Source organism: Mobula hypostoma, chromosome 9 (assembly GCF_963921235.1).
Source record: "Mobula hypostoma chromosome 9, sMobHyp1.1, whole genome shotgun sequence".
Classification (NCBI taxonomy): Eukaryota; Metazoa; Chordata; class Chondrichthyes; order Myliobatiformes; family Myliobatidae; genus Mobula; species Mobula hypostoma.
Genome location: NC_086105.1, coordinates 109,213,068 through 109,501,425, shown reverse-complemented (window position 1 = coordinate 109,501,425; position 288,358 = coordinate 109,213,068). Strand labels below are relative to the sequence as shown.

Below are 288,358 nucleotides of genomic sequence, written 5' to 3'. Positions count from 1 at the left end.
ACTATGTAACGAATCAGTGCTTGACGGGGTCTGAGTGTAGTTTCAATGACACTGTTTATTTCAATACTTTTTGACAAATGGTTCCTTTGAGATATATAGTGGAAACACAGTGTAATTGATAAGACACCTCTGAAGGTCCAAACGCTTTTGAGAGAAACGACTAACACAAGTTAAAACCTTCTGACGACAGAGATCCAGACAATCAAAATTAATGTTGTCAGGGCGGTCCCTTAATACACAAATATTGAGAGTACACAATAACTCATTGTCTAAACCTATGACAATGTTTGATAAGCTAAGTGACAAAAACTGATTGGTCTGACAGCTCACGTTCAAGTGACAATTGTGCCAGTAACTTAGCCATGTTGCCTGGTTTAAATCAAGCCAATTAACAGAATCCCATTGTCTGAACATCTGACTCTTGCATATGTAATCTCTTACAGTGTGGAGGAGCCTGTGTGCTTTTAACTTCAATATACTGCTTGCAATTTACAAAAATAAAACTGAAGGCTAGTTGCAAGCTTCCTGAACTTATTTACATTTACAATAAGAAATGAAGCCCGATTCTTTCTTTTCAAGTCCTTTTATTATTATTATCCAAAATTAACAAGAGTACATCGAAGTAGGCAACACTTACAATGTCTCAAGAAAAAAAACATTGTTTTAAAGATTGAAAAAATTTTGGTGACAAAAAAAGAGAAAAAAGAAACCCTACTAAGCAAGGAAAAGTGAGAAAAAAAAACCCATTAGGTGTTCAACCCTGGAGCCATGCGTCATACAAGAAGCTTCTAAAGATAAGCATCAAACCGCCAGCAAGAAAAAAAAAGTACCAAAAATTTACAATTAGATCATGGAAGAAATCTATCAATTAACTCAAATGATAGTAACGAGCAAATAAGTCTGATTCTTGCTTGAATTAATATCTGCTATATTCACATAATTCCAGAACACTCCCTAACACATGCCAAAATACTTCATGGTTTTTGGACGTCCATAGATTACAACATCAACCAAATTCCCCTCATCACTTTACCCGCAGCAGTAGTTCACTAGAATTTTGTCCGATATGATTGCTAATAATAACTGGATTGGGTAGAATTATGTGGATTTGTGAGAGGGAGAACGTGTTTGACACAGCTGTCACAGGTATATAACTAAAGGAATAAATAGGGGAAAAACAGTTTGCTTGCTTTATTTGGACATCCAAGAAGTCGGCGATAATCTATCACACATACTCTAGATAATTGAGCAGACAGTCTGCTGGGGCAGCAGGGTGAGAGCAGTTGATGCCAAGAAGATCAGTAAGCTCTTTGGGAAGGCTGGTTCTGTTCTGAGGGTGGAACTGGATTCCCTGGTGGTTGTGACTGAGAGAAGGATGCTGCAGAAGCTATGGAGCATTAAGGACAATCCCCCTCACCCACTCCATGATGTACTCGTCAAACAGAGGACCACCTTTAGTAACAGACCGATTCCACTGAGGCGCACCACTGAACACCACAGGAGATCCTTTCCCCCCGTGGCTATAAGACTCTACAACTCCTCCTTAATTATATGGTTTCATTGCACATCTGTATTTTGTACTATTACTTTTTAATGCACACTTTGTTTTTTTCATACCTCAATGCTTACATTTTGTTTTTTAAAAGTATATATTTCTGACTGAGCAACTTTGCAACAATAACTTCCTTCAGGATAAATAGTTTTATCTTATCTTATCTTAATTTAGGACTCACAGTTTTGGGGTAATATGCTGTTATAGATTCAGGATTAGCCTAAGGATAGAAAACAGAAAAGTTAGTTTCTGGTAAGTATGCTGTGATCAGTGGAATGTTGCAGGGAGCAGAGGTGAAGCCCGCCGATTCACAACTTGTATAATAATTTAGGTGGGGTGATCAAGTGTAATATATCCAAGTCTTCTGATGATACATAACTAGGTGGCAACACAGCTTATGAGAAAGATACAGAAAGACTTCCAGATGATAAATGAACGGGCAAGAAGATAACAGATGGACTATAATACGGTAAAATGTGAGATCAACTTTTGTCAGAAAACAGAATTGTGAAGTATCTTTTTAAATGTTGAGAGATTAAAAGTTGTTGATGTTCAGAGTGACTTGGATATTCTTGTAAATCAATGGTCCACAATAGAAGTTAAATCAACACCTGTGTCTTTATAATGACATATATTTGAGAATATATATTAGAGTCAAATGAAGTTTTGCTACACATTACTGACATTGTAAAGTAAAGCAGCTCTTATTTTTCTATGAAATTCTGCTTTCTTCAAGGACATGTTTGTGTGAATCCTTAGGACTGTTTATTTACCCTCGTCACTACCCCTTTTGTTAAAATTGTACAATTTAATTTATATATATTGCCTCTCTTTTTTCAAACTGATCACTTTGCATTTATTTGCAATAAATTTCACTGACCATGTGTCTGCCCATTTCATCAGTCTAGGACTTCTGACGTCCATTATTGTTCTCAGAATCAGATTTATTATCACCGGCATGTGACGTGAAATTTGTTAACCCTGCAGCAGCAGTTCAATACAATACATAATCTAGCAGAGACAGCTGTTTGCTGCATTTCCAAGGGTTTGTCATGATAAGTATTTAAGTTGTACTTACTACACCAAATTCAACTCATAAAGAGAAACAGTCCCAATGTTGGAGCTTTAGATTAAATTCCATTTATGGGACATCACTGTCCGTTGCATTTATTTCTATCCAAATTATTCTAGAAAAGGTGATGATGAGCTGCCTTCTCAAATCACTGCAGCGTCCATGGTGAAAATAGGCATTGAAGTGTTTTTATAATTTCCAGTGTTTTATCCATTGACAGTGACAAAATAGAAATTTAATTATAGATCAGGCTGACGTTTGACTTGGAAGAACTCAAATGGTCTCAAGAATTGTTAGTAAGTATATCTGGGGCTGAGTACAGTTATCTTAGGGCAAATCAACCTCAGGCTTCCCAAGCCCTCAGTGGTCAGAATAGTTTAGTTTCCCCTCTTGTTCTGTGATACTAGGGTGGCTGGGTGGCCAATGTTGGAGAAAGTTTGGAAAAAGGTTTGGGGCAATGATGCAACCTTTCTTCACCCTAATCTGCACTACAATTTTGACTTTGGTTACAATTTTGAGCTTGATGGGCTCACTGTTTAGACTCATGGTTTGCATTCCATCATGTAGAATAAAGATGAGTTTTAGGTGCAGCCAAATTTAAGAACAACCCTCTCAGCTGGCAGAGTAAAAGGCTTTTTTGTGGTCAGAGAAGTCTACATACATATAATGGTTGGTGCTGTTCCCAGCACAAAGAAGGTTGTGTTTGCTATGCCTCTTGATGGACTGTACCCTGACTGCAATTTGAGGAATAACTCTTCAGCCACTGAGAAGGATCTTTGCAATGGCTTTCCATGTGACAGACAGCAAGGTGACCCATCTGCAAATGCCACATCTAGATTTGTCTGTCAGGTCCAGGAGAAAGTTCTGTTAGCTTCATTTTTCTCTCCATGGGTGCTCTCCAATTTATTGAGTATTTCAGGCATTTCCTGTTTTTGTTTCAGATTTATAGTATGTACAGTTTTTTTTTATGTTCGTTGAGGCTTGTCTTCTTTCTTAAAGACGGTCATGATTTGTGGCTTCTCTGAGGGCATCAGCAGACACTCCCTAAATGGGAGAGAAGTGGCGATGAAAGGTGCAGAGCAAAGATGGACTGTAAACTTTGCACAATGCATCCACTGAGCTGGAGGGAGATGTTGATCAGCTAACACAAAGCAGTAACAATTTGACAGCTGAAACTTTTCCCAAAGTTAACCAATTGTAGTTTTATAGTGGCAGTCTTCAGCTGATATGTACAGTATATAACCAAAGAAGTTTATGTCCTTTTTAGGCATAAATGGAGAATGCCTATTAGCTTCCTTCATTAATATGGGGAACAACACACGTTCAAACACATCCAAACCTGCAGTCATGGGCTTGGTAGATTAGAAAACTCAAGAGCAACTCCAAAAACCTGTAAGTTTTATTTTGATCTTTTAATAGTTCCCACTGTGGCCTTCCAGTAGTCTTCTTATAGTTTGAATGGGTGTAATTATAAAAAAAAGTACTTTTGAAAATATGAAACCAACACATCAAATTTTGAATGCTAGTTAAGTGATTAATTGAAACCTTTGCATGAAATAAGGATCACATACAATGGCTACATACCTTATGAATTCTGTATCTTCAAATAAAAATATTTTGCTGCCTTGAGATTTTATTTGGTCTTACAAGCACCTGCAGGTACAGGTGCAACAGAACTAAAAAGGCAAACACGAGCATAGGAAGAAGCGCAGTCGACGTTTCGGACTGAGACCCTTCGTCAGGACTAACTGAAAGAAGAGATTGGAAAATGTGAGGGGGAGAGGGAGATCCGAAATGATAGGAGAAGACAGGAGGGGGCGGGATGAAGCTAAGAGCTGGACAGTTGATTGGCAAAAGGGATACAAGGCTGGAGAAGGGAGAGGGTCATAGGACGGGAGGGCTAGGGAGAAAGAAAGGGGGAGGGGAGCACCAGATGAAGATGGAGAGCAGGCAAGGAGTTATTGTGAGAGGGACAGAGAGAGAAAAAAAAATGGGGGAAAATAATAAATAAACAAACAAACAAACAAACAAACAAATAAATAAGGGATGGGGTAAGAAGGGGAGGAGGGGCATTAACAGAAGTTTGAGAAGTCGATGTTCATGCCTTCAGGTTGGAGGCTACCCAGACAGAATATAAGGTGTTGTTCCTCCAACCTGAGTGTGGCCCCATCTTGAGAGTAGAGGAATGGGAATGGGAATGGGATGTGGAATTAAAATGTGTGGCCACTGGGAGATCCTGCTTTCTCTGGCGGACAGAACGTAGGTGTTCAGCAAAACGATCTCCCAGTCTGTGTCGGGTCTCGCCAATATATAAAAGGCCACATCAGGAGCACCGGACGCAGTATATCACCCCAGCCGACTCACAGGTGAAGTGTCGCCTCACCTGGAAGGACTGTTTGGGGCCCTGAATGGTGGTAAGGGAAGAAGTGTAAGGGCATGTGTAGCACTTGTTCCGCTTACAAGGATAAGTGCCAGGAGGGAGATCGGTGGGAAGGGATGGCGGGGACGAATGGACAAGGGAGTCGCGTAGGAAGTGATCCCTGCGGAAAGCAGAAATGGGGGGGGAGGGAAAGATGTGCTTAGTGGTGGGATCCCGTTGGAGGTGGCTGAAGTTACGGAGAATTATATGTTGGACCCGGAGGCTGGTGGGGTGGTAGGTGAGTACAAGGGGAACCCTATCCCTGGTGGGGTGGTGGGAGGATGGGGTGAGAGCAGATGTGCGTGAAATGGGAGAGATGCGTTTGAGAGCAGAGTTGATGGTGGAGGAAGGGAAGCCCCTTTCTTTAAAAAAAAGAAGTCATCTCCCTCGTCCTGGAACGAAAGGCCTCATCCTGAGAGCAGATGCGGCGGAGATGGAGGAATTGCAAGAAGGGGATGGCATTTTTGCAAGTGACAGGGTGGGAAGAGGAATAGTCCAGGTAACTGTGAGAACTAAAAAGGATTATGATTCAGGAAATCATCTGGGGTTAAGAGAAGAGCCATATCAGATAATCAGAAAACCATGTAAAAGTTAATGTTCTTTAACATGATGCCATTGCATTTACTTCTAAGTCTTTCATTTCATGAAAACTGATAGCTCTGGTCAGTGGATGTGAGACACAGTCCATTGTCTAACTTACTCTATCTGCACTGCCTGGGGCAGTGGATAAATTGGTGACATTAAGCAGCTCCCTGGGTTTCTGCTATCTGACATGAAAGAGAATTTAACGTTGCTATGACCATCTGTAATTAAATATGCCTTTAAAAAAAATCTAAACTTTCATCTTGTGTTGGGACATTGAAAGTTATTTAGAGCTCATTAAGATGAGGTAACAGATGAAATAAGTGTGGAGTCTCGACATATTTACTGCGTTTTCACTTCACTTAAAATCATGGTGTACAAACTAGAAATTAAGCCACCTACTTTTGGTGCTCTACACTTGTAATGCATCACCTGCTGATGCGCAGTTGGATTACCAACAAAAGACCAAGAAGGTGGACAAAATGGTTAGCAAATGCATTTGACACAGAGTTCAGTGATGAGTCGTGCAGAGGAAGAGACACAGACCCAGAATGAACAGTTCACTGAGTTTTACTAAGAGCTGTACTGAACAAAAGGAACTAATAAATTCCTGGTCGACAGGGCCACTAAGCAATACTGTCAAACTAACTAAAAACTAACAATGTCACTGCGGTTCAAAAGCAGTAACATAAAACTAAATTAATACCGTGGCTATCTAAATCACTAGGCTTCTTTCCAGGGACGCGGACTAAGGTAAGCAAGAAGCGTTGTTGTTGTGTGTCTATCAAGAATTGACAAGACTAAAGCAAAAAGTAGAGAATTTAATAAAATTACAAAGAAAATCTAATTGGCCTGTGCCCACTGGAAATTCCGGATGAGAGACTTGCCCAGGATGTGTTGATCTGGAACCCAAGAATGTTCCTCAGGGCCACACCCAACAGTGAGACACTGGACACTGCCCTGAAGGTGGAGGGATGCTAGGGTGTGCTGCACAGAATACACCAGGGACCCATCCACCAAGTGGGAGGAGGGGGAGGGCCGGAAACTGGAGCAAGTAAGGAGGAAGTCATCGGCTTAAACTGGGAAACATGGCACACTGGGTGAATCTTCATGATGATGGTAGGTGCAGCCTATGGGAAGCTCTGTTGGTAGCACTGTCCACCATGAATGGTCCCATGTAACATAGGGTCAGTTTGTAGCTCTCTACTCTCAATGGAAAACCTCTGTTTCACCAGCCAGACCTTTTCCCCTGGCTAGTCAGCCTGCTGGCCATATTGTTTCTGGGTGTACACCAGAGAGGTCCTGGCTGTCTCCCCGTGTGCTTGCAGCACCGGATGAACTGTTCCGCAGGGTGGCTGGAATCCCTTTTGGCATTCACAGGGGCACGTGCCAGTGGTTGACGACTGGCGGTTATTGTGGGCAGTCTCTGCCCAAGCCAGATGAGAGCTCCAGGTTGTGGATTTGGAGGAGACAAGGCAGTGCAGGGCTGTTTCTAACTTCTGATTCACTCTCTCAGTCTGGCTTTTAGATTGGGGGTGGGAACCTGATGAGAGGCTGGTTGTGGCTTGCAAAAGAGAACAAAAAGTCTTCCAGAAACGGTACGTGAATTGTGCTTCTCGATCACACACTATGTCCCGTGTCATCAGATCTGGCCTGAACTGCATCAGGAGAAAAAATTAAACGACTACTTAGACGTTGACTACATTGGAAATCTCAGTTAACCCAATCAGATCTGCAAGCCCTTCAATTCATATGTAAAGTAATTAGAATTATATTTTAAATCAAATATACTGGAAATAGATAGTGATGGTGACAGTGAAAGTACAGAGAACAATGTGATATGGAAGGGGAAACAATTATTCGTCTAACTGAAACAGATTTTTAAAGAAGAGAAAATAATTTAATGCTACTGAAAGCAAAACGTGTTTTATTAATGTGTCTGGAGAAGCAGCTAGGAAAGTTGGCAGCTTCTTCCAGTAGGCCCAGGTGACTTCTTCCAGTTCATCCACGAAACAGCTTATTTTCCTTCTCTTACATCTTTCTTTTCTTTACAAGGTGGCTGGGGTTCTGTTGCAGTCCGTGATCTATATCTCAAAATACAGTTCTTTACAAGCGGTGGGTCTTCTGAGCGGCTGTGCAACCCAGTGCTTCGCTATCAGCGGGATTGGCTGGGAAGATGTGCACTTTTGGGGAAGACCCAGTTCCTCGCCTGTTTCATCAACTGAAGCGTCGTGAGAGACTGAAACATTGGGACAGCAGGAGGCGCGCGCTACTGTCGGAATAAGGCCCCTGTACTTGAGTGATCCCTCTCTCTTTCTCTCTCTTCTGATGGTGAATGAGGGTCTATTGGTCCTCGAGCTGGGAGGCATGGAGAAGTGACGTGGTAGATTGCAACTTCGGATCAGCGAGTTGCAAGTCTCCACCCTGCTTGTGGCAGGAGCGATTTCTCTCTCCCCCGCTGGTGAGAAAGAGCCTGCCTGTGAACTGAATGAAGGGTCTCGGCCCAAAACGTTGACTTTACTCTTTTCCATTGATGCTGCCTGACCTGCTGAGGTCCTCCAGCTTTGTGTGTGTGTTGCTGAGATACCAAGGTTCTGGTTTATGGGCTGTAATTGTGATGGAATCTAGATCAAGGTCTCTTTGGGGGGCTTTTGCTATTGCTTGCATGGTGGGGGTGGGGGGGTCAGAGCTTCTGCTGGCGCAAGTGGGGGAGGGTCGATACTTCAGTTGCTGTTTGTGCATGAGAGGGGGCATTGGGGTTCTGATGTTTCTATCGTTCATTCTTTGTGGTTTCTTGTTTCATGGATGTCTGTTAAGAGTAAGAATTTCAGGTTGTATACTGTATACATTCTCTGATATTAAATTGAACCATTCAAACCATTTGTTTAGGTAAAGTAGTGATACAAAGTTACAGGACCATTCCATGCCAAAGCATCAGGCACTGCATAGACCTACAAATTTGGAACTAAGAATAAAAAGTCTGAAGTCATTGGCTCACAATGAAAGAACTGACCCAGCACCACAATTTTAGTCTGTTTTTGTTTGCACTGTGCATGAATTGGCAAGTTTGTTTGTGGTTTTATCAGTGAGTAAATTCAAAATTATTCAACATGCAGAAACTCACCAGGGATATGCTGTTCAAAAACAACATTTATAGAAGCAGGATTGAGGAATGTGAAAGATTAGATTAGATTAGATTATGAGGACACACAGTCCTCTTTTACTGTCATTTGGTAATGCATACATTAAGAAATGATACAATGTTTGTCCAGAATGATATCATAGAAGCACATGACAAACCGACTTAAAAACTGACAAAAACCACATAATTATAACATACAGTTACAACAGTGCAAAGCAATACTGTAATTTGATGAAGAACAGACCATGGGCACGGTAAAAGTCTCAAAATCTCTCGAAAGTCCCATCACCTCACGCAGACAGTGAGCCTCCAGCGCCACAAACTTGCCGATGCAGTATCCTGGAAGCACCCGACCACAATCCAACTCCGAGTCCGTCCGAAAACTCCGAGCTTCCGACCAGCTCTCCGACACCGAGCTCCGAGCACCATCCCTGCCGAGCGCTTCGACCCCAGCCCCGGCAACAGGCAATAGGCAAAGCCGAGGATTTGGGGCCTTCCCTGCCGGAGAGTCTCGATCGCACAGTAGCAGCGGCAGCGAAGTGGGCATTTCAGAAGTTTCTCTAGGTGTTCCTCCGTGCTTCTCACGGCTGCCTCCATCAAATCAGGATTGTGCACGGCATCCTACTTCACAAATGCGATATCATTCGGAACAGCCGCGCACTGTGTCACGCCGCCATCTTCTCCTCCCTCCATTTCATCCAAAGATAAATACCAAAGTCCTGAAGAAGGGTCTCCACCCAAATGGTCGACTTTATTCATTTGCATGGTTGCTCCCTGGCCTGGTGAGTTCCTCCAGCATTTTGAGTGTGTTACAAAATCACAGCAGCTTTCAGTTGCTGAAGCTAAAGTTCCAGTGCAGAAGCTGACACATGTGATTATGGGTGAAATGGAAACCATCAATCACATCCATGTCAATTCAAAAAGACAAAATGTTTTAATGACCAGAAAAAAAGGCACATATTGTCAGCGTGCAAAGCTAAAGCTAAAGTAATCAATCAAAGCAATTCCAATAATAGATGTCTCCACAGGAAGAAAATTATCACATTTAGAAACCGCAGAGAGGAAGCTCACGCAGTACTGAGTCAGTGATATCAATAGAAATGGGGTTAATGTGGTGTTTATATCACCAGCTTCGGTGGCAGAGGGCGGACTTAGATAAAGATATGGTTAAAGAGTCGGTGCGTTGCCAACAGCATTGACACGGCAACAGAATGGTCATGAGCAAGAATGCATATGTAAGTGATTGCTGCCCAGTACCACTTACAGTGAACTTTGAAAACATACTTGGTCAAAGTAATGAAGAACATAGGCCAGGTGAAATGCTAACAGAGTCACAATGATTGGCAGGTAGAACTGATCAATTATAGCTGGTTGAACTAACTTGTCCAGCAACCTGTTTTCTCTGTGCTCGAGATTTCAGAATCTGCAGTCTCCTATGTCTCTACTTAAGGGAAAACGTGGGTTTGGAAAATGTAGTTCGATGAGAAAGAGATCCTCAATAGGAATTCTTCAAAATCATACAGACAAGTTATTGGGAGAGAGCAGAAAGATGTCCCCGGATCATCTGCACAGTATGACAGGCCACAAAGCACATATCTCCACCAAGACAGCCACAAGGACAATTGACTCTAAAACTCAAACTATCTTCTAAGCACTGCTAAAGTGGCTGCAGGAAGTTTGTTAAATTAGAGCAAAATGAAGTTCGGACTACTAGAACTAAATATAGCTCAGAGAATTAGAACAATTAACCAATTAATTGCATTGGATCAAGTAGCACTTGGCGTGGGTCAGTTACTGTCCCTGTCTCAGTGTGGGTCACTCACTGTCCCGAGCTCAGTGTGGGTCACTCACTGTCCCTGTCTCAGTGTAGGTCACTGACTGTCCCTGTCTCAGTTTGGTCACTGACTGTCCCAGGCTCAGAAAAAGAAAAAAATAATAATACATAAATAAGTAAATCAATTACAGTATACGTATATTGAACAGGTTAAAAATCGTGCAAAAAACAGACATAATATATATTTAAAAAGTGAGGTAGTGTTTACGGGTTCAATGTCCATTTAGGAATCAGATGGCAGAGGGGAAGAAGCTGTTCCTGTATCACTGAGTGTCTGCCTTCAAATTTCTGTACCTCCTACCTGATGGTAACAGTGAGAAAAGGGCATGCCCTGGGTGCTGGGGGTCCTTAATAATGGATGCTGCCTTTCTGAGACACCGCTCCTTGAGGATATCCTGGGTACTTTGTAGGCTAGTACCCAAGATGGAGCCAACTAAGTTTATGACCCTCTGCAGCTTCATTCGGTCCTGTGCAGTAGCCCTCCCCATACCAGACAGTGATGCAGCCTTTCAGAATGCTCTCCACAGTACATTTATAGAAATGTTTGAGTGTATTTGTTGACATACCAAATCTCTTCAAACTCCTCATAAAGTATATTCACTGTCTTGCCTTCTTTATAGCTGCATTGATATATTGGGACCAGGTTAGGTCCTCAGAGATCTTGACACCAGGAACTTAAAACTGCTTACTCTCTCCACTTCTGATCCCTCTGTGAGGATTGGTTTGTGTTCCTTCGTCTTGCCCTTCCTGACGTCCACAATCAGCTCTTTCATCTTACTGACGTTGAGTGCCAGGTTGTTGCTGCGTCACCACTCAACTAGCTGATATATCTCACTCCTGTATGTCCTCTTGTCTCCATCTGAGTTCCTACCAAAAATGCTTGTATCATCAGCAAATTTATAGACAGTATATGAACTATGTGTAGCCACACAATCATGGGTACAGAGAAAGAAGAGTAGTGGGCTAAGCACACAACCCTGAGGTACATTTCACCTGAAATGTATTGAGGTAGAATGTGTTATAGTCTGCATTTTCACAGAGCATCCCAGTGATGAACAAAAATCTATCTTTTCATGTAATGGCTTACTAGAGGATTTCGTCTCAAAGGATAGTTCTCAGTTTTGAGTGCTGTATGAAACAAAATGATATTAAATAAACTGTTATTTCACCATATCATTCAGTTGTGATTGGGAGATCAGGGAGAATTTGTGAAGGCTGCACTAGAGAAACAAAGTGAATACATGTTCAACACTGATACACCGGCTACAATTCTCTTGCTAAGCTACAGAATAACTTTACATTCCACAACAGGTTATAATTCTTCTCATTAGCTAATCCATCAGACAGTTAGTGCAGCAGGGTCTTGAAGGAAAGGGTGGAAGAGAGGGAATTTAGACAGAAATGAAATTATGCATCAAACGTTGGAGAGGCACATTCCAAACACCATGATAGATTTCACCTGTTAAGAAGTGTGACGCTCAGTCACGGGATGCTGAGGAAGTACTCCAAAATGATACTTTGTGAAAATAGGAAATACATTTGGAAATGAATAACTTAATTCCATTAAGGTGCATACAAGAGAAAGTCAAAGTGTAATATGATTATTAGAGCATTCCAGCTGTGATCCACTAAATACTGAGGAAGACTCTCCTGAAGTGAGTCAAAAAATTACACCTTCCTCAAGCCAAGACATAGAAACATCAATGACACAATATCTTTTCGAAAGGTGCATGACTCAGAAAGTCTGTGAACAAAATAATTTTTAAAGATGATATGAATATGTGAATTATTCTTCTTGCAAAAGAGAAGGCAATATTCTTTGTGCACAAGTATAACATACATGTGTGACATATGTGCACACATGGAGATGATTTCAAGTTTAGAATAGGCATGATGTATATGTTCTTGCATCTCCCTTTATCGCTTTGTAATTCCCAGTATTCTCTGGACAAATCGCTGTTAGCAACGGTGCAATCATACAAATTACAATTATAAATGTTTAATTTACTTTATAGAATTGATGTTTCTCAGAAGGAATAAACTCTGTGGCTCATGTTTACCATTGCTTCAGATAATAAGCAAGTCTGCACTAACTATGTTTATTTGGCTCGCTTATCAAAATTGCTCCCCAAAATAAATTTCTTTTCGTGGGCTAATCAACACAATTAAACACCAAAAAAATTGCAGAGAGACAGTCTGTCAGATGATCTCATTGTTCAGCCGATATGGCTTTTTTCAATTAGTTCTATCAGTCCATTCTTATTGAGGACCATAGAGACTATTGCTTTAGTCACAATAGCACACTAGCGAACCATGGCTATATTGACAGCTTATTAAGGAGTTTTGTGTGATTTTAATCAGCAAGACAACGTATTATAATTAGAACACTTTATAATTGAGACGGACATGTTTATTTGCTTAGGGAAATATGGTGTTGTAGTTACACCAGCTTTCAATTATAAGCTGCTCCTCTTAATGGAAATTTAATTGTATTCTTCCATTATGGATGTAGCTGCAAACAGATAGGCTTGGGGAAAATGAATCACAACATATGTTGCAAATTTATCAAAAATACTTTAATATTTGATCACAAGGAGTTTATAATTTTTTTTAAGTTGAAGAAAGTAAGCTCTGGTTCTACCACAGAAAACATCCAAGAGGGTTCATTATTAAAGTATAATTGGTTAATTAAATTAAAGAGTGGGCTATGATTAAATTCATAGCTGTTAGAAGAACTGGTTAGTTATTAGATTTCTAATTCTCATCTAGTGTATCAAAAGTATTGCCTACAATATACTGTTTTAATCCAAATTGAAATGTCAAAATCACAGAAAGAATTATCAAGAACAAGCAGTATGTAGGATATATGAACCAAGTTACATAGATTCCTCAGATCAGTAATATACATGCTTTGTTTATGTTCAAAACTAAAATAAACAATGCTGATTTTAAGGATCCCTCTACTATCTAAAAAGCCTTTGTTCCTTCTTTTGTGAACTTCAGGTTGCTGTAATGATAATTAATGCTGACATGCTTTTGTTTTGCCTTCTCTCCAGCACCAGCTACTCTCTGTTTTCATTCTGACTAGCAAGAAAAATGGTAGAAACCAATGCACAACTATTGGGCCATTGCTCGTGTACGGTGTCCATTATTGTGGAAACGAATGGAACTGTCAAGCACCTGCTGTTATCCTTACAGCTGCCAGTAGTTAATTTTTGAAGGCATTCATCTTATCAATCGGATTCAAATTTTGTCTTTCCGCAACAGCTTGGGAAAATAATGACCATAATGTGAAAATATTTAAATATTGTGACTGCTCACAGGACGAGAAATCCAGAAATAACTGTGAAGCTGATTTTCTGTTGGCATCTTTGTCACAAACTCATGTAGACAAATTCTACTGTTTACCCTGCAATGTAAACTATGGCTTTTTATATCTAATTAATCTCTACTATCCATTAACTCCTTGAGAACTGTCACCAGATTTATCAAGCATGATCACTGAAACTGTTATCAGTCTTCAAGATTTGTAAATATTTTAATATTAAAAATTCGAACCTTAATTATAGGTATTTAATCATGATTACATTCCACTGTTGAGGTCAAAATTGTTGACTCCTGAACTTCAAGGTTCTGTTTTTTACACATTCTTTAAAAAAGCACCAGATTTTCACAAGCTATTTTGGTAATTCCTCTGTTTATGAAATGTAATGGAACTGTGTGTTAAATCCCAGTTGTTTTTATCACTGCTGGATACCTCCAATGTCTGTTATAAGGTCTTTGATGTACAGGCAATATCTAGTTTCATTGGCAGCAACATTGTTCCTTTGTGGAAATTTCATCCTATCATGCAATTTGATCACAGGATTCCAAGTCTTTTTTACTATCCTCCCAAGTTTCTGACCCTATGTTGATAATGAACTACAATTAGTGCCAGTTACTCTTCAGTCATATTATGCAACTGCCTTTTTTTTTTACCTGTTTTACAGTACTTTCCTTGCCTTCTTTTGCATTTAATTGCCCCACCTATTTCTTATTTCTTCTCCAGGTATAAAGTTTTAGGCAATTTCACTTTGCCTAAAAGTTCAATTACTCAGAAATTAATTTCTGTCTTCATACTAAAATGCATTTTAACTAGAAATCTTTAATACTCTCACAGAAATGTACTCTTCCCTTTATATCAGGACTTGAAGTTGCTCTGGTTATGCCTGACTGATAGTGGTTTGAGCGCTCTACCTTATGAAAGATATCAAGGTCACAGAGAGGGTGCAGAATAAATATTCCAAGATTCTGCTCAAGAATGAAAGTCAAAATAAACCAGGGAACACCCAAAATGAGAAAGTTAAGAGGAAATCAGATCGAGGTGTTTAAAATGTTAAGAGCTTTGATTATGTAATTGAGGAAAAATAATGTTCCATTCCTGGTGAATCATTAATTCAAAGAGTAAAATTTAAGATCATCGCCATAAGAAAGATGAAAGTTTTTTTTATTATGTGCTGAGTCTTGTTAAAACATGAAATACTTTTGCAGAAAGAGTGGAAGTTTTTAAAAGGGAAATGGATAAATATTTGAAAAAGAATTTCAAAAGCTTTGAAGTACAGAAGAGATCATATAAGACGTTTTGCTTTATATTTTTTTAATTCCAATCTAATCACATCACAGATCATCAGCAATTCTGATACTCCCGTATCACACTGGCAGTATAATGATTCCTTAGACTGGGGCTTACAGTCAAATGAACATTTTTGTCAAAATAAATTTCCAGTTATCTTGCCCATGTGTAAAACAATTTAAAATATAATACTCATTTAAAAATGCAAATGTTTTTAATTTTAAAAAATTAACCAATTATCTTAATTTGAAAATCTGAATTATCATTATTGTGGGCAGATCTCAATCCATCAGTATGTCATTACAAGTTGCCATCTGTTCTCAGTTTATTAAAATCTTCTCTTTTAGGTGGAGGTGCTGCAGAGCCAGTTCTGTGTTGTGAGCTCTTGGTCCAGTCCAAAGGGCAGATTAGAAAAGTGAGATAGATGTCCTGATGGCTATTTTAAGCTGTCAATCACAGCTACATCTCTGACAGATACATTCCTTCTGAAAAATCTCGATAATTTCAGTTGATTGAAGAGCCTATAATTCTAACTACCTACAGATCGTAGAAAAAATGCAAGTAATTAAACAATATAATCTGGCTCATTGTGTGTGCTGGGCTTTTCACCTTTATTTGCTTTCAGGGAGAGAGATGGTCTGAATACAGGAGAAGTAAATACAGAACGCATCTGTTCCATGTTACGACAGACAGATATTAGATTGTTTGGAAAGCTTCAAATACCATTGATTCATTAGTGATTCTGCCTTTCCAAAGTATGTATTGCCCTATGTGAATGCATGGTTTGTTTGTATCTGAGTCCAGTTCTTCCAAACCTTTTCCTGACCCTATCGAACGCAAGGAAAACTGACACACACATTCTTGTTTACAGGTACTAGTGACCTCATCTGACACTACACCACCCCACACTTTAATTAACTGACCTTAGCCAGCCCAACAATAACTGTCCCAAAAGAGTCCCAATGACCTGAGATAGAGAGAAGAAAAGGTCGAAAAGATCTTCTTTAACTGTGCCTGTGAATGTTAGAAATGCAAAGTATCCTCTCCATCAATTGCACTATTCTTTGAGCCTTTTCATTGATCTGACAATGTGCTGTACTCTTTTAGAGGGTGAAAAAGATGTGTCCAATACTTTAAATTTAAGTTTCTCTGTCGCTAGTGTACTGAACTGCCCAATGCTATTTGCAACCAAGGAATCACATTTAAACCGTGGTTATCCTTGTTTTGCTGGAAGACTCATCCTGTATCCTTGTCTTATCAGGGAGCCATGCAAACACATGCTCAAAGGGCAAAGAAACTTGTGGCACTGCAGATTAAAGCCAAGAGTCAAGCTCCAAGTACTGATACACTGAAGTGGACAATACACTTATTAGGTACACTTGTAGGCCTGCTCATTAACGCAAATATATAATCAGCCAATCTTGTGGCAGCAACTCAATGTAGAAAAGCATGCAGACATAGGAAGTTAGGAAGGAAGCTGAGAAGCAGGACATCAAAGGTAGTAATCTTGGGACAGTGAGGATAGGAACAGAATAAGGTGGCAGATAAATGTGTGGCTGAAGAATTGGAGCAGGGGACAGGGATTCAGATTTCTAGATAATTGGGACCGCTTCTAGGGCAGGTGGGACCTTTACAAATGGGATGGGTTGCACTTGAATCTGAGAGGGACCAATATTCTTGCAGACACATTTACTGGAGCTGTTGGGAGTGGTTTAAACTAATATGCAGCGGGATGGGAACAGTATGATTGAGCTGAGGATGAGCCAGCAGGTTTCCAAGAAGACAATGGATGTAATATGAATGTAAGGAAGAACAAGCCAATGATTGGGTACAAATGCAGCCAAAGCAAAGAGTTAAATTGTACCATAGAGGCAAAATTCAAAAGGGCAAAGAATGCAGGACTGAAAGTGCTATATTTAAATGTGTGTAGCGTTTTGAATAAGGTGGATGAACTCGTGGAGCCATTAGATATTGACCGGTATGATGTTGTGGGCATCACTGAGTCATGGCTGAAAGAAGGCTATAGCTGGGAGCTTAACATCAGCGGATGTATTTTGTATCAAAAGGACAGGCAGAAAGGCATAGGTGGTGGGGTGGCTCTGTTGGTAAGAGATGGAATTACATATTTAGAAAGAAGTGACGTAGGATCAGAGAATGTTGAATCTTTGTGGGTGGAGTTAAGAAATTGCAAGAGTAAAAAAAAATTATGGAAATCGTATATAGGTCTCCAAGTAGTAGCCAAGATGCGTGGTTGAGATTGCAAAGGGAGCTGGAAAAGGCATGTAATAGGGGTAATGACACAATTGTAATGGGGGACTTCAATGTGTGAGGGGACTGAGAAAATCAGGTTGGTATCGGATCACAAGAGAGGGAATTTGTTGAATGTCTATGAGTTGGCTTTTTAGAGCAGTTTGTGCTTGAGCCTACTCGGGGAAAGGCAATCTTTGATTGGGTATTGTAGATCTTATTAAAGAGCTTAATCTAAATGACCCCTTAGGAGGCAGTGATCATAAAATGATTGAATTCATACTACAATTTGAGAGGGAGAAACATAACTCGCATGTATCAGTATTGCAATGGAATAAAGGGAATTACAGAGGCATGAGAGAGGAGCTTGCCCAGGGGGATTGGAGGAGGATACTGGCGGGGATGACGGCAAAGCAGAGATGGCCGAAGTTTCTGGGAATAGTTCACAAGGCGCAGGATAGATTGTCCCACAGAGGAGGAAATTCTCAAATGGCAGAGTTAGGAAACCATGGCTGACAAAGGAGGTTAGGATTGCATAAAAGCCAAAGAAAGAGCATATAAGGTAACAAAAGTGAGTGGGAAGTTGGATGATTGGGAAGCTTTTAAAATCCAAGAAAAGGCAACTAAAAAACCTACAAGAAGGGAAAAGATGAAATATGAGGGCAAACTAGCCAGTAGCATAAAGCAGGATACTAAAAGCTTTTTCAGTTATATGAAGAGTAAAAGGGAGGTGAGAGTTGATATTGGACCACTGGAAAATGATGCTGGTGAGGTAGTAATGGGGGACAAAGGAACGGCAGATGTACTTAATGGGTACTTCGCATCAGTCTTCACCGTTGAAGACACTAGCAGTGTGCCAGAGGTCCGACAGTGTCAGGGAGCATGAGTGAGTGTCATTGCTATTACAAAGGAAAAAGTGCTGGGCAGACTCAAAGCTATTAAGGTAGATAAGTCACTGGACCACATGGACTATATCCCAGAATCCTGTGAGAGGTTGCTGAAGAGATAACGGATGTATTGGTCATGATCTTTCGAGAATCACTTGATTCTGGCATGGTTCCAGAGGACTGGAAAATTGCAAATATCGCTCCACTCTTTAAGAAGGGATGAAGGCAAAAGAAAGGAAACTATAGGCCAGTTAGTCTAACCTCAGTAGTTGAGGAAGTGTCGGTCTATTATTAAGGATGAAGTTTAGAGGTACTTGGCGACTAATGATAAAATTACTCAAAGTCAGTATGGTTTCTGTAAAGAGAAATCTTGCCTGACAAGTCTGTTATAGTTCTTTGAGGAACTAACAAGTAGGGTGGACAAAGGAGCAGTAGATGTCACTTACTTTGAATTTCAGAAGGTGTTTGACAAGATGCCACACATGAGGCTGCTTAACATGATAAAATCTTATGGCATTACAAGAAAGATACTGGCATGAACAGAGGAATAGCTGACAGGCAGGAGGCAGCTTGTGAGAATAAAAGGGGCCTTTTCTGGTTGGCTGGCAGTGACTAGTGGTGTTCCTCAGGGGTCAGTATTGGAACTGCTACTTTTCACATTGTTTGTTAGTGATTTAGATTATGGAATTGATGGCTTTGTTGCAAAATTTGTGGATGATATGAAGATAGGTAGAGGGGTAGGTAGAACTAAGGAAGAAATGTGATTGCAGCAGGACGGACAAATTGGAAGAATGGACAAAAAAGTGGAAGATGGAATATGATAATGTGCTTTGGTAAAAGGAACAATAGTGCAGACTAATAGCTAAATGGGGAGAAGGTTCAAACCTCAGAGGTGCAGAGAGACTTAGGAGTCCTCATGCAAGACTCTCAAAAGGTTAATTTACAGGTTGAGTCCGTGGTAAAGAAGGCAGCTTCAATGTTGGCATTTAGTTCAAGGGGAACAGAATATAAAAGCAAAGAGATAATGCTGAGCCTTGGTAAGACACTAGTCAGGCTGCAATTGGAGTATTGTCAACAGTTTTGGGCCCCATATCTCAGAAAGGATGTGCTGCCTTTGGAGACAGTCCAAAGGAGGTTCATGAGGATGATTCCAGGAATGAAAGGGTTAACATATGAGGAGCGTTTGGCAACTTTGGGCCTGTACATGCTGGAATATAGAAGAATGTTGGGGGATCTCATTGAAACCTACTGAATGTTGAAAGGACTAGACAGGGTGGATAGACAATGTTTCCTATGGTACAGGTATTCAGAACTAGAGGGCACAGTTCAAAATTGAGGGGCAACCCATAGAAAAGAGGTAAGGAGTAATTATTTTTTTTATCCAGAGAAGTAAATCTGTGGAATGCTTTGCCACAGACTGTGGTGGAGGCCAAGCCCGTGGGTATATTTAAGGTGGAAGTTGATCATTTCCTGATCCGTCAGGGCATCAAAGGACATGGCGAGAAGGCAGGTGCATGGAGTTGAGTGGGATCTGGGATCAGCCATGATGGAATGGCAGAGCAGACTCGATGGGCTGAATGGCCTAATTCTGCTCCTATGTCTTATGGCCTTGTAGTCAAGAGGTTCAGTCGTTCAGACCAGACATAAGGATGGTGAAGAAATGTGCTCTAAGTGACTTTAACTGTGGAATAATTGTTGGTGCCAGACCGGGTGGTTTGAATATCTTAGAAACTGCTGATCTCTTGGGATTTTCATGCACAACAGTCTCTGGAGTTTACAGAGAATGGTGTAAAATTAAACATCCAGTGAGCAGCAGTTCTGTGGGTAAAAATACCTTGTTTATGAAAGGGATCAGATGAGAATAGCCAGACTAGTCCAAGCTGACAGAGGCGACAGTAACTCAACTGACCACGTACTACAACACCTGTGGGTAGAAGAGCATCTCTGAACGCGGTACAGGTTGAACCTTGAAGTGGATGGGGTACAGCAACAGAAAAGCACAAACATACACTCAATGGTCACTTTATTATTAGGTATAAGAGGTACAATGCCCCTCCTATGGATTTACATGCGTCCAAAATTGAGAAATTGCACTCAAATACCATTTCCTACTGACTATGCTACCTTGTGCAGACACAGAACAAGTCCCAAATACATGTCACTAGCAACAGTCTCTCAGTCAATACGCCTTCGCAGCCCAGCATTGCTGCAGGGCTCACAACCACAGCTGCTGGCTTCAGTGCCAACTCTTCATCCTGAAAGCCATTTCAATCCCAACACACTCACTGACACACTTTCACTTCACATTAGGGATTGGAACGATCATAATGAAAAACAGCAGGGCTTCCCTGGAAAGGACAGGCACACAGACGTCTAAGGAAGAAAGTATACGGTACTGGCTTGTATTATGGTATTTTTTCCAGCACTGGTCATCAGCCTGATTGAAATCATTGGAGTTGATGGCATCCTCACACTTCAAGTAATCAAATCAAATCTTTTCTTCACCTATGCGTTCCACTGATTCAGGATGTGAATATGAAAGGGGATGTTATCAGTGGTATAAAATGGTGTGACATTGTTCAGTTCCAATTTGGTTACACTTTGAAAGCAGACTTTATCATTACACATCCTTGTCTTTCCAATCTTTCTGTTCCTCTATTAATCCAAGGTCCCTTTTCGAACATTTAGAAACAGAGAAAGGAAACAAAGTTTGCCAGCTCCAGAATCCTTTGTGATTTTTCCCTAAATCAACCTATTGGGCTGGCAGCCAAAGTAAATGAAAATATTTAGTTCAAAACTCGCTAAATGACCCTTCCAGGTGTGATGTTGCACATTAATGGAAGTAATTAAGTTTGATTCTGTGAATAGATGGTTTGAAGGACAGTCTGTGAACTTTGATCATTAGTTGTGCAGATTGGTTTGATGACTTTTAGCGAATCGTATTTCAGATTTCTGGGGAATGCAGGAAATAAATTTTACAACCATTGTCTATTATGAAGCACATCAGTAATTATGTTATTTACACCCAGATTTTAAAATAATAATCTAAATTCTCAGAGGAAGAAACACCTTGTGTACCTATAAGGTGAGTGAAGTAATTTGTCTTCAAACTCAAACATGATAAAATCCAATAGCTGCCACAAAGAATGAGCTGAAAAATCACCAATTTCTTCATTTTATTTTTTTCCATATATTGCCTTCTAATTCAGATCACCCACCATTCATCCCTTCAGTGTTCTGTAAGATCTTTCTGTACTTAAATTATCTGTTATTATTTCTTAATTAACAAGATATGCTATACATTGTCACATCAAAAATAATTGATTTACTATGTAGCACTTTTTGAAGTTCCAGGAAACATTATCTAAGTGCAAGTTCACTTTTTGTGGCCAGGTGCAATTTAATTTTTCTGCTGTGGTGACCTTTACTGAATAGCTTACATGGTTACCTGTAGGGAAAATGGATTTAGCTTTCTATTGCTGGTCCTCCTTTAAGGTATTTAATTTACAGTAATGTATTTTGGGATGTTCTGAAAGGGACATTGTTTTTGCATAAGAAACAAACGTTTCTTTATTTTTGATTTCTTCATGTATCATATTCACTGTGTATTCACACAATATTCATTGCCTCCACAACTCAGATACGTCAATAGGCAAAAAAATCACATTTTATTGTGCTTTATTATCATGTGCTTTATGATAGTTATTTATTACCATCTCACAAGGTGGTATGAGTAAGACTGTGCACTTTCAGAAATTTGTTTAAAGAAGAATTTGTCTCTGTGTTAAAGTTCACAGTAGTGTTTACTGATTCTTTAAATAAAATAAACTTATTTAGGGAGTCATGTGCATTACTTAGAAAACTGTCTTGAGTGGTCCTAAGAGTAGCAGATTAAGAAATAGTGAAAAGAATTCACAGGGGATCTTTAACCCCTCATATTTAGTAAAGTCAGCAATTACATTAGTTATACAAAGATTTACTGCCATTTCCAGCAACATTCAAGTCCACTGTATTCTTAAATGAAGAGTCTCTGTGACATGTGATTCTGGTCACGTCAAAATCTCCTTTTCCCTTGCTGGTTCAGACAGAGCATAGTCACAAGATGCAAATGAATCCCTGGAGTCAATATAGCTCAGGGCTCAAACTACCAACTTCAGGTGTATTTGATGCTGAATTCCTCAGCTTCCCTCACCACCTAAAACTCACTTCCAGTTAAATTCCCCACTCTACCATGGTGGACATGACTGCACAGAAAAACTGAAACGTCAACAAGATTTTTAAAAATGTGGTTATAGGAGTCAACTTTCCATCACAATTTAATTCTCAGAAGGTGCCTCAAAATGTAATGGCTTTAAATCATCACCTTTTATTGAGCTCTAACAAGTGATTTCAGAAACCTGCATGTTTGGTGCTAAGTTCCAAATGGATTTCTCTCTCTCAAGTCTTCTTCCAGTCACGTGAGTAACATGAATTTTCCTTTGTCTTGCAGCCACGATTCTAAGTATCAAAAGGAAACATTGGAAGATTGTAACAAATCTGAACCTGATTAAATAGACCGTGATTAAACTGCTCCTCTTGAAGGGCAGTCCTTGCAAACATTCAACCCAGGATACTTCTCCTGTGAAGTAAGTTAAATACTGTATCATAATATTGTTGGGGTCAAGTAAAGTCTTCCACTCATAAGGTTGAAAGCACCAAATTCCACACAAACCTATGGTTAAAGGGTATCTTTTACCCTGCAACCACAAAGTTCAAATGTTAGAGAAAGCTCTTTTGGAAGTATAAATATCAATGGCTGGATCTCATTGTTAATGGATTCAGGAACAGAGTTCTGATGGACCACTTAAGCTTGTGAAGGCTCCATTAGTTGCTCTTAAAGCAGACCTGAAGAATACAAAAATTTGAATACCAAAAATATATTGTCTTTTAACCCCATGAATACCGAATGCATCTACATTAAAATAACACAATTATAGCATTTTAATTTGTTGTGAACTATAAAATCTTTGTTTTTACTCTACAATAAGAAATATTCTATTTGATGGATATTACGTATTTCCAGGTTCACAATTAAGTGAAGTGGAAATTGCATTATTACCAGTCTAAACTGGTATGGGACCAGAAGTTATTTTAAATACTGGTCTTCAGCTTGCCACAGTCTTCCCCAATATCAATGAGAAAGGAGAGGATCATAGACTTTACAAAAATTATTTATGAAAAACATTAATAACGTAATTATTCCTTTGCTGGGTAAAAATCTTGATATACATTACTATCCTGAAAATAGGTTCAAGAACACTCTGGTAGTATTTTATCTGCTGTTTCATTTCAATGATAAAGTTGTTTATTGTACAGATAGGTAGCAGACGGGCTTGTCAACTGTTTTGATTTCTCTTCATCTTTCGTCGCATGTTAAAAAATACAGAACACTCCAACCCTTTTGCAGAGGATCTGAAATTTAGGTTGACAATTGTGCGCAGTTCAAGGATTGCAGTTAACTTATGGCTTAATCACTGAATGAATCAGCGCCTGGGCTGTGTCACCCCTCAATATTAATGACAATTGGTATAAAACACTTCCTCCGAATCTTTCTCTTGTCCCAAACTAATATCTGAAAACAAGCATAAGTCAGAGTTTACACTCATATATTCTAACAGCCTCTGTAATTTCATAAGGGCTCCCAAGGTTACAAAAGACCTGATTTATGGGAATCTGACCTAATGCAAAGTCTCCATCCATTTTCAAAGTTACAATACAACAGCAATAACAAAACAATAAATACCAGTGGTACTGCCTTGGAGAGAGGCTGCTGGGCAGGTTTGAGGAGTGTGCAGCTGTTTTAAATCTCGCAGTGAGTCCCTCCAGGCTTCCCACTTGCGGAGCTTCTCCTCTGGGAGAGGTGTGTCCCGGACACACATGTCTGCGGTAAGTCCCCGAAGGAGATCTTTGCCCTGCATAGTGACAGGAGCCACCAAACCCAGGTGATCAAATATGCTGTTCTCTGTGGACAATACGCAGCACCAAGTGAATGGCTTACCGCTGCTTGATACTGCAAAAGTGTAGGTGTTGGTCACTATCTCCCACAGGAGTCCCAACCTGTGTTGCTTAGGTGTGGCTTCTCCACTGAGATCCAGGTCCTTAACGACTTCTGAATGAGTTTCAGGTGGGGATGTTTTCATAACACTTTCAATTTTGGAAGCAAACTTATGCAGCCTCAGGTTTGACTCACTGAGAGATGCTTCGGTCCTCTGCAAGAGGTCAGTAGTTTCAGCATTGGTAGGTACAGACACAAGCCCGTCATCAACATAGAAGTGATGTTGCACAAACTGAATGGTGCTGGCTCCATGTTCACCAGCGCCTCCTCAGATGGCTCTTCTGAGCCCATAGATGGCGACAGCTTGGGAGGGCCTGTTGCCAAATATGTGGACCTCCATTCTTAAAGTCGATGACATCCTTGGTCACGTCATTGTCCCTGTACCACAGAAACCTGAGGTAATTCCTGTGGTCACCTCGGACAAGAAAACAATGGAACATTTGTTGTATGCCTGCAAGAATAGCAACCGAATCCTTCTGCATGAGGATCAAAACCCTGCTGGAAGGAAGTTATAGAGTTCAAGAACTGTGAGAAGCATGTCGCTGAGATATATGGGCACTGGAGTCAAATACCACTCAGATCTGACCAGGCTTTTGAGCAGGACAGACTCTGAAAATTGGTAGATACCAGCATTCCTCATTTTCTCACAGTGGCGGTGCTGTCTCAGGATGGTCATTCCCAAAACTCTTACCCATAAAGGCAACAAACTGCTCTCTCATCTCTGGCTTTCTTTTCAGAGTTCAGTGTAGGAAGGTGAGATGGGTGAGGCCATCCGATTGTTGGGTAAGCGCTGGGGAACTGTAAAGGGGAGAGGAGCAACACAACTATTTGTCTCATCCCTGTAGAATTCCTTGTCCCTTGTTTTCAGGAAGGTTGTGTTTTCGATGGATGAGGCAAGTTTGATGTCAGGTTTTGTCTGGTTGTACATGGTTTGTCCAAGTGTTTCCTCTGTTACCCCGCTGAGCTTGGATGGGCTATCACATTGCTCCTGCTGTGACTGACTTGCGGCTTCAACTGCATGAAGCTGTTGTGGGAGAGAGGATAGAAGGACATTCTCCAGCACACTAGTCTTGAATGTGTCCACACTCAGCTTAAGTGTATTTCCCAAGCACACGTCACCCACCAATGCCCAGCCCAGATCCAGTCTCTGTGTGGAAGGAGCTTCATGTGCTCTGTTGACCTCCCGCTTGACTTTATACACCCCTTACAATGTCCCTCCCAGGCAAAATGAGGATCTCTGCATTGGGGTCGAGTGCTGGAATATGTGCTCGTACTTCAGAGCGATTACTGAGTATCTCATTGCACTCAGTTAGTGACAGGAGAGAAAGACTGATCTTACCATTGAGTGATTCATCCTAGAAGCCTTCTGCCTTCCCCCCAAATGTCTCGATTGTACCAGTGAGGGTTCTGAACGAGTACGAAAATGTGTGGCTTTTAACATCGATCAACTCAAAGTCATCTGAGTGGCCAATGAGTGGTTATTTTGGTCATTAAGTCAGACATACATGCTGACAGCTCTTTCACGCTGGCCTTCAGGATACACTCTTACTAGACAGATCTAGCTACCTGCTCTGGACCACAAACCTTGGAGCACTGGGAGTTAACAGCAGCCTTGATAGGAGGTTTTCCTTCTTCCTCCCCGGCATTGTCTGATGAGGACTTGGAAGTCTTGAGTGTTTAAGGTGCTAGACTGGGGTGCACGGCTGTGTTATGGTGAGTGCTATACTCCATAGCTGAAGAAAAACCAATCTCAATTATATCCATTTCAGCATTTTGAAGGAATGCACATTTCAAATATGATGCCATGACGAAATTGCTCTTTTGACTTAATCTGATACCATTTGCTTTTGTCAATGTCACTGTCAATATCAGTAGCTATCAAAGTGAAAGGAAATCTCTTCCCCACTCCAACCTTTACTTTTGTTGTCAGACTCTTCTCTTTCTAGCAAATCATAAAGACAAAAATGATGCAAAACTGCTTACCCAGCTCCATATAAGACAAGAGCTATATCCAAGAAAAAAAATGCCTATTTTCTCAGAAAAATAACAACTAACAACTTATCCTGGGCTGGTTGTCAGTACTTCAATCTTTAAGCATAGACCTTCTATATACATATATGTGTGTATATGTATGTATGTGTGTATATATATTTATTTGTGATTCTGATTGGACTGGAGAGTCTTGTGGTGTGTCTGTATCAAAGTAATATTGTCACAGAAATTCAATCTGCACTAACTTGCAGATGGTTTAGTGGTGCTCTCTTACAGGTAAAGGATCTGTTACTTTTACAGGGTTCCACAATGCATTTGTGAAGACTTTACAGGCTACACGTTCATTCCTTGTCTGATTGTTTTACAGAGAATGATGACCTACAGTACATTGTTCCACAATAACTGTCTCTCCTAACAGCTCGGTGATGGTGCTGAAGATGATCAAGAAGAAATCTACAATTGTCAACTGCTTACCTTGCTGGAAGGAAGTTAAGAGATGGATTTAAAGGAAACTGTAAATAAGGGGATTTAGTATATCATCATAATTCATAAGAGTGGAAAAAGATTATAACAGTTGACTTGCATCTCCCTCTATGGTCGTTGTGGCTGAAATCTTTAAGCAATATTTATAACAGCAGATTACATAAGGATAAACATCTATGTGACTTCTATAGCTGAGATTCATACAAAACCATGAAAAAGAGAGCACTACTAAATTTTGAGTCTTTCAACATTAGTTATTTCAAAAGATTTGACTAATATTTCAGTTTGAGGGAAGAGGAAATTAAATTAGAACTTAAAGTGCAAGAAATTGACTTTCAGGAAACCTAATTCCTGCCATAAGCTTCTGTATATTTTATAATGCTATTTGTAATTCCATGTTTACCATTTTGTTTGCTAGTGGATCTCTTAAGACATAAAATGAGTGCTGAGTTAAGTAAAGGCTTAAGCAGAAAGGTATTTTCAGAAACATGTAAAAACCTTAAGTCAAACATTGCAATCCCACTAGTCCCTTCCCTCTCTCCAGAATTGTATCTAAATTCTTCCAGGATCCATTTATTGTTATCTGCTTTGGAGGCCATCCCTGTTAACTTATTCCTTGACTTTATTACCTTGTTTGCAAGCAAAGTTTCACTTTGTTTCCCTTCTTGCTTCCAGCGTCTAATGTTCCACTTATTGACCTTAGTATTTGAATTTTTAGAAGCAGTGCTCAATTTTCCTGTGTCTTTCTTGAAACAATATAAAATTCAAATAGTGCATCCTCTTTGCTAAAGATTCAGTTGATAACTGATCTGTCTTTTATAAAATAAATTCCTGGAATATTTTTTGCTGCTTGTCTCTGTGTTTCCTCAGAGGCAATCAACGATCCTTCATGTGGTCAGGTGTCAAGGGCTAGCACAGTTCAAAAGACAGAATCTGGTCAATAAATTGTCTGGCATCTCATAGCTTCTTTCACTTGTTGCAAGCGGAAAGCTTTTTAAAAAATTTGTTATCCACAAAACATTCCTTGGACCTTTCGCATAACATTATTTATTGTATTTGTTAACATATTTTTAACTTTCCAAAGTAAAGCTAGTTAAATTTGCATTTCTATGTGGACAATGCATCTCATCAATAGATAGAGAGGCAAAACTAGTTTTTATTCTTATTTCTATGGCAAAGAAATGGGTACAACAGTTATCTATTTGAGTGACTACTTTGAATCCCAAAGATGCCTACACTGGGGTCAGGAAAACATCCATACGGGTGCCCCCTTAGTTTGGAGGAAGTGGGAGGAGCCAAAGGAGAAATTATTAAGAGTAAGAAACTCTTACTCTTAATAATTTCTCCTTTGGCTCCTCCCACTTCCTCCAAACTAAAGGTGTAGCTATGGGCACCCATATGGGTCCTAGCTACGACTGCCTTTTTGTTGGCTTTGTGGAACAATCTATGTTCCGTGCCTATTCTGGTATCTGTCCCCCACTTTTCCTTCGCTACATCGACGACTGCATTAGCACTGCTTCCTGCACGCATGCAGAACTCGTTGACTTTATTAACTTTGCCTCCAACTTTCACCCTGCCCTCAAGTTTACCTAGTCCATTTCCGACACCTCCCTCCCCTTTCTAGATCTTTCTGTCTCTGTCTCTGGAGACAGCTTATCTACTGATGTCTACTATAAGCCTACTGACTCTCACAGCTATCTGGACTATTCCTCTTCTCACTCTGTCTCTTGCAAAAATGCCATCCCCTTCTCGCAATTCCTCCGTCTCCGCCGCATCTGCTCTCAGGATGAGGCTTTTCATTCCAGGACAAGGGAGGTGTCCTTTTTTAAAGAAGGGGGCTTCCCTTCCTCCACCATCAACTCTACTCTCAAACGCATCTCCCCCGTTTCACGCACATCTGCTCTCACTCCATCCTCCTGCCACCCCACTAGGAATAGGGTTCCTCTTGTCCTCACCTACCACCCCACCAGCCTCCGGGTCCAACATATAATTCTCCGTAACTTCTGCCACCTCCAACGGGATCCCACCACTAAGCACATCTTTCCCTCCCCCCCCCGCTTTCCACAGGGATCGCTCCCTACGCGACTCCCTTGTCCAATCGTCCCCCCATCCCTCCCCACCGATCTCCCTCCTGGCACTTATCCTCGTAGGCGGAACAAGTGCTACACATGCCCTTACACTTCCTCCCTCACCACCATTCAGGGCCCCAGACAGTCCGTCCAGGTGAGGCGACACTTCACCTGTGAGTCGGCTGGTGCAATATACTGTGTCTGGTGCTCCCGATGTGGCCTTCTATATATTGGCGAGACTCGACGCAGACTGGGAGATCATTTCACTGAACACCTATGCTCTGTCTGCCAGAGAAAGCAGGATCTCCCAGTGGCCACACATTTTAATTCCACGACCCATTCCCATTCTGATATGTCTATCCACGGCCTCCTCTACTGTAAAGATGAAACCACACTCAGGTTGGAGGAATAACACCTTATATTCCATCTGGTAGCCTCCAACCTGATGGCATGAACATTGACTTCTCAAACTTCTGCTAATGCCCCCCCTCCCCCTCGTACCCCATCTGTTATTTATTTATTTATATACACACATTCTTTTCTCTCTCTCCTTTTTCTCCCTCTGTCCCTCTGACCATACCCCTTGCCCATCCTCTGGGTTTTCCCCCTTCCCCCTTTTCTTTCTTCCTAGGCCTCCTGTCCCATGATCCTCTCATATCCCTTTTGCCAATCACCTGTCCAGCTCTTGGCTCCATCCCTCCCCCTCCTGTCTTCTCCTATCATTTTGGATCTCCCCCTCCCACTTTCAAATCTCTTTCCAGTTCTTCTTTCAGTTAGTCCTGACGAAGGGTCTCGGCCTGAAACGTCGACTGTACCTCTTCCTAGAGATGCTGCCTGACCTGCTGCGTTCACCAGCGACTTTTATGTGTGTTACTTGAAATTCCAGCATCTGCAGATTTCCTCGTGTTCCTGTGCTCACTGCTGACATACATATCACCCATGGACTTAACTACAGTGATTCCCTCAATGACAATATTCTCGTAAATGTTATTCTGGTAGAACATCCTGTCATACGAGGGATGGGACATTTTCCCCTTGGGACAGTCAAGAAACACTTGAATAATTTGAAACAAGTGCCCCCGGCTGTGTTCGGTGACTTTGTTCCTGAATATCCGTGACATTCAAATAATATTAAAAGTCTATTTAACAATTATCTACTAACCGTACAACGTTTATAAAAGTTTAAAGAAGTGGTTAAATCACTTTCAAGCACTTTAGAAGCTATTTAAAACAATTAATCTTATTACATTAGAACCAATAAGTTCAAAGAAAACAGGTTCCCTCACAAACAAGAGAAAATTTACAGACGCTGGAAATCCAAGCAAGACACACAAAATGCTGGAGGAATTCAGCAGGCCAGGCAGCATCTATGTAAACAGTTGACGTTTCAGGCTGAGATCTTTCATCAGGACTGCATCAGGAGTTCATCAGAAGCTACCTCTTATGTAACCTCCAGCTTGTGGCCGTTTCTCTCCTTTCCAGCAAAAGGACTGCTGACGCACTGCACTGACTTAATGCACTGGCTCTGGAAGTGAGTGGAATCGAACAAATTAGCATAACCAGAAAATTGCTGTAGTCTGGACAACAAACTCAGAACCTACATATCAACGTGTCATAAACATCCCGTTAAACATTCAAAGTAAGTTTATTACCAAGGTATGTATATGTCACCATCTTGAGATTCATTTTCTTGCAGGCATCCATAGTAGAACGAAGAACTACAATAGGCTCAATGAAAGACTACACAGAAGCAAATACTAACAAACAACTCTAATGTGCAAAAGACCAAACTGTACTAATACAAACAAATTAATTAATAAATAAGGGTGGAAATAAATAAATAATGGTAAGAACATGAGTTGTAGAGCCCTTGAAAGTTGAGCCCATAGGTTGTGGAATCAGTTCAGTGTTGGGGCGAGTAAAGCTGCCCACGCTGGTTCAGGAGCCTGATGTTTGAAGGGTAATAACTGTCCTGAACCTGATGGTGTGAGACACAATACTCCAGTACCTCCTTCCCGATGACAGCAGCAAGAAGAGAGCACAGCCTGTATGGTGTGGGTTCTTGATGATGACGCTGCTTTCTTGTGTCAGCACTGCTGTAGATGTGCTCAATGGTGAGAAGGGCTTTGCTTGTAATGGATTGGGCTGTACCCACCACCTGTTGAAAGCTTTTCCGTTCTTGGGCATTGCTGTTTCCATACCTGCTCATGATACAACCAGTCAGGATGCTCTCCACTGTGCATCTATCAAAGTTTGCCAAAATTTTAGATGACATCCAGAACTTCTAAGAAAGTAAAGGCACCATCTCCTTTGTGATGGCAGATATGTGCTGGTCCCAGGACAGATCTTCTGGAATGAAAACGCCAAAGAATTTAAAGTTACACACCCTGTCCACTTTGACCCTCAGCTCTTTGGTTTTGCTGACGTGAGAGGTTGTGTGACACCATTCAGCCAGATTTTCAGTCTCCCTCCTTTATGCCAATTCGTCACCACCTTTGACTCAGCAAAATGACGACAGTTCGGTACAGAAATGCAAACATATTCCAGGGAATTCTGGCCCAAAATTTTAGCAGCCATCTCCCTCCTCCATAGATTGTTAAACCAGTGCTCTGAAGATTAATACCTGACTTAATTAGAACAATAATTAGATTATTTTACTCCTACTGCTAAGGGTTCATCTCATTATTCACCAACTTTCTTATTGTCACTAAGTACGTTATTGATGAGGGCTGATGACAGCTCACATCATTTAGCAGATGATTGATGAGTAGGTAGGTGAATGATGATCGGTCATTATATTCTGGGTTCAATTATCATTATGGATGGGTCGTCATGAATCCTGTTCTTCGCATTAGTTGTCTGACCGTCCACCACCAAAGTTTGACTAGACTCCATAACTTTGCTGACCCATGGGTAGTGGAGCCATGCTGTTTTGGTTGCTTTGCCATCCTTGTGCGTAGTCCAATGCGGAAGCGTTGTCAGATTCTTTCAGTATTAGTGTTCATCCTGTTCATTAGCAGCTTCTGGATTGCCTCACCATTTCACAATGAGCAGAGATGGCAGGCGATAATACTGCAGCAATGCTTTGGGTGCGACATCTCTCCTCTTATGTTATTCCAAGGGGCTACTTGAATAAAAGACTTTTGGTTGAAATGTACCTGAGGTTCAGATTCAGTTGAGTTTCAGGCAAATTAGCTCAGAGATATCAAATGACCATCTCAGAGCTGCCCAGCAGACTGAAGCTTCAGTATTTTGCCAGAGTATATACCAGCACAATAGCTATGAAGGTTTTAAACAGTGGCCGGTTGTTCAGTTGCAATTATTCAACACTTGCTTTTAGCTTTCCACTTCACTTTAATTGCTTAATGATCTGTTGCATGACTAATCAAATCAAATCAAGTTTAATTTCTTTCAAACCATACATGGTTACAGTTGAACGAGACAGCATTCTTCTGGTGCTAAAGTGCACAACATACATTCAAAGTATGAGAGGGAAAAAAAACATATCATTATGCAAGAAAACGCATGTATAGTCCAAGAATCTGTTCGACATGCAAATTGACAGTACAGCTTCTAGCAATCTAGCCTGTCATTCCACTGGTCAAACACGGGAGGGCAGCACTGACAGGAGACGCCAGCTCAGACGCCATGCTACACCACCTCCAGCATCTCCTCACCTAAGCTGCAGCAGCAGGCAAGCCCACAGGTTGAGGCCTAGTCCTCGCTACAACTGAGGCCATGCTGTTGCTGCATCGCCTAGCTAACCATCAAACAAGGGAATCAGGCCCACGGCATCTTACATTATCAATGTCCAACAGGGTCTAGTGATCACAAGAGAAACGTTCCAAGACAGTCACTCATTGTTACACTGCACACTGCTTCTGTGCAACAACTATCATGCCCTTGAGTAGCCGTCTGCACCCAGGTCAGATTCTCTGAACTCTCTCCAGCCCAGCTGCTGGCTTCGCCTTGTCCAGCTCGACCACTGGCTTCCCTTCATCCGGCCCGACCACCGGCTTCTCCTCCTCCGGTCCGACCGCCGGCTTCTCCTCGTCTGGCCCGACTGCCGGGTGCTCTGAATACTGAGCAGTCACGGTAGTCCTGCTGTACTCATAGATCTTGGAGTCCAGTATAGTCTTATGATAGTAAAAAATACATTTTATAAAGAAAAGTGCACCTTTTGTTGGTCCCTGAGAGGTGGCTGCATTCAAATGCACCGCCATCTTACTGGAAGTTGTCTACAGGCGGTATCATAGCAGCTAGAAAGATTTGTCACTTGAAATTGGTTTTGATAGATGCAAATAATGCCATGGACCACCATTTTTCAACAGTGAACAGACCTTGGGATTACTGGGTTGCTTTCAGACAGCTTTGGTAGATCTGAGGTTATAAAAAATATTAAACAAATACAAAGATTTTCCTATACTTTGTTGACAATCATTAATAGAGGTTTGGGCAAAGATCTCAGGGAAGCTTCTCTGGCCCTTCCTAATGCGAAAAGGATTAGGGGAGAGACAATAAAGTGACGTTTAGATGGCCTTGCTCCCAATGGAAGAATCTCAGCAAATCTGAAAAAAAGTTCTAGAAACACTCAGCAGGGCAGGCAGCATCTGTGGAGGGAGAAGCCAGGTTAAACTTCCAGTTAACCAATCATTCTGATGTTTAAGAACTGATGTTTTAGAACTTTATCTCACATAGATTTCCTTCTGCAATAAGAGAATTTCATACAATAACCTCAAGAAAGTTGCTAAAAGCTGAAACATTCATTGTTATCCAACCATTAATTTGAAAAAGAGTTCACGTCTAACAGCTGTTGTAATTTCAATTTAATTTTAATTTTAATATGCAGTATGTTTATAATGCTCCCACGCCACTCCATGCTAAATTGTTATTATACATTATGAGTAAGCAACAAAAATAATGTTTTCCATTATGAATAAGAATTCTTTTGGGACTAATGTGAAAAAAAATGAAGATGGATGAAGTTATTATCTCTCTAACACATGTTAATTTCATCCAGATGCAAGTAGATTTTGTAATATTAATTGGTGCAAACTGGAGTACTATAATAAAATATTGATAGTCAAGTGCACTTAAAGTACACTTTTCCATTTATAAAACAAAAACAACCTACAATTCTAGGATACATGAATTTCAGATCAGATCATGGTTAATACAATGAATACCTGAGAAAGCAATAGCAGCATTAACACAAAAACAACTCGGAGCACTGTACCTAATAGGATGCATCACATGTCAGGATAAAAGTAGATAAAAGAGTAAAATCCACTCTTTAAGAAAGGAGGAAGGCACCAGAAAGAAAATTATAGACCAGTTAGCCTGACCTTAGTGGTTGGGAAGATGTCACAGTCAATTGTTAAGGAAGAGGTTATGGAGTACTTGGTGACACAGGACAAGATAGGACAAAGTCAGCATGGTTTCCTTAAGGAAAAGTCTTGTCTGATGAACCTTTTGGAATTCTTTGAGGAGATTACACATAGGATAGATAACGGGAGATGCAGTGGATGTTGTATATTTGGACTTCCAGAAGGCCTTTGACAAGGTGCCACACATGAGGCTGCTTACCAAGTTAAGAGCCCATGGCATAACAGGAAAGTTACTGGCACAGTTAGAGCATTGGCTGATTAGTAGGAAGCAGCAAGTGGGAATAAATGGATCCTTTTCTGGTTGGCTGCCAGTGAGTAGTGGTGTTCCGCAAGGGTTAGTGTTGGGACTGCTTCTTTTTATGCTGTTTATCAATGATTTAGGAGATGGAATAGATGTTCAGGTTTGCAGATGATATGAAAATTGGTGGAGGGGCAGGGTTATCATATGAGGAAAGCTTCATAGCCCTGGGTTTATACTCGCTGGAATTCAGAAGGAAAGGGGGATCTCATTGAAACCTTTTGAATATTGAAAGGCCTAGACAGAGTAGATGTGGAAAGGATGTTTCCCATGGTGGGGAGTTAGGACAAGAGAACACAGCCTCAGGATAGAGGGGTGTCCATTTAAAACAAAAATGTGGATACATTTCTTCAGCCAGCGGGTGGTGAATTTGTGGAATTTATTACCACAGGCAGCTGTGGTGGCCAGGTTGTTGGGTGTATTTAAGGCAGAGCTTGATAGGTTCTTGATTGGACATGGCGTCAAAGGTTATGGGGAGAAGGTTGGGGAATGGGGCTGAGGAGGGGAGAAAAAGATCAGACATGATTGAATGGTGGAGCAGACTTGATGGGCCAAATGGCCTGATTCTGCTCCTATGTCTTATGGTCTAAAAGAATCAAGAACAGTTTTTCTTGATCGTCACCCTTGGTGATGTGGTCCATCCTAAATTTCCGTATCCCCGCTCATCTCAGGACATTCCTGGGAGATAACAAAATGTTTGGTGAGGGGGAGGGAGAGAATTGTTCTTGGCTTGCCTCAAGAACTTTCTTGTCACTGATGATTTCCACAGCAGTGGAAAGGGAGAGCAGTTTCAAGTGCCTGGGTGTCAACATCTCTGAAAATCTATCCTGGGCCCAATATATTGATGAAATTACAAAGAAGGCATTTCAGCAACTATATTTCATTAAAAGTTTGAGGGGACTTGTTTAGGTCACAAAAAGACCCTCGGAAATGTCTATAGGTGAACGATGGAGAGCACTCTAACTGGTTGTATCACTGTCTGGGTATGGAGGGGACACAGCACAGGATCGGAAAAAGCTGCAGCAAGTTGTAAACTCAGCCAGCTCCATCATGGGAACTAGCCTCCCCAGCACAGTGGACACCTTCAAAAGCCGATGCCTCAAAAAAGGCGGCATCCATCAATAAGGACCCCATCACCCAGGACGTGCCCTCTTCTCATTGCTACCACCAAAGAGCTGGTAATAGAGCCTGAAGACACACACTCAATGTTTCAGAAACAGCTTCTTCCCCTCCTCCATCAGATTTCTGAATTGACAATACACCCATGAACACTACCTCACTATTTTTCCTCCCTTTTTGTACTTATTGGATTTATTTTTCACAGTATATACACTTATATTGTAATTTATAATGTTATTTATTACGTAATGCATTCTATTGCTGCTGCAAAACAACAAATTTCACAACATACGCCGTTGATCTTAAACCTGATTCTGAAACATTAGTTAGGTACACCAATGCACAATGGGGATGTGGATGCTAGTCCTGTCCCTCAACAGTCACAGTAACATACTTCACCTCCATCCCACAAAGCAGCTTCAGGGCAGGGGGCTTATGCAATCATTGTCAACAGGTTCATACCATCCCTCAAAACTGTTACATTGGGAAGAACCTTTCCAACGGGCAGGGCAGTCCCCTGTTACGGTTCTAGTTTTGTGCTCAAAGTAAAACACAGAATCAAATTCACTACGATCCGGGGGTATAAATGCATTGGCAAGACACCTTCTGAATGTACAGACTCTAAAGCACACCCAAAAACCTGACTGGTTAGTACACGATGAATATTCATAACTAAAGCAAAGAATGGTGTTAGGAGAATTAGTGTTGGGAGATGGTTCTGCATTTAGGTAGAAAATAGATGTCCAAATTTCCCAAAACTTACAATGCATAGTGATTACTTAAGATGGCAATTAGCAAAGATAAAGAGTTCAGTCCATCGGCCCTTATCATCAATATTCCTCATGTCACGGATGGCACCACGCGAAGTGTGTATCCATGTCAGCTTTCCTTGGACCTGCAAAGGGGTATACGTGATCAGCAACACTTGGAATGGACCTTCCAGCAGGGCTCTGGGCAGATCTTTCATCAGTAGGCTCTTACTAGTACCCAATCTCATGGCTGGTAGACATGGCACTCTGCAACTAGCACGTCTTTTCAGCTTTAAGTATTTGTAGATGAGGACCTTTAAGAGCTTGCCTTAATGCTATACAGCAGTGCAACATGCTTCCACTCATAATATGGATGTCCATCTGTATTGATTAAAAAGAGAGGAGTGACTGGCAAGCCAAAACTATCTCACGTGGAGATAGGCCTGTTATGCAGTTTAGAGTGCAGCACATTGTCACGAGGGCCAGTAGAAGCGTCCCTGGCCACTTTAGCTCAGTCTCGTTGTGCAATTTAGCTAAACCTGCATTTCAGGGCCCCACTCTGTCTTTTGGCTGCCTGGGAAGATTGAGGATACTAAGGGCAGGTGAAATGATATTTACACTACAAGCCTTTTGTCAACTATATAACTTTACCGCTAAAGTGAGGACTGCCATCACTTGGGATTGACTCAGGAATCCCAAACCTAGGAATAAATTCTCATAATAAAAATTAGCAACAGTTCCAGTATCAATCCTCTGAGCTGGACCAGCTTTTACCCATGGAGATAACAAATAAAGTAACAAGTGCATAATCACAACCCATATGTTTAGGTAACTGCATAAAGTCCATTTGGAGATGCGCAAATGAATTCCAGGGAAGGGCCCATTAGTGTCTTTCAGGATTATGCCTCTGGTAAATCTAATAGTTGCTGCTACTTTTCTCGCTGTGGTTGAGAATCTCATTTTCGATCATAACCATCATGCTTTATAGCCTTGCACATGGTGTGCTTTAGTCCATAAAGTCTTTTCAGCCAGTGATGCATCATCCTTTAATTGTATGAGTTCATCAAAGAATTTGGAAAGTATTGGCAGCCTGATCACACTGGAGCGCTATGTGGTTATAAAGATCTGCCTTAGCTCATTTGTTCCCTCTAGTTACTTCATCCTTCCCATCAGTATGAGCCACATAGTTGATAACAATAACTGCAGTAAATAATTGAAAACCAGGAAAAGGTTCATAGTTAGTTCACTGTGTTTTGTCAGAGTTTTGAAGAGGTGAGAAACCCAGATAGTTTCCATGATTGTCCATTGTCATGTTCTAAACGTAAGGCATAACAAAACTTAGTGTATATTTTACAGCAAAAGGATGCAGACTTTTGTAAAGGTTAGAAAGTTCAGCTGCTTGAGTAGAACAGGAGGGAAGATAGAAGTTCTGCCTCAGCTGTTATATGAGGTAGAAGAAAAGCCAAAGAAAATGACATAGCCTTACATCAGGTGACATTTAACAAAGGGCTGAATTAGAATTGTACAAGTACAATTCAGGAACAGATTAGTTAAAGTAAACTGTGTAATCTATGGTGCTGGTGACAGTGTTATCAAAGCTGGCCTGTCACCTACACTGTTCCAAAGTCTGAACAGAAAATTGTTCTTTTATACAGAATTGTCTTATCTGTTACAGATATTGACCATTTGGTAAATTTTATATGTTGGAATTCCTTACTTGCAAGATCTATCACCATTCACAATAGAGATGTTCAAAGTCTAAAGTAACAACAAGCAGACAATCAATAATATTCTGAAGTGAGTGAAGCAATTGTCCCTTCTTTGTTGGGTGTATTTCACATCCTTCCATTATTCCTATCTCATCTGTCTCTGGCACCCCCTACTGTGTAAAGGGAAGCTAAGTTCTTTGAGGTTGATTACAGACTGTCACAGTCATTCTGTCCTATCTGCCTGCATTAAGCAGGATTGGCCCTGGTTGTCTCACTTCACCGTCAAACTTACCTGGATGTTGTCTTTAACCCTTGTCATCACAGCTTCCATACTGAAACCACTCCATCTGGCATCAACAATCGTTCTACAGTCGAAGTCACTTAGATCAAATTTATAGGACCAGAAGTCATGGGAGCAGAATTGCACCATTTGGCCCATCTAGTTTGCTCCACTATTCTATCCTGGCAGATCTATTATCCTTCTCAACCCAACTCTCCTGCCTTCTCCTCATATCCTGTAACACCCTAACCAATCAACCTCTGTTTAAATATACCCAATGACTTGGCCTCCACAGCTGTCTGTAGTAATGAATTCCACAGATTCACTACCCTCCTCATCTCTGTTCTGAAGAGAAGTCTGCATGATTTTATGTATTGAGTTGTTGCCACATGATTGGCTGAGTCAATATTTGCATTAGAAATGAGCAGGTGCACAGGTATATCTAATAAAGTGGCCACGGAGTGTTTATGTGCTTTACATTCAGGTTTAAATTTCATTCTAACCTTACTTCAAATGCATCAAAAGCCACCTGTGACCTGAATGAAGCACGAAAGCTTCACAGAGAATGCCGCCAATGACAGCTGTATTATTTGATTCCATCAGCAAAACTGAAACAGTCTTCAGTAAGACAGATGTTTTCTTCACACTTCATTACCGCATCAAAGGCCTAATGTTTTCTGTTCTCAGACTAATTGAACTAACATTAGATCTTCAGGTGGGATTAAATGATTTGATATTCCACTGTCCTTTCAACTCCCTCAACTCCCTGACTCTTTTAACTGAGAACTACATTAGACTGTTTAAGGAACAATCGTTGCAGTGTACACATTATCCTCTGCACAAAGGCAACTTTAACTTCTGTGTTTACATTCTTACGTGTAAAATTTTCTTTGCATTGGAAGTTGCATTTAGCACTCCTCCATGTTGTTCATTAGCTTCAGGCATCAGTGTGGTTTCCTACTGCCAGACTGCATTCTTATAGGGAGGGCCTGGGAGTAGTGGAAGGAAATGTGAATATCTTTTCAAAATTACACCGAGCAAGATTGTTCTATGGCTCATTATGGAAGAAAGTGGCTTTGAAGTTTCAAGGAAAGATGCAGAGATGGGAAATTTGCCATTTACTCCCAGGGATCTCCAGATACGTGCCCCAGCGACAGTCATGAAAGAGCGTGACAGAACATCACGAGGCATCTTCCTGAACTGTATCCAGGAAGCTGGTTACAGTACAGAAAGATGCTTAGTGATCTTACAGGAATTGTCAAGGTCAATGGATTTTTACTACCAACCAGTCCAGAGAATTTATACATCACCACCTTCATCCACTCTTCCTGCTCTTCACTTCCTCCTTCCTGTTCTTGGTATTGACTAACTTCAGATATTCAGACATCTTCAAGTACAAGAGGAAACTCTGTTAGGCTGTTCATATCTGAAGGAAATTGCTTTCTGAAAATGGCATTCTTAACAACAAAAAATTCATTCAGTAGCAGTCAGATCACTCATTATTACAACTTTTGATAGATATGGAAAAACACCCAAAATGTGAACAATATATCAATAGTTGGGTGAAATGATCCAGCAATAATGTGTAAGTGGTTCAAGATCTTTTAAAGTAACAGCAAAGAAGCTTCCCCGTGCATTCAATGTGCGATCAGCTGTGTAATGTTGAGAGTGGGTATAGAGTGAGATGTGGTGCTGGAAAAGGTCATCACTAGCTTCATATCAGGATTACATGGTGATTGATATCATGATGTCCTGTTCTGTAGGATCACGGTGGTTATTAGATCCACAACAGAGCCCAAAAACCATCAACTGTTGATAGGACTCAGCTAAAATAGAATGAGCACAGAATATTATGCAACTTCAAATACTGTAGCATAGAAGTAGGCTCAATATGTGTGCAATTACAGTTGAATGACCATATTTACCTTTTTATGAGAATTGATTTTGGATAATAATCACTTACAAGAATTCCTCATCATACACTAACTTAATTGGTTTCAAAGGAAAGGTATCAGGCAGAATGCAGATAATTCATTACCTCCAGCAGTTTCCACTACTGTAAATGAGGCCCGATTGCTTCTTCAGGCCCCATTTGCAGCATTATTAGGTAAATAATGAAAATAAGCTAGCACATAATATAAAAACAGATGGTAAAAGTTCTTATAATTATATAAAGCGGAAAAGGGTAGCCAAAGTGAATGTAGGTCCTCTGGTGAACTAGAAGGGGGATTTGAAATTGGGTAATGAGAAAATGGCCGAGGCTTTGAGTGACTACTTTGTGTCAGTCTTCAGGGTGGAGGACATGTCTAACACGCTGAAGAGAGATGATATGGATGTGATGGGAGGTGAGGATGTTGATACAATAGCTGTTACTAAAAAGGTAGTGCTAAGCAAATCTGTGGGCCGAAAGATAGTCGAGACCCCTGGTCCTGATGGAATTCATCCCAGGGTACTGAAAGAAATGGCAGAGGTTATAGTAGGGGCTTTGGTGATCTGTAGTTGGGAAAATGCTTGAAGCTATCATTAAAGAAGAAATAGTGAGGCATCTGGAAAGAAATGGATCCATCAGGCAGACGCAGCATGGATTCAGCAAAGACAGGTCCTGTTTGACAAACTTACTGCAATTCTTTGAGGGGATAAAAAGTGCAGAGGATAGAGGGGAACAGATGGACATTATTTACTTAGATTTCCAGAAGGTATTCAATAAGATGCCACATAAAAATTTTATCCGTAAGATAAGGATGCATAGAGTTGGAGGTGATGTATTACCATGGATAGAGGATTGGTTAACTAATAGAAAGCAGGGAGTTGGGATACATGGGTGTTTTTCTGGTTGGCAATCGGTGGTGAGTGGTGTGCCCCAAGGGTCAGTGCTGTGCCCGCTACTGTTCACAAAATACATAAACAATCTAGAAGAGGGAACAGTGTATCTAAGTTGCTGATGATACTAAATTGAGTGGAAAAACAAATTGTGCAGAGGATACAGAGAGGCTGCAGAGAGATATGGATAGGTTCAGAAAGTGAGCAAGAGTCTGGCAGCTAGAGTACAATGTTGGTAAATACAAGATCATCCACTTTCAAAGGAATAATAGAAGATCAGATTATTATCTAAATGGTAAAAGATTGCAGCATGCTGCTGTGTAGAGGGACTTGGGAGTGCTTGTGCATGAATTGCAAAAGGCTGGTTTGCAGGTGCAGCGGGCTATAAGGAAGACAAATGTTGGCCTTCATTGTTAGAGGGATTGAATTTAAGAGCAGGGTGGTTATGCTGTGACTGTTCAGGGTACTAGTGAGGTCCCGTCTGGAGTACTGCCTGCAGTTCTGATCTCCTTACTTGAGGAAGGATATACTGGCTTTGGAGGCAGTACAGAGGACGTTCACCAGGTTGATTCCAGAGGTGAGGAGGTTAGACTATGAGGAGAGATTGAGTCACCTGGGTCTGTACTCACTAGAATTCAGAAGGATGAGAGGAGATCTTATAGAAACATATAAAATTATGAAAAGGATAGATAAGTTGGAGGCAGGAAAATTGTTTCCACTGGTAGGTGAGACGAGAACTAAGGGACATAGTCTCAAGGTTCGGGGGAGTAGACTTAGGACAGAGATGAGGAGGAACTGCTTTTCCCAGAGAGTGGTGAATCTGTGGAATTCTGTGCCCAATGGAGCAGTGGAGGCTACCTCAGTACATATACTTAAGACAAAGTTGGATAGATTTTTGCATAGTAGGGGAATTAAGGGTTATGGGGAAAAGGCAGGCAGGTGGAGATGAGTCCATGGCCAGATCAGCCATGATTTTATTGAATGATGGAGCAGGATCGATGGGCCAGATGGTCTACTCCTGCTCCTTTCTTTTGTTCTTATGTAATGGTACATCCAGTCTCTAAGTATAACACATCTTGCCTTGCTTCACCTGCGTGCCTCATCACCGAATCCCGACTCCACCAGTGCTAAACTTCCTTTGGGAACACCGACCATATTTTGCATTCACTCAGTGATATTCCCAATCATTTCAGTTTAGCAATTAGAATTTTTTCATCTTGTTAAGCTTTGAATGCCTCAAACTAGCAAAGTATTAGATAAAGCATTTGGTGGGAGTGCAAGGAGCTGTACAATGAATGGCAGAATGTTAAGTGTCATAGAGGAATAAGGGCTCTTGGGACTTAAAAGGAGTAGGACATGAAAATAAGGTCATTACAAAGGCATATGGGATGCTTTCATTTATTGGCTGAGACAGAATATGAGAAAGGAGGTTATGCTGAAAATAAAAACAGAATTAATGTTTCAAGTTCTGCAATTTTTTTTTTGTTTTTCGATGAGATTATGCTGGAACTGTTCCATTACTAGTTTAACCAAAGCTTGGGATCGTTGCACAGTTCTGGCCTCCACATTATACTGCAGGGATGAAGTGAAAAGTTGCAAGCATGTTACATAAACGGAAAATTGAGACAAAATTGCGTGAACAAGGATCAATTTTTAGAACAATAATGGCCAAGGAAGGATTTGATTATGACATATGAAATTCTGAGGTGCCGATGTTCAGTAAATAGGAAAGACACTCCCATTAGCAGAAGTGGAAAAGAATAGACTTAAAATAGTAGTAAGATCAGAAGGGAGATGATGATTAATTTTTTTATTACGAGGAGGCGCTATGGTTCAGGAACTCGCAGTCTGAAAGGGTAGTAAAGGCAAAGCCTTGCAGCACATTCAAACAGTGTGTGGCTGTGTACTTGGAGTTTGATTAATTTGTCCTATTGCTCTGTGATTTGATATGTATGTATTAAAAATGTATATGGTTTTTGCATAAATTGCTTCTAGAATGTTTTTACTAGTAAAATTATTAACCATTCCTGACCATCTGAATAGAGGAGATGTTGAATCTTTGTGTATCTCTCTCACTTTGTGTGAAGCAGATCTTGTTGTCGTCCTGCTGTATGCAAAACTGTGAGACATGGGGTTTAATGGAGATTGCATGGGAAAAGTTGGGGCTCATTTTGGGTAGATCTTATACATAACATTTTCCTGCGAACAGTGACATTTGCTTTTCTTTTGTTTGTCTATTGACTGAAGTGCAGGCAGAATTTCATATCTTCGTGGTCCCACGTGGGACATATTAGGCAGTGCACCAGACTGCAAAAGTATTTTGCAACCCAGTACACTAGTTAATATATCCCACCTGTGTCCATTGTCACTGAAAATGTACACGTTAATTAAGTCAGTTGAATGAAGTAAAAACGTCACCAGCCATGCATTGAAAAGTGGATGATACTGGCTGGACTTCTCCATCATCCAGCTCCAGACAGAGCATTACTAATGAAGTAAGCTGCTTTCAGAACAGGGCTGAGATTCTATTTAAATTTATTAAATTCTATTGATTGATTTTGGTTTAAATGTTTACTAGAACTTACGGTGGCTTTGCGGTAGAAACTGTATTAATGAGCACACCAAAAAGAAAGGAAATAATATTTTTCTTAGAGGATCAGATTGTTTGTATTTTTCTTTGCAAATTTACATTTACTGTCCCACAATATCGATATACAGAGATGTCCTGGAGTAATTTGTCAGGTTAAAGATCAGGACTGGAGAGTGATTTTCAGAACCAGCAGCAATCTCATTATTAGATTGCAGAAGAGAGTGGTCACCAGGGTGTGCCTGGATTGAAGCATATTAGCTGTTTGAGAGGTTTGACAAACTTGGATTTTGTTCTCTGGGGCATTGGAGGCTGAGGGGTAGAGGTATATAAAATTATAGCCAAAGAAGGGGTAGTTTGAGCCATTTTCCTGGGGTGGAAATGTCGAATGTTTGAGGGCACAGGTTTACAGGTTTGATGTGGAGGAAGTGGGGGGTGGTGTTAGGGAATTAAAGGAATTTTGTGAGGCAATTTTTTTTTAACATAGAATGTGATAGGTGCCTGGAACACTCTGAAAATGGAGGTGTTAGTGTAGGTTTTGCAATAAACCCATAAACAACTCATTTATTGTACTCCAAACACTGAACACCAAAAGTGCGGTAAGAGAACTTCAAGTAATATGTCACCACGTCAAACTAGACTCTTAAAGTGAACCCCAAGGTCAATGTTGGTGGTTGTGGATTATGTACAGTGCCTATAAAAAGTATTTAACCCCTCCCCACCGGAAGATTTCATGTTCTACTGTCTTACAACATAGTATCACAGTGGATTTAATTTGGCTTTTTTGACCAGTCTTTTGTGTCAAAGTGAAAACAGATCTCTACAAGGTATTCTAAATTAATTACAAATATAAAACACAAAATAATTTATTGTATAAGTATTCACCCCCTTCGAGTCAGTATTTGGTAGATGTACATTTGGCAGCAATTACAGCCTTGAGTCTGTGTGGATAGGTCTCTATCAGCTTTGCAATTTTTGCCCATTCTTCTTCACAAAACTGCTCAAGTTCTGTCAGATTGCATGGGGATCATGAGTGAACAGCCCCTATCAAGTCCAGCCACAAATTCTCAATTGTACTGCGGTCCAGACTCTGACTTGGTCACTCCAGGACATTAACTTCGTTGTTTTTAAGCCATTCCTCTGTAGCTTTTGGTTTATGCTTGGGGTCATTGTCTTGCTGGAAAACAAATCTTCTCCCAAGTCACAATTCTCTTGCAGACTGCATCAGGTTTTTTCCAGGATTTCTCTGTACTGTGCTGCATTCAACTTACCCTCTACCTTCACAAGCCTTCCAAGGTCTGCTTTAGTGAAGCATCCCCACAGCATGATGAAGCCACTGCCGTGCTTCACAGTAGGGATGGTGTGTTTTTAATGATGTGCAGTGTTTGGCTTACACCAAACATAGCATTTAGTCTATGGCCAAAAAGCTCAATTTTGGTTTCATCAGACTATAGAACCTTCTTCCAGCTGACTTCAGAGTCTCCCACATGCCTTCTGGCAAACTCTAGATGAGATTTCATGTGAGTTTTTTTCAACAGTGGTTTTCTCTTTACTATTCTCCCACAAAGCTGTGACTGGTGAAGCAACAGGGCGACAGTTGTTGTATGTACTGTCTCTCCCATCTCAGCCACTGAAGCCTGTAACTCCTCCAGAGTTGTCGCAGGTCTCTTGGTAGCCTCCCTTACGAATCCCCTTTATGCACGGTCACTCAGTTTTTGAGGACAGCCTGTTCTAGTTAGATTTATAGCTGTGACATATTCTTTCCATTTCTTGATGACTGACTAAACTGTACTCCGAGGGATATTCAGTGACTTGGAAATTTTCCTGTATCCATCTCCTGACTTGTGCTTTTCAATTCCCTTTTCATGGAGTTGCTTGAAGAGTTCTTTTGTTTTCATAGGGTAGTTTTTGCCAGGATACTGACTCACCAGCAGTTGGACCTTCCAGATACAGGTGTGTTTTTACTACAAACACCTTGCCTGCACATGGTGATCTCCATTTAACCAATTATATGACTTCTAAAACTAATTGGCTGCACCAGTGATGATTTGGTGTGTTAAATTAAAATACTTACTGCAATTAATTATTTTGTATTTTATATTGGTAACTAATTTAGATCACTTTGTAGATTTTCCCCAAAGGGGGTGGGGGTGAATACTTTTTATAGGCACTGTACTTAGCAATATCTAGGAGGCCTTTGAACATACACACAAAACAGTCAGGGAATAGCGGAATATGGGCTACACTGCATGCTGGCACATGGAATTAGTTTAGGATCAGGATCAGTGCAGACGTGCTGGGCCATAAGGCATGTTCCCATGTTGTACAGTTCTACATTCTACCAAAGGGCATCTTTCCTGCTGCCCCTGCTTTGTTATCTCACATAATTACTGAATAAGGAAAGTCAAATCTATTGTTTCTCAAACCTGTAAATTTGAAATCATAGTCATGGATTTGTATTGGAGTTTTTGTTGTCAGGTTAATTGCTAGCTTCTTTGCATTGAAATCAATTTAATCAATATTCACCAAGAGGTTTCTTTGAAGTCGTGCTACTAACATCTCAGTGACGAATGAATGGTTCAGAGAACAATTCAGCATGTTAACATTTTAACACAGTGCAAATAAATGGACAATATACTTAGAAAACGTTTTCAAAAGTTCAAAAACCCCACCAATCATTGGCTGATTGTTAATGGAAGCTGAGGAGGAATGAGGATGAGAGGTGACTTGGTGGAGGTGTGCAGGGTGAGAAGAGGCAGAGATCGGCTGGGTAGCCAGAGGCATTTTTCCCAAGGCAGAGACGGCTAGTACAAGGGCACCTAACTTTAAGGTGATTGTTGGAAAGTACATGGGGTGCTGTTGATGTATGGTTTTTGCAGAGAGTGGTAGATGCGAAGAATGCACTGCCTGGGGTAGGAGTAGAGGCAGATACACTAGGGACATTCAAGAGATTCTTAGATGGGCATATGGATGAAAAAATAACAGAGCACAATGTGGGAAAGGAGAGTTAGATTAACTTTAGAGGAGGTTAAAAGATCAATACAACATCATGGGCCAAAGGGCCCCCACTGTGCTGTATTGTTCTATGTTCTATATTCAATAAGTCACAAAAGACTCAAATAGGGATGCAAACAACAGGAATTCTGCAGATGCTGGAAATTCAAGCAACACACATCAAAGTTGCTGGTGAACGCAGCAGGCCAGGCAGCATCTCTAGGAAGAGGTACAGTCGACGTTTCAGGCCGAGACCCTTCGTCAGGACTAACTGAAGGAAGAGTGAGTAAGGGATTTGAAAGTTGGAGGGGGAGGGGGAGATCCAAAAATAGAGATAGATTAATTCAAATATCAAACTAGGAACATCAGCACAAAAAAGACATAAGGAGACAAAATTACTCAAAGTGATTGTTATGTAAAAGATTGCAACAAATCATTGAACAACACATAGTTCATTCACAGGCAAGTCTGATGATTCATTAAGTAAGATAAAATTGACGCTTTGTAATTCATAATTTAATTCTAATGTTTAATGTCAGGAAGGAATAATGGAATGTTCTCTCGGATACATTGTTTGTTGAAGGGTGGGGAAGGAACAAAATGTTTTGCTTAGTGCAACAAAAGCTATGCGAGGAAGGAAGAGGTTACAGAGGCTGTATGAAGCAAAACTGTGGAGGTGGACATTGAAGATGGAACAGGGAATTGGGCCAACAACAGGAATTCTGCAGATGCTGGAAATTCAAGCAACACACATTTTAATTTTAATTCCACATCCCATTCCCATTCTGACATGTCTATCCACGGCCTCCTCTACTGTAAAGATGAAGCCACACTCAGGTTGGAGGAACAACACCTTATATTCCGTCTGGTAGCCTCCAACCTGATGGCATAAACATTGACTTCTCAAACTTCTGCTAATGCCCCACCTCCCCCTCGTACCCCATCTGTTACTTATTTTTGTACACACATTCTTTCTCTCACTCCCCTTTTTCTCCCTCTGTCCCTCTGAATATACCCCTTGCCCATCCTCTGGGTTCCCCCCCCCCACCTCCTTGTCTTTCCGGACCTCCTGTCCCATGATCCTTTCGTATCCCTTTTGCCTATCACCTGTCCAGCTCTTGGCTCCATCCCTCCCCCTCCTGTCTTCTCCTATCATTTTGGATCTCCCCCTCCCCCTCCAACTTTCAAATCCCTTACTCACTCTTCCTTCAGTTAGTCCTGACGAAGGGTCTTGGCCTGAACCGTCGACTGTACCTCTTCCTAGAGATGCTGCCTGGCCTGCTGCGCAGCAACTTTGATGTATGTTGAGGGAATTGGGCCAACACGGGCCAAGGACAATTGGTGTGATGGTTAACTGGGACAGTGCAGAACCAAGCAAAAGTATATGGAAGGAGAATGATGGAAGATCAGGACAGAGCTAATGGAGAAGCTAACGATGACACCAGTGGCTGTAACATGTCAGAAACTTAACCAATCACAAGTGATTTTAATTTTCACCTATTCTGAAAATGCTTGGAGGTAGATCTTTAAGCCTTCACTCAATGTACAACTCCTCTCTTAGAAATTTGACCTGTTGGGGATAATTTTATATTAATTCTCCTGGCTAGTGCAATGTCAATTTTACATTTCAGCTTAACATCTACTAAGAATATTGTCAGGTGGGTAGAAAACTGTATAACACTGAATTAAAAAGAGGCACTTTCTTTCCTTTCACCTACTGATTCAAGACTTCTTCACCTTTGTAAAATGGCAAAGCTTAAATAACACAAGTAAACCTACAATAGAAAATGAAAAAGCAAACTGTTGGAGGAACTTAACGAGTTAGGCAGCATCTGTGGAGACATCATGGGTCGAAACATTGCATCGGGGCTGAGAGTGTAAAGAGCGGGGAAAGGGTAAGGCAGCAGCTGGCAATGATAGGTACACCCAGGTGAAGAAGGGTTGGATCAACCAGCTCCTGCCTCACTTCTTAAGACTGGCCATTCCCTCTTTACACTCTCAACTGTGATGCAGTATCTCAGCTCAAAATATCACCATCCCTGTGCCTCACAGATGCTTTCTGATCTGTTGATTGCCTCTGGCAGCTTGTATTTCTTGCTGTAGATCAGGACAAGAGCTTTCCCCTTCACGATAAACTGGATTACAGTCATGCCTCTAAAGGTAGTACTGGCCAGAATCAAACCCACACCAACTCTGGTATCATGCAGCACACTTTGTGCCTGAGTTCCAAACCATTGTCCGTTGCTTCACTGAAATGAACAAGAGGAAGTGTATATTAGTAAATGACTGAAAACCTGTTCTTCTACTGCCTGCCCCCACTGGGCTGCACCACTCCCAACAAGCAAGATCCATTTCGAGACCCTGACTCTCCATACAGAACATAGAAATCTACAGCACATTACAGGCCCTTTGGCCCACAATGTTGTGCCGACCATGTAACCTACTCTAGAAACTGCCTAGAATTTCCCTACCGCATAGCCCTCTATTTTGCTAAGCTCCATGTAGCTATCTAAGAGTCTCTTAAAAGACCCTATTGTATCCGCCTGCACAACCATCACCGGCAGTGCATTCCATGCACCCACCAATTTCTGTGTGAAAAGCCTACCCCCTGACATCCCCTCTGTACCTACTTCCAAGCACCTTAAAACTACACCCCCTGATGTTAGCCATTTCAGCCCTGGGAAAAAGCCTCTGGCTATCCACATGACCAATGCCGCTCATCATCTTATACACCTCTTATACACCTCTATCAGGTCACCTCTCATTCTCTGTCACTCCAAGGAGAAAAGGCCAAGTTAACTCAACCTATTTTCATAAGGCATGCTCTCCAATCCAGGCTACATCCTCTACACTCTTTCAAGAGTACCCACATTCTTCCTGTAGTGAGGTGACCAGAACTGAACATAGTACTCCAATTGACGTCTAACCAAGGTCTTATATAACTGTGACATTACCTCACAGCTCTTGAAATCTATCCCATGGTTGATGAACGCCAACACACCATAAGCCTTCTTAACAACACTAACAACCTGCACAGCAGCTTTGAGTGTCCTATAAACATGGATCCCAAGATCTTGCCGATCTCCACACTGCCAAGAGTCATACCATTAATATTATATTCTGCCTTCAAATTTGACCTTCCAAAATGAACCACTTCACACTTACCTGGGTTGAACTCCATCTGCCACTTCTCAGCCCTGTTCTACATCCTATCAATGTCCCGTTGTAACCTCTGACACCCCTCCAGACTACCACAACTCCCCCAACCTTTGTGTCATCAGCAAACTTACTAAGCCACCCTTCTCAGATATCCACTGCTCATTAAAAGCAGACATCAACATCAAACCCCATCAGCATCTCTAGTGTGCCGGCTCTGATTACCTCCTCCTGTGCAAAACATTGTACAGAGACAAGGACCCAAACCCAATGCCAAGCTCATGATCAACCAAATCAAAGTCATCACTCTCCTCCTGTTATGTGTTGGGATGTAGACAATTACAATAATCACCTCAAAGTACAAGAGAAGTACAACCAATGCTGCTTCCACCAGTCCTCTAAATCGATTGGCAGGAGATTTCAAGCAATACTAGAGCCCTCTTCCAAGCCAATATTTTCATTACAGAGGCTTTAGGTACACTTAATCAGATTCAATGGGCAGGCCAAGCTCCATAATGGCAAATGAGTTCCAGGAAGCTGCAAGAATGGCCTATTCAAAAACTGATCATGATTTCACTAGCTCAGGGGAAACCCGCCTAGCCCAATGCTACTCAGACTGATGGAGGAACATCCAGAAAGGCACCATGAATTTGACGTCTTTTTGTCAGGAGCCAAATACAAATAGGGCAAAGGGGATGCAGTAAATCCAATCAACCTGCCTACCTACTCAGCCAGATTTCAAATGTCCAACCTACAACAGAGACCACAGACCCCAGGGGCCTCATCAATCACAGTACCTTAGTGAAGATCATAAGAACAATTCACCTTCAACCTCAGATGGGTAATGGCAAGAAGATAGCATTCTCATGGCTTAATCCAAAGACTCTGGCATAAGGTCCCTTTTAAGAGACTTAAGCACTAAGTCCAAGCTGGTGTCTAGAGCAGTACTGAGGAAATGTTGTTCTCTCTTTTGTTAGAAAAGAAAAAAGTTAGTTTATCACCAATCCTGGCCTCATTCTGTGGAATTATTCCCAGAGTCTTATCTATGCCCTTTCAATTCTTTGCAACTTGAAATTAACTTGTTTCCTCTCTTTCCCAGTTGTGATAAAGGATCTTTGACCTTAGCTCCATTTCTTCTTCCACAAATGCCAAGCATTTCCAGTGCTTCTGATTTTGAAGCAAATTCAATCAGTTTAACTAACAATTTAATGAGACATCCTGGGAATTCATGTATGCAACATATGGTCAATTTGAAGAACTCAAGTTCAAAATGTAAGGTAGAATTATTGGTCTAAAATTGGCATGCCACTACTTGCAAGGCCCCTCCAGTTCAGGTACCGCCCTTCTATTTTGCCAGGTCAAATTCCTAATGAAATGCTATCTTTGCCAGCAGTATTCATATCCCATGAGAATATGACAGAATTTAAAACAGGAAACATAGAACTAGATTAAATTTTACTTGAAAGATCTGAGCAGCTTATCAAACGTCTCATAAAGGGAACAGAGAGTGTAAAATTAAATTACATTTTAAATATGATGACAACACATGTCTTAAATGTATTTATTATAAAGAAATTAACCTGTTTGGCATTTTGATCGTTATTCAAATGAGTTTTTTGACTAAACATTGAAATATAACTACTTCTATACAACAGATTAATATAATTTTTATACAGAGCTACTGCCCGGTGGCTCTTCATCAATCATGAAATGCTTTAAGTGGCTGGTCAAGGCACACATTAATCCTAACCTCCTATACAGCTTCAACCCCCTCCTCACCCCACTGCAATTCACCTACCACCAAAACAGATCTATGGCAGATGGCTTCTCCCTGGCCCTACACTCATCTCTGGAGCAGCTGGACTGTAAAGATGTCTATGTTAAACTACCAGTTATTGGCAACAGCTCTGTCTTCGATACTTCAATTCCAAGCAAACTGCCAGACCTGCGACAAAACACTTCCCCTTGGAACTAGATTGACATCCTGACAATAGAATGCGTCAATAAGGGCAGGCGGCAACACCTCCGCTTCATTATTTTCAACATTAGTACTCCATAAGGCGCCGTCCTCAGCCTCCTCCCTGTACACTCATAACTTTGTGGCAGGATTCTGCTCTAACTCTGTCTGTGAGCTTGCAGATATTACCACCGTAGTGTGCTGCATTGCAAATAATGATGAGTCAGAGAACAGGAAGGAGCTATGGAGCCTAGTGTCATGGTGTCATGACAACAACCTTTCCCTCTGTGTCAGAAAAGCAAAGGAGCTGGTCATTGACTTCAAGAAAGTGGGCAGTTTACATCAACAGTGCTGAAGTTGGGGGTGTTGACAGCTTCAAGCTCTTAGGAGTGAACATAACTAGTTGCCTGTCCTGCTCCAACCACATTGATGCCTCAGCCACGATAGCTCACCAGCGCCTCTACTTCCTCAAGAGGCTAAGGAATTTTGACATATCCCCTTTCAGTCTCATCAATTTTTATTGGTGTACCATAGCAAGAATCATACCTAGATGCATCACTTCTTGGTAAAGCAGATGCTCTGAATGTGACCGCAAGAAACTGCAAGGAGTTGTGGACACACATCAGCACATCATTGAAACCAGCCTCCTCTCTATGTGGACTTGGTCTACACTTTTTTGCTGCCTCAGTAAAGCAGCCAATATAGTCAAAGATCACCTCTCTTCTCCCCCTTGCTGTTGGGCAAAAGATATAAACTGAAAGCACATATCAGCAGGCTCAAGGGCAGCTTCTATCTTGCTGATATAATCGTATTGAACAGTTTCCTAGGATGTTAAGATGAACTCTTGGCTTCAGTCTACCTCGCTATGACCTTGCACCTCATTGTCTACCTGCAGTGCACTTTCTCTGTAACTGTAAAACTTTATTCTGCATTCTGTTATTGTACTACCTCAATGCATCGTTGTAATGAATTGATCTGTATCAAGACAAGTTTTTCACTGTACCGCAGCACATGACAAGAATAAACCATAAACAGCACCACCTAGTGGTTGTTTGCAGTACTCCATCAATTTTTTGAAACATTGCAAAAGGTCAGGTTTTATGGCAAAACCGAACGAACTGAGAGGCTAGCATCACACTCTGTAGTAAATAAATCACTTAGAAACCCGTGGTGCCCATGTTATACACTTCTGCTATTTGTGCATAAGCTTTGCTACAACAGCATTTCATTCATAGACTTGGCATTCACATGAAAGGGATAACACGAATTTACAGTACTTACCCTTTAAATAATCACAAAACCATAAGACTTAGGAGCAGAATTAGGCCATTCGGCCCATCAAGTTTGCTCTGTCATTCTATTATGGCTGATTTATTATCGCTCTCGACCCCATTCTCCTGCCTTCCCTCTGCAACTTTTGATGCTCTGACTGATTAAGAAGCTATCAATTTCAGCTTTAAAGATACCCAATGACTTGGCCTCCACAGCCATCTGTGGCAATGAATTCCACAAATTCACCACCCACTGGCTAAAGAAATTCCTGCTCATCTCTGTTCTAAATGGATGTCCCGCTATTCTGAGGCTGTGCTCTTTGGTCCTAGATTCACACTCTATAGGAAACTTCCTCTCCACATTCACTCTATCTGGGCTTTTCAACATTTGATAGGTTTCAATGAGATCCCACCCCCCTCCCCCACTCATTCTTCTAAACTCCAGCTAGTACAGGCCCAGAGCGTTCAAATACTACACATACATTAACTCCTTCATTCCTGGAATCATTCTCATGAACCTCCACCAGACCCTCTCCAATGCCAGCACATCTTTTCTTAGATAAGGGGCCCAAAACTGCTCACAATACCCCAAGTGAAGTCTAAACAATGCCTTATAAAGCCTTGGCATTACATGCTTACTCTTATATTTTACTCCTCTTGAAATGAATGCTAACATTACGTTTGGTTTCCTTACCACTCACTCAACCTGCAAGTTAACCTTTAGGGAATCCTGCATGATGGTTTCCAAGTCCCTTTGCACCTTTGATTTTGAATTTTCTTCCTATTTATAAAAAAGGTCTACACCTTTATTCCTTCTGCCAGCAGTGGTGGTGGAGGCAGATACGATAGGTTCTTTTAAGAGATTCTTGGACGGGTACATGGAGCTCAGAAAAATAGAGGGCTATGGGTAACCCTAGGTAATTTCTAAGGTAAGGACATGTTCAGCACAGGTTTGTGGGCCAAAGGGCCTGTATTCTGCGGTAGGTTTTCTATGTTTCTATGTTTATCCCTTTCTTTTAACCTCACATTTCTTTCTACCTCCATTTCAGTCATGTCTTCACATTAAATTCACTATTTTGACAATACATTCTAGGCATTTTGTATCTTCAATCTGATGAGGTAAGGAGACGAAGCTTCCTTGCTGGAAAACATGCAATGTAGACACATTGTGCAAGTAACCCATGCCAGATGATCTTGACCACACCTGAAATTTGTGTCAATCAGGGCCAACCATGCTGTTTAGTACAACTCAATTTTCAAGAATTGCAGTTTCAAGAGCCACTAACACCAGCTGAAGCTGTTTAAAACTGAACCTTGACTGCAGCTCTGCGTTCATTGCCTCTGCTGGAAGTCATTTCACAGCTTTGGGAAGGGTCTATCAAACAACGGTAGAGAAAGGACAAGAGAAGGCAGCCCAATTGTGAAATCCTAGGACAACATCCCCAGCACCATCAAGCTTCAGGGACATATGCTAATATTATTTAAAGTTTGGAAGTTCAAAGTAAATTTATTATCAAATGACATATATGCCACCATATGCAACCTTGAGATTCATTTTCTTCTGAGCATACTTAATAAATCCATAATAGAATAATAACCATAATAGAACCAATGAAAGTCTGCACCAACTTGGGCGCAAAAGAGAAGAAACTGTGCAAATACAAAAATAAATAAATAATAACAATAAATAAATAAATAAATAAATAAATAAATAAATAAATAAATAAGCAATAAATATTGAGAACATGAGATGAAGAGTCCTTGAAACTGAGTTGATAGGTTGTGGGAACAGTTCAGTGATGGGGTAAGTGAAGTTGAGTGACGTTATCCACTTTCGTTCAAGAGCCTGATGGTTGAGAGTTAATAACTGTTCCTAAACCTGGAGGTGTGGGTCCTGTGGCTCCTGTACCTTATTCCTGATGGCAGCAGTGAAAAGACAACATGTCCTAGATGGTGGGCACCCCTGCTGAAGGATGCTGCTTTCCTGCGACAACGCTTCTTGTAGATGTGCACTATGGTGGGGAGGGCCTTACCCATGATGGACTGGGCCATATCCACTACTTCTGTTCAAGGGCATTGCTGTTTCCATACCAGACTGTGATGCAGTCAGTCAATATACTTTCCACTGTATATCTATAGAAGTTTGTTGAAGTTTTAGATGTCATGCCAAATCTATACAAACTCCTGAGGCAGTAGAGGTGCTGCCCTGCTTTCCTCATAATTACACTTAAGTGCCGGGCCCAGGACAGGTCCTCAAAGATAATAATACTCAGGAATTAGAAGTTGCTCACTCTCTCCACCTCTGATCCCTTGTGAAGACTAGCTCATGAACCTCTGATTTCCTCCTTCCGAAGTCAATAATCAGCTCATTGGTCTTGCTGACATTGAGTGAGAGGTTGTTGCTATGGCACCACTCAGCCAGGTTTTCAGTCTCCCTCCTATATGCTGATTCGTCACCATGTTTGATTTGGCCTATGACAGTGATGTCATCAGCAAACTTGAATATGGCAATGGAGTTAGTCACACAGTCACAGGTGTACAGTGAGTAGAGCAGGGGGCTAAGCATGCAGCCTTGTGGTGCACCTGTGCTGATGGAGATTGTGGAGGAGATGTTGTTGCCAATCTGAACTGAATGGAGTCTGCAAGTGAGGAAATCAAGAATCCAGTTGCCCAAGGAGGTTTTGGGGCCAAGATCTTGAAGCTTATTGGTTAGTTTTTGGGGGATAATGGGATTGAATGCTGTAGATGATAAAAGTCATCTTGACCTATGCATCTTCGCTGTCCAGATGTTCCAGGGTTGAATGATTGGCCAATGAGTTGGCATCTGATGTTGACCTGGTGTGATGCAGGGCAAGTTGGAGTGGATCCAAGTTGCTTCTCAGGCAAGACTTGATTTGTTCATCACCAGCCTCTCAAAACACTTCACCACAGTGGAGGTAAGTGCTACAGGGCAATAGTCATGGAGGCAGGTTACCACGTACCTCTTAGGCACCGGTGTAATTGAAGTCTGCTTGAAGCAGGTGGATACCTGAAACTGTCAAAGGGAGAGGTTAAAGATCCTAGTGGACACTGCAGCCAGTCGATCAGCACAGGCCTTTAGTACTTGGCCAGGTACCGGCTCTGGGCCAAATGCTTTTCATGGGCTTACTCTCCTGAAGGCTGCTCGCATATCGGCCTCAGAGACTGAGATCACGGGATCATCGGGGGCTGTCGGAGTTCATGATGTTCCACCATGGTCACAGCGAACATAGAAAGCATTGAGCTCATCTGGAAATGAAGCCCTGTTGTCGCCTGTCACTTGATTTAACTTCACAAGAGGTGATAGTATTTAAGCTCTGCCACAATTGTTGAGCATACTTCATTGATTCAAATTTAATCTGGAATTGCCATTGTCTGTGCAACGGCTTTCTGGAGATCACACCTGGACCTCTTGTAACCTTCTTGGTCACCAAACTTAAATGCCTTTAATCTGGCCCTCAGCTGAGTACAGATCTCATGATTCATCCAGGGCTTCTGGTTGGGAAAGTGTGTGAATGATTTTGTGGGGACACACTCTTCTACAACAGTTTGAATAAAGTCTGTGACAGCCATGGTGTATTCCTTCAGATCCACAGATGGATCCTTGAGCACGGCACAGTTCACCGGCTCAAAACAATCATATAGTCACTCCTTTGCCTCCCGCAACCCCCTCTTTGTTGTCCTAATCTCCATAGCTTTTCTCTTTAGCCTCTGCCAATGTGCAGGTAGAAGGAGAAGGACAGCCAAGTGATCAGATTTACCAAAGTGATGTCTGGGCATGGTACGTTAGGCATTCCTTATCTTAGTATAATAGTAGTCTAGTGTGTTTTGACCTTTGGTGCTACAGTTTATATACTGATGGTAATTGGCAGGGTTTTCTTCATCATGCCTGGTTGAATCTCCCAACTATGATTTCAAATGCATTGGGATGGATTCTTTCTTGTTTGGAGACGGCATCATGCAGTATCTCAAGTGCTTAATTCTAGCCACTGTCTGGTGGTATGTAAACTGCAGCCAGGACTATGGAGGAGAACACCCTAGGTGAATAGAATAGATGGCATTTGACTGTTCGGTGTTCAAGGTCGGTGGAACATGAATTCGACAAAACTGCCACATCATAGTACCATCGAGAGTTTATCATGAAACACACACCTCCACTTTTGCCTTTTCTGAATCAGTGGTTCAGTTCATTCTGTGAATCAAGAAGACTGAATGTCTGATCCACTGCATCTGGCATGCTGGGAGTAAGCCACATCTCGTTCAAGTGTAGAACACAACAATCTCTCATTTCCCTCCGAAATAGCAATTTTACCCTCAGGGCCTTCAATTTTGTTCACCAGCATCTGTATATTTGCTAACAAAATGCTGGTTGGGGGGGGACCTCATCTCTCTGTGTTTCAGCCTGGCTTGGAGCCTCCCTCCCGCCTCGCTTCCAATCCTGGTCACGGCGATAAACCTTCGTCTACTTAAAGGTGCCATACCTGCTTGGTCCACCGAGTCCTTCAGAAGATAGTGAAATCAGTAGATCATTAAGTTGATTTAAAAGTACAGTACATTGCTTAAAGGGAAATTGCATGCTGCAGATTGCAGTGAGAGTAATTCAAAAGAGATATGTTTAGAAGTATTGTACCTATTCCACAGAGTGTTGCCATGGTTCACCACTGCCATCTTGTCATTTTGTGGCTGTATTGTGCTTTATCATAACTGTATTTGCTATGTGTGACTATATGGACTGTGTTTTACACCTTAGCCCCAGAGGAATGATGTTTTGTTTAGCTATATATATCTGTATGGTTGAATGACAATAAATGAACATTCTCCATACGTTCTGGGTGGTATCCTTTTTCTTGTGGGCCCTAGATTTGCGCTCATCCAGAGAGTATTTAATCATGTTCCTGGTTTGTGCTTTGTTGGTGGTGGAAGGCTCCAAAAATATCTAGCCTCTCATTGTTACAAGGTCTATATGGCTGGTTCAGTTGAGTTCCTGGCCAACAGTGAAGCCCGCCCTCAAACCTGAGGATATTGATGGTGGGAAATGGGCAATGGTAGACTCATAGACCTCCACAGTACAGAAGCAGACCCTTTGGCATCTAGCCCATGCCAAGCTATTATTCTGTCCAGACCCATCAACCTGCACCCCGACCACAGCCCTCCCTACCCCTTCATATCCCTCCATACCCCTTCCATCCATGTATTTATCCAAACTTCTCTTACGTGTTGAAATCGAACCCCCATCCATTACTTCTGCTGGCAGCTCGTTCCACACTCTCACCACCCTCTGAGTGAAGAAGTCTCCCTCATATTCCCCTTAAACATTCCACCTTTCTCCTCTAATCCAAGACCTCTAGTTCGAGTCTCACCCAGCCTCTTGGTGATGCCACTAAGTATCAGAGGTAAGTAGTTCGACTCTCTCGTGTTGGAGATATTCATTGCCTGCCACTTTTATGGGCATATATGTTCATTGTCACTTATCGTTCAATATCTGAATGGTGTTTATGTCTTTTGGCATGCAGATGTATACTGTTTTATTTACTGTCAGGTTACAAATAGAATTGAACATAGCGCTATAGAAACATAGAAACATAGAAAATAGGTGCAGGAGTAGGCTATTCGGCCCTTCGAGCCTGCACCGCCATTTATTATGATCATGGCTGATCATCCAACTCAGAACCCAGCCCCAGCCTTCCCACCATACCCCCTGACCCCCGTAGCCACAAGGGCCATATCTAACTCCCTCTTAAATATAGCCAATGAACTGGCCTCAACTGTTTCCTGTGGCAGAGAATTCCACAGATTCACCACTCTCTGTGTGAAGAAGTTTTTCCTAATCTCGGTCCTAAAGGGCTTCCCCTCTATCCTCAAACTGTGGCCCCTCGTTCTGGACTTCCCCAACATCGGGAACAATCTTCCTGCATCTAGCCTGTCCAATCCCTTTAGGATTTTATACGTTTCAATCAGATCCCCCCTCAATCTTCTAAATTCCAACGAGTACAAGCCCAGTTCATCCAGTCTTTCTTCAAATGAAAGTCCTGCCATCCCAGGAATCAATCTGGTGAACCTTCTTTGTACTCCCTCTATGGCAAGGATGTCTTTCCTCAGATTAGGGGACCAAAACTGCACACAATACTCCAGGTGTGGTCTCACCAAGGCCTTGTACAACTGCAGTAGTACCTCCCTGCTCCTGTACTCGAATCCTCTCGCTATAAATGCCAGCATACCATTCGCCTTTTTCACCGCCTGCTGTACCTGCATGCCCACTTTCAATGACTGGTGTATAATGACACCCAGGTCTCGTTGCACCTCCCCTTTTCCTAATCGGCCACCATTCAGATAATAATCTGTTTTCCTATTTTTGCCACCAAAGTGGATAACTTCACACTTATCCACATTAAATTGCATCTGCCATGAATTTGCCCACTCACCCAACCTATCCAAGTCACCCTGCATCCTCTTAGCATCTTCCTCACAGCTAACACTGCCACCCAGCTTCGTGTCATCCGCAAACTTGGAGATGCTGCATTTAATTCCCTCATCCAAGTCATTAATATATATTGTAAACAACTGGGGTCCCAGCACTGAGCCTTGCGGTACCCCACTAGTCACCGCCTGCCATTCTGAAAAGGTCCCGTTTATTCCCACTCTTTGCTTCCTGTCTGCTAACCAATTCTCCACCCACACCAATACCTTACCCCCAATACCGTGTGCTTTAAGTTTGCACACTAATCTCCTGTGTGGGACCTTGTCAAAAGCCTTTTGAAAATCCAAATATACCACATCCACTGGTTCTCCCCTATCCACTCTACTAGTTACATCCTCAAAAAATTCTATGAGATTCGTCAGACATGATTTTCCTTTCACAAATCCATGCTGACTTTGTCCGATGATTTCACCACTTTCCAAATGTGCTGTTATCATATCCTTGATAACTGACTCCAGCAGTTTCCCCACCACCGACGTCAGGCTAACCGGTCTATAATTCCCCGGTTTCTCTCTCCCTCCTTTTTTAAAAAGTGGAGTTACATTAGCCACCCTCCAATCCTCAGGAACTAGTCCAGAATCTAACAAGTTTTGAAAAATTATCACTAATTCATCCACTATTTCTTGGGCTACTTCCTTAAGCACTCTAGGATGCAGACCATCTGGCCCGGGGGATTTATCTGCCTTCAATCCCTTCAATTTACCTAACACCACTTCCCTACTAACATGTATTTCGCTCAGTTCCTCCATCTCACTGGACCCTCTGTCCCCTACTATTTCTGGAAGATTATTTATGTCCTCCTTAGTGAAGACAGAACCAAAGTAATTATTCAATTGGTCTGCCATGTCCTTGCTCCCCATAATCAATTCACCTGTTTCTGTCTGCAGGGTGCAGGTGGTTGAACCTAGGGCATTGCCCTGATAAACTCCTGCAGTGATATCCTTAGGTCAGGATGTCTGACCTCTGACAACACATCTTCCTTTGTGCTAAGTTTGACTCTGACCGCTGGAACGTTTCTCTGCTGAGAAACTTTAGCTTTACTGGGGACCTTAATTCCACACTTGCTAAAATGCTGCCCTGTTGCCAAACGACACATAAGCTGCATCCATATCTCTGCCTGGCTCAATCTGCTTGTCGTCTTCACCAGCCCAACCCCATTCAGTCCACCACTGCAGTCTAGTCTCCCCATTCTCTTTAGATTAACTGCTTCCCCGCTCCTCACTTAGTCTCCACACATGGTTTTGACCTAAAATGTTAACAATTCCTTTCTTCCCTCCCCTCATCCCACAGATGCTGCTTGATAGGTTGAGATCCTACAGTGGATTACTTGTCTAGTAAGTTGAAAGGGAGGCATGGGAACCAAGGCCTTGGTGAATTTAAAGGGATTGCAATTGCAGAGGACCTGACACACTGAAAAAGAGCACAGAGCCAGGGCCTTGCTGATAGAAAGAAACTTAAACCCGGGCCGTGCTGAGTGGGAACCAGGGTGGCATGAATCTCTGAGGACTGTGGATAACCAGGACCCAGTGCATTGAAAGGGAGTGTGATAAACATTACCTGGTGAGCAAAATGCCAAACCATTAGCATTCCCGAATAGGGGATAGTGGATTATAGAGGTTTTAACGTTCTCTGATGTTTAAAGTTAAAAATTAGTTTTAAGAGATGCTTTTCAAAGAGTAGCCTCAAGGTATTTATGGATAAGGAACCCATTTGCTCATGTAATCCAACTGTTTAAAAATGCTAATGTTCCCTCTTCCCCTCGCCTACTCTGCTAACCATCTAACTTTCCAAATCTCTCTCAAATAATCCCAAGCCTTTTCCTCCCACTACCACATTATATTGTTAGAAAGTCTGTATATTTACGAAGAAGTTTCTTAATGTTTCTAAAATCAGTTTAAAACTTATTCTGGTTATTTCAACCTGATTCTCCAGTTTCAGTTCAGTAGCTTAAATGAAAGTACTATACAGTACATCTTCTTAACCACCCTTTCAACTTGCATGGCAACATTTTGAGAATAACTTTACTGTATACCCTTTACTATCACAATTTATCAGTTCACCTCTCCAGCATCTTCGTCAGTGTTAAAACAGGAGCTCAAGGATGAGTTACTTGGTATAAATATGGCGTGGTTTTCCTTCACTCTGATGTCAATAGTCAATCGATTTACTCTCATTTCTTGCTCGGCTGAAATCCAGATACCCCTGATTTTTCCTCGTACTGTATGCACTGGAAGTTGTTGTGAGATCATTCAAATTGGAGATATTTAGACTTGTTGACCTTGACTATCCAGAAGTTAAATCTTTCCCAATGCCTCCTTTCCTGATGATGGTGTACATCTGGAATAGTCATTAATAAACAATGCAGAAAATACTCAGCAGGTTGCACTCCAATTGTGGATAGAAAAAAAGACAGCATTTCAGGTCAAGGTCAAATTGGTCCACTCTGCAAATATTGTCTGACTTCTGAGTATATTCAGTTTATAGTTATCCACCAAGAAAAGTCAGCACATAATTAACTGATTTTACATTATCATTGTGGAACATTGCCATGCACAAGGTTTTATTACATTAAGAATGACTACACTTTAAGAACTATTTCTAGGTGCATCACTTCGCTATAGAGCCCAAAGACCTGACAGAAACCTATTAAGTCCCAACTATGGAGTCAAATTTCAAAACAATACTTTAGATTGGGTATGGATTTTAATTTTAGGCATAGGCAGATGCATTATGAACTCCTCACGATAGATGGCAGCCTTGATGCAACAGAAGCATTTTGGTCTCAGAATGGGTTTTGATCTATCATTTCATTTGGTGATTCCTGACTACCAACTCAGACACTATATGAGGAGCAAAGATGTTGTCTTTACTACTTTAACCAAACTTCAAACCACAGTCAATATCACTAAATGCAAACATTGATCATTTAGCTCAGTATTGATGGTGGAACTTTCATGTGCAGAGAACTTTTGCTGTACTGTTTCCAAAATAATAAAATGACCCAACATTAATTGAGAGGGTATAAACTGCTTTTCAGCAGCTAAAACATGTAAAAGGGGAAAGAAAAATACATCTATTTTCCAATAACTTAGCACCAATGTAGAAAACACCATAAACCAAAAATCGTTTTGTCTTCATTTTAGAAAACAATAATTTTAAAAATAATGTTTATGATTTAAGTGAGTTCATAAACATATCTTAGTCTCTAATTTGTCTGATGTAGCTAAATTAAGTTGGATTTCAATGTGAAGATATCACAATTTGTGCATAACAAATGGGAATTCAGAAGTTTCATAAAAATATGGAGAAAATAAATATTCACTTTGCATTTTGGTTATTTCAAATCAGAGTACGATTTTGGATCTGAAAGTAAAGTCAAATACAAAACCTAAAGAAAATTTATAAACTTCACATTACATATGTTTTATGTGTATCCAGTATTAAAGCCAGGACCAACAGACTCCAAGACAGCTTCTTCCACCAGACCATCAGACTGATGAACTCATGTTGATTTGAATGTACTCTATATTACATTGACTGTTCTATTTATTATAAATTATTATAAATTACTATGATTGCACATTGCACATTTAGATGGAGATGTAACGTGAAGATTTTTACTCCTCATGTATGTGAAGGATGTAAGAAATAAAGTCAATTCCATTCAGTCACAACTGTGCGACAATGACACACGCAGCGTATGGCAAGGACTGCACAGCATCACACACTTCAAGAGGAAACGCAATAGTACAGCCAACATTGCCGCCTCACTCCCGGATGAGCAAAATGTTTTTTACGCTCGATTCGAGGTTGATAGGATTGAGCCCCCGAGGAGACCTGCACCTTGATCATCTCCGAGGCGGAGCTACGTAAAACATTCTAACGTGTCAACAGCCGCGAGGCAGCGGGGCCGGGTGGTGTCCCAGGACGTGTCCTCAAAGTGTGTGCGGAACAGCTAGCTGGTGTGTTTACGGACATTTTTAATTTCTCCCTCGCCCAGTGTGTAGTGCCCTCCTGTTTCAAATTGTCTATCATTGTCCCTGTACCTAAGAAAACCAAGGTAGCATGCCTGAATGATTGGCACCCTGTCGCACTCACCTCAATTATAAGCTGGTTAAAGACTACATCTGCCGCACGTTATCACCCACACTGGACCCCCTACAATTTGCCTACCGACAGAACCGGTCTACCAATAACGCCACAGCCACACAACTACACACTGTCCTCAGTCACCTGGAGAGGAGGGATGCATACATTAGAATGCTGTTTCAGCATTCAAAACCATAATTCCTCCGGACTTGACAGAAAGCTCAGAGACCTCCGCCTGCACCCTGCCTTGTTCAGCTGGATCCTAGACTTCCTATCGGATCGCTGACAGGTGGTAAGGATAGGCTTCCTCACCTCTACCTCTCTGACCCTGAACACAGGTGCCCCCCAGGGTTGTGTTCTGTCTGTGTCCCCTTCTCTGCTCCCTTTACACCCACGACTGTGCTGCCACACACAGCTCCAATCTGCTGATCAAATTTGCAGATGACATGACATTGATCGGCCTTATTTCTAGTGGTAATGAGACAGCCTACAGAGGAGAGGTTGACATCTTGACACAGTGGTGCCAGGATAACAACCTCTCCCCCAGCGTCCAAAAAACAAAAGAGCTGACTGTGGATTACAGGAGGCACGGAAACAAGTTCGGCCCGATCAACATCAACGGGTCTGCAGTTGAGAGGGTGAGTAGTTTCAAGTTCCTCAGTATACACATCACTGATGATCTCACCCGGACTGTACACGCCGACTCTGTGGCAAAAAAAGCACAACAGTGTCTCTTCCACCTAAGGCGACTGAAGAAGTTCAGCATTGGCCCCCAGGTCCTCAAGATCTCCTACAGGGACACCACTGAGAGCATCCTGACTGGCTGTATCATTGCCTGATACGGGAACTGCACCAACCTTGATCGCTGGGCACTGCAGAAAGTGTAATGGGCAGCCCAGAGCATCAGTGGGCGTGAACTTCCCTCCATTGAGAATATTTACAGTAGCAGGTGCAGAAAGAAGGCCTGGAAGATCATCAGGGACACCAGTCACCCCAACCATAAACCGTTTCAGCTGCTTCTGTCTGACAAACAGTACCACAACATTAAAGCCAGGACCAACTGGCTATGGGACAGCTTTTTTCTACAAGCCATTAAACAAAGAAACTCAAAAGAACCCATAAAAAAAGACCAACAAACCCTCAAAGTGCAGAAAGGAAATACAAATCATGCAAACAGTAAAAGTAAGCAAATAGCATTTAGAATGAAATTGAGTCCTCCGGCATGAAGCCCGGAGCAGGCCACAAGCTCAGCCTCAGTTCAGCACAGAGCAGAGTAAACGTCACTGAGCAGCGAGCGGAACGAACCCAACCCTCGCCTCTGGTCCTGACATCAAGCCTTTACAATCCTTCTGGCCCAGTGTTTAAATCATCCAAACATCGGATCATTCCTCGCTCTGAGACCCGGGAACTGTCCTATCGATATGCTCCAGGCCTCTATGGCTCGGCCTGTACTCAACCTTTCCAAATTGGCCTAGTGCTTAGATTGATCAGACCTTAGCCTCAGCTCAGGTGGACAGGTCTCCACTCTGTCTCTCTGCTTGCCTCAAATATGCCTTGACTTCAACTCAAACACGCCACAGCTTCGCCCCCATATATATCTTTATACAGAAAAAGTGTTATTAATAAAGTATTTAGTTGCATTCCTTGTTTGATTAACCACCAGTAAGTAGGTGCTCGCCTTCAGCAGCGCCATCTTAAATCGGAATTCCCATGTTCATCTCCAATCATCGAGCAAAACGTTAATCTCCGTAGTTCCTCTCAAGAAGACTCGTGAAGATCCTTAAGGGTGAAAGGTGAGAAGTTTAAGGGGAACATGAGGGGAAGCTTTTTCACTCAGATAGTCGTGAGAGTGTGGCATGAGCCGCTAGCACAAGTGGTTCATGCGAGCTCGATTTCAACGTTTGAGAGAAGTTTGGATAGGTACGTGGATGGTAGGGATATGGAGGACTATGGTCCCAGTGCAGGCCACTGGGTGTAAGAAATTTAAATGCTATTCGGCATGGACTAGATGGGTCGAAGGGCCTGTTTCTGTGCTGTACTTCTCTGTGACACATTCTGCTGTATAATCCCACAGGTGTAAGTGTGGGAGCTCTTAAGAGGAACTGCAGAGAACTTTTGGTTTCCTGAGTGGATGAGAAAGTGGCACAATGTAACAGTGACAGCCAAATATAGCGTACGATAAGTCTATTGTATAGAGTAGTATAGAGTAGCATTCTGGTACCTCACCACAAGATCATGCTGCTTTGAAGGTTCAAGATGACATGTTTGCATGATTTCCATTGACTGGCATAGACTGGAATTAGCACTGTAAAGTGAAAAAAGACACTACAGATGCTGGAAATCTAAAACAAAAACAGAAAATGCTGGAAATATTCAACACCACAGGCCGCATCAGTCAATCAGTCAATGTTCCAAGGTGGTTACCCTTTATCAGACAAACTATCAAACGTCTCTCAAGATAATTGTTCTTTCCACATACTCAGATCCACAGCGCATTTCTGCTGCTCACAAACCACCCCCCACCCCACATTCATGCAGAACTCCACAGTCGCAAAGCTTTTGTTGTTAATTTCTACCCTGCCTTCATGCTCACATGGTCAATCTCTGACTCGGCTTTTTGTGGATCTCTCTGTTGCCATCTCAGGAGACAGGCTAGCTACTAATGTCCATTACAAGCTCAGTGACACCCACAACCATCTTGACTACTTTTCATCACTTAATGCCTCCTGGACTGTAATTCCATTTTCACAGTACATCTGTCACCATTTTATTTGCTCCACAGATTTCATACAGGTGCCTCTCAAATGTTTTTTTATCTCCAATCTATGGATTCGCATCCACCATTGTTAACAAAGCCTTGACTACATCTCATACATTTCCCATATCACTGCTCTTACTTTGTCTCCTTCAGGACAAAACAAGAATAACATTATTTTGGTCCTCATCTTCCTCCACAGTTGTAGTCATTCTGCACAATTTCGGCCACCTTCCAAGATTCCACAGCCAGGCACTTATTCCTCATTGTTCCCCCTTGAGCATATTTCAGGAACTGTTCCTTGCCTGAGTCCTAATCCACTTTTCTGTTCATATCAACTACCCACTTTTTTTACAGCACTTTCCCTTGTAACTGCAACATCTGTCCTTTCACCTCTTCCCTTCCCACCATCCAAGAACCGAAACAGTCTTTCGAAGTAAAGCAGCGATTAGCTTGCACTTCTTTCAGAAAATGCACTGCATTTAGTGTCACAACATGGTCCCCGTTACTTCTGAGAAACGAAACATAGATTTGTGATTGCTTTGCGGAGTACCTGTATTCAATCTGTAAGGTTAACCTGAGCTTCCTGTTGCCTGCAACTTTAATTCCTCATCCCACTCCAACTTTGACCTTTCGGTCTTTAGCCTCCCATTCTGTTAGAAAGACCCAGTACAAGCTTGAGATTTTGTACTTCCTTTTCCATCTTGGCATATTGAGGCCTTCCGGTCTCAATATTGAACTTAACAGCTTCATGTAACTTAATTTCACAGTTTGTATCAGTTATCCATCTGTAACATCAGCTCAGTACTTTATTCCCCCATCTTTCCTTCTTTTTCTTCCCCTCTGAAGGAGTGGAGCACATGCACAGCCTTGCCTGCTGGACTTGTCCTCCTGGACAACATGTAACAACTCCCTTATTCCTTTGTCTGCTTTCTCACCCTCTCACTGACCAGATACCTTTACAGCTTACCCCTATAGTCACCTACCTTTACATTATCTGAGATATCCTCTCTTCCCCCACCACCTCTGTAGCTCAAGTTTCTTTCTCCCCAGTTCTGACAAAGGGTCTTCATTCTGAAACACTGGCAGATGGAGTTCAATCAGAAACACTGATAGATGAAGTGATGCACTTTGGAAGGTCGCACTTGAAGGCAGAGTATAAGAAACTCTACTCCTTTGAGACAATGCGGCAGTATTGATGCAGAGAGAGATCAAGAGCATGCACATGCAGATGCATGGCAGTAAATGTGGATCTGAGGATGCAAAGACAACACTATCTTGAGAGATGTTTGATAGTTTGTCTGACACCTTGGAACATTGACTGATTCTCTTCCCAAACACAGCCTGTGGGTTTGAATGCTTCCTGTATTTTCTGCTTTTGTTTTAGATTTCCTCTATTGAGGAACAGAGGGTTCTTGGGATCAGTGTCCATAGATCCCTCAAAGTTGTCACACATATTGATAGGATGGTTAAGAGGCCTATGGTGTGTTGGGCTTCATTAGCCAGAGGATTGAGTTCGAGAGCCATAGGGTAATGTTGCAGCTCCATAAAACTCCAGTTAGACCACACTTGGAGTATTGTATTCAGTACCCATTATCTCATTATAGAAAGATATAGAAACTTTCAAGAGGATACAGAGAAGATTGACCTGGATGCTGCCCAGATTATAGAACAGCTCATGAGGAGCTAGTACTTTTCTCCTTGGAGCGAAGGAGGATGAAAGGCAACTTGATAGATGTGTATAAGAATACGAGAGACATAGATGGAGTGGACAGTCAGTACCTTCTTCCTAGGGTGGCAATGGCCACCAGAGTCATCGTTTTAAGGCACTGGAGGAAAGTTTAGGGGAGATGTTAGAGGTAGATGTTTTTGTTAAACCACAGAGAGTGTTAAGTGCCTGGAACACACTGCTGGGGTTTGTGGTAGAGAATGATATAATAACTATATTTTAGAAACTCTTAGATAGGCACATGGACTTAAGAAAATGTGTTATGCGCGATATAGGAGGGATTGATTGTGGAGTAGGTTTATATGGGTTGGCATAACATTGAGGTCTGAAAGGTCCATACTATGCAGTACTGTACTATGTTTTATGTTAACTATTTCACTTTCAGTCCCAGTCTGACCTATTGACTAATAATAGCATGTTCTGTTTTTATTTTGGATTTCCAGCTTTTTTCTTTTGTTGGCTACACAAAGATCAAAGAGTCTTTATAGCGCTGAAATATTCATGACTTTACTTAACATCTAGATTTGCAAGAAAAGTAAACAAGTTTCCTTTCGTTTTGGAATTAGCACAAATTGTGGAGCAGGACTGAGTGCGATGCTGCTTTAGGCTCCTTGCCAAAGGTGTTGAATTTACCCTCTGAATCATTAGGCAAATTCATCCAACATTTATATTAAAGAGAATGAGGAAAATTATTAAATATAATTTCATCAATTTAAATGGGACAAATGTGTAATTTAAAAAGAACATAAATTTGCAGGCAAAAGAAATTAACAGAAAATGAAGATTCAAAATAATTTTATTCTTTTAGATTATGTCATACATTTTGCTATTAAAGTATAACCAGAAACAATTAGTCCAAGAGTGTAGTGTGTGAAAGGAGAGCCTCAACTTTTATCAATCGCTTCCTCAAATTCAAATCTATTTCCAAATGCCCATTTTTTTAAACATTGATGTCAGAGTACAATAATCAGTACCAATTGTGAGCAGACTGATAGCTGTTTGAGATTAGGTTGCAAATGTGATCAATTATGGCCTAATCAAATGATCCTCCCTCTTATATTTATTTTCTTTCTTGTGAGAAATGAACTCAAACTTGATCACTATATCTAGGTTTAAACGGGACTATGATTCCCTGTCAAATACTGAGAATCACCCACATTTCCTTCTGTTCTATAGGTACATGTCTAACAATATTCACAGACACTAACTATATAAAGTACTATCTATGACTGTAATGCTAAAACAATATTGTTTTGGTATGTTCAGCAAAATTCAATATCACACATCTATAATTTACTTAAAATTGGAAGAAGATTGCTTTAAGTGAAAATCAAACCAAAGTGTTGCATTTTCTTGATATACTTGAAGATGTGCTGTGTGATACAAAACATATTTGAACAAACTATTAAGACTGTTTTCTAGTGCAAACACCAGAGGTAAACACGTATTTCAAATAAGTTCCAAATTCCAAGTGTTCCCAAGTTCTAATCCATATTTGTTTCAATCAGTCTTATCAAAAGGGATTTAAATGCAAGCTTTAAAAACCATTCTAAAACAGCACGTATTTTTGACAGGATAATCATGCAAGTATCTATTTTCAGGACATTCAAGAAAGTTTATCCAGAAAACTTCATGTAATGATTAACCAACAAAAAATACTGGTGTACAGAGGTCGTTGCTGCTGCTTTCCAAAAGAAACAGTATGCTTGATTGCGTGACATTTTTAGACAAACTGCTTCTTCCAGCTGATTAAATAGCCAGTACCATGCTCGTTTCATCTAACCAGAAGAGCTCCGTTGACTGCAAATGAAAAATAATAATCAATGTTTTGCACATTAACAGTCTTTCATACTAATTTTGCTCTACGGATATTTAAGGGTTCATCTAGGAATCAGAAATTTACTGCAATCAACATACTTTAGATACAAATCGAAAACTGAACTGAAATAACAATATACCAAGCAGTTTTGAACTTGTTATGAATTTACTTTTAAAGCGTCTTAACTTTCCTAATGAGATAATCTCCAAGGAATCTTTAACAGACTCTTTATCTACCCCTACTGCTCTCCGCAAGGATCGCTCTCTCTATGATTCTCTTGTCCATTCATCTCTCCCCCTAATCTCCCTCCTGGTATTTACCCCTGGAAGTGGCAGAAGTGCTACACCTGTCCATTCACCTCCTCCCTCACCTCCATTCAGGGTCCCAAATACTCCTTCCGAGTGAAGCAACACCTCAGCTATGAATCGGTCGGGGTCATATTCCATCTCATATTCCAAAGTATCCCTCAGCCTGAAGGCACGAATGTCGATTTCTCCAACTTCTGGCAAAAACTTTTTTTCCTCTACCCTCCTTCAATTCTCGCCTGCCTATCACCTCCTTGGTGCCCTCTTCCTTCCCTTTATCCCATGGTCCATTCTCCTCTGCTATCAGATTCCTCCTTCTCCACCGCTTTGCCTTTTCCACTTATCACCTCCCAGCCTCTTACTTCATCCCCCCCTCCCCAACGCATCTGACTTCACCTATCACCTTCTAGTTCGTCCTCCTTCCCCTCCCCCACTCCACCTTTTACTCTGGCACTTCCCCCTTCTTTTCCACTCCTGACGAAGGGCCTTGGCCCAAAACGTTGATGATTTATTCATGTCCATAGATGCTGCTGAGTTCCTCCGGCATGTTGTGTGTGTTAACGTTCTGAAGTTCCATCATAATCACAGTTTCAAAGCTGCATGGCCAGACATGTTCAGTTTCCTAAAAAAATCAGTCCCAAAGTGCAGGTCTGTGCTCCAAAATTGGCTCTTTTTGGACCACTCTGGATTTCAATTGTTTTTATAGCAATTGTGCCAAAACTGAGGGAATTACTCTGTAGTTTAAATAATATCTGTAATACCTATTCTTATTTTTTTTACCATAAAAGCACATCATTGGCTTTTAAGTCCAAACACTATAATTGATTTTGTTTGTAAATATAGCCAACATAAAATCAAATTTGATCTGAACTTCAACATCAGTACAATCATTTTATTAAAAACATTGAGTACATTAGTCTTAAAAGCATATCACATATCATATTTGTTGCTCAACAACTTTGAACCCAGAAAATCTAAATTCTATACCTGCGAGTCTCATACCTTAAAAATATGAAATATAATGGTTTTTAATAACAAAGTTATTCACAATATTTCAGTTTCTATCTTAAATCCTTTAAAATCACGATATTGTATATTACTTTCTATAAACTGTTTAAAAAGTCAATTCCTTTTACTTCCTGGTCTATATGTCAGAATTCTTCAAGGTAACTGGTTGACTGATCTGTGAGTTGGAGCAGAAAGGAGAACCAGGCAAGAAGAGAAGGAGCACAGGGGAAAGAACCCGCTGACTGTAACAGAAGCATGGAAAATATAGCTGAGTGAGTGGAGCATGGAAATCCATTTCTGAGTAGCTAAAAACATGGTGTTCAAGAAACAACCATTAGTAATTCACTTCAAACTCAGCAGCATGGAAAATAGTAGACTGGACCAGAATAGAATTGCTCTGTTACTAAAGCTATTGAGCAAGTCAGATCACAAACCACTAGAATTTCAGAACAATCAGGTACTTGATCATTGGAATTTTACTGTACACTTCAGAAGGAGCTGGACAGGGAATGTTCAAAAACAGGGGAATTTCATACCAGAACCTACCAAATCTTCATGGGCATATTTATTAAAGGCATAAGAGAAGTTGGTTTCCATTCGCCAAGTAATCAAATCTATTACTGAGAACTAATTCATTCTGAACTGAAATACTTGTCCAATTCAGGGCACTATATTTAGAACTTGAAAATCTTCAAGAAGATGCTGAAAAGTGTCACCAGAATGGTCCAAGAGATGAGGAACCTAACTTACATGAATGGTTTAGAAAAGGGTACATTTGTCCTCGTACAGCTCAAAAGCTGTAGAAGGTAATTTGATAGAAGCATTCAAAAATCATAAAAGGTCAGGACAAGGTGAATAAATTGAGGTAGTCTACAATGATGAAGGGAAAGTTATTAAATGGATTTTCAAAAAAATGTTTGAAAACAATTCTATATACAAGATGCTAGCAAAATTAAAATCTATGAATGGAGACAGGAGCAGCAGAGATCGGAAATTAGCTTTCCAAGTCTGAAGAACGTGTTCCCTGGCATTGGACTTATTTTTCAAAACAGTTAGAGATTGATGACATAGGAAAGGTTGTATAGAGTACATTTTCCAAAAGTGCAATTGACAAAACTTGAAAACCTAGTTTACAGCTTGGAAGATAGAAACAGGCTACTAAAATAGGAATAGTTTGGCAGAATGGGCAGATACAGTGCCTTGAAAAAGTATTTAGCACTCACAAATATTTCCACATTTTACTGCCTTATTTTCTAATTTTTTTTTACTAATTTTTTATTGCAACACCAACAAATTACATTCAATGCAACCAATTGCCAATTACATTTTGACTGTTTAACCCATCCCCCCCCAACCTTCATCACCATCCCCCCCACCCCTCTTTCCCTCCATCCCTCTCCCCTCCACCAACCAACTGAATAGTAGTGCACACACAAAGCATTCCTATTTTAACAAGAGATCTTTTAAGTTAGATATCCACATTTTCTAAATTTAAAATATATTGAAGTAGGATTTTTCGAACAAATCTACAAATCATTGTGTATCATGTCAAATCAAAAGAAAAATTCTAAAACCTGTCAACAATTAACTAAATTAAAAACTAAAATTTGATGCTGAAAACATATTCATCCCCTTTGCAAGTACTACACTAACTTTGTAATTACTGTGCTATCTTTCCTCAAGTGCAGTACCGTATATTACCTTACCAACTCACCCAATTTGTTGATATAGAAAACCAGAGGATCTCTGTCAGGTCTGAAGTATGGTAGATTTTCAACAGACCAAACCAAAATGAAGACAAAAGAGCATTCAAAGCAAATCAAGGAAGCAATAATAGAGAAGCACAAATCTGGGGAAGGGTTCAAGACCATCTCAAAAGCATTGAGCACATCTCAGAGCTGTGTGTTCCATTGTGAGAAAGTGGAAAAAAATATGAAACCGCAGCTACTTTTATACCCAGAGATAAGAGATTTTAAAAATCCATTCAAATCTATAGATAATAATAAACCAATTAAAAAATACCTATTCAATACTGCAGTAAAAATTAACCAATGAGAAAACAGATTCACTTAATGAAGTATAAAGAAGCTTCTAAAATTATGCTTTATATAGCTACTACAGGCATATTAACCTGTTATGCATATAACAGCTACTAAAAAAAAAACAAGCAGATAATTAATTGTTAAATTGCAAAAAAAGACAATTAAACAGTTGGATCCAACAACCCCACGGTCCCCTTGTTCCTTCACACTGCTAAGAATCCTGCCATTAACCTTGAAGTGATACACTTTGGAAGTTTGTATCACTTCACATTTCTCTGGATTGAACTCTTTCCACAATTTCTTAGCCCAGCTCTGCATCCTATCAATGTCCTGTTACTTATGATAACCTTCTACACTATTCACACCACCACTGACCTTCATGTCATCTGCAAACTTATTAATCTACCCTTCTTCTTACTCAGCTAAATCACTTATTTAAAAAAAATCACAAAGGGGAGGGGTCCCAGAACAGGAATACCACAAGTTATAGACCTTCAGGCAAAATAAACAGCATCTACTACCACCCTCTGCCTTCTGTGGGCAAGCCAATTCCGAATTCATGAAGCCAACTTTCCCTGAATCCCACGCCTCATGACTTTCTGAATGAGCCATGGGGAACCATGTTGAATGCCTTACTAAAATCCATAACCACATCCACTGCCCTACATTTATCAAGTTGGTCACTTCAAAAAAGTCAGTCAGGCTTGTGTGATACAACCTACCCCTCACAAAGCCATGTTGACTATCCCTAATCAGATATGGTTCTCCAAATATTTGTTAATCTTGTCTCCAAGAATCCTCTCCAGTAGTTTGCCCACCACTAATGCAAGTCGCACATGTCTATATTTCCCAGCATTATCCCCATTTCCTTTCTTGAACAAAGAAATCATATTTGCCATTCTCCAATCTTTTATACTACACCTATGGTTAGTAAGGATACAAAGATCATTGCCAACAGTGCAACAATCTCTTCACTTGCTTGCCATAGTAACTTAGGCTATATCCCTTTCAGTCCTGAGACTTAACTATATTAATGTTTTTTTAAAAGTTCTAAAACATCCTCTTTCTTAACCCTGACATATTCTAGCACACTATCCTGTTCTACACTGACCTCACATTTGTCAAGTTTCCCTCATTGATGAATACTGAAGCCAGCTATTCATGAAAGACTTCTACGTTTGTAATATCTCCCCCAATTCTAGGCACGTTTCCACCTTTACCCCGATTGGTCCTACCCTCACTCAAGCCATCCTCTTGTTCTTCATGCACATTTAGAATGCCTTGGGGTTTTCCTTAATCCTACTCACTAAAACCTAATGTCTCATTCTAGCTCTCCTGACTCCTTTCCTGACTGCCTTATAACTCTCAAGACCCCCATCTGATCTTTGTTTTCTAAAACTTAAGTGTGCTTCCTTCCTCCTCCTGACTAAATGTTCCATTTCTCTTATCCATCAAACTTCCACATTTCCGTTGTACATTTCCCTGAGAACATCTATTCCCAATTTAGATTTCCAAACTCCTGCCTATTAGCATCAGTATTTACCCTTGCCCAATTAAATAATTCTTCCTAGCCAAGGCTTTGCTAAAGGTCAGGGAGTTGTGGTTGCTGTCTCCGAAATGCTCATCCAGCAAGAGATCTGTTATCTGACCTGCTTCATTGCCTAGTACTAGATCCAATATGGCATCTCCTCTAGCTGGCCTGTCCACATATTGTGTTAGAAATCCTTCCTGGTCACACCTAACAGATTCTGTCCCATCTAAACCTCTTGCAGAACTTGTTAACTGTCCTAACACAATATGTGAAGTTCTTTTATAGAAGGTGTTTATAGATAATAGAATATTTGTACAGACAATGCCACTACTGCTCCTTAATACTTCATTTGAAAATTCTGAACCTTGGCCTTGCACAAATTCAAAAGTTATGCCATTTTGAACATGTCCTTGAATTAATAAAATGTTCCAAGTTGAGATTTTTTTAAAAAGAACACTAGACAACAGGGTGACACGTTGGGGCACCCTTTGAGAGAAGGGTAGTGCAGTCTGATGTGACCAGAATGAACATTAAATTTTCCTGAATGCTATTTGTATTGCTTTGCTTTGGAAACTGATGTAGAAAACCTCAGTTTATCAAAGAAGAACGACGTGTAGCAAAGCAAATACAGCTCCTCCTCGTTTAACGAAGGACACTTTTGATGGCATCATTTCTGGTTTATCTGCCACCCTTGTGCTCTCATTGTCATTCTGGAAATGTGCAGCCCTTTCATCCCCTGTCTCTTCCTCTCTTCTGCTGTTTGTTGTTTGTCTCTGATCCTGGAGACATGCATGACTCTCCTCCTCTGTCTCTTCTTCTCTCATCTTTTTTTTGTCCTGACTCTTTGATCCTGGAGTCGTGCGGCCCTGGCCTCATCCGATTCTTATTCTCTCCTTCTCCTTGCCGCTTCCCGACAACGTTTGGCGTCATCTCTTGCCCATAATGTCCCCTTTCCCTTTCCACGTGGCGTAATTAGGCTAACCACTTTTTTTTACCCTAATGCTGGAGAGAAGATAAGAAACAGTAACACCAAAGGATGCTGATTATTCTTGATGATGTGGTTGGTGCTCTCCTGAATGGACGTGATATAGTCACCGCTGTCCTTTGACTACAGCAAAGGGTTTTATGGGTGTCTCGAAGTACGTCATTACAATAAGATTTAGTTAACTCTTATTGATGGGTGGCAGTTAGACCTGTCCCAATCCTGCACATGTTGATGCTGATTAGCAGAATGTAACCCCTCGAAATGGAGCTGCCCTGCCCTTTTGCTCCAGTAGGTGTCACTGCTGAGGCTGGCAGTGCGCATGCGTCGGGCTGTCGCGTCCCAATTTCCACGATGGCCGATCGGGTCTCAGGTGAAAGCCAGCCTGTTGATTTTTGGCAAATGAGCAATTTTATACGAATATATAACCCTGAACTATGCCAGCACTCTGTAAGTTAGCGCATTTTAATTCGATTTACCCAAAAAAAAGTGCCACTGTAATGCACCATTTGTGCTAATTGGAGGTCACGAACAGACAGACAGACAGAAGAGCATGACAGTTTTAGTAGTATACTATATTCCAAAAGCAAAAAGCACACATCCCATTTCTTAGAAAAATTTCAAAGATTCATTCCACACTGGGCAAAAAATGTTATCTTATTCCGAAAATGATGAACATTTATTATGAGACTCACAACTCCCCAATCACCCCTTCCTATACCTGAATGACACCCTGATCCCTGGGTCCAATACAACCAAGTTAAACAAAGACCATTTCAACTCTCTCTCAACTAGCTCATTACCACTACGTCTCCACCCCCACTCAGCTAAATGCTTTTCTTTATTTGCACCAAAATGGTATAACACATAAAAGCAATGCTGATAGACAATTCAATAAAATACAACACTTTGCATTTTATGTGTTGATGAATTTTGTTGCAATAAGCCCACAACCTTGTCGCCTTTGACACCAATAGATTCCTGGCCAAGAAGTTCAGATTCACTGGGACAAGAGTTTGATTAAGTACATTAATTTCTTGTTTATATTATTTCTTCTTAACGTAAATATGAGAAAAACTACCCAGGTGGACTTGGATTGAAATTTATAAAACCTAATTTGAAATAGATATGTAAAATAAATAAGGAGAGAAAAATCAAAAACACATTTACTGTATGAGATGTCATTTTGTTTAGAATATATACAAAGTTCTTGTAAGCCAAATAACCACAATGCACATACCTCTCAGGGACAAATTTCAACGAGCTGCTGAATATTCAGAAACGTGACTGGCCCCGTTTGGGTCCGTCATTAAGGAATTCATGACCAAGACCATTCCCACACTTTCCACAAGAAACCTGAAATTACACATTATAATAACAATCTATTCAAGCATCTTCGCAAAGTGCACCGAATCATTTCATAGACTTACAAGAAGATAGTGGGTTCACCTGAAATGATGGATTTTATTTCATTGCTACTAAGCACAACAGTTCATTGATCCATATATTTTAGTGAATTCCACAATAGTAGAAAACTTATTTCCATTCATTATTAAAAATGTACATTTCTAAATTACAAGTTCTCTTTATGCTTGCATAATCTTCTTCCCATTTTTGAAAATAATAGACAATGTCCAAGCCCGATTAGAAACACAGGTGATCATATTTCTCATGTTGTGTTTAATGGTAAACTCAACTGGTTTATGTTATTTATTTGTTATTAAAATTGACAAAGTTAGTCGAGTTAAGTCAGTCTGCAGAATATTACACCACTGCACTGAGTATTGGAATTGGTTTATTATAATAAATGTCAATGGTAGGATGCCACGGAAATTTAGATCACATTGGATCCAGGCAGAACTAGCTAATTGAATACAGAATTGGTAATGGTAGAAGGCTGTTTTTTCAGACTGGAGGTCTATAACTAGTGGTGTTCCCCAGAGTGTGGTAGTAGGCCCACTGTAGGCTATTTGTCATCTATATCAAATATATGAATGAGAATGTACAAGGCATGGTTAATAAGTTTGCAGATGACACCAAAATAGGTGGTAAGATAAACAGAGAAGATGGTCATCAAGATTTTGATCAGCTATGTAAAGGGGTTGAGGACAGGCAAATGGAGTTTAATTCAAATAATTGCACGGTGTGGTATTTTGGGAAGACAAATGAGAGCAGGAGTTTCACAGTGAATGGTAGGGAACTGGGGGGTGCTGTAGAACAGAGAAACCTTGGGGTATCAGGCCATAAAGTGTCATTACAAGTAGACAGGGTGGTGACAGGCACACTAGACTTTGACAGTTAAGACACTGGGTATAGAAAAGAAACAAATCTAATTGTGGTTAGAGACGAAATCAGCTCTGGCAGGGTTTGTAGGCTATTACTTCCTACAAAGCAAAACCTAACATCAGGAATGGCTGTGATGCTTCACTCCCAGATGAGCATCAACACCTTTTATGCAGCACGCTTTAAAGGGAGAATAAAACTACACCTGTGTGAATCCCGGCAGCATCTGGTGACCCTGTGATCTCTGCCTCAGAGACCAACAACAGAACATCCGATACACACAAACACACACACCTACCTTATTATAACACTCACAGTTTTTTAAATTATGTATTGCAATGTAGTGCTGTCGCAAAACAAATTCCCATCTTATGCCAGTGATATTAAAACAGAATCTGATGTTGGGATATTACGTTGCATTGTGCAAGATGTTGGTGGGGCTGTATTTCGAACATCATGCTCAGTTTTAGTCACCCTGCTACAGAAAAGATGCCATTAAGTTGGATAAAGTGCACAGGATATTTATGTGGATATTGTCAGGACAAGAGGGACTGAGATATGGAGAGAGATTAAGCAGTGACTTTTTCACTGGAGCATGGGAGAATGACGGGTGACCGTACAAGGTGTATAACATTATGAGGAGCATAGATAGGGCCAATGTGCACAGTCTTTTTACCAGGGCTTGGGAATCAAGAACTAGAAGACATGGATTTAAGGTGAGAGGGGAGAGACTGATATTGAACCCAAAAGGCAACTTTCACCCAGAAAATGGTCAGTATCTGGAACAGGCTGTCACAGGAAGTGGTTGATGCAGTTACATTAACAACATTTAAAAGGTACTTGTACAGATATATAAATAGGAAATGGTTAGCGGGATGTGTGCCAAGTATGAACATACAAGACTAGCGAAGATGGGAATCTTGGTTGGCATGACCAGTTAGGCGAAGGGCCTGTTTCTGTGCTGTATGACAACATAGTGAACTGAACAAGATGCCCATTTAAAAAGATTATTTTAAGAGTGCTGTGGAGCAACAGTGCACTGCCCATGCATTATTGCCAAAGTAATGTAAAATATTAACAGATACGCATAAAATTATTCCAAATTATCCACTTAATGTCACACTGATATTCTACCTTAAGCGCATTATGGCCATCCTTTCTTTTGGACACGCTGTCTGGATGAATGGTTTCGGTAAAAGCAGGCCATGGCGAGGAATGCTCATATTTGGCTTGGCTTGAAAACAATTCATGCCCACACTTTGAACAGACGTATATACCTGATTGAGATAAAATAAACGTTGAAAGAAGCTATCACTCACCAAACTATAAATAAGCAACGAACACACCACAGTGCATTTAATTTTTTTTAAATTGCAGTGGTTCCCATGAACTCAGAATTTTCCAAAACCTTTTGCTCAGAACTGGATTGAAGAGTCACATTTTTTGCATTTATTTCATTCCATTTCTATCAATAATAATAAATCCTAAAATAAATTAATGGATTTATTGGAAATTCTTTAATTTCCTTGCTGGGCTCCCTGAACATACAACATGCCAACACAGAGAGGAACTTGGACATCAAGAGTGGCTTCCACTGCAATCCAAAGCTGATATTCATTATTGCTACTGGTCCCCCTCAGGTTCAGGTGTAACCCATCCCTTTTATACAGGTTGTACCTTCCCCAAAAGAGATCCACTGATCTACAAATTGGAAGCCCAGCAACAGTTCTTCAGTCACGCAGTCACCTGCCAAATCAGTCTATTCTTAATCTCAATGGCATGTGGCACAGGTAGCAATCCAGAGATTACTACCCTGGTGGTCCTGATTTTCAGCTTTCTACCTAGCTCCCTAAAATCTCTATTCAGGACCTCAGCTTTTCCAACCATGTCACTCGTGCCAATATGTATTAAGACTTCTGGCTGCTCACCCTCTGCCCTTAGAATGCTGTGCACCTGATCCGAGACCTCCCTGACCCTGGCACCTGGGAGGCAACATACCATTTTGGTGTCTCTACTGCGTCCACAGAATCTCATTTCTATTCTTCTGACTATGGAATCTCCCATCACTACTGCAGTCTTCTTTACCTCTCTTCTCTTCTGATCCACAGCACCAGACTCAGTGCCAGAGACCCAGTCACTGTGGCTTCCCCCTGTTAAGTTACCCCCCTCAAGTATCTAAAGTGGTATACTTATTATTGAGCGGAATGGTCAGAGGTACTCTGCACTGGCTGTGCATTTCCCTTACTTCTTCTGACAGTCACCCAGTTAATTACCGGTCTTCTGCACCCTGTAGCTCCTGTCTATCATCTCCTCATTCTCCCGTACGAATAGTTTGCGTGCCTCTATGGTACAGAGCAGTGTGACAGCACTCCGGTGGGGGTATACTGTCTTGGGGCAGGTTTGTTTCCCATGTTAATTGGTAGACACTGGGTGTGCAGTTCCCATGATCACCCTTGGATCCTCACGGGCTGGTCTGGATGCTGCTACCTGGCATGTGTTGTGCCGTACGTACATCACATTGGCCGTCTTGCTGACCACTTGACCCACGGCAAGACAGCAGAGGCTGATCAGTTCTGCATGATAGCGTTTCCCCCATGTGCTAAAGCCCAGTTATTAAGGGAGGTCATCCTGATGGCTCAGCCACGGAAGTGTTAGCCATCGAGACTGCGCTGACACTGCTTTTGACCAAGATGGTAGCCATGAGGACGAATGACCCTGCAGAACAGAATGGCATTGGACTATATCCTGGCAAAGGACGGAGTTGTTGGCACCATAATGGGGAAGGGGTACTGTATGTACTCTCCTGATGAGTCAGAAAATATAACAGATATGGCTGACCATATCCAATAGTCAGTAGATAAGATACTTAATGTGGGATATCAGTTCCATAATTATTATTTCCCAGGGAGGGAGTTGGGGGCCCTCTGGAGCACTAGGAGGCTGGCAGTCTACTGGAGCGCATTGGAATATTACTATAGACATTCTGCTTTAATACCTAGTCGTTTTGCAGTTGACTTTTAGTATGATGGGGCAGGAGTTGTATAAAAGCCTGTGGACTGGACATAAGGGGATTGCAGTAGTGGAGGGTTAATCTTTGTATCTGTGGCCTTGAGCGTACATGAGTGGGACTGTGAGAATGCAATACGACTATAGGAATACAACGTGAGAACAGGAAAGTCGGTTGAACACAGGGTGGGACTCCTGAATAACTGTGACGTGAATATTGCCTGATGGCACTCACGTCTACTGAGATGAAGAGTTTTGAGAGGCCGGTCATGGCGTGCATCAACTCCTGCCTAAGCAAGGACCGGGATTTCCTGCAATTTGTCTATCAGCACAATAGATCTACAGCAGATGCAATCTCACTGGCTCTCCACTCCACCTTGGATCATCAGGACAAGAGTAATACCTACATCAGCCATTATTACAGCTCAGCACTCAACGCATTCATACCTTCACTTCAAATCAACAAGCTCCAAAACCTGGGCCCCTCTCCCTCCCTCTGTAACTGAATCCTTGATTTCCTCACCAGGTAACCACATGAAGTTCAAGTTTAATTGTCACTCAACTATACATGAATACCCATGAATATAGCCAAAGAAAACAATGCTACTCCACGGCCAAGGTGCAAAACACAGTACCAATTGTCATGCACAGCACAAGGCACACATAGCACATATAAGCTGGCAGTAAAATATAGTCACACAAGAAAATATATAGTCCAAGTCCCAGGGTCCATGAGTGTAGCAGTCATCTGCAATCGAACACAATACAGCTTCTCTTCTACCGAGTGAACACTGGGGTCAGCACCCACAGCATGGATACCACACCTGACTGCCTCCAGCATTACAGTGGAGTGCACGACTCCGGCACCACCCCCGGGCAGCTACAAACAGGCAATACTGCAGCTGGAGGACTAGTCCTTGCTACAACCGAGGCCACACAGCTCCCCCACCATTCACCAATAAACCAATGAACTGGGCTTGCAGCACCCCACACCACCAATGTCCAACAGGGTCTTGCAATCACATGAAAAGCAACTAAGACGATCACTCGCTGTTAGTGCGAAGGCTGTGTGCGGTCCTTCTCTGATGCAGACAACAGCATGTTCCGCTCCTAGTCCAAACTCCTTCAGTTTTGCCACCAACGAGCCACTCACTGATGGGGTACACCTGCAATACTTTAAGTTCTTAATGTTTAGCAGGGTTTTGGAATCATAAAGTATGCTTACAAAAGACAAAACACCAGGAATTCTGCAGATGTTGGAAATTCAAGCAACACACATCAAAGTTGCTGGTGAACGCAGCAGGCCAGGCAGTATCTGTAGGAAGAGGAAGAGGTACAGTCGGCGTTTCAGGCCAAGACCCTTCGTCAGGACTAACTGAAAGAAGAGCTAGTAAGAGATTTGAAAGGGGGAGGGGGAGATCCAAAATGATAGGAGAAGACAGGAGGGGGAGGGATGGAGCCAAGAGCTGGACAGGTGATTGGCAAAAGGGATATGAGAGGATCATGGGACAGGAGGTCCTAGGAGATGAAAAGGGGGAGGGGGGAAAAAAGCCCAGAGGATGGGCAAGGGGTATAGTGTACTTCTTTCAGTTAGTCCTGACAAAGGGTCTCGGCCCCAAACGTCGACTGTACCTCTTCCTAGAGATGCTGCTTAGCCTGCTGCGTTCACCAGCAACTTTTATGTGTTGCTTACAAAAGACTAACACCTTTGGTTGACCAAGTAAAAGCTTCTGCATCCAATCTTGCAGATTGGAAATAACATTTTCTCCTTGCTGACAATGAACACTGGCGCACCTTAAAGATGTGTGTTTAACCCACTACTCTATCATCATCATCCTCCTCCTCCTCCTCCTCCTTCTTCTTCTTCCCCCTCCTCTCTCTCTCTCTCTCCCCCCCCCCCACATACGATTGTGTGGCTAGGAACAGCTCAAACATCATCTATAAATTCTCCGATGACACAACTATAGTTGGCAGAATTTCAGATGGTGTCGAAATAACAATCTTGCACTCAGCGTAAGTAAGACCAAGGAATTGACTGTGGATTTCAGGAAGGGAAGTTGAGGGAACACACACCAGTCCTCAAGGGATCAGCAGTGGAAAGGATGAGCAGTTTCAAGTTTCTGGGTGTCAATAACTCTTAAGATCTATCCTGGGTCCAACATATTGATCCAATTACAGAGAATGCATGACAGTAGCTCTATTTCATTAGGAATGTGAGAAGACTTGGTATGCTCAAGAAGACAACATCTATCATCAGAAATCCCCACCATCCAGGCCACACCATTTTATTGCAGCTACCATAGGACAAATCGTACAGAAATGTGAGCCCGTCTGCCAATTACTACATTAGAAACACAAGAGATTCAGCAGATGCTGGAAATCTTGAGTAACGCACACAAAATGCTGCAGGAACTAAGCAATTCAGGCAGTATCTATGGAGGGGAATAAACAGTTGATGTTTTAGACCAAAATTCTTAATCAGGACTGGGACAAGTTAGAAAAAAAGGTGGGGGAAAGGAAATACCACCTCAGAATCACACAATTGTGACCACTTTGCACTATAAACAAGAGAAAATCTGCTGGAAATCCAAGCATCTTTGCATTATAATGTTTTTTTTTAATTCTAATTGTGCTCTTTCTTGTACAATTTTGTATAGTCTATATTAGACAACCCTAATAGGCAGACCACGGGCCAGGTCCAGACTGCGAGAACCAACGTCTGGACTGCGCCAACCCATTGGCACTGGCGTGAACGCACCTGTCATAACAGGTAAATAAAGCACGCGCTGCTCTAATTTATTTTAACCTCATCCCACACCGTACATTTGACCTACGCCTCCTTACAGCATGTGACCTACTGTGCACACTCTACGGTCCTCGACTAGACAGCAGCACGCACCAGCTACCCGCCTGTCAGCTAAGAAGCGAATCTGTCATCTAAAAGCAAATTTGTCATCTAAGTGAATTGTTACCAGTGGTAAGTCACGGACCCGAAACCAAGCACATTGCCTGTACAAAAAAGCACAGTCGACCAGGAAAACTGTCAGTTCAAATCTGACTGGTCTGATCAGTTTTGTTTTATTTTACCGGACCATGCCAATGCTAAACCGACATGCTTAATATGCATGCAGTTCGTAGCTGTCTACAAATCAGAAAATCAGAAAAGCCGCACTTCAACACTATGCATGCTGCCAGTTTAATACCAAATACCCTGCAAAATTAGATTAACGCAAACAAAAAATTGCAAATACGATAACATCTACTATCTGTAAGTCAACATCTGCACAAAAGAACACAACAGCTGCATCACTGCATGTGTCATGGAATCTTGCCAAAGCAAAGAAGCCATTCACTGATGCCGAGTTGATTAAAACGTGTGCAATTGATATGGTTGGCCAAGTTTTAAGCCATGATGAGAAAACCAAGAAAATGGTTGTGGAGCTATTAAAGACGGTGCCACTGTCAGCTAACACAGCAACAAGAAGAGTAGAAGTTTTAGCGGAGGAGTGTTTTTCCAATCTACTCACTGATTTGGAGAAAGCAGAAGCCATATCACTAGCCATAGACTGGTCCTGTGACCAAACCAATATGGAAGAGCTATCTGTGTTCGCAAGATTTTTTGATGGGAAGACTTTTCCGGAAGAGCTACTTTGCTTGCTTCCTCTGCCTAGGTGCACAAGTGGGGAAATAATTTTTCACGAATTGACACAGTTCTTTGAGAAGAATGGCTTGAATGTGAGGAAAATTGTGTCCGTTGTCACCGATGGGGCTCCGTCGATGGTGGGGCAACGCAAGGGCTTGGTAAGTAGGTTTACTGCTGTTAACCCAGCACTCTTGACATTTCATTGCATTATTCACAAATCAGTGTTGTGCGCTAAACTGTGTGGGGAAATGAAAGAGGCGATGGATACTGTGATGAGACTGGTAAATTTCGTTCGTGAGAGTTCTAGTCTGCAACATCGCCTTTTCAGAGCATTGTTGGAGGAAATGTCAGCAGAACACAAAGATCTTTTGCTGCATAATGATGTTCATTGGCTGAGCAAAGGCCGTGTGTTGGAGAGGGTGTGCGACCTGCACGATGAGCTTGTGTCATTTTTATCCAGCCTGCAGAGCCAAAAAGCCCAAGGATTTAAGAGGTTTTTAAAGTGACAACAAGGTGATGGCACATGTTCTTTTTTTGCGTGACATCATGTCTCATCTAAATCAACTTAATCTGCAATTACAAGGCCACAACCACACTGTTGCAGACATGTACGAGGCGATTGAAGCTTTCCGGTCAAAGCTGAACCTTTTGGAGAGAGACATTCACGGGAGAAAGTTGCACTTTCCACGCCTGCGGGAGCATTGCGAGAACAACGAAATGTGGGAGGATCCAGTGATGAAGGATTTCGTGACGATCCTGGCAGAAAACTTCAGCGAACGATTTGAAAGCGCCCCTAAACTCTCAGGTGCCATCCTCCTCTTCCTGAGACAGCCGTTCTCCATTTCGGCTGATGGCCAGTGGACTGCAGAGGCCAAAAGGCTGGTGCCTTCCATAGATGAGGCAATTCTCCAGGTGGAGGTCTTGGAAATGGGACCATCTGATTTGCTCAAAGCACAACACAAGGACATTGGAGTGAGTGTTGGATCAACGTGGTTCCCCAAGCTCAATTCAAAAACATGAGAGCTATTGCAATGCTCCTACTCACACTGTTCCCCTCCACGTACATATGTGAGTCATCGTTTTCTTCAGTGAACTCTATCAAGAACCAGGACAGAAACAGACTCTCCAATGCACATCTTCACCAGTGCCTCAGGATTGTCACAACAGAATACAGGCCCGACATCAGAAGGATTTCCTCATCCCGTCGCTGTCACTTCTCTCACTGATTGCTGAGTGAATCAATTTATTTTTGTCCATTTGTCAATCTTATTGTAGTATAATAATATTACAAAAACAACAATACTGATAATTTCATTTATGGCTACACGATTAAATGAGAGAACCAAAACAGTGGAAAAGGCAGTACTACTAAAACTGTGTGTGGAAGCGAAGTGTCCTTTGTGTGAAAGAGAAGTGGTGAAGACTACCATGATTACAGAGTGTGTGTGTGTGTGTGTATATTTTAAGTCCCAGATGAGTTCTCAATGTGACAGCTGACAGTTGTGATAGCTAGTCATAACTAAATGGTTGCTTTTGGACTTATTTTGTTTCAAGAGTGAATTTTTTTTTCTTGTGTGACCCACAACACAGGCTTTGAGAATCCCAGGCCTAAATTATTACTACTACTACTACTACTACTACTACTAATAATAATAATAATAATGGTAATAGCAGCTACAACATCTGCCCATAAAACAACTTACTGGCACAATGAAAACCCTGGACGTTTTGGCCCTTGGCTTGGCATGCTTGACATAATTTAGCCCTTGTGGAAAACTAATTGGGAAACCCTGATCTATGTTATTCATGTTTTTCTTGTGAATGTCAGGTCTCAGATGCTATCTGTCTGGGATGCTGCACCTTCAGTTTTTCCTTGCACCAGATGCATTTGAGCATATGCAAATAAACTGAACTTTGACTTCGTTTCAACACACACACAAAATGCTGGAGGAACTCAGCAGACCAGGCAGCATCTAGGGAAAAAAGTACGGCATGTTTCTGCTGAAGGGCCTTGGCCCGAAACATCGACTGTAATCTTTTCCTAGATGCTGCATGGCCGACTGAGTTCCTCCAGCATTTCGTGTGTGTTGCTCGGATTTCCAGCATCTGCGGATTTTCTCTTCTTTGGCTTCATCTCCTCCATTAGAACTTGCGCAGTTTCTTGTGTCTCACTATCCACAACTCTAACAATCCCTGTAAACTTACTAAATAGTCGACTGCATGTTTTTTACAGAAATTATAAGATCCTGACCACTGGAGACGGGCAGCCCGGGGGGGGAGGGGTTGCACAGCTGCTGACGTCATTCACTCGGTCGCAGCTGCACGTATAACTTTCAGTGGGCCCATTCCAGCCGCCATCTGCTCCCGGCCAAAACATTTTCTTATGAATAAAAAGTGCCCAAAGAGGCAATTTCGTGACGACAATACATTACGGAAGTGAAAGAGGAAAAGATTTTCTCCCCCTAGATCACGACTGCGTTTCCTTGTTTGGAAGTTTCTAGACAGTGCAGTCGGAAGTGGCTCGGTCGGCCCGTCCATTGATCGCTGAGCCGGGTACGTCGGCAGCTTTCACCCCGAAGGAATCGGGCGGCCGTCCTCCACAAGGCAAATGAAGGAAAAAACAAAACTAATGCCGACGGCGAAGTTCCGCCCTGAGGCTTTAGCGGAGCCGAAGTAAAGCACATCAGCTCCGGTGATCGCCGACCCGTCCCGAACTCACCTGGTTTAAAGTGCTCCTTGTAAACCTCCCCGCCGAAGAAAGCGCAGAAAGCCATTTAGCGCCGGTTGCAGTCGGGTCTCGGGTCTGGGGACTCGGGACACAGTCCTGTGCCGTTCAAAACCTCCGCTCCAGGCGGCTGTGTCAGTGAGCATGCGCAGTAGCCCACAGAGACAATCCCGGTGCTTGCCACTGAGACAAAAAAACACGGGGCAGCTCCGAAAACCTGCAGGGATTGCTCAGAGTGAGCGAAGCAACAAGTACATCCCAAGCAGCGGCTTAATGCAAGCTTTGTTTTGAAAACATTCGTCTTTTCAATGACAGCAAGCACCTGGCAAGAGCTCATTTAATACCTGCTGCTTTTAAAACGTGTGTCTATGCGATGACATTGACACAGGCAGATAAATCAGTTAACAGAGCCCGAAAGGAGGAAGGAAGTTCGTGGAGGGAATTCTATAGGTATGCTGGAGGATTACAAGTTATTGGTGGTATTTAAGGCAGAGATAGATAGGTTCTTGATTGGCCAGGGTAATCAAAGGGTATGGGGTGAAAGCAGGGGAGTGGGGATGACTGGAAGAATTGGATCAGCCCGTGATTGAATGGTGGAACATACTGGATGGACCGAATGGCCTACTTCTGCTCCTATATCTTATGGTCCCATTTTTAACAGAAGAGTCCTACTTGCACCACCAGGTTCAAGGGCAGTTACTACCCCTCAACCATCAGGCTCTTGAATACAACAGGATAGTACACTCACTTGCCCCAACATTGAAATGTTCCCACAACCAATGATCTCACTTTTATCTTCTTATCTCATGTTCTCATTGTTTACTGCTATTTATTTAGATTTGCATTTGCACAGTTTGCTGTCGTCTACGCTCTGGTTGATCTTTCATTGATCCTGTTATAGTTACTATTCTGTAGATTTGCAGAGTATGCCCGCGGGAAAATAAATCTCAGGGTTGTATATTGTGACAAATATGTATTTTGATAATAAAATTTACTTTGAACTTTACATTTACATTGGTTTATTATTGTTGCATGAGCAGAGGTACAGTGAAAAACTGGCATGCAGTCCGCATAGACCATTTCATTGTGATAGTTAGTACAAGGGAACACAATAACAGAATGCAGAATATAGTGTTACAGAGAAAGTATAGTGGAGGGGAACAGTAAGGTTGAAGGCCATAGCAAAGTAGATTGTGAGACCAAGAGTCCATTTTATTATACTAGAGGACCTTTCAAAAGTCTTATGATGGCAGGACAGAAGCTGTGCTTCAGCATAGTGTTCGGTGTTCTATAAAGCACGCAGTTAATCAGATTTATCTTCACTTTCTTGTATGGTGAGAGGTTTGTTGTTTTGCATGTTCATATTTAAGCACATGAACATGAAGGGAATGGAATGTTGTGGATGATATGCAGACAGAAGGGATTAGTCCACGTAGACAACACCCACTGCTCTACCCTTATCAATAACCTTGGTCACCTACTGAACAAAAAACTCAGATCAGATTTGTAAGATGTGATCTGTCCAGTTTGGAGATCAATTTTGCCACATGCCACATCCACAGCACAACTAGTGAAACTGATATCTATGTAGGTTCTCGGTTATCCAGGTCATTGTATATCACACAGTAGTAAGTCAAGACAATTGGACTTGCTGTGTTGTCTAGAAGATGTTTCACCACTCATCTGAGTTCATAAGCTGGAAAACTACCATTCGTGGATCAAAACTGAAGAAGCCTCTTGATGAGTGGTGAAACGTCTTCTAGACAACACAGCAAGTCCAGTTGCCTTGATTTACTACTGCTTGATAGTGAAACTGATGGTTTGCTATCTGACTACTTGGTAATTCCCATGAATTGGCACCTGACCCACCAGTTGATGTTTCCTGCGCTGCCCCAAATGTCACTAGAGACTCATTTCCACACTTCTCCAGGGTTTCATTTCCTGCACTCCCCTGAGACTCAGTGGAGTCCAGGCTCTCGTGCTCCCCTTCAAACCTACTGGATTCACTGGAAACTTTATTACAAAAGAAGTGAAACGTAAAAAAAAACTGTATTGGATTTTAATTACATACAATATTTGGGAACATTTCTCAGCCCGACTGGTTAAGGTCCAGACTATGCTAGATTTTTGAGAGTTTGCTATAAGTAGTTGAACCCAGTTGGATACATTCACTTCTGCCAGCCATCAACTTTAGCATGTTGTTGGGAAAACTCAAAAATGTCTCAGCAGTAACATGGCAATGATGTGTTCGGAGACTGGACAAAATGTGTCTGAGATCAGGCCCATTTGTGCAGGAAGCAGGGAATAGGGCCTGGTATACTGATGGAAACAGCTGAAGCAGGACTAAATATAAAGCTAGGTGCAGTCAAATGTATAGCGTACCTGGAGATAGAGAGAGAAGGGTGTAAGATTTGATGGGAAAGGAGTGGGAGAAACTCAGAGTGTAAGGTATGGTTCCAGAGCAGGGGTAGCAGGTGAAAGGGTTCATAGAGAATTGAGGATAAGGTTCAGGGACAGGTTGAGAGAGGGGAAGGTATTGAACAACACGATGTGTGTGTATGTGAGACAGAAAGCATAAGTGCTGAGTGGCACTTACACACAACCCTACCAAGCTGTGGGCATTAATATGTATGCAGCAGAATTAGTACTCCACTTGAGTCGGTACCCTGCCAGTTTGTGCGGTAGCTGGTGTGCAAAATTGCCTATTGTTGAACTCCACATACTGTGCCAGACAGTAATCTTAATAATTTTGCAAATATGTCACAAAACCTGGCATGTTATTATAATAACTACCTTTAAAGCAAATGCAGCTTTTTGAAGAGACATGTCAGTTTTGAAGTTACTGTGTAATTTGTGAATTAAGTGGAGGAAACCACTTACTCAGCATGTCTGAAGATATAATGTGCAATGCCTTCAAACTAAAGAAATGAAAGAAGGAAATGTGTAACTACACATTTCTCGTTTCTACAAAGTAGAAGGTAGAAGATGATCACATCTGAGATAGCAAAGGACTGTATGATTATAACTTTTTTTACCATGGATAGTTTTAGATTAAATGAATAGACACTGAACTTGATTAAAAGTCTTTACCAACTGAACTTCTTTGTCCAAAAAGCAAGGCGAGTTAATTGTAATGTATTGGCATTACTATCAATCGAAGAATTACTGAGTAATCTAAAGTGTCTGCTTATCTCACTTGGACTGGATGTGTCAAACAAAAAATAACCACAAGCTGTTCCCACATCTGATGTGTTATTTGTTCCTATGACTAGGGTGAAAGTGTAAATCACTTCTCTATCAAGTGAACCATCTGATTTATGGTGTGAATTTCTTCATCAATGATTGGGAAAATCATCTCATTGAATAACTTATTGGGCTATGTGCAGGAACTTGCAATATAAATTATGGTGGGGCTGAACAAGCCAGAAAATAACAACAAATAACAATAAATCAAAGAAAATTTTGCAGAGAGGCTCAGTAAAACATTTATCAAATCAGACACAAAGGCTTCCTTTTGGCTGAGGAGAGGAAAATTAGCATAGAGTAATTCTTTCACGCCGTGAAGAGTTCTTTCTCAGGACTAATGAGTTACCGCAATCAATGCACAGAAATGCTTGAGTTGGCTTCAGACAGGAATATACCAGAGTGGAATGATATAGAGAGGGGCCTTGCCATCTGAGAAATCAGAATTACTACCCTAAATTTGGCATACAAAGATTGCCTTTCTGATGAATGTGAAAAAGCAAAACCAACAACTTCCCAATTGATGTCTGATTCGAACTCAGGAATATGTTGGTTTCTGAAAGTTGATGCAATAATTTACAGGAAATGAATAAAAATCTAGTGGAATACAATGAATATAGCCTGGTCACCTGAAAAATTGTGTCTCAGTTCTTCAGCATTGAAAACTTTTAAGTTTGTTCATATATATTTTTACCTAGACTAGTGGAGCCTTGATTGATAAGCTGTTGAAAGATAAATGGGTAAAAAGTGGATGATTCTTGGGAACTGGCATTGAGATCACTGCTATTTTCAATCTAAACTATGTGAACATACAGGGCATAATTTCAAAATCTAATTGATATTGGACTCAATATGCAATAAGCAATGTGGCCTTGAGCAACAGAAATTGGGAGAATATAGACAGGCTGATAAAATGCCAACAGGTTTTTACCCTAAATAAATATTGAGTGACACATACGGGAAACAGAATTTTGAAGTGGCCATGTGAATTAAAATTTAGAAAGGCTTCTGAGAGTGTATTATCGATGGAAGATCTGCAAAAGGTAAGTCATTGAAATGTGTGTTCGAAGAGCTCACCATTGACAATAAGTTCCAGTTTGTTGGCTTAATTTTCCAGTTTTATCTAAAGGAACTCCAGCAGTGGATATCATCCAAGCAGTGTGACATTTGAAAGCTAATATGGTGATCCATCAAGCTGGTGATGTGGCTACTTTAGCAGGCTCTTGGCTTACTTTCTAAAGTAAACACTGCTGATTTGGAAACTTCTATTCTTGATAATATTTCAGGGGCAAGCATTGGGAAAAAATTGGAGGTGTGAGAACCAAAGATATAAAATTAGATAAGCGAAAGGAATTACAGGCAATTATCTGACATTAATCAGATAGATAAGAAAGAAGCAAGGTAAGAGGAGTCTCGCCTTCTTTATAGAAACATTAGAGGAGGAATGTCAAAGAGTAAATAGAAATGCATATAATTATTTAATAGCTTTCATGGTCTCAGAGACTCAAAGCATTGGAAAGGTAATGATATTATTTAGAATTCAGAGCTAAAGTATCGGAAATACTGCAGCCATTTGTGTTCAACAAGCTTGAATACATAGCAGTGTAACATTGACCAGATAAGACATTAGTCAGGCTGCATCTGGAGTATTGTCAACAGTTGTGGGCCACATATCTCAGAAAGGATGTGTTGTCATTGGAGAGAGTCCAGAGGAGGTTCATGAGGATGATTCTGGAAATGAAGAGATTAGCAAATGAGGAGCGCTTGGCAACTTTGGACCTGTACATGCTGGAATATAGAAGAATGTGGGGGGATCTCACTGAAACCTACCGAATATTGAAAGGACTTGACAGGGTGGATAGACAATGTTTCCTATGGTACAGGTATTCAGAACTAGAGGGCATAACCTCAAAATTGAGGGGCATCCCTTTAGAACAGAGGTTAGGAGGATTTTTTTTTTAGTCAGAGAGTAGTAAATCTGTGGACTATTCTGCCATAGACTGCAGTGGAGACCAAGTCCATGCGTATATTTAAGGTGGAAGTTGATCGTTTCCTGATCGGTCAGGCACCAAAGGATATGGCGAGGAGACAGGTGTATGGGGTTGACTGGGATCTGGGATCAGCCATGATGGAATGGCAGAGCAGACTCGATGGGCTGAATGGCCTATTTCTGCTCCTATGTCTTATGGTCCCGTGTGATGAGGGTCTTTAATAATGGACACTGCCTTTGTAAGTCACCATTCCTTGAAGACATTTTGGATATTACAGAGGCTAGTAGCCATGGTGGAGTTGACTAATTTTAAAACATTCTGTAGATTCTTATGACCCTATGCAATAGCACCCCCCCCCCCAATACCAGACAGTGATACAGCCTGTCTGAATGTTCTCCATGGTACATCTGTAGAAGCTTTTTTAGGTGATAAACCAAATTTCCTCCAACTCCTAATAAAATACAGCTGCTGTCTTACCTTCCTTATAGCTGCATCGATATGTTGGGATCAGGTTAGACCCTCCAAGATATTGACCTCCAGGAACTTGAAACTGCTCACTCTCTATGAGGATTGGTTCATGTTCCCTCGTCTTACCCTTCCTGAAGTCCACAATCAGCTCTTTCGTCTTACTGATGTTGAGTGCAAAGTTGTTGCTGCAGCACCACTCAACTAGCTGATATATCTCACTCCTGTATGCCCTCACGTCTCTGTCTGAGATTCTACCAAACAATGGTTGTATCAACAGCAAATTTATATATGGCATTTCAGCTATGCATAGCTACTCAGTCATGACTAGAGAGAGAGTAGAGCAGTAGGCTACGCACACATCCCTGAGGTGCACCAGTGTTGATCGTCAGCAAGGAGGAGATGTTATTACCTATCCACACAGATTGTGGTCTTCCGGTTAGGAAGTTGAGGTTCCAGTTGCAGAGGGAGGTACAGAGGTCCATGTTCTATAGGTTTTTAATCAGGATTGTAGGAATGATGCTGTTAAATGCTGAGCTGTGAACAGCATCCTGACATAGGTGTTTGTATTATCCAGGAGATCTAAGGCCTCGTGGAGTCATTGAGATTGCCTCTGCTGTAGCCCTATTGTGGCGATAAGTAAATTGCAGATGGTCCAGATCCTTGCTGAGGCAGGAGTTCATTCTAACCATGAACTCTAGGGTGATCCCTCAGCTCCAGGGGTTCAGTCTCTCTTTATAACCCAAGCTCTCAGTCCTGATCACACCTTGTCAATTTTTTCTACACCCTTTCCTGCTTATTGACGTCCTTCCAATTGCTTTACAGTGCAACAAGCATGGTCTCATGAATACCTTGCTCAGCTGTAACACTAAGACCCAGCTCTTACACTCAGTGCTCTAACTGTTGAAAGCAAACATGCCCAATGCCTTCTCCACCACCTGCCTACCTGTGTGTCACCACATTCAAGGGCCTATATACTTAGACATCTTAGTCTCTCTGTTCTACAACACTTCTCTTGGCCCTTGTGCAAGTCCTGCCCTAGTATAACTTCCCAAAATGTAACCCTTCACATTTGTCCAAGTTAAATTCCATTTGTCATTCCTTGGTCTATTTTCCCAGTTGATCTAGATCCCTTTGTGATCTTAGGTAACTTCCTTCACTGCTCACTATACCCCCAAGTTCTGCAAACTTACTACACAAGCCAACAACATTCTCATCCATAATTTTACTACAGATGACAAACAACAATAGGCCCAACACTGATCCCTGCAGTGTCGCAGTAGTCACAATGATCACTGATCACAGGCCTCAAATTTGAAAATAACCCTCCCCTACCTCTGACTCCTACCTCCAAGCCAATTTTGCATCCAATTGGTTAGCTTACTCTGGATCCTATATGATCTAACCTTCCAGACCACATACTGTACCATGCCAGACCTTATCAAAGGCCTTGCTAAAGTCTATGTAAACATAGAAAACATAGAAACATAGAAATCCTACAGCACAATACAGGCCCTTCGGCCCACAAAGCTGTGCCAAGCATGTCCCTACCTTAGAACTACCTAGGGTTACCCATAGTCCTCTATTTTTCTAAGCTCCATGTACCTATCCAGGAGTCTCTTAAAAGACCCTATTGTTTCCGCCTCCACCACTGTCGCCGGCAGCCCATTCCATGCACTCACCACTCTCTCTGTGTAAAAAACTTACCCCTGACATCGCCTCTGTACCTACTCCCAAGCACCTTAAAACTATGCCCTCTCGTGCTAGCCATTTCAGCCCTGGGAAAACGCCTCTGACTATCTACACGATCATTGCCTCTCATTATCTTAGACACCTCCATCAGGTCACCTCTCATCCTCCATCACTCCAACGAGAAAAGGCCGAATTCACTCAACCTATTCTCATAAGGCATGCTCCTCATTCCAGGCAACATCCTTGTAAATCTCCTCTGCACTCTTTCTATGTTTTCCACATCCTTCCTGTAATGAGGTGACCAGAATTGAGCACAGTACTCCAAGTGGGGTCTGACCAGGGTCGTATATAGCTGCAACATTACCTCCCGGCTCTTAAACTCAATCCCACGATTGATGAAGGCCAGTGCACCGTATGCCTTCTTAACCACAGAGTTAACCTGCATAGCAGCTTTGAGTATCTTATAGACTCGGACCCCAAGATCCCTCCGATCCTCCAATGTAGATGTTGGTCATTTCTTTAAAGAAAACTCAGTTATGTTACACAATTTCCTGCACACAAAGCCGTGTTGAATGTCCTGGATGAAAGGTGGAATATCCGTTTGTATTGTACTGGAGAAGCAAGCTAACTACTTAAGCCAATATTAGTAATACTTAAGCCTGGAGCGTTTGGTCATGGGGGTGGGTAGTAGCTTGTTAGTGAAATGAGAATGCTCTATTTAAAGGTTAGAATAATCACTTTGGGTTTGATGGTCTTTCCTCACAATTCATTTTTTATGTTCATAGACTGCTGAAAGATAATGCTCAAAATGCATTTGGTTTAAAATATTTTCAGCATTTACTTACACTGTAGCCTATCTGACCGTAACCCCTGCATGTTGTGTGTTATTGAGAGGTACACGAGCAGCAATGCAATGGAATCACTATTTAGTTCTATTAACTAGGCTGCATATCAAGTACTTCCTTTACCATTCATCATGCTTCTTGAAGCACTGCAAGGGAAATTAGAGAGTGTCATGGAAGGAATGTTGTGAGGCATTTCTGGGACAATGTAATTTTCACCATACGGTACTGGATCGGAAGCCCACTAAAAAAAATCCCAGACTAGAGAACTTAATAAAAATGTTGTTCCTGTGATTTTAAGCTTACATTTATATCTTACTAATAATAGAGTCACAGAGTAATACAGCATGGAAACAGGCCTTACGGCCCAACTTGTCCATGCTGACCAAGATGCCCATCTAACCTAAGTCCAATGTCCCCATGTTTTGCCTATATCCCTCTAAACCTTTCCTATCCATGTACCTGTCCAAGTGTCTTTTAAATATTGCTATTGTATCTGCCTCAACCACTAACTTTGATAGCTCATTCCACATACACCACCCTCTGCAAGAAGAGGTTGCCTCCCAAGTTCCTTTTAAAATTTTCCCATCACCTTACATTTACGTCCTCTAGTTTTTGATTAGAATAAATGTAGTACTGCAATATTCTGTTTTTAGTGTACGTGCTCATCTTTCTGTCTGTTAATATGTTCTTCATTTTTTGGGCCATTTCTCCAGCAATGGAAAAGAGACTAGAAGCAGCTGGATTATGGTTCTACAGGAGAGTGTTAAAAATATCATGGACCACACACACATCAAATGAAGAAGTTCTCAGAAGAGCCCAAGCAGTTCAATCACTCATACCAACAATAAGAGAAAGACAACTCAGATTCCTAGGACAAATTATGTGGAAAGATGAACTAGAAAAACTCATACTCTCTGGAAAGATTGAGGGGAGCAAACCTAGAGGAAGACCTCAGCTTATGTACGTCAAAAGCATAGCCAGGTGGCTACACATCGAGGAAATGGAAGTCATCCAAAAAACGAAGGATTGATCTATATGGAAAACCATGGTCACCAAAGTCCGCATCGGATATGGTACCTAGACTGGCAGACAGTTTTTGATTTTCCTTCCTTGGAAAAAAAAAGACTGTGTACATTCAAAGTATCTTTGTGCCTCATTATTTTATATATCTATATATGGTCACTTCTCAGACTTCTACACTCCACTGAATAAACTCTAGCCTGCCTTACCTCTTTCTGTAACTCAGCCCTGACGACATTCTCATAAATCTTCTTTACACTCTTTCCTATAATAAGGTAACTAATATTGCACATATTACTCCAGATGTGGCCTCACCAATGTCTTGTACAATTCCTTCAGAAAATGGTGATAGGTCTTTACTACTACCCGCTTGCTTCTTTATGATAATGGTACGCATAAAGTGATATTAGACTGGGAATAACTGCCATATTGTTGTCATGCCTCCGTCAAGATAATGCATAACTTAAAAGATATTTGTAACCTTTAGGCCAAAAAATTCCAGTACATCCTAATGTTCCTATCACCTAAAACTCAAGCCCAAACTTTTCACCTATTTTCCTGCTGTGTTTTCATCTGGTGCTAAAGAAACAACACTCAATATGTGACCATAGAGACGAACATTGCCATGACGTAAAACCTACATCAATTCAGTGGCTGCCATCATTACCAGTGCATAGTGAGACAGGATCTGAATCATACTTGAAGAATATGAGATGATTGTAGCTGATCCCGAATTCTCATTCTGGTACAATACTGGCCACTTACCAAGAAGCAGCTTCAGAAACCTTCTGATGATTTTTCTGGATACGGAAAGTTGATGGTGCAAAATCTGATTTGCAGCAACACTGTCCAACAAAAATTTGGTCAAAGATTCAATCATTGAACCACTTAAATGTTGCACTACATTATGACACACTTATATAAGTCACAGAAAGTAAAAAATATTTCATAAACAAAAGATGCACTGATGCACACTGCAGCCTCATGTTTGAATATGCATACCATAGATGGACTGAGGTACTGTTTGGGATGTCATCAGCTGTCTCATAGAGATCAGTATGCAATTTTAACATGCACTTATTCTGCCTTAGCTATACAAAAGAAGCTGATTACACTGCTCTTTACAACTAAACACTGATTGGCTCTCAGATTGCAACAATGGCTACATTTAATCCATTGGCTTCATTGGGTGGGAAGCACTTTGAGTCATTCTGAAAGGTTTGCGAAAGGCAAGAATCTTTCCTTTTTCAATAATGTATTTTAAACGTATCAGATGTGGCTTCTGCTACATACCTAGATACTCTTAGCAACAGTTAAAATTGCACTATGATCCCAAAGCCATCTCAAGTGCACATGAAAGGAATTCTTCTCTGACAATCATTGACTTGGCTTTTAATTTGTGTTTAGTCAGATGCTCAGCTAGAGAAGTTAAGATCCCCCTTGGATGAATCTGAATGCCATTAAATAGATAGCTTTAAAATGAATTGGAGAAAATACTATAAGTCAGTTTTCTTAAGGTAATGTAAACAGCTTTGAGTGAATTGGAAATAAGTGTTGTTAGGAAGTGTTGTCAAGTGGCAAAATAAAAGAGTACTGCTATATTATTGTTCTAATCCTGTGACAGAATTAAACTTCAGATATTTAATACCGTACATGTACTTAAGTTTTATGGCAAACTGAGCAGAATGAATAATTCCTACTGGGAGGGCCTGAATTCAAAAGATAATAAGCTCCAGGAGTAACTGAAGTTGAATTTGCAGCCAACTGAATCTTCAGTGTTACAAGAAAGCTCTATTCATTGCAAAGTGCTTAGAGATATCTTGACATTAAAGTGTGGCATTACCATATGTCTGTCTTGGTTTTAGATTACTGCTGATGGAAAAGAAATGCTGAAGTACTTCTTGGCACTTGTGGATGCTTGTGATATTTAAAACATTATGGATGGAATTGCTAAAGGAACCATCTATCATTTATGATGGCCTCACATGTCCAGATGGGATTTTAAAAAGGAAGAACATTTTCTGTTCAATTTTACATGCATAATTTGCTTTCTTCTATTTCACTTACTACAATTTATTTAAAATGTATTTAGATCTGGACTGATCATATTATTCTTCTCTCCTGCAATCTGACATTTCTTATAATTGAACTTTCTCAAACCTATATTTTCTTGTTCAATCTTGTTCATTAAGCTTTTGTTCACTCCTTTCTTCTCTTAACATCCATCTTCTAATCTAAACGATGGCTCTTAGAAACAACCACAGCTACTTTACCTTGTCACTGACATTATTGTTCCTGAAGAGAGTCAAAGGATGTTACCAACAGGAAGGCAGACACAGGCAGCCCTGGTTTCCTTTGTACCTTGAGCAGATCCTTATAATAGGTACTGCCAGCTATATTACCTAAACATGGCTATTACTGATCCCCTTGCTCCGGATGCAGAGAGTGTTGGTTTTCATCTCCTCTAGGTAAATTGTAAAGAATGGCTTTCACGATATCAATATGTGAAACATAGTCAACAAAAACGTGATGCCTGCTGCCATTGTTAACTGAGTTAAGTTCTCTGATATTGAGTGTTACACTTTCTTCTTCATGATTCAAGATAGTTTAGTGTAAAGGAGAACAAAATGTTTGTTACTCCAGATCCGAAGCAGCTTAAAAAAACACAATAAGCATAAAGTCCTCAATAAAGAAATAAAGCAAATGCACTATAAATATGAATATTAAAGCAATCCTATAAAACACAACATACAAGTAACTATTATATACATAAACTGATTCCATGAACGTAAGGTGACGCTAGGTGATGTGTATGAAGTGGTGATGGGGCAGGTTACTGGGTGGAGATGCTGATTAGACTGATGGCTGTTCTTGGGTCTGGTGGTCCTGGTGTGGATGCTGCCTGGTCTCTTCCCTGATGGGAGTGGGACAAACAGTCCGTAAGCAGTGTGGGTGAGATCCCTCATGATATTGCAGGCCTTTTCCTGCCACCTTTCTGTATATATGCCCTTGATGGCGGGTAGGCTGACGTCTGTAATGCAGTGGGCAGTTTTAACTACCCATTGTAGAGTTCTCCTGTCAACCCAGTGCAGTGTCTGTGCCATGCAGTGAAGCAGCATGTTAGGACGCTCTCCGCTGTGTCAGGGTTTGTAGACATGGCTTGACTCAAACGCAGGGCAGCAGAGATGATTTAGTGTGAGCGATCATTTTAATAATAAACCGCAAAATAACAAGCCACAAGGGGCCACAAAACAAAGAGAAGGCAGATAACAACAAGGCAACAAGATAACCGAGGGCTAGGAGCAACTGGTTGAAGCTGGCTGGTTCTTTGAGTGAACAAGGACTGTGGGTGAAAGCTGGGTTCAAATAGCAGTAGGTGGTGAGTTGGAAACGAGTGGCAGGTGACTCCTGTCAGCTGGGTGGAGACTGGGAGGTTCCTACCTGTATAGGCTTGACAGGAGACCTCCCCCCCCAAATGGCCTGGTTGATCCAATGGATCCTATGGAACCCCTCAATGAGTGATGAACCCAAGTTGAACTCAGATGGCATCAAAGACCTCTCCCTTGGGCCGTTACCTTCCCCGTCAACCAGATGCTGCACACCCCATCCACGATGATGTGGATGCATCAACAGGTGAACCATGTACCCTGGACCACGTCCCACCACGCTAGGTTCCTGATGAGCAGGTGGGTTGAGGGGTCTGTGGACAATGGGCTTGAGGCAGCACACATTGAAGATAGGTGTGATCCTGAGGAGTGGTGGCAGCCAGGGATGGTCAGTGACCGGACTGGTGTGATCGGTGATCTTGAAGGGAGCGATGAACTGGGGCGAGAGATTGCGGGAGTCGGTGCACAAGGGTCGCTCTCAGGTGGACAACCAGTCATGGACCCCAGTCCAGAGCCGCCCAGCTGGGCACTGCCGGTGGTTGGCTTAGTGCCAGTAGACGTGGATGGCAGCTACGATAATCCACTGTGCCCTTTTCCAAGCATTCAGGCAGCAGCAAACCAGGGCCTTGGCAAACGAGCCATCTACCGTTGTTCCTCCATGAGGAACAGTAGGGCTTGGTAGCCATGAAGCACTTCAAAGGGTGACATACCCGTAGCAGATGTGGTGTGTAGAATGTGGGACAGTTTGGCCCAGAACAGATACTTTTTCCAAGGATAAGAGGTGGCAAAGCATTGCAGAAACTTTTCAACTTACCGATTGGCTCTTTCTCACTGACCATTGGTCTATGATTGATAGCCAGAGGACACACTCACTGTGATGCGAAGGTCCGCTAGAAGTGGGAAATGCATTGTGGGCCCTAGTCCTATGCAATATCCTGATGGAAACCATAGTGGCAAACTAATATTGGAGAACCAGGTCTGCCACCTTAACAGCTGACGAAAGTTTGGGAGGGCAATGAAGTGCTCCACCTTGGAGCACCAGTCCACCACTGTCATGATTACCGTGAGCGCATTGGAAAGAGACAGACCCGTGATGAAATCCATGGCGATTTGGGACCAGGGGTGTTGAGAGATCAGTAGAGGCTGCAGGAGCTCAGAGGGCTGCTGGTTGGAGGAACTGAACTGGGCACATGGAGGACAGGCAATGATGAACTGTCAAACATCTACGATCGTGTTGGACCACCGGAACAGGGATTTTGGAAAATCCAGGGTCCATCGTGCACCTGGTTGGCTGGAGAGGGGTGAGGAGTGGCCCCACTGGAGTGCCACACAGCACATGGCCACATGACCTACATGCATTAGTCAGGTGTGTCAGCCGGAGCAGGCACGTGCTGTAGGGCCTGCCCGATCTGGTTCTCAACAGACTGTAGGTTTTCATAAATAACATGAAATGAGGCATTTTGTGTTTAATGAAACCCATAACACATTTTATTGAACTCCAAAACCTAAACACAAAAGTGTGCTGAAACTCTTTATGTAATAACATCATCACATCAGACCAGCCCCTTAAAGCAAAACCCCAACTCAATGTCAGTGGTTGTGAATTAGGTACATTTCTCCCAGTTATGTTACCCCACACAGAGTTCACTAAAACCAGCATTGTGAGCCTGATTGGAGCTTGGGTGAGCAGCCCAGCTCGGGTCCTGTGTTCCATGGGTGGAGGAACTGCAGCTGCCTCAGGTTTATCCAGAGGTGTGTTGGCACCCTCAAGGTCATGTGGTGTTGGCAGGGGCCTGGTAGTGGAACACTCCAAATCCTGGTGGGTGGTTTCAGGTGATCTATTGAAATATGTTCAGGTTTACTCCTCTTATCTATGGTAAAAGTCATTTGTCTTAAGAGGGCCTAAGGGGATGTTAGTGTGTTTCATGGCAGACAATAACAAGCGAGGCAGGATGTAGATCAACAGGAACCCAAGAGTGCTGTACGGGAGGTAGGAATAGGTGAAAAGGAATCAAATTTGCTGAGGAGGGTGGAACATTGCTGGTAGGCTGACCAGGCAGTCGTGGAGTCAGGAATGAAATCATCTGACACTCGTAATGTCTGCCCGTATACCAACTCTGCCACAGGCGACTGCAGACCCTCTTTTGGAGCTGTTCTGAGCCCCAGCAGGACCCATGGGAGATGATCATGGCAACACTCATCCATCAGGGAAGCTCCCTGAGCAGCCTTTAAGGAGCGGTGATACCACTCGCATAGGCCATTGGACTGTGGATGATACACTGTGGTGTGATGTAGCCTAACGCTGAGGTTCTAGGCCATTGCAGTCAAGGGGTCTAAAATTAATTGGAGACTGCGGTCAGAGACTGCAGTCTCTATCAAATTGCATGCCAAACTGAGCAACCCAGATACTGAGCCACGTCTGTGGCCATCGTTGATAGAGGGTCAACCTCTGGCCACCTGGTGATACAATCCACCATGTTCAGAAGATGCAGGAAACCATGAGGAAGAAGACCAACAAGGTCCACGTTGACATGGTTAAACCATCGCTCAGGGACCTCAAAAGGCGCCAATGACACCTGAACATGACGGTTAATTTTTGTCCACTGGCACTCCACTCAAGCTGCAGTCCAATCACGCAAGTGCTTTCTAAGGCCATGCCAAATAAAACAAACTAGTGCAATCAGTTTTTGTGAGGCCTTCCGGCCTAGATGCGAAAGGCCTTGTATAGAGTCAAAAACAGTCTACCTCCAGTCTGTGGGCAAGAAGCGGCAAGGGCAACCAATTGAGACATCACGCAGGAGAGAAACCCCAGTTTCCCCAAGATTCATGTCAGCCAAGCGCAGGCCCATGACTCCTCTTTGGTAAGCCTGGACCTCTGGGTCAGTAACTTAGTCAGCTGCCGCGCCAGCATAATCAACCCCTCTGTGTACGGTCTCAATGAGTGGCTGTGAGAGGCAATCAGCCACGGCATTGTTTTTCTCTGTGATATGTCATACATTCTTTGTGAACTCTGATACATAGACCAGGTGGTGTTGCTGCCATGCAAACCACGGGTCTGATATTTTGGCCATTGCGTGCACGAGGAGTTTATGGGGGAAAATTAAAGTGGCAGACATCCAGAGACCAAGAAGCTCAAACATGCTGTACTTCCTTTCGGGGGGATGGAGCTGCCAACTGAAGAAGGCGAGTGGCTGCCACACTCCTCCAACCAGCTGTTCGTGCACAGCACTCACAGCATAGTCTGAAGCATCAGTAGTAATGACTATGGGTGTATTTGGGACCGGGTGCGCCAGTAGGGTTGCAATAGAAAGAGCTCGTTTGGTAACATCAAATGCCCCAGTCATGTCCGCTGATCAGTCAAACACGTGATTAGGGTATTGCCCTTAAGCATACTATATAGGGGGAATATATGTTCAGCGGCTCCCGTAATGAAGCAGTGATAGAAATACATCATGCCTAAAAAATCCTGTAGTTTTTAGTAGTGCGGGGCAGTGGGAAATCCATAATAGTGGCTACCTTTGATGGGAGGGGTTTTGTACTCTGTCTTTTAATACAGAGTCCATCAGCCATTGGAAAGTCTATGCTGCATTTTTCAGTTCAAACTGCATGTGGAGAAGCTCAGAGGCAATCAATATTTATCGTGTTCAGGCAGGTGTTCCAGCAGACAAACCAATCTCACAAACACGAGAAAATCTGTAGATGGTGGAAATTCAAGCAACACACAAAACGTTGGTGGAACGCATCAGGTCAAGCAGCATCTGTAGGAAGAAGTATAGTCGACGTTTCGGGCTGAGACTCTTCGTGAGGACAATCCTTACGAAGGGTCTCGGCCCCAAATGTCGACTGTACTTCTTCCTATTTGATGCTGCCTGGCCTGCTGTGTTAAACCAATGTCACAGTTGTGAAATACTGAACAACACTACCACGTAGTAGAATTTGGTGTTATCGGCGGAGATTTCTCATAGTGTGAACCTGGCCTTGACCTGTACGAACCAAGCGATGGCATTTTGCTCCCAAAACTCCAGCAGTTTCAAAGTGATGCATTGGCTGACATGTTCAATAACTCTGGAATCGTCCTGGAGCATCAGGATCACCAATGTAGATTTTTGCAAATAGAATGAAGTGAGGCATTTTATGCTTAATAAAACCTATAACACATTTTATTGAATTCCAAAACTTAACATAAATGTGTTCTAAAAATCCCTACATAACAATGTCATCACGTCAGACCTGCCTCTTAAAGAGAAACTCCAGCTCAATGTCAGTGGTTGTGAATTATGTACATTTCTCCCAACTACACCACCCTACAATCCCGTCCAGTCCTCACTGAGAGGGGATGGCCCCGGCGTCCATATAAGATGTGCCCACCTCTACCACAAAAGGTCTGGAAGGATTCGGATGATGGAGACTGGAAGCAGTGGTGAAGTATCTCTTGAGCTACTGGAAAGCATGGTCCGCGACAGCAGACCAGGTTATCCATGAGGTAGATGGTTTGCTGAGGGAAGTGCAGGAAGCAGTGGTTGGCTGTAGTTCCTGATGAAATTGTAGTAGAAGTTGGAGAAGACCAAGAAGTGTTGTAGCTGTTTGAGGGAGCTTGGTTGGGTCCATTCAACGACAGCACAAACTTTCTCTGAGTCTGTAGTTATGCCTTATGGAGAAAGGATGTAACCCAGGAAGGAAACAACTGAGGTATGCAATTGGCAGTTCTCTAACTTTCAGTACATTTGGGTTTCAAGGAGACACTGAAGGACTGATTGGATGTGACAGATGTGGTCTTGGGGGCCTTGGAGAAGATGAGGATGTCGTCGAGGTAGACAAACACATACCTGTGTAGCATGTCTTGGAGGGTCTTGTGAATGAAGGCTTGAAAAATGGCTGGATTGCTGGAAGGTCCAAAAGGCATCACCAGGTATTCGTACTGGCCAGTGGGTGTTATGAACACTGTCTTCTGCTCATACCCCTGGCAGATGCGGATCAGGTTTTACACGCTCTCTGTAGATCCATTTTGTTGAAGATCTGGGCCCCGTGGCGTGTTTTGAATGCACTATCCATCAAGGGGAGAGGATAATGGTTCTTAAATATTAATTTTGTCGAGCCCACAGTTGGCAGCGCAAGGACAAAGAACCCCATTGTTCTCTTTGGCAAAGAAGAATCCTGCACTGGCTGGGGACTGAGATAGTCAACTGTAGTGCTTTGGTGATGTAGTCATTCATGGCTGGATCTCAGGAGGGGAGAACTAGGACAGACAACCTCAGGGAGGGATGGTGCCCAGGAGGCTGTCGATCAGGTAGTTATGTTGCAGTCCAGCTCTCACTGAGAGAGGATGGCCCTAGCACCCATGTAAGATATACCCTCCTCTTGCTGTCCATGAGGAACAAGGCGCTGGCTTCCCTTTTACCGAAGGCCTGTGGGGATTTGGGGAGATTGAGGGTCTCCTCCATCTCCATGGATTAATGGGGTGAAATCAACTGAGGTTGCAGCAGGACTACTAAGTGGGTCCCCAACTGGATGACCAGGCAAAGTGAGGATTGTGAGTAGAGAGCCAGGGGTAACCCAAGATGAGAGGAAGGTTGGGTGAGTCGATCAGGAGGAATTGGATGGACTCGTAGTGCTCTCTGATGCTCAGGCCGTGTGCATGCTCTGACCATCCCAGACCCCAAGGGATGTCTGTCAATGGCCGCGATGCAGAAAGGGTGCATGATAGGCTCAGAATGGAGTCGAGCCCAAGCTGCACCCTCGAAGTCCAATCCAGAAAGTTGCCTGCTGTGCTGGAATCCACCAGAGCCTCCAGTGTGCGTAGAGCCATTAAGGTGTGGAGGAGGACGGAGAGAATGAGTCGGGCCATGGTGCTGGAATGAGGGGCCTTAGGGAGCTTAACAGATGGAAGGCCCTCACCACTACCTGGTGGTGCCACGGGGGTTCTGAATTCCACAGTGAGCATGAGCCTTGACACGGGCGAAGTATCTAAACCACAGCCTCGCTTCCACTTCCCAGCTGGTCAAAATCCTGGCACTTTTCAGCAGTACTTATTGCAGATGGTGGTTTTATTGTCCCAGTTAATGGTGGCTCAGGTCAGAGCTCGCCCAGTCAAGAGAGGAATGACGAAGGAAATCTTTGCTCAGTCCATAGAATACAGAGATGGCTGCAGCTTGAAGTGGAAAATGGACTAGAGCAGGGTGTTGCGGCATTGGGTTGGAGTACCAGAATCCAGGGCTCAAGGAAGGAGGTTGACTGGCGCAAACAAGACGGAGAGCTTGTTGAGAGTGGTGAGCAGATGATCAATGCCTTCCTACTGCTTCTGGATTATGTACTCATGTCAGCAGATGACTTCCTTCGGGCAAACGACCGCAGCTGAGTCGATCGCTGGTTCACCCATCCTGTTAGGATATGTAGAGAAGGCTTGACCCAAACACAGAGCAGTGGAGACAGTTCAGCAGTGAGCAATAACTTTAATAATAAACTGCAACATTAAAAGCCATGGGAGGCACAAGACAAGAAAGAATGGATACTTAACACAACAAGGGAACTGAAGGCTAGGAGCAGCTGGCTGGTTCGATGGGTGAACAAGGACTGTGGATGAGAGGTGGGTTTAAATAGGCTGCAGATGATGAGTTGGGAACCAGTGGCAGAGAACTCCTGATAGTTGGGTGAAGACTGAGAGGTGCATGCCTCTACAGCCTGACACTCTGAGCATCTGTAGAAGTTCATGAGTATTGGCCTTCCTGTTCATCCTAGCACAAATCAGGTATTAAACATTTGAAACATTATTAGCTTACTGCACCAGAAAACTGTTTTCTCCATTGGAGCTCTAGCAGTAGGAGACAGATTAAACAGTGTCCTTCATTTGTCATGTTAGGACTGAGTCGAAAGCTGTCACGTTGGGCTTTAAGATGATTCAATTTGTTTAACAGTGGAGATACTGGCCCAGAGCCTGGTCAAATGGTGATGTCTACAAATTTTACGGCATTTTTCAAGAGCAGAAGCATGTGACTGGTCTACATCAAAACACAATGCAAGTGCATATCCAATGCCCTTTATCCTCTGTTAAAGTCATTTAAAGGCCACCAGTTAATATTTAAACTACAAGGCCACCTATGACCAAAATAATACTGGAAATACCTTAAAATTCTCAGATTCATTGTAAATTAGGGGAGTTGTCCTTCTTATCGTTTTGAACGAGTTAAAAATAATTTGCAAAGGAATCACAGCTACAATGGTTTGTGAAGACAGCACAATGAATCAGTAGGGTTAAGCATATTTATAGGATTTTTATCTGTCAAATTTACTGTTATAACTAACAAGAAAAAGATTGCAACATTAACTCTTCTTAACATTTGGATGTATCAGTGAGAAACCTTAAAGTGCTGAAAGAAGCATTTCCGAGAGCCCAGAGAATGGTTGGATATAATTATTTCCTAAATAAACATTGATATTTTGAGCCAAGGCTTTATACTTCACGGATTTTACAACCAAACAACTTAAGTTTTTCTTTAATGTACCACTTCAATCAGTAACTAGGGCAGAAGTCGACTTCAGGATTTCACGAAGTGCATTTTGGGCTTTCGTAATAAAAACAAAAGAAGCCAATACTGCATAAAATAGGCTTAGCATGAGAATATGACTAGAGCCTAGCAATTACTGTTGATGATGGTGACAGATCTGATGGGGAGAAATTCATCTTTGATTGCATGCATATAGTGCTGGTGACCAAAGGAACACTTCTCCCCAGGGAGTTCGGATGGCATTCATTTGTCTGGTATTTTAACATACATTAATATCCCCAATAGATTATCAAGCAAAGGAATGTCAAATTATACGTTATGGACCCATCCATCATTCCTGCTAACAGAAATTTCTAACTCTGTATCTCTAGATCATGTCATATTTTCTTTAAACAAATAATGCAACCAAACCAAACTTACCCCTCAGCTAAGACCGTAAACTCACCATGGCGTGGAGATAAGGAGAAAACAGATTTACTTAGAGCACTAGTTGTGACAGCATTATAAGTGTGTAATTCTGCATTTAGCAGAAATATTCCTCCCACATATGAAAAAACATTATTTCTCACTGCAATATGCAGCCAAAATACTAACTTTTATACTATGTATCTTGGAGCTCCATTTTTATATCATGATTATACTTGAAACACTAAGGAAAAATATTATCCAGAATTGTTTTCTCTTTGAAGCACAGAACATCATCTTCGAGGGCTCAGATCCTCTGATGTTTGATTTGCAGATTTACAAGCTAATGAACTGCGTCTAATAAACTACCTAAGGCAATGTGAATTTATTTAGACTATAGTAGCAGTTCTGTTGTCTTTGTGCTAAATGTTAAATTGGAAATATGCTGCAAAGATACAATATTCATGTTAACCTCAAAGAAAGGAGAGATACTGCTTTGGAAATTACAGAGAAGTAATTTTGCTCTCCAGTACCGGAAAGCTGGTTGAAAGAACCTTTCTAAGCAATCATCTTCCATTTACTGAAGAGGTTGCTCAGAATCATATCTATGCTTAGGTCACATAGAAGTACAACTAATATGATTTTCACCACTGCCCAGAACATGGGGTTGACATAGTGGAGCAGCTAATATAGCTACTCTCTCGTTGCTCTAGCAATCCAGGTCCAATCCTAACTCCTGATGCTGCCTGTGTTAAGTTTGATTCTTCTCCCTGTGACCACAGGGGATTCCTCCGGATGCTCCAGTTTCTTCCCACATCTCAAAAATTGTGCAGTTTGTAGGTTCGTTTGTCACTTTAAACCACTGCTAGTCTGCAGCTCTATAGTAACACTTCAGCAGAGATGATGGGAGTATGGGGAGAATAAATTTGGATTCATGTAAATGGATGTTTTACAGACGATTGAACACAGTGGTTGATAGACCTGTTTTTATTCTGCAAGGCTCTGTCACTCTAACATAACAAAGGATGTCATAGTGTAAACAGGCTATTTTGCACTTCATGTCTGCTCTGCCTTTAGATTAGTGTTGATCTTTTACCTCAGAACTACTTTTCTGCACTAACTCTATATCCGTTTATTATGTTGCTCTTCTATCAATCATGGAACATCTGGACAGCAAAGATGCGTACATCAGAAGACTCATCATTAACTACAGCTCGGCATTCAATACTATCATCCCCTCAAAACTAATCAATAAGCTTCAAATCCCAGGCCTCAATACCTCCTTGTGCAACTAGATCTTTGATTTCCTCGCATGCAGGTCCCAGTCCGTATGCATTGGCAACAAGATTACCTCCACAATCTCCATTAGCACAGGTGCACTGCAAGGCTGTGTGCTTAGCCCCCTGCTCTACTCGCTTTGTACTCATGACTGTGAGGCTTGGCACAGCTCCAAAGCCATACTTAAGTTTGCTGATGACACCACTATCATAGGTCAAATCAAAGGTGGTGGCGAATCAGCATATAGGAGGGAGATAGAAAATCTGGCTGAGTGGTCCAACGATAACAACCTCTCGCTCATTGTCAGTAAGACCAAGAAGCTGACTATTGACTTCAGGAGGAAGAAACCAGAAGTCCATGAAGCAGTCCTCTTCGGGGATCAGAGGTGGAGAAGGTCAGCAACTTTAAATTCCTCAGAGGATACGTCCTGGGTCCAGCATGTAAGTGCCATTATGAAGAAAGCACCACAGCGCCTACATTTTCTTAGAAATTTGTGAAGATTTGGCATCCCATCTGAAACTTTGTCTAGCTTCTATAGATGTGTGGTGGAGAGAATATTGACTGGTTGCATCACGGCCTGGTATGGAAAAACCAATGCCCTTGATGGGAAAAGCCTACGAAAAGTAGTGGATATGACTCAGTCCGTCAAAAGTAAACTCCTCCCCACCATTGATCACATCCATACAGAGCACCATCGAAGGAAAGCAGCATCCACAGTCAAGGACCCCACCATCCAGACCATGCTCTCTTCTCACTGCTGCCATCAGGAAGAAGGTATAGGAGCCTCAGAACCCACACAATCAAGTTCAGGAATGGTTATTACCCCTCAACTTTAAGGCTCTTGAACCAAAGGGGATAACTTCATTCAACTTCACTTGCCCCATCACTGAATTTTTCCCACAACCTATGGACTCACTTTCAAGGACACTTCATCTCGCGTTTCTATGTGTATTGCTTATTTTTATTATTATTATTGTTGTATTTTTATTTTTTCTCAGCTCAAACTGATAAAACCTGAGGTACAGGCATAGCCAGGGATACTCATTCTTCAATTGCTAGTAACTTTCAGACTATTCTAGTGGTGTTTAGTATTGTGGCTTTCTGAAGATTAATATAGATATTACTGTGTAGCCCTAATTGCTTAATGTTATTGTGTAGTGCATTTGAGATGATACCAGTTGTAAATATTACTATCGAGACAATATACTGTATACTCTGTTCATGTTCCAACATCTTTCAATTTCCTCTTTCAATTCACCATATTTCTCGTGTTTTTCACTTATTGATTTCTGTACGTTATGTGTGTTTTCGGGATAGCTGTATCTATTAGGTAAGTTGTTCTTGCTTGTTTATCCTGTAGTATTATATCCAGATGGTTATTATAGATTGTCCAATCTGTAACAACTGATTGGTCATAATATAATTTGTGGTATTCTAATTCTAAAACTGAATCAGGCTTGTATTTATAGTAAGATGTGATTTCATTTATGAGTTTGTATTTTAAAGCAAGCTTTTGATGAATGATGTTTGCCACTTGATTGTGCCTGTGCAAGTAATCAGATTGAGTTAAACTGCTACAGGATCCAGTAACGTGCTGAATTGTTTCTGTTTTTTCTTAGCATTTTCTACATTTATCATCTTGAATTTGTTGGTTTTTTATTATGTATTTTTGTTAATTTTTTGTGTTAACCAGCTGTTCCGGTATAGCAGCAAGGAACCCTTCTGTTTCTGGGAAGAGGGCTCCAACACTGACCCAGGCACTCAACACTTCCTTGTCGACATCTAGTCTGCCTAGATTATGGGGATGTCTTCCATGGAGGGTCATGCTCTTCCATTGGTTAACTTTTACTTCAATAGTGATAATGTCCTCATTTTTCTGGGTTGTGCTCTCATTTAAATGTGGTGTTGTATACTTCTTCTCAGAAATGCATATGCTTGCGGGAGAGCTGATTCCTGTTTTCGTTGATGAAATTATATCCTTAGAAGTTTTATCTGACTTTTGTGTAGATTTTTAATGTCTGTTATTCCTCCTCCCCCTTCCGTCCTAGGTACTGTTCTAAGTGCATTCAAATTACATAATGCTTTCTGAAGTTTGTCTTTTCAGTTCTTATTTTTCTTTGTAAATTTTCCAGATCAGTTTCAGACCAAGATATTATGCCAAAAGAATACATTAATATAGGTATAAGGAAGGTGTTTATTGCCTTTGTTATATTTTTGCTATTGAACTCTGTTTGGTAGATTTTCTTAAGCTATGAAGTAAATTCTGTCAAAAGTTTTTTCCTTTATCAAGCTATGATCTATTTCCTTTACTTGCTGATATCCCAGATACATATATGTTTCATATTCATCCATCGGTTGTATTTCTTTTTGTACTTGCACAGTTGTCTTTTGCACTTTGGTTGATTGCCTATTTTGTTGGGTGCGGTTTTTCATTGATGCTATTGTGTTTCTTGTATTTATGAATGCCCGCAAGAAAATGAATCTCAAGGTTGTATATGGTGACATATATGTACATCGATAATAAATTTACTTTGAACTTTGAACTTAATATACAGAAATCTATTGACCCCTATCATGAACACACCCAGTGACTGAATCTCCTCAGCCCCCCTTGGAATGCAACAGATACATCCACTGAGTGAAGACATTTCCTTCATCTTAGTTCTGAATAAATGACCTCTTATTTTGTGACTGAATTCTGCTTCAGTATGCCTCAGCCAGGGAAATCATTATGCTTAAAAAAAACCTGTCAAGTCCCATAATGAAGAGATCCCTGCACATTCTTCTGCTAAGTTTAGTATAGATCAAACTGCATACTCTTTCCTCCTACTACAAGCATATCTCTGACCTATCTTGGAAATCAATTAGGCTGGTAAACTTGCCTTGCATTGCATTTGCTGTATTGTAAATACATTCCTTTCGTGGTAAAAGACCAGACCTTTACACAGTATTGCATATTTGGTCTCATCAGTGTCGAGTGTAATTGCAGTAAGACATCCGCATTTATTTTTCTACTCAAATCCTCTTTCAACAATGGCCAATATACATTTCCTTTCCTCATTGCTTGCCGTACATGCACATTGACTTCCAGTGTACATAAACGCCACTAAATTTTTCAGTCTCTCACTATTTGTAGTTAGCAGTTTGGAGCAATTGAACATCTTACAATCAAATGCTGGCCACATTAGCTGCTCATGGAGTTTACTTTCATGTCCATCACCACTGCCTACCCCCTGAGTGCGAACACCAAGGACGAACTGGGAGCATTTTACAGTATCATCTGCTCTCTACAAAACAAGCATCTAGATGGTGCCTTCATAATTGCAAGAGAGTTCAGTCATGTTAACCTGCAGGACATTTTACCCAAATTCCACCGACACATCACTGTGGCCACCAGAGGGACAAATAGACTGGACCATGTTTATACAAACAGGCATGATACTTACAAAGCCATCCCATGCCACATCTTGACCTCTATGATCAGATCTCTATAACCCTAATCCCAGCATACCAACCACTGCTGAAAATGAAAACCAAACAAGAGGACCATCACTGGATGGCCTAATGAACATACAGATATAGCTGCTTCAGGACTGTTTTGAGCAGACTAACTGCAGATGTTCGAGGAGGCCGCCATAAATGGAGAAGACGCAGACTTCGAGGAATACGTCTCACCTGTTACCGGCCACATCTGTAAGTGTGTAAACCATGTTGGTAGCTCCAAAATGGTCTCCTCTCAGCCCAAGCAGAAACCCTGGCTGAATGCAGAGAGGCACTCCCGACTGAAAGCCCAGGATGCTGCCCTTCAGGCTGGAGACAGAACAGCTCTCTGAGCAGCCAGAAGAAACCCCATCTTGAGCATCAAGAAGGCAAAGACTGCCTCTGCACAAAAAATTCGGGAACACCTGTCTGACAACAATCCCCTCCGCATGTAGCCAGACATCAAGGGCGTTACTGCTATGTAAGGAAAATCAGCACCAACTGGACTAGTGATGACTCCCTCCCTGATGCTGTAAGCAACTTTTATGCACGCTTTGAGTCATACAACACAACAGCAGCCACGAAGGCTACCCCACCACCCACACACCCCTCCGGGTGAGCAGCCAATGTCTGTAACAGCAGCAGGCTTGAGAAGGACTCTGCAAAGTATCAATCCCCGTGAGGTAGCCGGGCCAGACAACATCTGAGGCTGAGTGCTCGGGGAGTGTGCACACCGGCTCACCGACATCTCCACAGACATTTTCAACACTTCACCACTCCAGGCTGCTGTCCCCACGTGATTCAAATCAGCCACCATCATCCCTGTACCAAAGAACTCTCTACACATTCTGAAATAAAGGAATATTAGATTAGGTTATGAGGACACTGAGTCCTCGTTTATTGTCATTTAGAAATGCATGCATGCATTAAGAAATGATACAACGTTCCTCCAGAGTGATATCACAAAAAAAAGGACAAAGCAAAGACTAACACTGACAAGACCACATAATTATAACATATAGTTACAGCAGTGCAAAGCAATACCGTAATTTGATAAAGAGCAGACCATGGGCATGGTAAAAAAAAAGTCTCAAAGTTCCGATCGACTCCCGATAGTCCCTGATAGCAGGCAGCAGAAGGGAGAAACTCTCCCTGCCATAAATCTCCAGGCGCCGACAACTGTTGATGCATTGGAAGCAACCAACCATAGCCGACTCTGAGTCCATCCGAAAACTTTGAGTCTCCGACCAGCCCTTCGACACCAAGCACTGAGCACCATCTCTGCCAAGCACTTCGACTCTGGCTCCGGCTGCCGAGCAACAAGCAAAGCCGAGGACTCGGGCCCTTCCCCTCCGGAGATTCTGGATCACACAGTAGCAACAGCAGTGAAAAAGGCATTTCAGAAGTTTCTCCGGATGTTCCTCCATTCTTTCACATCTGTCTCCATCAAATTAGGGTTGTGTACGGCACCCTACTTGACAGATTACAGATATAGTGAAATGACATAGTTGAGTTGACACCAATTATTATGAAGTGCTTTGAACGGCTGGTAATGGCACAGATCGAAAACTCTATTCCTGCCACATGTGACACTTACCAAGATGCTTATCGACAGAACTGCTCTATGACAGATGTCATAGCTCCAACATGCACTAGGCCCTGACACACCTAGAAAACAAGGACACTTAACTGAATGCTGCTTCAGTTCGGCATTCAACACTATTGTCCCACCAAGCTTGTTGAACAATCTCCTACTCCTTGGTCTAAATACAACGCTGTGCAGTTGAGCGTTGGACTTCTGAACCAGCTTTCAGGATGCACAACTGCTCCTCCCTCCCCATCGTCCTCAACATGGGTGCCTTCCTGGGACATATGTTGAGCCCACTGCTGTACACTCTGCTCACACATGTCTGCACAGCCAAGCACCCGAGTAATCACATTGTCAAGTTTGCCGATGACACCACAGTGGTGGGGCCCATCACCAACAACGATGAGATGACCTACAGAGAGGCAGCATCTGTGAAAAGAGAACAGACTGAAGGTTTCTGCTTGAAGTCTTATTACTGAAATGAACTAACTATTCTGTTGAATGGTCTTAGATAGCTCTGTTTTTTTCTGGCAAGTTTTCTGTTTCTTCTCCAAGGATAGGTACAAAATACTTAATTTCTCAGTCATTTCCTTTATTCCCCAATACAATTTCTCCTGTCTTAATAAGTAAGGGCACACCTTCACTTTAGCCTTATCTTTTCCCTTAAACCTAACTGCAGAAGTACTGACAATCCATTTTATCTTTTCTGCTAGTTTACTTCTGTAATCACATTTCCCTTTCCTTATCAATGTCTTGGTCCTTTTTTGATGAATTTTAGTATTTTCTACTCCATGGGCATTTTAATTTTTATTTCATTGGCAACATTGTATGCCTTTTCCTTCTGTCCAGTACTATCTTTTCCCATTCTGAAAAGTAATTTGTACCTCGCAGAGGAGAAGTCATACCTAAACTGAGCAAAAAATCCTCAGGTGGAAGAAGATAATACTATAATTCCATTTAGCGTGCAAGTAATTTAAATTAAATAGTTATTTTGGATTTTTTTAACTTGAGACGTAGACTCTATATCCTTGAAGAAATCTTGAACGAAATCATAAGCAATGTTGACTGAGTGCACCCTTGCGATATATTTGAGAAAATTGATCAAATATTGCAAGGAAAATGGAAATACACACACATGAACAAATATGTCAACATATAGCAAAATATATTATTTATGTCTTGTTAAACAATTTGTATGGACATTTAGTCATAGACTTGATTATCTGAGTGTTCTGTTCTATATCTAGTGGCAAAGGGATTTCCACAAAACCAGATCATTGCAGAGGGCAAAGGAGCTAAGAGGATCTATGTTACACTATACATTAGCACACTGTTTTTCATATCATGGAATGCAGTTTGTTTGAATTCAGCGCAGATTGATAGAATGAAAAGCACTTAGTGGTTGTAGAATCCTCTTTATTTGGACAAGTTCATTTCGAAAAATACAGAATGGAAAAAGACTGCAACCCATCAAGTGATTTTGAAACACAGATGTCTCAAGCACATAATTTATTCTCTTTTAGATTCATCTTCACAATCTGGGTTAAATTTGTCTGAGTGTTCTGATTTGTGTGTTCATCAGCTCCCCACATGAGAGACCTGAGTGCATTACAGGAAAACTCCAGTAATCAGCAGCCTGAGACTTTGGTGGTGCCAGAGTGACAGATTTTCCAAGCTATTATTTGTTCATGTTTTTAATATCTCTGATAAATGTAGAGGGACTTTTGCAAACATGACCCCAATGAGTTTAAAGGAACCAAAGAAAACAGTATCTGTTGGCCTAGATACCAAAGCAGCAGAATTTCCAATCAATGAGATTTCAGATTATCAGATATTTACTCTAGAGAGCTTGGAATTTCTGTACAATACTGAGGTAGTTCTGTACTGTTAGACATTAAGCTTGCAAAACATAAAATGGTTGATTGTCCTTCCCAATATTTGTTTCATGGCCTTTATGACTAAAACAATCCTATAATTCCCTCATTTCTAATATGGGGCTCAGCTGTGTATTAATTGACTTGCATTTTCTTGCGTTGGCAATAATTTAATATAATTCATACCTCACCAATTGTCTTGCAATATTTTGTGACTTCCTGAGTTCAAGATAAATTTTAAGTAAGCTGTCCTCAATCAGCAAGAAAGATGAGAGGGAAAACAGCATGTGAACTCCACACTTGCATGCTCCTCTCCAAGTTGTAATCAGCCTGAACTGGAAATGATTACTTCATTGTCACAGGCACTCCATACACAACACTGGACTGTGCAGAAGGGGAGAAACTTTAGAAGAAGTGAGTGGAGGCAGTTGGCACATTGTGCGTGCCACAGTACCAAGGAGACAACGGATTGCATAGAGAAAGAGAGAGTTTAAAAGAAGTGAGTGGGGACAATGGGCACATTTTGCACTCCACAGTCCCGGAGAAGACGTTAGATTGTGCATAAGTAGGCACTTTGCAAGGACCAATAAGAAGAAGTTAGGTTTAAGCAGAGCCTGCATTGTGTGAGAAGGCCAGCGTTGGAGTGGGGGGTTGAGGCTTTGGCCATAAGTAGATCTTTTTTCCATTATTGATTGATTTCTTTCATTCTTATTGCACATTTAGCGCATTGGGCTGCCAGATGGCTCCTCTTGTGAAATATGGGAAGGCAGGGAGACCTCCAGTGTCTCCAAGAAGTGCATCCAGCTGCAGCTTCTGCTGGCTATTTTAAAGAGCTGGAGCTGGAATTGTATGAACTCCGAATCATTTGGGAAGCTGAGAGGTTGATAGACAAGATGTACAGAGAGATAGTTACACCCAAGGTGAAGAACACAGGTAACTAGGTGACTAGGAGGGGGAAAGGGAAAAGACAGCCAGTGCAGAGTAGCCCTGTGGCCGTTCCCCTCAACAACAGGTATACTGCTTGGATTCTATTGAGGAGGATGACCTAGCAGAAGAAAGCCGCAGCGATCAGGTCTCCAGCATTGAGTCTAGTGCTGTGGCTCAGGAGGAATAGTGGGAGAAGAGCTGAGCTGTAGTGATAGGGGATTCGTTGGCTGGAGGAACAGAAAGGATGTTAGAAACATAGAAACATAGAAAATAGGTGCAGGAGTAGGCCATTCGGCCCTTCGAGCCTGCACCGCCATTTATTATGATCATGGCTGATCATCCAACTCAGAACCCCGCCCCAGCCTTCCCTTCATACCCCCTGATCACCGTAGCCACAAGGGCCATATCTAACTCCCTCTTAAATATAGCCAATGAACTGGCCTTAACTGTTTCCTGTGGCAGAGAATTCCACAGATTCACCACTCTCTGTGTGAAGAAGTTTTTCCTAATCTCAGTCCTAAAAGGCTTCCCCTCTATCCTCAAACTGTGACCCCTTGTTCTGGACTTCCCCAACATCGGGAACAATTTTCCTGCATCTAGCCTGTCCAATCCCTTTAGGATTTTATACATTTCAATCAGACCCCCCCTCAATCTTCTAAATTCCAATGAGTACAAGCCCAGTTCAACCAGTCTTTCTTCATATGAAAGTCCTGCCATCCCAGGAATCAATCTGGTGAACTTTCTTTGTACTCCATGTATGGCAAGGATGTCTTTCCTCAGATTAGGGGACCAAAACTGCACACAATACTCCAGGTGTGGTCTCACCAAGGCCTTGCACAACTGCAGTAGTACCTCCCTGCTCCTGTACTCGAATCCTCTCGCTATAAATGCCAGCATACCATTCGCCTTTTTCACCGCCTGCTGTACCTGCATGCCCACTTTCAATGACTGGTGTATAATGACACCCAGGTCTCGTTGCACCTCCCCTTTTCCTAATCGGCCACCATTCAGATAATAATCTGTTTTCCTATTTTTGCCACCAAAGTGGATAACTTCACATTTATCCACATTAAATTGCATCTGCCACGAATTTGCCCACTCACCCAACCTATCCAAGTCACTCTGCATCCTCTTAGCATCCTTCTCACAACTAACACTGCCACCCAACTTCGTGTCATCCGCAAACTTGGAGATGCTGCATTTAATTCCCTCATCCAAGTCATTAATATATATTGTAAACAACTGGGGTCCCAGCACTGAGCCTTGCGGTACCCCACTAGTCACTGCCTGCCATTCTGAAAAGGTCCCGTTTATTCCCACTCTTTGCTTCCTGTCTGCTAACCAATTCTCCATCCACATCAATACCTTACCCCCAATACCATGTGCTTTAAGTTTGCACACTAATCTCCTGTGTGGGACCTTGTCAAAAGCCTTTTGAAAATCCAAATATACCACATCCACTGGTTCTCCCCTATCCACTCTACTAGTTATATCCTCAAAAAATTCTATGAGATTCGTCAGACATGATTTTCCTTTCACAAATCCATGCTGACTTTGTCCGATGATTTCACCGCTTTCCAAATGTGCTGTTATCACATCTTTGATAACTGACTCCAGCAGTTTCCCCACCACCGACGTTAGGCTAACCGGTCTATAATTCCCCGGTTTCTCTCTCCCTCCTTTTTTAAAAAGTGGAGTTACATTAGCCACCCTCCAATCCTCAGGAACTAGTCCAGAATCTAACGAGTTTTGAAAAATTGTCACTAGTGCATCCACTATTTCTTGGGCTACTTCCTTAAGCACTCTAGGATGCAGACCATCTGGCCCGGGGGATTTATCTGCCTTCAATCCCTTCAATTTACCTAACACCACTTCCCTACTAACATGTATTTCGCTCAGTTCCTCCATCTCACTGGACCCGCTGTCCCCTACTATTTCTGGAAGATTATTTATGTCCTCCTTAGTGAAGACAGAACCAAAGTAATTATTCAATTGGTCTGCCATGTCCTTGCTCCCCATAATCAATTCACCTGTTTCTGTCTGTAGGGGACCTACATTTGTCTTTACCAGTCTTTTCCTTTTTACATATCTATAAAAGCTTTTACAGTCAGTTTTTATGTTCCCTGCCAGTTTTCTCTCATAATTTTTCCCCCTCCTAATTAAGCCCTTTGTCCTCCTCTGCTGAACTCTGAATTTCTCCCAGTCCTCAGGTGAGCCACTTTCTCTGGCTAATTTGTATGCTTCTTCTTTGGAATTGATGCTATCCCTAATTTCTCTTGTCAGCCACGGGTGCACTACCTTCCTTGATTTATTCTTTTGCCAAACTGGGATGAACAATTGTTGTAGTTCATCCATGCAACCTTTAAATGCTTGCCATTGCATATCCACCGTCAATCCTTTAAGTATCATTTGCCAGTCTATCTTAGCTAATTCACGTCTCATACCTTCAAAGTTACCCCTCTTTAAGTTCAGAACCTTTGTTTCTGAATTAACTATGTCACTCTCGATCTTAATGAAAAATTCCACCATATTATGGTCACTCTTACCTGTGGATAAGAACAAGATTCATGGATGGTTTGTTGCCTCTTGGTTGCCTGGATCAGGGTCATCTTAGACTGAATCCATAGCATTCTTAAGTGGGAGAGTGAGCAGCCAAAGGTCATGGTCTATGTCTATACCAATGACATGGGTAGGATGGGCGACGAAGTCCTGCAAAGTGAGTTCAGGGAGTTAGGTGCTAAGTTAAAGGAAAAGACCTTCATAGTTGTGATCACAGTAATGCTACTCGCACGACTTGCCAATGAGGCCACAATGGGAAGATCATGCAGTTTAACACGTGGCTAAGGAGTTGGTGCAAGAGGGAGGGCTTCAGATTTTTGGATCATTGGGCTATCTTCCAGGGAAAGTGGGACCTGTAAAGAAGGGACCATTTACATCTGAACTGAATGGGTGGGGTGTGTGTCTAATATCCGAGTGGATTGTTTGCTGGTGCTGCATGAAGGAGTTGAAACTAGAGTTGCAGGGGATGGGAAGCAGAGCACCAGAAATGAGAAAGATGTCGTTAAGCCTACATAAAAAGTCAGGAATCGAAAGGTTGAGCATGGTAGAACTAATGTTCTGAGCTGCTTTATTTCAATGCAAGAAGTATTATAGGAAAGGCATGGATCAGCACATGGCATTAAGACATTGTAACCATTAGTGAGACTTGGTGGCAGGAGGGGCAGGATTGGCAGCTTAATGTTCTGGGGTTCCGTTGTTTTAGACATGATAGAGCAGGAGAGATTAAAGGGGGAATGGTGGCATTACTAGTCAAATGTCATGCAAGTGCTCAGTCAGGCCAGACTGGAGAGCCTTTATGAGTAGAACTGAGCCTTTATGGGTAGAAAGGAATGACCACATTAATGGGATTATTTTATAGTCCAGGGGATCTAGAGGAGCAAATTTGTTGAGAGATCGCAGACTGCCGCAAGAAACATAAAGCTGTGATAGATGATTTTAACTTTCCACAAATTGACTGGGACTCCCTTATGGCAAAAGAGTTGGATGGGAAAGATTTTGTCAGAAGCATTCAGAAAATTTTCCTTAATCAATACATAGAAGTCCCATTTAAAGAGAGTCTGATACTAGATCTCCTATTAGAGAAAGAAACAGGGCAGGTGACAGAAGCTTGTGTAGGTGAACACTTTGCATCCAGTGATCATAATGCCATTAGTTTCAAAGCAATTATGGAAAAGGATCGGTCTGGTCCTCGAGTTGAGATTCTAAATTGGAGAAGGTCCAATTTTGATAGTATCAGAAGGGATCTGGCAAGTGTGGATATGGACAGGTTCTTTTCTGGCAAAGGTGTACTTGGTAAGTGGGCGGCCTTCAAAAGTGAAATTTTGAGAATACAGAGTTTGTATGTTCCTGTCAGAATAAAAGGTAAGAATAACAAGTTTAGGAACCTTGCTTTGTGAGAGATATTGAGGCCTTAGTTAAGAAAAAAGAGGCGCAGAGCAAGTATAAGCAGGTAGGAACAATGAGAAGTATAAGAAATGTAAGAGAACACTTAAGTAGGACATCAGGAAGGCTAAAAGCAGACATGAGTTTGCTTTAGCAGACAAGGTGATGGAAAATCCTAAGGACTTCTACAGATATATTAAGAGCAGAAGGATAGCAAAAGACATCATTGGTCCTATGGAATTTCAGAGTAGTAATCTATGCATGAAGCTGAAAGAGATGGGGGAGATCTTAAATGGATTTCTTGCATCTGTATTTACTCAGCAGACAGACGCAGTTGATAGATGTGAGGCAATGCTGCAGCGATGTCATGGACCCTATACAGATTACAGAGGAAGAGGTGTTTGAGGCAAATTCGGGTGGGTAAATCGCTAAGGCCTGACATTGTGTTCTCTCGAACCCAACGGAAATCTGGTGCATAAATTGTAGTGGCCCTAGCAGAGATATTCTTATCCACTGGTGAGGTTCCAGAGGATTGGAGGATAGCTAATGTTTAAGTGTTTAAGAGAGGCTCTGAGAATAAGCCAGGAAATTATAGGCCAAAGAGACTGACATCAGTAGTGGGAAAGTTATGGGACAGATGGGACCAGATGTCTAAGTATTTGGATAGATAGGGACTGATTAGGGGTAGTCAACATGGCTTTGTGAGTGGTAAGTCATGTCTAACCAATCTAATAGAGTTTTTCGAGGAAGTTACCAGGAAAGTTGATGAAGGCAAGGCAGTGGATGTGGTCTACATAGGTTTTAGCAAGGCTTTTGACAAGGTCCCAGTTGGGAGGTTGATCAAGAAGGTTCAATTGCTTGGCATTCAAGATGAAATAGTAAATTGGATTAGGCATCAGTTTTGTGGAAGAAACCAGAGAGAGGCTGTAGATGTTTGCCTCTCTGACTGGAGGCCTGTGACTAGTGGTGTGCCCCAAGGACCGGTGCTGGGTACTTTGTTATTTGTCATCTATATCAAATTTCTGGCTGATGATGTAAACTAGATCAGCACGTTCACAGATGATTGGGGATGTAGTGGACAGTGAGGAAGATCATTAAAGCTTGCAGTGAGATCTGGACCAGCTGGAAAAATGGGCTGAAACATGATAGATGGAATTTAATACAGATAAGTGCGCATTGTTGCACTTTGGGAGGACCAACCAGAGCAGGTTCTACATGGTGAGTGGTAAGGCACTGAGGACTGCAGTAAAACAGAGGGATCTGGGAATTCAGATCCATAATTCCTCAAAAGTGGTGTCATAGGTAGTTAGGATTGTTAAGAAAGCTTTTGGCATATTGGCCTTCATAAATCAATGCATTGAGTACAGGAGTTGCAATGTGATATTGAAATTTTATAAAACGTTGGTAAGGCCCAATTTGGAGTATTGTGCACAGGTTTGGTCACCTATCTTAAGGAAAGATGTAAATAAGATTGAAGGAGTGCAGAGAAAATTTGCAAGGACGTTGCCAGTACTTGAGGACATGAGTTACAAGGTGAAGTTGAATAGATTAGGACTTTATTCAAAGGTTCAAATGTCCAATTTAATGTCAGAGAAATGTATACAATATACTTCCTGAAATGCTTTTTCTTCCTAGAATATAGAAGATTGAGGAGACATTTAATAGTGGTATACAAAATTATGAGAGGTATAGATAGGGTAAATGCAAGCAGGCTTTTGAGGTTGGATGAGACTACAACTGGAGGTCATGGGTTAAGGGTGAAAGTGAAATGTTTAAGGGGAACATGATGGGGAACTTCTTCACTCAGAGAGTGATGAGAGTGTGGAACAAGCTGCCAGTACAAGCAGTGGTTGTGGTTCCATTTCAACATTTAAGATAGATTTGGATCGGTACATGAGTGGGAGGGGTTGGGAGGGGTATGGAAGGCTATGGTCTGGGTGTGGGTCAATGGGACTAGGCAGTTTAATGGATCAGCAGGGACTAGATGGGCGGAGGGGCAAATTCTGTTCTGTAGTCTTCTATGACCCTGTGACAACACTATGGGAGTACCTACACCAAAATGACAAGCAGTTGGAGAAGTTAGTTACCATCAACTTCTGAATAGTAATTAGGAATAGACAGTGAATTCTAGAATTCCCAGTGACCCCCACATCCGTGTAAAGGTGTGCGTTTTTAACAGTGTCCTGACTTTATCTACTGAATTGTTAATTCCTATGGAATAATTATCAATCAATTCATTGTAGTTAAATGGCTAAAACTGGCACCTCCTATGCAGAAAATGAATGCTGGCTTCAAACCAAACCATTCATGTTCCATATAAAAGGTACATATATACTCATTATGAACTTGACTAACTGAAGTACACAGCTGAAATATTGAAATACTCAGCAGATCAGCCAACAACTATGCAAAGAGAAACAGATAATCTTTCAGGTTGATAACCTGAATCAGATTATATTAGAATTAGCTACACTGACAGAGTGGATAGACCGGTTAAATGAAAACACTGAATTTAATATTCAATATCCATTGAAGCAGCATTAGACCATTTGGCCCATTGAGTCTGCTCCGCCATCTGATCATAACTAAATTATTTTCCCTCAGCCTCATCCTCCTACCTTCTTTCAGTGACCTTTGATGCCCTACTAACCAAGAACCTATGAACCTCCGCTTTAAATATACAACTTGGCCTCCACAACTGTCTGCAGTAATGAGTTCCACAGATTCACCAGCTTCTGCCTAAAGAAATTCCTCCTGATCTCTGCTCTAAAGAAATGTCCTTATGTTCTGAGTTTCTACCCTCTGGTCCTAAGCTCTCCCACTATTGGAAACATCCTCTCCACGTCCACTCTATCTAGACCTTTCAGTGGTTGTTGGGAAGTTTCAATGAGATGTTCCTTCATCCTCCCTCCCTCGAGTACAGGCCCAGAACCATCAAATGCTTTTCATACATTAACCCTTTCATTCCTGGGATTATTCTCCTAAGCTTCCTCTGGACCTCTCCAATGCCAGCACATATTTTCTTAGATATGAGATCCCAAAACTGCTCACAATATTCCATGTGCTTTATAAAGCCTCAGCATTACATCTTGCTTTTACATTCTAGACCTCTTAGAAATGGATAGTAACATTGCATTTTCCTTCCTTACTACAAGTTAACCATCAAGGGATCCTGCACTAAGATTCTCGTCATTTTGCACCTCCAATTTCTGAATTTTCTCCCCATTTAGGAAAATACTCTACACCTTTATTCTTTCTAACAAAGTGCGTGATCATACACCTCCCTACACTTTAATCCATCAGCCACTTCTTTGCTCATTCTTTTAATCAGGCCAAGTCCTTCTGCAGACTCCCTGCTTCCTCAACATTCCTTGCCCCTCTCCTTATCTTTGTACAATGCACAAACTTAGCCACAAAGCCATCAAGCCCATTATCCAGATTAGTAACGTATACATTAACATGAAAAGTAGCAGACCCAACACCGACCCCTGCTGAACACCACTAATCACCAGCAGCCAACCAGAAAAGAGCCCTTTATTCCCACTCTTTGCCTTTTGCGAGTCAGCCAATCATCTGTCCATGATAGAACCTTTCCTGTAATACCATAGGCTTCTATCTTGTTTAGCAACCTCATGTGCAGCATCATGTGAGTGGCCTTCTAAAATTCCAAGTAAGCAATCTCCACTGACTCTCCTTTGACTATCCTGCCTGTTATTTCCTCAAAGAATTCCAACAGATTTTTCAGGTAATATTTCCCTTTAAGGAAACCATGCAGACTTTGGCCTTTAATATCTGTCTCCAACTACCCCAATACCTCATCCTTAACAATAGACTCTAACATTGTTCAACCTCTGAAGTCAAGCTAACTGGCCTTTAATACTTCGTGGTTTTCTGCCTTCACTTAAAGAGTGGAGTGATATTTGCAATTTTCCAGACCTCCAGAACCATTCCAGAATCTAGTAATTCTTGAAAGATCACTGCTAATGTCTCCACGTGGTATAGTCCATCTGGAGCAGGTGACTCATTCACCTTCGGAACTTCTTCTTCCCAAGCACCTTCTCTTTATTAATAATGACTACACACACTTCTTTCCCCTGGCACTCAAATTTCTGGCATGCTTCTGATTTCTTCCGCAGTGAAAACCAATGCAAAATACTTATTCAGCTCATCTGTGATTTCTTTGTCCCCATTACTACCTCTCCAGCATCATTTTCCAGCAGTCCAGTGACCACTCTTGCCTTTCCTTTACTCCTTATATATTTGAAAAAGCTTTTCTCTCTTTATTGCCTTTTTCATAGCCTTCTGTTAGTTTTTAAAAGCTTCCCACTCTTCTCACTTCCCACTAATGTTTGCTATATTGTTTACACTCTCTTTTGCTTTCATACTGTCTTTGACTTCCCTTTTGCCTCATCCTCCCTTTAGAATGCTTCTTCTTTGGGAAATGTCTTCCAAATTATTCCCAGAAACTCTCGCCACTGGTGCTCTACTGTCATCACGGTTAGTGTTCCCTTCTAATCAGTTTTGGCCAGCTCCTCTCTCATGCCTCTGTAGTGATCTTTACTAAACTGTAATAATGATACATCCAATTTTAGCATCATCCCCTTCAAACTGCAGGGTGAATTCTATCATATTATGATCACTGTCTCCTAGGGGTTTCTTTATGTTAAACTCCCTAATTAAATCTGGTGCATTGCACAACATTCAATCCAGAATTTCCTTTTCCTTAACTGGCCAAACCACAAGGTGCTCTAAAAGGCTATCTCCTCAGCATTCCACAAATTCCTTCCCTTAGGATCCAGCACCAACCTGATTTTCCCAATCAACTTACACTATGACCATCATAACATTGCCCTTTTTTTACATGCTTTTTCTACCTACCAATGTAATGTGTACCCCACATGTTGGTTACTGTTTGGCAGCTTGTATATAACTCATATCAGGGTCTTTTTACCCTTGCAGTTTTTTAACTCTACCTGCAAGGATTCTACATCTTCTGATCCTATGTTACTTCTTTCTGAGGATTTGATTTCATTTTTTACCAACAGAGTCACCCCACCCCCTGTGCCTACCTGCCTATCCTTTCAATACAATGTGTATCCTTAGATGTTAAGCTCCCATCTGTGACCTTCTTTCAACCATGACTCAATGATGCCTATGTCATACCTGCCAATTTTTAACTGTTCTTCCAGGTCATCTACCTTATTTCATATACTGCTTGTGTTCAAGCATAACATCTTCAGTCCTGATTTTATAACCTTCAATTCAATCCTGAGGCCAGGGACATGCCCACACAAGATGGACTGATTTTCCTACAACTTACATTGGCCCTTGTTGGAACAGTGGAAGAAGCCAAAGACAATAAAGTCAGAGTGGGAGAGGGATAGGTACTCTGTAAAGCAGTTAAACAAAATGTAAAAGACCACAATGTGAGTACAAAATACCGTACATTAAATTGGAAGAATCACAAGTGAATTATTTCAAATTTCCAGCACACTTTTAGCTTTTAGAAAGCTGAAGTAACGCTATCCATTTTAATGCATTCAAAAGTAAACAGGAAAACTAAGATTTAGTGTCAGATTTATAAAACTTTCAATCTGGAAACAACAAGTACTTACCAAACAAATTGGTAACTTGGTTTTACTTCTACTCCCTGAGTATAGGCAGAGGCTGAAGACTGCAGCACCAGTAGTGAGGACCAAGAAGGTTTGGACAAGGGAATCACAGGAGCACCTACAGGACTGCTTTGAATTGGTGGACTGGACTGTATTCAGGGATTCATCTTTGAACCTGGATGAGTATGCTACAATTGTTACTGACTTCATTAAAACCTGTGTGGATGAGTGTGTGCCTACTAAGACCTACTGTACATTCCTAAACCAAAAGCCGTGGATGAACCAGGAGGTACATCGTCTGCTGAAGGCTAGATCCGTGGCATTCAAGTCTGGCGATCCAGGCCTGTACCAGAAAACCAGGTATGATTTGCAGAGGGCTATTTCAAGGGTGAAGAGACAATTTTGAGTGAGATTGGAAGCGACATCAGATGCACAAGAACTCTGGAAGGGTTTGCAAGACATTACTTCCTAACAAGCAAAACCCAATAGCACGAATGGCAGCGATGCTTCACTACCAGATGAACTCAATGCCTTCTCTACCCACATTGAAAGGGAGAATATAACTACAGTTGTGAAGATCCCTGCTGCACCCGGTGACCCTGTGATCCCTGTCTCAGAGATCAAAGTTAGGTTGTCTTTAAAGAGAGCGAGCCCTCACAAGGCAGAAGGTCCAGATGGAGTACCTGGTAAGGCTTTGAAAACCTGTGCCAACCACTGGCAGGAGTATTCAAGGACACTTTCAGCCTCTCACTACTATGGGCGGAAGTTCCCACTTGCTTCAAAAAGGCAACAATTACACTAGTGCCTAACAAGAATAATGTGAGCTGCCTTAATGACTATTGCCTGGTAGCACTCACATCGACAGTGATAAAAATGCTTTGAGAGGTTGGTCATAACTAGACTGAACTCCTGCCTCAGCAAGGACCTGGACCCATTGCAATTTGCCTATCGTCACAATAGCTCAACGGCAGATGCAATCTTAATGGCTCTTCACACGGCTTTAGACCACCTGGACAACACAAACAACTATTTTAGGATGCTGTTCACCGACTATAGCTCAGCATTTAATACCACCATTCCCACAATCCTGATTGAGAAGTTGCAGAACCAGGGCCTCTGTACCTCCTTCTGCAATTGGGTCCTCAACTTCCTAATTGGAAGGCACAGTTTGTGCAAATTGGTGATAACACCTTCTCCTCACTGACAATCAACACTGGCGCACCTCAGGGGTGTGTGCTTAGCCCACTGCTCTACTCTCCATATACACAAGACATCTTCAGGGAGCAGTGTCTCAGAAAGGCAGCATCCATTATTAGGGACCTCCAGCACCCAGGGTATGCCCTTTTCTCACTGTTACCATCAAGTAGGAGGTACAGAAACCTAAAGGCACACACTCAGTGATTCAAGAACAGTTTCTTCTCCTTTGCCATCTGATTCCTAAATAGCCATTGAACCCTTGGACACTACCTCACTTGTTTTTAATATATAGTATTTCTGTTTTTTTGCATGATTTTTATTTGTTCAATATATGTATACTGTAATTGATTTGTTTATTTACTTATTATTATTTTATTGTGTGTTTTTTTTCTAGATTATGTATTGCATTGAACTGCTGCTGCAAAGTTAACAAATGTCACGTCACATGCCGGTGATAATAAACCTGATTCTGATTCTGATTCTGAACTTTCTGTATATATTTCAAGAAGACATATATTTCTCATTAGAATGGCAAATATAACAACTTTACCATGAAGTTACTGTTAATTTGTAGAAAATGCAACCAATTTTTGCCCAGCGATGACACATAAATAGCAATGGCATAATGACAAAGTAATTTGTCTTTTTCTCACTGATATGAATTGATAGGTATTAATTTTGTTTCTAGGTCAAAGTGTCACAAATGTAAAACTCACTGTGAGGCATGTCTCCAGAAATCAACTCATTATGTGTGTGTATGTTATTTCCTGCACAATATGGTGAAACGAGGAGAATCCTGTGGAAGTGTTTTATTTGCCAATCCAATCCGTGTTAATAAATTTTTAACTGTTTCCTATTTGTACTACATTACTTTGGCACTTTAACCTGCTGCTCACCATTTTCCACTAGTGCTTTAAATATAGGTGATCAATATCAGATGCTTCAAATACAACAAGTTATTTTTGTTACCTTGATTTAATACCAATCTGGAAACTGAACAACACATTGCTCAATGGTTGTAAGATACCAGTAGCAGTTTATTCAATACCTGATTTATCCGGCTAATCAGTTATAAAATAAAATCCTCAATTTAATCATCTTTATTCTCTAGGATAAAATTCCCATGTTTATGAATGTCAATTATTGTGCTCTTTTCATAATAGGTGTCAAAGGTCTGCAACGTGCTGCAAATTAGTGAAATACAATGCACTGGAGCTGGATTTGTTGCACACCATGTTGTCGCCTAGACTTGGTGTGTACTGTTGTTGTGCAGAAGGCAGTGCACAGTCCAGCACAGGATGATTGCCTTGGATGTTTTTATTGTGATCGCAAGACCCTGTTGGACATTGGTAATGTGGAATTCTGCAAGTCCGGTTCACTGGATCATTGGTGAGACCGGTGGCAGGGGAGCTGCGTTGCCTCGGTTGTTGTGTGGACCAGGCCTTCATGCCATGATGTCACCTGTTGCAGATGCGCTGGGGAGGAGACACAAAGATGGTGTGAGAGAGACCAGAGGCCTCTGAGGGCACACTGGGGTTTGTCCCCTCGTATTAGTGCTGCTCTTCAGTGTTCACTCGATGGCAGGCAAGCTGGACTAGGACCACTTCACATACACCCTCAATATACAGGCGCTTCCAATCAGGGACTTGGCCTATATTTTTTTTCTTGTTTTGTGACTGTGTGTTTTCTGCTACCATAATGTTCCTCTGGGGCCATTGTTTGGTTTGGCGATATTCATGTATGGTTGAATGACAATTATATTTGAAATTGAATTTGATTTGAGATGCTGCATGATTTGTAATAAGTTCCATGCTGTTTCATTCTAATTTTGTAAATAGTAGAATTGGTATTTTGGGTAAATTGTTCGAGTGGATTCGGGCATATAGGTACCTTGCTTGTTGCCACAGCATGCTAGAAAATTGCAGAGATACTTCTGTCATGTTCCAATCCATTTTCTGACAAATGACATATACCTTACAGCTAACATATCCCTGGTTGTATTTACTCCCTCAATGTAATTCTGATGTTTCAGCAGCATCGTTCTCATTGCACAAATTTTTATTTATTTTTCTAACCACAGTTTGCTGGCTTTGACGATTTTGAATTTTAACACTTGGACCGATCAATGGTTAAAACTGCTTGTCAGCACTTCTCCAATGTTCTGCAATTTGCTGACTGGCACTCTAAAACAGCTGAGCATTAGCTCTCGGTTGATAGCTAGCTACCTATTATCTTCAGAATTGATCATTGCAGGATAACATCTTTTAGCCTGTGTTTGAAATGAGAATCAAACAGCATTCTTTGTGTATAAAACAAAATGGAACAAAATGTATTGCAAAGAACTGCAGTATTTCAACTGTAAACTTTTCTTACCTTGTTTCATACCGCCAGCCTCTGAAATAAGTCAGGTAAACTCTATTATGTTTGAAATTCAGAAGAGCTGATTACAGCAAGGAACAGAGTGAACATCATTCCTCCTCTAACTGACCAAGCTGACTCAATGGCCTCCCTTTCTGTTCTTCCTGATTAGAACTTGCAAAATTGTTCCAATAATCACCTTAAGTGATAATCATTTCCAGAATCTACAGTGTGGTGGAAAAGAGTACATCACAATCTGTCTTCATTATTATTTCGTCTCATCAGAATTGGGTTTATTATCACCGGCATGTGTCATTAATTTTTTTTAACTTGGCAGTAGTCTTGCAAGACCATGGATCTGCGCCTGGAAAGTCTTCACTCTCCAGGGCGCAGGCCTGGGCAAGGTTGTATGGAAGACCAGCAGTTGCCCATGCTGCAAGTCTCCCCTCTCCATGACACCATTGTTGTCCAAGGGAAGGGCATTAGGACCCATACAGCTTGGCACCAGTGTCGTCACACAGCAATGTGTGATTAAGTGCCTTACTCAAGGACACAACACATTGCCTTGGCTGGGGCTTGAACTCACAACCTTCAGGTCGCTAGTCCAATGCCTTACTTGGCCACGTGTCCATACTTAGCAGTAGTAGCTCAATGCAATATATAATATAGAAAGAAAAACACAAAAATCAATCAATCAATCAATTACAGTATATGCATATTGAATAGATTAAAAATCATGCAAAATAAACAGAAATAATATATGTTAATAAAGTGAGGTAGTGTTCACGGGTTCAATGTCCATTTAGGAATTGATGGCAGACGGGAAGAAGCTGTTCCTGAATTGCTGAGTGTGTGCCTTCAGGCTTCTGTACCTCCTACCTGATGGTAACAGTGAGAAAAGGGCATACCCTGGGTGCTGGAGGTCCTTAATAATGGACGCTGCCTTTCTGAGACACCGCTCCCCGAAGATGTCCTGGGTACTTTGTAGGCTAGTACCCAAGATGGAGCTGACTAAATTTACAACCGTCTGCAGCTTCTTTCGGTCCTGTGCAGTAGCCCCCCCACCCCCCAACTCCCATACCGGACAGAGATGCAGCCTGTCAGAATGCTCTCCACGGTACATCTATAGAAATTTTTGAGTGTATTTGTTGACATACCAGATCTCTTCAAACTCCTTTTGAAGTATAGTCGCTGCCTTGCCCTCTCTCTAGCTGCATCGATATGTTAGGAACAAGTTAGGTCCTCAGAGATCTTGACATCCAGGAACTTAAAACTGCTCACTCTCTCCACTTCAATCCTCTGTGAGGATTGTGTTCCTTCATCTTACCCTTCGTGAAGTCCACAATCAGTAGCATAAAATAAATAGAATTGGTTTGTATCTATTTGGTGTCGGTTCCTGGATCCAGAGTGACCTCATCATTTGATGGATGGAGCTGGTTGGATGGGTGGCAAAGATCTACTGGAATGAATATATTTTGGACCCCGTCCTTCATTAGTTAAGAACGAAATATATCAAAAACAAAGTAAAATTATAATCATTTCATTGAGCAGCCAGTATCCGTTTCTTCCTGTTATAAGAGCAAATAAATTCCCTTTGCAGCTAATTGACTTTGCTTGTTTGGTTGGCTTTGGATGAGTTGTGCACTAAACAGTTGACATCAGCCACAGACTTGGTATACAGCACTCATAGGATTGGTTTTGAAGCTAGTATAGATTTTAAAGAATATTTTCAAAATGAATTTCATTCTGGTTATTTTCCTCACTTTATTTCATTCTTATAAGTTTACATTTTATTTACAGCAACATCATTTGGCATACAGGAGAAGCTGGGTGGTATCCTCCCCAGGCAGCACAGAGGCAGGACTTGCTGTAGGAGGCAGGCTTGCCAAATGGGGCAGGCTTAACAACGTGAACACTTCAAATCTGGAAAGCAGCTTAGATACAGAATACATGCTGGCTAAGCGAGGCTCGCTCAGAGGATAATTACATGTGCATCGACTCCAGCTTCAGCTGCTTCTGACAGACCTACAAAGCAGAGAAGACAACATCAGAGGCATTTCTTTTGTGATACAAGTTAGGTCCAGTCTACAGATGTTGTGCTGCCTCACAGTTCAGAAGGCTTAAGAAAAAATACAAAGGAAGCAAGAAAAATTCCACCAACCGTCGGTGATGTGAATCTGTCTTCATGAAGGAATAAGATACCAAAACTGATTTCATTGCAGAGAATTTACACGGGAAAAAAAATGGTTAAAGTCACACAATAAAGCAGGAACACTACCATTCTGAGAGATTTTTCGTACATCTAATGCAATGGATCCCAGTGATGCAGTTCTTTTAAGAAACTGGTAAGCTCTTATTTTAAATCTGGCTTCTCTGTTTAGGTTTGATATTTTAACAGGGTGGCCAACATAATATAGTCAAGAGTTAACATAGGGATATTAATTAAATTTGTGTGAGCTGCATGGCAACAAAGCCAACAGTTTGACACGATGACTGAATAATAGGATCTTGGATTAACATGTGAAAAATGATGGTTTAAAATCTCTAGTTCAATTCGGTTGTGTTACTCACTGTATTGAAAACCAGAGGGCAATATTTCCACATTCTAAGATCTGATGACCTTGGCTATCATACACACAGTTTTTTCAGAAGCCTTCATGTTCTTTCTCTTCAGTCAATTATTTTGCATTTTTCGATTAATGTTGTGATTTAAATTCTCCATTTCCAAGATATTTTATCTTTCAATAGCAGAAAACTTTAACCTTGAAAGTGATAAAAACACTTCAGCTTATAAAATAGATACAGCTTTGCATGAAAGTTATTTTGTATGAGTTTTCAATGCTGAATAAATGTAGAGAACCTTATATTGATTCATCGTGTAGCATAAAATGAAAGGATTTTAAATATAATCCAACTAATTTAGGTGCAGAATTAATTTTGGAATTTTCATACATAATTCAAAAAGGATTTGCAATAGAACTTCATCGACTGACTACTTGTTCAAATTATTTTAATGAAGAAAAGATCACATTGTCAGTTAAGGGAGGATTAATTCACAATCATGTTGATGAAAAACCTTATGGTTAAACTGGAATTTGTAATTTATTTGAGTACAAAATAGCTAGAAATATACTTGACAGTACATCTTCTAATGCAGTTATATGATTAGTTAGATAGATTAATATATGATGATATATTTAAAATGCAGATGTATTTCTTTTTGCTGACAGCTGGCTTGTGGATTTGTTTATTCCGATTTTCATATTTATGGAACTATTTTACGTTCTTCTGTTCGTTGTGTATTGTTTACATTGGACATTACCCTCTCATGTTTTTCTGGCAAACTTGATAATCAATAATCCAGAAAATGCAAAATCAGAGTCCATCCTTTTGCCAATAATATGTTATCAAGTGTTACCAACTTATATTCATTATTGTTATTATCATGTTGAAAGATTTAACTTTTCAGGGAGTGGGAAGAGGCAATTGTGTTTGTTCTGAAGCAGAAAGCTTGCAAAAGAGTGTCATAACGATGGAAGAAATAGGCCATGCCACCCCTCAAGCCCCACCACCAGTCAATAGATCATGGCTACACACACAAAGCGCTGGTGGAACTCAGCAGGTCAGGCAGCATCACTGACGTTTCGGCCTGAGACCCTTCTTCAGGACATTACAGCTGCACTGACTGGGGTCCTAGCTCCCCTTTCCTGCCTGGTTCTAAGTACTCCTGATTTCTTCAAAGTCTATGAATGTATCACATCTTTGAATATACTTAGTAACCCAGCATCCAGACCTCGGGTTAGATAGTTCCAAAGAATCACAACCCTCTGAAACATGAACATTTTTTGCATCTCTGTCTAAAATGTGCAATCCTTATTCTCCAACCATGCTCACAACTCTAGTTTTCACCACTGGTGGACCTTTCTCTCAACATTCATCCTGTCGTGGCACTCGTCATCTAATAGCTGTCCACAAATTATTCTGCAACTGGCCCATTTTCCAAACTAATTTTGGTGCTTTTTCCCCAACATGTTTCATGAACCTTTTTTAAAATTTTGATAGTAATATTTGTAGCAATACTGTTCATTTGGGTTTGATTCCCATTGTATTAAATGCTGCGAAGAGGAGACCAATTGGAACATACCAGACAATATGCTCTGTGTCATCGTGACAGGACCCACAGACCTACCTTTGCAGGTAGAGGTGACCAGATCGTACTTTAGTAGCTGCATGCAGAGGCATATCTAAAGAAATTCATCTGCTCTCTGCTTCCTCAAAGTTCAAAGTAGATTTATTATCAAAGTACATATATGTCACCATATACAACCCTGAGATTCATTTTCTTGCAGACATTCACAGTAGAACAAAAAATAAAATAGAATCAATGAAAAACTACACACAAAGACCGACTAACAATCAATGTGCAAAAGAAGGCAAACTGTGCAAGTAGAAAAAGAAAACATATACTGTACAGTGGATTCCAGTTAACTGGGACACAACAGGACCAGTACATTTTGGCCCAGTTAAGCGGCTTCCCCAATTAGCCTATGTTTCATGGAAATAGTTAAAAAGGTGTAAAAAAAAACATACTGAAAAACAGATTACGTATTTAAATGAAATACAAAACACATTAGAACACTACCAATACTACTACAGTACTATAAAACTATGTACTAGTTCCTAATAGTTATCGACAGAGGAATTCATCCAGTGTATGCTGCTGTATTCTCTTGATTGACTGTAAATGAACAAAATCAATGCAGACACCTAGTACAGAAAATGGATTGCTTTCATACAATGCTTTTGCTGATTGCATCCTCCAAATCTTCATTTTCATTTTAACATTCAAGATGATTGTCGATATCTTCAAATTCTTTGAAGTTCTTAATTTGTTGAAGTAGTAAAATCATTTCATTTTCACTCCCGGCTATTTCTGACATCTCCAATCCTGAATGCTTGAAACCGCAGCGAGCAAAAACAGTTCTGAATTGTCTTAATGCTTATTTCTCGCCAACTATCAATGACAAAAATCTCTTCTTTTTGAACACAAACACACACAACTGTTGCTATATAAAATTTGTTCACTCTGAGCATGGTGTACACAATAGCCACACAAGTGCTTGCAAATGACACTAGTTAGAAAATGTTCAGCCCAATTTGTCTCTTAGCCCAATTAAATAACATAGTGCCCCAAATTAATGAAGGGAATCCCAGCTATTTTTTCAAATGGGTCTTGCTTTTTAAGAGTTCTAGTTGTTCCATGTAATATGCAAGCTGGTACACAAGACGAGACAGTATGACATGGAGAGCAAGCTGTTGCCCATGCAGTAGGCTCCCCCTCTCCACATAGCTGATGAATCCAAAGGAACAGCAGAGATCGATGTGGTTCGGCACCGGTGGTGTCACAGGAATTGCCAATCTGTTGGACTGCCTTAGGGACTCCAGCTCCCGATTTTTTCTCGTGGTTTATTCCCAAGCCTTTCCCATGAGTGGGTATAGCCACAGGGCAGCGAAGGTTTGAGATCAGAGCTTTTGTTCTCCTCGAAGAGCTGCCACCCACAGCTGATGAGCCCCTCTGCCCGACATGACTGGTTTTAAGGTGCCAGTAACCCTCCTTTTGCCCCTTCTCCCGTTAGTAGAAGCAGTTCCACCAGGCTTAGTAGCTAAACCAGTGAAGGTCAGGAGCTGGACTTGGTTGTCAAAGGCTATCTGAGACACACGAAATTGGGAGCATTTAATAGATAGTAGGAGCTTATCCCCCACTACCAAGCTCCAGGCTCCACATCACTGAAGCCTGGAAATGACAGTGGAAGGCTGTCCCTTTACCAGGTCTGAGCTAGCAATGTGTTCTGGACCTGCCGCCAATATCTAACCTACTTTTAGCTCAGGACAATAAGGCATCCAGGAAAAAAAATCACTTCACAAAGTTGATGCTGATGCTTCACAATGAGGAAACATTGCACTGATTGGGGCGCTGTTCTTTGGAAATGATATTAAACTAAGATCCTCTCAAGTCATTCCCATGAAAGAAGTCAATGAAAAACAGCATCATTCATCTTGGATATTCAGATTTATATTTATCCAGCAGCCAATCACTGAGACAGATTACTATGTGTTTTTAACCATTTGACGGTTTTATTGAATTGAATTGACTTTATTTCTTATATCCTTCACATACATGAGGAGTAAAAATCTTTTATGTTTCGTCTCACCTAAATGTGCCATGTGCAATCATAGTAATTTATAATAATTTATAATAAACAGAACAGTTCAATGTAATGTAGAGTACACTCAAATCAGCGTGTGTTCATCAGTGTAAAATAGCATTTATTTACATTCCAGTAATAACTCACTTCAAAAAAGTATTTCATCAACTGTGAGAGTGCAAGGCATGTTCTCTATCTCTTCATGTAGGGCTACTATAATTAATGATAGGACAATTAATCATGGAGCCTGGAGATGGGAGGGAGCTCTTTTCCCATCAATCGCATTTCAACTACTCCTGGGTTAATTTGTAATACATTGGAAATCTGGCTGGGCAAGTCTTGGCACGGTTCTCTTTTGCATCCCTAATCTGATGCACAGGAGCAAGGAATGATGCCATTCCTCATGTAGTGTGCTGTCAGTTTAGTGTTGGTCTGAGAAATCTGCTGTAGGTAAATTGTTGACCTAAATTTTTGCACCTCTCTTCTTCCACACTGAATTGAAACATTCATCACATGATATTATCCCATGACTCGTGCTGTTCTGCCCTGATCCCATGTCAAAACCAAATGCCATTCCATTCCCCTGAACAGAATGTGCCAGTCATTGCATTCCCAATTACCTACACTCACCCCCTTTTTACACACTAAATGACAGGGCTTGTTGCAGCACCTCCATCCCACCACCATCACACCTCCAGCAGCGTAGACATGTTGCTGGTCTAGGTCTGGGATACTGTCCTCCTAAGGCTGACCTGGAGACTGACTGGGCAATTCTTAAAATGTGCAAGGTCTTGGGAACAGGTGAAGTTCTCACTGACTGAAATCATTATTTCAGCTCAACTACTGAATTCATCCTGTTGTGCTCATTGGAATAGATAAGAAGCTTTAAGCATACACATGTTGTTGATTACCAAGTCAGTGGGTTCACCATAGCCTCACCCAGACTGCCATAGTTTCAAGAGTAAAATCTTCGATTGGCATGGATAAAGCTTCCAATTAAGCAAATATGTCTTCTTTTTGCATTGACTATTTAGCATTATATGATGTACTGTTTGTGTAATTTAGCAACACCTTTCATTAGCTACAGGTTACACCATTTTATTTAAATTTAGTTCCATTACAAGTGCAAATGTTCATTTTTAAAAATTGGTCAAAAGATTCATTGTACTCTTCTGCATTGCAAAGGGCAAAACTCTAAAAGTTAAAACCAAAACATGACTATTTGTATTACAATCTTTAATCAGTAAGCTAGTTAGTAACCGTTTGATTTGACTGGAGACAATGACAGCCTGGACAAGGGAATAAGAGGTCCATTTTAAGTGAGACGACAGCATACCATTTTCTGACACACCCTAAAGTATAATTTTCTCATCACCATCCTGTTCACAAGCGCATCACTTCCAGCTGCTCTCATCATTGAAGTGAATTCCTGAAAACATTTGTTGATGCATTCATTACCGTCAGTTAAAAAAATACTCAAATCTGGGATAGTCATTTAAAGATTAGTGAGTGATAGATTTATTTCAATGCTGTTAATTTTGAAAGCGTAACCATGACTCCATGTCAAATTTGAAGATGTGAGTGAAGGCATATGACCTTTATATGTACTGCCTTGCAAAATTAAATTGGCATTATAATTACCTATCTTCAGTCTGTCATTTGACCTAAATCTGACTGCAAAGAAAAGAACATGCCATGGTTAACTGGTTTTGTAGTAGCTGTACTATCTCACTTAAGCTGTAAGATATTGAAATTGCTCTTGCAACTGCAAAACATATTATCTTCTTACCATATATAATTTTAGTCAGATACAAAACTTAAAGTGGGTCTTTGAGAAAGGGTGGATGACACATGACACATTCTGAACACCAAATTTATTTTATAAACACTAGAAACTCTGTAGATGCTGGAAATCCAAAGCAACAGACACAAAATGATGGAGGAACTCTGCAGGTCAGGCAGCATCCATTGCAATGAACAAATAGCCAACATTTCAGGCCAAGACCCTTCTTCAGGACTGGAAAGGAAGACGCCAGAATAAAAAGACCATTAGACCATAAGACATAGGAGCAGAATTAGACAGCTGGCCCAGCAAGTCTGCTCTGCCATTCAATCATGGCTGATCCATTTTTTATCTCCTCCTCAACCCTGCTCCCAGAATTCTCCCCTTAACCTTTGATGCCATGTCCAATCAGGAACCTATCAATCTCTGCCTTAAGTACACCCAACGACCTGGTGTCCACAATGGCATGTGGCGACAAATTCCACAAATTCACCACCCTTTAGCTAAAGAAGTTTCTCTGCATCTCTGTTTTGAAAGGGTGCCCCTCTATCCTGAGGCTGTGCTCTCTTGTCCTAGACTCTTCCACCATGGGAAATATCCTTTCCACATCTACTCTGTCTAGGCCTTTCAATATTCAAAAGGTTTCAATGAGATCCCCATCATCCTTCTGAATTCCAGTGAGTACAGACCCAGAGCCATCAAACGTTCCTTGTATGATAACCCTTTCATTCCTGGAATCATCCTTGTGAACCTCCTCTGGACCCTCTCCAATGCCAGCATATCTTTTCTAAGATGAGAGGCCCAAAGCTGTTTACAATACTCAAGATGAGGCCTCGCCAGTGCCTTATAAAGCCTCAGCATCACATCCTTGTTCTTGTATTCCAGACCTCTCGAAATGAATGCTAACATGGCATTTGCGTTCCTCCCCACTGACTCGACCTGCAAGCTAACCTTTAGGGTGTTCTGCACAAGGACTTCCAAGTCCCTTTGCATCTCAGAATTTTGGATTTTCTCCCCATTTAGAAAATAGTCCGCACATTTATTTCTACTACCAAAGTGCATGACTGTGCATTTTCCAACAGTGTATTTTATTTGCCACTTTCTTGCCCATTCTTCTAATCTGTCTAAATTCTTCTGTACCCTACCTATTTCCCCAACACTACCTGCCCCTCCACCAATCTTCGTATCATCTGCAAATGTGGCAATAAAGTCATCTATTCCATCATCTAAATCATTTATATACAGCATAAAAAACAGTGGGCCCAACACCGAACCCTGCGGAACACCACTAGTCACTGGCAGCCAACCAGAAAAGGATCCTTTTATTCTCATTCGCTGCCTCCTACCAATCAGCCAATGCTCTAACTATGTTAGTAACTTTCCTGTAATACCATGGGCTCTTAACTTGGTAAGCAGCCTCATGTGTGGCAGGAACACTCACAATGCGCTGGAGGAACTCAGCAGGTCAGTCAGCATCAGTTGAAAAGATTAGTCTATGTTTCAGGCCGAAACCCTTCGTCAGGACTGAAGGAAGACCTTTGGGGAGGGTTTGAAGAATGCTGGTAGTTGAAAAAAACAGTAATTTGTGTTACGAGAATACACATAAAATTAAGATGTTTGCTGGCCTGGGCTAGCATCAGTGGCATCAGCAGTTGGTCTGCCACCTGCCCTCAGGGGAAGGAGAGATAAGGAACAATGGAGCAGCGTCTGGAGATGTGTAATGAAGGGATGTGGGAGGAAGAGCTGTCTGGAGCGGCTCCCCCCTTTGAACCCTGAACTGTTTGAAGTGATGGACAGGCGATACCCCAGCAGGGGGATAAAAAGGGACAGGTTCGCTAAGACAGACACACACGCCACCCGAGGTAACGAGACCCTGGAAGCGGTGCGCTTCCCACGAGTGGGTGAGAAGTACCAGACAACGACAAGGGTGGAAAGGTACGATCAGCGGGAACCCGGTGTGTGTCCGCCCTTGCCTGGGTGCCGGGTTCACTGCAGAGGATCGACCGCATCTGGAGGAGGGGTCACAGTCGGTGACCTCAGGTGACATCACCAAGGACCCGCCCAAATGCTGTTTGTGAGCAATCTCGCCGGTCTGTGAGTGAAGCTGTGCTGAATGATGAGTTGTTCCTATTCTGTGTCTCTCTTCCCCCACCTTGTCCATCGCCATGGCAACGATTACTGCGAACTGAACTACTAAACTGGACTGAACTTTGAGTCATTTTGAAATTGGTCATTTACCCCTAGACAACGATAGCTTGATTGATGCTGTTATCTTAATTCTGTGCACATGTGCGTTTATCATCGCTGAACTGTTGCATTTATTATCCTTTCGATTAATGTGTTGCTTGTTTCTTTAATAAAACTTTCTTAGTTCTAGTACTCCAGACTCCAACTGAGTGATCCATTTCTGCTGGTTTGGCAACCCAGTTACGGGGTACGTAACATAAGTGGGGTTCTCGTCCGCGATTTTGAACGCTAAATTTGGGACGGAGTAAATTGATTGGGTTAAAATTCCCGAAAGAAAGAAAAGACAAACAGCAGAAATGGAGGTTGAGGAATTTATAAAGGCGCCGACCTTGGAGGCATTAGAGGATGCCAGGAAATCGGAATTGATAGCTGTGGCAAAACGGGTGAATCTTGCTAAGGTGAAGTCGACAATGAGGAGAGAGGAGATACACAGAGCTATTGTAGAGCACTATGTATCTAAAGGTGTGTTTCCCCAAGGTGAGCTGGGGGAGGTGTCTATTGAAAAACCTGCTGGAGACGCGGTACAGGTACAGCTTGAAAAACTGAGACTCGAGCACGAGTTCCGGGTACGGCAGTTAGAAAGGCAGGAGAAAGAGAGAGAGTTAGAAAGGCAGGAGAAAGAGAGAGAGGTAGAAAGGCAGGAGAGGGACAGACAGTTGGAGAGAGAAGAGAGAGAGAGGGACAGACAGTTGGAGAGAGAAGAGAGAGAGAGGGACAGACAGTTGGAGAGAGAGGAGAAACAGAGGGAAAGGGAATTTGAGCTGGAGAAGTTAAAGATAAGGGCCGAGCAGGGGCTCGTGCCGAACCAAGGTGGAGGGTTCCGGGCGACCCAGGAGGTTAGGCTGGTTCCCCCATTTGACGATACCGATGTGGATCGGTACTTTCTCCACTTCGAAAAAGTAGCTATAAGTCAGGACTGGCCGAGGGATAAGTGAGTTGTCTTACTTCAGAGTGTACTGAAAGGGAAAGCCCAACAAGCTTACTCAGCTTTATCCGCGGAAGATGCCCAGAAGTATGAGGTGGTGAAGGAGGCCATCCTCAGGATTTATGAGTTGGTCCCGGAGGCATACCGGCAGAGGTTCCGGAATGCGAGGAAGCGGTGGGACCGCACGTATTTGGAGTTTGCTCGTGAGATGCAAACATATTGTGAGCGTTGGTGCGCCTCGAAGGGGGTAGAGGGGGATTATGACAGACTGCTACAGCTGATCCTGATTGAGCAGTTTAAAGGTTGTGTCCCTGAGGGTATGAGACCCTACCTCGATGAGAAAGAGGCAGCCACGTTAGCCGCAACTGCTAAGTTAGCGGATGAGTATGCGTTGACGCATAAAATGAAGTTTGCCCCGAGTAAAGGCTACCAGAAGGGTAGTCAGGACGGCGGGGAGAGTCCACCGGAAAAGTCAGAAAGTAAGCCGGGGACTAGTGAAAAGGATAAGGTAGACCGGGAGCAGTCTGGTAGGAAGTCTCCTGGGGTCGTCTGTTATAATTGTGGGAAAGTCGGACACTTTGCGTCCAGGTGCTTTGCCCCAAGGAAGGAGACGGGGAAAGGAAAAGCGGAAATTTTGAATGGCTGTATCGAGCTGTTAAGCGAACCGCTAGGGAAGGACAGGTCTGAAAAAGTCCAGGAAGGGCGCGAGAGGTTTATCTCGGCCGGACTGGTGTCAGTGAAAAAGAGGTCAAAACCAGTTCCAGTGCGGATCTGGAGAGACACGGGAGCGTGTCAGTCACTAATACTGAAGAGTGTATTAGAGTTTAGCTCAGAGACCCAGACTGGGGAGGTAGAGGTCAAAGGTGTTGGGGAAGGGACAGAGTCAGTCCCTTTGCACCAGATACATTTACAGAGCAACCTGGTCTCTGGACTAGTCACGATCGGGGTGAGGTCCGAATTACCGATGAAAGACGTGGAAGTCTTGCTCGGTAATGACATCGCCGGAGGAATCGTGTTCCCAGTCGTGAGATTGACGGGTCAGCCTGCCAGCATGGAGGCCCCGCCCGCGATGGTGAATTTGGCTGAAACATTTCTGCCAACCTTGTATGAGACAGGGTGTAGTGAGATAAGAGGTAGTGAGGGAGCTGGGACGGACGTAGCAGTAGCCAGGAAAGAATTTGTGCAGACGCAAGAGCGAGACGAGGGGCTGATGGTTTTGGCCGAGACCGCTCTCTCTGACACAGCCTTGACAAGCTATTGTGCGGATAAGGAGGTGCTAAGGAAGAAAGGGAAATCAAGTACAGCATCCGCAGATGAGGAGTGGGGGGTGGTGCAAAAGAGTTATGGGGATGAGGTTTTTAACATGGCCCACGAGGTACCCCCCGGTGGACATTTTGCGGTGCTGGAGGAAACAGTTGGTGGAATCATGAAAGAGATTTGCCGGCTGCCCAGGGGGAAAAATGTTATTGATCATGACCGACGCGAACTGAGACGGTCACCGGCTTTTGATATGCTAACAAACCTAGTCGGTGTTAGCGTGGAAATCAATGAAGCTAGGGGCCCCCTGCTAAGAGAAAAAAACCATTTTGAAAAGATTAGGATGGGATCGGTCAGATGGGAGAAGGCTATTGTTTTGGCCAGGTCTACTGATAAGGTCTCTCCCTTAATCCCCGAAGGAGTAATTAAACGACTCGCACCCATGTGTTTGATTGTCCCGAGGAAATGCAAAGAACTGGGACGTTGGGTGATTGTGGTTACAATAGGGCGGCCAAGTAAACAACACCCATATTTTTTGAGTAATTCAGTGACTAAAGGGCTGATGAACACAAGAGGTGTGTATTGGCAATTTAACACGGCTGTCTGAAGCCAGCTTGATAGTGAACCTTGGAAAAAATGAATTCGGCCACACGAATGTCACTTACCTGGGAATTGTGGTGACACAGGGGCAGCTGGCAGTGATGCAAGCTACAGTGCAGGCTATCGCTGACCTCCCAACCCCGACAGACAAGAGGGCCCTCAGAAGGCTTTTGGAGATGGTGGGGTACTGCAGGAAGTTTTGCAATAACTCTGCGGTCAATACCCGTCCCCCTCCTACTAAGCCCTTGCGAGGGAAAATTGAGTCGGAATGGGACGACCCTTGTTGTTGTGGTCCGGGACAAAACCAAATGAGAGGTTACATTGGTCGCAATTCATCAGTGTTTTTGGCCACTATGAAGTTTGCTGAGTTGGAGCCTGGTCTAAGGGATTATTAATAACACGTGTAAAAGGAACAGAAAATGTGATGACTGTCTGTCCAGGTGTTGACAATTTCAAATTCTCTGTATTAGCTAAATAACTGTTAAAGATGTATATTGTGTATGTATCAGATAATGTAGTCATGTTTGTAATTTTTACCTCCCGGTAAAAATCCTTAAAGGGGGGAAGTGTTACGAGAATACACATAAAATTAAGATGTTTGCTGGCCTGGGCTAGCATCAGTGGCATCAGCAGTTGGTCTGCCACCTGCCCTCAGGGGAAGGAGAGATAAGGAACAATGGAGCAGCGTCTGGAGATGTGTAATGAAGGGATGTGGGAGGAAGAGCTGTCTGGAGCGGCTCCCCCCTTTGAACCCTGAACTGTTTGAAGTGATGGACAGGCGATACCCCAGCAGGGGGATAAAAAGGGACAGGTTCGCTAAGACAGACACACACGCCACCCGAGGTAACGAGACCCTGGAAGCGGTGCGCTTCCCACGAGTGGGTGAGAAGTACCAGACAACGACAAGGGTGGAAAGGTACGATCAGCGGGAACCCGGTGTGTGTCCGCCCTTGCCTGGGTGCCGGGTTCACTGCAGAGGATCGACCGCATCTGGAGGAGGGGTCACAGTCGGTGACCTCAGGTGACATCACCAAGGACCCGCCCAAATGCTGTTTGTGAGCCATCTCGCTGGTCTGTGAGTGAAGCTGTGCTGAATGATGAGTTGTTCCTGTTCTATCTCTCTCTTCCCCCACGTTGTCCATCGCCATGGCAACGATTACTGCGAACTGAACTACTAAACTGGACTGAACTTTGAGTCATTTTGAAATTGGTCATTTACCCCTAGACAACGATAGCTTGATTGATGCTGTTATCTTAATTCTGTGCACATGTGCGTTTATCATCGCTGAACTGTTGCATTTATTATCCTTTCGATTAATGTGTTGCTTGTTTCTTTAATAAAACTTTCTTAGTTCTAGTACTCCAGACTCCAACTGAGTGATCCATTTCTGCTGGTTTGGCAACCCAGTTACGGGGTACGTAACATTTGAAAGACAAAGGGGTGGGGGAGGGGAAGCAGGGAGGTGATTGGCAGGAGAACAATGCGCAGTAGTAGAAGGAGGTGGAACTATGAGGGAGGTGATGTGAAATAGGGATAGTGAAAGGGAGGGGGAGGGAATTACCAGAAGTTGGAGAACTCTATGTTCATACCAAAGGGCTGGAGACTACCTAGACGGTATATAAGGTGTTGCTTCTCCAACCTGAGTTTAGCCTCATCATGGCAGTAGAGGAGGCCATGTATGGACATATCTGAATGGGAATGGGAAGCAGAGTTGAAGTGGGTGGCCACCGGGAGATCCTGTCTGTTGTGGCGGACAGAGTGGAGGTGCTCGACAAAGCAGTCCCCCAATCTGTGTCGGGTTTCACCGATGTAGAGGAGGCCGCACCGGGAGCATCAGATGCAATAGATGACCCCAACAGATTCGCAAGTGAAGTGTTGCCTCACCTGGAAGGACTGTTTGGGGCCTTGAATGGTGGCAAGAGAGGAGGTGTAGGGACAGGTGTAGCACTTACGCTTACAGGGATAAGTGCCGGGTGGGAGATCCGTGGGGATGGACGTGCGGATAAGTGAGTCACGGAGGGATCGATCCCTGCAGAAAGCGGAGAGGGGTGGAGAGGGAAAGATGTGCTTAGTTGTGGGGTCCTGTTGAAGGTGGCGGAAGTTGCGGAGGATAATGTGCTGGATCCGGAGGCTGGTGGGTTGGTATGTGTGGCACCTTGTCAAAGGCCTTCTGAAAGTTCAAATATACAACATCCACTGCATCCCCTTTATCTATCCTACTTGTATTTTCCTCAAAGAATTCCAACAGATTCATCAGGCAGGATTTTCCCTGAAGAAAACCATGCTGACTTTGTACTATCTTGTCCTGTGTCACCAAGTACTCCATCAACTCATCCTTAACAATTGACTCTAACATCTTCCCAACCACTGAGGATAGGCTAACTGGTCTATAATTTATTTTCTGCTGCCTTCCTCCTTTCTTAAAGAATGGAGTGACATTTGCAATTTTCCAGTCCTCCAGTCCAACAATTTTTGAAGGATCGTCTCCAGTGCCAACACAATCTCTATCACTACCCCTTTCGGAACCCCAGAATGCAGTTCATCTGGTCCGGGCGACTTACATACCTGTAGGTCTTTCAGCTTTTTGAGCACCATCTCTCTTGTAATAGTAACTGCACCCACTTCTCTTCCTTTACACACTACAGCATCAGACATACTGCCACTGTCTTCCACATTGAAGACTGACGCAAAATATTCATTTAGTTCATCAGCCATTTCCTTGTCCCCCTGATAATTTCTCCTGCCTCATGTTCTAGCGATCCTATATCCACTCTCATTCTCTTTTATTTCTAACATTCTTGAAAGAATTTTTTCTATCCACTTTGATATTATTTCCTAGCTTGCTTTCATATTTCATCTTTTTCCTTCTAATGATCCTTTTAGTTGCTCTCTGTATTTTTTTTAAAAACTTCCCAATCCTCTATCTTTCCACTAATTTTTGCTTTGTTGTATGCCCTTTCTTTTGCTTTTACAATAGCTTTGACTTCCCTTGTCAGCCACGGTTGTACTATTTTACCATTTAAGTATTTCTTCATTTTTGGAATATATATATCCTGCACCTTCCTCACATTTCCCAGAAATACACGCCATTGCTGCTCTGCTGACATCCCTGCTAGCAGCTCCTTCCAGTTTACTTTGGCCAGCTCCTCTCTCATACCACTGTAATTTCCCTTACTCCACTAAAATACTGCTACATCAGACTTTACTTTCTCCCTATCAAATTACAAATTGAACTCAATCATATTGTGATCACTGGTTCCTAAGGGTTCTTTTGCCTTAATCTCCCTAATCACCTCTGGTTCATTACATAACACCCAATTCAGTGTAGCTGATCCACTAGTAGTCTCAATGACAAACTGCTCTAAAAAGCCACCTCTTAGGCATTCAACAAACTCACTCTCTTGAGATCCATTACCAACCTAATTTTCCCAATCGACCTGCGTGTTAAAATCTCCCATAAGTACCATAACATTGTCCTTTTGACACGCCTTTTCATTACCTGTGATTCAGCTCCCAGCCACTGTTGGAAGGCCTGTGTATACTGTAATTGCCATCAACGAACTTTTACCCTTGCAGTTTCTTAACCCAGCCTACAAAGATTCAGCATCTTCCGATCCTATGTCACATCTTTCTACTGATTTGATGCCATTCTTTACCAGTAGAGCCACACCGCCCCCTCTGCCTACCTTCGTATCCCTCTGATATAATGTGTAACCTTGGGTATTCAGCTCCCAACTACAACCATCCTTCAGCCACGATTCACTGATGGCCACAACATCATACCTGGCAATCTGTAAAATTGCAACAAGATCATCCACCTTATTTCTTCTACTACGTGCATTTAGATACAACACCTTGACTACCGTATTTGCTATCCTCTCTGGCTTTGCATCCCTAATGATTTGATACTCAGCCTGTTGGCTGCAATTAAGTCCCGTCACCTGTCTGCCCTTCCTGACAGTCTGACTGCACGCTATCTTTACTTTTTTACCATCCATCCTATACTGAGTCCCTTCACCCTGCTTCTCACTCCCCTGCCAGATTAGTTTAAAATCCTCCTCAACAGATGTAACAAACCTGCCTGTGAGAATATTGGTCCCCCTCTGGTTCAGGTGCAACCCGTCACTTTTGTACAGGGCATACCTGCCCCAGAAGAGATCCCAGTAATCCAACAACCTGAAGCCCTGCCCTTGGCACCAGCTTCTCAGCCACATATTTATCTGCCAAGTTATCCTGTTTCTACCCTCACTGGCGCGTGGCAGAGGCAGCAATCCAGAAATTACTACCTGGGAGGTCCTGCTTCTCAGCTTTCTACCTAGTTCTCTAAATTCTCTTTTCAGGACCTCTTTGCTTTTCCTTCCTATGTCATTGATACCAATATGTACCAAGACATCTGGTTGCTCTCTCTCCCTCTCTAAAATGTTGTGGACGCGATCTGAGGCATCCCTGACCCTGGCACCTAGGAGGGAACATACCATCCGGGTGTCCTGTTCACGTCCACAGAATTCCTTGTCTGTTCCCCTCAGTATTGAGTCCCCTATCACTACTGCTCCCTTCTTCTCTCTCTTTCCCTTCTGCACCACGGACCCATGCTTAGGTGGGGGGAGGGGAAGCAGGATAGCTAGAAAGTGATGGGTGAAGCCAGGCAGCTGGGAAAGGTAGAGGGCTGGAGAGGAAGGAATCTGATAGGAGAGGAGAGTGGACCATAGGAGAAAGGGAAAGAGGAGGGGCAACAAGGAGAGGTGATAGGCAGGTGAGGAGACGTAAGAAGCGGCAGTGGGGAATAGAAGATGAGGGGAGGGGGAGAGAATTTTTTAAACCAGAGTAAGATAAGATAAGATAAGAAAGATAATGAGAGGCATTGATTGTGTGGATAGTCAGAGGCTTTTTCCCAAGGCTGAAATGGCTATCACGAGAGGGCATAGTTTTAAGATACTTGGAAGTAGGTACAGAGGAGATGTCAGGGTTAAGTTTGTTAACGCAGAGAGCGGTGAGTGCGTGAATGGGCTGCCGGCGATGGTGGTGCAGGCGTATACAATAGGGCCTTTTAAGAGACTCCTGGATAGGTACATGGAGCTTAGAAAAGTAGAGGGCTATGTGTAACCCTAGGTAATTTCTGAAGTTCGTACATGTTCGGCACAGCTTTGTGGGCTGAAGGGCCTGTATTGTGTTGTAGTTTTTCTATATTTCTAGAAGGAGAAATTGATATTCATGCCATCAGGAGGCTATCCAGGAACTGCAGTGAAGGTTGCTGAAGGGTGAATCAATCAAACTTTACAAATAAAGACCTATATCGGAACACAGCTCTTAACGTTATTGACAATGATAGAGCTGACATCCAAAAATTGACACAATTATCATGCAATTATTTCTTAACTGCTCTCAGAAAATGGGGAGTTATCGTCTGTTGTTCTTCTTCAGAACCAATAATAGAAGTTCCTATTTTTTAATCTGTGCACTACACACATCATAAAGCAGTTATTCCCTGAATGACAAGTAGTAGACCAAATGGCTACAGTGGTGTAAGATGAAGAACTGTTATGGAATTGTTCTTGTAGAAACATGGCTCTAAGACAACACTCATGCATTATCAATCTACAGGCCATGACTCTCAGAGACATGGGGTATATTATTATTTTTGTAACTGTTTTTCTGCAATCCTAATTATATTTGCTATAAGTTCTGTGTGCTGTGTGTGATTGTTGGTACTGTGTTTTGCACCTTGCCACAAAAGAAATGTTTCACCTGGCTTTGTATGGTTGAATGACAATTAAACTTGAACTTGTATGTTTACTTGTATCAGTTAAACCAATGGATTTCAACACAGTTCCACTTTAACTGTAGAATAATTGATTATATGGCATGCTAGTGTTCCAGAGTAGAAAATCAAGGCTGAAAAATTGCTTTGGACTTTAATAATCTGCCACTAAAGAAGTTATGCATTTCTTTTAAAATCTCCTCCAATTACTATGACATTTGATATACTGTAATATTAATTATACTGTATATAGGTCATTGTCAAAAGGTTTGTCTGTTGATTTACTCTAAGTAACGATAGAGTAGAATGTGTTTTTCCATATTTTGAAAAGAAACAAAATATGATGAATTCTGTGATGGGAAAATGGGGAAAGAATGGAACATGCTGGAAATGCACTGCAGGTCAGGCAGCATCTCAGAAGAGCAAAACAGCCTGGATTTTTTGTGTCAGTGTATTTCACGAGAATCCAGTTAAAATAAAACACTGTTATTCTGACATCCCATGTTCAAAAATGCCAGTGGTTCAGCATCTGACTCACTAGGGTTGATTTTCTGCACTCCCTTCAAACTTCCTTGGTTACTTCTACGCTCCCGTTAAACACAACAGTCCTTATTCCCAGTGTCCTTTTAAACTCATCAGGGCCTTGTTTCCTGCACTCCCTTTAAACTCATTAGTTTTATGCCTTTGTTTTTACTGTAGATTCAATGAAAGTGTCATTCATTTGGCATTTAATCCAATAAATAAATAAAATTAAATATATCACACAATCTCTACTCTATTTCCAATTTGTAGGCAACGTGTCAATGTTCAAGGCAAAGAGTATCCTTGACTGAAACATGCCAGAAAAAAAACATTTTCTCACTGTTTCCTCTATTCCCCACTCTGACCTCTGCTCACCTGACCCGGATCTGGGCCGTACCCTCCGGACCTGCATCTCGGTTTTTTTTTGCACTACCTTACTTTCTATATTTCTATTTTCTATTTATGATTTATAATTTAAATTTTTAATATGTACTATCGATTTGTAATCCAGGGAGTGGGAAGCGCAGAATCAAGTATTGCTGTGATGATTGTATGTCCTAGTATCAATTGTTTGGCGACAATAAAGTATAAAGTATAAGTTCCTGATGAAGGGTCTCAGCCCGAAACGTCGACTGTACCTCTTCCTAGAGATGCTGCCTGGCCTGCTGTGTTCACCAGCAACTTTGATGTGTGTTGCTTGAAATTCCAGCATTTGCAGAATTCCTCATGTTAGCAAGTATAAGTATTATTCAATGATTCAATGGTTCCATTTAATATCACAGAATGTATACAGTAGACACCTGAAATTCTTACTCTTCACAGACTTCCACGAAAGAGAAGAAAACCCCAAAGAATGAATGACAGAAAAATGTTGGAACCCCAAATCCTCTCCTCCCCCCATGCACAAGTAGCAGCAAAGCATCAACCCTCTCCCTCCCACTCCCCCACTTTTCTAGCAGAAATCATCAGCCTCCCCACCACCACACACCATGCAAGCAATAGCAAAGCCCCCAAAGAGACCATGATCTAGAGTCCAACAAAAACCACTGTTCATCCCAACTGTCTGACATCCCACAGGCTCTCTCCCTCCAAGTGAGAGAGAAGTATCACTAGCCCCTGTGTCCACTCCTCCTTTCCTTTCTCCTATGGTCCAGTCTTCTCATCCATCAGATTCCTTCTTCACCTTCCGCACTCACCGAGCTTCACCTATCACCATCCAGCTAGCCTCCTTCCCCTTCCTCCGCCATTTTGTTCTGGCATCTTCCTCCTTCCTTCTCAGTCCTGAAGAAGGTTCTCGGCAGAAACATCAACAGTCAATTGATTTCCATAGATGCTGCCTGACCTGCTGAATTTCTACAACCTTTTGTGTGTGTTGCTTCAGTAAGAAACATGTTGGATATACCAGTTCCCTTCTACAATTAGAATTAACACACACACAAAATGCTGGTGAACACAGCAGGCCAGGCAGCACCTATAGCAAGAGGTACAGTCGACGTTTCGGGCCGGGACCCTTCGTCAGGACTAACCGAAAGAAGAGATAGTAAGAGATTTGAAAGTGGGAGGGGGAGGGGGTGATCTGAAATGATAGGAAAAGACAGGGGGGGAGGAATGGAGCTAAGAGCTGGAGAAGGGAGAGGATCATGGGACAGGAAGCCTGGGGAGAAAGAGAAGCGAGGAGGGGAGCAGGTAAGGAGTTATAGTGAGAAGGACAGAGGGAGAAAAAAGAGAGAGAGAAAAAAGGGGGGGAAATAAAAAGTATATAAATATATATATATTAAATACATAAATAAGGGATGGGGTGTGAAAGGGAGGAGGGGCATTAACAGAAGTTAGAGAAGTCAATGTTCATGCCATCAGGTTGGAGGCTACCCAGACGGAATATAAAGTGTTGTTCCTCCAACCTGAGTGTGGCTTCATCTTTACAGTAGAGGAGGCCATGGATAGACGTAACAAAATGGGAATGGGACGTGGAATTAAAATGTGTAGCCACTGGGAGATCTTGCTTTCTCTGGTGAACAGAGCATAGGTGTTCAGTGAAACGGTCTCCTAGCCTGCGTCGGGTCTTGCCAATATATAGAAGACCGCACCGGGAGCACCAGACACGGTATATCATCCCAGCCGACTCACAGATGAAGTGTCGCCTCACCTGGAAGGACCGTCTGGGGCCCTGAATGGTGGTGAAGAAAGAAGTGTAAAGGCATGTGTAGCACTTGTTCCGCTAGAATTAATATAGTTTGGTCATGAAAATGTCTGTGATAAAACAAAGTATGGTTTCATCAACCATGTGAGTTAGACTCTCTGCATTCCGCAGGGATCGCTCCCTACACAACTCCCTTGTCCATTCGTCCCCCCCATCCCTCCCCACTGATCTCCCTCCTGGCACTTATCCGTGTAAGCGGAACAAGTGCTACACATGCCCTTACACTTCCTCCCTTACCACCATTCAGGGCCCCAAACAGTCCTTCCAGGTGAGGCATCACTTCACCTGTGAGTCGACTGGGGTGATATACTGCGTCCGGTGCTCCCGATGTGGCCTTTTATATATTGGTGAGACCCGACGCAGACTGGGAGACCGCTTTGCTGAACATCTACGCTCTGTCCGCCAGAGAAAGCAGGATCTCCCAGTGGCCACACATTTTAATTCCACATCCCATTCCCATTCTGACATGTCTATCCACGGCCTCCTCTACTGTAAAGATGAAGCCACACTCAGGTTGGAGGAACAACACCTTATATTCCGTCTGGGTAGCCTCCAACCTGATGGCATGAACATTGACTTCTCTAACTTCCGCTAGGCCCCACCTCCCCCTCGTACCCCAGCTGTTACTCATTTTATGCACACATTCCTTCTCTCACTCTCCTTTTTCTCCCTCTGTCCCTCTGAATATACCTCTTGCCCATCCTCTGGGTCACCTCCCCCCCCCCGTCTTTCTCCCTAGGCCTCCTGTCCCATGATCCTCTCGTATCCCCTTTTGCCTATCACCTGTCCATCTCTCGGCTCTATCCCTCCCCCTCCTGTCTTCTCCTATCATTTTGCATCTCCCCCTCCCCCTCCAGCTTTCAAATCCCTTACTCACTCTTCCTTCAGTTAGTCCTGACGAAGGGTCTCGGCCTGAAACGTCGACTGCGCCTCTTCCTATAGATGCTGCTTGGCCTGCTGCGTTCACCAGCAACTTTGATGTATGTTGCTTGAATTTCCAGCATCTGCAGAATTCCTGTTGTTTACATTTTTTAATGGTATTCCTTTTCTCCTCAGATCACACTTACTTTATTTGCCCCTGCCTGGCACCTCCTCTTGTCTTTTGTACTTTACAAGCAAAGCAGCAGAAAGGAGCTACCCTTCCAGTGCCAACTGTAAAACAATGAATGGCACCAAGCTTTATCTATAAGCACAATAAAACTTAAACTTCCAATCAGCTACTATGGTCAGATTAATTACTCTCAACTTTGAACCATAACCGCTCCTAGTCTATTGCATGAAACTGAGGTGTTCAATTATTTACGTTTGATTAAAATCCTGCAGATTTAAGTGCATCTGATAACGATGAAAAGCTGGCAAGTACACATAATTTGAAACATTGCTTTTCCATTGCCATTGTAACATGCTTTTAGCTTTTATCTTAAGTGATACTTTACTGAAGAGCTGAATAAAAAGACAAGTGTTTCTTCATTATCTAGATTCTCATCATTCCTCCCTCCTGCCATTCCATTTCTCACTGATGATACATGTCCTGCTGCTTGCCAATAAAGCTGTTAGCACCTCCTGTGACCTTCACAGAATAAATTGCTTTGCTCCATGTTTTATGGTTAATGTGAAAAGCAGCCAGTTATTTTAAATGTACAGATACAGCAGAGTAACAGCCCCTTCTGGCCCAATGAGCAGTGCCACTCAATTACACCCACGTGGCCAATTAACCTAAACCCCGTACACCTCTGGAATGTGAAAGGAACCAGGAGCCGCCCGGATTAAACCCACACTTTCATAGGAGAGTGTACAAACTCCTTACTGACAGGAGTGGAATTGAACTAGGATGGCTGGTGATTTCTTTGCCCCGATACCTTTCTTCACTTTCTTGTCTTTGACCGGGAAGACTGGGGAGTCCGGCATCTCCTCTCACCTCGTGTAAGAAGAAGAAGCGATGCTAAGACGACAGAAAGGAAATACTCAAGAATCTTTCCAGTGTTGAAATTTTCACAACTTAATGCAAAATATGTAAACTAAATTTCCTTTGTCTTGAACAAACTGACAACCCTCTCTTTTTTCCAGCACAGTTAAGTTTCTAGACCAATTAACTCCACTTCTCCCTCTAAGACTCTACTCCAGCTGCTGAACGAGTTTAATATTTTCTCCACTTGTAGCTGTGGATTCTGAGCTACCTGCAGACTTAACCCCCCCCCCCCCTTTGGAAATGTTGAGCAGGTCTGGCAGTCTCTGTGAGAAGGAAACTGGGGTTAATGTACCATGCTGGAAACTGGAAAAATAAAAAAAATGAAAGTTTCAAATTGCAGAATGAAGGAGAGATAGTTCGGACAGAGAGAACATATCTTGATAGATTGACACCAAGTTGCTGTTGATGAAGACAGTGAGAGAGGAAGTAAACAAACAAAGAAACATGTAAAACCTGTAAAACCACGATTAGATCTGTGTGAGAGACCCAGCAGACAAAGCAGTGTTGGTGGAGAGTGAAAGCATGAATTAATCTTGCAGAATTGGCCAGTGTGGTATTTAATTAAGGTCAATTATACGTCATTGGCTGCTGCTGGGAAGCATAGGGCTGTCAGGGTGGCAGTTAATTTTTCCTATACATTTCTTTGAAGACATACTCTATCAATAACTTAAATGCTTATTCTTGAAAGTCTCAAAAGTAACTTCAATTATAAAGTTGGTTATTATTCATTCGTAATCCTCTTCCAGCTTTACATTGTCTAATTCCTCTGCTTTGATATACATTCATTGTTTTCCCAAATGGGACGAAATAGGAATGGAAATAAGTGACTGGATTTTTTCCATCTGATATGTGATGATTAATAATATAGAACAATTGAACATCTCTGTGCTTCTTTAATTTTGGTTTTAATAATGGTTTGGCGAACAGGGATGCTTCTGTGAGAATGCTGTTCTTGGACTACAGTTCAGTATTCAACACCATAATTCCCTCCAGGCTCAACAAGAAGATCAGAGACCTCGTCCTTCACCTGCCTTGTGTAGCTGGATCCTGGACTTCCTGTCAGATCGCCAGCAGGTGGTAAGAGTGGGCTCCCTCACCTCTGCCCCTCTGATTCTCAATACAGGAGCCCCTCAGGGCTGTATAATAAACCGACTCCTTTACTCTCTGTACACCCATGACTGTGTTGCCACCCACAGCTCCAATCTCCCAAATAAATTTGCAGGTGATACTACATTGATTGGTCTTATCTCAAACAATAATGATGTGGCCTTCAGAGAGGAAGTTATCACCCTAACACAGTGGTGTCAAGAAAACAACCTCTCCCCCAATGTCACAAAAACAAAGGAGCTGGTTGTGGACAACAGGAGGAATGGAGACAGGCTAGCCCCTATTAACATCAATGGATCCAGGGTTGAGAGGATGAACAGCTTCAAGTTCCTCAGTATACACTTTACATACACAGGACAAACAGGCTTCTTCCACCAGGCCATCAGACTGATTAATTTACACTGACACAATCACATTTCTAAGCTATATTGACTATTCTGTTGTATATCTTACTGTACATACCATTCATCACAAATTACTGTAATTTGCACATTGTGGAGACGTAACGTAAAGATTTTTACTCCTGATGTATGTGAAGGACCAAGAAAGACAACTCAATTCAATTCAATCCAATGAAGTAGGTTTACAAAAACAAAAGACAGAAGCGAGAACCAGGGAAGTGAGGATCAGAGGGAAGTGGAGACCCTTAGGGATTATATATTAGCACGTAGGGCTCAAGCAGCTGTAGGTTCATTCACCAATGGTAAAACAATGAAAGCAGAGGGCACACAAGAGACCAGGATAACAAAAAACAAACTGCTTAATGGGATGAAGTTCTTTGTGACAAATAAATACATCAATACAGATTTCTTGAAGACAAATTAACACTTCAATAGGGCCGGAAACTTGACTTCTGTTGCGCTAAATGCAAAATTTGTTACCAGCTGAGCACTGTACTCAGACACAGACTATCACATTATAGTTACGGCAATATGTTGTACAAATCACTGAGGACAAATTTGTACCACATTTTGTCTATGAGCATCAAAACATAGATATGTGATGGAAAGCTTCAGGTAGAGAATAATGGCGATGGTGATTGATGTATTCTTTCCATTACATTTCCCAAGAATGTGTTTTTTTTGGAATTATTGGCATTAATTCTCAGAGAAATGGCATAATGAGTCAGAGTGAAGCAGGGTGAACATTTCCAGCAAACGGAAATGGATCCTTCAGAAAATAATATGTGTCCAGATCAATTTAGCCAGCAGCATAGTTCAGTCTATTGTGATAAAGCACAAAAGAAAATAAAGGACTGAGCACTTGGGATTAATAATCAGCCCAAGCAGTCGTCAAAGAGCAGAATCAAAATCCAGAAATAAAGCCAAAGAGATTGGCTCAAATATATTGAAGCAAGTTGTCGTAAATCAAGCAGAAAGAACTGGAGCACTTAAATACTAAAATAGATATAATTTAGAGAATTGATTAAAAAAAAGTGCACGATCAGAAATGATGGATATTTATTATCACAAAATAGTGCACTGAAAATCACCTCTATCCTGTTAGAATTAGCTATCAATAACATTTTCCAGTTACATGTAACAATATAAAAGTAGTTTGCCTTTTGAATAATTAAACGCTTAGAATATCTAGTGAAGTAAACTATCATCCACTTACCAGTTTCATTTAAACATTATATAAGTATAAAATCAATATTGAATCTGCTTCAGGCAGTGCATTCAAGATCATAACAACTTGTTGCATAAACCACATTCTTTATAAATGCCTCTGGCTCTTTCGCTAATTACCTTATGTAACACAACCTCCTTTGCCTATAGATGCTGTTTCTCCTTTTATCAAAACTTCAACTTCAGTGGAGAAAAAGACATCTATCTGTATATGCTTTGTTTGCCAGTTTTGCACAGACTGTCTTAAAGACAATGCTGCAAAATCTAGCATGTAAAAAAATTGTAATTTAACATTAAATTCTTCAGATATGTAGCTTATATTTTCTCTGACTTCATTCATGCATAACAGCTAATGGCAGCAAGTTGTGAAGCAACCATACAGAATTGGAAACAACATATTTGCAACACAGAACAATGCTTTTTCTGATGTAGCGGTTTTCAAGCCTGTAATGGGTATCCCATTGAATTGCTGCCACAGAAATGTAATTTGGATATGTCAATAATCAATTTTTCTTGAAGATTGCATATACCCTTGCTGGAATCAGAGACATTCTGATTCTTGTCTCTCTATGTGAGAGCAGGGTCATTTTCACATCGAGAATGGGCACTGGAGTCTTTGAATGGAACGATGACTCACTTAGTAGAGGGCTGGGAATTACTGTCGTGACTTCCTGCTGTTCTTGCCAAGGACTGAAAAAACAAACCAGTAATGTTTTTTTTATCTTTGTATTGTAAATCCTATGGATAAAAGAGTTAAAAGCTTATATGAAAAAGTCAAAGAATGATTAAACCAGGAAGGTGAGCAAATAGAAAGAATCCCTATTACTGATCCAAAAAGGGTACATCAACAAATCAAGAATATCACTGGTAAAAGGCTCCTCTGTTCTTCAGGTGGATGTTTGAAAGCAAAGGACGGTACCGTTATTATGGAAAAAGATGAGATTATGAACATATGGACTGAGTATATTCAGGAATTGTTTGAAGATGATGGAGGCGAAAAGCCAGAAATTAAGAAAAACATTGAAGGTCCAAGTATTTTAAAATCTGAAGTTCATAATGCAATAAATAAAATGAAGAAAGGAAAGGCAGCAGGTCCTGATGAATTAGTAATAGAACAAATTATTGCCCTTGAAGATTATGGAATTGAAAAACCTACTGATTTAATCAATGACATTTATGAGACTGGAATAATACTAGAAGAGATGAAAAAAATCAGTATTTATCACTCTTCCTAAGAAACCTGGAGCAATAGAACATAAATTACATAGGACCATAAGTTTAATGAGTCATATCACCAAGATACTTCTAAGAATTTTAATGACAAGAGCTAAAAGTAAGATACAAGCTGAAATAGGTAAAGAACAATGTGGTTTTGTGAAAGACAAAGGTACAAGAAATGCAATATTGGTGTTAAGGTTACTATCAAAACAAGCTATTCAAGTGCAATAAGATCTGTTTGTTTTATCGACTACACAAAAGCATTTGATAAAGTGAAGCACAATAAGTTATTTGAAATATCACAGGAAACTCCAGATCTAGATTCGAAAGACCTCCACCTAATTGGAAATCTGTACTGGGAACAAACTACCACTGTAAGAATAGATGGAGAAGTGAGTCCGTTTATGAAAATCACGAGAGGCGTTAGACAAGGGTGTGTTTTCTCCCCTGATTTGTTTAATGTGTACAGTGAAACAATATTGCAAAAAATAAAAGACATCTTGGACATCAAAGTTGGCAGTGAAAACATCAATAATTTCAGATATGCGGATGACACTGTGTTAATTGCAAGTATGGAGGAAGAATTACAAGACTTAATTGATATAGTTGTTGAAGAGAGTGCAAAAATGGATATATCTATCAATTGCAAAAAGACAGAATGTATGGTGATATCCAGAAAGAAGGAGAATCCTATCTGCAGGCTGAAAATAAACAGGCAAGACATAAAACAAGTACAGAACTTTTGCTACTTAGGAAGCTGGGTGACATCAGATGGCAGGTGCGACATGGACATCAAGAGAAGAATAGGGATGACAAAAGACACCTTTATGAGAATGAAGAGTATACTGACCCACACTAAACTAGGCATGACAACCCGCTTCAGAGTACTGAAATGTTACATTTATCCAGTTATGTTATATGGATCCAGCTATGTTGGACAATATCTAGTAACATGAGGAAACGAATTGAAGCAGCAGAGATGTGGTTTTTGAGGAGGATGCAAAGAATATCATGGACGAAACAAATATCTAATGAGGATGTCATGAACAGAGCAAGCACAAAAAGAGAAATAATGTATGAGTTCATGAAAAGGCAATGTAACTTCATTGGACATGTGATTAGGAAAGAGGAGTTAGAATGCACGGTAATTATTGGAAAGATTGAAGCTAAGAAAGCAAAAGGAAGGCAAAGACAAATGATGATGGAGCCAGCAGCCAGAGAAATGGAAATGAATACCAATGAATTGATCCACTTGACCTGAAACAGGAGTGTGTGGGCCATGGCAGTCAGAGCTCAAACTGGGCATGGCACCTGATGATGATGATGATGATGATGATTGTAAATTGTGATGAAAAAAAATGATAACAATGAAAATGTTGCAAGGATTACCTGGTAACTTTTGCAAGTATGAGGTTTTGCACTTCGAGAGTGCTAATGAAAGTAGAGGGTATATTGTTAATGGCAGGATCCTTAACATTATTGGAGCACAGGAACCTTGGGTTCAAGTCCATAGCTCACTGAAAGTCACCAGGAGAATAGATAGGATGGTAAAGAAGTAATAGGCATGTTTGCCTTTATTGGTCAGGGCACTGAGGATAAGAGTCAAGAAGTCAAATTGCAGCTATACTAAACTTCGTTTAGGCTGCATTTGCAGTATTGTGTGCACTCTGGCCAGTCCATTATGAGAAAGATGTGGAGGCTTTGCAACAGGTGCAGAAGAGGTTCACCAGCATGCTGCCTGGATTAAAGAGCATGAGATATAAGGAGAGGTTGTTTTCTCTGGCGCACCAAAGGCTAAGAGGAGACGTTGTAGAAGTTCATAAGATTTTGAGAAGCATAGATAGGGTAGGCCATCATATTCTTTTTTCCAGGGTAGAATGTCAAGTACAAGATGCATGAATTTCAGGTGAGAGGAGCTAAAGTTTAAAAGAGATGGGCAGGGAGGTATTTTTTAACACAGAGCAGTAGGTGCCCTAGAGTGGGCTGCCGGGAAATGACAGAAGCAGGTACAATAGTGGTGTTTAAAAGACTGTTAGATACACACTTGATTGTGCAGGGAATGGAGGAATATGGACCATGCACAGGCAGGAAAAGAATTCGTTTAATTCAGCATAGAAATCAGCACAGTTGTTGTGAACTGAAGGGCCTATTCCTGTGCTGTATTGTTCTATTTTTTAACTGTTGCTTAATAAGTGTGGTTTATTAAAGAATTTGTTGGGATGATGATTAAGTGGGAAGTGCATAGAACAATAAGCATTTTTTTCAGGATCTGCAACTATGAAATCCCATTGTGCACAATGGAATTGAGCCAACCTCACTTCTAATAACCATGATATCAGGAACTTACACACATTCCTTCTGTCCACTCTTGCTAGTAAAAAGCAAATAATGTTGAATGGTCCCCATTATAAAGACCCCAATTATAAGGTTAATATTATACATCCAGTATCAATTCTGGAACAAATCACTGGGAATGGTTTTGGATGATGATCAAATCCAATTTCTCTCTTTCAGCAGTGCAGCTTGTGCAACATCTGTCTGTCTGTCTAGGTACCATATCCGATGCGGACTTTGGTGACCATGGTTTTCCATATAGATCGATCCTTCGTTTTTTGGATGACTTCCATTTCCTCGATGTGTAGCCACCTGGCTATGTTTTTAATGTACATAAGCCGAGGTCTTCCTCTAGGTTTACTCCCCTCAATCTCTCCAGAGAGTATGAGTTTTTCTAGTTCATCTTTCCGCATGATGTGTCCTGGAAATCTGAGTTGTCTTTTTCTTATTGTTGGTATGAGTGATCAAACTGCTTGGGCTCTTCTGAGAACTTCTTCATTTGATGTGTGTGTGGTCCATGATATTTTTAACATTCTCCTGTAAAACCATAATTCAGCCGCTTCTAGTCTCTTTTCCATTGCTGGGGAAATGGTCCAGCATTCACTTCCATAAGTCAGAGTAAAATAAATGTAGCACTGCAGTATTCTGTTTTTAATGTACGTGCTCATCTTTCTGTCTGTTAATATGGTCTTCATTTTTTGGAAAGCTTCTTTCACCATTGCTATTCTGTACAGAGGTATTTGATATCTGTGTCATGCCTGCCATTACTTGTTATTAGGCTGCCAAGATATATGAATTTGTTGACTTGTTTGATGTTTGTATTTCCGATCTTGATCACACATTGTGGGATGTTTGTCTTTCTGGAGATGACCATGCTTTCTGTCTTCTTGGTGTTGATTGATGAAATTACTTTCTGCTGCCACTATAGTGAGTATTTCTTGTAGTTTTGTTTCTGAGTCAGCTATTAGTACGATGTCATCAGCATATCTGATATTATTTATATTATGGCCTCCAATTGTCAATCCTTTGATGTCTTTGATACTTCTCAAGATATTTTCACTATACGGGTTGAATAAGTCTGGCAAAAAGACACAACCTTGCCTGACTCCTCTCATGATATTCACATACTCACTCACTTCTCCTTCTATTCTGATGGATGCTGTCTGGTCCCAGTATAAGCATCTTAAGAAACATATATCTTTCCCATCTATGTCAAGATCTTGAAGCATTTCCAGACGATCAAGCAGGCTCTTGGATGACAACATCTAGACAAATAATATTGTTGAAAATAAAGTATGAGTTGCTCTTACATAAAATAGTTGCTCCGAGTGTGCTATAAGGCAAAATAAACACAACAAACTTTTACAATGGAACTTTTCATAACTTCAGGACATTCCAAAGAATTTTACAGCCAATGAAGTATTTTAGAAGTGCAGTCATTGAACTAATGATGGAATCACAAAAAATCGCACATAGTGAGATTTCAATCAGCAACACAATAATAACTAGATAATGGTTAGTGATGCTGTCTGCAGCGTATGCTCCAGCAGTTTCAAAAACACAGTCGTGCAGCCAAACTGTGACACTATTGCAGTGGCAGCAACCCAGTTTCAAGTCCGCCATTTTCTGTAAGGAGTTTTTTTTAAGTTCTCCCCGTGATGCATGGGTTTCCTCCAGGTGCTCTGGTTCCCTCCCACATTCCAAAGACGTACAGTTAATAGGTGTACGTCTGTAATTGGCAGCACAGGTTCATATGGGCCAGAAGGGCTTGTTACTGTGCTCTACCGCTAAATAAATAAATAAACATCTACTTCCCTTCAACCATTTGGTTCCTGAACCAGCTGGGAAAATGCAAATATCTACTGTTTATGATCACTTTTGCACTAAATGACTGCTTTCTATTCTAATTGTTTTTTTTTCTTGTAGAAGTTGTGTATAATTTATGCTCAATGGATGCTTTTCATGTGATTGCTGTTTATGTGATGCCAGAGGGAAAGAAGAATCAGCAGAACACACAATGTTTGTTCAGGTTTACCTTTAGCAACAGGGAAAGCAATTGAAGTGAGTTATGTACAGACCTTTATCTTCTTAGGTCAAAAATAAGATTGAATATCTATCATGCTTAATTCAGATATTGCAGCATATGGAAAGCCATTCAATATCCAGTTTGACAGTGAGCGCAGTGGAGGATTGGCACGTAACATTCCATACTGTGAGCTGGATAATGTGAATTATCCCATTCATTTATAATGAAATGAGGGACATTTGGAATGTATTGAAAACAGGTTTTTCATTTAGGGGTTTAACCTACATTAAGAAATTCATCTTGGTAATGGGGAAAGGTAATTATTAGATTTCACAGAGTTAATTATATTCATCAATCATTTCTGCATTCCATGTAATTTTAGGTCACAGGAGCCGCATGAAATGAAATCATTTGCTGTGTTCGATCTGTCTTAACTTTTAAAAACGGTTCGTACTTTATAAGGGAAAAAAGTTACACTTTGATTCATCAGTGATCAGGATTAATGAAATATATGGATAAAATTGCAATGTTAGTCACCTGGCCCCCACTGCAGTAGAATTGAGAGATTGAAAATGAACCAAAAAATTGAAGAAGAGCTCAAAAAATCTCTCTCAAATTCATTGAAAGAATGACAAACTGTAAAAGCATAGATTGTGCAACAGCTTATTCCCACTTAATATATTAAATCTCACTGACATAAATTGGTTTTTATGAGGATAAGCAGCAAATTTAGTGTGATACCGTCTTTTATACTGTTATCAGATAACTAAGGGAAAAAATCAATCAAACTTACAGGAAAAAACCAATTAACCATGAATTGATTATGTAGACTGATGAAAATTAGATTACAGGTAGTCTCTGCTACTGATTTTAATAATGTTAATGGTCTCTCGTGGTTTTTGCCCTACGGATGTTGATTTTGCAGTTTGTAGCTAGCCACTTGTGTTTGACAGTGACTACATAAGGTCAGTTTGCTCCATCCTTATTGGCGAGCACCTGCAAGATGGAGGACCATCAGAATGTAAATCTGTTCACAAAGGAATCAGGTTTGGGGTATATAAAACAAGCCCCAACCTTGGAAGTGCTCAAAGGGACACATAACAATGTAGCTTAACTGGCTTTCATCTTGGTTTGGATAGTAATGGATAATGTGATATTAACAAAAGACTGCTCCATGGATGTCAGAACCAGATGTGTATAAGTGGAACTGTAGTACTGACATATGCAGGACAATGAAAAAGCATGGTAGATGAAATCTGGCTAACTATCGACCCATTGATCTACTCTTAAACATAAGAGCATTGTGGTGGTAGGTTCTTCGATGCTTTTAGGTTTCCTTGCCTTCACAGGGGCTTCCACTTTTTCTTTGATTGCAATCCATCAGCATCTGCTTTTAGCCCAACATTTATTTCCGTGCAAACACATACTTGCTTCCATTGTGTTTTACTTTTTGTCTGTAAAACTAATTACCACATCTAATAGTCAAAGAGTTTCTTCATTAGTATTTGTGGCTTTTAGTACATCTTGATCACAATCTCCACATTGTCTGTTATAGCTTGAATGGTCTTTAATGATAATTACTTATTCTAAGATAGTTTTGGTAGAATGAAAATCCTTATGTGCATTCATTGTGAAACGTGTACTGTTTGTCTCTCCTAGTCTACATTCAGCTAAGTACGAGCATGTAATAAGTCTAATTTGGTGAAGACTTCTGCTCCTGCTATACTTACATAGAAATTCTATATAACTGTTCACCATCAAATGCATGGTTTAATATCAATGTGTGATATACACAGGGTAAAATAGTCTTGTCGTGCTTTAAGGGCTTTTGCAGTTGGTGTTGCCCAGAGCTTGGCTTTGCTAGAACTCCATTTGATTCTATTTTATCTAATTCTTCTATCACTTGAATCTAACATAGATTGGTTCTGCTCCTTGGTTGATGTGGATATCAACTATGTAACTGTTATATCTTAGTAGGTGTCCTTGAACATTTTTGCATATTTTTTTCCAATTGTGACTTAAAGTCTGATTTTGAAACATTTGCTGTTTATGTATTTCAAAAATATACTCCATTCCATAATATATACAGGAAATACAAGGTACACATCTTTCTTTCTTTTTCTTTATATCTTTATAGGCATCCGTTAGTCTCTTGAGACCATGGATTAGCGCCTTGGAAGGTTTCCAGGGCGTAGGCCTGGGCAAGGTTGTATGGAAGACCGGCAGTTGCTCATGCTGCAAGTCTCCCCTCTCCACGCCACCGATGTTGTCCAAGGGAAGAGCATTAGGACTCATACAGCTTGGCACCGGTGTTGTCGCAGAGCATTGTGTGGTTAAGTGCCTTGCTCAAGGACACACACGCTGCCTCAGCCAAGGCTCGAACTAGCGACCTTCAAATCACTAGACCGACGCCTTAACCACTTGGCCACGCGCCAACACGCATCTTTCTTCACATTCATTATATACCATCAAATCAACACATTTTATTACAATGCACATGTTTTCTATTTAAACAATAAATTCATGAGGGTTTCAAAGGCTGTTGCGCCGTGCTCAATATCTCAATGTAGGATCTATATTCATTGTGACTTTCCAGTCCAATTTCAAGTCTCTGCCCAAGGGTGTGGATTGATTCACGTAAAACAGCTAAATCCATGGGCAATACCTTATACTGATAGTTGTGATACAGTAAACTTAATTCTTGTAGTGCCTAGGGTGCTTTGTATAACCTTGGAGTGGGAAACTGAACGGACTGAGAGATTCTGGAGCTGCAGCCCACCGTGACTGTTTACTCCAGTGGTCTCTGCAGACTGCTTTGGCAAGTCTCTACAGATAATTGCTGCATCACATACACTAGACAATCCCATGAGTGTATGTAATGAAGTCACTTGTAAACCACAACAGCTTTTTAACAGCTAGTACCAAGTTTACTACATTCTTCATATTTTACTGTATTCTCCATCAGTGTTTTATTACTCCATGCCCATAACTGAGACATCAGCTGCAGTGGTAATGTACTGGCCAATTTACTACACTTTTACATTGCAGTTGTTCTGCTTTCTGCCTTTGCAAATGACATATAAATGCAATTCTTCATTGATTATCTTGACCTCAATGCTGTGAAGACTTTCTTATTGTGAAGATATTACAGGAATGGTATTGCTTTGATTCATAATCAATGTTCTAGACTTGCTGAGAGCATGTGCCCTTTGCTCTGATGATTGAAATGCTTTGTAGATACACAAGCAATTAACCCTTTCCATTACATCTATTACAACAATTCATAGCCGTGTGCTTCATATTCTGATTGGGAAACCTGAGCCTCTCTAGTATGCAATGATTATATCTGCACTGTATTGGTACCTTGTGTTGGACAAAAGTCTTTATCACTTGTCTAGACCATCTCCTTCACTTTCATAACCTTGCAAGATCGTATGTGAGATTCTGTATGTCTACTAAACTTTGAATGAATTAGCTCATTGAATGAACCACAAGCAAACTTGCCATGGAGAAGAAGCGGAGACATGAGAGCAGAGTAGTTCCATTTGAAAACCCCGCCCCATAGAACATGCCCAACTGCTGTAATTTTTACAAATCCCTGTAATGGTCATTATGTGTGTAGTAAATTACATAACGTTTTGCTCTGTGCAACAACAATTCATTTCCTTTCCATGATTTTTCTCAGGACTTTTTGACATGTCATTCGAAATACTACTTACGAGAGCAGATGTGAAGCTGACGCACAGCCCTGATGGTGGACATTGGATGCTAGCAGTATGTATTCAGTAACTGCAGACTGCCATTCACTTTCTTTGTGTCAATGGCCACTTAGATGCTTTCTACTTGTTAACCTGTCCCCTTTGAATTTCAACACTTTCTATAGAAACCAACAACTGTACACACTAAGGACAGAGGGAAAAAAACAAATATTCTTGCCTAGTGTGTGTATAGAACAAGAGTACAGAAAGCTGCTTAATAAAATAACATATTTTGTGCAAACTTCCTTTCAATGGAATCCAGATTTATCTGTAAAATAATGACCAGGATTTTTATTTCATAGTTAAATTAGATAGCTGTCTGAATATCAGATAGCTGGCTTGGTTGCGCCATCCCTGAATTAGAAGGCCTGAGGTTTAAGACTCACGCCCTAATATTTCATTATGTGACTGATGTCAAATTTTGTGTAATTATACTTCCATGAAACTTGGATGTTTTATAATATTAAAGGTGGTATTAAAACATAATTTCTTATTTCTATTGTCATAACATCTATTGTAATTTCCTTTGCAGAAAGATTAATCAATCGCTAAGCTGCAAGTAATGGCAGATCTAGGAGAGGAGAACCAGGAAATGTTGTCAAGCTCTTCAACTGTATCCAAAGTGGAAGAAAATGTTCAAAGACAACACAAAAAACCTATTGTTTCCCAGGGCGAGGGCATTGTCATCCATTTAACGTCACCAACAAACAGTGAGCACTGGGTAAATTTAGGAGAAAATGAAACAACCTCTTCAAAAGCTGGAGAGAATGTTGGAAGAAGTCTAGCAGTGGATAAAGAAGGAATATCAGAACTGAATATTCCCTTTTCTGACGAGTGCCTAAATTTACCGTTGCCAGCTTCATCCCTGCCTTCTTCCCCTTCTGTTTCTGGATTTTTAGGTGAATTATTTTTCCCATTGGTATCATCCCCTATGTCATCTTCATCAAACTCCTACAGTTCCTCAGAATCAACACCTTTCATGAGCCTAGTTAAATCACTGTCTGCAGAAACTGAATCCAGAGATACATCTTCCCTGAAACCGAAGCCTTTGCTAAACCTTGTTAAGTCTATCTCGACTGAAATTTCACGCCACGAGCCCGAGGTTGCACAATCAAAATCAGACTCAAGGCTAAACATGCATCTTTGGCGCCAGTTAACGCAGCACAAGGGAAGAAATGGTGATTCAAAAACAGCTCCACCATCACCTCTGCTTTCACCCACTGAGTGTAAAATCAGTTTTTTCAAAGTCCCTGAAGTAGAAGCCAAACTGGAAGACACAAAAAGAAAACTTTCAGAGGCTATACAAGAGCCTTTGAATATGTTAAGCAAGATGATAGGAGATGATAGTGCTGGAAGCCCCAAATTTCGACCATCACCATCAAATATGTGTAGTGCTAACTCCTTCTGTGATGTCGGACCTGAACATTGTAGCAATGATACAGGTAGTAAGAATGCAAGATCTGGGCTTGAGAAGTTCAGAATGGAGATACTTAAATCAGAAAGGAAAGAGAGTGAAAGACCACCTAATGCACAGAGTTCTCCAGGAAAGCATGCAAAAGGAAAGCAGAAGAAACAATGTCTATCCTTTTCTCAGAGTGATGGGGACAACAATGGCACTAGGTATGAGATATGCTCATATGGAGATGTGTTACAAATTATCGAAACAAAGCCCAGTCAAGACAATACGTTGTGCAGTCATGAACCAATGTTTTCCTACTCAGACAGAACCTTGACTCCACAGTCTTCTCCAAAAGTGCCAAGTAAAACTCTGATATGTTTTGCCACTCTTGCTTACAGCTATTTTGTATTGCCATTGCCATCGTTCTTCTCTGGCCTCTACTTAGGACTTGCCTGTGGATTTATGATTGGCCTGCTAGTTATCTCCCTGCACACACCTAGGACCGTGCAAGCCACCCCTGTAGACCTCCAGAGTTATGAAAATCTCCAATCCGGAAACATAATTAGGGAACCCAAGGACCCTGAAGTGGTGAAGGTAAATAAACAGTTATTTTTGATCTTTGTCTAATCTGGATTTTAACATAGCAAAAAAAAAGATTTTCTTCCACTCGTGGAAGCACTGTTTGATTCATATGCATGATCGTATAATCATATTATCTTGAGCCTTTCATTATAAGACCATAAGACATAGGAACAGAGTTAGGCCAGTCAGCCCATCGAGTCTGCTCTGCCATTCCATAACAGATGATCCCGAATCTCACTAAACCTCATACACCTGCCCTCTCACCATATCCTTTGATGCCCTGACCGATCAGGAAGCTATCAACTTCCGCTCTATATGCAACAGATTTGATTGAAATCGCAGAGACATTTTTAGTGTACCGTAAATAAAATAGGTACAAGAAAGCAAATATCAGGGCAATGTTTAAGAAAATGCATTCTCTATTATTTTGTGGTATATATTCAGGCAATTTCAATTTTTTGACTATCTGAATTTATTTGATTTTTACTTGGCAAAAAAGTAGAGTCAACTAAAATGCCTGTGAAAGAATCTGAGTATGTCTTCCAATCATTTATTCAAACTTCATTTATCATTCTTAGGTATGTGAATTTATTTATTTGTTTATTCAACTGGGACCGGAGTTGTGCAAAACAAAAATCAGTCTCAAACTGCTAATGAGGTGCTACATATGTCAAACAAGTACTGTATTGCTATTGACCGTTTCTTATCCTGGTCTTAAAAGAAATCCAAATTCTTTTTGTATATATATTTTGCAATTGTACAGTTGAAGTTGAATTACTCGGGTATAAATTGGTTGAATTACTCTGGTGTAAATATGCATGGTAACAATCTCAGCAGGACCTCTCCTAGGTAAACAATGACCATTCATTGAATTGAATAGCAAATGTGATCCATTCATTGTTTCTGTCCATATGATAATAGCACCATAATATGTGCGCTTTCAACATAAATGATAATAGCTATGGATAGTTAAACACGTTTAAAGACCTAACATTACCCTAAATAATTTCTTCTTATTTCATTGTTGAACAAAGAGTGGGCATTTTGTTGTTGGCACAAGGAGGCAGGAGAGTAGCTGTTCCATTTGCTAAGGATATTCTTCTGTTCTATAGTTTGGAAAACCTCTTACAACTTGTAAAAATGGCTTGAATTTAAAATGTAATACTATATTCCATGAATAATTAGAAACTTTGGGGTCATGTATTTGCATTATTGATAGAATTGTTGAAGTCGCACGATGTCTATTCTGCGAATGGTTCAAGGGCGCAAGGAATAAAAGATGCAAGAGAGAAGTGGAGAAAAGATGTGGACTTATGGAGTTTACTGTCAATACTGATGCTAAAACTGTGTACTACATAAGAATTTGCATCTCACTGGGAAACAAGATGAGATTGATTTTCTCTACCAGGACCCACATTTGCACAATACGCCTCTATCTGTCCTTTCTATATCAGTTATGGCATTGTATTCATCAAAATGAAATATTAATTCTTTCTCTTTCAGTCTCCATTTCTGTCTGTCTGTTCCCTACTTTTCCTTTTTCTCTCTACAAATACTGAGTATTTCCAGTCATTTCATTTATGCTATGGTGGAGTGCTTTGCTAGTTCAAACTTAAATTAATTCCACTCCTCTCAGTCTTCCACTGCCCCGTATCCTTGTATCTTCTCGTACTTTAAATATTTTTTACACCTTAAAGCCTATAATAGACTCCACCTTAGTTAGCAGTTATGGAAAAGCAGTTCATGTCAATAGAATGTGATCCTTTCAAGGAAATGATCAATGAAATTAGATCCATTGAATTTATAACCAATAGAGGCAGGAAGTGATTAATGGTGTTCATCGCTTAATTTGTGTAAGCAAGAGCATTTCTGGGAATGAATGGGGTAAAATATTCTGAAATAATGATATTCTGCTTTGAATTCACTTTCTGACCTTTACTTTGACTTGTTTACTGATACCTTGCCAGAATTTTGAAAATATGATTATAGTTTTGTTAGGCAGGTAATTAAGATCAAGATTCAAGTGTATTTATCATGTGGACATCAAAACATACAGTGAAATGTGTTGTTTGTATTTACAACCAACACACCCGAGGGTGTGCAGGGTGCAGCCTGCAAGTGTCGCCACGCACTCCGACGTCAACATAACATGTCCATGATGTTCAGGGGCCAACACAGAACACAAGCAACAAAACAGCAATAGCAAAATAAGCCCCATTCCTCCCTCCCACCCACGCACACACACAGTCCTCTAACTCTAAGGACTTGTTTATTCAATCATGCCATGCTCTACGGTCAATCCTTATATTTATGTACAGTGCTACTGATAAGTACTATCTAATTTAGCTTATTGGATTTAATCCAGCGAGACCATTGAATCCACATAAAGATGCTGATCGTCGTCTAAGTGGCAGAGTAACTGGAGATGCATTTGCTTTCCCTTTTGCTCAGGAAATCAGATTCCGCTCTCTCCCATTTGCTCAGGAAATCAGGTTCCACTCTCTCTAGAGGGAAATGCACACACTGAAAAACACAGAGAATCCTACATCTCAAATGTCTGACATGTGCGCTCTATTTCAGCCAAAATTCCTCCTTGCTCAATTGCAAGTGTTGTGCAGGGTGTTCTGGTTATTTCTGAATTACAGAGCTGGTTGGCAACAGCTCTTGCTTTCATTCTATCCCTGAATTTTCTCAGCTGTTTTTACTTTGCTGCAATAAAAGAGGGCACAGCCTATACAAATGTACATGCCTGGACTAAAAGGTGAAAATGGATAACCTATTTATAAATCCAGATGCCACTGGATATAATCAAAATAGAAATTCAGGGAGATGAATGATAGAAGAATAATATAGAGAGCAAAAAAAAATCAAAGCTGGGGAAGAATATAACCAAAGCAAGTGATGTGGGAAAATAGTTTTATCAAAAAGAAATGAGGTTTTGTATTCAGCAAATACTGGAGTCAACAAAATATGCCCATGAAAAGATCTGAGTGTATTCGACTCATGTATTCGTACTTCATTTGTCAATAATATCAGTTGGTTTACAACTAAAGAGCAGGCTGGAAGCCATTATAATATCAGATTAATTGCAAAGCCTGTCAAATCACAGCAGGATTCATTTCCTAATTCCAGTTAATTGGCTCAGTACCTGAAGCTTACCGAATGGGTAAAGATCAGTAAGTGTGGAGGGATGAAAGTAAAGTATGGAACATTATGACTCACATAAACAGTTTCACAAAAAGGAAAATAATTGACACAAATATCACATACTTTCAGAATAATGCAATGTTAGATACCTGGGTACAAACAATATCTGAGCTTCCTTACTCAGGGTTTTATTTGACATCTGTTTATTTGCCCATCAATGAGACCACAAATGAAACATATTAGTTATTAATACTCTTCCCTTTCAATCACTTCAATATGACAGCTTAGTGAGTTGATCAAGAATTTAGCTTTTTTTATATCATAAGACATAGGTGCAGAATTAGGCCATTCAGCCCATTGAATTTGCTCTTCCATTAAATCATGGTCCTCTCAATCCCATTTCCTACCTTCTCCCCGAAACCTTTGGCATCCTAACTAGTCAAGAATCTGATACTGCACGATGTCAGCTGCAATCAAGAAACAGCCCATCCTGATGCATTTCAAATTATGGTCAGAGACTTCAACAAGGCTTGTTTGAAGTAAAACCCTGCCCAGTTATCACCAGCATGTAACCTGTAGCACCAGGGGTCCCAACATACTAGACCACTGCTACACTGAGATAAGGAATGCCTACTGTTCCTTGCCCAGACTGCCTTTTCGTAAATTGGATCACTTGGCCGTGCTCCTCCTCTGGAACCTTACTTCTGCCTGTATGCCAGTTGGAGGAGGAGGAACAATTATAAGATTGCTTTGAGTCAGAGGACTTGGCCGTGTTCAAGCACTCATCTAGAGATCTGAGTGAATATACCAAGGTTGTAACGGACTTTATTAGAACAGCTGTAGATGAGAGTGCCCCTACTAAATCATTCAGAGTCTTCCCCAATCAGAAACCCTGAATGAACGATGAGATCTGAAATTAGCCGAGGGCCAGATCAGATGCATTGAAATCTGGAGACCAATGCTACAAGAGGTGCAGGTATGATTTCCAGAAAGCCATCTCACGGGCAAAGTGGAGATTCCGGACCAAACTCGATCAGCTAGGGATGATCAACAGCTGTAACCTCCTATGAAGTTAAATCTAGAAACATGGGGGGACGGTAGGGCTTCACTTCCAGGTGAGCTTAATGCCTTCTATGCTCACTTTGACCATCAGAACATAGAGGAACCATTGTGAACTCCTTCATCTCCTGATGATTTTTTGATCTCGGTATCTGAAGCTGACATATGGGCTGCCTTCGGGAAGGTGAATCCAAGGAAATCATCTGGACCAGATGGGGTACCTGGCCATGTCCTAAAGATTTGTGCTGACCAACTAGCCAGGGTCTTCACTCATATCTTTATCCTCTTGATTCTGCAGTATGTGATATCCACCTGCTTCAAGCAGGCTTCAATTATACCGGTTCCCAAGAACGGCGTGGTGATCTGCCTCAGTGATTATCATCCAATAGCATTTACATCCATTGTGATTAGAGCTTGGTGATGAAACATATCAGCTCCTGCCTGAGAGGGAACTTGGATCTGCTCCAATTTGCCTAACAGAGCAACAGGTCCACAGCAGATGCTATCTCATTGGCTCTTCAAACAACCCTGGAACATCTGGACAGTAAAGGTGCATACATCAGGATGCTTGCTATTGATTGCATCTCAGCATTTAATACCATCATTCCCTCAGAACTAATCAGTAAACTCCAAGACCTGGGTCTCAATACCCCCTTGTGCAAATGGATCCCGGATCCCAGTCAGTTCAAATTGGCAAAATCATCTCCTCCACGATCCCCATCATCATAGGTGGACCACAGGGCTGTGTGTGTAGCCTCCAGCTCTACCTGCTTTACACCTATGACCGTGTGGCTAAGCACAGCTTCAACACCATGTTTAAGTTTGCTGATGACACCACTGTTGTGGGCCGAATCAAAGGTGGTGATGAATCAGCATACAGGAGGGAGACTGAAAATCTGGCCAAGTGGTGTCATAACAACCACCTCCCACTCAGTGTCAGCAAGACCAAGGAAATGATTGTAGACTTCAGGAGAGGGAAAGCCGAGGACCATGAGCCAGTCCTCATCGGAGGAAAGAGGTAGAGAGGGTTAGCAACTTTAAATTCCTCAACGTTACTATTTCAGAGGACCTGTCCCGGACACAGTATGCAAATGCAATTGCAAAGACAGCACGGCAGTGTCTCTACTTCCTTAGGAGTGTGTGGAGATTTGATATGTTATCAAAAACTCTGGCAAACTTCTAAGATATGTAGTGGAGAGTGTATTGACTGGCTTCGTCACGGACTGTTATGGAAATACCAATGGCTTTGAATGGAAAATCCTACAAAAAGTAGAGGATTCAGGTAGTAAATCCCTCCCAAACATGAAATGCTGTCATAGGGAAGCAGCATTCATCATCAGAGATGCTCACCACCCAGGCCATGTTCTTTCCGCACTGCTGCCATCAGGTAGAAGGTACAAGAGCCTCAGGACCCGCACCAGCAGGTTCAGGAACAGTTACTACTCCTTAGCATCAGGCTCTTGAACAAAAGGGAAAATCGACTTTCATTTGCCCATCCATTGAGATAGTCCCACAACCAATGATCACACTTGAAGGACTCTTTATCTTGTTATTTCATGTTCTCATTATTTATTGCTTTTTATTTATATTTGCATTTGCACAGTATGTCTTCTGGTTGATCTTTCATTGATCCTGTTATAGTTATGTCAGGGCACTGGAGCAGGGATCCATTCGCAGACCCAGTACTGTGCACACAGTGATATTAATTGAGTAACAAATCCCGAGGTGCAAACAAAGTCAGCGTCAAAGTTCAGGCAGAGATCAAGATATCCAGAGAAATCAAAAACCCAGAATTGGGAAACAGGCAGAGTCAATATTCAGACGGAGAGTACAGATACCAATGCTGGAAAGGCTCAGGATGATTCACTGGCACAATCTGGCAACAAATAAGTGAAAACACAGGACTAAAATACACTGCGCAATAAACAGAGAGGCAGATGATAGGTAGAGCACAATGAGACAGAAGTGGCAGCAAAACAGGTAATAATGAGAAACAGGTGAGAGACAGAGTACTCAGTAATACAGGGGCCGGAGTAGAGCAGGAGCAGGGACAGGAGCGCGGACAGGAGCACTTGGAAATACAAAACCACAGAGTGACGGCTAGGGGGGGAAACACACAAAAAGACAAAGTTCAACTGGAGGTACTGACAAATTACTATTCTATAGATTTGCTGAGTATGCCCATAGAAAAATAAATCTCAGGATTGTATGTGATGAGATATATGTACTCCGATAATAAAATTTATTTTGAAGTTTGAACTCCACTTTAAATATACCCAGTGACTTGGCATCCACAGCCACCTCTGCAAATGTATTCCACAGATTCACCATCTTCTAGCTGAAGGAATTTCTCCTCATCTCTTTTCTAAATGGTTGTCCTTTTATTGTGAGGTTACGTCCCTTGTCCTAGATTCTTCCACGATTGGAAACATCCTCTCCACATTCACTCTATCCAAGCCTTTCAATATTTGGTAGGTTTTAGTGATATACCCTTTCATCCTTCTAAACTCCAGCGAATACAGCTTAGAAGTCATCAAACACTCCTTATATGGTAACCCTTTCATCTCCAGGATTATTCTCATAAACCTCTCGGCCCTCTCCAAACCCAGCATGGCCTTCCATAGATATGGGACCCAAAGCTACATTTTTACATATATCCATAGTTTCAAGCTCAAGGTCAAGTTTACTGTACATATACGGTATACAACCACATGAAACACAGTGGTTCTCCTGCAGAAAGTTGTTAGAATGGGGGTGCAAAGCCTTGCATACCTCAACTACTCTCTAGTGCACATCAATGGTTCTGCCATGGAGAGTGAAGAGCTTGCTTACTGTTTACCTGTGCTGTGGTTTACTACATGTATTTTGAATTATACTTTATTAATTTATTTATAATATACTATTTTGGTTTATGAGCTGTGTATGATATACATTGTGTGGGTGCACTGTGGTCTGGAGGAACATTGTTTTGTTTGGTTGTATATATGTACAGGTGTGGTGCGTGGCCAAGTGGTTGGGGTGTTGGACTAGCGATCTGAAGGTTGTGAGTTTGAGCCCCAGCCGAGGCCTTCTTGTGGAGTGAGGAGATTGAACTTTGTACTGTGCAATGGGGAGTGGCTGATTACTGTTTACTTTCTGGTGGACTTCACCCAAGGCTCTTACAAGAAGTGGCTAGTGAGATAGTTGATGCATTGCTTTTAATTCTTCAACAATTTCTTGATTTGCAGAATGTCCCATTTGATCAGAAACAGCAAATGTATCTCTTATTCAAAAAGGGATCCAGAAATTACAGACCAGTGAGCATCATATTTTTTGAAAGGAAAATGCTATAAGCTATAGTGAAAGATTTTATAGCAGAGCACGTAGCAAAAAAAAATTGTTCTTGTTGAACTCCTTGTGGAATTAACATAAATTGTGGATAAAGGGTGTGCTATGCTTAGATTTCCAGAGGCATTAATAAGATGCCACATCAACCATTATTGTTGGAAATAAAAACTCATGGCATAGGAGATAACACTGGTCTGGATAGAAGATTGGCTGCCAAGCTGGAAACAGGGAATAAGCAAAAACAGGGGTTTTTCTCATCTCTTTACAAGTCATACAAATGAATGAAGGAATGAAAGGGATGTTTGCTCAATTTGCTGAAGGTGCTAAGGGAGATAGGTAGGAAAATAGCTGATGTCAAGGACATAAAGTTGCTACGCTGGGGTACAGAGAGGTTAAGTGATTGGGTAAAGATCTGGGAAAAGCAGTACAATGTTGGAAAATGTGAATTTGTCCATGTTGGCAGGAAAATTCAAGATGATGAGCTTACTATCTAAATGGTTAGCAATTGCAGAGTCATATTTAACGGGGTATATCAAGCAAATAGAAAAGCTAATTGAATGTTATTCTTTATTGCTAGGGAAATCGATTACAAAAGTAGGGAGTTTGTTTTATGCTTCAGTTGTACAGACATTGGTGAGACCACATCATGTGTGTCACAGGCTTCTTTGCTAAGGAAAGATTTTGAGGTCATGGAAGCAGTTTAGGGAAGGTTTGGAATTTCTGGAATCGTGGGTGCCTTATGAGGAAAGGATGGACAGGCAAGGTTTGTACAGTGTTTCTGGAGTTTAGAAAAGTGAAAGGAGCTTGAAACATACAAACTCATGAGAGCTTTTAATATGGCGGATATGCAGTGCAAGTTTACCCTTTGGGAAGAATCAGGAACTGAGGATCACTGTTTTAAAAGAACTGGATTAAGAGTTGAGGTACTAAAAACAGAACCTTAGAATATTTTTAAGACAGAGATACAAGGTCAGTTTATGATCCTTTGTGTCTTGCTGGTGTTCCCATATTCCTGCTGTTTATGTCATTTTAAAGGTGGCCAAGGTTAGAATGCAGATGGGTCAAGCAGTGGGTAACATCAAGAAAGCTTGGTGAGTTAATATAATCATTCTCACAGATTACTTCCTTGTTACAACAATGAAAGTCATGGCAGCACCCAACAGAATATTCCAATCCTTTCCTTTATTCTCTCTCACGTGCCTATCAATTCCACTTTGTCACTCATCTGCACAGAGACAACTAACCCATCAGCACATAAATTGGTGGAAACCAGAATATCCTTGGATTATCATGTGCAAGTTCTGGTCATGATGCTACAGGAAGAATGTAATTGAGTTAGAGAGGGTGCAGGAAAGGTTCACAGTGCTTTGCTAGGACTTCGAGGACTTGAGTTACAAAGAGAGATTGGAAAGGCTCTGACAGTTTACACCAGAGCAAAGGAGGCTGAGTGGCGAACATATAGAGGTTACAAATATGTGGAGCAAAGACAAGGTAGATAGTCACTGTCTTTATCCCAAGGTAGGGGAGTCTAAAGCAAGAGTGCATAGGTTTAAGGATAGAGGGGAAATATTTATATTTTTCACACAAAGGATGACAGATATACGGAATGAGCTGACAAAGGAAGTGGTACGTGTAGGTATAATTACAATATTTAAAATTAATTTGGACAGGTACATGGATGATAAAGGTTTAGAGGGATATGGGCCATAACAAGGCAAATGGGAATAGCATAGGTAGGCACTTTGATCAGCATGAATAAGATGAGCCAAAGGCCCTGTTTTCATGCTTTATAACTCTATTACTCTATGACCCAGAAGTAGCTCATAACATCGCAGAGAGAACATGCAAACAGCACCGAAACGATCCCATTGGATTGTGAGACAACATCAGGATATGGCTGCATCACTGTGCCAGCTGAATATTGCTTCAGCAGGTCACCAGAAGAGAATAAAATGCTCTATCGGGTATTGGATGTGAAACAAATCAAACGGGTTCCTATGCTCTTCCCATTGTCTTCTCAAGTATTTGTAGATCTGCATTCACCTATACAAACGAAACACTACCCAATTTACTGGCAGTAATTATGTGGCAATGGGCTATTTAATTAACCTACTTAATAGTAATTAACCTACTTCAATTTCTGCTCTACAGTAGCCACAGCTGGAAAACAATGTCTGTAACTATTCTGGATCACCATGGTATTGTGTGATGTTTTGAAGTAGAGCTTTAATCCACAATCTTTTTAGAGGCTAGGCTGCTATCTGACAGAATAGGGACAAGCTGATGGAATTCAGGCTATTAAATATAACTAGACCTACCTGTCAAATGGGGCCTACCCCAAACTCCAAGCACGTATTTTAATATATAGTTAGTTGCTTTGGATAAGGTATGATTAGTTCAGCTGTAAATTTGCCACAAAGTCAATTCGCACCACTTTATAAACGTTTCAGTAACATCCGTGAGTGTAGTAAGAAAATCATTCCAAATGATTAAATAAAAAGCCGGAGAGATTTTCCTTTCAATCATCAAGTTGAATTTTACTATAAAATCATAGCTCACTTAATTGAAACAATTCAACCTAGTGTTATTTTTTAATATAAGGATACAAGTTGAGCTGTTGATGAATCAAAAGATTCTTCACAGCAATCTGTTCTGCAACACGATCCTAATCCAAGATCTCCCTCAATATGCTGTGTGCAGATTCCAAGAGAGAAAAAAAATGTCCTTGGCAAGCACTTTGAAATTAATTGAAAACACTTAAACTTAATAAGGCAGAGATAACTTTAAAGCTTTGAACTTCCAATCTTACAGTTTTCCTTTTAAGGAGATCTTTATAAAAAGGAAAGTTCTGCTTTAATCATCCGTATCCACTGTTAACTGATTTCCTGGGAAATGTTTAATTTGTAGCATTGAAAAAGTGCAGAAGAAGCTGTTTTGCTGTTGATATTGCTGAGGATGTGGGGATGGAGAAGGGACGGAACAGGAGTGCATGAGAATAGATAAGGCCACAGATATAGAAAAGCAGAGGGAGCCAGTAGTCCTCTGCCTTTATAGCATACTGGTAGTCTCACTGTAACTCTGTTGGGAGTAGGGAAAAATTGCATTCAAGCCAAAAATTTCCGTGGTCTTTATTTTGAATGGACCTTCTGACCATTTCTTCAGAACCTGATACATTGAGGAATGGTACCAGTTATTGCTGTAAATGTCATTGTGATGCTGAGGTCAATAGGGTGGACGGTTCCAAAGAATGAGCACCATATGGGTGGACTATCCAGGTCCACCATACTGGTGCCATGCCCAAGAAAGATCGGCGACACCTTTACTTACTCAGGAAGCTAAAGAAATCTGGCATGTCCCCATTGACTTGCCATTTTTTATCAATGCACCATAGAAAGAATCCTGTGCAGAATGGCCCACAGTCAATGAATACTACTGAAGCAAAGCCATCATTGTAACATCGGAAACATGGTACCTAATTTGCACACAGTAGGGGTCAACAAAATCACTAAGGCGATTGTCTGCTGTATTAATGGGATGGAGAAAAATACTAGTCAGGACACCAACAAAACACTCTTTTTAAATAGTGTCCGTCCAAAAATCTGGAGAAGATTTTTTTTAACTGTTTGTTGGTGCCTAGAACCATACAATACTCACCCAGCACTGTGCTGGAGCATCAATTTGAGTACCTGTGTTTAATTTTTGTTTTGGAATGAAACTGAAACAACGGACATGCATTCACTATCAATAAACCACAGCCAACTCCAGAAACACCAGTACCTTATATTTTCAGTCTTGAAATTGTTGCTAATATTAATGCAGTAATGCTCTGGTCATTAAATTCTGTCTATCTGTTTAATTGATAACCTCAAATATTGTTTAAATGTAAAGAATTACAGATTGGGTCCAGAGAAACAGAACCAAAAGATGCAAAAACCAGTCTCTGTTGTGTTTCCATGTAAGCTCAATAACCCTTACTTTAGTTATTTTTAACTGTATTTTAATAAACCAGTACTCTGACTCTTCTATGATCTTATATTGGGACCATTTCCAAAACCAAATTAAGTAGTTTCAGTCCTTTAGATTCTTATCAGGTTTAACTGATGGCACAATTTTGATTTCAGCCAGATGGCTTCAAATAAAGGATAGTGTAAAAACCTGTAGCTCATAATGAACAAAAGATCTATCTGACAACCAAAATATGATTAACATCGGAATTGATTGGTAATCATGTGTTTTTCTAAGTCTCAAAGACAATTTTGTCCGAGATAAAAAAAAAGACAAATTTCTTGCAGATTTCACAGGTGGGCTGACCATCTGTCTGTTTCTTCTATATTGCAGGGCTGGATGAATGAAATCTATAACTACAATCCTGACACCTACCATCCATCCCTGACGTTTTCGGTCTTTGTGACACTAGAGGGTACTGCACTGAAACTCTCGTATCCAAGAAGCAACATTCCTCGGCGAGCAACCTTTGATGAAGGCAAGCATGATGTGATTTTCATCAGCCATCGATCCTGTGACCTTGCTGATAGCAAGGTAAGTGAGAATTTATCTGGATGTGCTCAGAGTTTTTCTTTCTTTCAACTTACTGCCTTCGATACTTCAAAAATCATGGTGTATTACTGTATATTTTCCTTAGTACTATCAATAAGCTTCCTATTTTCTGGAGAATCTTATCACTTTAGTCCATTAAAGCCAGAAATTATGGTGTTACATTGAATTTCTGTTCATTTGACTGATTAATCCATGCCTATGTTTTAACAATATACACACCAGTCGCAGCCTCCCCTCATTTAAATCCATCAACAATAATACCAATTTCGTTTTCTCTCACACATATCTGTTTCCCTTAAACACATCAATACTAGTTAATATATCATCTGATATATTGACCCTGTTTCTCCTTCCACAGATGCTGCCTGACCTGCCGAGTCCTTTCAGCATTGTCTGCCACTCTCAGTGATTTCTGCAACCATACTCTCACAAACCTTTGCTCCTGCACCCTCACGAGAGGGGGCGAGTCCTTTATTCCATATCATCTCTCCTCACTTCTTCCTAACAAGTGTCACTTCACATTTCTCTAACCAAGTCCTTTGTTCAACCAGTTGAATCTGATAGATTTTGTCACACCTAAGCAATGAAAGGACCACTGGTGTCCCAATAATTTCCCCATGTTTTGGGAGAGGCTGGATAGAGCCTCCCAAAACTTAGTAACTTCCCACATGGTAGCAGCCCCGGGAACTTCATCTCATTGTTTTGTAGTCAAAGTCTGACGTGATATGAACCTCCATCAAACCCATGCAAGGAAGCCTCCATTCCCATTTCACAAACGAGAAAATCTACAGATGCGTGAAATCCAAGTAACACACACATACAATGTTGGAGGGACTCTGCAGGCCAGGCAGCATCAATCGATGGAATGTTCTGCCAAAGGGTCTCGGCCCAAAACGCCTACTGTATCGTTTTCCATAGATGCGGCCTGGCCTGCAGAGTTCCTCCAGCACTTTACATGTTGCTCCATCCCCATTTCCTAGTTTCCCGGTGATTTCTGAATTACCATGGGACTTTCTTGCAGCTACATTATCTGAATCTGAACTGGCGTAGTCCTGCTGTTAGGTGCATGTTTAGGATAATGAGTAATTAGTGTCCACTGACATTTTCACATTTGGAAGAGACTGTTGGCTGTTTCCCCGGAGGGAAAGCAGTAATTAATCTTGGTGAGTTTGAGCAGCAATCTAGGTCTATTATTAGCTTTGTGGTTGTTTTATTATGAAACTGGTAACTATTGAATAACAGGTGTATAGATGGCCAATTTATTCGGTACACCTATACACCTGCTCGTTGTTGCGAATATCTAATTAGTTATCACATGGCAGCAACTCAATGCATCAAAGCATGTAGACATGGTTAAGAGGTTCTATTCTCGTTCAGACCAAACATCAGAATGAAGAAGAAATGTGATCTAAGTGACTTTGATCGTGTGTTTGTGTGTTTATAAATAAATCTTCTTTTGTCTTAAGATTTTCCTTGTCCCACCTGGACTTGCAAAGAAGAGAATGTGGAATAAGAAATATCCCATCTGTATTTTCCTCAGTGAATCTGAGACCTACAAATCCAAATGTTTGGGAGATAGAAAAATGAAGAATGAAATAGATATTGAAGATTCAGAAATCACACAACAGAGTCTGACAACAGAGTTCCAGATGAGAGCTCTCAGAGAAGGCAGGGAAAACACACTCTTCCTCTTTGGAAGAACAGGAAGAGAAAAAGAAGAATGGTTTAGATATTTCCTTCTGGCGTCTAGAGTACAATCCGAGGACAGACTGAACCACAGCAGAGGTAGTGCAAAACCTGGTAATAAAACTTGCATTAATTATGACTTAGATAGCTAGATACTTTATTGATCCCAAAGGAAACTACAGAGTCACAGTAGCATTATAAATACTCAGATATAAAGAGTAGAAAAAAAGTAGAAAGAATTTAAAACAAATAAAGTTCCCTCAAACAGTCTAACAGGAAGGGTCATCAGTTCCCCGACTGTAGGTTGACTCATTATAGAGCCTAATGGTCGAGGGTAAGAATGACCTCATATAGTGCTCTTGGGAGCAATGCAGGTGACTTCGTCTGTTACTAAAAGTGCTCCTCTGTTCAGCCAAGATGGCATGCAGAGGGTGAGAAACGTTGTCCAGAATTGTCAGGATTTTCCGTAGAGTCCTTTGTTCTACCACAGCCTCCAGTGTGCCCAGTTTGATACCTATAACAGATCCAGCCTTTCTAATCAGTTTATTGAGCCTGTTGGCATCGCCCGTGTTGATGCTATTGTCCCAGAATGTCACCACATAGAAGATTGTACTGGCAACAACAGACTGGTAGAACATGTGAAGGAGAGGCCTGCACACTCCGAAGGACCTCAGTCCCCTCAGGAAGTAGAGGCAACTCTGGCCCTTCTTGTACATAGCCTCTGTGTTGGTGCTCCACTCAAGTCTGTCATCCAGGTGCACCCCCATGTACTTGTAGGTCTTCACAACATCCACGTCCTCACCATCAATAGTAACAGGGAGTGGTGCAGGCTTAGTTTTCCTAAAATTATACGCTGGGGGCATGAGTTCGAATCCCACCATAGCAGATGGTGAATTTGAATTCAATAAAAAATATCCGATGACCATGAAACCATGCCCATTGTCGTAAAACCCCATCTGGTTCACTGATGTCCTTTAGGGGAGGGATCCTGGCCATCCTTACCTGGTCTGGCCTATATGTGACTCCAGACCCACGGACTGTGATTACTCTTAAATGCCCTCTGAAATAGCCTAGCAAGCCATTCAGTTGTATCCAACCACTGAAAAGAAAATAATAAAGAATAAACCCAGACGGACGACCCAGCATCGACTACAGGTGTACCTACACCTCAGGGACTGCAGGGTTCGAGAAGGCAGCTCGTCACCACCGTCTCAGTGGCAACTAGGGTGGGCAATAAATGCTGGCATAGCTGGTGACGCCCACATCCTGCGAATGAATTTTTAAAAAGTCCATTGCCGTCTCCTTCGTCTTACTGATGTTGAGCTGCAGATGATTCAGCTTGCACCATTCAAAACAAAGTCCTCCACCAGGGCCCTGTATTCATCCTCCCGTCCTCCCTTTATGCACCCCTACTTATTGGAGAGTCATCAGAATTTCTGCGATGACATGACTCAGCGTTGCATGTAAAATCTGAGATATACAGGGTAAACGAGAATGGAGCCAATACAGTCCCCTGTGGGGCCCTTCACCACCAGGGTGTAGAAGTATACAGCAGTGAAAACACGAGCTCATTTTCTGCCTTGGTTGTACTCAGCACCTCAACTCCTTGCTTACTGATTTTTTGTTTCATTTTTACATGATGCACACTTCTAGAATCTTCCTTGGCACCACCTGATAGAGCACCTATTCTATTTACTTTTCAGTTCTGTCTTGACTTTTATGGATTGCAGCGTTTCTTAAAAATATACCACATTCATCCTGCTACAGACTTCCAGGCCCTAATAGTCCTAACTGTTTAATTAAATATTGGTTGAATTTAAAACGGCTAACTTATTATCAGTTTTATTTCATTATGCTCCTCCCATGTAGTGCTGCCAATTCTCCAGATATTTAGTAAACAATAATAATAATAATACAAATGATAAAATTCATACGTTGAGCAATGTAGATTTTACATCCACAATAAGAATCCCTTCCCATCTATAAAATTCCGCCACTATTCCACATTTAGCAGGTATATATGGTACTGCAGTTTATACCTGCTAAATTTGGAAAAGTGGCAAAAATTAAATAAAATTAAAATTAAATGTCTAGAGCATGTTGATTATCTGGCATATTGTTAGGTAATCTTACTTAATAACTTTGCTACGATTCTCTATTTTTGAGGGCCAACAATGTCTGTCTCAGGTCAATACAGAGACTTAATCATTTCAATCAGCTGTACACGTGCAGGAAGGGGCAGTTTCCTTTCATGTTACTAGGTGTGAAACACGCACTATCCTATTGTACAAAGCATGGAGCTCTTAGACACACTTTGAGATAATCTTCCGGTGATGTGCAGACATACAGTTATCAGCCCTGTGCCATTCAGGTATAGATAAGTGTGTGTAATGATTCACTTTTGACATGATTAACATTCTCTGATCTCCACATACAGTATATAGACCTCGTACTCCGGTGGTCTCATGGACAAATATTTCTTAGATGCACATCAGATCTAACTAGATCTGTATATCCTGGCATCAGCCTTGGAACTCTGAACTATCTCTGCTACTACCCTTGAGATAAGCTTTTTGACTCCACAGACACTAAAACTCAGGCTGTTCAGACAGAAACCTCCCTGGAGTGATGAAAGCAGTCATGGACATATCGGAAACCTATGTGCATGTTTCCCTATCCCGTACCAGCAAGTCTGTTGACTGTAAAAAGTCTAATTACTGAATTCCAAATCCGCCACTGCTAATGACCAACTGGAGACAACAGATACGTATATATTGCTGCTGTGCATGAGTTCAGTAATGTTTCTATTTTCCTGCCGCCGTACACAGTTCAAGTTCCCACTTTACTATACTGTCTGCCACATGTTAGATAAACTTCACAGAAAGGTCAGCATTTAGACCAAATGCATCAATCTATGGCTTTGACATGTTAAAAAGAAACAATTCTAGCCAAACAGCATATGAAAAAACATTTAATTGTTGGCAGGAGAACAAGAAAGTTGGTGAGTATTTTGTGAGGACAGTTACATTCCATGATTATTGGAGATACATGTTTCTAATATCTAACATTTTTATACTTATTGCAAGCCTATTGATGTAACATAAATATTTATGATGTGGAAATTGCGATGTCAAATGTAACGAATACATAAATGAAGATTTTCCTTTTGTCTTTGGGCAATAGGGTGCGGGGTTGCCCAACAACTGAATAAGTTTTTTTCTCTGTTTTATTCTTAGCATCAGAAAGATGGAGTCTCATGAAAATTGTTAATGGGAGGTTGAAGGGATATTTTGTAAAACTCTTTCTACACCTTCACTCAAAGTCAATATAACTTCCCCTAAGGGAGTGCAGTTAGGCAAAATGGGAAACCTAACTTGGTGATCTTTTGTCCACTTAAATATTTGAATTAATTTTACAGGTCTCACATCAAATCTTGTCTCCAGCCCATCAGGGCGATTGGTTTACAGTGACAACAGCAGCAGGGACAGCACAGAAGACCTTCCCTCCCTTTTTAAAACTAAGGACTTGGCAGGAAACATTCGACAGAAGATCCTTCTGGACTACAACACTTACATGTCAAAACTGACTGGCTCTGACAGCTGCAGTCCTTTGCTGAGCCCCAACCAAAGCACCACCAGCAGCCCTATCAAAAGCCAGGTAGGATCATGGAAATTCAACTAATACTTGCTTGAGTTGATGAAGATTGTCAGTCACATTGTTTTATAATGCACACATCACCAGTCTACTGAGCACTGTGAGGTCACAAAATGTCAACAGGGAACCTTCTAACCTTTTGCATGCTTTGCCATTTCTCATCTTATGTTGCAATAACCTTCATTACAATTTGTAACTAATTATTGCCAAATGCTTGCTACACAGAATGAGAGGAGATCTTATAGAAATATATAGAATTATGGAAGGGATAGACATGATAGAGGCGGGAAAGTTGTTTCCACTGGTAGGAAACAGGAACTTGGGGACATAGCCTCAAGATTCGGGGGAGTAAGTTTAGGATGGAGATGAGGATGAACTTCTTTTCCAAAAGAGTAGTGAATCTGTGGAATCCACTGCCCAATGGAGCAGTGGAGACTACCTCAGTAAATATATTTAAGACAAGGTTGGATAGATTTTTGCACAGTAGGGGAATTAAAGGTTATGGGGAAAAGGCAGGTGGGTGGAGATGAGTCCATGGCCAGATCAGCCATGATCTTATTAAATGGAGAAGCAGGCTCAACAGGCCGACTACTGCTCCTAATTCTTATGTTCTTATGCTCAACAAGTAAAAATGTTCTTTATCTGAAATAAAATGACAGCATATGCAGAAACAGCTTGAAAGTATATTCCTCTTTGTTGAAAGACAAAAAGCATGAGGAAGTCAAATCAGCCTAGGAATTATCCTATGAATGGTAGGACACTGGGAGTCTAAAGCAGCAGAGGGACCTAAGAGTACAAGTGGAGAGTTTATTGAAAGCAGTGTAGGCAGGTTTGAGAGAAAACACGTTTAACATGTTGGCCTTCGTCAATATGGGCACTGAGTATAGGAGTTGGGACATTATGTTGCAGCTGTGTAAGTCGTTGGTGAGGCTGCACTCAGTACTGTGTGCAATTTTGGTCACCCTGTTATGGGAAGGATAGGGTTGAACTGAAAAGAATGAAAAGATTACAAGGATGATGCCAGGACTAGAGGGCTTGGGTTATAGGGAGAGGTTAGCCAGACTAGGTCTTTAGAATGTAGGAGAATGAAGGGCAAGCTAATAGAAATGTTTAAAGTTACAAGAGACAGAGAAAAAGAGCTTTGACCAGCAACCAATCCAGACATCGGAAGGTTTGAGAAGAGGAGATTTCAATGAGGTCCACTGCCCGCATAGAAAAGGCAGAAGTGGGTCAGCTCAGCGGAAAAGAGCTTTGACCAGCAACAAATCAACATTTGTGATTGATTAGCAAGAGTAAATTAAAGGAAGGCAGGAGCAAGCACATCAGCCATCGTTACAGTGGCCGACGTCTGACTGGACAGAGTCAGAGTGGTGATCTTGAGGCTTTAGCTCTTCGAGGCTTCTGCGAAGTGAAGCTTCAGTCAGAGAAAGCAAAGGAAAGAAAAGCTCAAGGTTATGTTAATTTTTTCATGCCCTTCTTTATATCTGCTGAGCTAGGACAGCAGAGATGCCAGGCAGGATAGCTGAATGCTCCTCTTGCAGGATGTGGAAAGGCAGGAAGACCTCCACAGTCCCTGACGATGACAACTGTAAGAAGTGCATCCAACTGCAGCTTCTAACAAACCGAGTTAAGGAATTGGAGCTGGAACTGGATGATCTCCAGATCATTCAGGAGGCTGAGGGGGTGATAGATACGACATTTAGAGAGGCAGTTATACCCAAAGTGCAAGACACAGGAAACTGGGAGACAGTCAGGAAGGGGAAAGGGGTTAAGGAGCCAATGAAGAGTACCCCTGTGGCCATTCCTCTCAATAACAGGGTTGGATACTGTGGTGGGGAGTTGACCTAACAGATGAAAATCACCATGGTTGGATCTCTGGTACTGAGTCTGCCTCTGTAACTCAGAAGGGAAGAGGGGAGAAGAGCACACTATGGTTATAGGGAATTCATTAGTTAGGGCAATTGTCAAGGTGTTCTGTGGGTGAGATTCCCAGATGGTATGTTACCTCCCGGGTGTCAGGATCTGGGATATCTCAGATCGAGTCCTCAGAATTCTTAAGTGGGAGGGCGAACAGCCAGATGTCATGGTAGGACGAGTGACGAGGTTCTGCATAGGGAGTTCAGGGAGTTGGGTGCTAAGTTAACGGGCAGGGTCTCCAGGGTTGTGATCTCAGGATTCCTACCCATGCCATGTGCTATTGAGGCCAGAACTAGGAAGATTATACAGTTTAATACGTGGCTAAGGAGTTAGTGTAGGAGGGAGGGCATAAGATTTTTGGATCATTGGGCTCTCTTCCTGTACAGAAGGGACAGTTTGCACCTGAGCTGAAGGGGGACTAATATCGCAGCAGGAAGGTTTGTTAATGCTGTACGGTGGGGTTTAAACTAGAGTTGCAGGGGGATGGGAACCAGAATGGCAGAACAGTTAGTGGAGAGGTTGTGGAGGCTGATGTTGGTAACACTTGAGACAAAGTGAAGAATCAAAAAGTTTGAGCGTGGTTCGACTAATGTCCTGAGCTCTGTATATTTCAATGCAAGAAGTACCGTAGGAAAGGCAGCTAATAGAGCTGAAGATGAGGTAGCTGGTTTACAAACAGAGGCAAAGTGTAGTGAGACGAGGCTGCTGATAGGGCAAAATTGCAGTCAACAGGATAAGTTGCAATGTAAAACACAGACAAAATTGAAAAGAGTGAATACAGGACTGAAGATGTTATATTTGAATGCGCACAGTATATGGAATAAGGTAGATGAACTTGTGGCACAGTTGTAGATTGGCAGGTATGACGTTGGAGGCATCACCCAATCAAGGCTGAAAGAAGATTATATCTGGGAGCTTAATGATCAGGGATACACATTGTATCAAAAGGACAGGAAGGCAGAGGGAGCGGCAATGCTCTGTTGGTAAAAAATGAAATCAAATCTTTAGAAAGAGCTGACGTAGGGTCAGAAGGTGTTGAATCATTTTTGATAGAGCTAAGGAATTGCAAGGGTAAAAAGACCCTGATGGAGTTGTATTCAGACCCCCAAACAGTAGTAAGGATGTGGTCTACAAATTACAACAGGAGATAGAAAATGCATGTCAGAAGGGTGATGTTACAATGGTCATGGGGAATTTCAATATGCAGGTAGATTGGGAAAATCGGGTTGGTGCTGGATTCCAGGAGGAGGAATTTCTAGAGTGCCTATGAGATGGTTTTTCAGAGCAGCTCATGGTTGAGCCCACTAGGGGATCAGTTATTCTGGGTTGGGTGTTGTGCAATGAACCAGGACTGATTAGAGAGCTTTAAGGTAAAAGAACCCTTGGGGAGAGTGATCATAATATGATTGAATTCACCCTGAATTTTGAAAAGGACAAGCTAAATTCAGATGTACCAGTATTATAGTGGGGTAAAGGGAATTACAGAGGCATGAGAGAGGAGATGGCCAGAATTGATTGGAAAAGAACACTGGCAGGGATCACGATAAGGCAGCAAAGGCTGAAATTTCTGGAGGCAATTCAGAAGGGACTGAATATATACATCCCAAAGAGGAAGAAGTATTCTAAAGAAAAATGACACAACCGTGGCTAACAAAAATAGTCAAAGTTAACATAAAAGTCAAAGAGAGGGCAAGAGAGAGCAAAAAGCTTTTTAAAAACCAACAGAAGACAACTAAAAAGGTCATTAAGAATATAAAGTTGGAATAGGAAAGTAAGCTATCCCATAATATTAAAGAGGATACCAAAAGTCTCTTCAGAGACATAAAGTGTAAAAGAGAGGCGAGAGTGGTTATTGGACCTCTGGAAAATGAGGCGGAAGTGGTAGAAATGGGGGACAAGGAAAAGGGCAGATGAACTGAATAAGTATTTTGCATCTGTTTTCACTGCGGAAGACACTAGCAGTATGGTGGAAGTTCCATGTGTCAGAGCTGGCGGCAGTGAGAAGGAGAAGCCTGCGCTCTGGTTGGAGAAAGAGAAGCTGGCAGAAAAGGAGAAGCCAATGGCCATGAGAAGGAGAAGCTGGTGGTCAAGTTGGAGAAGGAAAGCTGGCATTTAGCAGGAAGAAGGAGAAGCCGGCGGGCAGCCAGGAGAAGGGTAAAAAGACCCTGATGAGAGTTGTATTCAGACCCCCAAACAGTAGTAAGGATGTGGTCTACAAATTCCAATGGGAGAATGTGAAGCCGGCACTTGGCTGAGAAAAGGAGAAACTGGTGCTTGGCTGGGAGAAGGTTGGGAGGAGCTGACTTGGGTGCAGACTGTGCTGCTGTCTGCTACTCAAAGACATCAGAGTTGGTGCGTGAAAGCAGCGTGCAATGTAACCGTGAGTGACTGTCTTGGATGATTCTCTTGCGATCACAAGGCCCTGTTGGACATTGATAATTTTAGATGCCGCAGGCCTGTTTCCCTAGCTTGGTGGGAAGACAGGTGACGAGGCAGCAGCGTGGCCTCAGTTGTAACGAGGACAAGGCCTCAGGCGGGCTTGCCTGCTGCTGCAGTCCAGATGAGATGATGCTGGAGACGGTGCAGTGTGGAGTCTGTGCTTGGTTGGGAGCTGGCTCCTCCAGTCAGATCTGCCCTCCAGTGTTCGACTCGCGGGAGGACAGGATGGATTGCCAGCAGCAGTACCATCAATTTACATGTCGCTCAGGGGCTTGGACTGTACATGTGTTTTCTTGGGTACTGATGTGTGTGTTTTTTCTCTCTCTTGCTATTTTGAATATTAAGTACCTGGGCTCCAGAGAAACTCTGTCTCGTTCGACTGCATCCATGTACGGTCTGAATGATAATTAAACATGTTTTGATTTGATTTGATTTTAAATTGCAAATGCCACTCCATTCTTCAAGAAGGGAGAGAGGCAGAAGAAAGAGAGCTATAGGCCAGTTAGTCTGACGTCAGTGGAAGGGAAGACGTTGGAGTCGATTATTAAGGATGGGGTCTCAGGATACTTGGAGGCACATGCTTTATCTAGCATGGATAAAGCAGTGGCTAATTGGCAGGAGGCAAAGAGTGGGAATAAAGGGAGCCTTCTCTGGTTGGTTGCCAGTGATTGTGGTGTTCCACAGGGGTCTGTGTTCAGACCAATTTATATGTCAATAATTTGGATTATGGAATTGATGGCTTCTTTGCAATGTTTGCAGAAGATATGAAGATTGGTGGAAGGGTAGGTTTTTTTGGAGATGTAGAGAGGCTACAGATGGAGTTAGACAGATTAGGAGAATGGGCAAATAAATGGCAGGTGGAATACAATGTTGGGAAGTGTATGGTCATCCACTTTGGGGTAGAAGAAATGAAAGGGTTGACTATTTTCTAAATGGAGAGAAAGAGCAAAAAAAAAACTGAGATGCAAAGGGACTTGTGCAGGATTCCCTGAAGGTTAATTTGCAGGTTGAGTCTATGGTAGGGAAGGCAAATGTAATGTTAACATTCCTTTCAAGAGGAGGAGAATATAAAAGCAAGGATGTAATGTTGAGACTTTACAAAGCTTAAGTGAGGCCTCACTTGGGGTATTGTGAGCAGTTTTGGACCCCTTATCTTAGGAAGGATGTGCTGAAACTGGAGAGGGTTCAAAGGAGGTTCACAAAAATGATTCCAGGATTGAATGGCTTGTCATATGAAAAACGTTTGATGGCTCTGGGCCTCTATCACTAGAATTCAGAAGAATGAGGGGTGACCTCATTGAAACCTATTGAATTGTGAAAGGCCTTGACACAGTTGATGTAGACAGGATGTTTCCTGTGATGGGAGAGTCTAAGACCAGAGGACACAGATTTAGAATAGAGGCAGGCCCTTTTAGAACAGAGATGAGGGGGAATTTCCACAGATTCACCACTCTCTGGCTATAGAAATTGTTCAGCCTTGATGAAATAGTGGAGCAGACTCAATGGGCTAAATGGCCTCATTCTGTTCCTATATCTTATGGTCTTATAAGCTGATGGTAACTGCCTTTTCCCCAGGGTAGGAGATGCAAAACTAGAGATCATGGGTTTAGAATGAGATGGGGACTTTTTCAAGCAGAGGGTGATGAGTTTATAGACCAAACTGCCAGAGGAAGTGGTTGAGGCAGGTACAATGGTATCACTTAAGAAACATTTGGGTATGTACATGTAGGAGCAGGGCTTAGGGGGATATCGGTCAAATGCAGGAAATTGGGACTTGATGGGTGGGAACCGTGGCCGGCAAGCACTCAGTGGGCTGAAGGGTCTGTATCTGTGCTGTTTTGCTCTATGACTCTGTGACTATGTTGTATTTCCTTGTATTGCTGGATTGGAAATTTTTGAAGAAGTTATTCACCCTTGTGCTTGGAAATGCTGTGATTTTATGTGGTAAATGCTAAAATTTCCAAGCAATATTTAGGCTGAACTGACAGGACTAAGAGCCATATGGCCAAACATGTCATTGCCTTTGTTTTTTGCTGTATATGAGCTTCCTCCCAAACTATTTCATCCATCCGACCTACATGATTTCCTGCTCCATTCTGTTCCCATCCATTTAGGTTTCCTGTTGAAAGCAGCTGGAGGAACAGACTCAAAGGCTGAGCATTAAACATTTATTGTAATGAATTATTTACTCCAAAATAACTGGAGTCAATTGCTTGTAACGTGTAGGATATAAATATTCAATCACTTGCTCTCTTTTGAGAGGTTGTACTTGTCCGTCATTCACCTTACTTAATGCAAACCCTTAGTCAGGTCTCCGAGGTCATCCGTAGCTGAGAAAGCTATGAAAGAGAAACCAATTTACTCTTCTTTTCAGCCAATTGTTATAAGTTGTACAGGAATACCCTGTGGTCCTTCTATTCCCCCGCCGGAAAAAAAATCCAGTTCCTGTGCAGGCCCAACCAGAACGATGGCAGAACTTTAGCTCCAAAGAAGGATGAGTAAGGGCAAGGTGAAATGTTACAACTTTAAAATTGGCAAGCCTGTCACTAGCCACCTCCAAGGCAGTGGCTGTACAAAGATCAACTGCATAACCTGCTCTAAAGTTATAAATGTTTTAGTGACAGTAACAATCTCAGAAATAACGGCCTAGAAAATCTTCAGTTAAGTCAAACAAATAAATAATTAAACCACAAATAATTTGGAGGGCTAAGAGGCACCATATAATGCCCTTGACAAGTAGGATTAAGAAAACTCCCAAGGCATTTTATATATATATATATTAGTGCGTAGATGTAAAAGGTCAAGGAGGGAATATATGCGTACAGCTAGAGGAAATAGGAGAAGTCATTAAAGATATTTTGCATTGGCATTCACAAGGAAAAAAGGTGTGGTGGATAGTTAAATTACAGGATATGTGGATATTCTGGGACACATCAATATTAAGAAGGAGGATGTATTGTGTGTCTTGAAAAACATTAATGTGGATAAGGCCCCAGTGCTTGATTTGATCTATCCCAAACTGGCATAAACAAGGAAAACAACAGGAATTCTGCAGATGCTGAAAATTCAAACAACACACATCAACGTTGCTGGTGAACACAGCAGGCCAGGCAGCATCTCTAGGAAGAGGTACAGTCGACGTTTCAGGCCGAGACCCTTCGTCAGGACTAACTGCTTGACTGAAACGTCGACTGTACCTCTTCCTAGAGATGCTGCCTGGCCTGCTGTGTTCACCAGCAACGTTGATGTGTGGCATAAACAAGGGAGGAGATTGCTGGGGCCTTGACAGAGAACTTTGTATCCTCTTTAGCTACCAGTAAGATGCCAGAAGACAGGAGAATGGGCAATATTGTTCCCTTTTTTAAGAAGATTCAAGTTATGTTCAAAGTGTAAATACCCCACATCAGTGACGGGAAATTATTGAAGAAGATTTTTACAGAATTTACTTGCATTTGGAAAATCATGGACGAAGTGCGGATAGTCAGTGTGGCTTGGTGCAGGTGAGATACTGTCTCACAAGTTTGATTCCATTTTTTGAGGAAGCGACAAAGATAATCAATGAGAGTCAGGCTTTCAATGGTGTCTACATGGGTTTCAGTAAAGCATTTGAAAAAGGGTGGTCGACAAGATTTAGTCACATAGGATCCGCATTGTACTGGCAAATCAGATCCATAACTGGCTTAGTCTTAGAAGATGTTTTGTGAGGTCAAATGCAAAAAGAAAGGATTCAGTAGCATTTATGTACAGAAGAATCTTGGCATCTAAGTCTATACTTCCCTAAAATTGGCAATAAAAATGGAAAGAATGATAAAGAAGGTATTCTGCATGTATGCCTTGAACTGTGTAGGTATTGCATATTAAGTCATGTTAATACTGTATAAATCTTTGATTTAGTATCGTAATTACACATGCCATATGTGCTGAAGAATAGTGTTAAGAGTTCATTGGACAGCAAGAAGACCCAACAAGTCAATACTTGAAGAAACACAGCCAGTCTGCTCACTAGGAGGCTTGATTATGAGACTTGGCCACATCATGAGAAGACAGGATTCCTCGGATAAGATTCTCATATTAGGCAAAACAGAATGTAAAAGAAGAAGAGAACGACAGAGGCTACGATGAATAGATAATATTACTCAGACAATGTGTATGACCTTGGGGGATCGTAAGGAGGCAGCTTCCAACAAGAAGGCTTGGTGTACAGGAGTCCATGAGGTGACAAAAAGTCGGACTCAACTTAACAACTGAACAACAGTAACATATGTGCAATGTGCTGTGTGTGATTGCTGGTGCTGTCTTTTGCACCTTGGCCCCAGTGGAGCCCTGTCTCATTGGGCTGTCTTCCTGCGTAGAGTTGATTGACAATTAAACTTGAACTTGAACTTGCTTTATTGAGTGCAGTGGTCCAAAGTTGATTGGAAGGATCTGGAAGCTTCGGAGAGAATGCAGGAAAGTTTCACCGGGTTGTTGCAAAGACTGGAATGAATTAGACATGAAGAGAAGTTGGACAAACTCAGGTTGTTTTCTCTGGAGTGTCAGAGGTTAAGGGAAGATCTGATAGGTCTTTATAAAATAATGAGAGGCAGAGACAAGGGTAGAAATGACAAAAACTAGAATGTTAGTGGGGGAAAGAACACTTCTCATCAGAGGGTGATAGGTGTCTGTAATACACTGCCAATGGAGGTGGTTGATGATCATATGATGGTAATGTTTAAGAGGCATTTAGACACATGAACAGGCATGGAACAGTGGGATGTGGACCAGGCATCTGGAGAGTATTCAATCACATTTTTGATCTGCGCTTTGTAAGTGAAAGTGGAAGTCAATTGCCAGAAAATCGTCTTTTCATCTCAGAATAGCCAGTGGCTGGCCCACTCTCATAACCACAGTGTTTATGCAGGTGGGTCTGGTTAATATTTACTCTCAGGATATTGACTATGTGGACTCAGCAACAATAATGCCACTGAACGCCAAGGTAAACCTATACATTTCCTCTTGTTGAAAATGTTCATTTCCCAGTGCTTGGTATAAATATTCCTTTCCTCTCTTCGGCTATGACTGACTGATGTCCGGGTCTTCTAATATGCAGTTACAGACTGCTCCTCTAATGAACTGCATATGGAAACAAATACTGTGCAATCATCAGCAAATAATCCCATTTCATCTCTTATGATGGACACAGCTAAAACAGTTAATCCTCAGGCATTGTCCAAAGAAAATCCTGTGGCTGAAATGAATAGCCTTTAACAAAGACAAGCCCTTTCTGTGTCGGGTACGATTCCTGAAATTTCTTGATACACAATATGCTATCCTGATGACAAGGGCAGCCACGTCTCACCTCTGGAATTTATCTCCATAGAAAATAATTGCCAGTGCATCGTATTTTGTAATACTTGTCATGTAAATTCTTCAAAGGATTGTGTTATGTTAACAGCAACTATTGCTGGCCCTTTTTCAGGTTATGATAAGGTTTTACCCTATTTAGGAAACAATAATATGAAGCAGCTTACTGTTTCACTAATTTGCATTTACAGAATTTCGGCACTTAAAAACAACACCAGCGAAATAGTTCACACCTATTATTTTGCCTAAGCTTCACTTCAATTTTAAAATCCTGTGTAAATTATAGTCTTACTTACAACACGCTTCATAATTCTAACAGTAAGAAAATCTGAAAGACTATATTCTTTTATTTCAAAAATAGACTTTATCCATAATAAAAATATTTAGAAAGGAATGAAACAGTGCAAAGAACTTTTACGTTCACGGTCATTACATTTAGTAGTGAGGTGATATCCTTTTGTTATTTGATAGCCTTCCTCGCCCAGCACCATCCCTCCGCGTGTGGGAACAGGAGTCTAGACTCTGATTCTTCCTGGCAGAGACTTACCATTGACTTCCAAAGCATGCCAAGGCATGTACCACCTGCAGCTGCCAATCTTCAGCATTTCCTTTCAGACATCTCGCTGTGCTGGAAGGCCAACAAGTTTCTGGCAGACCAAAGGGTGTCTGTCAATGAGTTTATGGCCCTTCATCAACAATTGATATATGTCTCAGTGTGTGTTCCTCAGAACACCACATATTTGGAGATTCCCTTGTAAAGCAATTGCTGGATGTCCCAGGACATGGACCCTTGCATATCTCTCCACACCTTATTTGCAAACTCATACTCTGCAAAGGGGTGGGGTGACCGAGTCTTCCCCACTCGCACAGAACATTTGTTGGGGATGATACCTTGTCTGCGCAGGTAAGATTGGACTGTGAGGGTCCCTTTTACCACCAGCCTGGCAAGGTGCTGGTGCTTGTTGGTCAGATCTGGCGATGAGGCATTCTGCCAGACGTTTGTATCATTTGCTCAGGGAGCCACCTATTGTAGCCATAGTGTCCTTGTCCCACAGTGTCTGCAGGAAGTTCTACATTGGCCACTGCCTGATGGGCCTGTGGTCAAAGTTGTTTAGTTGGAAGTACTCTTCCACAAAGGACAAGTCGTGCAACAACATCCAGCTGACAGGCATGCTGCGCAGTACCAGGGCCAGGCCTGTCTTCCGCAACACCAGGGACAGGAAGAACATTAGCATGTCATGGCAATTAGTTCCCCCATAATTCGGTTCCAAACACCACCTGAAACAGCCACACTCAAAGGCAGTCATCAGGTTGTGTCATGGTCCCGACCGTCAATTCCTTGTATTCTCATAATTCCCTTTTCCCCTTGTCCTCCTGAGCTCCTTGATTACAGCACCTGATTCTCACCTAAAACCTGCAGCATAAAAACCCCGGCTTTGCATCCACTCATCACCAGATCATTGTTTTAGCCGGTGTGGTAATTCACGTTCCCGGCCGGTTAAGATCGTGTATTCTAAGTTTTCCTTCTGTACCGAGGTTTACCTGTGTAACTCTCTCTCTCCGTGTCGAGATAGTATTGCCTGCCGTTTGCCCTTCCAATTGCCGTTCAGCTCAGCAATGCTCCGTGTCAAAATAAGGGTTGCCTGCCTCCTGCTTTTCTGTTTGCCGTTCAACACCAGCAGGTTCCAGCCATGCCCACGCCCTCGTCTGCATCCTAACTCTATCTCCATGCCAGTGTCCCGCATTTGGGTTCGCGCCGTTCCTTGCATCAGGTTGAGGTCAATGTCAGGTAGTCTTTTACTGAAAAATGACCCAGGTGATTACTGAGGCAGAGAACAGAGGAACGGGCCTCACCTGTACCTAGTACAGCAGACCTAAGAGCATATAATGCCTGATAACCAAATTGTTCCCAGTTATTCACAGAGAATGCCAATTCCACAGACCCAGTTTGTGTTTGACCTTCCCAATCCACTCCAGCCAATTTTTGTGACATACCTCGCCCCCTCCGAGTCATATCCCCAACACCTTCAAGTAGTCAGGCCTGATGATGAAGAGGATGTTGGATCAGTCAGACTAGCTACCAAAGAGCATTGGCTTCATACCATTGACTCTGGCCCCTAATGCCAAATCAACCTGTTTGCAGATACTGATAAATGTGTGAACTGGCCGTGTATCTTGTGACATCATCCATGTGCAAGAAGGTTTTGACCTGGGTGCCTTCACAGCCTAACGACGTCACCCCTCGTATGCTCTCCTCCCCCCTGATGGATTTAACAAAGAGTTCTACGCAGTGCATAAACAAGATCAGGGGAAGTGGACAACCCTGCCTGATTCTAGACTTGATGGGGAAACTATTTGTCTCCTACCCATTAATTTGGATTGTACTACAGACATCTGTGTAGAGTGGTTGGATTCTGACTGTCTCCCCAATACCCATTTTGAACAGCACATTTGTCATGAATGCATGTGCTATCCTATCAAAAGCCCTCTCCTAGTCCAAGCTGTCCAGGCAGACATCTATCCCTCTGCTCTGTAGGCAATAGTATCCCTTAACAGCACAAGGCTATCAGAGGTTTAGTCTGGGTCGGTCATCTGTCCCAGAGCAGATGATCCTGTTGGCAATTGCCTTGACAGAATCTTATAGTCCATATTCAACAGTGAAATTCGTCTCCTGATGTTCTCCCTTGCCTCCTTCTTCATGTTGAGAAGGGTAATGAAAGGTAATGAATCTGACATACTGCCAGCCCAGAAGCAGAGTGTTGTACACTTCAAGGAAGTCCAGGCCAATGCAGTCCCACAGAGCCAATAATACCTCTGCTGGTAAGCCATTGCTCCAGGAGTCTTATTTGTACCAAGGAAACGGATGGAGCCAGTCAGGTCCTCCGGGATCAGTGACAGGTCCAGATTCTCCCACTTGTTATTGTGTAACACGTACGTTGGTGGTAGAGTACAGGAAGTTCTGGGAGGCTGTGTTGTTTATAGCCTTTCTGTCATACAGACCAGCATAGAAAGGTCTTCAGGTCCTCAATGTGAGGATGTTGTTGACTTAAGGCTGTGGATCCTGAGCTCCACTGTGAACCTTTTGGTACATCTCATCCTGCTCCACAATGCAGACATGAGAGCTGATGATGATCTTGGAGGGTTTCAAGAGAAAGAGCATGGCTTGCAGGCTCGTTCATTCCTGAGTTTCGTTCCCACATCCACTCTCAATAACTCCAGGGGGAGAAGTTGCTCAAGTTTATCTGGAGTTGTCATAGTTGCATCTGAATTTGTCTTGCCTTTTGAACACCTCTGAGGATGAAGAATCTCTTGATTTCTCCTTGGTTGCTTCCCACTCATTGGAGAGTCAAAGACAGGCTTTGTGGTTTCCAATCCCTCTTTAATTCTTCAGTGTTTTCTGGGGTCAGCACCTTGATATTCAACTTTCATATCCCCCTACTTGCCTACTGGTCCTCCTGTAGGTGACTGGATGAAAGAAGGAGGCAGTGGTCAGAGAAGAACACATTGCTGTTGATATGAGGAGGAAGTCTATCGGTCCATAAAGAGCTTCCCATTCTGATACAAGTGTGTTGTGCCTCTGCTCCACTAGCAGAGGTGCTGAAGGCTTCACACAGCCTTGCATTTTCACCATTTTCATCAGGAGTCAGGAGTTGCTGTCCAATTTCCCGCCAGCGCAGTAGTGCCATTATCCAAGAATAAAGAATAATTTCAGTTGTTAAGTAGGTTTGTTTGGCACAAAAGAGTTGAAAGTGCATTTCCATTACGTTAGACAATGTAATTTTTTCCTCCGACTCTGCTGAACTTCTGATAATATTTATAAATTAAATTATTATCATTAAAAAACTCAGTGGAGTAGATTTAGTCAACGTTGCCAAATTCTACCTAAGAACATTAGCAAATTTTAGAAGTACATTTAATTTTGTATCAAATCTAGTTTAATTGACACATTTCCTAATTTATGTTGAAACACCAAAATAAATGATTAAAGAGGTACTGGTATAGGAACTACAAATATCCAGTTTCAACAGGTGTAGATTAAAACCGTCATTTCAGCCATAGTAAAGTACTGCCCACAAAATGCTGGAGGAACTCAGCAGGTCAGGCAGCATACATGGAGATGAACAAATGGTCAACATTTTATACTGAGCCTCTTGTTTAGGACCAGGGTTTCCAGCATCTGCAGAATTGTTTGTGTTTATGGTAAGGTACAGTTTTCACTTTAGTGTTTCCATATATTCCTCCATTGGGAAAGGTGCTATTTCTGAAATAGTACAGGAGCAAAATTTGTATAGGTGCAAGGCAAAGAATAAGTGCCAAGCAACGATAGGACAACCTACAGGTAGAGAAATACAGGAGAAGGGACACTGCTGTTTACAGTTTTAAGTAGAAAGCTTTGTTTTTATCATAGATATTAAAATTATGTAAAAAAAATACATTATTGATCCAAGTAAAATTTAACTAAAACATTGTAGTAAGTGTTCAGAGATCAATGAGAAAATATTTGCCTGTAGATATGTTTTTAAATCATAAATAATTGAAATATTTGCTCCCATGTTTGCCTTACGAGACAAAAATAAATGGATATGAATCACCTGATGCTCTTAGAGGCCATGTATCAAATTGAGTACTAAACCTGGTATTTATAAGGTGAACTGCTGAATATGACACTTAATTTCCTTTGGGAGAGATAACGTGTTGCTTGGTGCTTGTGGCTGTGTAACCAGATGCTTGGCCTGCTGCACGTCCTTTGTGCTCAGCCCATAATAATGTGATTTTAATGTAATGCAATTCGTATTACTTATTTGTATCCTTATGAATTTTGTATTTGTATTTGTGCAATTTATATAACATTAATAAAAATATTGAAAGAGGGAAGGCACTTGTTCTACCAGCTAGTTGTACTGCAGATTACACAGCCTCTTTAAAGTCATGTTAAAATATGAATTAGACCTTGGCCCAGTTAGGTGTTCTCAGAACCTGAAATGTGCTCATATCACTGAGCACCTTGATATAATTTGCTTTTTGGTAGTCCTGCACATATTTTCCCGTATTCTTTGAGCTGTTGACCATCTCTAAGAATGGAACAATGCAAATACCCTTGCATCTTTGAAGGTTGATTGTTTGGAGGACTGATGACTGAGACTGGAGGATGGTTAACATGATAATAATGTTTAAAGGCAGTAGAAAGATGCAGACCAAGTAATACAGGCCAGTTAGCCTGATGCTGAAGAAGCCCAAATCAGTATTTGGAGAAGCACCATATTAAGCAAGAATAATCAACATGGATTTCTTTGGGAAGGTTGAAACTAAATGATTTTATTGTATTTTAGAGCAGATGTGACAGAAGGGCATTCGATATAGTCAACATTGATGTTCGCAAAGTGTTTTAGAAGGTATCTCCTTACCAAATAATCAGTAAAATTAAAATCCACAGGATCCAAAGATAATTGACAAATTTAATTATGAAATGATTTAGTGGTCAGTTGAAGCTGTAGTGAGCAGAAGCCTGCTTCGCATGTGTAAGGTATATTAGTGAAAGCTCTAATCTACAAATGTGTTGATCGAAAACCAGTAAAAGGTAGTAAAGATGGGCTCCTTTTACTTTGCACAAATGTCATCATTGATCCTGTTATTACTCTGCACCTGAACAGGAAGATTGACGAGAGGATCTGGGGATGCTGTAGGATGGCTCCATTTTCTTTTCACTTCATTGGCAAGCATTGTTGACCAGTCAAAGACTCCGCACTCTATCTTCCTGCCCAGGATGAATATTTGAATGTCAAAATTTAAAAAAACTAGAGGCAAGAGTGGGTGATGCCTTACCCTAAGAATAAGTTGCTTAGTTTTCGATTCTTTCCACAAGGGGAAAGCTACTTTACCCTGTTCAGGGTTCCCAAAGTCTGATATTTTTTCAATAGATCACCTCTCGTTTTTCTGAACCCTTGAGAAATCAGGATTATTCTACTCAATCTTTCCTTACTGGAGAATCACCTGACTCAATAGTTAATATAAAGAATCTTCAGTGTCTCTTTGAAGTCAGGTTGATTCATTGATAATTAAGAAAACTAAAATGACATGCAATATTTCATGTGTGAGTTTATCCAGCTCCTCTACTGTTGTAGCAAGACTTTCTTATTCCATTGCCCTTGCAATATATTCCAACATACCTCTAGTTTTCTCAATTATTTGCTGTACCTAAATAATTGCACTATCCTCCGTGAACTTATTTCTGTTCTGATGACTGTCTGTTAGCTCCTATATGACTTTTTCTCCTCAGATGCCAATTTGTGGGGATCCCCAAGTGTCCTGGATAAATGCGTTGATTGGACGGATCTTCTGGGATTTTTTACGGGAAAAGTACTGGGCGGATCTAGTTGCTTACAAAATTCAGAAGAAGTTGAGTAAAATCAGGGTGAGCTGACTGGATTTTCAGAATGATTGCCCTGTAGATCAGAAGTAACTGTAAAGCTCAGTAAGACTGTCAGTATGAAGGTATTCACGTCAGCCCGTTCTTACATAATGCATAATCCTATGCTTGGTGCAAAAATAATTCCTGTTTTATATAGTTGTGAAAAAATCATCACCTTTGGCACTGCATGCTTTTGTACATTACAATTAATACTTCTGTGTAACAAAAAACATAATTTTATTAAAAACAAATGTTTTCAGAAGAAATGCTTCTTTCAATGTACGATTCTACTTAACATGAGACATAGCCTAGAGGCAACACTGTTTTTTAAGTTACAGGGTTTGGTTTCAAATTTGACTTGACATTTCAGTTCCAGTATTAACCATGCTGTTTTGTTGGAAAAGCCATTTGGTCTAGATGGCAAACCTATGATTTCTCCGTTAATGTCAGTATGGCTTTGTGAAGGGCAGATCGTGTCCAACAAACCTGATAGAGTTCTTTGAGGAAGTGACCAGGCATATAGATGAGGGTAGTGCAGTGGATGTGATGTATATGGATTTTAGTAAGGCATTTGACAAGGTTCCACATGGTAGGCTTATTCAGAAAGTCAGAAGGAATGGGATCCAGGGAAGTTTGGCCAGGTGGATTCAGAATTGGCTTGCCTGCAGAAGGCAGAGGGTCGTGGTGGAGGGAGTACATTCGGATTGGAGGGTTGGGACTAGTGGTGTCCCACAAGGACCTCTACTTTTCGTGATTTTTATTAATGACCTGGATGTGGGGGTAGAAGGGTGGGTTGGCAAGTTTGCAGATGACACAAAGGTTGGCGGTGTTGTAGATAATGTAGAGGATTGTCGAAGATTGCAGAGAGACATTGATAGGATGCAGAAGTGGGCTGAGAAGTGGCAGATGGAATTCAACCTGGAGAAGTGTGAGGTGGTACACTTTGGAAGGACAAACCCCAAGGCAGAGTACAAAGTAAATGGCAGGATACTTGGTAGTGTGGAGGAGCAGAGGGATCTGGGGGTACATGACCACAGATCCCTGAAAGTTGCCTCACAGGTGGATAGGGTAGTTAAGAAAGCTTATGGGGTGTTAGCTTTCATAAGTTGAGGGACAGAGTTTAAGAGTCACGATGTAATGATGCAGCTCTGTAAAACTCTGGTTAGGCCACACTTGGAGTACTGTGTCCAATTCTGGTCGCCTCACTATAGGAAGGATGTGGAAGCATTGGAAAGGGTACAGAGGAGATTTACCAGGACGCTGCCTGGTTTAGAGAGTATGCATTATGATCAGAGATTAAGGGAGCTAGGGCTTTACTCTTTGGAGAGAAGGAGGATGAGAGGAGACATGATAGAGGTATACAAGATAATAAGAGGAATAGATAGAGTGGATAGCCAGCGCCTCTTCCCCAGGGCACCACTGCTCAATATAAGAGGACATGGCTTTAAGGTAAGGAGTGGGAAGTTCAAGGGGGATATCAGAGGAAGGTTTTTTACTCAGAGAGTGGTTGGTGCATGGAATGCACTGCCTGAGTCAGTGGTGGAGGCAGATACACTAGTGAAGTTTAAGAGACTACTAGACAGGTATATGGAGGAATTTAAGGTGGGGGCTTATATGGGAGGCAGGGTTTGAGGGTTGGCACAACATTGTGGGCCGAAGGGCCTGTACTGTGCTGTACTATTCTATGTTCTATGTTCTATGTAGATGCAATTAAAATTGTCCTATTGTGTTATTTTAAAAAGGAGCAAGAGAGCTTTCCCAAGACTCCTCACCATCATTTATCCTGCAACCAATATCCAAGACTGAATATCTGCCCCTCAACTCATTATTTGTAAGTGTGCTGCTGTATTTTGAGTTATTGGGTGACTCTAAATGCAACAGCAACCACCATCATAAATAATGAGTTGGGGACCAGCACAGAAGTAGGCCCTTTGGCCCAACTCGACCATGCTGACCAAAAGGCACACCTAAGCCAGTTCCATTTGCTTGTGTTGCCCTGTATTCCTTTTATCCTTTTCTGTCCCAGTGTTTTTTAATTGTTGTTATTACCTCATCTCAACCACTTCCTCTGGCACAACCATAACACACTGGAGGAACTCAGTAGGTCAAGTAACATCTATGGCCAGACGTGGATAGTAAACATTTTGGGTTGTAGACCCTTCACCTGGCGTTTCTCCTGCAGCTTGGTCCTTATATACATCACCCTCTGCATGAAGCAGTTGTCCCTCAGGTCTCTTTTAACTCTTTCATGCTTCACATTAAGCCTATGACCTCTAGCTTTAGACTTCCCCACTCTGGTAAAGAAAAGGCGTGTATTCACTCTATCTATGCCCTTCATGATTTTATACACTTCTATAAGGTCACCCCTCAGTCTCCTGGAATAAAGTCCTAGGCTACCCAAGCTCAGGCCCTCAAGTCTCTGTAACATTCTCCTAAATCTTCATTGCACTCTTTTTAGCTCAATAGCATTAATCCTATAAGAGAGTAACCAAAACTGTACACAATACATGCTGTACACAGTGGCACTTCAGTGAAGGACCTCTGTCCTTCACTTGACGCATAGCCGAGTGGTTAAGGTATTTGTCTAGTGATCTGAAGGTCGCTAGTTCGAGCCTTGGCTGAGGCAGCGTGTATGTCCTCGAGTAAGGCACTTAACCACACATTGCTCTGCGATGATACCAGTGCCAAGCTGTGTGGGTCCTAATGCCCCTCCCTTGGACAATATCGGTGGCATGGAGAGGGGAGACTTGCAGCATGGGCAACTGCTGGTCTTCCATACAACCTTGCCGAGACCTGCGCCTGGGAAACCTTCCAAGGTGCAAATCCATGGTCTCATGAGACTAACGGATGCCTATAAATAACAGTGGCACTTCAGTGAAGGACCTCACTGACCATCAAATGTTTTATTACATCCTGACATCATAAAAGGCAATGTCTTAAAACAGAGACAAGCCAAAATCTGCAAATGCTGGAAGTCCAAAGCAACACACGCTAAATGCTGGAGGAACTCAGCAGGAGTTTTCTTTTTCTTTGGGCGTCGTTCCATTTCGAAAAGTGACATGGAACCACGTGAGATACTGCTAGAGCTGTAGTATTGTTGCACTGGAAAGATGCTAAGACTATAAGTCAGAACCTGAAGTCTGGACACTAGGCAAATGAGCTCCCTCATCTACATATGCAGCCGGAGGAAAATATGCTATTCTCTTAATAGGTCAGAAAGCCCATTCCTGCATTTGATTCTCAAACGTTTTGCAGCAGATTCAAATAAGTTAACCCTTTATATCTGAGCAAATAGTGAACATTTCAGATTTTTCAGCTCAATCCAGGAAGGTTCCGTATGCAAACACTCAGTGCCTGTCCCTAATAGAGAGAAAGATTGACTGTGGTTATGGACAGGAAAGATCCAACAGTTCATTAGTGTGTACCACAAGAAATGTATTTTCTCTTGTAAGGAAATGAGCTAGATTGCATCAAAGACAAGCTGGCAGTTTCATGGTGAAACACTGGCTGGCTACAGTGCACACATCAGCACAATCCAGACTTCTGTGCTAATTCGAAGGATTCAAAGTACATTTATTACCTAAGTATGTATGTAGTATACAGCTCCAAGATTCATCTTCCCCCACAGACAGCCACAAAGCAAAGAAAAACCATGGAACCCGTTCAAAGAGAGAAAAAAGTCAATCCTCCCCCCTCCCCCTGCCCCCATGCACCAAATATATAAAACACAAAATCAAAAGACATTTTCAGTTCAGCTCAGTGTTTGTTATCTGCACCCTGTCCAATTCAAAATTGCGCAAGCTAGCAAAAAAATGAACCACCAAAAAGACCAGAAATTAGACTCCACATTCCACAAACCATGTTGATAGAACCTTGCACCGACACCATTCTCTGACAGGAGTGAGAATGAGAGAGAGAGAGAGAATGTGAGTTTGTGAGAGAGAGAGAGAGAGAGGGAGAGAAATAGATAGATAGATCATTCAAACAAGGAGCTTCCCAATCAATTTTGAAATCAACTCCAAAAAGAGCACTAGACTCTCCTGTCCTGAGATTGTGCAAGACGCTATTTAAATATAAAACAGCCTGTTGGGACCACACTACAGATCAGGGCATTAAAGCAGAGAGAAAAAGAGTCAAGGACCTTTTATCAGAACCAAACAAATAAGAAATAAGTATGATTTAACTTGCAGAGAGGAGAAGATGAAGCAAACAGAGGGAATGTCCATGAAGGGTTCAGACCAAAGTTGTGTTTTTAAAATTTATTTTCCAAAGATGGTCAGTAAATGTCCTGCTTTTTTTTTGCCCCAGTCTTTATTCCATCATCAGAAGGTACTGTCCACTTCATGTACATTAAGTGCAATGTATTCTAGCTGTCATGACATACAATATGTTGCTGTCAGAAAAAACAGATTACATGTCAGTAGGAGATGAGTGATTTGACCCTACTGGAGATTCAGAATGTACTAAAAAAACATTCATACTCTCATTCCACAGGTTATTGCTTTGTCTGAATCCTTAAATCAAACAGATGACCTGTAATCATTCCTAGATGCTCATTATTCTGTGCACACTCCAGTTTGTGTTTGTAATCAAGCCACTTAAATCAGCTGCAGTAATTTAGATGCCAGAGAGATTGGATCCACTCGATTAAATGTCCCTATTACTTCAGAGAACATACCTGCATTCTCTTCAGTCCTGCAACAGAGAAGACTTACTTCCTGCTGTTCAATGCCACTGTATGATATTTTGATAATACCCTGCACTTACAATTCCTTTCCCTTCATACTTTAATTGGTAATGCTTCTCTTCAAATTTAACTTTCTGATGTTTGTGTTCAAATCTATTCATGGTCTCACCTATGGATGCCATTTTATTCCTTGTCATACAGATAATAAACTACAAAATGGAGTTCACCCCATTTGACTCAGGAAGTATCTTCTGTGTGTATCACTAATGGCCAATTCAGAGTGCCCCTACCACCTCAAAAATCACAAAATTAGGAAAAATTATAATCAAAATTCAGGAGGGTACTTTTCACTCTGATTGCTGCAATACAATGCAGCTAGCAACACTTCCCGCAGATGCACATAGAGATCATTGCTGCCATAACTTTACAATTGTGAATCAAGGAAACAGGTCATGAAGGAAAAGAACACTCTCCAAGGCAGCCGAGGTTAAGGGGCACCATGAGGTGAAGGAGAACATGAGGGAAAATGAAGGCATAGCACCAGTTGTGTGGCCACCCCAAACTGTCCTCATTCATCCTCAAACATCGAGTCCAATTCCACAGCAAAGCATGTCATCTTTATTCAGTATATTTGTGCAGTGCATGATTTTGGAAATCTACAATAGTACTGGTAAACTTCAGTCAGATTGTAACAAGTATACTCAACCATGAAAGTTCAGAAAGGCACACAGAGAGACAGAAACCTGTTGATATCCCAGCCAGGAGTCTTTCATTCACATCTTGTAGTTAGCACTGCAGAGTTATACCCCAAAGTTGTAGGTTGCCTGTTAATGATCCAGTTTCTATCAATAAGGCAGGAGAATAACTCCTGAAGAATGTAAATCATGCTAAGTTGAATTGAGCCTGGAGATACATTGTTCAAATTCCCAGTGTCAAAACTTTTACCTAAAAGACCCATTGACTTTTATATGTGATTTGCACATAGAAAAACAGGTGCCTAAGAGTCAAATTTATAGTCTAAGATTCCTACAATTCTGACCTCATGGGTTAAATGTGAAGGACTTGTCTTTGGATGTCAACCCCAAGACTTTAAAATTTCCTCCCTAAATCTCCCGTCATCTAGTTTGATTTTGAAATTCCACTTAAAACCTAATACATTGTCCAAGATTTTGGTTACCTGTCCTATTTTCTCATGTAGCTCTTGTGATAATTCTCTTAGGAGGCATCTCAGGGCATTTGTTGGAAAATGTATACTCTTTGATAATATACTAAAAATCTTAGTGACTATGGACCAAAATTAGGTCTTATGTCACTTAAAAAGCCACTGGTTATTAAGCAGTTTAATTTTATATCTTTTACTAGCTGCCATATTTTATGAATGAACTTACACTCACTGACTTGGACTTGGGGACGTTGTTACCTGTAATCATCCGCACTTCCAGCCCATCAGTCAATCAAAGAGGTCAGTACGTTTGAGATGCTCCGAATTTCCTGACGTAGAACAAAGTTGCTTGTCATCGTCAAGAACTTTAATAATTGGAGTACCAGATAATTATTTATTTTTAAAGAGCAACGTTTTATTTATAAATAAAATCAATTTATTGATTCTTTTCCTTTAAGATGACATCCTTTTTAAAGCTTTGAACAGGAAAGGACGTTGAAGCTTGCAGGAACAGTATGTCCAATTGATTAAATTCTGGGTGTCCATGTGGGAATGAAGTCTTTTACTTCTTTTTCCTAGTGTTCAGAGTTAATAACTATGATCGATATACTTAATATTTTGGCTGAGCATAAGGATTAGTTATGCACTGTCTGTAGCAAACAAAGAGTTGTGCTTTCTGCTTGAAATATCACAGAATGCCTATTGACTACTCTGCTAATGAACCACGGAATTCTCCAGCTGTTACTCAGTCATCGACATATTACCAAGGTGATGAAGCTCATTTGATCTTTACAGTTCTTCTACTTAATTGATCTCAGGCATAGCACTAATAAAGGGATTTAAATTAGCCTCTGTGGAGCTGGATCTGTGGAGTTAGGATCTGTGGAGGTGTGGGGGAGGCAAATCACCTCATTTCCAGATTGAAAACAGCGACCTCTGCTGAAAAGTACGCGCATGTATAATGAATGATGGAATCATCACATTAAAACTTGTCTTCACCATATGGATGGTAATCTGAGAACCAAGTTCCCTGTTGGTGTATGGTTTTCATTTCATCAGTATCACTAGCTTGAAAATCAGATGAATGGGCAGAAAATTCTTGCCAAACCCAACCACCAGCTCAAGCCACCTGGAGAAAGTAATATCACTACCATGACAAGAAAAATACTCAAAATGTATACAGTAGCTGCTTATTCTTAAAGAAAAGGAGATGGAATAACAGTTGTAAATGTACACCAGGAAGCTATTCATTACAATGATCCTTAGACTAGCATTCCAGATAACACTATCAATTTTCCAGGACTAACCCAGAGTCTCCAGGAAATAATGATTCATCTGCTGGATACTGATGAAATTACTTTTTTTAAAAATAGATACAACTCTTTCTACTTTGTTTACTCTTTTTTGTTTACTAGTTAAGATAAGAAATTTTATTTACCACAGGATATAGAATATAGAACAGTACCTATCCAAGAGCCGTTTGAATTCCTTTATTTTCCGTGCCTCCACCTCCACCCTAGGCACCCACCACTCTGTGTAAAGAATGCCCTCTAATCCAGACAGCATCCTGGTAAATCTTTTCTACACCCTCTCTAAAACCTCCAGAAATGAATGAAATGCTCCAGATGCAGCCTAACTAGAGTTCTATATCAAGGAATAATCATACAATCCAAGTAATGGAGTCTGCTCTCTTTCTAACTAATGTGGGAAGGTGACATACTTTGAGTGTGGATATCTGATAACTATTGACGGATCAGGCCACTGAAGACAGGTCGTGTGATAAAATGTCCGGGAATATATTTCAACCAGGGCATAGATTTCTAATTCAAAGAATATAAACTTAAAGCTCCACCTTAGTAGAAAACTCATTATTTTTAATAGAGTGAGATAATAGTGTGTGGCACTGTCTCTGTCCTTTCACAGGGCTCTGGGTAGACTTGGAAATTGCATACAGTGGAGCATTACAGATGACACTGGAAACCAAGATGAATCTGTGTAAGTTGGGGAAAGAATTGGTCCCAGAAGGGATGAATCTGGTTGACACAAAAACAGAGAGGCAAGTGAACACTTTTCAATATTTCAGTGCTAATTTATTTTGCTGATTAGTTAATGCAAGAACCTGTATTGTTATATGGATGTTTGGAAAGTATACCCACCACAGATTTTACCTGATAATCTGAAATCTGATTTTTTTCGGACCTTCACTTGTAGGACTGCAGCATTTCGAGAAGGTGACTCACCATAATATTCTCAAGGGGAGTTAGGGATGGTCAACAAATGCTGGCCGTACCAATAACTCTCTGATCTCAAAACACAAATTTTAATACATCTCCAACCTTGCTACTTGTCAGCCCCTGGCTGTGTTTCTCCATGTGCAGATAGTTCAAGTTTAAATTCAAGGTAGATATACAGTGGCCTATTCATATCCCATATCCTACATGAAGCAACTCCCCCTTCATATACTGTAAACTTATTGCACTAAATTCCAACAAAATAATTATGTTCCATGTGATAGGAGTAGTTTTCTGCAATTCATTGACAAGGTTGGAAACGTTTCTGCACCAACATTTGTAAGTTTCATTTACATAGAAATTGTTAGAAAAGGTTCATTTGTCAGACTGTTTGCAAGGACACATGAATATTATATTCAGTAACATCCAAGGCCTGAGGTGTTGCATGCTTCTAAACAACTTTTGAACATTCAAGAGCTTTCATTTCTGGTTCTACATGAGAGACAATCCCCACGGAATCACACCTGGGGATTCAAAGATACATGTCAGGCCAAGCAAATAGCTATAAATTTCAAGGTAACTAAAAACCTACCAGCAATTTTTGAGGATTATTAATCATGGAGATTAAGGCTGAAAGTTAGTGGGTAGGATCAGAAGTTAAAGTAGACAGTAATTAGTTGCAAAAGGCATGATTATGAGTGGGGAAGGTTGTGTCATTTCTGCAGATCAGTAGGTAAGAACCAAAGTCAAGCAAGTACCTTAAGTATACAAGGATGGGTGTGGACTCAGGTTACAAGGCAAAAGATTTGGAACCAAAGTGGAGGAACATCTTCACTTGAAGAATAGTGAACCAGTGGAATTCCCTACACTGTAGAGACCAAGCTGCTGAAAAAAAATAAGGAAGATCTGATAAGATTCTGGGCACCGAGATATCAAGGATGTAGGAAGAGGACAAGAACCTGGCATTGAGAATAATGTTCAGTCATGATCGCATTACATAGGGGTACAGACTCACCAGGCTGAATGTCCTTCTCCTGCACCTGTTTTCTTTCTTTCTATTTTCTCTGTCGGGCTTCTTATTCCAAAGGAGAGAATATCCTGGCCAGTAAACTTTCTCCTGTTTTCAGAGTTCTCAATTCAGCTGTGCAGATTGCCTTTTGCATTTCCTCAGTCACCTATGCTTGAGGATGTTATGGTTTATGGTTTAAATCGTGATCTCTCTGTTCAGATGAGCCCTCGAGCAGAGACTGCTGTACGTTTCCGGTCCTGTGTTATGCACCTACACAATGCTGTCCACGTACACATACACTCAAGCACTTATATTTGTAAGGTCAATTACATTCAGGCACAATGAACATCTTAGTCACTCACAATGTGCGGGTGTGGCCACATATACACATACACAAGTATTCTAATGGAACATTGGTCTTTTGGCTGCTACTATCTACTTAGCCTGTCCTGATGAAGCTTATCTTAGAACATGGTGCTGTGTGATTGATGAAAAATCAGACATACTGGTGTGGTTGCCAGGTGAGTAGAGAATTGGGCTCCTGGCATTTGCCCACGGATCCTCACCCAAAAGATCCCTATCTCCTACAGTCAGTAACTCATAGCATTCTATCAAAAAGGCTATGTTAGGATGGAATCAGGATGTCATACTTTTAAGTCAGAAATTTCCAATTAACCCATTAGGGCCAGATCCTCAACATGTTCGAAACATGGCTAACAGATAAAGAGGAAGGAAGAGAGACTTCCCAAGTTGGAAGTTCCTGCATGCCCAATCCACTCTACCAGGACCAACCAAAGATCCTGGTATGCTGTGCACTACAGTGATTGGAAGCTCTATCAGAAGTGGGTGGAGTCTAGGAGCCTCCCAAACTACCATCCTCTGGAAAGGGAGCCAGCCATGATGAACAAAGGCCAAGTCATTGGGTATATTTAAAGCTAAGGTTGATAGGTTCTTAATTAGGAAGGGTGTCAGAGGTTGCAGGGAGAAGGCAGAAGAATGGGGTTAAGAGGAATAATACATCAGACATGATAGAATGGTGGAGCAGACTCAATGGGCCAAATGGCCTAATTATGCACCTAAAGCATGTCTTATGGTCTTCTGAGTATCTCGTAGTAACTCTTAGTAGCCCAAGAGAAAGACCTACAGAGATTTTGACTGGGCATATCTCAACACTTGCGTAATCCATTTTTGATATCAGTACTGGTGTGGGTTTATTATTGTCACATGCTCAAAGATACAATGAAAAGCATGTCTTTCATATTATTTATACAGTTCAAACCATTGCACAGTACACTGAGCTAAAATAGGTTAAAAAAATAGCAATGGAGTATGAAGTGCAAAAGCTACTGAAAAAGCACAGTGCAGGTAAACTTCAGTAGGCAGCCATCGATCCCAGGGGATCATGGGTTTGCGCCTCTGTTGGACTGTGTCCTCTCCAGGGCACAAGCCTGGGCAGGAGGACCTGAAGAACCAGCTGTTGTCCATGCAGTGGGTTCCCCCTCTCCATGTCACTGATGTAGTCCAAGGGAAGGGCAAGCGCCAATGCAGCTTGGTACTAGTGTCGTCACAGAGTTTGCCAGAGTGAAGTTGTAAACAACATCAAACTGCCTTAGGGAACCCAGCTCCGGATTTCATCCTCGGGGTTTACTCCCGAAGCCTTTCCCATGGGTGGGTATGGCTGCAAGGCAGCGGAGGTTTAAAATCGGAATTGTCCTTCTCTGGTAAATGATAAAGTGCAAGATAATAATGAGGTATATTGCGAGGCCAAGGGTCCTTCTTATCGTTCAAGAGGTTCATTCCAGTGGGACTGCAGCTGTCCTTGAGCCTGATGGTATGTACTTTTGGGCTTTTGTTTCACCTGCCTGGTGGGAGAGGGGAGATGAGAGAATGTCTGGGGTAGGTGCAGCCTTTGACTACGCTGGCTGCGTAACTGACACAGTGAGAAGAATAGACAGAGTCCGCGGAGGGGAGGCAGGCTCCTGTGGTGTGCCGAGCTGCCTCCACGATTCCCCGCTGTTTCTTGCAGTCACATACAGAGCAAGGCGTTATGCATCCAAACGGAATCTTGTTTGGATCTGTAAGGTTTGGATTTTTAGGGCCAAGGTTTTTGTGCTCTCCCAGTCCAAATTTAAAGTTGTAAATGTTTCTCAATTCTTATTCCTTTGAAGGACTCAGTAATGCAAGAAGTCCTACAAATGCACGACAAACCTTCTTCAGTGGTATTGTCAAGGAAATAATAGGTGAAAGTACAGATTGTTATGATGCAAAAGGTTGAACACATCTTCTTCCCATTCTGAGAATTTGTTATCTGTAAGTGTAACACTGCTGGCCAACAGAATATCTTCGTATATTATTTGGCTCAGCCAGTTTATCTGTGACACCATAATGCAGAAGCTTTACAGCATTTCAACTAAAATCTGCAGTGCAACCCATTTCATCCGATTGCAAGCTGTGTTAATACTGTGGGTTGATTAAAACACTGCAGATTAAGTGAGAAGGCCTGATTCTGAATCAGTACCCAGTTTCATTATTCAGGTCGTTTTCCAAGCTAAACCAATTGAGCCCTTTCTGCATTTGTCAATGTTTGGTGCTGTGATACTGCAATTCAGAAAAGCTGCTCAGCTGACTTTACAATCTCTGTGGCGTTTAAAGAAAATTCTGATTTAATAAGAATTGGAGCCCTGATATTTGCCCACAGTCCACACCCAAAAGAGACCTTCTGCTTTCTTGTGACAGCTCATTGATTCACCGCGTACATCATTTATGATATAAATTGATTTACAGAGGTCACGAAATTTCAGGACAAATATTTAGAGCCATAGAGACTTAAATAACTACATCACAGAAAGAGGCACTAGTTTGTCCTCAACCACTATTCTGTTTTGTTTAAATTACTTTTTAGCTGGTTCAGCAAAACATGGAGGGCCAATGGGTGTGTCCCTGTGCTGGACTGTTCCATCTTCCATCTTTGTTCCATGCCTAGTGCCATCATCCTGAACCTGGACCACATCCCTCCATGCTCCTCCCAACCATGTACCAATCCACTCGTGAGACCACACTTGCAGTATTGTGTGCAGTTTCGGGCTCCTTATTTTAGAAAGGATATTCTGACATTGGAGAGGCTTCAAAAAAGATTCACAAGAATGATTCCAGGAATGAAAGAGTTACCGTATGAGGAACATCTGGCAGCTGTTGGGCTGTACTCCCTGGAGTTCAGGAGAATGAGGGGGGATCTCATAGAAACATTCGGAATGTTAAAAGGCCTGAACTGATTAGATATGTCAAAGTTATTACCCATGGTAGAGGAGTCTAGGAGAAAATGGCACAATTTCAGGATTGAAGGACGTTCATTTAGAACGGAGATGCTGAGAAATTACTTTAGTCAGAGGGTGGTAAATCTGTGGAATTTGTGGCATCAAAGGGGAGAAGGTCGGAAAGTGGTGATGACTGGAAGAATTGGATCAGCCCATGATTGAATGGTGGAGCGGACTCGATGGGCCCAAATGGCCTACTTCTGCTCCTATATCTTATGGTGTTATGACTTCTAGTTCTAGTCTCACCCAAACTCAATGGAAAGAGCCTGCTTGCATTCATCCTATCTCTACTCATTATTTTGTATACCGCTATCAAATCTTTCCTAATTCTTCTGTGCTCCAGAGAATGAAGTCCTAACCTATTCAACCTTTCCCTGTAAGTCAGGTCCTCAAGTCCTGACAACATCCTTGTAAATTTTTTCTGCACGCTTTCAATCTTACTGATATCTTTTCTACAGGTAGGTGACCAGAACTGTAAACAATTCTCTGAATTAGGCCTCACTAACCTTTTATACAACTTCAACATAGCATCCCAATTACTGTACTCAATACTTTGATTTACAAAGTCCAATATGCCAAAAGCTTTCTTTACAACCCAATCTACCTGTGATGCCGCTTTCAAGGAATTATGGATGTGTTGCCAGATCCCTCTGTTCTACCACACTTAAGTGCACCACCATTCACTGAGTAAGTCCTACCTTGATTTGTCCTCCCAAAGTGCAACAGATCACACTTGCCTGCATTAAATTCCATCTGCCATTTTTCAGTCCCATATTTCCAGCTGGTCCAGATCCCACTGCAAGCTTTGTAGCATTCTTCATTGTTCACTACACCCCAATCTTGGTGCCTTTGCGAATTTGCAGATCCAGTTTCTACATTATCATCCAGATCATTGATATAGATGACAACAACAGTGTCAGCACTGATTCCTGTTGGAGAGATAACCCTCTACCACTCTTTAGCTTCTCCCATGAAGCAAATGTCGATTCCAATTTACTACCTCCTCATGAATGCCAAGCGATTGAATCTTCTTGACCAACCTCCCATGTAGAATCTTTTCAAAGGCCTTGCTAAGGTCCATGTTGACAACATCCGCTGCCTTTCTTTCATCAACATTTTTGTAAACCTCCTTGAAAAGCTCTATAAGATTGGTTAGACATGATCTACCCCACACAAAGCCATGTCAGTTATCCCTAATCAGTCCCTGTCTATCTAAATACTCATATTTCTGGTCTATTAGAATACCTTTGAATTGCTTACCACTACTGGCGTCAGACACACCAGTCTATTCTTAGAGCCTTCTGCAATCTGCTTGTAATGTCAAATCAGTCCAACTACAGAACGCAGAATGAACTAATAGTTGTGCCTTATCATGTCCCACAATTCAATGTATCAGTGAAAATTTATTCAACCTTTACCACCTGCTGTTGACGATCACAACTCTTACTCTCCAAATCATTCACCCTTCCCAAAGACTACCAATCACTAATCCCCCCAACCCCTAATCACTCATCCTCTCTGAGTGTAGCTGATTACTAAATACTCAAATACCAAATCAGCTACACTTCTCCCTGAGTGTTGCTGATCTCAAAGACCTAACCCTCCAAATTAGCCCAGTCTTCCCAAGGGCTGCTTACCATTATGCTCCTTTCAAACCACTGTCGCCTTCCTTCTAACCCACTAATGAAAGAGGCCGAAGTCCTCTGTTCATAATGTGATGCCCGTGCAATTAATTGGCAAGTTTGACCCTTCCCTACCTCCTTCCTGCACTGGTTTTTGGGTTTGCTTGAATTTCTGGTTGATTATCAGTTTTATTCCATGCTTTCTTATGGATCAAATTTGACACCTCTGATCTTTCGAGACATTGCATATATTGAGAGGTTTTCCAGGTTCTTGCCAAATCTTGCCAAATGAATAGACAGTAAGTTCTGTTCATCAAGCCAAAGGTTCCTGGTACTGCATGTCTAGTTGGCAACATCTCAGCATGTCAATCTGATGAGATAATTAGGATACTGAATAATAAATCTGCGACATTTTTAGGACTGGGTAAGCTATTGGTTTTACGTAAACAGACACACAGTGACCACTATATTAGGTACCTCCTGCACCAATTAATGTTGCCACTGAGTATATGTTCACGGTCTTCTGCTGATGTATCCCGTCCATTTTAAGATTCACCATGTTATGCATTCAAAGATGCTCTTCTGTACTCCACTGTTGTAACACATAGGTATTTGAGTTACTATTGCCTTCCTGTCAGATTGAACCAATCTGGCTATTCTCCTCTGACCTCTCTCATTAACAAGGCAATTTTGCCCACAGAACTGCTAATTCACTGGATTTTTTTTAATTTTTGCATCATTCTCTATAAACTCTAGAGATTGTTGTGCATGAGAATCCCAGATCAGCAATTTCTGAGATACTCAAACCACCCCATCTGGCACCAACAATCATTCCATAGTCAAAATCACTCAGATCATATTTCTTCACTCTTTTGATGTTTTGTCTGAGCAATAACTGAAACTCTTGACCATAGTTGCATGCTTTTATGTTTTCAGTTGCTGTCCCATGATTGGCTGAATAGATATTTGCATTAAGGAACAGATATACAGGTGTACCTAATAAGTGGCCAGTGACTGTAGATTCCTGGCTATTAACTGTAATTTTAATCTTGAATTACATAATATCATTTGAAAAATCATGGAGCCAAAAATCATACAGTCTATATTTTTCAAGAATTTACCTGAACCCATGGAGGACCAATATCTTTGTGGGCATGCTCGCTAGAGCTGTTGGGGAGGTTTTAAATTAATTTGGCAGGGGGGTGGGAACTAAAGTGATAGGACAGAAGATGGGGCAGTCAGTATACAAGTCAATGCAGTGTGTAGTGAAACTGTGAGGAAGGGCAGGCAGATGATACGGTGAAACTGCAGTCATTGGGATGAGTTGAAGTGTAACATGGGGACAAAATCGAAAAGGGTGATGAATACAGGACTGAAGGTGTTATATTTGAATTCACGTAGTATGTGGAATAAGGTAGGTGATCTTGTAGCGCAATTAGATATTGGCAGGTATAACATTGTGGGCATCACTGAGACATGGTTGAAAGAAGATCATAGTTGATAGTTTAACATCCAAGGATACACTTTGTATTGAAAGGACAGTCTGGTAGGCAGAAAGGATGGGGTGGTTCTGTTGGTAGAAAATGAAGTCAAATCCTTAGAAAGTGGTGACATAGGATCGGAAGTTGTAGAATCCTTGTGTGTAGAAGTGAAATGGCAAGGATAAAAAGACCCTGATGGAGTTATATACAAGCCCCCAAATGGTAACCAGGATGTGGGATATAAATTACAACAAAAATAGAAAAGGCATGTAATAAGGTAAAAGTTATGATAGTCATGAGGGATTTCAATATGCAGGTAGACTGGGAAAATCAGGTTGGATCTCAAGAGAGGAAATTTGTAGAATGCCTATGAGTTGGGTGTTGTGTAATGAACCAGATTTGATTAGAGGGCTAAGGTAAAAGAACTCATGGGAGGCAGTGATCATAATACGATAGAATTCACCCTGCATTTTGAGAGGGAGAAGATAAAGTCAGACGTATCAGTATTACAGTAGAGTAAAGGGAATTACAGAGGCATGAGAGAGGAGTTAGCCAAAGCTGATTGGAAGGGGACTCTAGCAGGGATGATAGCAGAGCAGCGATGGCTGGAGTTTCTAGGAGCAATTTGGAAGGCACAGGATATATACATCCCAAAGAGGAAGCATTCTAAAGAGAGGATGATGCAACCGTGGCTGACAAAGGAAGTCAAAGACAGAATAAAAACAAAAGAGAAAGCATATAATATAGCAAAAATTAGTGGGAATTTAGAGGATTGGGAAGCTTTTAAAGACCAACAAAAGACAACTTAAAAAACCATGATGAGAGAAAAGATGAAATATGAAGGTAAGCTAGCCAAGAATATAAAAGAGGATACCAAATGTTTTTTTCAGATATATAAAGAGTAAAGAGAGACAAGAGTGGATATTGGACTACTGGAAAGTATGCTGGAGAAGTAGTAATGGGGCAAGCAGAGAAGTGGCAGACAAACGTATGAAGTATTTTGTATCAGTTTTCATGGAAAGAGGTAGCTGAAGAGATTGTGGAAGCATTAGTAATGATCTTTCAAGAATTGCTAGATTCTGGAATGCTTGGAGTCCATTATTAAGGATGAAGTTTTGGGGTACTTGGAGGCACACGATAAAGTAGGTCAAAGTCAGCATTGTTTCCTTGAAGGGAATTCTTGCCAGAAAAAAATCTGTTGGAATTGTTTGAGGAAGTAACAGGCAGGAAATACAAAGGAGAGTCAGTGGGTGTTGTTTACTTGAATTATCAGAAGACCTTTGACAAGGTGCTGCACATGAGACAGCTTAAGAGCCCATGATATTACAGGAAAGATACTAGCATGGGTAGAAGACTGGCTGTCGGGCAGAAGACAAAGAGTTGGAAAGAAGTGGGCCTATTCTGGTTGCCGTCGGTGACTAATGATGTTCTGAAGAAATTGGTATTAGGACCACACATCTTTTCAAGTTATTTGTCAATGATTTGGATGATGGAATTGATGTCATTGTGGCCAAGTTAGCAGATGATTCAAAGGTAGGTGGAGGGGCAGGAAGTGTTGAGGAAGCAAGGAGTCTGCAGAAGGACTTGGACACAGAAGAATGGTCAAAGAAGTGGCAGATAGAATATAGCATAGTGAAGTGTATGATCATGCACTTAGGAAGAAGAAATAAAGGTATAGGCTATTTTCTAAATTATTCAGGAATGAAAGGGTTAACAAAAGAGGAGCATTTGATTGCTCTGGGCCGGTACTTGCTAGAGTTTAGAAGAATGAGGGGGAATCTCATTGAAACCTGTTGAAGGCCTAGATGTGGAGAGGATGTTTCCTGTAGTGGGTGAGTCCACAGCCTCAGAATAGAGGGACGTAGATTTAGAACAGAGAGGAGAAGGAATTTCTTTGGCCAAAGGGTGGTGAATCCTTGGAATTCTTTACCACAGATGGCTGTGGAGGCAAAGTCATTGAGTATATCTAAAGTGGAGCTTGATAGGTTCTTGCTTAGTCAGGGTGTCAAAGGTACAGAGGGAAGGCAGGAGAATGGAGTTGAGAAGGAAAATTAAACAGCCATGATGGAATGGTGGAGCATTCACGATGGGCCATGCTTCCTAATTCTGCTCCTTTGTCTTCAGGTCTTATTACCATTGTGCTCATAAAGCAATTAAGCTTATCTGAAAGGAACCTAAATAATGTTTTAGCATCAGCCTCAGAGTGATTTTTGCCCACCTTTCATGTTACTTCGTTTCCATTTTCGTTTCCATCTTTGTCCCACTTTTTAATCAGTTTAAAAAGGACTGGACAGCCTAAGGCTGGTCCTTCACAGTGAAAATTTAGATGAAAAATTACAGAGCACAGAAAGAGACTGTTCGTTTTCTTTTTTGTATTGGTCCTCCAAAGCAGCTTTGATGAATAGACACATTCTCAGATCTCAAACCTTCCTACTCTTCCTCAGTATTCCTCTGTGATCTCTAGAAGCTCAGCTTGCTGAACTATCAATACAGGAGAAATGAGTTAAGATATGCTGAGCATATGTAGGCAACAGAAAGCTCTGGGCAGCCAGTTAATGAGGACATCTCACACAGTCAGAACTCATTCTTTCAAATTGAGTTTATTTGATGATAGATACTTCAAGTGGGAACCAGAGAAAATACTGAGTGTGACAGATACTAATAAATATTGTGCTGAAGACTCCATTTCTTTTTGGTGCTGTCTTTGTCTTTTTGCTAACGTTTTCCAGTAACATTTACTTCTTCCTTCGTGAAGATCAAAGCCCCGGAGCTTGGTACTGACAGACAGCGATGAAGAATCTTCAAGTGCTGGTTCTTCAGATGAAGAGGAAGTATCTACAGCAGAACTGCAAGGAAGCACTGTTGACAAATTAGGCCCACCTGGTGTGGAGGGGTAAGTTTTCTTTATCATGAAACTCCTTTCAAATAATGCATCAATTATAACGTCAAAAAGCTGGAATAGTTCAGTTTTGAATTTTATCGAGCCTGGGTCTGTATGAAGGCTATCAGAAGCAGGACCCTCTTTATACTATATTCACATGTTATCATTATTTGGGGACATTTATACCATAGTATGCCATCATTAATCTGATCAGCAGCAGATTAATGGTAAATATGCAACTCTTGCTGTGAATCCTTAAAAATCAGGAATAAATGTAGAGATTTTTAACTGTAAATATTGTTTCTGAGAATATATTCAAAATAATAAGATAAGGTAAAACTTTATTTATCCGAAAGGAAATTATTGTTGCAAGGTTACTTGGTCAGAAATATATACTTTAAAATACAAAGTTTAAGCATTTACTCTTTAGTGTAAGCAATAAGATACTCTTGTGACTGTAAGTAGCAGGAACCTGACCCTTTTGAATCTCTTGTCCGCATAGACACTCAGCAATACTATATTCAGTCTATCCCAGTTTTCACTAATATGAAGTCTGACTGCAAATGTAGACCAACCATTTCCTCTACTGTGTTACTTAGAATAACAAAGCTATTATATTGACCACTGCAGGCAGGTTGCATTAGCTTGATGATAAGAAACAATTGCTCAACATAGTGGTTCCCAATCAACAGTGAATGGCAGCCAGACAGCATCCTGTTTTCAATCCCTAAAGCTGTTCTCTTTTTGCTCGGAAGGAGCCTCACACAGAGCAAACCATATGGCCCAAAGAAAGACAAGAGGATTATTGGATTATGGGGAAGGATCAGTGGAAGGAACAACTCATGAATCATTCAGGGATCAAAATAAAACAGAAATTATTTGTAAAGCTAAGCTTCTTTGTTGTTTCAGGTGTAGCACAGGAAGCAGTACTAGCCGGAAGATTCTCAAATTTGTAGACAAGATTGCCAAATCAAAGTATTTCCAAAAAGCCACGGAGAATGAGTTCATCAAGAAGAAAATAGAGGAAGTGTCAAACACTCCACTGATTCTGACTGTGGAGGTTCAAGAACTGACAGGAATGCTGGCTGTCAATATTCCACCTCCTCCTACTGATCGAATATGGTATGTTTCACACTGTTGCCTGAAAATGAACAGGAAAACAGCTACAATAACACATGTTAATAGCCAGATATGCTTGCTAGAATGTTGGAGAATTAATGAGAATATCCAATAAAGAAGAAAGTCCACCACTCCGAAGTCCTACATGTGTGAGATTATGAGTTTTACTCTTATTCTATTCCCCTACCAATAAGCAATGACACTGTTAGCCTTTGGAATTGCTTCTTGTACATGCATTTGAGACTTTAATAAATCCTGCATTAGGACATGCAGATCCCTCAGTATCTCAGAGCTTGGCAATCTCTCGCTATTAACATAATATGCTGATTTAAAAAATTTTCCTTGCCAAAATTTACAATTACACATTTTCCCACATTATGTCAGGTCTTTGCTTAGTCACTCAATCTACTTTCCATTGTAGTTTCAGAAATCCTTTTCACGACTTGCCTTCCTACCTAATGTCAGCATCATCAGCAAACTTAGAAACCATATCTTTGGTGGCATCATCGTCATTAACACAAATTGGAAACAAACTTAAGACCTCAGCAACAGTTTCTGAAGCAAATCATTCATTATTTCTCGCAAACTAGAACTGGGTCCATTTATGCCACCTTTTAGTTTCCTGTTAGTTAGCTGGACGTCTATCCATGTCAATAGTTTATAGCACATCAAATGCATTTCTGAACATTTTTTGAATCTGATGAGAGTTCTTCCCTCAACCACTTTTTCAGGTAGTAATATCCAGGTTCCCACTATACTTCGGTGGAATTAGTTCTCATTTCCATTCTATCATTCTGGCAATTAACTTAAACACACAAAATACTGAAGGAACTCAGTATCTATGGAAATGAGTAAACTGGCGACATTTCAGGTTGAGACCCTTCTTCAGGGCTGGAAAAAGTAGAGGGAAGATGTCAGAACAAAAAGGAGGGGGGAGGGAAAGGAGGCTAGCTGGAAGGTGATAGGTGAAGCCAGATGGGGAGGAATCAGTGGAAAGAACAGCCTCACAAGTCGTTCAGAGAGCTCATGAATCATTCAGGGACCAAAAATAAAACAGAAATGATTTGTAAAGCTAAGCGTCTTTCTTGTTTCAGGTATAGCACAGGAAGCAGTACTAGCAGGAAGATTCTGCTGGGAAAGATAAAGGCCTGGTGAGGAAGAAATCTGATAGAAGAGAGTGAACCATAGGAGAAAGGAAAGGAGGAGGGGAACCAGGGAGAGGTGATAGGCAGGTGAGAAGCAGTAAGAGGCCAGAGTGGGGAATAGAAGAAGAGGGGAGGTGGAGGGATTTTTTTATACCGGAATGAGAAATCAATAATCATGCCATCAGATTGGAGGCTACCCAAATGGAATATAAGGTGTTGCTGCTCCACCCTGAGGGTGGCCTTATCTTGGCACAAGAGGAGGCCATGGACCAACATATCAGAACAGGAATTGGAATCAGAATTAAAATGTTTGGACACCAGGATATTCCGCTTTTGGCAGGTGGAACTGAGGTACTCGATAAAACGGTCCCCCAATTTACGATGGGCCTCACTAATGTAGAGGAAGCAGCATTGGGAGCACTGGACAAATAACCAACCCCAGAACATTCGCAGATTGAAGTGTTGACTCACCTGGAAGGACTGTTTAAGGCCTGAATGGAGGTGAGGGAGGAGGTGAGTGAGCGAGTGTAGCATTTAGACTGCTTGTAGACATGAGTGCTGGGAGGATTATTAGTGGGGGGGACAAATGGACAACAGAATCCCAGAGGGAGCGATCCCTGCAGAAACCATGGAGGGAGGGGAAGGTAAAGATATGTTTGGTGCTAGGGTCCTTTGGAGATGACAGCAGTGGATGGTGTGTTGGATGTAGAGGCTATGGGGTGGTAGGTAAGGACAAAGGGGGACTCCTTCGCTGTTAAGGCAGCAGATGGAGTGAGCACGAATGTTCGGGAAATGGAGGTGATGCAGATGAGGGCAGCATCAATGGTAGAGGAAGGGAAACCCCATTCTTTGAAGGAGGAGGACATCTCTGATGTCCTGGAATGGAAAGTGTGGAGACAAAAGAACTGAGAAAAGGGAATAGCATTTTTACAGGAGATAGGGTGGGAAGAGGTATAGTCAATATAACCTTGGGAATCGGTAGGTTTATAAAAGATGTTGGTTGAAAATTTAAATTCCAGAGATAGAAACAGAGATATTGAGAAATGGGAGGGAGGTGTCAGAAATGGACCAAGTGAATTTAAGGGCAGGGTGGAGGTTAGAGGCAGTGTTGATGAAATTGCCAAGTCGCACGTAGAAGTTAGTTCTTCCTGTGTGCGTTGCCTACTCTCCTCAAAATTCTATACTTGTATACAACTAATCATACTCTCAATTCCCATCATCTTACTGGTAATTAGATCTTAATTTAAAATGTTGGAGAATTGGTTCTGTCCTTTAGGATTTTTTTTTTCAAACCAGCTCAAAGGACACTCATCTCAGTTTCCTTTCTTTATTATACAAATAAAATTTATTATTTTTATATTAAAGATAGGGTATTACAACTCATTTTCACCAATAGCAAAGATAAGCAAAAGAACTCCCGATTGTGCAAACATTCCACCATTCAGCAACTACTGAGTGAAAATAAAATATTGTGTTCACAACTTATCAATACTCAAAAAAAATCATTACTAAAAACAGCATTCTCAAAGCAAGTTTCTCCGTTGTGTGTCCCCATGATTAGAATTTGTAAATTGACAGTAAAGTTCTATTTTTGGTTTCGTATTTGACATTCGTGAAGAGTGATTGACATTTAATATAAGTGACCATCTCGGGTGATATTTCTCCCTTTAACATGAACTTAGCTGCAGGCTGAATACAGACCATATTTGCTTGTTTTAGTTGGAACTTTTTTTATTATCATTTCTATTCCTGACTTGTTCTGTACCGCTGACTTCAATATTATTATCATAATCACCCAGTTTGTCATGCACCACTTATTCATAGCTTTAATTACGTTTGTAAATGAATGAGTGCAGAAGCCATTACCGTGTTTCTGAGTATCCGAAGCAAACCTTGGAAATCTAAGCAAGTAGAGCTTGTTTGCTCAGTATGTAACATACACATTATCCTCTCGGGCAGTCTGCGTTTATTTAAATCTTAGGAGCTCATGCTCAGTTTTGGTTGCACCAAGGCTTAGAAGCCTTAAGAAGTACATGAATGTAATGCTTGGATTGTCTAGTCAAAACTAGCTAAATGGGTTCAAGGTTTTATCACACCTCCTGCTGCACGTCTAGCAAAGATAAAACTATTACAACAAATGACTGCAATACGGTCAACACTGCAGTGCAGCATTATAGAAATATAGAAACATAGAAAGCCTACAGCATAATACAGGCCCTTTGGCCCACAATGCTGTGCCAAACATGTACTTACTTTAGAAATTACCTAGGGTTACCCAGAGCCCTCTATTTTTCTAAGCTTCATGTACCTATCCAGGAGCCTCTTAAAAGACCCTATTTTATCCGTCTCCACCATAGTTGCCAGCAGCCCATTCCACACACTCACCATTCTGCATAAAAAAACTTACCCCTGACATCCCTTCTGTACCTACTTCCAAGCACCTTAAAACTGTGCCCTCTTGTGTTAGCCATTTCAGCCCTGGGAAAAAGCATCTGACTATCCACACGATCAGTGCCTCTCATCATCTTATACACCTCTATCAGGTCACCTCTCATCCTCCACCGCTCCAAGGAGAAAAGGCTGAGTTCACTCAACCTATTCTCATAAGGCATGCTGCCCAATCCAGGTAACATCCTTGTAAATCTCCTCTGCACCCTTTCTATGGTTTCCACGTCCTCCCTGTAGTGAGGTGACCAGAACTGAGCACAGTACTGCAAGTGGGGTCTGACCAGGTCCTGAACGGCTGTAACATTACCTCTTGGCTCTTGAACTCAATCCCACGGTTGATGAAGGCCAATACACCATATGCCTTCTTAACCACAGAGTCAACCTGCATAGCAGCTTTGAGTGTCCTGTGGACACGAACCCCAAGATCCCTCTGATCCTCCACACTGCCAAGAGTCTTACCATTAATACTCTATTCTGCCATCATATTTGACCTACCAAAATGAACCACCTCACACTTATCTGGGTTGAACTCCACCTGCCACTTTTCAGCCCAGTTTTGCATCCTATCAATGTCCCACTGTAACCTCTGACAGCCCTCTACACTATCCACAACACCTCCAACCTTTGTGTCATCAGCAAATTTACTAAACCATCCCTCCACTTAACGAAGGGCCCACCTACATAAGTCCACGTAAGGCACAACCTGTCTTACACAAAGCCATGCTGACTATTCCTAATTATATTATGCCTCTCCAAATGTTCATAAATCCTGCCTCTCAGGAACTACTCCATCAACTTACCAACCACTGAAGTAAGAATCACGGGTCTATAATTTCCTGGGCTATCTCTACTCTCTTTCTTGAATAAGGGAACAACATCTGCAACATCCAATCCTCCGGAACATCTCCCATTGATGATGCAAAGATCATTGCTAGAGACTCAGTAATCTCCTCCCTCACCTTCTACAGTAGCCTGGGGTATATCTCGTCCAGTCTCTGTGACTTATCCAACTTGATGCTTTCCAAAAGCTCCAGCACATCCTCTTTCTTAATATCTATATGCTCAAGCTTTTCAGTCCACTGTAAGTCATCCTTAACAATCGCCAAGATCCTTTTCCGTAGTGAATACTGAAGCAAAGTACTCATTAAGTACCTCTGCTATCTCTTCCGGTTCCATACACACTTTTCCACTGTCACACTTGATTGGTCCTATTCTCTCACATCTTATCCTCTTGCTCTTCACATACTTGTAGATTGCCTTGGGGGTTTTACTTAATTCTGCTCATCAAGGCCTTCTCATGGCCCCTTCTGGCTCTCCTAATTTCATTGTTAAACTCCTTCCTGCTAGCCTTATAATTTTCTAGATCTCCATCATTGGCTAGTTTTTTGAACCTTTCGTAAGCTTTTCTTCTTGACAGATTTTCAACAGCCTTTGTACACCATGGTTCCTGTACCCTACCATCTTTTCCCTGTCTCATTAGAACGTACCCATGCAGAACACCACGCAAATATCCCCTGAACGTTTGCCACATTTCTTCCGTACATTTCCCTGAGAATGTGTGTTCCCAATTTATGCTTCCTGCCTGATAGCTTCATATTTCCCCTTACTCCAATTAAATCCTTCCCTAACTTGTCTGTTGCTATCCCTTTCAAATGCTAAGGTAAAGGAGATAGAATTGTGATCGCTATCTCCAAATTGCTCTCCCACTGTGAGACCTGACACCTGACTAGGTTCATTTCCCAATACCAGATCAAGTACAGCCTTTGCTCTTGTAGGCTTATCTACATATTATGTCAGGAAACCTTCCTGAACACACCTAACAAACTCCACCCCAACTAAACCCCCTTACCCTAGGGAGATGCCAATCAATATTTGGGAAATTAAAATCTCCCACCACAACCCTGTTATTATTGCATCTTTCCAGAATCTGTCTCCCTATCTGCTCCTCCATGTCCCTGTTACTATTGGGTGGTCTATAAAAAACACCCAGTAGAGTTATTGACCCCTTCCTGTTCCTACCTTCCACCCACAGAGACTCAGTAGACAATCCCTCCATGACTTCCTCCTTTTCTGCTGCCGTGACACTATCTCTGATCAACAGTGTCACACCCCCACCTCTTTTGCCTCCCTCCCTGTCCTTTCTGAAACATCTAAAGCCTAGCACTCTCAGTAGCCATTCGTCCCCCGAGCCATTCAAGTCTCTGTAATGGCCACAGCATCATAGCTCCAAGTACTGATCCACACTCTAAGTTCAACCGCTTTGCTCATGATACTACTTGCATTAAAATAGACACGTCTCAATCCATCGGTCTGAGAGTATCCCTTCTCTATCACCTGCCTATCCTCCCTCTCACACTGTCTACAAGCTTTCTCGATTTGTGAGCCAACCGCCCCTTCCTCTGTCTCTTCAGTTCGGTTCTCACCCCCCAGCGATTCTAGTTTAAACTCTCCCCAGTAGCCTTAGCAATTTAGCCTTAGCCATTATCTGGAGCCAAGCAGGAGGAACCCCGGGTTAGTAGGTTAATTTGATCATATGGATGTAATTGGCAGCAAGGACAAAAGAGCCTGATACCATGCTGTATCTCGAAATAAGCAAACATAGTGAGGTTTACCATTGAGATTCTGATTCTGTACAAAGCAATGCTGTACTAGACATGTGAGAAGCTTTAAACTGCATTTGAAATTCCATTGCTGCATATCAATTTAGAATCACCTCAAATGCAAAGCACATCCTTCTTGAGCACAGAAACAACTGACCCTTAGACAAATGGTCAACATGAAGTAAAGTCTTCACAAAGTGAGTGGCAAGAGCAGCAAAACTAGAGGAAGACCTCAAAAGCATCATATTGAAAATCAAAGCTTGCCCTCATTTGAAGGTGTAAGATGTATTCCAATCGCCCATATGGTGCATTAGACTGTTCTGTAAATGGCACCTTCCTGCTGAGTGAGAGATGCACATCCCAATGTGCTTTAAGTCACCTACAGGCCATGGCAGGAAACCTATCACAAGTGCCTGTAATAAAAATTAAATGCAACATATTTACTAGGGTAAAAATCCATCTTCTTCAGCAATCCATAGGTTTTGTGTCAATAGGTAAACTTCTAACAAATGAAGAAATCAGAATATTAGTTAGAAAAATTAATGTTGTTTATTAAAATGGGAGAGATTCATCTTGAAAATTGAAAGAAATGTCAACTTGAAAATCTTATATCCTGAATTTGTGAAAACTATAACAGGAAATAAAATTAAACAATAAGGATTTGACAGTAGCATAAAACAAACTCAATATTAAAAAAACAACTTGTGCAAGCCAATATTTTTTTATTTAGATTCCAAACAGTTCGCAATTCTTAACATGATCAACGGCTTTAGCCAAGAACAGCCTTCACAGAATCCTTTCAAGGTTCCAACATGCAGTATGTAGAGGAACAGTGAAACAGGAAAGCCAAAGAATGAGGGAAATCATTTTCATTTCGATTTTGTTGGTCCAAATTATGATAAAGTTTTGTTTTACTTTTCTTCTCAATTAATCAAAAATAACCTACAGGATTTGTTTCCTGCTCTGAGAGACTGGAACCAAAACAGAATATAAAATTATAAAATAACCTCATTCTGAACTCAACCTAGACAAGATCAGATACAGTACAATTTACTGTATTTGTATAATTCTTATTTCTCAAAATTTAGTCATTTTTACCGACACAATAAGTAAACTAATTTAGCCTAAATATTAATATGCAATGCTTCCAATTAGATGTTATACTTTCTGTGTTGCTGTTAACTCTTAGATTAAATATCATATCATTAGAAGCATCTCCTTCAATTTCCTAACAAGAACATTGTTGGGGGAATATTTAATAGTAAACCAGAATTTTGTTCACATTCTTCTTTCTTCCCTAACTGGAAAATGTCGAGAGGTTATATAGAACTTCTTCTGGCATCCTATAACTTTGGGGATTTAAACACCAGGTTTGGGTGGCACATTGCTATAAATAGCAGTTCTTCAATGATAAAGGCATTTGGACAGAGTCACCTAGTTATGTTTTCTAATCCCCAAACAAAAGGTTTAATAACAAAACAAAAACTTTGAAAATTACCTTAGCAATAAAGATTATATTAAAATTGATATCGGCTGCACTGAAACATGAAAATGGAGCTGATTTTTGAAGTAGCTGTCTGATTTACCTTTAGTTGAAAATGTTAGAGCTTGTTCTATGTCACTCTTATCTATTCATTTTTTACTCTTTTAAATGTTTCATGCAGTTGTAGCATGCCCTTGCAATATATGCCTCGATCAGTAAAGTCAAATATCCTATAAACCTGCTTAACCACCCAATCTACCTGTAGTTCTGTCTTCGGGGATTTGTAGATACACTCTGTAAGGTCCCTTGGTTCCTGTGCACGTCTTAGTACACCACCGCTTTGCCTTGCTGTTGTCAAATGCATTGCCGCTCACATCCTCTGAATGAATACCATTTTTGAACCCACCTTATTGATCCATGAATATCTTCTTGTAACCCAGATCTTTCAGCCTCACTATCAAATAAACTAACAATTTGAATATCGTTGGCAAATTTCAAATATGTATCATGTTTTTCAAAGGACTAAGGACTGAGCTCTGCATAACCCGAGGGCATTGCCTTTCGTTCTTTGAAGCTAATGTCAGCAATTATCCTTTGCTTGCTGCCATTGAGCCAGACTTTAATCCAATTTAGCTCGCCCCCCTGGATTCATTGGCTTTTATTTTATTAAGCAAACTGCCATCACTCTTTTGACTTCAAATGTGGTTTATGTTAAAAAAAAAGAAATATATTAGTCAGATAAGACCTTCTCTTATCAAATCCAAGACCTTTGATTACCCTATGCTGCGCAAGCACAGGTATATGTCATCACAACAATGTTTTTCAATAATTTCCCCACCGCTGATGTCAGACCAACTAGCCTACACTTACTCCTTTATTCCTTTGTACATCCTCCCCATGACCCCCTGGGTTTCCTCCGGGTGCTCCGGTTTCCTCCCACAGTCCAAAGACATACAAGTTGGTAGATTAATTGGGCATTGTAAATTGTCCGGTGATTAGGCTAGGATTAAATCATGGGATTGCTGAGTGACATGACTCAAAGGGCCAGAAAGGCCTATTCCACTCTGTATCTTAATAAATAAACAAACAAACAATAGAACCACACCAGCAAGTTTCCAATCCTTTGTCACCGTGCCTTTAGCCAAAGACAGTTGGAGGATTATGGTAGGACCTTACAATCTTTTAACACCTTTAATCCAGACCTATCATGTATATATTTTCAAAAATGCCTGACCCTTCAATACCTTCTTCTCTACTTTTACGATTTACAATAATTTACATTTCTCCTCAATTTTGCCAATGCTTATATTGTACCAATTTCTGTGAGGACAGATGCAAAGTATTCTTTGGGAACTTTATATAAGGCTTTCTTGTTGTTCTCACCTCTCCTCCTCACTTTCCCTGCAACTTAAAAAAAGGTTGTATCTCTAATTTTTCCAATTGTTATGAAGGGTCATTAACCTGAGACACTTACTAATTTATTCCCCTCATCACAGCTATTGCCTGGCCTGCATGGTTTTTCCCACAGTTACTATTATATTTCTGATTTTCAACATTGATAATATTTTGCTTTTGAAAATCACTGGTCTTACAGAAACAATACAGTGGGACCCTAAATCATTGAGAAACAGAGTGTGAAAGTAGGAAATGAATGCTCTGTGTTTCTGTTAATTAGGTACAGTTTCCGGACACCACCTAGACTGGAATTTAAGGTGCGACCCAAGCTAGGTGAACGGGAAGTAACTTTCACGCATGTGACAGAATGGATTGAGAAAAAATTGCAACATGAATTCCAGGTAGGACATTATTTTCTTGTGACAGATACCTGAATGTTATCTGTCTGAGATCTTAAATGACATCTAAAGTCACACAGTTATTACAATAATTCGAGAGACCTTCTGCCCATCACATAATGACAGAAAACAGTGAGGGTTTGTTAGGCTCTAAGTCCAAGTAGGGTGGAGAGGAAGGTCCTCCTCCTCCTCATGAACTGGATAACCCAATTCATACCAGTACAATCCTTAGCAGCAGGTCGCAGAGGTTGAAACTGGGATTGCAACTGGTTTATTACTGTCACACATACCAAGCTGCAGTGAAAAGTTTTTCTTGCATATTTTTCATACAGATCATATCAATACACAGTGCATTGAGGTAGAACAAGATAATACAATAGCAATGCAGAATAAAGTATAGAGAAGTGCAGTGAAGGTAAGCAATAAAGATCATAACGAGGTAAATTGTGAGGTCAGGAGTCGAACTTTTCATACCAGGGAACTATTTTATAATCTTACAACAGTGGGGTAGAAACTGTCCCTGACCTTGGTGTTATGAGCTTTCAGAGTTTTGTATCTTCTGCCTAATGGAAGAGGGGAGAAGAGAGATGATCTGGGATGTGTGGGATCTTTGTTTATGTTGTCTACACTACTGTAGCAGCAAGAAGTATAGACAGAGTCCATAAAGAAGAGGATAGTTTCAGTGATATGCTTAGCTCTGCAGTTTCCTGCAGTCATGGACAGAGCATCTGCATAACAAGCCATTGCTTTCTATGGTGCATTGATAAATATTGGTAAGAGTCGATGTGGACATGCCAAATTTCTTTAGCCTCCTGAGGAAGAATAGGCATTTCTGAGGTTTCTTGGCTATGGTGTCTACGTGGTTGAACCAGAATAGGCCATTAGTTGATGTTCATTCCAAGGAACTTCTCAGCCCTCTCAAACTCAACACCGTTGATGTAGATAAGAGCAAGTGCACTTCCGAAGTCAACAACCAACTCTTTTGTTTGGTTGGCATTGTGGGAAAGGTTGTTGTCATGACACCATGTTACTAAGCTCTTTACCTCCTTCCTGTACTCTGACTCATCATTATTTGGCCCACTTCAGTGGTATCATCTGCAAATTAGTAGATGGAGATAGAGCAGAACCTGGCCACGCAGTCAGGAGTAGACAGGGAGCAGAGCAAGGGGTAGACAATGCAACCTTGTTGAGTGCTGGTGTTTAGGATAATCATAGTGGAGGTGTTGCTGCCTGTCCTTATTGACTGCAGTCTGTCAGCATTGTTGTACTTAGCCTCACAGTCATAAGCCTAAAGTGAGTAGAGCAGGGAACTAAGCACACAGCCTTGTGGTGCATCTGTGTTGAAGGCGACTCTGGAAGAGATGTTACTGCCAACTTGAATTGACTGCGGACTGCAACTGAGGACATTGAGGATCCAGTTGTGGAAGGAAGTCCTTTGGCCCAGGTCTCAGATCTTATTGGTTAGCTTATTGATTGTTTTTTAAACATGCAAAACATGCATAGAATGCATTGAGCTCATTGGAAAAGGATGTACTGTTGTCAGTGCTGCTGTCTGACTTCACTTTGTAGCCTGTTGTCGTACATAAGCCCTGTCACAACTGGTAGCTGGTCTAAGACTCGATTTTGGACTGGTGCTGTGTGTTGGCATCTCTGATTGTCATAAGGACGGTGGCTGGGAACGGACCCAAGTGCAAGACACAGACACTGAAGTACTAGGGACAGGACTAAGATACAGGGTGACGGCAAGGACATGGACAGGAAAACCAGGAACCTGGAACAGGACTGAACAAGGGAGTTCGGAGCCTGGGCTTGGACTCCGAGCCACAGACTGGACAAGGACCCAGTACCTGGGTCTTGCCTCTGGCTTGGGCCCCAGAACTAGGCAAGGATGAGGCTTGGCAGGCAGGCAGGACGAGGCAGAAATCAACAGGCTTGAAGCTTGAGGCTGGAGGCAGGAGACGAGGTGAGGCTGGAGGCAGGAGACTTGAAGCGAGGCTGGAGGCAGGAGACTTGAGGCGAGGCTGGAGGCAGGAGACTTGAGGCGAGGCTGGAGGCAGGAGACTGGAGGCAAGGCGAGGCTGGGCTCCTCCTGGGCAGGGCGCGGATCACCTGGGCAGGGCGCGGATCACCACCCGACAGAGGCAAGGGACAAGAAGGGACAGAACCAACCCCAGGTAACAGCAAGACGGCCTGACTTGTCTGGGTGGAGGCAAGGGACAGGAAAGGATCCAGGTACAGGGTGGCTCCAGGACCAGACAGCAAGACAAGACAAGGCTACTGGCAAAGCAAGGCAAGATAAGAACTTCAGGCGAGGTAAGAGTTACTGGCAAGACAAGGCAGGGCTTCAGGCGAGGAAACAGAAGGTAAAGGAAGGGATCCAAGGAGTAAGGACAAGAACAATCCAGCAACCACGCCCTGGTCTCTGGAGGTATTTATGCAGCCAGCCCCAACAAGCATCAGCTGCCTCAATTAGAGCTCAACAAGAACAGAAACAGAGTAGAAAGGAAAACCTGGAGCAAGGGTCGATGGACTGGACCATGAACCGGAATATGGACTTCACGGACCGGACTATGACACTGATAGCTTTATGGAAGGTGTATCTCATTTCATGTAAAGGGCAGGGTCACCTGATTTGAATGGCAAAGCCCTAGACTTCTGTCTATGATGTCACTCCTTACTTAACAAAGTTTTGGATCATTACTGATGGAAGTTAGGTTGCATCATTCTAAAGTATGGCAGCCACAAACCCAGAGAGATTTGCATAGCCCGCCCTGTAACAGCACTATTTACAAGGCCATTCCTGCCAAATGTCTGCTACAAAGCATTCTGCTGGCCTGGACCTGGGTTGCTTGAATGCCCTTGAGCAGAAGGACCCTCCTCTCTGACCTGGTTGGGCTGAGTCCAGGAAAAGCCCACTACTTTCTGTTAATATCAGCCTGAAGCACTGAATAATGTAAACTGAAAAGTCAAAGACAGGACTTTTTTTCAGAATTGGAAATGAATTGGTTTATTAATGTCACATGTACCAAGATACAGTAAAATGTTTCTCTTACATACTCTTCATACAGACCAGATCATTGAGGTAGAGCAAGTAAAACATTAACAATGCAGAATTATGTGTATCGGCGACAAAGGTAGTACAGTGAAGATAAACAATACAGTACAAGATCATAACAAGGTAGATGGTGAGGTCATGAGCCCAACTTATTGTGCTACCGAACTGTTTAATTGTCATAACAGTGGGGTAGAAGCTGTCCTTGAGCCTGGTAGTACGGGCTTTCAGGCTTCTGCCCAATGGAAGAAGCAAGATGAGAGAATGTCCAGGGTGGTGGGGGTCTTTGATTATGCTGGCTCTTTACTGAGACAGTGAGATGTATAGTATACTCAGAACCATGGAGGAAGTACCAATGACACTGTTGCCTATCTTCATCTGTATAGTGTCTGCATGTCTGTGTGTGTGCGTGTGTGTGTGTGTGTGGCTATCTACATGAGTGTTGTTGCATAGGGGCAAGGGGGTGAGAGTTGTGGGTTGTTTAGCTGTTTGCGCCGAAGCTGGACACTTCAGGAGCAAACTAAAGTGTTGGGAGTTCTTACCTTGACATATGTTGTAAGTCGTGGTAATTTTGTTTCACTACTGATGGACAGCCTCTCCTGACTATGGCCCTTCAGGGTCTCCTAGGCTACCTGGCATATAGTAGCTTATCCATACTAATCTCCATACCGTGCTCTGTAGAACAGAGGCAGGTTCCTTCCCCTCTCCCACCTCTCTGCCTATCAATTGCCCTAGGGCACAGCTACTTGCTTGAGGTTATTGAAGTGCATGACACATGCTCTTTGCACTGCTGCCATCAGATAGAAAACACAGAACCTTTAGGGTCCACACCAGGAGGTTCAGGAATGGTTGTTATCCTACAACCATCAGGCTCCTGAACCAGCATGGATAACTTCATTCGCCACTACTCAGAATTAGTTCTATGACTTATGGACTCACTTTTAAGGACTCTTTACATCTCATGTTCTTAGTATGATTTTTATTTGTACTGTTTGTCTTCTTTAGCACATTACTTATTTGTCAGTTTTTGTTTATATTCAGTTTTTAGTAAATTGCTACTGTATTTCTTTTTTCCTGTAAATGTCTGCACCAAAATGAGTACTGCATGATAATATACACATACTCTGCTAATAAATTTACTTTGAAATTCGAGCAAGAAGAATCAGAATCTACACTATTTCCTTGATGTGAACGCATTGCCAAATCTACACATGCCTTCACTGGTGTACTAGGATCACAAACTAAAATCATAGTCCTAATATGCAGAGGTGAACTGGACACGTTGTTTTAATGTTCGAAAGAGAGAAAGGACTATTTAATTTTAAGGTATCTATGTCCAAACACCTTCTTCACCACTCCCAGCTTTAAAACATGGCATTCTCCAAAATGTTTAGCTATGTTCCTTTGGTAATAATATTACAAGTTCCTGTATATTGATTTATAAGAAATTGTAAAATGTTCAGAACAAATGAGGTTAACATTACATAAAGGAATTTAATCATTTGTTCCAACCAATTTCAATGCTTATCCTCCAAGTGAGCTGATAGACTTAATCACATATTCACACGCCTTTCCCATATTCCTTTATCCACTTTTCCACCCAAAGCGTTCAGCTCCAGTAGATATACCCATGAAGCCACCCATTCTTTGGAACATGGACAAACGGAGTTTGAAATGAATTGTGAGATATTCTTATTCCTACTATTGGTAAACTCGTTACAAACTAGTTCACTCTATTTTCACTCTTATTACGGTCTCTTTGGAACTTCTTTTCAACCTCAGTGCCATCAATTGGTGGTACAAAACAATGAACATACTAGAGTAGAACACATTTCTAATTTTCAGTTTTCACAATAGAGCATAATTATAGCTCCATCACTATTTCCTGGAGGAATTAATGCTTCTCAAGCCAATGTTTGCCTACATTGGAAGTAGGATTAAGATCATGATTCTTGTAGGCCAATTTTCAATAAACATCTAGAATAGATTTGGTTAGTTCATTAACCACTGTAAGTTGTCCCAGCTGTGCAAGTGAGTGGCAGAGGGATTGATGGGAAGGTGGGAAGGATAAAATTGAATCAGCATTGGATTAGTTTTAATGGGTGCTTGATGGCATGGACTCATGGACTGAAGGGCCTGTTGCATACCTTATGTTTCTAAAGTCATAGCTGAAGTTTTCTTCGTGAACTAGACGTGGGAGGAAGCTTTTATACCAGACCATATGTACCATCAACTATTTGCTGGCTACAAGATTCACAACACATTGAACAATCCACATTTTAAACCTCAATTGTCAAAACTAATTGTAGATGTGAACAAGAGGCAACAAAGGACAGTGAGCGTAAGTCAGTGTATCATGCACACTGACAACTTTACAAGAAAAAAAAGCATACTCGACTTTTGGAAAAATAATCAAAATGTTAGCTTGATTCAAAGTGTAGCGATACTACAGATTTAAATCGCTCAACCCAAACAAATACATTTTCACAGTTGATTTTCAAGGCATCCTAAAGGACTCTTGACTGACACATTTTTACAGAAGATAAAGGACTGAACCTAAGGTCTTCACTTATGAAATATTTTGTTTTATTTAGAGATACGGAACTTTAACTATTGTACTACATGGTAGTGTATTGAAATTTTGGCTTCTGCAATTTTAATTGCCTGTCTTTGTAATTACAGAAAGTTTTTGTGATGCCAAACATGGATGACATCTATATTCCCATCATGCACTCGGGCCTTGATGAACCAGGCCACTCCAAGCAATCTCCACCAGAAATCACAAGACAAGCGTCCTTGACGGACACTAACAACTAGAGTAATATTTAGATAAAGGTGATATTTCATGTTCTTTTCCTGCTCCCCTGAATGCTTGAAAAATGCAAATGGAGGACCAAATTTGATTGAAGAATTCCTTTTTGAATTGATGTCCAATTGATGCATAGCTCAGTATGTGTGACTGGCTCTTCAATTCTCTACATTCAGATCAAATATTGAATTATCACTTACTGCACCATGTTTATTCTTGAGGACTTTCGCTGTAAATATTTCTAAAATATCTTCATGAAGATTCAACCATGGAGAAGATAGCCATGAGATTGAATCTATTTCTTTTCCCAGCACTCACACCTATTCTCTCAGAAAGAATATTGGAAGACAGTCAAGAATCCCCGGTACTTCATTCTTTACTTATTTGTTGGATATTGACATAAAACAGGCATAGACCAGTCAGCTGTTTAATATACTCATCGTGATACTGAGTTCTATTGACTGCAGTGGGAAAACAGTTCAGAAACAACATGAAATGCCTGGCTGATCCAATATTGCCTGTTTACTACTACCGGGCAACATAAATTTCTACTTGTGCATGATTTTAGCTATCCTTTGAAAACAGTGCTGATAGTCAGTATTTTATTGTTTTGGTTTATGTGGTGGTGGTTGTCTATTGTGTCCAGCAGTGACGGGAAACATGTGTGGGAGAGTTTGCACTGAGGCAGCTCCACTCTCTCAACATTGGAGGCCCAGGTCCAGTGGTACGATCACAACTGGGATCTTTCTTGGTTGTAGTGGCTGACCATGGCTTCCTCTGCGCCTCATCGTGCCCTCCACTCTCCATGAAGCGTTGCAGAGCCACGTTCCCGCCCATTAGATCTCACTCATTGTAGATCTCATCCACTCTGTCCACCAGAACTGACTTCGCATATTAGGAAGTCCCTATCCCACCGCTGGCTGCCCTCATGCAGTTTAGCCCACCTATTAAAGCGGAGCACTGGGGTGTGGACGCTGTCATGTGCAAACGGCTACTTGGAGCTGCAGATAAAAGCCAAGTATCTGGTGGGGACAAAAGAGCAAGCTACTCTGGAATGGACGCGACAAGCCCTTTCACCAGAAGAGCTCCCCCTCCCTGGACACCTCATAAACTCCTTTGGTTTGTGTAGTCCCAAATTAAACATGAATGCCATTAAAGAATTCTTACCTAAAATCTATAAACTTGATTGTTTTAATGAATTTCTGCCAAGTTTATAGTTCTTAGAGGAGTTTTTATTTACACAATTTACACAAAATACAGCTGTACTCAACCCGTTCCTCACACAGTTTAATTTCCTATGTCCATTTACTGGTGGTGGGATTTTAATTATTCAAGCTATTTTCTGAAATATTACTTTAATGTGCCTAACCTTTCAGCTTTGTGAAATCCTTCCAAAAACCAAAAGGGAGCCTCACAGAACTATAAAATGAACCCTGTGCAAATCATATTATCAAAAACAGCTTCTAAACAAAGTGTTAAATTTTCTTTTGAGGGCCAAGATAGTTAGGAAAAGGAAAATGTAAGACCCCCCTGCCCAGACTTCCTCTCACACCAGCTATTAAAACCAGACTCGGAGCAGAACCCTACCCTCCTTCATTCCCTCACATGCTTTGAGTCCAGTTGCTTCATTAGGGATGGCTCAACTTTCCAGAATGCTACTGGCATTCTTGGAAGGGCTAGAATTCACCAGGTCAGTTGCCTATTCAATGCTTAAAATTCCCATCTGTTAATATTTCTTTAGTAATGGTTCGTAAACTACAAAATAGAACCTAAGGTAGCTGGGTATCTTGAATGGAGGGAGATCCACGAGAATGCTTAAAACTCAGCTCCTAATAACCGAGGAGGGCAATGATGTAGGGAACTCTCTCCCAACTGGATCCCATGTTTTTCTTATGTATATTAAATCAGAAAATGCTGAAAATGCCCAATGGTTCAGGTGGCATCCATGGAGCGAAAAGTTGAGTCAGCATGTCAAAATGAATATTGTATTGTCCTTAATGTTAATTCCGTTTCTTAGTTTATCCCCACATAGATATTGCCTCGCCTATTGTGCCTTTCTAGCTTTTACTTTTTTACCATATTTCCATCTCCCATAAGTTTTGGCTCTCCGTTTGTGCTGGATGTGCTTCGATCAAAGGCAAAATTCAAGTAGTTAATTGGATTCTCATGGAGTTTCCTCTCCCCAGGATGCATGGGTTGCTGGTTGGCTATAAGCTGTTAATCAAACTCAGCTTTCTCCCTCAAGACCCACTCACCCCACCGGAATATTCCCTGAAAAATAAAAGATCTGTTCTCCTGCAGATATTTGTACATCAAAGAACAGCAGAAATTTTGGTGACGGGAGTTTGCCAGACTGACAGCCCTGACAAACTTGCTGTCATTTGCTGTGCTTCAGTCCTGATACACTGCCATCTGGTGGCAGAATTTACACTCACTCTGAACAACTGCATAAATATTTCAAAATGACTATGTGGAAAACAGATATGCAAAAGAGTTGGCATAAGGAAAATATTTTTAAATGGTTGTCTATCCCCCAGAAATATTCACATAACTATTTATAGTAATTTATTGCATAGTTTTTTTTGCCACAGTGATAGAAAAGTGAAGTTGTAAACTATTTGCATTTGGGAAACCTTCCCTCCTTTATTCGTGCATGTTACATACTTCTCTGTATTTGTACAAAGAAATGTGTTGCCTTTACGTTAGGTAAGTATTAAGTGCAATAATACTGATTAATGTTAGTAGATATTTTTTAAGAATTCTCTTTGTATTGGTGTAAAGAAAGATGAGGACAGGTATGCATGTAGTATTTTTTAAATAAAATGAAAATATGTGGCTACCCTGTGGTGTATATGTTTCAGGTGGCTCACTGTCAGTTGCTTATTGACCACTATTATAACGGTTTAGGGAATTTTGCATTTTTGTGCACTCTATCCCTAAATGAGCATAACATTATTTGTATCAGCAATAGTTCACATTGGCAGTATTTTCAAATATGAAAAAGACCTATCTCAAATTTCTACAGCAGCTCTCAATGAGTTATAATGGCATTTAAAGCAAATGTCGCACTAGAGATATAAATTTCATAAGAAGCTTTGAATAATTTGACTAAAGATAGCAGTTCCCTGAACCGATGAAGTCACTACTTAGTTATTCCTTTTTTTATACTACTTATTTATATTTCTGCTATATTGTAATGTTATGCCTTTGCACTGTTCTGCTGCTGCAAGACAACACATTTGACTTAGATTTCATATAAGTCAGCAACAATAAATATGATTCTGATTAAATTCTACTATTCCACATAGAGGAATGATGCAATGATAATCGATCATAGCAAACAAGAGTGTGAAGAGTTACTTAGAACATGGAGAGAAAGCAGGTACAGGGTTCTGAGTTGGATGATCAGCCATGATCATACTGAATGGCGGTGCAGGCTCAAAGGGCCGAATGGCCTACCCCTGCACCTATTTTCTATGTTTCTATGTTTTTTTTCTATGCATTAAAATGGGGTATTCAGACCAACCAGAGCATGTTGGCACAAGTGCTCCATTTGAGACTCTCCTGCCTTTCCTTTCAGAACTCTGTCAGTACACATTCTATTCGATCCCTTTTTTCAGTTTATCTTCACTTTAACTCCAACTACACCAACACCTCTAGAACTATCTCAAGTAATGAGGCCACATGCTAAACGTCCTACAGACAGAGAGATTGAACATCTATGAAGCACTCCGATTCCAGTAATAATGGAGGTGGAATGCCAGCCCTACCACTCACAGGAAGCAGACCGGTTATGCAGACTGAATGGAGATTCTCCCTGCTTGCATTTCACACCATTTGACATTCAATAACAGACGGTTGTATTTTTCACACTCATGGAAAGCCAGCAGCTGAAAGGAAGTGAGAAAGGCTGACTTTGAAAGGTTTATTGCTTCATAGCCAGAAGAAGCAGAAACATTTCCCCCCCAAAACCATTATTTAAACCCCTCTTCCCAACTTCGATGAGGACCATTTTACAACCACTTCAGCCGGGATTATCTTCCCCGCGCAGTCAGGAACTCTGACCCTCATGAACCTCATCCTTACCCTGCCAACACTCAAGGCAGCTTCCCGACTTCCACAGTCTGCATACCTGGCTCTGAAGGGTTCCACCTGTCAATTAGGACCCTTAAAGGAGTCTGGCAGTTAAAAAAGGTTGAAATTTGAGAAGTCTATTCATCAGGTTTCTCAATCTCACAACTGCTCCATCCCACCATATCGTTCACTTCTGCCCCTCACCCTAACCTGAGGCATGCATGACAATTTAAACCTGTTAGAGGGATGTACATGTAATGGACTCCATTGATAGTTTGCCCAAATGTTAAAGGCATTTGAGCTCAATCCTCTTTTCCAGGAAAAAAAGGTCCATATAACCTATTCAGGGACATGTAACCACATACTTCAAATTACTTGTTGTCCACATTTCCGAGGATCTCACCTGGTCTCTGAACTAGTCCATCCTGGTCAAAAAGATGCAACAGTGCCTTTATTTCCTGCAGAGCATCAGGAAAGCTCACCTCTGTCCCAGGATACTGACGGACTTTTACCACTGTACCATTGAGAGCATACTCACCAACTGCATCTCAGTGTGGTATGGCAATTGTCCCATATCGGACCGCAAAGCACTCCAGCGTGTGGTGAAAACTGCCCAGCTGATTATCGGCACCCAATTGCCCACCATTGAGAACATCTACCATAAACGCTGCCTGGGCAGGGTGAAAAGCATTATCAGGGATGCACCTCACCCTAACCATGGAATTTTTATTCTCCTCCCATCCAGTAGGCACTACTGGAGCCTCCGCTCCCGCACCAGCAGGCACAGGAAGAGCTTCTTCCCTGAGGCTGTGACCCTGCTGAACCTCACATCACAGCACTAAGCAGTCTTTTCTTTCTCTTCGGTTGCCCATTGAAATCCAATGACAGCGTGTACTCCTTTAACGGTGAGATCTTTGATGACTATACAGTCCTATCCTGGACCCACCAGCTCTATTACAGGTGGAACATTTATATGTGGTAGTGGTGGCGACCATGGCTGCATTTCTCCCGGCTTTCTTCTGCTGTTTTCTGATTGTTCTTTCCATCTCCAGAATACAAACCCCGTCCCTACACAGCTGTCGCCAAGTGGTACAGTCAGCAGCAATCTCCTCCAAGTCCTCAGGTCTGATCTTGCACCTTCTTAAAGTATTCTTCTTCTGATCCTTATAGCACTTCTTCGGCCCTCCAGCTGAGCGTTGACCATGATGTAGCTGGCTGTATAACACTCTGCGGGGTAACCGACATGGGGGCATCCTTATCATGTGCCCCAGCCACTGCAGCTGACGCTGGGTGATCATGGCCTCAATACTCCGGCAGTTGGTCTTTACAAGTATTTCAGTGTGAGGCACCCGCTCATGCCAGGTGATTCCCAGGATGCGCTGGAGGCAGCTTATGTGGAAGCACTCCAAGGACTTGATGTGATGGCTATAGGTTACCCAAGCTTCACAGCTATAAAGGAGGGTGGTAACACAGACCGCTTGGTATACCATGACCTTTGTGGAGGGACAAAGGCTCCTGTTCTGAAAGGCTCTACACCGAAGTCTCCCAAAGGCAGCTGATGTCTGTTTAATGCGGCTCTGGATATTGTTGTCAATGCCGCTATCCTCAGAGAGAATGCTCCCCAGATATTTGAAAGATGGCACTACTGACAGCTTTTCATCACCAACAGTGAAGGCAGGTAGAGAGGGTGGGACACTGGTACCCCACTGGCAAACCACTTCTGTCTTGGTGGTATTGACAGTCAGCCCCATCCTGCTGTACGCTCTCGCCGTCACAGCAAGGACAGTCTGAAGATCCTCCAGAGTATGGGCCACAAGAGCACAGTTATCTGCATACTGCAGCTCCAGGACCCGCTCTCTACAGAGTTTGGTGGTTGTGTGGAGCCTCTTGATGTCAAAGAGGTTGCCATCTAATCTGACGTCCACTGCCACACAGCTGCTGTCTTCAGTCTCATTGTGGAGAAGCTTGGTAACACACAAGAGGAAGATGTTAAGCAGTATTGCATCCATGTTGTACTGTCTCAGTACTTTTATATTTGTGTGCTGTAGCACTTTTTATTTGCAGTTATTTTGTAAATAACACTATTCTTTGCATTTCTGGTCAGATGTTAACTGCATTTCATTGGCTTTGTATCTGTACTCAGCACAATGACAATAAAGTTGAATCTAATCTAATTTAATATTTCACTTCCCTTGTACATATACATACTTATTGTACCCTTCCTTCCTATCTTTTCTTTATAATTCAACATCTGGAATTGTACATAATATTGCCAGTCTGTTCTGACCAAAATCACCTTTACATCAAATGGTGGCTTGGCACATGAAAAAATCCATGAATGCAGAACTTAGGAGCCAAAGGTACAAAGTTATCTGTCAGACCTTTGAACGCAGTCCTTGAAACTCATCAGCACAGCTGAGGTGTATTAATTGTCATGTGACCAGCAACAATGAATATAAAATTGAGTCAGGTTCTAAGCACAAACATAAACATTTATTAAACTCTGCGCAACAATAGTGAAAAGTATTCAAACGACTAACTTAACCGGAAGTTAACTGCTATACGGCAACTCTGGAACAGTTCTTAAAGTGGTAAATTCTAACACAGTCTTAAAGTGGTAAATTCGAACACAGTCATAAAATGGTAAATTCAAAAATCCAAGTGATATACACAGTCAGTAAGGAGAGACTTTTCTAGAAACGGATTTCTTCAAAGACGTGACATTACAGCTGATTCTCCAAAGGATTCACAACGAAGGAAGTAAAACGGCTTAAAGGAACTGACCTTTTCCTGGTGAATGAACACTGCACAAACCTTTCTGATCTTACAGGGGTTAACTTAGATGCAGGTCACTATTTCTGAACAAAGATGCAATAAGGTCAATCCTGTTTTAAACCGCTGAACGACACCAACTTTACTCAATCCTTCAGGCTCCCGTACTTTAGTAAGATCTTCACTCTCCAATACTAGACTTACAATAGAAAATAAAACTCCACTTTAAAACGAAACTGCGTCATGAGATGAATACGCAGCATAACAGAGTAACTGACGAATTAAACAACGAATCAACTGCATTTCCCGTTACATACCTGTTGAAAACATCTCATCACGTGACCTCACACTGGCGGGAAAATTACATCACCCCCCACCATCACAAGACAATTACATCATGCTCATAAGATACTCAATTACATCACGGTCATAAGACAGTCACAAGATACCCACGAGGTATGTAACATAATCAAGCATCATTCTACAGCTCATTGGCTGTTAGATCCATGCTGCAACATCCTTCTTTCAATCACTGTACAAGTTCAGAACACAGAAAGGAAATCAGGCTAGTTGAGGTCCATGAGGCCACAGGGTCAGGGATGGAGGACTAAGGTTCATGAGAAATCAGGCGTAGGTCGGCTGCTGCTGATGGGTCAGGAGAGGAATACTCTTGGCGATCAATAAGCAGTTGGGTTGAAGCATTGGGGCCATCTGCCAGCCGGGGTGTGAGTCGAATTGCTGAGCCAATTGGAATAGAGCACAGTGGGGTGAGCGTTTAAAGTAGGAAGATTCGAGCTGGACGCAAGTACATTTTGCAAATCCTGGGCCTTTAGTGCAAACGGATTTTGTGCAGTGACCTCAAAGCCTTCATCGGACACTGTCTGACATCACTGTGCCCACAGCATCATAATAACGTGATCACATTTATCAACTAAATTTCACTGTGTCATGCACAAAAATGTTGCACTATGTGTAGGATTTTGATAGTCTAAGTCTCACTGTCATACTAAAGGATGCAGCACGCCAGGACCGCTCACTACCAGCAACATTTCACTATCACCTGAGATCCCAACAGGGTGCTCTGTTAGCTTGTTTGATTGCACGGAGTTATTCAGAGATGACCAGAAGCATTCTCCTGGGGTCCTAATCAACATTCTTACCTCCAACAACAGCATCAGAAACTTACACTTACTAGTTCATCATAGTTGCATAATCAATTGAAAATAAATTGAAAGTTAAACAAAAATTTGAAACAGAAGTTAAAACTATTTATAGGACTCAAACAATATCGAGTGTGTTTAATTCTTCAGAGGAAAAAGGTTGCAGGAGTATTAATAGCATAAATTAATCCTGGGAATTCAGTTATTAAACTGCAGTGATAGTGGAGTGCAGCTCAAATTGTTCTGATTAAATACTGGTTTCACTGCAGGTTCATAGTATGGGGCTTCCAAATGAATGTTTGATACTGTCTTTATCGCAAATAAAGCTCTTCAGTGTGATGTTTTGTAACTTCAAAGTATTAAATTATTTCAAAGGAAAGCATGCGAGTCCAGGAACGCAGGTCTAGCTTTGAGTTTACCTTCAGTGAGGCGCGGACATATCACGTGTGGCATGATGACTTATGCAATGTGCATCTTTTTACATATAACCCATAATTAATTACTTAAACAAACATGAATACTTAATCAAACAGTATTACTCAAATATAACTAAAAATTAAATACACAACACTCAGCTTTTCCTGAAACAGACGTGAAGTCACCAAAATCCTTCCTTTCTGATTTTCACTTAAACTTTGCGATTTTTAAGGGTTGCTGGTTAAGGCTTGTATGAATGGATGGATCATTTACTCCATAAAAATTGGAATCAATTTTCTGCAACTGGTGCAGTAAGATTTAATTTTTACATAAAAAATACACACAACACCTGCCAGCAAGTGAATGAATTAGACGGGTCCTTGGAATGAACAGTGGCCCATTCAGTGGTGTCTAATTTTATTTTCAGTCATGAACTGGCCTACCAGCAAATGACAATCACCACCAATGGGTATTTTAAACGAGAGAAAAAATATGGGAATGCAGCCACCACTACTGGAGGACACAACAATGGAAACAAAGCTACAATACATAAAACAGCCTTTGGCTGTAAGATTATTTTCCTTCACATATTATTAAATAATACAGCAATGTTATCATTCTAGAGGATTTGCCTTGGGTCCAGCACGTAAGTGCGATTTCAATGAAAGTATGGCAGCGCCTCTACTTCCTGAGAAGTTTGCAAAGATTCAGCAAGTCATCTAAAACTTTGACAAACTTCTATAGATATGTGGTGGAGAGTGTATTGACTGGTTACATCATGGCCTGGTATGCAAACACCAGTGCACTTGAATGAAGAGCTTACAAAAAGTAGCGGATGAGGCCCAGTCCATCACAGGGAAAGAGCTCCCCACTATTGAGCACATCTACATGGCCTACTGTTGCAGGAAATCAGCATCTATCACCAAGGATCCCCACCATCAAGGCCATTCTCTCTTCTCACTGTTGCCATCAGGAAGGTGGTTCAGGAGCCTCAGGACCCATACCATCAGGTACAGAATCTATTCTTGCTCATCAGCCATCTGGCTCTTCAACCAGAGGGGATAACTTCACTCAAGTTCACTTGCCCCATCATTGAAATGTTCCCATGACCAATGGACTCACTTTTGAGGACTCTTCATCCCATTGTCTCGATATTAATTGTTTATTCATTTATTATTTATTTATTTTTATTGCGTGTGCCTGAAGAAAATAAATCTCAGGCTTGTAAATGGTGACATATAAGTACTTTGATAATAAACTTACTTTGAACTTTGAATTTCACTTGATCCATCGCTGAGCTATTCCCACAAGGTATGGATCCACTTTCAAGGTCTCATCATCACAGGTTCACGATATTTATTTATTATTATTATTGTTTCTTTTATTTTTCTTTATGTATTTGTAGTTTGTTGTCTTTTGCACATTGATTGTTGGTCCATCCTGAAAATGAATCTCAGAATAGTATATGGTGACATATATGTACTTTGAAAATAAACTTACTTTGAACCTTGAACTAGAAATAGCCGATATATTGATATTTCAGTACTGATTCTACTTCCTGAATAAAGTTGCATTTTGTGCTGTTTATGTGAAAGTGCAGCTGTTGTTGTTATATAAGTAATACAGACAAGATGACAAAAATACTGAGCATGGCCTTTCTCTTTATTATTATCTTTTACACCAATCCATTGTCAGATGTGATGCTTCGTATCAATCTTCTTAAGATTCAGTCGGGATGCTGGCCTTTGCTTGTACTCGCTCTTTCTTGAGTGGGCCCTGAATAATGGAAATAATAACAGAATATAAAACAATCTGTGTCTGATTGGTTTCTTTTAGAGCAAAAATGTATCATCAATCGTATGATTAAGTATGCATAACATAGTTTCAATGTTTTTGCATTCGGAACAGGCATTATGCTCTTGCTTATGTAACAGAGTTCCTGGCATAGCTTAGCCTGGGGGCACTGAACAATTCCAATAAGACTACTGAATTAGTCATACATAATAAAAATGTACTGTATGTAATGCAGCTCCTTATTGACACTCATTTGATTTTTACCACTTTTCTTTCCTCTCCACAAGATCTCAAGCTCTGGCACAACTCCCTAATAATCTCTTTCACACCCAACACACCTGTAGTCATACAGTATACCTTGCAGTAGTTTTTACCTTTTGAGGATGACATTGCAGATTGTAAACTGTTCCAAATTTCTTTCTATTACTATTTCCAATAACATCAATGGAACTCTATGATCTAAGATAGGTTGCCAATTCATCATCGTCCATTTTGCACTATCACACAATGTCCAGATTACCCCAGTGGATCTGAAGCGTGTTACAGGACATTGAAGCAAACTTACCATAAAAGCTCTTTTCTCTTCAGGTGTCTGAAAACGCCCATAGCCAAACTTTGAAGTTGTGTCAATAAACTTGAGCTCCACAGTTTCCAAGTGACATCGTTTTGTGTGGACAAGAAGGGACTGCAAAAAACAGAATCGTTTTAAGCACCTTGCAATTTACAGAATTACATTGATAAATAGTTGATCCAGGAGATCATTTGGAATGTGAAATTGCAAAGATATACTAAGGACTAGTTTCTTCCAGTGTTTTTGGGGGTGGCGTAGTAGTGTAGTGGTTAGTGTAATGCTATTACAGCACCAGTAACCCGGGTTCAATTCCCACTGCTGTCCGCACGGAGTTTGTACATTCTCCCCATGACTGTGTGTGTTTCCAAAGAGAGGTTAATTAGTCACATGGGGGTCATTGGGCAGGGTGGGCTCACTGGGCCAGAGGGGCCTATTACCTGTTGTATTTCTAAATGGAATGAAATAAAATTATTCATTCTCAAATCACATAGACTTCCACCCAGGTAACTACTGGAGACATTTACCCAGTTCTCATACTGACCTATAAGAAATACATATGTTGCTCTTTCACTGCATCTGCGCCAACCTCATGCTATATTAGACACTTTCTTTGAAACTTAACTATGTTGCATTTTTGAGTTCCAAAGAATCCATTAAGACAACTGGTGCAGTCATTCCATGATAGGAATCTACCAACGTCTCACATTCCTAATGGCTCGTGTAAAGATACCCATTCATGTTATTCCCTTTACATCTCTAAATGAACCGCTTTATGCTTGATTAAGGTCTTCTTCATAAAATATGATCCAGCAAGACAGTGATATGTGCCAAGGATAATCCAGCCAGTCATAGTGATTGCTCTTCAGTGTACTGGTGGAGGTCATCACTGGATCTTTACTCTCTTATTTATCTTATTATGTAATTGTTGATTTCAGGTGCTCCTCCTACCTCCATATTAAATACACCAGCCATCCATGCAACATACCTCCCCAGACCACTTTTTCTCATGACTGTCATCCTAACTCTACCCCACAACAATCTTCCACACTCTCTGAAATCCATTAACCACTACCGATTCCATTTCTCCTTCACTTTCATAAAATCTTGTCTATTACTTGCCAATCATGTGATTAATTCCCAATTGTAATCATCAATTCCCCTTCCTTGAGACAACTGCAGTGTGCCTGACCCAAGCATTAGGACCTGAATCACAAGAGATCCAACTCAACACCACTGTCTCCACCTGTCAAGAGTTATTTTAACAGTTGATGCACGGAGATAATCTGAGAAAAATTCTACATTGTTATACCTGGCATTTCATTATCCAAACATGCCATAAATAGGAAAACAAAATTCCCCAGTACATTGTACTGCCCAGAACATGCACAAATTGTACCTTTCTGAGCGTAAGCACACGTTTTTTTGTTCCCATTACACAGCCTTTTATCATAACGTAGTCATTGTTCACTTCACCATAGTGTGGAAAACCACCCTGAAACAAAATAAACAGTATTATCAGCCTTTCAGTACTTAAGCTGAAATATTTGTGCAATTACATGAATGAATACATGTATTTGAAAGCTACATGTAATAAAATCCAACTCATAACTATCCAGTTAAATATCATTTTGCATGATAAGATACAAGATCATTTTAATAGAACATTATGAAAAAGAACTTAATGATAATAATATGCATTGGTTTAACATTTAAAATTAAATGATTCTTTGAACTGCTGATTTATTCCACATGCCTATTAAATTGCAATCCGAATTATTGCTCTTTGCAATCTCCAGACTATGAAATGTTGAGTCAGCTGGAAAGATTGGTAAACACAAAACCTTTCCTCCATCACTCACCACTATCATAAGACCATAAGATATAGGAGCAGAAGTAGGCCATTCGGCCCATTGAGTCTGATTCGCCATTCAATCATGGGCCGATCCAATTCTTTCAGTCTTCCCCACTCTCTTGCCTTCTCCCCATACCCTTTGATGCCCTGGCTAATCAAGAACCTATCTATCTCTGCCTCAAATGCACCCAATGACTTGGCCTCCATAGCCGCTCGTGGCAACAAATTCCACAGATTTACCACCCTCTGACTAAAGTAATTTCTCCACATCTCAATTCTAAATGAACGTCCTTCAATCCTGAATTCGTGCCCACTTGTCCTAGAATCCCTTACCATGGGAAATAACTTTGCTATATCTAATCCATTCAGGCCTTTTAACATACAGAATGTTTCTATGAGATCCCCCCTCATTCTCCTGAACTCCAGGGAATACAGCCCAAGAGCTGCCAGACATTCCTCATACAGTTACCCTTTCATTCCTGGAATCATTCTTGTGATTCTTCTCTGAACCCTCTCCAACGTCAGTATATCCTTTCTAAAATAAGGAGCCCAAAACTGCACACAATACACCAAGTGTGGCATCATGAATGGCTTATAAAGCCTCAACATCACATCTCTGCTCTTATATCCTATAACTCTAGAAATGAATGCCAACATTGCATTCGCCTTCTTCACAACTTACTCAACCTGGAGGTTAACCTTTAGGGTATCTTGCACAAAGACTCCCAAGTCCTTTTGCATCCCTGCATTTTGAATTCTCTTCCCATCTAAGTAATAGTCTGCCCGTTTATTTCTTCCATCAAAGTGCATGACCATACACTTTCCAACATTGTATTTCATGTGTCACTTCTTTGCCCATTCCCCTACGCTATATAAATCACTTTGCAGGCTCTCTGTTTCCTCAACACTACCCGCTCCTCCACCTATTTTTGTATCATTGGCAAATTTAGCCACAAATCCATTAATACTGTAGTCCAAATCATTGACATACATCATAAAAAGCAGCGGTCCCAACACCGACCCCTGTGGAACTCCACTGGTAACCGGCAGCCACCCAGAATAGGATCCCTTTATTCCCACTCTCTGTTTTCTGCCGACCAGCCAATGCTCCACCCATGCTAGTAACTTCCCTGTAATTCCATGGGATCTTATCTTGCTAAGCAGCCTCATGTGCTGCACCTTGTCAAAGGCCTTCTGAAAATCCAAGTACACACGCCTACTGCATCTCCTTTGTCTACCCTGCTTGTAATTTCCTCAAAGAATTGCAGTAGGTTTGTCAGGCAGGATTTTCCTTTCAGGAAACCATGCTGGCTTTGGCCTATCTTATCATGTGCTCCAGGTACTCCATAATCTCATCCCTAACAATTGATTCCAACAGCTTCCCAACCACTGATGTCAGACTAACAGGTCTATAGTTTCCTTTCTGCTGCCTCCCACCCTTCTCAAATAGCGGAGTAACATTTGCAATTTTCCAGTTATCCAGTACAATGCCAGAATCTATCGATTCTTGAAAGATCATCGTTAATGCCTCTGCAATCTCTCCAGCTACTTCCTTTGGAACCCAAGGGTGCATTGCATCAGGTCCAGGAGATTTATCCACCCTCAGACCATTAAGCCCTCTGAGCACCTTCTCAGTCGTAATTTTCACTGCACAAACTTCACCTCCCTGACACTCTTGAATGTCCGGTATACAGCAGATGTCTTCCTCTGTGAAGACTGATGCAAAATACACATTCAGTTCTTCTGCCATCTCTGCATCTTTCATTACAATATCTCCAGCGTCATTTTGTATTGGTCCTATATCTACCCTCTACTATCTTTTACTCTTTATATACTTAAAAAAAAGCTTTCAGTATCTTCTTTGATACTAGTCACCAGCTTCCTTTCATAATTCACCTTTTCCTTCCTAATGACCTTCTTAGTTTCCTTCTGCAAGTTTTGAAAAGCTTCCCAATCCTCTATCTTCCCACTATCTCTGGCTTCCTTGTATGCCATCTCTTTTGTTTTTACTTTGGCTCTGACTTCACTTGTCAGCCATGGTAGTGTCCTTCTTCCCTTTGAAAATTTCTTCTTATTTGGAATATATCTGTCTTGCACTTCCCACATTTTCCACAGAAACTCCAGCCATTGCTGCTCTGCTGTCCTTCCTGCAAATGTCCCTTTCCAGTCAATTTCGGCCAGTTTTCCTCTCATGCCATTGTAATTTCCTTTATTCCACTGAAATACTGACACATTGTATTTTATTTTTTTCCCTCTCAAATTTCAATGTGAACTTGATCATATTGTGATCACTGTTCCCCAAGGGTTCCTTAACCTTAAGCTCTCTTATCACCTCTGGATCATTGCACAACACCCAATCCAGCACAGCCAATCCCCAAGTGGGCTCAACAACAAGCTGTTCTAAAAAATCCATCACTTAGACATTCTACAAATTCTCACCCTTGAAGTACAGTACTCACCTGGTTCTCCCAATGCACTTTCATGTTAAAATCACCAACGATCATCATGACATTACCGTTCTGACACGCCTTTTCTATCTCCTGCTGTAATTTGTAATCCACATCCCAACTGCTGTTTGGAGGCCAGTATACAACTGCCATTAGGGACTTCTTACCCTTGCCATTTCTTAACTCAACTCAGGGAGACTGTACACCTTCCAATCCTATGCCATCTCTTTCCAATGATTTAATATTATTTCTTATACACAGAGCCACACCACCCCCTCTGCCTACCAACCTATCTTTCCGATACACCGTATATCCTTGGATATTCAACTGCCAATGGCAGCCATCCTCTAGATAAGTTTCAGAGATGGCCACAACGTCATATTTGCCAATCTGTCGTTGAATTTCAAGATCATCCATTTTATTCCTTATGCTGCATGCATTCAAATGTAACACTTTCCGTCCAGTATTTGTTGTTTTCTGTCTTAACTGCACCATGCCTCTATTGCCCTGTAACTCATGCCACTGGCTGTGATTAAGCCTCATCTCCTGCCTGCTCTTTCTATAATCTCTGTTGCACGGTATCTTTGATTTATTTTTGTTTTCTTCATCCTCAACCCCATCACTCTGGTTCCCATCCTCCTGCCAAATTAGTTTAAACCCTCCCTAACAGCTGTATTAAATGTGCCCACTAGGATATTGGACCCCTTTCAGTTCAGGTGTAACCTGTCCGTTTTGTACAGGTCATACCTCCCCCAGAAGAGGCCCCAGTGATCCAGGAATCTAAAGCCCTGCCTCCTACACCAGTCTTTCAGCCACACGTTTATACACCTGATCATCCCTTGCTTTAAGTCTTACAATGGAGATAGCATGCAAATAATATTGACTGCAGGAACATCGTTTATTCTTGTTTATACGCATCAATATTATTACTGTAGATGTCTTTTTCTAGGAACACCTAATTATAGAAACATAGAAAACCTAGAGCACAATACAGGCCCTTCGGCCCACAAACCTGTGCCAAACGTGTTCTTACTTTAGAAATTACCTAGGGTATCCCATAGACCTCAATTTTTCTAAACTCCATATACCTATCCAGGAGTCTCTTAAAAACCCTATCGTATCCATCTCCACCACCCTCGCCGGAAGCCCATTCCATGCTCTCACCACTCTCTGTGTAAAAAACTTACCCCTGACTTCTCCTCTGTATCTACTTCCAAGCACCTTAAAACTGTGCCTTCTCGTGCTAGCCATTTCAGCTCTGAAAAAAGTCTCTGACTATCCACACAATCAATGCCTCTCATTATCTTGTACACCTCTATCAGGTCACCGCTCATCCTCCGTCGCTCCAAGGAGAAAAGGCTGAGTTCTCTCAACCTATTCTCATAAGGCATGCTCCCCCAATCTAGGCAACATCCTTGTAAATCTCCTCTGCACCTTTTCTATGGTTTCCAAGTCCTTCCTGTAGTGAGGCGACCAGAACAGAGCACGGTATTCCAAGTGGGGTCTGATCAAGGTCCTATATAGCTGCAACATTACCTCTCGGCTCTTAAACTCAATTCCACGATTGATGAAGGCCAATGCACCGTATGCCTTCTTAACCACAGAGTCAACCTGAGCAGCAGCTTTGAGTGTCCTATGGACTCGGACCCCAAGATCCCTCTGTTCCTCCACACTGCTGAGAGTCTTACCATTAATACTATATTTTGCCATCATATTTGACCTACCAAAATGAACCACCTCACACTTATCTGGGTTGATCTCCATCTGCCACTTCTCAGCCCAGTTTTGCATCCTATCAATGTCCTGCTGTAACCTCTGACAGCCCTTCATTCTATCCACAGCACTCCCAACCTTTGTGTCATCAGCAAATTTACTAACCTATCCCTCCACTTCTTCATCCAGGTCATTTATAAGAATCACGAAGAGTACGGGTCCCAGAACAAATCTCTGAGGCACACCACTGGTCACTGACCTCCATATAACCCACCTACAACCACTCTTTGCCTTCTATAGGCAAGCCAGTTCTGGATTAACAAAGCAATGTCCCCTTGGGTCCCATGCCTCCTTACTTTCTCAATAAGCCTTGCATGGGATAACTTATCAAATGCCTTGCTGAAATCCATATATACTACATCTACTGCTCTACCTTCATCAATGTGTTTAGTCATATCCTCAAAAAACTCAGTCAGGCCTTTGACAAAGCCATGCTGACTATTCATAATCATATTCTTCCTTTCCAAATGTTCATAAATCCTGTCTCTCAGGTTCCTATCCATCAACTTACCAACCACTGAAGACTCACTGGTCTATAATTTCCTGGCCTATCTCTACATCCTTTCTTGTACAAGGGAACAACATCCACAACTCTCCAATCCTCTGGAATCTCTCCCATCCCCATTGATGATGCAAAGATCATCGCCAGAGGCTCAGCAATCTCCTCCCTTGACTCCCACAGTAGCCTGGGGTACATCTCATCCAGTCTCTGAGACTTATCCAGCTTGATGATTTCCAAAAGCTCCAGCATATCCTCTTTCTTAATATCTACATGCTCAAGCTTCTCAGTCCACTTTAAGTCATCCCTACAATTGCCAAGATCCTTTTCCATAGTGAATACTGAAGCAAAGTACTCATTAACTACCTCTGCTATCTCCTCTGGTTCCATACACACTTTTCTACTGTCACACTTGATTGGTCCTATTCTCTCACATCTTATCCTCTTGCTCTTCACATACTTGTAGAATGCCTTGGAGTTTTCCTGAATCCTGTCCCCCCAAGGCCTTCTCATGGCCCCTTCTGGCTCTCCTAATTTCATTCTTAAGTTCCTTCCTGCTAGTCTTATAATTTTCTAGATCTCTAACATTACCTAGATTTTGAACCTTTCGTAAGCTCTTCATTTCTTCTTGATGAGATTTACAACAGCCTTTGTACACCATGGTTCCTGTACCCTACCATCTTTTCCCTGTCTCATTTGAACGTACCTATGCAGATCTCCACACAAATACCCCCTGAACATTTGCCACAACTCTTCCGTGCATTTCCCTGAGAATATCTGTTCTCAATTTATGCTTCCAATTTCCTGCCTGATAGCCTCATATTTCCCCTTACTCCAAATAAACATTTCCCTAACTTGTCCGTTCCTATCCCTCTCCAATGCTATGGTAAAGGAGATAGAATTGTGATCACTATCTCCAAAATTCCCTCCCACTGAAAGAACTGACACCTGACCAGGTTCATTTCCCAATACCAAATCAAGTACAGACTCTCCTCTTGTAGGCAAGAAACCTTCCTGACCACACCTAACAAACTCCACCCCATCTAAACCCCTCGCTCTAGGGAAATGCCAATTCGATATTTGGGAAATTAAAATCTCCCACCACAACACCCCTGTTATAATTACACCTTTCCAAAATCTGTCTCCCTATCCGCTCCTCGATGTCCCTGTTACTTTTGGGTGGTCTAAAAGAAAGACCCAGTTGAGTTATTGAACTCTTCCTGTTCCTAGCTTCCACCCAGAGAGGCTCTGCAGACAATCCCTCCATAACTTCCTCCTTTTCTACAGCCGTGACACTATCTCTGATCAACAGTGCCACACCCCCACTTTTTTTGTCTCCCTCCCCGTCCTTTCTGAAACATCTAAAGCTTGGCACTCGAAGTAACCATTCCTGCCCTGAGCCATCCAAGTCTCTGTAATGGCACAACATCATAGCTCAAAGTACTGATCCATGCTCTAAACTCATCCGCTTTGTTCATAATACTCCTTGCATTAAAATAGACACATCTCAAACCATCGGTCTGAGCGCGTCCCTTCTCTATCACCTCCCTCTCACACTGCCTACAAGCTTTTTCTATTTGTGAGCCAACCTCCCTTTCCTCCGTCACTTCAGTTCAGTTCCCACCCTCAGCAATTCTAGTTTAAACTCTCCCCAATAGCTTTTGCAAACCTCCCTGCCAGGATATTGGTCTCCTTGGGATTCAAGTGCAACCCATCCTTTTTGTACAGGTCACACCTGCCCCAAAGGAGGTCCCAATGATCCAGAAACTTGAATCCCTGCCCTTTGCTCCAATCCCTCAGCCACGCACTTATCCTCCACCTCAATCTATTGCTATACTTACTGTCACGTGGCACAGGCAGTAATCCCAAAATTACTACCCTTGTGGTCCTGCTTCTCAACTTCCTTCCTAACTCCTTGTAGTCTGTTTTCAGGACCTCCTCCCTTTTCCTACCTATGTCGTTGGTACCAATATGTACCACAACCTCTGGCTGTCCTCCTTCCCACTTCAAGATACTGTAGACGTGATCAGAAACAGCCCAGACCCTGGCACCTGGGAGGCAAACTACCATCCAAGTTTCTAGAATCGCCTGTCTGACCCCATAACTATAGAGCCCCCTATCACTGCTGCCATCTTCTTCCTTTCCCTACCCTTCTGAGCCACAGGGCCGGACTCTGTGTCAGAGGTGCGGCCACTGTTACTTCCCCCAGGTAGGCCGTCTCCCCCAGCAGTACTTATAAGAGTACTTCTTGTTAAGGAAGTCAGCCACTGGGGTACTCTCTAGTACCTGACTCTTCTCCTTCCCTCTCCTGACTGTGACCCACTTACCTGTCTCCCGAGGCCACGGTGTGACTACCTGCCTATAGCTCCTCTCTATCACCTCCTCACCCTCTCTGACCAGACGAAGGTCATCAAGCTGCATCTCCAGTTCCCTAACATGGTCCCTAAGGAGCTGCAGCTCGACGCACCTGGTGCGGATGTGGCCATCCGGGAGGCTGGGAGTCTCCAGGACTTCCCACATCTGACACCGAGCACAGAACACCGGCCTCACACACATACTTCCTGACTGTTTCTACACAGTTAACCTACCTCACCTCGACCCAGTATTGCCAAACCCTCCCTACTCTGTCTCCCTCTCTCCATCACTCGCTCCTCTAAAGCCCGCTCTATAAAGTTGTCTTCTTTTTAAACTCTTCTCGCTGTTCTCACTGGCTGACATCCACGCGCTTGCGCAGTCATGCCCTGATCCAACCGCTGAAGAAATAACTGTCTCCTTTTAAAATCTTCTCGATTTAAAACTCTTCTCATTGTTCTCACGGGCTGGCGTCCAAGCACTTGAAATTTCCCGTATGATCTACTAAAGTCCCTTTCAACTCACAGGACCCAGGACCAGGTACTCCTTTCAATTCTCTGAAGCTCTGATTCAATGCACCAGTGCCCTGGTTTCTGAGTTCAGTTTGAACTCTCTGGGGTCTCATTTCCTCTGTTTCCTTTAAATTTACTAAGTTCACTGAAAAATGCATTGTAATACTGTGTAACATCTAAAAGGGAATAATTTCCAACCAATCTACCTGTCTGGCAGTACCAAAGTCCTGAGCTTGCCAGGTAATTGGAAGTTAAATGTATAACCTTTAGCAATGAAGCAACAAGACAGATGCACACTTAGGTTTGACAGGCCCATTAACAGAAAAGCAGGTGTTTTGAGACTATGGGAAAAGAAAATGCAAGTAAGATCATTCAGAATCGTTTGTGATATTTCCTCTGCCATTGTGTCAATATCTGCCACTAAATAAGTGAGATTATTCAAACTTACCATTGGAGTAACGCTCTTATTAGTCAGATCGTAATTAGTGGAAGCATTATTTTTCACTACTTTGCCATCCTCCACATGGATCCCTTTACCAAGGCGATAAATCTGATCAGAACAGGAAAAGAAGGCTTAGACAGTTCATAAAATAAGCTATGATGTGTTCAAGCTAAGCTGAAGAATCAGTGAAGATACAGACTTTAAGAAGTGGCAGTGAATTAATGTCGCTTCACATTGATCCAAAAGTTTCCATGGCTGCATCCAATCCAACACCTCCCAGGCTGATACTGTAAAATATTTCGGGTGGTCATTGCAAATGGCCAGTTTTGAATTCCATAATATTTGTTGCTACACCACAATATTTTTATTTCTTTATATTTCCTCCAAAGATATGTATGTTGCTTTTAAATTTAGCCCACGAAGGTTTTGAATGGGCCTTAAAAGAATCTGTACAAACTCATACTTTCTCAAGGCAAAGTCAGGCTGACACCAGGAGATATCCGAGCCTGAACACTGCAAGACAATTGTTAAAAGATCATTTGAAACAACTGCCCACTGACTAAAGTACCATCAGTGAACGTGAGTCCATGCTCCTTATCATTAATTCTCCCTTTTCCATAAATGTCCAAAGGTGAACATAAGGTGAGGATGGGACTTTGCGTCACTCTTAACCTGTGATCAGCTTGTTAGAGCTCACACATGACCAGTATAGATGGATGAAGAGTTGGGAGAGCTGTACATTCAAAGATGCAAAACTTGTTTAGAGTTACAGGCCACTACGATATGCCAAACGTCGGAATGATCACACAATGAGCTCGCTGAGATACTTTGCAAATTGCAAAGCAAAAGGACATCATTGACTTATTATCACACTTCTCAAAAGTGATGTTAATTTGACCTGGCTCATTGCTTTTCACTAGCAACATACTCCAGTGGTGTCAAACACACAAGCAAAGATGCGCTACTGCTTTGTCGGCATGACAGTGAACATTTAAAACAAAATTGTGCCAAAAGCTTAGATTCTATGGAGCAACCTTGAGGACTTCCAATCAAAGGGTCACATCTGATTACCTGATTGGCAGACCACGTGTGCTTGCAACACTGCGTGTCCGACAGAGTGATCAGCAGCACTGGGGCTCCACAGGGGACTGTCTTGTCTCCCTTTCTCTTCACCATTTACACCTCGGACTTCAACTACTGCACAGAGTCTTGTCACCTTCAGAAGTTTTCTGATGACTCTGTCATAGTTGGATGCATCAGCAAGGGAGATGAAGCTGAGTACAGGGCTACGGTAGGAAACTTTGTCACATGGTGTGAGCAGAATTATCTGCAGCTTAATGTGAAAGAGACTAAGGAGCTGGTGGTAGACCTGAGGAGAGCTAAGGTACCGGTGACCCCTGTTTCCATTCAGGGGGTCAGTGTGGACATGGTGGAGGATTACAAATACCTGGGGATACGAATTCACAATAAACTGGACTGGTCAAAGAACACTGAGGCTGTCTACAAGAAGGGTCAGAGCCATCTCTATTTCCTGAGGAGACTGAGGTCCTTTAACACCTGCCGGACGATGCTGAGGATGTTCTACGAGTCTGTGGTGGCCAGTGCGATCATGTTTGCTGTTGTGTGCTGGGGCAGCAGGCTGAGGGTGGCAGACACCAACAGAATCAACAAACTCATTCGTAAGGCCAGTGATGTTGTGGGGATGGAACTGGGCTCTCTGACTGTGGTGTCTGAAAAGAGGATGCTGTCCAAGTTGCATGCCATCTTGGACAATGTCTCCCATCCACTACATATTGTACTGGGTGGGCACAGGAGGGCATTCAGCCAGAGACTCATTCCACTGAGATGCAGCACAGAGCGTCATAGGAAGTCATTCCTGCCTGTGGCCATCAAACTTTACAACTCCTCCCCTGGAGGGTCAGACACCCTGAGCCAAGAGGCTGATCCTGGACTTATTTCATAATTTACTGGCATAATTTACATATTACTATTTAACTATTTATGGTTTTATTACTATTTATTATTTATGGTGCAACTGTAACAAAAACCAATTTCCCCCGGGATCAATAAAGTATGACCATGGCTATGACTATGACTATGATCGGCAGCTCAACTCCAGCTGCCACATTCCAATGTGCAGTAGTGGAAGCTGGGACTGAGCTGGTCCTTGAGTAGGAAATTGTTGGTAATTCCCCATTGAATTGCCAGCCAGAGATAATCACAACTTGGCATATTAATTTAAATCCCAACCATCAGTGGAAGCTCTGTAGCCATCTGTTTGGCAGTGGTGGGATACATTCGTGGGAGTTATCCTGGGGTTAAAGGTCACATGTAATCTCAGAGTGTGGCTCTGGGAGTTTGAGCATGACGAAGCTAGAAAGCATGTGGAAATTTTTTCTCATTTTCCGACTGATAGTAACATCATGACATTTACAGTTAGTAGAGGAGTATCATACTTGACTAGGTCTGAATTTCCAGGGTATTCTTGATCTATTGATTTCATACAATTTTTAAATGGCATACAATGCAGAATAGGCCCTTCTGACCCTTTAAACTGCACCTCCCAGCAACCCCTGATTTAACCCTATCCTAATCACAGAATAATTATAGCCTAACAACTGGTACATCTTTGCACTGTGGGAGGAAACCCACGCAGTCACAGGGAGAACGTAATGTACAAACTCCTTGCAGCAGGAATTGAACCTGGGTCACCCGTACTGTAAAGCATTGTGCCAACCACTAGGCTACCTTACCACTTATACCAGTGGTATGGCACAGAAGGGATCTCGTCAGCTTACAAGTTGTTCCCAGAGGAACAATCTATTATAATCCAGTTCCCTACTCCTTCCCTGTGGCCCGGTAAATTATTTTCTCCTGTGTGCCTTTCACCACCTTCAAATAAAGTGGTTTCTTGATCATCACCTTCTCTGGGTAAAAATTATTTTCCTCATGCCTCGTCTGTTTCTCTTACCTTTGTCTTTTTGTGGCTCCCAGTTATTGAACCATCCAGAAATATAACATCTTAACTGTTCAAGTAACCATTGAAGTAACACTCACTACAGGCTGAAGGAACTCAGCAGGTCGGGCAGCATCCGTGGAAACGATCAGTCAATGTTTCGGGCCGGATGCTGCCCGACCTGCTGAGTTCCTCCAGCTTGTAGTGAGTATTGCTTTGACCTCAGCATCTGCAGAATATTTTGTGTTAACCATTGAAGTAAACGTTTGACATTTACCTTCTTATTAATCTCTGTACGGTGGAAAAAACCCTTCTGCCCTGCACGGGCAATAGTGTACCCAACTCGAGCTGGATGCCAGGCCCCAATGCAGGCAACCTTTCGCAGACCTTTATGGGTCTTCCTTGGCAGTTTTTTAGTGTGCCACCGGGAGGTCACACCTGTGAACCAACAAAAAAATGTGTCAATTTGGAGTTGCATTTTGTTTGCATGTTAACATTGGAATAACTTTCAACAATTCAAAGAAAAGGCTTTTGTTATTCAGAAAAGTTAATCATTTATGATCTCTCTATCTCTAAACTCACTAATTCTAATCTAGGGGTTTTTTTAGGAAAATATAGGTAGAAGGAGGGGGTAGTTGCACTACTAATCAGGGACAATATGACAGCCACACTCAGAGTGGACAAAATGGAGGGCTCGTTCACTGAATCTATATGGACAGAACTCAAAAATAAGAAAGGAGCAATCACGCTGATGCAATTGTACTGCAGACTCCCCAGGAGCCACCGTGACATTGAGGAACAGATTTGCCTAGAGATAAAGGAAAGATGTGAAAACAATAGGATTGTTGTCATGGGGGACTTCAACTTCCCTCATATAAACTGGGACCTTCTTAGTGCAAATGGCTTAGGTGGGGCAAAATTTGTTAGAAGCATCCAGGAAGGTTGCTTAAATCAGTATGTAGGTACTCCAACATGAGGACAGGCTGTACTGGACCTGGTGTTGGGTGATAAACCTGACCAGGTGTCTGACTGCTCGGTAAGTCAGCAGTTAGGGAACAGTGGTGTGGCATGTGGCCAAGTGGTTAGGGCATTGGGCTCACAATCTGAAGGTCATGGGTTCGAGTCTGGGCCAAGGCAGCATGTTGTATCTTTGAGCAAGGCGCTGAACCACACACTGTTCTAGTCTACCCAGCTAAAAATGGGTACCGGCAAAATGCTGGGGGTTAACCTCGTGATAAACTGGCGTCCTATCCGGTGGGGCAGGGGGGAGTCTCGTACTCTCAGTTGCTTCCAGTTGCTTCACAGCACAGAAACCGGCATAAGCACTGGCCTGATGGGCCACAAGGCTCAGGACAGACTTTAACTTTAAACTAGGGAACAGTGACCACAAGTCCTTAAGTTTTAAGATTGTTATAGATAAGGATAGCATGGGCCTTGCAGCAGGGAAAATTACGAATGCATTAGGCAGGAACCAGGGAGAGTTCATTGGAAACAGCTTTTTTTGGGCAAGTCCACATCTGACGTGTGGTGGATGCTTAAAGACCAACTGCACAGAGTACAGGACAGGTATGTTCCAGTCAAGAGGAAGGCCAAAAGGACCTTGGATGTCGAGGAAGGTGATGAATTTAGTCAAGAAGAAATAGGAAACATGTGTAAAGCTCAGGAAGCTAGAATCAAGCAGAGCCCAAGAGAATTATAAAGGAGCCAGAAAAGAAACTCAAAAAGAGACTTGGAAAAGCCAGGAGGGGCCAGGAAAAGTCCTTGACAAGTATGATTAAAGAGAATCCTGGGGCATTCTAAAGATACATCAAGAGCAAGAAGATAACTAGGGAGAGGGTGGGATCAAAGGTGGATAATCTGCTTGTAGGCAAAGGATCGACTATTAACCAAGAAAGATGTGAAGGGCAGTAAGATCAGTGCCAAGGTTACTGGTATGCTAGGGCATGTCGAAGGAAAGAAGAAGGAAGTGCTGGATCTCTTAAAGAATATAAAGGTGGATAAGTCTCCAGGGCCAGATGGGATATACCCTTAGGTTACTAGCAGAAGCAAGTGAAGAGATTGCTGGGGCCTTGACCAATATCTTTGTGCTCTCTTCAACCACAGGTGATGTTTCAGAGAACTGGCAAGTAGCTAATGTTGTTCCATTGTTGAAGAAGAGAACCAGGGATAATTCTAGAAACTATAGACCAGCAAGTCTTAAATCAGTGCTGGGGAAGTTACTGGAGAGAATTATTAGGGATAGGATTTATGATCATTTGGAGAACCATGGGCTAATTAAGGACAGCTAATGTGGCTTTGTGCAGAGCCGTGTCTTCCTAACTCGATTGAGTTTTTTGACAAGGTGACAACGGTGATTTATGAAGCTAGAGCTGTGGGTGTTGTCTATATGGATTTTAGGAAGATGTTTGACAAGGTCCTTCATGAGTGGCCCATCCAAAAGATTAAGAGGCATGGGATCCATGGTGAATTGATTCAGAACTGGCTTACTCATGGAAGACAGAAGGTGGTGGTCGAAGGGAATTATTCTAGCCAGAGGTCTGTGATTAGTTCTACAGGGATCTCTACTGGGACCTCTGCTGTCTGTAATTTATATAAATGGCCTGGATGAAAATGTAGATAGGTGGGTTAGTAAGTTTGCAAATGGTATAAAATTGGTGGTGATGTGCATACTGTAGAAGACTGGCAAAGAATACAACAGGATATGGAACAGTTGAAGATAAGGACAGAGAAATGGCAAATGGAGCTTTCCTGGCCAAATGTGAAGTATTACACCTTAGTAGGTCAAATGTAAAGAGACAGCACACTGTTAAGGGCAAGACCTTTAACAGTGTTGATGAGCAGAGGGATCTTGGGGTCCAAGTGCATGGCTCCCTGAAAGAGGCTACACAGGTTGATAGGGTGGTTAAGAAGGAATTTGGTACGCTTGCCTTTTTTGTCAAGGTATTGAGTTCAAATGTTAGGAAGTTACATTGCAGCTTTATAAAACTCTAGTTAGGCTGAAACTGGAGAATTGCATACAGTTCTGGTCACCATCTTAAAGGAAAGATGTTGAGGCTTTGGAGGGGTGCAGAAGAGGTTCACACTGATTCTGTCTGGATTAGAGGCCATGTGCTATATCAAGAGATTGGACAAACTTGGGTTGTTTTCTCTTGAGAGGCAAAGGCTGAGGGGAATTCTGATAGAAATTTATAAGATTATAGATAGAGCAGACAGACAATATATTTTTCCCCAAGGTCGAAATGTCTAATAACAGAGGATATGCATTTAAGGTGAGAGGGGGTAACTTCAAAGGCGATGTGAGAGGCAAGTTTTTACACAGAGTGATGGGTGCCTGGAATGTGCTGCCTGGGAGGTGGTAGAGGGGAGTACATTAGGGACTTTTAAGAGACTTCTAGATAGGTACAGGAATGTGAGGAAAATGGAGGGATATGAACATTGTGTAGTCATTAAGGGATTAGTTTCGTTGGTCATTTGGTTACTAATTTCTTTGGTTTAGCATAATATTGTGGGCTGAAGGTGATGTTCCAGTCCTGTACTCTTCTATATTTAATGTTTATTCATAACAATCCCATCCGTTCTTCAAAGCATTAGGATCAGTTTTCATGTTTCATTAACCACTTTATTTTTACCCTTGCCCAAAATTCTGGGATCCTCCATGAATCCATCCTAACCCCTAAGGAAGGAAACTGAAGATGGATTGTCTGTGGAAGAAAATCCCAAACTTGTTCAGCACTTTGTAGAAGTGTTCCTTTATAGGTCGAGTATCACACCCCAAATAATAAATAAAAGATTTCTCCCTTTCCACCCTTTAAGCTTCCCTTAATGTCAGGGAACCTTTGATCAAGTCATCTCATGATATTTTAGAACTTGGGCTCTACAATTTGGTCTATATAATATCTCCTCACAGTTTAGATTGGAGTCAAGGTCATGAAGGCCATAAGCCTTCCTATGATATGGTACAGGAAGTTTTCACAATCTGTTAGTCTTGCGAGACCATGGATCTGTGCCAGGAAAGTCTTCACTCTCCAGGAAGCAGGCCTGGGCAAGGCTGTATTGAAGACCAGCAGTTGCCCATGCTGCAAGTCTCCCCTCTCCATGACACCAATGTTGTCCAAGGGAAGGGCAAGGGCTGATATACTTTTTAATATAACTAAGGTATAACCTTTGCCAATGAACATACACAGGTAAATAATGGCTACAAGTTTAAGAGGCGGGGAGGAAGTTTTCAGCAAGTATCTCAATCGTATTTCAAATTCAAGTGCAAGTTGAAGAAAGAAGAACTCATCTGCAATTTTATATGAAAGATTTTCATTCTAACTGATAGACTTCCTCCTTTCATCTATTGTCATCCGAACATGAGTCATAGTTTCTGAAGCTGGAGCATAACTGGAGGTGCCATAGCTCGATTACCTTTTTGATCTTCAGCTTGAATAATATATATTTTCCCTTCTGTAGTCACTTACAGTGCTGAATGTAGACTGTGCAACTATCTTCCTAAGAACCTTAACCAAAGTTAACATAATATATTGGAGACAGCATAATCTATAGGTGCTGAACTATGGAGCAAAAATAAACAAAATATTGAGGAACTCTGCAGATTAGGCAGCATCTGTGGAGGGATAGATGAGTCCAGATGAAGGTGCTTGACTGTAAATATTGACTATCCTTCTCTCCCCACAGATATTGCCAGACCAGCTGAGTTCCTCCAGCAGCTTGTTTTTAACATATATTGTCAGAATGAATAATCCCCCAAGACATTCTAGGATCTACTAATATTGCAACGAGTGTGTCAGGTATGAGCAGCTGGGTGCATATCACAAGTCCTGGTTGTGCAGCCGCTGACACCAGGCAGACAGTCTCTGAAGAGTATTGTTAATGGCTGGGGTCATCCATCTTATGAAGACACTACCCAGAAGAAGACAATGGCAAACCACTTCCGTAGGATTTGCCAAGAACAATCAAGGTCATAAACCACGATTGCCCATAGCACATAATGATGACGAGTGTTTCAGAGTACACAGTTGTTTCTGAATCATAATGGGAATGTTGATAAGGCTCAGAAGAAGGAATGTTGCAATTTTCTCTGTTCTCTCCAACTTCCAACATGGAGTTTGGGATTGGCAAATATTACATCAGAAGTTTTCATTCATCCAAATAGATCACTCTTTTTGTTTTAAGTTTGAAAAAAGATGTTTTAAAATAAGGCAATTATTTCCATATAATATTTTTAAATTACAGAAAAATTCTGGATTAAGCATTTGAACTACCTTTGAATCCCTTTCCTTTGGTGACTCCAATGACATCTATATTTTCATCTTGATGGAAGATAGAGTGCACTGAGATTTGTTTCTCCAGTTTCTCGTGTGCCCAGTCTACTTTGTCCGCAACGGTTCCACCATTCAGTTGAATTTCCATCATATGGGCCTTCTTCTGGCGCAAAGGTAGCAGCTTCATCTAACGGGGAAGGAAGAACAGGATTGCATATATAATATAAAAACAAGGAGTGCAGGTAGCAGTCAGCAAGTCAGGCAAGAACTATGCAAGGAGACACATTTCAGGTCAGAGCCCTTCACCAAATTAATTGTCAGCTACTCCATGACCACATTGTTTAAACGATTGACTTCTGTTGTTAGACCCTACATTCAGCCAAGGCATGTCAATTGATTAAAAGGATACACAAGGCTTATGAGTATTTTCACTCTACTGCCTTGCAATCTGCTCACAAATGATCCAGCTAACAAAGGAGATGCATTTTTTTACTGAACCTTTTTCAACTCAGTGCTTCGTATCTCTTTAGGTCACAAATAAAGAGATTCTCCGGATGCTGGAAATCCAGAGCAATACACACAAAATGCTGCAGGACCTCAACATGCCAGGCGGCACCTGTGGAGGAGAATAAACAGTTGACGTTTTAGCCCGAGACCCTTCTCCAGAACCAGAAAGTAAAATGGGAGGTGATAGGTGAAAAACATAAAGGGCTGAGAAGAAGGAATCTGTTGGGAGAGGAGAGTGAACCGTGGGAGAAAGGGAAGCCGGAGAGACAGCAGGGGGAGGTGATAGGCAGGTAAGGAGAAGAGAAGAGGTAAGGGGGGGCATCAGGAGGTCCTGCAAGTGGAAGAAGTGCCACACCTGCCCATTCATCTCCTCTTTCACCTACATTCATGGCCCCAAGCAATCCTTCCTGGTAAGACAACACTCCCCTGCCAGTCTGTTGGAGGTGATGGACAGGTAAGGAGATAAGGTGAGAGAGGGAAACAGAAATGGGAATGGTGAAGGGGGACACTTCCAATGAACATTGATTTCTCAAACTTCTGGTAATTACCCCTACCCTTCACCATTCCCATTCCCATTCCCGTTTCCCTCTCTCACCTTATCTCTTTACCTCCCTCTGGTGATCCTCCCCCTTCCCTTTCTTTCATGGTCTCTACCCTCTCCTATCAGATTCACCCTTCTCCAGCCCTTTATCTTTTTCACCTATCAACTTCCCAGCTCTTTACTTCACCACTCCTCTCCCGATTTCACCTATCACCTATCATCTTGTACTTCTTCCTCCCCTCATCCCAGCTTCTTGCTCTACCTTCTCATCTTTATTTTCCAGTCCTGATGAAGGGTCTCAGCTCGAAACATCAACCATTTACTTTTTTCCATAGATGCTGCCTGACCTTGAGTTCTTCCAGCTTTTTGTGAGTGTTGCTTGGATTTCCAGCATCTGCAAATTTTCTTGTCTTTGTGTCACTCAGTTTGATCAGCTCTTCAATGGAGGAATTAGTGAAGCACATACAACAGAAATTACTGCTAGGAGGGCCCTCACACAAATGATGCGTTGACCCACCATGTGTAGCTAGTTTACCATGCCTTGGGACAAAAAGAGATTACCAGCCCGTGCTTTGTTGATGTTGAAATTGCTGTTTGCAGGATCTTGGTGACAACACATAATTGATTTTGCAGAACAAAGGGACATCCTAAGGTTGTGAAAAGGGTTAAATCAGTCCAAAAGCAAAACACCTTGGATACTGTAAATCTGAAACTTAATAGAAATCTGGAAACACTCATAGATCAGAATGGAAAGAAAAGCAAAATTAATGTTGCAGACTGATGACCTTTCAGATCAACGCCCCTCAGAAGATCGTCAACTTGCATTTATTTAACAACATTAACACTTCAAAACTATTTTTTAATTTTAACTTGGAATTATTATTATTATTAAATGCATTGGTCTAAATGCTGTGTTAAATTCTGAATTGCGTGCACTTCTGACATTAAAACTTAAAATTGTCAGTACTATTCAACTGCTTTGAAATTTTAAAACTGGTTAACTTTATAATCCTCAGAACACCATAGTCCTGATCACTAGTGCCAAAGGTGAATCCTTACACCACATTATAGAGCACTGCCATATCAATCAAGCTTCAGTAGTATAGGTTTGAAGTCATAGTGAGAAATGACATCTAAGAATTCTCAGTCTTTCCACTAGTTCTGAAGATGCTGCTCCCATGCTTGAAGTAAAACACATTGAAAGTCATCACAGTAGCACGGCTTTTGGAATTGCTTTGATACCAATCTGGCCCCACTTTGTGATATGGGTCTTAAAAATTAATGTCTAGAATTGGAAGAAGTAGATAGGTACAACAGAGAAAAAAAAGTTCTCACCTGAGTATGAACAATGACTCTGATGACTTTGCAATACTTCCTCATGGCTTCAAAATCTTTCTCCAGTTGTTTCTTCCCCGCCTCATCCTGCCATTTCTTGTTGTATTTAGTAAAGGCTTTCCTCTTACTCTTGCACCTAATTGAACATGCAAATATGGCATGGACCGTATCTTATACTATATTGAAAAGATATTAATTATTCCTCTCAAAGACGTGACAGAAAATACCCTTTATGTTTATGTCATAAGGCTGAATTTTCCAAATGAATCTTGCAAATTTATAAGAAATTGAAAAGAATAAGAAGAACTGGACATGGTTCTACAATGCCCACCTGTGGACCTGCTCCACCTTCTAGCAGCTCATGCATTTTATTTTCCAATGTACAATCCACCTTATTTACACTGTTTCAGCTTTTCTCCACAAACAACAAGGTACTTAAAAAGTTGGGCAAATAATTTAGAATTGAGTGGTGACCCCATTAACAAAGTGTTTCCAATGCAGAAAAGCACAATTTACAAAATGTTGTAACTGCTTTCAGTCAAACTCTTGTTCAACTAACCATACTTTTCAAATTAGTCGGTTACCCAAGCAAGAGATGAATTTTCCAGGGCAGGACCCCAGGCAAAACTATCATTCAACCTGTCTTTCTCAGAATCAGAATCAGGCTTATTATCACCGGCATGTGATGTGAAATTTGTTAACTTAGCAGCAACAGTTCAATGCAATACATAATCCAGCAGAGAAAAATTAATAATAATAATAATAATAAATACACATAATAATAATAATCAATAAACAAGTAAATCAATTATGTATATTGAATAGATTTTTTAAAACGTGCAAAAAGAGAAATACTGTATATTAAAAAAAAAGTGAGGTAGTGTCCAAAGATTCAATGTCCATTTAGGAATCGGTTGGCAGAAGGGAAGAAGCTGTTCGTGAATCGCTGAGCATGTGCCTTCAGGCTTCTGTATCTCCTACCTGATGGTAACAGATAGAAAAGGGCATGCCCTGGGTGCTGGAGGTCTTTAATAATGGACGCTGCCTTTCTGAGACACCGCTCCCTAAAGATGTCCTGGGTACTTTGTAGGCTAGTACCCAAGATGGAGCTGACTAGATTTATAACCTCCTGCAGCTTCTTTCGGTCCTGTGCAGTGGCCCCTCCATACCAGACAGTGATGCAGCCTGTCAGAATGCTCTCCATGGTACAACTATAGAAGTTTTTGCGTGTATTTGTTGGCATGCCAAATCTCTTCAAACTCCTAATAAAGTATAGCCGCTGTCTTGTCTTCGTTATAACTACATCGATATGTTGGGACCAGGTTAGATCCTCAGAGATCTTGACACCCAGGAACTTGAAGCTGCTCACTCTCTCCACTTCTGATCCCTCAATGAGGATTGGTATGTGTTCCTTCGTCTTACCCTTCCTGAAGTCCACAATCAGCTCTGCGGCACCACTCCATTAGTTGGCATATCTCACTCCTGTATACCCTTTTGTCACCACCTGAGATTCTACCAACAATGGTTGTATCATCAACAAATTTATAGATGGTATTTGAGTTATGCCTAACCACACAGTCATGTGTATATAGAGAGTAGAGCAGTGGGCTAAGCACATGCCCCTGAGGTGTGCCAGTGTTGATTGTCAGTGAGGAGGATACGTTATCACCAATCTGCACAGATTGTGGTTTTCCAGTTAAGAAGTCAAGGATCTAATTGCAGAGGGAGGTACAGAGGCCCAGGTTCAGCAACTTCTCAATCAGGATTTTGGGAATGATGGTATTAAGTGCTGAGCTATAGTTGATGAACAGCATCCTGACATAGGTGTTTGTGTTGTCTAGGTGGTCTAAAGCCGTGTGGAGAGCCATGGAGATTGCGTCTGCCATTGACCTATTGTGGCAATAGGCAAATTGCAATGGGTCCAGTTCCTTGCTGAGGCAGGAGCTCAGTCTAGTCATAACCAACCCCTCAAAGCATTTCATCACTGTCGATGTGAGTCCTACCAGGTGATAGTCATTAAGGCAGCCCACATTATTCTTCTTAGGCACTGGTATAATTGTTGCCTTTTTGAAGCAAGTGGGAACTTCCGTCCGTAGCAGTGAGAGGTTGAAAATGTCTTTGAATACTCTTGATCGTTGGTTGGCACTGGTTTTCAGAGCCTTACCAGGTACTCCATTGGGACCTTCCGCCTTGCGAGGGTTCACTCTCTTTAAAGACAGCCTAACATTGGCCTCTGAGATGGATATCACAGGGTCATCAGGCGCAGCAGTTCTGTGAGTAAGCTGAGGAGTGCATCTAAATCAGTGATTGATTTAGGTCTCCCCTGCACTTACAATCAATTATGAAGGGAGGCAGTACAGAAATGAATCAAAAAGAAGGGAGAAGAGGGATTTTATAAGTGAATTTACGAGAGGCTTAGCTTGCCTGAGCAGATCAAGAAAATGACAAAATCTCAGTTGTTCCCTTGATTATTAATCACCTTCTATTTCTATTCAAACATCTATTTTATGTAATTGTAGTCTGATATTTTATGTTCAAATTCAATTTTATTGTCACTCAACCATATATATATATCCTGCCAAATGAAACAACATTCCTCAGGACCAAAGTGCACAACACAACACATACAATTCACACACAACACAAGAAGCAATATTACCACAAATAAGTTAACAACTAATAAGTTGCACTTACAACACAAGTTAAAAAATAAACAGTCTAACACCACTGTTGCTTCATATGTGACGAGACCTGGGTATGGCAGGGAGTTCAGTAGCTTATGGCCTTGGGGGGGAAAAGCTGTTTCCCATTCCAACAGTTCTTGTCCTAATGCTATGGTACCTCCTGCCTGATGGTGGGGGTGGGGGAGTGATCAAAGAGATTATTTGATGAATGGTGGGGATCATTGACAACGCTAAGGGTCCTGAGTCCCGAGTGCTCCTGTACATATTTCATACGGGTGGAAGAGAGACCCCGACAATCGTCTCAGCAGTACTTTGTAGAGTCTTGTGGCCAAATGCCTCACAATTCCCGTACTAGACAGTAATGCAGCTGAGCAGGACACTGTCAATGGTGCTCCTATAAAAATTGGTTAGAATTGGGGGGGGGGGTTAAGATGTTGCTGTGATTTCTTGATTAAAGAGATGGTGTTGAGGGAACAGGTGAGATCACCTGTAATGTGCACTCCCAGAAATTTGTGCTTCTAACCTTCTCCAATGTTTATCTGCAATGAAGAATGGTCAACATGCACCTTCCTGAGGTCCACAAACATCCCCTTGGTCTCATCCATGTTGAGACTCAAGATGTTGTGTTCACACTGTTCTACCAGCCACTCTGACTCCTCTCTGTATGCTGTCCCTTTATCATTGTTGATGAGACCAACCACTGTTGTGTCACCAGCGAACTTGGTGAGTCACTTTGAACCAGAGCTAACAGGACAATCATGTGTCAGCAGCGGGGTGAGCACGCAGCCCTGGGGTACATGATGCTCAGCGTGATGGAGCTAGAGATGCTGCTCCCAACATGGACTGACTGTGGTCTTTCTGTCAAGAAGCCCGAGATCCAGTTACAAAGAGAGATGTTGAGACACACTGAGGGCAGAATACCAACCAGGTCCTGAGGGATGACCACATTAAATGCTGAGCTGCAGTGGATGAACAGCATCCTGGTGTGTGAGGCACCAGTTCCAGGTGGGACAGGACACAGTGGAGTGCACAGGCTATGGCAACATCAGTGGACCAATTTGAGTGAGAAGTGAACCGGAAGAGATCTAATGTAGCAGGAAGATGGGATTTAATGTGATCTATAACCACCCACTCAAAACACTCCATTACTGTTGAGGTCAATGCCACTGGACAGTAGTCATTAAGCAACAGTGGCATTATAAATACTGTCTTGAAGCCTGTGAGGACAGGGGACTGTTCCAAAGAGATGCTGAAGATGTCTGTTACAACCTCTGTTAACTGGGCTGCACAATGTCTCAGCACCCTACCCAGTATGTTATCAGGCCCTGCAACTTTACATGGGTTGACCTTGGCTGGGGTCTTCCTCACGTGAATCAGCTGCAGCCAGACAGAGTGCCTGCTCCTTGGGGGGAGGGGGAGTCTTCCTTGCCGGCGCATTATCCCACCTATCAAACTGTGCGTAAAAGACATTCAGCCTATCAGGAAGAGTGGCATCATTATCACTGACGCATATGGTCTGAATGACCTGCCGCTTGCGCCTCGTGTCTATGGCGTCACAGAAATGACCGTGAGTGGTGCTGTTTTGCCTTCCTGATGGCACGGGAAAGTGCAGCTCATGCTGACCTGACAGCCATTTTATGCCCCAGTCTGAAGGCAGCTTCCCGATCCCTACGCAGCGTTTGGTTTGTTGTCAACCATGGCAACTATGATATTTATGCTGTCACTTCCTTAGGAGCCAATAAACAACTTTATTTGTTAATTTTTGAGTAATATCTAGAAAGAGCTCAATGCCTGCAACATATATTGAATAATTACTTCATGAATAAATGTAAACACCGCTGATGGAGGCATAAAATTACATATACTGTACTGTATTACATATATTAATGGATTTAGCAAAGGTAAATGGACTTCAACATTGGCAAGTATAAGATCATGTGTAGAGGGCCTAGAACTGAAAGAACTGAGAATCTTCTAACTGATTAAGCACTACAAACTTTAGTGATGTAGAAAGAGCCTTAGAGGTGCATGTACTATACATAAAAAATTTAAATGTCACAGACAAGTATAGAAATTAATCAAAATGCCTGTGAAACTAGAAGTTGTGAAGCAATTATTCGAAGCCCTGGTTTAACTATGCCTGGTGAACTGTGAGCTGTAGAAAGGATATTTTGTTCTTGGAGACAGTAAGCATTAAACGTATGAAAATGATACCTAATAACTGGACACAGGAGTGACATTATGAAGAGGGATTAGCCAAACATTGTTGAATTTAGGGCACTAAGAAGTGATTTGTTCTGAGATTTAAAGATATTAAGGGAAGAACTGACAAACAGTTTAAGACTAGATGACTACCTAAACTGTGCAACCAAGTTTCTTAAAATTGGAGTTTGGAAAAAATGGAAGTGTGGAAACCATGTGCTTCTCCAAGCCCAGTTCTAGTTATTGGAACACAAGAGAACCATCAATGCCCTGGATGCAATGCAAAGGAGATTCTCAATGGTTTTGATTCAAAGGTTAATGAATATTTTAAATACTGTGAAGTGACAAAGTTAATACATCAGGGGATTTTAAAATTAAATTTGGCGTAGGATGAGAGAGCAATGCACTCTGATAGAACAAATGAACTTGCTCTGGTAGCCTTTAGTCTTCTCATGGTCTCTAAGGATCTTTTGTCTAAATAGATTGAATCCCACATGAGATGGGGACACCAAATGAATTTGGGATTGAAGCTTTGCAGCTTCTTCCTTTAAGTTCTATTCCACCCATATTTACTAGTACTTGACAAAGGCAAATTTTTGAAAAAGAGAGAAAAATTCTTATTACCAGTTCTTGTAGAAACGACGCTTGCATTCATCACTTATGTGTTCCGCAAAGATTGTCTTCAATGCCCGCAATCCCCTGGGAGTGTCCACATATCCAACAATCCCAATGATTACTACTGGAGGTGTATCTATTATCGTAACAGCCTCCACCATTTCGCGTTTTGAGATCTCTGAAATATTAAAACATCCAGTTCAAATATAGAAAGTTGAGTGGGATAGACATTGTATTGGAAGTAATGCCCTGATATTTTTTCAATACCAGAGCTGCAAAACCGACAACTACACCAAAATGTGATTTTCTGTCAAATTAAGCAATGGGAGCTGTACCATTATCAACCATTATAAGCAAAATACTATTCAACAGATAGTGCAAAAGCAAGGCTCAAACTAGACAACCATAAAGCATCAGTAACTGACAATAAAGAGTGAAAAATAAAGTACTTGCAATCCTATAGCAGCTTTCACAACTTTAGTACACTTCAAAGTAAGTTATAGCCAATTAAATACTTCAGATACTGTATATAACTCCTGTGGTAATTAAGTTAGGGCAGCACAGTAAACAACAATGACATAGTCTGTTTCTTAATTATGTTGATTCAGGAATAAATACTGCTCAACAGCCTGAGAGATTTTCAGTCTTCAAAATGGTGCCACAGCATCTTGAGGGAACAGTTTTTGTATGAATGTATTATCTGATGGACTATGCCTTTCTCAGTGAAAATATAGAAAAATCAACAACTGCAGAACTGAAAATTTAAAATAAAACCAGAAAATGTTGGAAATAGCAGATTTAGGCCAATCTGTGGGAAGAAAAACAGAGTTAATGTTTCAGGTGACAGACCATTTTTCAGAATGCACCAAAAAAGGGACTTCAACCTGAACTGTTAATGGTTTCTTTTCCCACTGATGCAACCTGACCTGTTGGGTATTTCCAGCACTTTCTGTTTTTAATTTTTGTCCCTTCTCAGGGTTGTTGTAGGATTTCAGCCAAGAAATTTCCTCAGACAGGCCACTGGTTTGAGTCGCTGATGTCGAAGGCGTTGTTGGGTCACGATGCTCTCAAGGATTTTGAGATTTATAGTTTGGACTGTAGTTCACATTGGCCTCTTTCGGATCTGTAAATTTTTTTGTGTTTTTGCCCATGCTTTCCTGTAAGTTGGCAGGCTGGGGATTTGTTTGATCTGTTAGTTTTTGTGCGAGGGAGGGCTTGGGACAGGCTGGGGGTTTGCGAGTGTTTCTTTTCGTGCAGGGGATTGGTGTCTTTCTTTCAACTATTTATATAGTTTTCGGTATTCTCTGGCTATCTGGAGAAGAGGCAAGTTTCAGAGTTGTATTCTGCATACTTACTTTGATAATACAATGAACCTATGAACTTGCCTCACACCTCTGGAGTAAGAAATGAATCCACAATATTTGTTCTTGGATGACTGAAAAGAACTCTCGACTCTAAATTAGAAAGTTAAAGGTTCAAACCTCATTTCTGAGACTGGAACCCAATAATCTATCCAGTCTGTATTTGAAGGAATGCTAAAATGTTAGTTGAGCCATCTTTCTGATGATAGGACATGAAATAAGAAGTCCATTAGGATTTCATTGACAGTATATTGCATAGACAAGCATTACATGGTCTGGCTGGATAAGAGTTTTCACAGACAAGGTAGACACATATAAGGCATTAGCAAGGATATGAAGTTTAATTGCCTGGGCAATACATAAACAGAATGTTACATGGAACAAGGAGTAAAATAAGACAAATCTTACTTTGGCCTGGTCTGTGTATATCCCGCAAAATATGAGTCATGCCAGCTTTGTATCCCAAAAAAGCTGTCAAATGCACAGGCTTGCTTGGATCATCTTTAGGCCAGCTTTTAACTTTCCCTCTGTGCCTGGAACTTCTCTTACGAGGAAGGAATCCTGTGTGCCCATGCCTGGGCGCTGAAAATTTGCGATGTGACTGGAGAAAAAAGTCGAATCATTAAAAAATGCCCTTCACACAACAGTTAATCACTGAACATCCACAGCACAAATATAAGCTCCAGATCTTCTGGAAAAAGTTTCATTAAAGTTCAGAGTAAACCATATAAAAATAGGAACAATACAACATATGCATTCACAGTCCCTTTTATGGCTAATCTAAGAAAAAAAATACTTATGTCCAATCACAGATTTTAAAATTAAGAGAAAGCATACAAACCATGATGTGGACCGTGCGTTAGTGGACAGCTGAAAGAGGCAGTTTCTAAATGCTGAAATAAGCTCATACTTAAGATGTTACTTAATATACAATCACAAATTTAGCTCCTGGCTCCATTACCCCATGGATTGATTTCAGGAGCAGAGTGGCAAACTCAGGTTTGACACCACAGCAGTTGCAGTAACTGAAACACCAGGTGCCACTATCACTGTTCATTGAATGACAAATATCTACTGGCATCTTTTGACGATTATTATTAGTGCTATTCTCCTTCACGGGATACATTACTCCTGAAAATAAAATGAATATTAATAGTGTTAGTCAAATGATATTTATGCTGTGTTACTAAAGATAATATGGATTCAGTGTTGTTGAATTACATAAAACTACGTACGTATATTTTGTCATCCTTACTTATGACAGGACCCACATATGAAAACTTACTTAATATTAAAAACTATATGCCAGTAGCTTTTTAACATCTAATAAAATCAATTGCATGTGAGCCAAGAGAAAGTCAAGCGTGTGTGTGGTTCCCTCAAGCACTGTACACCGATTGTTTGTAGAACTTTCTACACACACCGACGCCATCCAGAGAATGGTTAATGTGACACAATCCTTAAAAAAACTAATAACATTAAAACACTCAATATTTTATATATACTGTATATATAAAATGTACTGCTTCTACATTTCTTACCAGAAGTATAAACTCGTATGTTTACATATCAGTCTTTATAAATGTAGCTCAGTCACAGGCTTTGGCTGTGATCACTACTCACAGATACTGTGAATATTATTCTCTGGATCGAGAATACAATGTCTCATCTTAACTAACAGGCTGTGTTGGATCATTTCCAATGCAATAATAGCATATCATCCCAGCAGGAATCTTTCTTTCCCCACTTCAGTTGTCATGATCTGGATTCTACATCATAACAACCAAGATTTCCAATAAAATAAGTCTAAATAGACCTACAGTACATTAGATTTGGGGACGTACCCTGAAGCACTAACTTTTCCTTAATGTCCCTGACTGCCTTGTCATATTTAATGACCTTTCTTTCTTTATCAAAGTTGTGCCTTAAAAGCTACCTTTGATTAAGCAACTGAACCGTTTTCCTGACATCATGTTCAGTGGCCCAAAATCAATTTTGTTGGTTTGGCAATGCCCCTGTGAAGTGTTTGAGATGTTTGTCAGATTATTTCAAGGAAAGCAATTGTTTCATAGTTGCTCCCACTATAATACAGTTTTTTTATGACATTGATGACAAGAAAAGTCCATCTGCACAGCATAATAACTAAAGAATCGTGACTGGAGATCTCTGTCCCTCCACAGCATCACCCCTCATCCAAAGTGAAATGATACTGGGAGTGGAACCTGTGGCATACCCAAGCTCTCATTATTGATATTTTGTACTTACTTTGTCCCAGAAAGTCATTTTAAGCATTCTATTAATCGCTGTCAAATGTAAAATGTGTACACATGTGTATTTTAATGATTTATCACAAAGCTTGCTTACGTATATTGAGCTTTGTTTCTAGATAGCTCTGGAGCTATTCTGTTCTCTATTGCTTTGTATTCTGTGTTATGCGTTTATTATGTTTATTATGGTAACTAGTCTCATTAGTTTGGGTGCGGTAAAAGTGAAGGGAATAAGTTACATATTCTTGCTTATTTTGCGGCAGTTTGTAGCTTGGAACTGGTGGAGGTCATACCTTTGCCGATTGTTAATAAAGGATTGAATTAAGGATTCAACTCTTTGGAACAATCGTTTCATTGGAGCTGAAGGTGGATCATGCAAGTACAACAACCCCGTGGCGGTTGCATGCTAGTGGCAAGTGCTTTGTTTTGATTCTGGATTAGTTTTGCCGTTATAAAGAGTAGGAATTTTTAATCTTACAGCTGCCGGAGGATATGATGAATTTGAACTCCTTTCTCAAATCATGAATCTTGAAATGTAAAACATCATTAAGGTTGAAACTTATAGTAATGCTGCCAAATCTTCAAGTGAAGACTTCTGACAAGTACAAGACTAAAGATGCACACTTGAAATTTCTTCCAACTGTTCTGATTTAATATTGCATTATCAGAAGTGCTGTACTTCAGATAACATATCTACATGAGGCTCTACATCCCAGATAGATAACAGGAGAGATTCCCAAAGAGCACTTTGCAAAAGAGCAGGTGAGACTCCCTTGTATCTTGTCTAAATTTTGTCCCTCATTAAAGTAAATTACTGTATCTGTTCATTGATGGGGCCCAGCTCTGTGCAATTAGTTGTTATGAATTACAACAGTGATTAAACTTAACAGGAATTAATTTGCTGCAAGGTATGTTGGAACTGTGATCCAAAAAGAGAATATTTAATTGCAAATATGTACTTCTTTATATTGATATGCAAACTTGTAACTCCTAAAATAAAAACTTTCAAAGATGATTCCAATAATATTTTCAATTTTCAATTAAAAAATAGCCCCGGTGCTGCATGGTTCCTGTTAAGCAGTGTTTTGAATTCTCTCTGTAATAGTATAAAAAGAATGAAGTCCATCAGTTTGCATTGAAAAAGAGTTGTAAATGAATATCTTAGATTTAAATGCTAAGAGAAATTATGGATAATCAATGTCCAAAATGATCCCAAAGAGAAAAATAAAAGGCAGAAAAGTGATTGAGGTGATATTACATTGAAGCTATTATAAAACAAATAGGTAGGTCATTTAGTGGAAACAGAACATGAGTAAATAGCTATGCTCACAAGCACAGAATTCACCAGAGGATCTCTATCTCAAGTTCCAACCGCCCTCACTCCATACCACAGAAGTTCTACCACAACTAATCTCTTGCCAGCAGCCAAGAAAGAAAATGCTATAATCTGAAATAATTGGTCTATATAAAGGCAAGACAACTGTCAAATGCTCATGAAAAATGCTACTCATCAAGCTTGAGAGAAATAATTAGGGCAGCATTAGAAGCTAAGGACAAAAAATTCAGATTGGGAATTGAATTTATAAGGTGAACAGAGTTGCTCTTGAAGACAGAACAGAATTGTCTGAATAAGCAACCAATAGATCTGCTATTGACTTCCTTTGGATTTCTCGTACCTCAATACTTAATGCTCTTTCTGCTCGTCTTCCATCATCATTATTATTAAAAGTCATCTATAATGGACTTGATCCAGTTTTGTCCACTGCATGGAGGACGTTGTCCATTTCTCAGAGTGGTAGTCCTCTGAGTTTTGCTTGAATTTCCTGGCATTGCAGAATAAAGACAGAGGTTCTGCTGAGTGATTTTGAGCAACTAGGGACTAAGTTAAAATGCAGAAACAAAAAGGTAATAATCCCTAGATTGTTACCTGAGCCACATGCAAATTGGCATAGGGTTAATAAGATTGGAAAGCTAAATGTGTGGATCAAAGATTGGCATAGAAGAAATGGATTTGAATTTGTGGTGCATTGGCACTCGTATTGGGGAAGGAGGGAGCTATTGTGATGGGTCTAGCTAAACCATGGTCTAGGGTCTAGGGTCCTGGTGAATCACATAACTAGGGCTGTGGATAGGACTTTAAACTAAATAGTAAGGGGTTAGGTTCAACAGCTTGGAGAAGTATGGATAAAGTAAAAAGAAAAGAAAATACAGGAGATGTTACTGGAGTCTCGAGAATAAAGAATAAGGCAAAAAGTTTAGAAAGGAATAAGAATTTAACTTCAGATAGCGTGGAACCAAAATTGAAAAGAAGAATGGTGAATACAGGACTGAAGGTGTTACGCCACACAGTGTATTTCATAAGGTATATTATCATGTAGCGCAGTTAGAAATTGGCAGATACAATCCTACATGCATCACTGAGTCCTGGTTGAAAGATTATAGCTGGAAGCTTAACATCCAAGAATACACAAGGTATTGAAAAGGCAGGCAGGTGGCAGCCAGAGTGGGGTGGTTCTGTTGGCAAAAAATGAAATCCAATCCTTAGAAAGAAACAACATAGGATCAAGAAATGTAGAATAATTTTGGGTAGAGTTAAGAAACTGCAAGGGCAAAAAGAAACTGATGGGAGTTAAATACAGATAAAATACAAAAAGAGATTAGAATCAGAATTGGGTTTAATATCACTGCCATATGTCGTAAAATCTGTTGTTCCGTGGCAGCAGTACAATGCAATGCATAATATTTTTAAGCTATAAATTGCGATAAGAAATATAGGTAAAATGTTAAGTTGAATAAGTAGTGCAAAAAGGGAGCAAAAAAAGAAAAAAATAGAGGAAGTGTACATGGGCTCATTATTCTTTCAGAAATCTGATGACGGAGGGAAAAAATCAGTTCCTGAAACACTGTGTGTGTGTGTGTGTGTGTGTGTGTGTTCAGGCTTCTGCACCTCCTCCTTGATGGTAGCAATGTGAAGAGGGCATGTTCTGGGTGATGGGGGTCCTTAATGATAAGATGTCCTCGATGCTGGAGAGGTCAGTGCCCATGATGGAGCCGGCTGAGTTTATAACCCTCTGCAGTTTTTCTGATCCTGTACAGAGACCCCCCCCCCCACCAACAATACCAGATGTTGATGCAATCAGTTAGATGCTCTGCACGGTACATCTGTAGAAATTTGTGAAGAAATTCCTTTATTCCTCCAAAGAGAAAAGGTAGGATCACTAAGTGATGGTTTAAATAAATTGTTTCGCTAAATTAAACTAAGAAGGTTAAATTTTTTAAGATTAAAAATCTTACGAAACTGGTACCAAATTCGTAATGACTGCTTAATCATGGGATTTATATTTAAAATAGAAATTTTGGCTAGTTGTACAGGTAAAGAAGCTCCTAATAATGAACTTAAGTAAAATTGTTTCACAGTTTTCAATTCCAAGTCAACCCATAGTGGTCGTTCATTTTTATCAGTCCAATATAACCAAGAACACGTATAGTGTATATTAACTGCCCAATAATACATTCTTAAATTAGGCAAAGCAAGACCTCCACCCTTTTTTAATTTTTGTAAATGACATTTGTCAATTCTTGGTCTTTTATTATTCCAAACAAAAGATGAAGTAATAGAATCAACCTGATCAAAAAAACTTCTTAGTTAAAAAAATAGGAATATTTTGAAATATTTATAAAAATTTTGGTAAGATCATCATTTTAACTGCATGAATTCGACCAACTAACAAAAGTGTAAGAGGATTCCATCTAGAAAATAATTGCTTCATAAAATCCACTAAGGGAACTAGATTAGGTCTACAAGGGTCTCCATAATTTTTAGTGATGGTAATACCTAAATATTTAAAAGAATCTATAACTTTAAAAGGAATATCATCATATATAAAAGTAGAATCATTTAAAGGAAATAATTCACTTTTATGCAGATTTAATTTATATCCTGAAAACTTTCCAAATTCATTTAATAATTTCAATAAACTACGAATAGATTCTTCAGGATTTGAAATATAAACTAAGAGATCATCAGCATAAAGGGAAATCTTTTGAATACGTAATCCCATTTATGGAAATTCCTTGAATATCCTTAGCTTCACAAAGTGCAATAGCCAAAGGTTCCAGCACCAAATTAAATAACAAAGGACTTAACGGACGTCCCTGTCTCGTACCCCGCGAAAGTCGAAAAAAGGGCGATCTACAGTTATTAGTAATCACAGTGGCAGTAGGCCTTTTATATATCATTCTAATCCACTTATTAAAATTAGTACCAAAGCTAAATTTCTCTAAAACGTTAAATAAATATTTCCATTCAACTCTATCAAATGCCTTTTCAGCATCAAGAGAAACAACACATTGGGGAGTTTTCGAAGGAACTTTTGATCCTCGGTTTGACTTTGAGAAAAGGTGGGGCTCTTTTGCCTACTACTATCATTTGATTTGAGTTAATTAAGATGGTCCCCTTCTGATTCTTGGGTAAATGGATTTGGTTGGCGGATTGATGTCTTTTTTTTAATAGAAGCTTGTATGGCGTATAGCTCCAGGTTTGTGCTCCAAATGGTTTTTTTTCCCTTGTGTTTTTTTTTTGTTAGCTGGGTTTTTTTTTTGTTTTAGTTAGTAAGGGCTTCTTTTCCTTCTTTCCTTTTTCAAAAAAATAACTTTAACATTTTGTTTTTTTTAATTATTATTATTGATATACTGTTTAGCTTGGTTAATAGTTTGACTCTTATACATATTGATATATTGACTTGATTATTTTAATGTTTTTCGTTGTCGATTTTCAATAATAATTAATAAAAAGATTTAAAAATGAAAATGAGAAATTTGCAAGAGTCTTGGTGACATACCAGGTATTCTCAAACTCCTGATAAAATTCTCTGGCCTTACTGACACTGAATGCAAGGTTGTTGTGGCATCATCCCTCAACCAGCAGATCTACCTCACTCCCGTACAGCTTCTCATCGCCATCTGAAACTCTGCCAACAATAGTTGTGTCATCGGCAGATTTGTGGACAGCACTTGAGCTGTGTGCCTAGCCACACAGTCATGTGTGTAGAGAGAAAAGCAGTGGGCTAGGCACGCATCCTTGAGGTCCACATTGTCTGTGTTTCCCAGTGAGGAAGTCAAGGGTCCCGTTGCAGAGGGAGGTACAGAGGCCTAAGATTTGGAGCTTGTTGATTAGAACTGAAGGTATAACAGTGTTGAATGCTGAGCTGTAATTAATAAGCAGCAGCCTGACGTAGGTATTGCTATTGCCCAGGTGATCCAGGGCCGAGTGGAGAGCCAATGAGATTGCATCCATTGTAGGACTATTGTGCTAAAAGGCAAATTGCAATGGGTCCAGGTGCTTGCCTGGGCAGGAGCTGATTCTGGCCATGACAAACCTCTCAAAGCACTTCATCACAGTAGATGTGAGTGCAACTGAGTGATAGTCAATGAGGCAGCTCACCCTGCTCTTCTTGGCTACTGGTATGATCGTTGCCCTTTTGAAGTAGGTGGGAAACTCCGACTGCAGAAGTGAGGGATTGACAATGTCTTTGAACACTCCTACAGTTGGTTGGCATACGCTTTCAGTCCCCTACCAGGTACATAAGATTAGTTTTATTTGTCACATGTACATCAAAACATACAGTGAAATATGTTGTAATGCATCGTCATTTTTGCAATGTGCTTCTGGCACCAACATAGCATGCCTACAACACACTAAACTTAACCAGTTGTCTTAGGAATGTGGGAAGAAGCTGGAGCACCCGCAGGAAATTCACGTGGTTACAAGAAGAACATCCAGACTCCTTACTGACAGCAGTAGGAATTAACCATGATCAATGATCACTGACACTGTAAAGCAACTGTGTTAATTGCTGTGCTACCTGCAAAAGGGGCAATGTTACAATGATCATGGGGGATATCAGTATATGGGTAGATTGGGAAAATCATATTGGTGCCGAATTCCAAGAGAAAGAACTTGTAGAATGCCTACAAGATGGCTTTATAGAGCAGCTTGTGGTTGAGCTCAAAAGGGAAAAAGCAATTCCCGATTGTGTGTGTGCGTGTGTGTGTGTGTGTGTGTGTGTGTGTGTGTGTGTAATCAACTAGCTTTGCTTAGGGAGCTTAAGGTAAATGAACCCTTAGGAGACAGTAATCATAATATGTTAGAATTCACCCTGCTGTTTGAAAGGGTGAAGTTAAAATCAAATGTATTGGTATTATAGTGGAATTAAGGGAACTGTACAGGCATGAAAGAAGAACTGGCCAAAGTTGATTGAAAGGGGACACTAGCAGGGATAATGGTAGATAATCAATAGATGGAGTTACTGGGAGTAATTCAGAGGATGCAGGATCAGTTCATCCCAAAGAAGATGCATTACAGAAAATTTTTTGGATTGAATCAATTTATTTTAGCAAACCCTATTGTATCTAACTTTCTTTTTCATCCCTCTTTATTGGATCAAGCCTAACTGGTCTGGAAAACAAAAGGTATAATACATTTTTCTGATTTATTTTTAGATAATTGTTTTATGTCTTTTGAACAATTATCTAATAAATATAATTTACCTAGATCCCATTCTTTTTCAGATATTTACAGATTAGAAACATTTTAAATACTATTCTTACTACCTTTCCGATTTCTTATTCTACTGATATAATGGAAAAAGTTTTGGATTTAAATCTCTTTCAGAAAGGTTCAATAGCAATTATTTATAATATGATAATGAAAATAAATCCTAATGTTTCGAATACAATTAAGAATGATTGGGAAAGGGGACTTAAGCTTACCTTACCTACTGAGAAATGGCAAAAAATTTATCAACTAGTTAACTCTTCCTCTATATGTGCTAAACATGCGTTGATACAGTTTAAAGTTGTACATAGGGCTCATATGTCTAAGGATAAATTAGCTTGTTATTACTCTCATATAAACCCTATATGTGATAGATGTCATTCTGAGATAGTTTCACTAATTCATATGTTTTGGTCTTGCCCTTTATTGAAAAAATATTGGGATGATATTTTGATATTATTTCAACTGTCTTGAATATTGATTTACAACCTTATCCTATTACTGCCATCTTTGGTTTACCAATGATAGAAAAACATCATTTGACCTCTTCAGCTTGTCGGATGATCGCTTTTGTTACTCTAATGGCTAGAAGATCTATACTATTGAATTGGAAAGACATTAATCCTTCTACGACATTTCATTGGTTTTCTCAAACTCTATCTTGTTTAAGTCTAGAAAAAAATTAGAAGTGTCATTTATGACCCATCTATTAAATTTGATGAGACTTGGAGACCATTTATTCAATATTTCCGCATGATGTAATTTGACCCTTGCCAAATCTATTTTGTGATTTCAATATATTGGGAGAGGAGCGGAAGTGGCGACACTATTAGTTCTATCTGAGGTATCATAATAGCCCTTTCTTTTTCTTTTTCTTAGTTTTCTTTTAGTTTGGATAGATTAGTTTTTTTAATGGGATATATTTTTTTTTCTTTTTCTGTCTTTTTATGATACTTTTGTATTTTTATGTATACTATTTATATACCCTATTGCTAATTTGTAAGATTTTGGGAGGTTTACTAACTATGTGTTACTTGACTGTACACTTGTATAACCTAATTATTATTAATTAATACAATCCCCATCACTCTGTATTTATTTTTTGTAATGTGTATGATGTTGAAATTAATAAAAAGATCGAAAAAGAAAGAAGATGCATTTCAAAGGGAGGCTGAGGCAACTGTGGCTGATAAGGGAAGTCAATGACAGAATAAAAGCATAAGGATTTGAAAGCTTTTAAAAACCAACAGAAGGTAACTTAAAAAAAAACAATAAGAAGAGAAAAGATTAAAAATGAAGGTAAGCTAGACAATTTTTTTAGAAATATAAAGAGTTAATGAGAAGCTAGAGTGGACATTGGACCAACCAACACACACAAAATGCTGGAGGAACTCAGCAGACCAGACAGCATCTATGGAAAAGCGTACAGTCAATGTTTTGGGCTGAGTCCCTTCAGCAGGAGTGGAGGAAGAAAAGATGAGGAGTCAGAATTAGAAGGTGGGGGAGGGGACGGAGAAGCACAAGGTGATAGGTGAAACTGGGAGGAGGAGGGGTGAAGTAAAACTGGGAGTTGATTGGTGAAAGAGCCTAAGGCCATGAATTGACATATCGGAATGGGAATAAGAAGTGGAATTAAAATGGGTGGCCATTGGGAGATCCTGCTTTTTCTAACGGATCGAGTGTGGGTGCTCGGCGAAGCGTCTTCCAATCTATGCCAAATCTCACTGATGTACGAGAGGCCACACCAGGAGCACAGGATACATTAGATGATCCCAACTGACTCACAGGTGAAGTGTTGCCTCATCTGGAAGGACTGCTTGGGCCCTGAATGGTAGTGAAGGCAGAGGTGTAGGGGCAGGTGTAGCACTCGTTCTGCTTGCAAGGATAAGTGCCAGGAGGGAGATGAGTGGGGAGGTGAATCGTGCAGGGAGCGATCCCTACTGAATGCAGAAAGCGGGGGTAGGGAAAGATGTGTTTGATGGTGGGATCCCATTGGAGATGATGGAAGTTACGGAGAATTATGTGCCGGATACGGAGTCCGGTGGGGTGGTAGGTGAACAAAAGAGGAACCCTATCCCTGGGGGGGTAGAGGGAGGATGGGGTAAGGGCAGATGTGCGTGAAATGGACATGAACTTTAGACTACTGGAAATTACGCTGGAGAAGTAGTAATGAGGAACAAGAAATGTCAGATGAACTGAATTAGTATTTTGCTTCAGCCTTCACTGTGGAAGACACCAGCAGCATTCCAAAAATCTGAGTGTCAGGGGCAGAAGTGAAAGTAATTGCTCTCACAAAGGAGAAAGTGATTGGGAAGCTCAAAGATCTGAAGGTAGTTGTGTCACCTAGTCTAGGTGGACTATATACCCCATCTTTAAGAATCACTAGATTCTGGAATGCTTCCAGAGGACTGGAAAATCACAAATGTCACTCCAGTATTTAGGAAGTTTAGGGAGGCAAAATACACTAAATTATAGACCATTTAGTCCAACTTCACACTTAGCAAGATATTAAGAGTCCATTATTAAGTCTAAGGTTTCTAGGTACTTGGAAACACATGATAAAAAGGCCAAAATCAGCATGGTTTCCTTCAGGGAAAACCTTCCCTGACAAATCTGTTGAAATTCTTTGAGGAAAGCACAGGCAGCATAGATAAAATAGAGCCATTACGTGGTATGTAGAACAAAGATGAGGAGGAATTTCTTTAGCGGGAGGGTGGTGAATCTGTAGAACCTGTGCCACAAGCAGCTACCCTATATCAGGGCAGGTCACTGGGTGCATTTAAGGTGGAGGTTGACGGGTTCTTGAGCAGTCGGGGCATGAAAGGTTACGGGGAGAAGGCAGAAGAATGTGGTTGAGAGGGAAATGGATCAGCCATGATGAAATGGCAGAGCAGACTTGATGGGCTGAATGGCCTGATTCTGCCCCTATGTCTTATGGTCTTATTTACTTGGAGTTTCAGAAAGCCTTTTACAAGTTGCCACACATAAGACTGCTAAACAAGGTAAGAGCCCATGGTATTACCGGCATAGGCAGGAGATTGACTGACTGGCAGATGGCAAAGAGTGGGAATAATGAAGACCTTTCCTGCTTAGCTGCCATTGACCAGTGGTGTTCTGCACAGTTCAGTGTTGGGTCTGCTATTTTTCACGTTAATATGTTAATGATCTGAATGTTGGAATTGACAGCTTTGCGGCCAAGTTTGCAAATAGATACGTAGAGGGGCAGGTAGTGTTGAGAATGCAGGTAATCTGCAGAAGAACTTGGAGAATAGGCAGAGAATTGGCAGATGAAATACACTGAAGGGAAGTCTATGGTCATACACTTTGGTAGAAGGAATAAAGGAGTAGACTATTTTCTAAATGGGGGTGAATTCAGGAATCGGCAGTGTAAAGAAACTTGGGAGTCCTAATGCAGGATTTTCTAAATGTTAACTTGCAGTTTGAGTCAGTAAGGCAACTGCAATGTTGGCAACACACATCAAAGTTGCTGGTGAACGCAGCAGGCCAGGCAGCATCTATAGGAAGAGGCGCAGTCGACGTTTCAGGCCGAGACCCTTCGTCAGGACTAACTTGTTGGCATTTGTTTCCAGGGGGCTAGAATATAAGGCAAGGGTATAATGCTGAGGCTTTATATGGCATTGGTCAGTCTACATCCGGAGTATCGTCAGCAGTTTTGTACCTCATATCTAAGAAGGGATGTGCTGACCTTGGAGAGAATCCAGAGTAAAACTATGAGAATGATCGCAGGAATGTAAGGGTTATGTATGAGTACCAGTGATCGTAATCATAAATTAAAAAAGCAGAACTGGTTGACTACATTGGACCTATGCTCACTGGACATAATTGTGCTGGTAAGAATGACAAGGAGCATCTGCCAGGCCTCAACACAGTGTTATAAAGTTTAGAATATTCTGGGCTCAGATCATGAGCAATAATGGCAATGGGCAAAGCAGCCTGAGGTGACTTTCCAAAGGTTAAAGGAGGTGGTGACATCAGACACTATACTCACACATTGTGATTCACATCGTCCAGTGCAGCTTGCCAAGCACTGTTCGAGATGCCAACACATCCGGAGGAAAAGCGTCCAGAGCTGTCAGAAACACTTCCTTCAGTCGCAGAGTCAACTCCTGCAATCACAACAGAGGAGGCCCCAGAACCAAGGATTGGTTCACAGCCGCAAGTCTCTCCTGCCAAGCAAAGTGAGTTACATTCTACACTGAGTTGGAGTTTATAGCTGAGCAGGGGGGAGTGTTGTGTATTTAATAATTTAGTAATATTGTAAATATATTGCTTGAGTAAGCATTCTTTATTTGTTTAAATCTTTCATTACAGATTATATGTAAAAATACATGAACTGCTGGAAATTCTGAGAAACACACCCAAAATGCTGGAGGAACTCAGCAGGTCAGGTGATAGGCAGGTGATGAAAAGAGCTAAGAGGCCAGAGGAGGAAGTAGAAGAGGAGGTAAGAGGGAGGATAAAACATTACTGGAAGGTAATTTCTTGTCTCCTGTAACCTACCGATTCTCACAGCTATCTTGACTATGCCTCTTCTCACCCTATCTCCTGTTTCTCAGTTCCTTCATCTCCACTGCATCTGTTCCCAGGATAAGGCTTTCCTTTCCAGGGCCTCAGCGATGTCTTCTTTCAGAGAATGGGGCTTCCCTTCCTCCATCATTGTTGCTGTCCCCACCCACATCTCCTCCATTTCCCGGAAATCCACACTCACCCTATCTTCCTGCTGCCTTAACGCGAATAGAGTTTCTCTTGTCCTCACCTACCACCCCATTAGCCTCTGTATCCCACACATTATTCTCCACAACTTCCACAGCTTCAAGGGGATCCTGCCACCAATCACATCTTTACCGAGTCTCCATGATTCCCTTGTCCATTCATCCCTTCCCCCAGTCTCCCTCCTGACACATACCCTGCAAGCGACAGAAATGCTACACCTGCCCATTCATCTGCAAGTCTGAGA

At 41.4% G+C, this 288,358-nt stretch overlaps 3 protein-coding genes and 1 long non-coding RNA gene across 6 annotated transcripts; 1 reads left to right on the top strand and 3 right to left on the bottom strand.

The window, feature by feature from the left end:
• Positions 1-69,161: 69,161 nt before the first annotated feature.
• Positions 69,162-87,877, bottom strand: LOC134351939 (methionine-R-sulfoxide reductase B1-like). Its single transcript, XM_063058877.1, has 4 exons — positions 87,720-87,877; positions 79,486-79,628; positions 77,309-77,424; positions 69,162-70,181 (listed from the first exon to the last, which is right to left on the bottom strand). Exons 1-4 carry the CDS (start codon positions 87,772-87,774, stop codon positions 70,160-70,162), a joined length of 336 nt encoding a protein of 111 aa, XP_062914947.1. The 5' UTR covers positions 87,775-87,877; the 3' UTR covers positions 69,162-70,159.
• Positions 87,878-132,509: 44,632 nt separating this feature from the next.
• LOC134351937 (uncharacterized) lies at positions 132,510-243,608 on the bottom strand. The gene is made up of 3 exons (XR_010019294.1): positions 243,588-243,608; positions 153,889-153,971; positions 132,510-132,555 (listed from the first exon to the last, which is right to left on the bottom strand). It is a non-coding gene; the product is annotated as an uncharacterized LOC134351937 (long non-coding RNA).
• On the top strand, positions 132,551-239,279 carry tex2l (testis expressed 2, like). 3 transcript variants are annotated; one of them, XM_063058875.1, is made up of 13 exons: positions 132,551-132,875; positions 165,997-166,085; positions 166,602-168,062; positions 179,922-180,122; positions 181,607-181,925; positions 185,245-185,483; positions 201,457-201,591; positions 207,638-207,737; positions 209,361-209,493; positions 219,850-219,987; positions 220,885-221,097; positions 230,446-230,566; positions 236,298-239,279. In XM_063058875.1, exons 3-13 carry the CDS (start codon positions 166,632-166,634, stop codon positions 236,430-236,432), a joined length of 3,165 nt encoding a protein of 1,054 aa, XP_062914945.1. In that variant the 5' UTR covers positions 132,551-132,875; positions 165,997-166,085; positions 166,602-166,631; the 3' UTR covers positions 236,433-239,279. The 3 variants fall into 3 exon arrangements, with proteins under 3 accessions (XP_062914945.1, XP_062914944.1, XP_062914946.1); XM_063058874.1 differs by having other exon boundaries at positions 181,607-181,940; XM_063058876.1 differs by having other exon boundaries at positions 181,607-181,940; positions 236,302-236,325.
• A 2,880-nt stretch (positions 243,609-246,488) lies between the features above and the next one.
• LOC134351356 (large ribosomal subunit protein uL3-like) lies at positions 246,489-275,556 on the bottom strand. Its single transcript, XM_063057431.1, has 10 exons — positions 275,399-275,556; positions 274,966-275,158; positions 273,206-273,374; positions 267,696-267,831; positions 265,313-265,499; positions 260,323-260,483; positions 257,096-257,197; positions 248,609-248,704; positions 247,207-247,326; positions 246,489-246,623 (listed from the first exon to the last, which is right to left on the bottom strand). The coding sequence occupies exons 1-10, from the start codon at positions 275,399-275,401 to the stop codon at positions 246,567-246,569; spliced, it is 1,224 nt and encodes a 407-aa protein (XP_062913501.1). The 5' UTR covers positions 275,402-275,556; the 3' UTR covers positions 246,489-246,566.
• Between the last annotated feature and the right edge of the window lie 12,802 nt (positions 275,557-288,358).

Excerpts from the sequence above, each read along its gene's own strand:
- tex2l (XM_063058874.1), top strand. The coding sequence starts at position 166,632 with ATGGCAGATCTAGGAGAGGAGAACCAGGAAATGTTGTCAAGCTCTTCA. Across the intron at positions 181,941-185,244 it reads CAGAGGTAGTGCAAAACCTG|GTCTCACATCAAATCTTGTC; the intron begins GTAATAAAACTT and ends TTAATTTTACAG. Across the intron at positions 221,098-230,445 it reads CCTCCTACTGATCGAATATG|GTACAGTTTCCGGACACCAC; the intron begins GTATGTTTCACA and ends TCTGTTAATTAG.
- LOC134351356 (XM_063057431.1), bottom strand. Across the intron at positions 273,375-274,965 it reads TATACACAGACCAGGCCAAA|AGATCTCAAAACGCGAAATG; the intron begins GTAAGATTTGTC and ends TTAATATTTCAG. Across the intron at positions 246,624-247,206 it reads AAGAGAAAAGAGCTTTTATG|GGCCCACTCAAGAAAGAGCG; the intron begins GTAAGTTTGCTT and ends TCCATTATTCAG.